This window comes from Drosophila suzukii, chromosome X (genome assembly GCF_043229965.1).
Source record: "Drosophila suzukii chromosome X, CBGP_Dsuzu_IsoJpt1.0, whole genome shotgun sequence".
Taxonomy (NCBI): Eukaryota; Metazoa; Arthropoda; class Insecta; order Diptera; family Drosophilidae; genus Drosophila; species Drosophila suzukii.
In genome coordinates, this window is record NC_092084.1 from 1,981,852 (window position 1) to 2,212,331 (window position 230,480).

The following is a 230,480-nucleotide window of genomic DNA, read 5'->3' on the forward strand; positions in this document are numbered from 1 at the left end:
CTATAAAACGTAGAAAATGTAGAGTTTAAAACCTACTTTTAGTTTAACATACAAAACGTAGTGTAAGTCGTTTGTAAGGTGAGATTTTCAATTTCATGGGCTAACATTTGTTGAGTTCAATTATAAGGCACTCCTAGAACGAAATATAATCCACGGTGCAGAAGGGCAGTGTAAAAGGGACAGACAATCGAGAAAATGAAGGGTGTTGTTGGGAAGAAAAGCACAAAAGAGGGAAGAACACTGGGATAGTGAAGAGCGAAGCAAAGAGAAAGAGGATCTGCCGAGATCCTCTCGGAAGAGAGCATTTGTAGTTGTAGTGGTGTACTTTCTCGCTCGCGCAAAATGCAAGTGAATGGTAGGTGCAACAACAATTCGATTTTACCGTATTCTTCGTGTCCTCCTCTTTCGCTCACCTTTCTTCCTTTTTTCTCCGTTTCGCAGGTTAATTTTTTCGGTAATATTGCCACTTTTGTTTTGTTTCTCGTATTTCTCTCTCACTTTTTTGGCACTTGGCTTTTGATTCCCAACTTTTTATCTCCTTGATTTGCTCACTCACTGATTCGTTGGAATTTTTGTATTCGTTTTGAGGGCACAGTAAAAAAAATTGGTATATTTTTTTTTGGTAATATACAGTTTACGTTCTGCTTTTTATTATTATTATTTTCGCACCGAAAAATCAGGAGCCGACAAACCGAAAATAAAATAAAAAAAGCGACGAAACGAATTCGATGCTCGATTTAGGTTTTGGGTATTACGAAAAACGAATTACGAAAAGGCAATTGCAGAAGAAGCAGAAAAAAGAACCGGTTTCAATTTTTTTCGTATTTAATCACTCACACCGACGCACAGCAGCAGCAACAATAACACACAGACAAACACGCGCTGAAAGGCGGAAAAGCCGAAATTTTCCCTCCCGTTTCCTTTTCCGAGGAAACAACGTCCACTGCAAAGTCCAAATTGTGCACCTTTAGTGGCTTTGGCGAAATCGGCGAAAACGCGGCGCTTTTCCACGACTCTGTTCCGCTTTTCCGCGCGCGACACTTTTCCACGACCGTTCGGGTTGAAAAAAAAAATTCGAGTGAGAATGGATTTCGAAGCGCGGTTCGTTCCGAGTTCGAGACCGAACTCGAACCGCCTAATCGAACCGCGACACGCTCGAATCGAGCAGTTTTTGGCAACGAGGTTGCGTCAAACAAGTGCGATGAGAAAAAATGTTATTCTAATTATTTTAATAATAATAATTTGTTTTATATCTTCGCACATTATTATAATACTTTTTTTATAATAATTATTTAAGTAACAATTATTTATTTTATATCCTTATTTATATTTTAAATTTATACCTTGGGTAACTCACTGTTTAAGGTAGTTGATCTTAAAAATAATTTATTGGTTGTATGTTTTGGGTTTTACCACCGTGCGACGTTTGAATCGAACTTCCACTGGGAACTTTTAGCAGCAGAGTTAAAAGCAGAGTTAACAGCAGAGTTAACAGCGCTGTTAACAAAAAAAATAAGAAGAAAATCCGAATAAACGGAAAACACGAAAAACAAGCTGCTTTCCGCAGTTTTTTGTTATTTTTTTGTACCTTATAAGTTTACACAGCAGGGTATATGCAATAGTTTAATAAAAATGTTTAAAGGATTTTTTAAAGTAATTAAAAAAATTTTTAGAAATCTAGTTTTGTAAAAAAGGAAGTGCAATATTGTTTTCATAACTCAGAACTTGAGAACTTGAATATATTTTTAAGGGTTTACTAGCCCTAGATAGTTTGACAATATACATATGTAAATACTAAAAATTTCCTTTTATAAAACCCAAATAAAAAGGAAAATAAATGGTTTTTCGTAATTATAATCAATCAATTGAAATCCCCTTGCTGGGTAACTCAAAGTCGTAAAAAGCGACCATAGAATTGTGTCGGTTTTGTGGCTTTATTTATTTTTTATTTCAGGCAGGAGTGGACGGTGTGAACCGGTTCAACAGGATGCAGGAGAGCTGCAAATCGCTACCAAAACAAAACAAAAGTGGGAAAAAGGAGAGGAGTGCGAGTGCCCCCATCTGCCCTCTCGCTCTGGCCCATCTCTTGCATTTTGCCAAAGAGCGAACCCACCTGACAACAATTTTCGCCACCTCTCTGCCCCCTCCCTCCGCCCAAGACCAAATGTATCTGAAATGGCAAGCAGAACCGGTTGAGGTTCGTTCGCCCAAGGAATGCACAAAAAAATATATATAACTAAAGCAGCAGCAACAACAACAGGGACAGAAACAGCAGCAAAATGCAAGGCAAGAAAAAATAGCAAAATGCGCAAGGCAAAAACTGAAGAAGTACAGGTCGGCCTCCACAAGCGAAAAGTGGAAAAATCTAAACGTAAAAAAAGAACCTAAGTGTAGATATTTAAAATAATAATATATATATACAATTTGCTTTTCAATTTGTTTATATAACAAGATTGTTTACCCTAAAAATGAAACTATTTTAAAAATGTGTATAACCTTAATAACAAATTGCTTCTCAATATATTAACATTCAAGGAATTTGTATCTTTGAAAAAAAAGTTAAGCCTCAAATTTACAAACAAAAAATAACTTATATTTTAAAAAGAATTAAGATATAAATGAAAATTACCAACACTAATATTTTTTAAAAGCATGCTTTGCCCAATTTCCCCAAGCTTCCAACCACCCTTAAGTCAGGTTAGCTTAGCCAGACTGCACTGTCATCCAAGAGTTTCGGTCAGTTGGAGTCGCTGGCAGGACCCCTCCGACCCCTCCGACCCCCCTCGCCACCCATGCAAAATGGAAACCAAAAGGAATGACATAAATCTGCGTGGCAAACAAAAGACTCAGGCAACGAACGTGCCACAAAAGCGCAAAGGCCTGCAACTGGATTACTGTTACACGAAGAGGTGCAAGCGGAATGGCACGACGATGGGCAGTGGGGAGCGAGCGGGACAGCGACAAGGGGTCAAATGGCAAGTCCGCGAACTTTTGTAGGTGAATTGACTTCTGCTCGAGTCACCCCAAATATGGTAAATGGGTGGGAAGCAATCAGCGGATGGGGCCTGGAAAGAGCGAGATGGCGACAGCAACCGGATTCCAGCTCAGAATGGATTATATAATAACAATCTATGCCTATGTGTTCAGTAAGTAGAGAAATATACAATTTATAAATTTATTCTTAGAGCTTTTAAGAAAATTCTGAATAATCTTGTAATTATATTTCTACTAATCTAACATTTCAGTTACATTTTCTTTTTAAATCAGAATGTTTTTTATCTTCAAGTATCCATCCTATAAAAAAAGTATAAAAGCTAAGTTAAAAAATGGTGACCAATGTTAGTTTTAATTGGGGTCTCACATATCATATTTCGTTTAATGAGGCATAATTAAAGCTAAGCTTAACAGAGAACCCTAGCTGAACTCAATGCGTATGTTGATATGCAACTTAATTGTGTCGGGTTTTAACCCTTGACCAAAATAATTGTTAGTTATCGTTGTTCTATTCTATTCATTTTACACCTATTTACCTGTAATTTTTAAAAATATAATATAATGAAATATACGTATAGAAAACCACTTCGAGAGAAACAACCTATAAACGAAATCAAACTCAATGGGCTATCAAATTAAAAAAGCGATAATTGGATCTGCACAATTGGCATGCATACAGGCCCCCGCCTTCGTTTCCCACCATTACTTTGGGTGACCATTTGGGCCCCATTTGGAGGCCGAACTCTGATCTTTATTGTTTCTGCTGGCTGGTATTTCTTCGTGTCACTCGAGTCGAGTCTCATTTTTGCTCTGCGGTCTTGGTTTTGTTTTCCTATCGACTGTGCCCGCCATTGTTTCGCTTTTCTTTTCTTTGGCCACTTAGAAGTCGCCAGGCAAAACACTCCGGCACTTGGGGCAAATTTGCTGCGCACCACGAAAAAATATGACCCAAAATGAGAAGAGGACAGGCGGCAAACAAAAATAAACAAAATGAAAAAACCGCAAAATAAATAAGACGAAAATTATGCAAAGCGCAGACAAATGCGCAAATTTGAAAAATGCCACAGCAACAACAATGGCAGCAGCAGCTGCGATTGGAGACCTCCCCCTTCCAAGAACAAAAAGTGCGGACTCCATCAGAAGCAGAGTTCTCATTGGAGATTAAGCGATACCCTCCCTAATCTTGGAAACTACCATCCCTAACTCTTTGAAATTATGCATTTTTTAAAAGTTATCGGAAATATTTTAAGTTGTCTTACCAACGTTTTATATATTTTATTAAAAATCAATCAATATGTGTACCATCCCTAATTATTAAAAAAATATACAATTCCTTACAGAAGTTACTGGTGACCCATAAAGCCATGTAGAATGATTATAAAACTTAAAATTATTGGTTTAATTAGGATATTATTATAATATCTCTACATCTTGAATTTCTTCAGTAACTAAATTGATTTCTCTGGAAGAAACCCACTTGATGCGTACGTGTGAATATGTGTGTCAGCTCACTCCCCAATACCCATTTATAGGGTATCCAAAATTCCCAAACGTACAACTTTTAGTTTGGCGGCGCTTGACTTTGCTAATGGGTCTCATTCGCCGCTCAACTTCGTTATATCTCTCGGTCCGGTTCGTTTTCAGTTTCTGTTTTCGGTTTTTGGTTTTCAGTTTTGGTTTCGACTTTGGGTTAACTTAACCAAAATGGGCGGGGGCGGGCCGACAAAAAAGGGCGTTGCTGCTGCCGCGGCCTGTGTGCTGAACAAATATTACTCATGGCTCTTGGCCTGGCCCGATCATGTTGAACAGCATAGCTAACACCCAAGAACAACGTGACGAACAACGAACAACGAACGGCGATCGACCAGGCAAGCAAAGCCGGCCCAAAGCCGACTTCAAGTTGTGCTGACTGATTGTCATGGCACGATAATGAAATAACATTTCCATACCCTCACCGAAGGTACTCCCCATATGACGTTGTCACACTCCAACAGCCTTCGAAATTTCAATACAATGATGATTTACTGTGCACCTCGAAACCTATAATACCATGTATTTTGTAAATACCAAGGGTATCCAAAATAGTAAGAAAACTGTATTTTGGACAATATTGAGTTCGTTTTTACCAAGTTACGATTGAAAAACCAACAAAAATATGGGTGTTTTTGTCTGAAATCCTACTACCTATTTTTCAACCAAAAAATAGGTATTTTGCCAATCATTTTGCGAAATAACGTCGGAATACGGAATGCCATACCTCGTTGAGCTCGTAATTTAATTTCCAATCGATTGGCGATGAAACCTGGAAACTTTAATTTTTGACCAATTTTCGCAAAAAATAAAAAATGCGAAAATTGCTCAAAAAATAAATTTTTCCAAAAGTGATGAAAATCGTTAGCTTAGATTGTTAGCTGCTCAGGACAGTCGGTCTTTCTGCTGTGCGCTTCGTTTTAACCAAGTTACGATTGAAAAACCGACAAAAATAAGGGTGTTTTTGTCTGAAATCCTACTACCTATTTTTCAACCAAAAAATAGGTATTTTGCCAATCATTTTGCGAAATAACGTCGGAATACGGAATGCCATACCTCGTTGAGCTCGTAATTTAATTTCCAATCGATTGGCGTTGAAACCTGGAAACTTTAATTTTTGACCAATTTTCGCAAAAAATAAAAAATGAGAAAATTGCTCAAAAAATAAATTTTTCCAAAAGTGATGAAAATCGTTAGCTTAGATTGTTAGCTGCTCAGGACAGTCGGTCTTTCTGCTGTGCGCTTCGTTTTAACCAAGTTACGATTGAAAAACCGACAAAAATAAGGGTGTTTTTGTCTGAAATCCTACTACCTATTTTTCAACCAAAAAATAGGTATTTTGCCAATCATTTTGCGAAATAACGTCGGAATACGGAATGCCATACCTCGTTGAGCTCGTAATTTAATTTCCAATCGATTAGCATTGAAACCTGGAAACTTTAATTTTTGGCCAATTTTCGCAAAAATAGTTAACGAAAAATGGGAAAATTGCTCAAAAAAAAATGTTTTCCCAAAAGTGATGAAAATCGTTAGGCTAGGTTGTTAGCTGCTCAGAACAGTCGGTCTTTTAGCTGTGCGCCTCGATTTGACCAAGTTCTGATTAAAAAACCGCAAAAAATATTTTTAATACTACTTTGTATATTAGCATACGAATAAATTTTCTATTAGGATCTAGAATATAATTTACAGCCAACTTTATTTCTGTACATATATTAAATTATTTCAGTTGACCTTATATGCAAGTGTATGTTAAACTTCGTCCCACCGAAATGAGCCTTCTTTTCTTATGCTCGTTTGTTTGTTTTTTTGTCTTTATGCGGTATAGATGGTTTCTGTATATAGTTGGAATATGTGACTTTATGTGGCATAGTTTCTTGGACGGAGACCAGCTAAAAAGAACGTGCAGCAACGCAAGAGACATTCTTTATATTTCGTTGTGTTTTTTCCATTTTATTTGTCAAACGACTGCGACTTTGCAGGGTCTTCGGGGTCTCCTCTTTAGAATGCAAGTTGCGCATGCGCAGAGGAAAATTCGAGGGAGGTGGAGGGGGCTTACATGCAGTATGTGGTATCATAATCATATTATTTATGATTGTATTTGTTCTGTGCCCGGCCGAACGGATACGTCGCCTCAATGGCAATGTGGCAACGTAATTGCCGTTTTGTGGTTTCCACTCGTTGCTACACGATGCTCGTGTGGTGTTGTATGTTGCCAGCCTGAACATTGGCTCGAAATTATGGATCTTAATAAACAATCATTCAGAGATTATTGCATAATTAGTTCATAGTTTTATGCCTTTGGATGTCTCAGATATTGTACATAGTATATGGCTAATTTAAATATTTCTTATTCTGAATGCGTTGCCTTTATATGTGGTCTTTTATATTTTTCATCACGTTTATCATGGAAGTTGCTGGATATTTCGCAAACTCTTTATAGGATTGATAGGAAACGTTGTTGCTAGGCGTGTAGACTATTGAAATTACTGGAAATGAAATAAAATGAATTTATTTTAAGACCGCAGTTGTGCAATTTGAGTTTTGCCTGTCGGACCCACTGTGCAAAAGCTGTTGCTCATTTTGCCAGGCATCTTTTGTGTGCCACTCACTTCACTCCAGCTCCAGCTCACTCCACATTCACATCCACATCAACTTCAACTTCAAATGGACTGGCGACTGGCCACAAAAGAGCCATTGGATCGATGGATGGCTGCAGCTCCATGGAGCATGTGTTTTTGCCATTTTCAAGGGCACTCCGTGTCTCGCTTTAAGGTACTCAAGGGGGGTTAGTTAAGGAAAGGGGGTTTTTCTGAAGCTGTCCAACCCGTTGAAACGCTTATCGATCGGTACTCTGTACCGATTTTGATTCCGATGCCGAGCCTATGAATCATTTGTCAATTGTTCCAAACGAAATGCAAATTGCTTTGGGCCCCTCGCCCTCTCGCTCGCTCAGTCTGTCGCTTTCTCTTTCCCACTTACCACATGGAGTGTGAATCATATGGGCACCTACAATGCATATGTACATACATATATCCCCTAGAGCTTTATGCACTTACATATAGTATAGCTGCTAAAGGTGATTGCGCAATTGGTAACATGGCAAATTATTCACTCTAATATCATTTTATGAATAAGTTATGACTGAAGTGGAAATTATTATTTGGGTACCCTTTTTTAAATACTCAAATTGAGTTTACTCACAACGTTTTCCTGTTGTTTTTTTAAGACCACAGACCTATAGAGTGGAACGTATGTATGTATATAAAGACAAACCTAAAAAGATGTGAAAGAACCCTAAGATACGGTAAGTTATTGAGAAATTATGGGAAATATGCAGAAGAAGAATAAGATGGAGAGGAAAATGCAGCCATGCAAATATGCGTGGCGATAACGGAGCCTTGACTCGACTCCAAGTGGTGAGGGCCCCACCTCAGGGTACACTCAGAGAAGAATCTGTATCGCCTTTCCTTGACTTTCGAAGTATTAAAAAATATTAACCTTAAAAACCTCATCAGCTAGTTCTGGAAAAATCACTGGGGCTTGGAAACTAATTATGTATAAAGGTGTCCAAAGGTATGCAACAAAAATATTTAATTATTTTATTGCATGCTTTTAAACACTTTTAAACAACATTTTAAAAGCTATTGTACATTTTGTCAGAATATTTTTTCCATCAGCATCGATTTTTAAAAATAATTATATTTTTTTTTAACTTCATCAAGTTGATTATCATATTATTCGTCGACTGCACCCCCAGCACGATGGGAGAACTTTTCTTTTGGACCTCCGCCGGCTCTCTTGGCCACAATTCATTTAGTTTCATTTCATTTCCATGGGCCAGTCCGGTCTGGCGATTGAAGGCCACTGAGCAATGCACGGAGATAACTCCGCCCGATTCCAGTCGCAGTTCAAGCCCGACTTTGGAGTCCAAGTCGCGGTCAATGTTTCTGGCTGATGGCTGATGGCATCACGCTGTTCACAGCCACGGCAGTAATCTACAAACATTTTTGGATGCAAAGTATTCGGAGAGGTTATGGGGGACTGGTGATTGGGGATCGGTGAGAGGGAGGGGGACCAGAGATCTATGCATATTGGGCCACTCGGCTTGTGGCCTTAACCATGCACAGTGGGCTGCCGCACAAATTAAAAACACATTCCAAAAAAGAAAAAACAGAGAGACCCACCGCCAACGAGCAACAACACGAAAATAACACTAAAATCCAAATTGAAAATTTAATTATGTGGATAAGGCGAACCTTACGCTGATGAAATGTATTTGACAAAATAAGCCCATTTAATCCAGATTAAAGTTGCCTAATATGGCCCATAAACGATGCTTACGAGGCAAGTTGAGTGAAAAGATAAAAGCTGATCAAAACGAGGCATGCGACTTGTATAATATCATCATGTAATTTAAAGCCCATGGATTTTAAATTAAAAGTAAATAAAGATCTAAATTCAAGAGAGATAAACTAGGAATTGAATCAAAAACTTTTGAGGGATTGCTGCATTAAACTCGGAATTAAATTGTTTAAGTTAAGAAACGTTAAGTGAAATTTTTGGGCTCTACAGTTAGTCATAACTAGGTGAAATGCATTATATTTTTCTCCATTATGTTCAAAGATTGATATTATCTTTCACCGAAACTAAACTCTTAACTTGCGTTGGGGCATCCCTTTTACGATTTAAAACAAAAACCTAAATTCTAGCCAATCAAATTTTATTTGGAATTAAAACCAATGTCAAAAGGTTTTAATGTCACTCAGAAACAATTACGGAAAGACATTTACCACCGCAATTGCTTGAACTTTATTTGCGGTACTGGGAGCCTTCGGTGGGTCATGTTCAGGTTCTAGGTTGCCACTAGAACCACTAGAACCACTGTGGTGCGAAGTTGGTTTCGTGTAATGCGATTCAATCAATCTGTTCATCGCATTTTGTACTGCAGTCGGGGTTTACCTGGGTTAAAAGCTGAATTTGCCGCCGTTCTCCAATGGAGTTGGCTTATTCACTTGGCGATCGGTATCGTGGCTGCTGTGATCTTGGCCTCGTTGTTAAGTCTCCCCTCTCAAAAAACAAATTCTACCCTATACCTTTAAAATGTAAGTCTCTAAATGCTGAGTACCTGTTAATTTATTTAAAAGCAAATATTCATTCTGAACAATCTTTACTCACAATAATTGTTCTTGAATCTCATGAATCTCTACATCTTTCAAAACCTATGTTAGTTTATTCAAAACTCTATTTTCAATTAGTTCTTAATAGGAAATAAAAAATAATTACCACTCGCAGAATTGACTGCTGATTTATTCAGAGCAAATATTCACTTAGTTGAACTCTCACTCCTGCTTTTTCACCTGTGTGCCATTCACTCGTCACGCCCACCATATTCCAACCATATGATTATCAACTAAATTGTATAATTTACTCCAACTCCATTCACGTCGGTCGGGGAGGAGGGTTAAGCGGTTTTTATTCACCTCAAGTCGCTCGACAAGTGCTCCAAAATTTGCTTTCCGATTCGGTTTAGTGAATGGAACTAAATGGAAACAAAAACATAAATAAATTTACCAAAAATAGAGGCACGGACTGACAAGTTGTTGGTGGTATTTTTGGTTTCTTTTCTTTTTTAGTTTGGCGTTCAAACACGAAACAGAAATCGTGAAGTGGAAGCAAAAAAACTATAAAACTAAATGGAATGAATAATCGTAATCCGAAACTTCAGTGAGTGTTTGAGTAATCACATTACCTGCACTTGCGGTTGAAGTGTTTCATACATTCATTCAGGGATTAAACTTTTACAAAATTAAAACAAATATAAGTTGAAGTACCCTACGTTTAATTTACACATTTAGCGATTATTTTGTTTTTGTAAATTGAGAGAAGTGAATTACAAACTGTGGCAAAAATGGACACTTAAAAGAATTAAATTTTGTTAAGTGAATTAATCGAATAATTTGATAAACAAATACTCGCTCAAAACGCTTACATTATTTTTATATTTTCCGAACTTAACATACATGTATAATATTTAATAAATGTATCTGCATTTTTTGTCTGCCCATTTTTGATTTCCCACTGCTGCATTCGCAACGCGCTTGGATCGCGAGTATAAATCAAAAGCGAACAATTAAACATTCTTCGACTCGATTCCCAGACAATGTGTTCCACCCCCTATAACTCCGCCCCCCTGACTCCCGATCTCCCCACCCAATCCCAACCCCCCATCCATAACCCTTGATTATGTCTTGGCTTAATTGCTGTAAATGTGCGGCTGCAGTTGGAGTCGCAGTTGCAATTGCCTGCCCATAGTTGGGTGTTGCACTTGGACACACTCTCTCACTCTTAGACATTAAGTACACACACTAGCACACAGGTGCACTGAGAGAAAATATGCTAATTTAATATGAACCTTTTTTGCACACAATACAATTTTTCGAATGAACGTAACCAGTTTGTAAGGTTACGTTACTTTAAAAAATAGTTAGCAACTACTATAAAAAGTGACGTGATTTCATGGTTGCTTTGGTTACTATTTAATAGTTAAACTACCATAAAATTGTAAGTTGTGTGTAATATTGTATTGTTGGGATAACTATTTCGTATTCGAACCAAACTACATTTGTTGTCAGGAAATCTATAATATTAAAGTTTTCCAACCTCTTACGGTTCTGAGAAATTTATATTCCAATAATTTGGTTTATTAATTGTGAATCAACTATAAATTAAAAGCACTTAAGGCTATTTGTCCAGTGTAAGTTGTGGATTGTGTCGCAGTCTGAAGTTGTCTAAAATTTGACAGTTGTATGAGATTTATGACGCCGCGCACTCGATCATATTTGACTTAATTGACAGCGGCAGCCACGACAAACTGCCATCGGCATCTGTCAGTCGTCGCAGCAGCCGCAGAAAGAGAGGGAAGATAGGGTTAGAGGGAGAGGAAAGACAGGGTTAGACAGGGAGGGGCATATCGGAAGAGCGAAGGCGTTGAAGACTTGTTTGTCTAACGCTACTCTAATTTTAGTCTGTCTCACTTGATTGTAACCTCAAAAAAAAGGTGTAAAGTACCGGCGACCCCAAACCTTATCTTCTTCTTTTGCTCACCCAGCGCTTTTCGTTGGTACCCTATACTGTTCTAGGGTTATTAGGACTAGCATTTTAATATACAGAAATAAAATAATAATATTATAAGCATTATAGATATTTCATTGGAAAATATCATTTTATATAGGTAACTATATTAAAGGAATGATATTCCCAAGAGTTGAAGTTAATATCGAAGTTAAACATCGAAGTTATATTTCTTACATTTTATAAAAAATATTTTTTTTTATCATTTCTATGGGAGCTATAGGATAAAGTTTTACGATCCGGCTCGTTCCCGATAGCTTTAAAACTGAGAGACTAGTTTGTGTAGAAACGACAGACGGATCAACTCGTTTAATGATGCTGATCAAGAACATACATACTTTATGGGTCGAAAACGTCTCCTGTATTGCGTTGCAAACTTCTGACTGAAATCATTATACCCTTTGCAAGAGTATCCTTTAAATACATATAGTAATTCATTTTTTTTATTTTCCCCTTTATTTATTTTTAAACATATTCCATAGCCACAGGTTAACTATATTATAAAATATCATAAGATATGGTATCTTCAAGTCGCCACTACTCTAGTTCCATTTAAAATGTCTCCCTGCCTCGCGCATCAAAGAAATCAATTACAATGAAATCTGATTTTTTCGTGTTGCTCTTGCTTATCTTTTTGGGTCTCCCCGCCATGCCCCCTCCCCCTTTTCAATGGGGCGGGTCAAGGGGTTTTAAGAGGGGGCTGAGAAGGGGACAGGGTTACTGCACTTTGCCTAAGTGCGTCCGACGAGCAATAAAAATAATAAGAACGAGACGATGAGTGAGGGATTCGTGGTGAGGAGCCCAGAGGCGGGGTGTGAGCTTAAATGGGGGGAGGGGGATCGCCAGCTATGTGACCAACCCCTCCCCCCACTTGATCCTAGATGCCATTCGCCCACCATAAATTGGACACATTGTTGATAAAGCGCAACTTTATATGCTTTATATGAAGCTTTCTGTGGGTTTGTGTGTGTTTTATGTCTATGTGGGCACGGAGAAAAAACATCAACTAACTTCATCCATCCAAATTCGTTACCAACAGGACAAGTTAGCCGTAGTCTTTATAATAGAACATTTAATCGGGGGAGGCCAACAACTATTTTACAATGAAGAATGTAATTAGTTTAGGTATATTTTTTGGTATTTTTTGGGTCATCATTTAAAATTATTTCAAAGTAATTTAGGTATTATTCAAATAAATATGGAAAGTAAAGTTATAATGCCATAGAAGATGATTTATAGTTTATTATTACTATAAAGGCTGAGAAAATCTCCTTTAAAGCAAAAAACACAGTGCTTATTGAAAGCATTGATGTCTTAAAATGGGTAAAGGAGTTTTTTTTGTTTTGGAAAAAATGTGGTTGGTTGAGTACTGGTCCTTTTCTCCTAGTGTTTCTGAACCAGACGCCAAAGCCATCATCATCATCATCATCATCATCATCATGGCATCATCGCCTGCTTAATCATCGTCCCCTTTGTCATCCTCATCATCGTGGACGTCATTGCTGCAGGTCCCATCAATGGCTTTCATCATCCAACATTGTTATCAGTGTTGGCGGCTATAACAACAGCAAGAACAACAACACTTGTCATGCCACACATTCACCCCCTCATCCACCTCACCACCCCACGTTAACTGGGCTATGAAATTACGCTGCAAAAATAGCGAAATAAAAACCAAAAACAGGAAAAAAGACAATATAGAAGGAGCCAGGAGAGTCGAATAAATGCTGATAATGTTGAATGTGCCGCATAAATGGCGCTCAAATGACAGCCGCACACACACACCCACACACATCCCGAGATACAGCCAAAGCTATAGCCGCACTTAGATGCAGATACTGGTCCAAAAGACTCCAAGTTGACTCTTAATGAACTGCAGACAAAAAAAGATGCTGACATGGCCAAAAGATGAGCCCTTGTTTGGCATCGAGGAATTTCGATGGTCTGTTTCTTTTCGGGGCGGTTTAAGTAGGTGAGAAGTATCTGCTGGCAAACTAAAGTTCATTACTTCATTATAAAATTAATACAGATTATGAGATGGCATAAAGCAAACATACGTAGAAAACAAACCTTGTTTATGTAGGTGAGAAATAAGTTCTAGGAAATTAAAGTTCACTTTGAATTCATAATTATTATATTATAATAAATGATTAAAAATAGAATATTTCAAAAACATACCTTCGAATTTTTTTCTCTTAATTATTTATTTCTAGGTGGCTTAGCGATATCTGGTGGCAAACTAAAGTTCATTACTTCAATATAAAATTAATACAGATTATGAGATGGCATAAAGCAAATTATTAATTATTTATTTCTAGGTGGCTTAGCGATATCTGCTGGCAAACTAAAGTTCTCTTTTATTTCATAACACTTGTTATTATAAATTATTAGATGGTAATGTATATTTGATATATTTAGAATTAGAATTTAGAATTGATTTCATTCTCTTTTTGAGGTATTTAAATTGGTGAGAGATATCAGCTGGCAAATTAAAGCAGGAAACATGTTTTTAGATAGCAAACCTTTAAAAATATTTCGTAAGCCTTTCTTTTTTTAAACAACCAGTATGGGGCATAATCAATAAATATAAATTGCCCGGTTTCAAAATTATTTCGTAGGGAGGTTGCACTCCACTTTGTGTGAACCATATTTTGTGCTCACAATTCGCTCAATTTTTAATGGCTCTCCGCTTTGTTTTTCGATTTATTTCTGCTGCGTGATTTGGCTTAATAAATGTTTATTTGCATATTCTTCTGGCATTAAGCCCTTTATTTTTTGGCATTTATTTAATTGGTATATTTGTCACTCACACAGACACAGACAGACGGACGCTGAATACAAATTGTTATGGCCGCATTTTTTATTAATATTTACATAAATCCATTTCTGCTCAGTTTTCGTTTATTTGGTTGCCCGCAATTTTTTTCGGGTCGCTTGTTTATTTCATTTATTATATTTTCATTCTTTTTTTTTGGTATTTATTTGCTGTTTTGTTTTAATTTTTGTGTGCATTTCGCTTCCTTCTGTTTCTGTCTGCAGGCGTTTTGTCGGTTGATAGATTGCAGCTGGTCGAGGGTATCTGTATCTGGTTGCCCAACTGTTTGCATACCCAGTGTCAAAAGACTGGTCGAAGGGTATGCTGGACCTATCAAATTATCCAAATGGATTTTTGTCCATTTAATTTTTCAAAGGGAGAGTAAATGTATCTCATATATTTAACATAACATTAACTTACATATAAGATTTTGTGTAGTACTTTTTTTTCTTTCCAACAGCAAGTTAACTTATTATGTAAAATATCAAAAATGGTCGTTAAAATGTTATAAAGAGTTTTCATCTTTAAAGAAATTATAACATTATATATTAATGAAAAAGAAAATGATTATTACTTTTAAAGTAGAGGCCAACATGGCGTATGATTTTCTTGTGATTTTGCAACACAGCATCAGACAATTCGATCAATTTCCGCTTCCTGTCGCTAAATTTCTGCTTCTTGCTCGCGCTCTTTTTTATGCGTTTCTGCCAATTTTTCATACATGTGTGAGTCCGTCTGGCAGTGTGTTGGTGCGCTGAGAAAATTGCCCAGCTAATGGCTATTAAGGCAGACTGAAAACTGAAAACTGAAAACTGCGAGCTGGAAACTGCAGACTGCAAACTCGAATTGGGCCTTCGAAGTCCTCGTGAAATGCTGAAATGCTGAAATGCGTTCCCAAATTGCATTTGTCGCTCGTTGAGTTCTTGTTCCATTTACAGTTTACATTTTGTTGGTTTCCCCTCGCTCGTCTGACTCCTTTTTTTAGCTAATTTATTATTGAGGGTCCGCGCTGCTCGCTCGCTTTCTTCTGCGCTTTTGGCCCATCTGTCAAACGAGCTGTCAAATTATTAAGCGTTACGCGGACATGTGAAATATGCCAGAAGCCCTGGCCAAAAGGAATCACCCACAAGGATTGGAAATCAAATTTGTTAGGGTCTTAAATACCCTTATTTCTGACAAATATTCCTGTGTTTTGTATATCTTAATCTTAAAAAATGAAAACTGAAATGTAAAAAATAATTTTTAAACTGAAGTTTAAGGAAAATTCCTAAAAGCAAATAAGTACTAAGTTTATTCTGTGCAGTTATATTTGTGAATTCTATTTTATCACATTTTTGTCAAGCTTTAAGAGTTTATAATTCAATTTAAAACAATACCAACTTGTTTAGTTATTAAACAGTATCCCGTTCCTTAAAAAAGGGTATACGTGCTTATAAATATATAAATGTTGGTATGTCGTATAGAAGCCAGTCAAAGCCCTCAAGATTGATCACCATTGGAAGACCCGCCCTTTTATTTTATTTTCTTTTCTTTTCGTTTGTTGCACTTTTCAAAGGCTGAACTGCATTTTCAGGGGCAGCTTGGCAATTCGTCACAGGGGGGAGCTTACACTTGACCAACCTCTAAGTCCCCTCACTCACCCCTTCGGTTCACACTCCACATCGCAAGTAATTCATCAGCCACGCATTCTCATTGTTTCCCTTCCTTGACTTGCCACCCCCTCCCCCACGCCGCTGACGCATGACACCCCCACCTGTGCTCCCGACCCCCCCCCCCCCCCCCTGCCATGCCCCTGACAACCCACCCTCCGCTGCCACCGACGGATGTGAACGCGCAACACGCACTTGGCGTCGATTTGCTTAATTAGTAAGCGTAAGAAGGCTCGAGGCCTACACATGGAAAATATAAAAAAAAATTCTGCTAAAATATACATTTTACGTATCATCATTTTACAGTTTGTAATTTAAATCCATATTATAATTGGTATATAATGTAATAAAATAAAATAAAATTAAAAAATCATTTTATTAAACGAATGTTTTTTAAGTATTTGCTTAGTTCTTACTGAAACATTTTAACCATTTAAACCATTTTTAAATCTCTCTCTATTACATTCCATAATTTATTTGTCTCAGTGTAAGAGGGTTTTTGAAGCCTACGGCCAAAGAAGCAACAATAAAATTAGCAAGTAACCTTAAAAGTTGATTTTTGCTTAGTTCTGCAGGGGGATACAGGTAGCATAGCTGGAAAGGGAAGTATTTTGAAACCCCCATTTTTCTTTAAGCTTTCAAATACTGAAATACATTTTCAGTCATTCCTCCGAAAACTTTCCCCTTTTCGGCTTCCATTATCTACTTTAAGTATTTTCAGTTTCGCCCGAAGGGTCTACAAAGTTCTGTGTGATTCTGGTTAAACTTAGATATCCATCTCAATTTTATGCCCCTACTTCGTTGTTAGTTTCTCTGGGGCTCTTGTGTTTATGGGTCTTATCTGCTGGTGTCGTCGATCAAACTTCGGTGGGTTCACTCAGAACATCTATCTTGCTATTTCCCATTTTTTCCATTTTTCTTGTTCCCATTTCTCCCTCACTTTTTATATCGCTTTGTCGCACGCGTTTTTTCATGGTCGAGAAAGGTGCGTGTGAAGTTTTTAATTTTCAGCATTAATTCAGAGACAATTCGTTGTCTCTAACCCCGCACTTCCCCTTCCAAGGCGACGAAGCGTGTCCAATTTTTTGTTCCCCTCTCTCTTTTTTTGTTAGTTTTGGTTAGACACCTAAAAAAAAGAAATTAATGAGCAGTGCAAAATCCACAAAATGTCAGTGCCGAAATCAACAGAGTGTCAGACGAAAGGAGGCTGGAGGCCCGAGACCATAATGAGCTCTAATGGTACCGGCAGTGCCAGCTGGATCCACATCCTGGATCCAAATCCCGAATGCGAATCCCCAAAAGAAGTTAGGTGTCAGCAGGCTGATCTTCCCCCAGGTGGGAGAGGGCGTGGTCGCAATTTACGCGGTCCGGGGACTCGGCTCAGGTAGAAAGCTCCACTCCAGTCCCATTGGCAACCATGCCATGTGGCAGCCTCCTCCTCCTGGATCGCTTATCCCCGATCCCCAGCTCCCCCAAAAGCACTTTAGCCTTGGGGCACGTGGCCATCATTGGGTTCGGGGTCAATGCCTGGCGATTGTTTTGGATCCCTGCTTACGAGGGATTCTAGCCCCAAAATTTAAAAGACCTTAAAGACTCTTAAAAAGCCAACTAAATCTTCGCACTTCATGGTCCTATTCTTTGAGAACAATTTACGATATTTGAGCAATACAAAACTTAATATAACATTATAACATCAGTGATAAAGGTTTTTGTGAGCATTCCTGCTTGGCGCTTAAGTTACCATTCATTTTTTTGGTGATCTTTTTTATTTTTCTCCACCAAATCGTTTCTCTTGTTTCGTTTTTTTGTTGCTCTTCTCTCTGTCAAACCATCACCCATCCCCTTACACTACACTCAGAAAAAAAAATCATAATATAATCTAAATATCTTTCAAGCTAATAAACCAACCAACGTCGATTTTTTTCTTGCCTTATACTTGGAAATCAGTTTTTTTATTCCGAGTTACTGTACCAGCATTTGGTACATAAATATTAGTATAATCGGGGTCACCAGCTAAAATAAATTTAACATTTAGATCCGGGGTCTTGAGAATATTTGCTGTATAACACGATAAGAATATTTATTTTAAAAATCTGATCAAATTAATCCCATTAATATGATCAAATTTATAAAAAGAACAGGGTATTTCAAAATTGTATACTTAGAGATTATTATGGTCGGGGTCACCAGCGAAACCTAAACTATCATATTCATTTATAAGGATAAGGATACTTTTTACAGATCAGTCACCAAACTCAAAAAAGAATTTTAGAAACAATCCCTTTAAATATTCCTGACATATGAGAAGATTTACTCAAAATGTTCCGAGTATGATCAGATAAAATTTATAAGGAGAGGAGACTTCTTCAAGACTTCTTAGTTAATATAATAATAACAAGTCGGGGTCAGAAAACTGAAGAAGCTTTGGATGTTCTTGGAAAAAATCTCCTTAAATATTCGTGACGTATTAGGAGAGTTATTTATATGTTGCAAGAATGATCAGACACAATCTAGAGTTGGGTTTTTTTCTCTGTGCATATCTGGAGACCCCCTGGAACCCGTGCCCCTCCCCGCCCCTCGGCCTTGTCTGGCACTTTGCTATCTGGCTGTAGATTTATTGTGTGAATTGGCATTGACAAAGTGCATTTGATTGGTTCTCGTTGCGATGCGTTCGGGTTGCGTGTCCGGCCGCCCAGCTTCCACTGCCTCTTGCCCCGCCCCCTTGCCGCACCAACGCCCTCTGCCCCCACCCCCTTTGCCCCGTCCCCGCCCCCTTAACGCGGCACTCACTCACTCATTCTGCTTGTCTGTCGTTTTTAATGTGTTTTGATAACAATTCCATTAAAAGTGAAGAAGTTTATAATAATAATTTCGAGTAGCCGAGGGGCTGGACGCATGTAGCTGGTTTTATTTCTTTTTCTCGGTCAGATGATGCTGCTGCATCGCCGTGTTCCTGTCAAATTGCATTGATTTTTCTGGTTTTCATTCCTTTTTTTTCGATACCCTTTCGAAAAAAGAGAGACTATAAATTAGTGGAGAAGTATGAGAGCTTTTTGAAATAAATTCCTCAAACTAAATTGTTTTCACTTGGTTTAAATAGAAATCGAGAAAAATGGATTGGATACTAATATACAAAATATGAAATCCTTTTTTATCATTTATAATACCGGCAATTAAATAATTTTATAATCCGTTAAGTTAATATTTTCTTATAGGTATCCCACAGTCGACTAATTTCTACCACTCCGTTTATTCTTCCCTTTTTTTATTGATTGTTGTCTGTCCATCACATCACACCGAACAGATAGATGACCATATAACATTGCATATATCCTGACAAACTCCTGTATGTCTATACACCCAAAAAAATATTTACCCTGAATTTTAGAAATTTTAGAACAAAATTTTATAGTTTTGAAAACGCATTTTCCTATATAATAAAAAGTTGCTTAGGAGTAGTTGGTTTTTCAACTTTATACAAAAAATTAACTCAACAATTCTAAATTCTGACAAAATATTTTTAAGGTGTATTTATCGACACATAGCACATATACAAGTTAACCTACATGCCATGTGCTTTATTGCATTCAATTTTCTGTTGTTTGTCAATTAGTTGTTATTGCATTTGTTGTTATTTGTTTGTATGTTTCTTTGTTCATTTGTTGCTGCCCAAACGCATTGTTATTGCTGTTGGTGTTGAATTTGAAGCCAAACAGCCAAAGTTTTAATTGGCTGCATTATTTATTGTTTTTCACTCCGTCGAGCAGCCACAAATTTCCCATCTCTGCACTTCCATCTGGCCTTTTCCCTTTTGGAATTGCCCGTTTCGTTGAAAACCGAAAATGCATTTAATATTTGCTTAAGTTGCGTGAGTTTGTGTGGTGCGGTAAGCCCATCCAAATTGCTGGGACTCCCAAAGCTCCTGAGCTCATTAATAATTCCGAAAAAAAGAACAGAACAAAAAAATAATAACGCTTTACAAAGCGCTGGAGTGTAAAAATGAATTGGAATTTCCTTAACTTTTATTATTCTGTGTGTAAATTTAATTAAACATTTTCAATTGAACATTTCAGCATTGGGTGTGAATAAATGCTGGGGATATTAATAAAATATACGAACAAAAAGGTTGCAAAAGCCAAAGTAAAGGATTAAATCTTCCATTATGATTCCATTTGATCTGATTATTTGCGATTTTCCGGTAAAATATATATAATATACATTTTTTAATAATGAAACCGGACCATTTAATTGGCTCTATTAATATGATCAACAATCAGCACTTTAAAATAACACACCCAAATAAAACCTAAAGGATGCTGCGCATGTTAAGATATAAATAACATAACATGCTGGTTTCGTAAACAATTACAGGTGCTCAAACAAACCCGTAACAAGGTAATTCCCCCTGTGCCAACGGAAACCTGGACTCACCATCGCAATCTATCTCCTCCTGATTCGCTAGGACACAGCTGCTGGGCCATCAACTATTTGTAGAGCTTAAAAGGACAATTCGAAGGGAAACAGAGGAACAAATACACTGGAAAAAAGTAATACCAACAAGTTTGTGCAGTATATCTCAATATCTCCCAATTGTGGCTGCTTAATACGTTATTTTAAATACAAGTTTGGTAACCATATCATACCATAAATTAAAAATATTTACATTATTTTTAAACATTATATTTAGAGGACCTTAAGACACCGCGGGTAATTTAAATATCTAATATCAAATGGTAGTGTTAAAGATATATAAATATAAAAATCTATTTCGACAATAACTATTAAAAAACCTTACATTTAAAGCAGCTAAAGCACTTTTATAAGGTAAGACTAAATATTTATTCTGCTTATTACTACCAAAAATATTTAATTATTATATGGATAAAAGAGTAGTGTTAAATATAAATAAATTTGTATTTTGTTCTGTGTAGCAAAGGGTTGCCACCCTCACTCCCCGTGAGTAGTGTGTGTACTTATAATTATTTAACTCTTTTGCATGTGAAATCCTTCGCACTTCTCCCCACCACACCACCTTACCACCATTCCACACATGGAGGGGCAAACATAGCGCCAGATGAAGATTAATTATGAGAGAGGAAAATTCGTAACATTTTTCATGCTTAATCTTATAACGTAATTCCTAGGAACGATAGAACGGGATAGAACAGGAGGGGTGGTGGTGGCACGTGGAGCAAAACTAACTTATTAATAATAATAATTGTTTCATGCGCATATACACATATAGAGTCCTCATCTATTTACCCAGTCCCCAAGCATGTGTCACCCTCTGGAGCCAAGGGATGCGGATATGGGCTATATCGCCGGTTCAGGGGGGCAGCTGTTCCACGAAGTGCGGGTCTTAAGTGTGGGCTTTGAAAAATGATTTTCAGCAGCTTAGTTCGGGACCTGGGAAACCAAGAAACTAGTTTAGCCATTTCCAATCCCCAAAAAAGTGAGTCGAAAAATACCAACAACGCCGCTGGACATCGTCTCTTTTGCCATTTGACCTGATCAAAAACATACATAGGTAGCCCCACCACGAACAGGGAATATACTTTCCTTACCTTAGTGACTACCACACACAGTGCTTTGATTTACTATTTATAACACATTTTAATGTATTAGCACCCTGCATACCACTTTTCTTCGATATCGTATCAGCCAAAGTCGAGTTCCTTCAGACTAGTATGCATCTAAGAGCAATTTGTGCACTCTAAACCGTCGGTTTTGGAGTCTTATGGCTGGCAGAAGTGATCAAGGTATACCTTAAAAACGGTGTTGTTCCTTTTGTTGTTCAACGACTTTTAACAACTGCTACCTGTTTAGGGTTTAGAGGAATCCCATTTTGGGATCACTTAAGTGGCACCCGCTGATCCCGGCCTAGCCGTGAACCCCGTGAACCCGAGCGGAGACATTAATTTTATTGTTTTGACTGTGCGCACGATCGAAATCTTCGCGGCTCTTGTTGTTGGGCTTCATTGGATGAATTCTCCACTGTTTTGGGTCAGTTCTCCTCGGTTATTGATAGTTCCAAATTAGGGTCAACTATGCGGTTAGCAGCAGCAGCAGCCATAGTCCAGTTCCAGGTAGCCAATATCATCTGTTTTAATTACGCACAGAGGTGAGCCTGGTGAGCCCAGAGCCTCGATAAGAAGATGCCTCTGCAGGTGTTTCCAGGCATTTAGCAGGCGCAGCTAATGCCCGAGACCCCACAACACCACCGGATAGATAGATCGGTGGAGAATGGGTGGGAACTGAGGGAAATCGAATTCAATTTCCTTCACACTTCGCCGAGAGAGTTCGAAGTGATTTAAGAACTGGAACGATTTAAGTAATACGATCCATTTCTATACTCAACAAGTTTACAAACAATACTCTATTCTATTGTAAACATAAGCTAGATCAAATACAATGGTATTTTTGTAAATTACTATACGGTTATATTTTGTACCATCATATTGCGGTTGGTTTTTTCCAATTTATCAATTTTAATCTACAAAAATTGTATGCCAAATACATTTTCAGGATTTTTGATTGCTTTGAGATAAAGTTCTGAGTGCCATCATTTTTTAGAATTAGGAAAAGAAAAAGATAGGATTAAAATTCTGATGATTGAATATTGTACACCAAAAGAATTTCCCACCAAAAGTAAAAAACATATCTACCTTAAATGGTTCACTAAAATCCACTGCACACGAAAACAGCCAACGCTTGCAAGCCGAATGTATTTCACAAATTTGCAAATGATTTTGTTTTAGTTTTGTTTTGTTTTTTATTATTAATCACTTCTTAAGTATAGTTTTAGTTTTTAGTTACTTGTTCTGCTCATTTGATTTGGTTTAGTTATTTGTTTCGTCTGCTCTTAAACATCGTACATTTTCTAGAAAATATGAATTTGGTTTTATTACATTGTCCACACTTGGTGTATATAGTATATATGGTATAGGTGTATATAACGCATGCTTGTATATCCGTTACACAGTTATATATCAGTATATATGCATCTGGTTACGTTTGTGTCCGCAAACATTGTTCATGATCTAGTTTCAGCTCTTTCTTCCTATATATGTAGACATTTGTTGAGGATGGAAGAGTCGGGATTGCTTTTGCAGATGGGGATTGGTATGGAAATGGGGGTGGTGATGGAGATGGAACAGAACGTTAACACAGATGAGCCTTAGAAAAAATACGGATGGATGTGGGTCCGGAATACATGTATATAAATCTGTATTTCTAGGTATAGGCAAGGTATATAGGTCGATCGCCTCGTATTGCTTCGATCGTGGCTCTACCAATCTAGGTCTCTAAGTGTGTGTCATCGGGTGAGTGTTTTTCTTTTTCGTGAGAGTGGAGATAACTTGATTCCCTTCTGGCTGGTTGTATATATATATGTGTTTATTAGTCCTACAATATGGGTATGCCGCGATTATACAGTTTTGGGGATGAACAGTTTATATATCAGAAGACCAAGTTACCATTATAAGTCGTTAGCTTTGTAGGCTTCAATTTTTCAGAACAACGATTTCATTTTGCATTTCATAATAATATTCTTATTTTGGTTTAGTTGCCGGATCCTCTCAAGAACCGCGCCGCATTCCCACCGTTCCTCTCTTGGATCTTTGGTTGTATCTCAGGCTCCCCGTCAATTGCCCAGTAAGTCCACTAATAGGGATATAGGTTCTTGCGCTTGAGCTCCATATCCAGATCGGCCAATTGCTGCAGGAATCCATCGTTGGGCCGGATATCGCGCCTCATCCGCACCGTGCGTATCGCGTCCACCGCCGACATCTTCCGGCAGATCATCAGGTAGGCCAGCACACAGGTGGCCGATCGGGACATGCCCACCAGGCAGTGCACCAGGATCTTGCCTGTTAGAAAAGAAAACTGATTAGTAGGGAGTTCTTCTAAGGATTGTCACTAGAGTAATCCAGCGGTCGGCAGCTTTCTATTAAGCGGGCATAGCTCTCGTCGCTCCGTGCCGCCACACAAACAGTGTACAACAGCGGTATTGCATGCCGACCGCTGGCCTAAACGATCCAGAACAAGCTCGCATATAATTAAATGTCAATAAATTCTTGAAGTCTGAACTTTAACTTAGACAGATTATTTCCGCAGCTCATAAATTGATTTTGGCTTGAGCCTGTGAATTCAATGATTACTGCGGTGTAATCTTTAGAGAATTTTTCTAGATTTTTATTAACGCTGCTTACTCCGGACCCATTACCACACCACTTACCGCCACTGCTGATGGCGCTGTCGATGAACTTGGAGGCCACGTAGAAGTATCGTGAGATGTCCGTCGTTGGGGCATCGACCATGGGGAAGCCCATGTACCTAAAAACACAATCCTTATGGTTGCGTCTATCGCACAAACAAACACACACAGTACACAACAAACAGCAACAACAAAGTTGAGCCAAAATCGAGATGAGATGATGTTTTTGATTGCAATATAATGGTAATGTGCAATGGAATAATGGTACAAAAATGGTATTTACGAGTGCGTAGGAGAGATAAAAAAAAGAGAAAGAAAAATAGGAATATTTTTTCAAAGAAATTTCGAAATGTGTGACATAAATAGTGTAGGTGCAAAATTAAAATTCAAACTGTGTGCGAGTCAAAACAAAATATGAACAAATTTTGAGCGAAAGGTTTCGAGAATTTGCATTCCTTTCGATTGTTCATGTTGTTGCCTCTTGTCGGTCCAGCAATTGGGATTGGAGGATTATAGATCGGAGCATGGGACTCACCTGATGCTGGGCATATCCCGGTAGTAACTGTGTCCGGTGTCCACCTGACCATAGCGACATCCCTCGGCCGCGTTCAGGACATGGGTGATGCCCATCATTCTCAGATAGGTTTTGTTTTTGGCCGCCGCACTGGAATAGGGGGTATATCACTGAAAGATTATTTTTCTTGGAGCTGGACAGAGCACTTACGCATCGCCAATGTAGATGCCCGGATAGACCTCATCACAGTCTACGTCGTGGATGGCGCACTCGGCGCGCCGGAGTCCTGGGAGTGCCCGGCTAGGAGCCATCGAGTAGTGCAGGACTCGCTGCAGCTGACGGCCAGTGGTCTGTTCGGAGGTCTCCATGCGGCTGGGCGACTGCAATGGGGTCCAAATTATACACAAAGATCAGTAAGTGGAACCCAAGTATTCTACATAACAGCGACATGTTTACACAGAAACCAAACAATTCACAGGCTAACCAGGTGTTAGTAGTAAGCTCTCGGTTGACAAAGCTCTTAGGCACCTGAAAACTATTCCAGTCCTGGGAACTCACAGCTCTGATTCGAAGACCTATCCAATTTCATCAACCAGAATGAAAGTGCCGGATCCGCTTCATATTAACAGCAAAATGTACACACACAATTTTAGCCATCCAATAATGTAAATAGATACTATCAATTGCATTTTTCGATTTCCCTTCCTTTAAGGATAAAATCAATTCAAATGTATTATTTTGTATCACTTCATAGTGAACAAGAAAGAAAGCTAACTTCGGCAAGCAAAAGTTTCTATACCATTGTAGGTCATTCCCGTGGGAGCATTTTTTATACAGAGCTTTCCAATTTTTGAAAACTAAACACTAATTTTTGAAATAATATCAAAGTTTAAAAAAAGTAAAGATCGTGTAATTTGCAGCTTTGCTCTAAGGATCATACAAAGTGCTTTTAAATATCCTGAGACCAATCACTGTATTTAAGATGTCATTAGAGCTTTTCATTAAAAGAGAACTCTGGAAATATGTATTTGGAAAATCGATTTACCATTACTTAAAAGTCCTTCGGTAATTAGATTTTGTGGAAATTTTTGGCAGCCTTCTAAGGAGTCCCCCTACTTCATATGACATCACAGTCCTAGCGCCAATTGCCAAAAAAAAAAAAACAGGAACTAAAATGCCTAGCCTTGCAGATTTATGGCAAAGGCGAAGGTCGCAATTTGGTTACAAAAGATGACAAATCAGACGGATAAGGGGAGGTCGCCCCAGGGGGTTCCGCCTTATATGTATATATTTTCAGTTCGTTGTCTGACAATTTCAGGGACAGAAAGTGAAAACTTTGTCTTGCCTTTTGTGTTGCTTTGTATCTTATATTTTGTTTTCCCTTTTTGATACCATTTTGTTGGCTATCGACTGTCTGACTTGTCATAATATTATAATCTCGAGGACAAGGGGGCGGTGGATAGGTGTTCACGTTTCGGAAACTTTTGCTTTTTGTCGCGGCATGCGACCCTGAAAATGAAAATGAGCGAAACGACGGCGGTATCGAGAGAAAAAAATTAAATATATATATCATTTTAAGCATCTGTCGCTAGACTATTGTGACTGATCTATGGCATATAGCTCTCGGCGAACACGTCTTTTATATATAGCTTCTGAGATTCTGGTCGGCGCAAGGTGTGTGTGGGTTAATTGTTCTAAATCTGTTGATGAAAAGCGCGAAAAATGTGGCGGTTATGTATAGCATTATTTTCGCCGTGGCCCATATATCCGCCAGATACGAGTGTTATAGTGTGCGCGAAATTAGTTTTCAACATTGGTTAGTTGGGAAATACGGGAACTCTAACTTTGGAAGCACTCAAGACAGCACAATTTAAAAACAGATACATGGTATCCACATTTAGAAAACCTCATGCAAAGCTTTATTTTCTCTGGCAACAGGACAAACCTGATAATAGTGGGGACTATATCTATCACCGATGCTGCTGCTGTATCTGTCTGTGAGAAGCTGAAAAAAATGATTATAAATAATTGTGTAATAGGGTAAATAGAGTATTAAATATATAAAATAACTAGCTCGTTAAGATCCCCTTTGGCAAATCAATTAATGACCTTTAGTAATAGATATTTTTGCTAAGGGTAATGCAATACGGAAAATATCTGGTAAAAGAGAGAAACCTGGGCTATATTAGGTGGAAACGGAAATAGAGGAAAAGCTTTTGCTCAGGTGAGTGCGAAGCTGCGCGCCTTGACCTTGTCCCCCTTGCCAAGAAAAATGCGCTACCGCCCACCCACTCCCAGCCGCCCACTCCCCGCCCACTGATTTGCATCTAAAAATACTTGATAGAAAGAAAAAAAATTACTCACCGATGATATACAGTGAAAATCAAACGAACAAGAAATGTGTAAAGAGAAAACACGTAGATATATTGGAGCAAGTGGAACCCAGCTACGAGTTTCTTGTCTGTGACTCATCCCACGCCCCCGACCAGATCCCCCCAATATATACGATAGATGCATATATAGATATATATAAAGATGAGTGAGGCCCGCATGACAAGACAATTAGCTGGACACGACAAATCCAAAGGGGGAAAATACACAAAATACCAGATACGAAACAAAGCACAAAAAAATGCAAGCCAAATGGAAACAAAATCGAAAAGCGAGTGGAAAACACTGGCATGATTGAATGTTGTTGGAACGGTGGCCCGTCTAATCGCCAGCATATACAGATATATAGTCGTGGCATCTATATGGCATTTCCATTCCCATTCCGATATTCCCCCGCCCCCGATGTCTGAGCGATTCGTGTGAGTGAATCTATTGGCAACTTTGAAAGTGTTCGTATCTTATTATAGCCGCATTGAAAGCAGTCGACAGCGAAGGGGCCAAAATACCTGAGAGGTGTGTGTTCTATATGAGGAGGAAACCGGGAGAGGGCCACTTAAATCATTTCTACCAGTTTCAATTTGTTTGCTTTGAATGATTAATAAATGTAAGTAAAATGCATCTAAGTAGACTAAGGCCTTATGACACTTGTTTGATTTTTGACTAACTAAAAGTCATGGCAATCTAGAAAAAAATCCTTACAACATTTTCGTAATTCAGATATTAAAATAATTTATGTTGCCTCTGGCCTTACTAAATTAAATCAGTCAGTTACTAAATATCTTTAATTAGCTACAAATATAATTTCAATTTATCAATTTCATTACAAATTTTAATGATTTTAAAAATGGCAAAACCTATTTCGGGTTGAAAAACAACAATATTTTAAAGATCAGAATTTTTTAAAAAATATTTTCCCGTGTATCGAGTTCTTTTCCAAAGACTGTATCAATCTCGTTTTAATTTCTGTTACCCCCGGGCAAAATAAACTAGTTCATAACGGAGGCTCCCACACACTGCAGCCACTTTAAGGACGTCATAATCTCGTTTCGATTGCGATTGATGTCCTTTGGCACCGCTGGGTGGGTCAGGTCAGCCACATGCACAGCCACGGCTTTCATTTGACCCACATCCGCTCCACATGTTGCGGCTTGCAGGTGGCAACAGTTGGGCCCCTGCTTGACCCCTGGGCTGACACAGTTCTCGTTTGCCTTCGATATCTGCAGGAAGTGCAGCAAACTAAATGGAAAATGGAAAAACAATGCCACAGTGCAACAATGTGGGGCATGATGGAAAGTTTCATGGAGGCGGGGGAGGGGAATGAGGCTAGACAATGCAATCAGCTAAATAAACTAAGCCCACTAAGGAAGGACGCGAAAGAAAATTATGCGGTCAGCCTTGCGAGCTCGCCTTTTACTATTATTAAGTGGGGTTGCCTTAGTTATAAAACCACTCTTTAAGGATTACAACCAGGAATTTTCGATGTTATGTATGATATTTCCATCATAAATCCTGATTTCTAGGAAGGGATATGGAATCTAGTATTTGATTATATATTTGACATTTCTGTAATAGATCGTAATATTTAAAACACGAAATAAAATAAAAACCATTTAGGACAAGAAGGTTGTTTGAATATAAGCTTTACCACTGTCGAGGTTTTCAGGATAGTACAATTTAAGTTAAACATTTGATCGGAACAAATCTCCAATAATTTTAATACCAAAATAAAAAATAAGCCAAAAGTACTTTAGGTTAACACAATTCTTTTAAATATAACGTTGCGTTTACTATTACTCAGAATTAAATATTTTAAATAAAATATTTTTTTCTTCTGTCACTACAAATCCAAACTTCCAAAGTACAAAATAAAAACCTACAGAAATTTAGGATAAGTAGATGGTTTTAAAATATAAACACTATATATACACTTTTTTATTGAATGAAAAAACTTTTTAGTAATTAAAAATCAAAAATTCTCCAAAACTTTTTAGTATACAACAACTGTTTACTATCTTTTTTAATGGAACACAGTATACAAGCATCGGCGGACATTTTCCATCGATATATTTATTAAAACTTTTTGTAATTCATTCGCGATTTACTTGCTTGGCCTTGGGCAGAGGAATTCCCAGAAATAGAAACACGAGAGCGAGAAAAAAAAAGGCGAACAACAATTTTCCTAAAATCATTTTTCAAGTGTGAAAATGCTCGGCTGAAAATGTTGGAAATTAAAGCAAAGCAAAATCAAGAGCAACAATTAATTTTCGACCAAAAGGAAATTTACAAGCTTTCCTTCTTTTTTTCGTCTGGCCAATGGCATTGATAAATCTATACATATAAGTGTGACACATATACAAAGTATAGATACATAGTTATCTGTATATCTGCATAATCTGCATAGTTTTGGGCACTCGACAAATGCAAATCGCATTGACATGCAAGCCAGTAGTGTTCTGCAGTAACTTTTTTTGTTATTGATTAAACAGTCAACGAACCAACGTGGAATGCCCCCGATCCCCCGAAAAACAGAGGAAAATGTAAACAAAATTCCCCAGATAATTATGAAAAAACAGAAAACTGAAAGAGACATTCCTCAGCTGATTTCCCAACATTGAGCGCGAAAAACTTTGGCAGCCAGCAAATCAAGAAACGAAGCCAAAACAAAACAATTTGCCACATTGCAAAACTAAATTTCAATTAAATGCGCAATTCAGAGGATGCTTAATTTGCCTTTTAAGGCGGGCACGTTTATGGGTTGGGAAAGATATATGCGACTATCCCATCAAATAGCTGTCTGCCTGTCATTCACAAACTTATGCAGCTTACAAGTGGGAAATTAAAGGTTCAGGGATTGCATTATAGATATATTCTCCATAAAGTTAACTTAATAAATGGGTTATAGAAATTATATAAATTATATTATAAATTTATAATGTTCAGTAATATGTGGGGATTTTTGACTTTTTGATATATTGTATCTGTCTTCACATACTTTTTTATATACGATTATCTCTCCCATTTCCCAAGGCCGACAACAGATCGCCGATTGACCTTGAGCTTGAGAATAACGCTTCCCCCATTTTGGGTGGGTTTCTAGCTCGGTCCAAATGGGGAAACGCTTTCAAGTTGCCGCTTTTGAGTTTAGCTTCTGCCGCAGCTATCACTCTGAGAAAAATTTCGCTTAAAAACATTTCTGAGTTCTTTGAATACCCAAATATTTTCCAGGAATTTAAAAACTAATAATACGCTGCCTAAATTAAAGTATCAAATGCTTTTAGCTGGATATTAATGTTTACGTGTATATCTACGTGCTTATGAAACTAGGATCTTATACACTTCTGAATAATTTTAAAGACAACATGTAGGTATATGAAAAATGCTTTCTGGACATCTTACAGAAATAAGAATAGACTTCACCATACGTTTATACGCCTTATTAGGTGAATTTAAATCTTTGTACTTTCATGAATGAAGGTACATTAATTGTTGTTATTTTATATGGTATGTTAGAGCTATACGATCAATATCAGCCATTTTTTCTCGGCTTTTAAATTTTGTAATGCATATTTCTAGACATTAAGTTTTGATATTTAAAAATATATTATGAATAGATTACATTTGTGTAATTTCTAAAACTGTATAGGCTCTCCTATTGTAGAATTGAAATACACCCCGTCTCAGGAGATCTGAATTTTTTTTCGCAGTGCAGCTCAAGCGTTTGCCTTTCGCCTTCTGCTCAATCAGGCGCAACAGCTGCGATGCGACACGCCCACAATATCGGCACAAAGCGGCTATATATAGTATTTACCTACGATACACGTATAATATGTGGGTCTACACAGATACAGTGCTCTATCGATTGTTCAATTAGCGCTCCCGATGGGCTTGACACTGAGCCAGCAGCACTGGCAGCGGAAAACGGCGATGACATTGACATTTTGCTAAGCTCGGGGGCTTATATACTGGCAGTACAGTAAGCACCTATATATGTTTATCTGCCATGGGCCTTACAGCACTTCACAATGGCCATTACACGGAAGCCGAGCAATTAATTTGAGCCACCAACTTATTTCGCTTCACTGCCTCCTGAATTCATTAGGTTTTTGCATTCGATTTCGGGGCCTCAAGTTCCTGGTTTGGGCCACTTAATTCTTCCGTTTTTTCATTTTATAATCAAGTCAACTGGTCCAAGCGGCGTATGAGTACTCTCCTCTAGCCAGCCCACAAGAGCCGAAAGCCTATTACCACCGATCCGCATTTTTGGGTCAATCAAATCCAGTGCAGCGTCACTAATTTGGTTAGGCTAATGCTAATTCCCGATGGTTTAACTGCCGCGGGTGGGAGTTTTCAATTAGTCGGAGGGCTTTCCATTCATCGGCATATTTTTGCGACACGCATGTAAGGCTGCCTGTCATGTGCAATGATTGATTTTTGAAAACATTTGTTATCTTAATTGGCCATCATGAGACCATAGGAAAATGTAGTAGTTAAATAAATCACATTTTTAAATAAAGATATCAGAAAACAACAGACAAAATAGTCAAACGGAACTCGTAGTAAATTCTATTCTTTATACAACTATTGAAATAATATTAAACTCGAGGAATGGGCAGCAAGTCCACCAAAAATAACCCATTTCTTAAAAGGTTAAGCCACATTATTTTTTTAATGTTTTACTAGAAAAGCTAATTACTTTAATTTTACTAGATAACATCGCTAGGATGCCAAGAATTCCAGAAAACTTGAAGTGTTTTAGATTTAAACAGGCTGCAGTAGCTTTTGGAAAAATCTTTACCCCTGCAAGGACATGCCCAACTCTAAAAGTGACCCCGACCCAGGACCATGTGCAGTGGTGACCCAAAAAATGAGGCGCCAAAACCGAGTTAATGCCGGATAATCGCCCGATAAAAGCCACAGACAAAGATGGTTATTTAACGACCCACATGTTGGGAACAGTTCGGTGGTGCTCTTTGGGTGGCATGGGGCGGTGTGGTGGGCTTGCCACGCCTTGGAAAGGCACTTGAACTTTGCATTTGCATTTAGAGGCCTTCAAAAAGGGCGGTGGGTGGTAGGCGGTGGTGCACACATGTGCCAAGGCCTCAGTCCCACAGAAAATAGAACAAATTATATTTTCCTTAGCCTGATTTTTGTGTCGTTGTTCCTTGTGGGTTATAGGTGAAGTGGCTTGAGGTTGGGGGTGTATGGAAGAGGGTGGCCAAATTGGGTCAGCCGAGCGGGAGGACGACATGGCCGCAGATTGAGGCGAGTCAAGGTCATCAGCGCTCGCCGTCACCATCGTCATCAGCTGTTTTTGACAGATGCCCGACGCTAGCGTCGAAAAGTCTGCCACGCGGCACTTGACAAACCAGCCTGCGCCACGCCCCCATCCCGTCATTACACTGCGCGAATATCTAGTAAAAATCTTTATCGTTAACAACTTAAATAGTACGTATTCCAGAAAGGAAAGTGGCCTTTTTATTTATGCTTTAGAGCTAAAAAATGTTTACAAAAATATTCAAATTGAAATTTGAGATAAAACAATTTCTATTTAAAAAAAAAACAAATTTGTTTGATATATCATTGTTTAGCTGCAAACTATTTCCGAATTTCGATTTTTGAAAGAAGATCTCTATCATTAATGCAGATTTTTTTTCCAGTATTCTGTACACTTTATCGCCACCCTTATCCGCCCACTCTCTTTGTTTTTTTAACCCTACTTTCCCCGCTTTGCCCCATTGTCCTTCCGCTTACCGCATATCTCCATGACATCTTTGTGGAGTGTGTGTTTTGGGTTTGTTGTGTTTCGGTTGTGTTTGGATCCTGCTCCTTTCTCCTGCGCCTTCGTCGCCTTTCTCGATATTCGGACTATCTGGATATGGGAATAGTGCTGGCTGAATGGACTGATGGATTGATGGACTGATGGAGGGGGTCGCACGTTTGCGGGGGCTGCGCTTTCGTTATCCTCTCGGCGGTTTCCTTGATCGATTCAGGTAAATGGTAATAACAATTATTAGGATCAAAAATGCAAAACCACCAAGAAGTGGGAGAAGATTTCAGTCACCCACACACTCGGACACGTAAATCACTCACTCACAGCCAAAAAAAATAAAATAAACAATGGTTAGCTACCTCTTTTCTCCCTTTCAAAATATTCGATTCTGCGGCAGCTCTCACTTTTGGCTGCTTCTTGTCACTCAATTACTATTTCTATTTCGGATCTGTTTATTTGTCTTAATTGTTTGCTGTTTTTCAGCGTTCTGGCGACGGGCACTTTTTTGCGACTGATTCGCGGTGCCGCTTTGGGGTTGTTTTCTAGGCGCCGAAAGCTCGTCCGCCCCCCAAAAGCGGCCCTGTGACGTAGGCGCCCGAACAAAGCTCGCTCTTTCGGGCTGAAGCTTTTGAAACGCTCTGCACGTGGCACTGCGCTCCGTACACTCGAAGAAATTACCTTATAATCCACATCAAAAGTTATCGAACGATTTCTATGTTTCGAAATCAGGATATAAAATTACGATTGTTTATTATTATTCTTAAGATATCTCACCTCTCATTCCAAATATAACTAGCTTAATAACAACTTATCCAAAAATAAAACCATATATTTAAAGTCGGTTCATTTTGGGACACCAAAACTTAAGTTCAGCTAATTACTACCTGGATAAATACAATCAGATGGAAACTGATTATTTTATGTTTCAAAAAAAAGAAGGAGTCTCCGCACAACAAAAAATCCTATATAGTTTTAATGATTTAGATTTCTTTTTTAGAGTGTAATACGTGTGTGGGTTACCGACACCCACTTACGCATATGTAAATATTTTCGTAGTTACATTAGCTATTTACGAGTAATTCATGTTTCAGTCGCACAAAATTGGCAAGAGAGGCAGAGAGAACAGCCCTGACAGGGGCCAAAGCTTTAAGCCAAAAGTTATCGGCCAAGTTCAGGTGCCCTCGCCCACCTGAGAGCTGGGTATCGTTTTCAGTGGGATTTGAGCGTCGTGTTTAGGGTAAATCTTCAACTTATCGATGAGTTGTTGGCACCTATCTGTTTGAATAAAACTCTAACACTTTAAAGTGTAAATAGTTAGAATAAGGGGTGCTTTTTTGTCAGAAATACCTTTACCTATTTTTCGACCTAAAAAAAAGGTTTCTTGGCAGTCATTTTCTGAAATAGGGTCAGAATAAGGAGAGCCATACCTCGTTGGGCTCGTAATTTAATTTCCAATCGGTTGGCATTTAAACCTGGAAATTTAAATTTTTGGCCAATTTTCGCAAAAATAGATGATGTAACCCCTTATGAAAAATGCGAAAATTGCTTTAAAAATAAATTTTTTCAAAAGTGATGGAAATCGTTAGCCCAGGTTGTAAGCTGCTCAAGACAGTCAGTCTTTCTTCTGTGCGCCTCGTTTTGACCAAGTTATGATTGAAATCCCGCCAAAAATAAGGGTGTTTTTGTCTGAAATCCTACTACCTATTTTTCAACCAAATAATAGGTATTTTGGCAATCATTTTGCGAATTAAAGTCGGAATAAGGAATGCCATACCTCGTTGAGCTCGTAATTTAATTTCCAATCGATTGACATTGAAACCTGGAAACTTTAATTTTTGACCCATTTTCGCAAAAATGGATGGATGGTAACCCCTTATGAAAAATGCAAAAATTGGTCAAAAAATAAATTTTTCCAAGAGTGATAGAAATTGTTAGCCTAGGTTGTTAGCTGCTCGAGACAGTCGGCCTTTCGGCTGTGCGCTTCGTTTTGACCAATTTACGAAAAAAAAACCGACAAAAATATGGGTGTTTTTGTCTAAAAAACCACTACTACCTATTTTTCAACCAAAAAAATTGGAATTTTGGCAATCATCTTGCGAATTGAGGTCGGAATAAGGAATGCCATACCTCGTTGAGCTCGTAATTTAATTTCCAATCGATTGGCATTGAAACCTGGAAACATTAATTTTTGACCGATTTTCGCAAAAATAGACCCTTATGAAAAATGTGAAATTTAGTCAAAAAATAAATTTCCCGGAATGTGATGGGGATCGGAAGCCTAGGTTGTTAGCTGCTCAAAACAGTCAGTCTTTCAGCTGTGCGCCTCGATTTGACCAAGTTACGACTGAAAAACTGCATTAAATAATGGTATTTTAGTCTGAAATCCTACTACCTTTTTTCGACCTCAAGAAACTAGGTATTTTGGCCATCATTTTGCAAATTAAGGTCGGAATAAGGAATGCCATACCTTGTTGAACTCGTAATAAAATTCCCAATCGATTGGCATTCAAACCCGAAAACTTTAGTTTTGGACCGATTTTCGCAAAAATAAACGATGTTACCCCTTATGAAAAATGTGAAATTTAGTCAAAAAATAAATTTCCCGGAATGTGATAGGGATCGGAAGCCTAAGTTGTTAGCTGCTCAAAACAGTTAGTCTTTCAGCTGTGTGCCTCGATTTGCCCAAGTTATGACTGAAAAACTGCATTAAATAATGGTATTTTAGTCTGAAATCCTACTACCTTTTTTCGACCTCAAGAAACTAGGTATTTTGGCAATCATTTTGCAAATTAAGGTCGGAATAAGGAATGCCATACCTTGTTAAGCTCATAATTAAATTCCCAATCGATTGGCGTTTAAACCTGAAAACTTTAATTTGTGACCAATTTTCAAAAAATTGAAAAAATTTGTCAAAAAAATACATTTTACGAAAAGTAATGGTGATCTTTAGCCTAGGCTGTTAGTGTTATTTTATAAATATTTCAAAATCCTAAAATCCATCGGACATCTGTGATTCGTTATAACAAAATACTCTGAGCAAAACTCAATGAAAGCTTTTTCATTATTATTCGGAAACGATTCTCCCATTTTGAGCAATATGACTGTGAGAATCAAAAATAGAACTGCGAATATAATTTAAGACGAGAGATTAAATAGCTTTTGCGTTTGACTCTTTCAATTGTCGAGCGATGACTGATCACGATAAATACTTTTCGCCTTGATATTCATTGAACTTGGCTATTGCGGTAGATGCAGAAGTGGAAATATTTTCAAATCTGTGCATGGTACTACTGAGTAAATGAAAGTGATTGCCAGCGAGGAAAATGAAAACGAACCACTAAGAAAGCTATCAAGACTTAAAGTAGACAATCAGTGGTGGGCACTTTTTATTGAAAACTTCATTTTACGAGTAACTTACTCTCCTCGACAACTCTCCCTGCCAAATGACAATTGATTTGTGCATCCGCTTTTGGCTCTGGATGCCAGCAATCAGCCAGATCCCGGCATGAATGGAAATTTAAAAGCCATAAATCTTGGGGATTTTATATCATCTGTAACTATGGCAACAACAGCGTTGCAATCAAATTAACTGGCAAGAAGCAGGAAACAATTCCCCCCAGTAGTGTTGCTAACTTAGCTTTTTCTAGACGAATTTCGATGGAATTTCCAAGACCCTGATTTTCAAAAAATATTTATTTAAGATTTTGGAGTCTAAAAATGTAGCCAAAACTAAAAGAGAGAAATTTAAATAGTTGAGGTCACTACACCATTGAGTAAGGCAAGGAAACTGAAGAAAAAAGTAAGTAAAAAGACAAACACTTGAAAAGTGTCGGAGGGTAATTTTTTTTTTGGATCGGGGTCAACACATTTTTAATCTTTAAAAAAGTCGTCTGACTTTTACCTTTTTCTAGTAATATTTGGCTTCATTATATTTGTTTAGGGAAAGTTGTCATCTCGGGATCGATTGTCTCTTGTCGGCTAGTTCCAGCACGCGTCTATGACGAAATGTGTTTGGAAAACGCCTGTTTCTTCGCCCTCCGATGCGTCGATTCCACTTGCCACCTGTCAGACGTCAGCGGCGGCTTAGCAGCTTAAATTGTAAGACGATGGGGGGATGGGGATGCTCCACATTGTCAACGGCCTCAACACCTTGGAAATGCGACAAAGGAGCGGAGACTCCAGCCCAACATAATTTGCTCCAAGCTATTCGGAGTGAGACCGTCTGCATGTGTGTGATGTATTTATTTTTAAAGCAAAGCACTGGACTACAAGTTATGGATTTTAGGAAACGGTTTTTAAAATAATTTGATGTTTATTAGTATTTTTAACATTATAACTCCAGAAAAGATGCCTCAAAGTATGCCAAAATATATTTTGGTTTTTCACAAACAGCTTTAAAAGTGGTTTTAAACTTTTAGAGATTTTTGTGATTCTTTCAAAACAACCAAACATTTTTTTATAAAACGCTTGTTCGAATATCTCCAAAATGTCTGGTGTATTACTTTTTTCTCACATACTTTTAGACACAATTTCCTCGATGTAAAACGTTGATATTCCAAAAAAATGTTGAATATCTTCGAAAAATACTTTTTCTCTGTGGTCCAGTGAACTAATCGTGCTCGACTGGCTCATTGTTGACAATGTCGTTTGTCGTTTGTCGCTGATATCTGGCCGGCAGGTGCAAGCAGACGCATTGCTGGAATTGCCTTTTAATTGTCTCCTCGCCTTGCAGCTCCTGATGGGCCTAAGCTTCTGGAGAATGGCCCGGACGATTCTCCAGCGGCGGCAGAATGGGAAGCTGCGGATCAACTGGCTTTGGGTAATCTGCTAGGGCTCTGGCCGAACGCTTTTCATCTGATTTGTGCCTGTCAGCTCGATTGAGTGTTGTCGCAGCCCGAAGAAATGAACACGAGCTATATGTCAAGTGTGCAAGCCGTACTCTTTGATACTCTGTCAAGGTAAATATTTATTAAAAATATGCTTAAAAGTAAATAAGTGTAAAAATCAACTGAAATCTCCAGTGACTTGAAACCCTTTTAACAGGCGACATAAAGTATGCAATAAAAATAATTGAAACCCGGAAGTTTTATCCTTTTATTGGCCCTTTTGTAAGAGGTTTTATACCATCTTTTATTTTTATAAGGTTCAAGACACTAGAGTATACATACATGTTCAAAGGGTATTTTAAGAAAATCCAAAAAACTACATCATGAAAAGTGCAAGTTGTGTAAATGAGAGCGTGACAAGATTTCCCGCTTTTCCTGCTTTCATTTTCCCGTTTTCGCGACGGCTGCTGACAAGTTCGGAGGGCCTTGTTATTTTTAAAGAAAACAACATCGAAGTATTCCATTCCGAACTCGCGTCACTCCATTTCCAATTCCTCTACCAGGCGGAAGATTTGCAGTGGCTTATTTTTAGACGCCCAGCGAGACGTTTGGACCGTTTTCACAGTTGGCTTCATTCACTGCCCTCCGCAACTCCCTTCTGGGGCCAATTGGAAAACCAATCTCCTTTGCCTCCACAGAAATTAATTTGTATGCCCTTAATAGTATTTTAATTTAATTCTAATTTTGAATTTATGTTTTTTATACACACATTTTAATTATTAAAACGAATTGTTATTATTTCTTTAATAATCTCATTATGGCATTAACACAAACTATTTTTTCTCGTGTAGGAAGTGGCTCGTTTCATCCGATTTCATTCTTTGTTTGGATTGGTCTGGTGCAGACACGAACATTAACATCCACATAGCTACAGCATTTTCCCACTTAATTGCAACGAGAAGTGCAGAAATAGCTGGCGATGACGAGGGAAATGGAAATTCCGGGGATTCGTTGGAGTGTTGGGCGTGCTGGGGATCGAAATCGGGATCAGTTCGATCCGTCTGTCCAACTGCAATCCATCTGCCTGACGATCTCTATTTTGGTTACCCATCCTGGCATTTCAAAGATTGTTTTTCAATTGATCAATTAGTAGATGTCTTGATTTTTTACACTCTTTGGGGAAAAATATTTACTTATTTAATTTCTTTCTTTGCAATACCAAAAACCAGTTTCATCTATTTGGGATTCTCATTTTATTACATAGCATTGTATACTTTCATATATGATGTTGGGATCATTATAATTATAAAAATAATATTCACTCTTAATGATAATTACCAAAAAAACATTTTTTTTGATTATTTATTATTATTTCGCGTTTATTCCCTAAACATAGCTACATCGTAAAGTCCACAAGGTCCTGTGTTAAAATTTAGTTCTGTGTTCTGAAATTTGTTTGAATGTTTTCTATTTATATTGCCCGCAGTGTTCTTATCTCTAGCTTTGTAATGAGTTTGCCCACACTTTTTGTAGGTGAGTGATCAGATCAGTTTGGCTTGGGGCAGTGTTGCATATACAACTCCCGTTGACGTTATGTCGAATCCCGAGTGTAACCACTTCCCATTACTTTCCCTTGAAGAGGGCATCGGTCTGGAGTTGGGGCTTCTCCTTTTTCTTCAGCCCCACGAGGAGCTGCTTTAGCTGGATGATGGCTCTCGCCGGATTGAGGTGTTTGGGGCACGTGTTCGTGCAGTTCATGATTGAGTGGCATCGATAGAGTTTCCAGGGATCTTTGAGGAAGTCCAGACGCTGCTCGGTGGCCTCGTCCCTGAAAAAAGTAGAGATTTCTATCAGGGAACACAACCAGAACGATTAACCGACAAAAACCGATCCAGAACCGAATTACAAATTTGTACCGTTTTGATTTTGGTACAAATTTTTGGTATAACCGAAAGAATTAAAAAAATTTATTAAAAAAGAAAATATATTTTTGACCATCATTACTAGTCGAGTCGATATACAAATGTTTGGAATCCTTTTGTTGCTGAACCGGTACGGTTCAGAATAAGAACCGAAATGTGGTGCGATTTATGTGTATATATAAAACAAAGTAGGAAAACCACGCTCACCTGGAATCTATGACCCAGCGGAAGGCCTGCATGAGGACGGCGGGTCCCAGATACTTGTTGCTATTCCACCAGTACGATGGACAGGCGGTCTGGCAGCAGGCGCACAGGATGCACTCGTAGAGCCCGTCCAGCACTAGGCGATCCTCGACGGACTGCAGATACTGCGCCGACCCGGCCTCCCGCTTGAGATCCTTGCGCTGCAGCCACGGCTGGATGGAGCGGTACTGGTCGTAGAACTGGCTGAGATCCGGGACCAAGTCCCGCACCACATACAGATGGGGCAGCGGATAGATCCGGCAGCACTTGCTCTCGTCCTGGTCGATGTGCGACACGCAGGCCAGGGTGTTTGTCCCATTGATGTTCATCGCACAGGAGCCGCAGATGCCCTCGCGGCAGGAGCGCCTGAAGGTCAGCGTGGGGTCCATCTCGTTCTTGATCTTGATCAGGGCATCCAGCACCATGGCGCCGCACTTCTCCAGGTCCACGCTGTAGGTCTGCGTCTGCGGCTGCTCTCCAGGCTTCCAGCGGTAGATCTCGAAGCTCTTCATCCTCGGATTGGCGGACTTGGCTTTTGGAGGAGGTGATGGAGCTGAAGACGGTGGAGGGGGAGGTGGGGCATTGCCTGCAGGTGGCTTTCCGGCGGCGGCTCCTCCTCCTCCTGTTCCTGCTGCTGGGGCTGGGGCTGGATCTCCTCCGTACCGCCTTCTTGGGGCTGTTCCTCCGGCGGCCGATCCTCCGAGGGCTCTTCCTCCTGGTGAGTACGGTTAGGAAAAAAGGCAATAAACTCATGAATAACTAGCCAAGAAATGGTGCTGTTAAAGTAAATTGGAAACCAGCTACGTTTCTGACAACTGATTTGCTAACCAAATATACCCGTGCAAATATAGTTTAACTTGGAACCCACCTGCTCCTTGCCATCCTCCTCCTGCTCCTTGGGCCCTGGATTGGAAGGACTGGGATACCACGGATACGGCGGATATTGCGGATACTGTGGGGGCGGTAGCCATCGCTGGTCCGGATATCGCTGCTGTGGACATAGCCGCCGCAAGACGGGAAACGGGTTCGGACACATCCTCGCCAGCCGCGAGACCCTTCAGCAGCCAGGCGCCTGGTCTACTCAGCAGCCAAGGCTGCCGGCGCATTAAAATCATCGGCTTTACCAGAATGAGACCTCGATTTGGTATTTCACCAAAAGCCGTAGCTAAACTTGCTTTAGATTAAAATATAATACTTTTATTTTGTTTAGTTTGCTAGAGAATGCGCTGTTAGGTGTTGTTATGTCGAACTTCGTATCAAAAGTGAGGATTAGCTGTGAATAGGCCCCAATACGACTCGATTTAAGGAGCATGGATAGCTGGATTGCAAGCATTTTAGGAAGCGAAAACCCAAGTCAAACTGAGTGGCCGACAAGGTTGCTATACACGACGCACTATAAGACAAACAAATTTATAAAAATTTCGTTTTTTTAATTGTCTAAAATAAAAATAAAAATACAAGAAATTATTGATTATTACAAACCAATTTTAAAATAAATAGGGATGAACGTTTTAAAAAGACCGCTCATTATCGATAGCTCCCGCCGCTGCTATCGATGGTCCGCGAGCCATGTCGATAAGCTATCGATAACTTTCGAAAGGGAAAAAGCGGAGGCGAAAAAGGAGGAGGAAGAAAACGCGAAACGGACAACAAAGCAGGCGCGAGAAAAAGAAAAATATCCGCACAAATCTCCCGGAAAACGCAATCAAAGAATCAGCCAAAACGGAGGCGCGCAGGCTAGCGGAGATCGCGGCGATGGAGAAGAAGGCGTCGCTGCGCCGCTACAAGAAGGCCGCCCGCCACAGTGCGACGCACTCGAGCAGCTCGGACTCCACCTCGGACTCGGACAGCGGGAGCAGCTCGTACAGCAGCACGGACAGCGAGCAGGGCGTGGGTGTGGGCGGGGTGGGCGGTCCCGGCAGCGGCCTCGGTGGTCCCGGCAGCGGGGGCGGCGGCGGCAGCGTCCATGGCCATCCCCATGCCCATGGCGTCCATGGCCATCATCCGCGCTCCGCGGAGCGCCATCATCGCAAGAAGAAGAGTTCCCGGCGCGGTGGGAGCTCATCGGGTGATGAGCCATCATCGCGTCGCAAGCGGGACAAACGGGATCATGTGCAAAAGAAGCTGGTGGCCAAGCGGAATCACATCAAGCGAAAGTTGAAGGAGGCGCGCCTCAAGAAGAGGGCTGCCGCCGCATTAAGCGGCCATGTCCATCGCTCCCTGTCACCCACAACGCGGGCCAAGCTCAAAAAGCTGGCCGAACGGAAGCGTCTGAGGGCCGCCAGCAAGGAGCAGCGGGAGCGGGATAAGCTGCGCGTCGTCCAGCGGGACAGGGAGCGCGACCATCACCGGTTGGGCAGCAGCAGGAGTCCGCCGAGCAGCAGCACCACCACCACCACCAAGATACGCATCCACCAGGACATCGTGGGCAAGCGGCAAAAGAGTCCAGGTATAAACGCTGGTTAATCCTCTAGATCATCATGAAGTCCTCAGGGAATATCCCATTTTTGTGTTCAAGGAGTCGATTATGACGGTCACGGTCCTTCTGGGTTCCAAAAACTGATTAAACCTGAATTAATTAATTATCTGTTCTGATCTTAATGATCTAAATTTTGATCTAGCTTCCATGCTTGAGATGTCAAAGTGTTCAAAATCGAATTTATTTATTGACCAGAAAATCTCAAATTCAGAAACTCATGTAGTCCTAGTGACCATCCATATAAAGGGTGTCAATTGAATAATATTCATACCTGCATCCTTAGGCCTGGGCTCTGGACTTGGAGGCGGAGGCAGCAGCTCGTCCTCACGAATGCACCACCAGCTGATGTCGCGGGAGAAGATCATCATCCAGACCAGAGCACGTGGACGCACTCCGTCCCTGGAGCGGGAACGTGAAAGGGAGCGTGAGCGAGAACGGGAAAGGGAACGCGAACGCCATGATCTCTCCCTTCGAGAGCGGGATCGAAGAGATCGAGAACGTGAGCGGGCGGAACGAGAAGCGGCCAGGGACAAGGAGCGAGCAGAGGCCTTGGCCCGCTGCCAGGAGCGTCAGCGGGAGCGGGAACGTTTGGCTCGCGAGAAACTGCGCCGCCAGGAGGAGGAGGAGGGCGGCAAGCGGGGCGGTCCGGGACGAGACCTAGATCTCCCGCCATACGGCAGCCGGGAGCGATCCCTTGACACCGTGGAAAGGGAACGGGAGCGCGAACGTGGCGGTCGTCATGTGCGCGATAAGCGGGAGCTGGATCCCTATGAGCGGGAGCAGGAGTACCTGGAGGAGCGACATGGCCACGGGCTGATAGACGAGATGCGAAGGTACCGGCGCAGGGATCTCAGTCCCCTGCCCGAGCACTATGCGCCCAGGATGCGGGATCCCCGGGAAATGTATTCGGAGGAAGAACGGGAAAGGTAAATGAATAAATAATAATTCCATTCCTGGAAGTGGTAATTTTGAAAACATTAACCTGCTTTTTACCTAACCCTCGAACTAACAGGTAGCTGGGAACCAACCCTTTTGATTGCTTTTTATGGCCCTACAAATCTCTAATCCAATATTTTGAAATCCCCTGTTTTAGGGCCTACAAGCGCGCCTATCTGGATGCCCGCTACTCCTCGCGGGAACGGGAAGCCTGGCTGGAGGCCCGTGAGCTGCGGGAGCGGGAGCTGCAGGGACGCGAGTACCGCGAACTCGAGACAGAGGATAGCCTGTATCCGGACGAGCGGGAGCGTCTGATCCGCGACAGGGAGCGGGATCGGGAGCGAGAGCAACGTGATCGGGAGAGGGAACGCAATATTGGGCCACGTGGCGATTTCCGGCCGGAATGGGAGCGCGACTGGGAGGAGGAGGGTGGCGGCGGTGGCGGTCCCGGCGGCCCCAGTGGCACCCCGGGTCGGCCCGTCGGCTTTGTGGGCGGACCGAAGCGTGGCAAGCCCCCAACGCACACGGGCGGAGGACCTTCCTCGCAGCAGCAACACCACTCAGCTTCAGAGCCCGACTGGGATGCCGACGAGCGTGAGAGGGAGCGGGAACGGGAGCGAGAACGAGAGCGCGATCGGGAACGGGAACGCGAGAGAGATCGCGAGGATCGGCCGGACACCGGAGGCGGCGGTGGCGTTGGTGGCGACAGACCGTCGATTAAAAACGAGCCAGCTTGGCTGGAGCACGATCAGCGGGAGAAGCCCCGCGCCTGGCAGCAGCAGCAGTCGTCCAATTCTGGCGGTGATTGGCGAGATAACGATGATGCTCCGCCACCACCCTCCCATCCGCATCCGGCTTCTCCGCACCACCATGTCCATCCAAGGGGCGAGCGTGGATCGGGCAGGGGCTTCCGGCGCGGTGGCCACGGTGGTCATGGCGATCACGGCGATCGGCCCGGCTACAGGTCCCATCCGCCTCCGCTGATGACGTTGCCGGTGCAGCCACCCGGCGGCTATTCCCGGGGGTTTCCTCACAAACGCTTACCCTATGGCGGTGGCCGAGATGGAGGTGGTCTGGGCGGCCGGGACGGAGGACTGGCCGGCTCCTCTGGTTTCCTCAAGAAGCACACACACGCACCGCTCGTCTCGCCGACGCAGACACCACTGTTGAATCCCCTCTTGAACGCCGCCGGCAAACCGAATGCTGCCGCTCAAGCGAGCGCTGTGGCTGCCGCAACTACTGCAGTGGCAGCGGCCAAGGCGGCGGCCCAGAGTGCCGCCAATGCCACAACCAATCCCGGAATACTAGCTCAGGTTGGTTTAGTTTTTCATATACTTTGGACCTTGCCCAGGTCCAAGCCCATAATGATATCAAATGCATCCCATCGTATCATATTGGCCATGGTTTCGTTTTTGTTTATAAGTATATGCATAGGCTCCCCTCAACTGTAGACATCGTTCGCTCATTCAAAGAGTGTCTCCAGCCAGTTAACAACTACATATCGTAGAGCGATGTCGTTTAAAGTGCCTCAATCCTTCTTTCAGGTGAGCAAACTGAACACCGTGTGCATCAAGCAGGAGGACGCCTCCGAGGACTCGGCAGGCACACCGGAGCTGGGCGCCCAGGACTCGCCTACGCAAAATCTGAACCAGTCGCTGACCTCCGAGGGCAATCCCGTGAAGCTGGAGCCAATGCGCACCACCGTCGCCGGTGAGGGCGAGCTGAGCGAGATCAGCGACAGCGACGACGACATCCTCAACAAGACGGACAAGGTGCGGCCCAAGAGCGAGCTGCCAGCAGAAAGGGAACAGGAAATGGACACCAACGGAGTGGAGGTGACGAAGAACGAGTGCCTGCATGGCGTGGCCGGGCACCCGATCAAGGGCGAGGAGGTCGACGAGGTGCTGGACTTTGAGGAGATATCCGATGGCGAGCTGGAGGAGGACGCTCGGCACAAAGGTGAGCAGTCTGCTAGCCACGAACGTGACATACAGCTACTATGCCGTAATGCGTTTATTAGTATTAGAAAGGCATTTTCTGCTGATGATATCACTTCAAGCACTAGGCTCTAAGTATGTAGACGTAGATTTGTGGTCACCTAACATGATTCAGCCACTAAATCCGTACTGAAATCCGATTTCCCATCCATCATTTCACAGGCATTGGCGACGCCCTGGGCGTGGACTGGCAGGGATTGATAGCCGAGACCCGACAGCAGGCTACCGAGGCCCAGGCGGCGCAACAGGGCGTGGACCGCGGCACCTCCGCCAAGCAGCGATGGCAGCCGCATCGCGTGCTCCTCGACATGGGCATCTCGTTCGGGATGGCGGGCGAGAGCTACGCCCGCCGCGTGATGGAGGAGGCCCGACAGCAGTTGATCCAGGAGAAGGAGCAGTGCCAGCAGCGCGAACGGGAACGCGAACTGGATGGAGACGGCGAGCCGCCGGCCAAGATGTCCTCGCCGCTGCTCGACTACCGTGAATTTCTGGCCAGTCAGCAGCAACTGGAGCCACTGGCATGCGTGCAGATGGGTCTGCGCAGTGCCGCTGCAGAGCGCCAACGATTGGTGGGCAACGTATGCGGTCCGGGCAGTCGGGCCCTGAGTGCTCGCCAGGACTTGCGACTGCGCCGCCAGCTGTGCGGTCTGCCGGCCCGGGAGTGCGAGTTCCCGCGCAGTGTGCCGATCGTGGGCGAGGGACTGCGGAACCTGGCCATGCAGATGTTCCAGCGCCGGCTTCTAGATGTCAAATGAGATCCGATGCCCGGCGAGATGGCGAGGCGGCACCGCAAGCCGCGTCACTATCGACTGGACATACAGATCTTCATGGGTGGCCAGGAGGGCAAGGAGCGCGGACGGGGGCATTACTAGAAGATGATTGTTTGAAGTAAGCTTAATAATTGTAAGATACATCTTGATGTGGATTCCTCTTCTATGAAAATTGTGAATATCAATGCATAAATACATATACATATATACAATGTTCTTAATAAAAGTTACTGTCCTATTAAACGAGTCGAATTTATTTGGAATTAGGTATGGCGTGCTGAAAATCATATGGGATCATGATCATGAGAGCGAAGAAAGGATAGGAAACTGTTGGTATTTTCAATAGTAGATTTATTATATCGTTGTTGGGAACAGTTTTATAAGAAACCTAGTGCCGAAAATAATGTTAAGTTCAGTTTTATTTCAATAAATACATTCAGAATGGCTATTGTTAATGTTTTAAGCTATTTGTAATAAGCAACTCAGGCAACTTGGAATAATTTGTAAACGTTTTACGAGAACTCAAGAAGTCCCAGGATCTCAAGTCTAATTTGGTTAATGTGAGATTAACTCTACCCAATTTTCAGTGGTAATACTTAGGTGCAACGATCTTAAACTGAATCAATTTAGGTTTGGTGTTGGCTTATCACATATGAGGGAAAGGTTCTTCCAAAAGAATGAACAAACAAAACGGTTCCAAATGTTCTTATCGTAGCCCTAATATCTCAACTGATTTGGTTTATAATACATACAATGGAGTGGGGATGCAATTAGTGCTTCCAGATGGGGGCGTGTTATACAAGGGGGACATTGAAGCCAGTTGCGGACGCTTATTTAAACACACATTTAGATATTGTTTATGTTTGACACCTTTGGAATAAAAGTGGGAATATAGCAAACACTCGGCGGAGAAATTGCTCTGCAATGGAAAACAAATGCACAACATTTTAGTGAGATTTTTGGGTTTCTTGTTTATTTTAAATTGAATTGTTTTTCTTGTTAATTTATGCTTAGTTTTTTGTTTCACGTCGAAGTAATCTTTGCTTGCTCTCTCTCTCTCTCTCTTCCTGTTTCCCTGTCTCTATCGCTTTGATGTTAGTCCTCAAGTAGCCCTTTTCTTAGCCCTGTCTACCATGCATCATGCATCTGTGATCTGTGTCTATTTAATTTCATTAAATGGTTTAACACTACAAGTAATCTGGTAAAAGGCCAAAAAACTAATTTCGCTTATACATCCGCCTGGGTCGCCTCGTTTTTTCGCTTTGCCTAATTCTCAATTTAAATTTGTTCTGTTCTGTTAGTTTTTATTTTAGTTTTAGTTTAGTTTATTCATAAAGGTATATTTGTGTTGCCTGTATTTTTAGTTGAGTTTCGGTTTTGCAATGCAAATTTAAACGTACAATGTTTGAATTTAAGTTTGAGTTCTTATTGGATGTACGTTCTTTCGTTTCCCTTCGTTTTTTTTTTACATTTTTTTTGTGTTTTCTATTTTCCACGCTGCATAGAGCTATGCACATATGGAATATACCTTTTTTGTGGGTTTTGTGTGAGTCAACGCTTGGCGTAAATCTTATATTCTCCTGCGGATTCATCAACATGGCTGCAGCTCTTTGAAGCGCATTTGTTAGTGTTTAGCTGCTGTGTTTAAATATCTTGTTGTGTCAGCAGTTTTCAAAATTGTTATCAAATAAATAAAAAAAAAACTGAAGGGTGTTTGAAATAAAAACGTGCAATCGCTTCTTCTTCTTGTGTCTACAGCGGTGGCTTCTCCACTCCTGGGCGTCCCCCACGTCCTTTTGGTTTCCTGCCCTCCTTCTGCTTCTGCTGCGGCTGCGACTTCCCCTGGCCCCCTTGACGGCGTCAATTTAAGGAGGGCATGTGGGTGTCGTGCCAGTTGATTTCGATGTTGGGCCACTTGGTCTGCAGGCAGGTGACCATCGGGTTCGAGGTGCAGATCGACTTCAGATCGCCCTCCAGCAGAATGGCCGATCCGCAATAGTAGCGCACCTGCCGGGTTGACATTTTAATTTCAAATATAACATATCTCACAAACAGATTAGTTAGCTCACCCTGTTGCTCTCATTGGAGCCCGGTATGCCGTTGTAGTGCATCAGCTCGAAGGTATCCGGCGTGGAGCGGCGCTCCAGTGGGAAGAACTCGTCCATGAATGCGTTCAGCAGTATGATGCCCAAGTTCTCCGGATCCAAGCGCTTCTGCATGAGCGCCACGCTGCGAAGGGCATCGATTAAAAAACAGGCTTTAAGGAACGACAGGGGTTTTAGCTTACTAGGCCGGCTCGCTGACCAAATTCAAGGCGGCAAGAACTTCGCGTAGCATTGTGGTCGATATGAAATTGTTGCCCTCCGGGTCGTAGGACTTGAAGATGCGACGACCCGTCTCCGAGGGCGTCTCTGGCGAGACAAGCCTCTTTTCGTTGCTGAACAGAACTGGGGAATGGGAGTTGGATAAGATAAGATTTATTGGGGAAGGCAACCCAAGGCGATTGCACTTAAGGTGCTATCAACAAAAGGTCGATTATCGGGATGACTCACCGGTTAAATGCGTATCGGAGCCCATCACCCAAACGGGGTAGCGTGGATTCTTGAAGAATGAGCCCACTGTGCAGTAGCGCATCTGCTCCATTAGCGTTATGAACCCGATGTCGCTCTGCTCGCAGATGCCGCGCAGCTTCAGGCCGCCGACATCCTGCTCGTTATCCCAGACATGGGCGACGGCGCGACCCGTTAGCATCAGATTGATCAGCGACTGGCCGCCGTAGCCATAGGTGCTGTGTATCAGGGGCTCCGACGTGTCCGATATGTCGGCGGCCACCAGCTCTGAGCCCTTGGTGAGGAACACCGAGTACATAAACAGCAGCACGCCGTAGGTATTCGCCAGCTGGCCGTAGTTCTCCATATAGTAGCGGGCCACAGCGGCGATGTCCTCGAAATGGAGCGTGTGGAGGCGCTCGTGGAACTCATCCGGCGACAGCTCTCGATGCGGATCCAGATTGGACAGCTGTTCCTGCAGCCACTCGTTGACCGAGCCGGGTGTGGCCTCGGCCGCCAGCTCCACGCCTCCGGCTGCCTCTTCGAACGATCCGGCTGGGCCAGCCGCAGCACCAGCAGCAGATCCTGCCTCGGCAGCTGGCGAGCGCTCTTTGGTTGAACCATCCTCCGTGGCGTTTCCACGACGGCGCAAGAGATGGACGATGCGGTAGCGTGGCGCCCTACAGTTCTTCAGGATGTTGCACAGCGCCTGGATCAGCAGGTTCTGGCATTTGTCGTAGGGAATCTGAGTGGTTAGAGAAAGAGAGAGAGTGATTAAACTGGGGCTCCATTGAGTGGCAGCAGCAGTATACCAACCTCCGACAGCTTGACGCCCGGCATGTCCATGATAATTATCTTAAGCAAGTACGCCTGCACCGGCGCTATCACAGCACATGGGCCGCCCTGTTTTTGGACTAATGCCGACGGCTCTACTTTACTAAACTCGAATCCTGGATGGGGATAAGTTGCGGGTTAGTGATAAGGTCATAATGTCCAAGATAAAAATCTGAGAATGAGTATTTCACCAGCATCCTGATAACGTTTATATTATATTTCATATACTAGCATTTGCAACTAATTCATTGATTGGAATCGAATTATTGCCTTCAATTTTTAAACAAGGAATGGTTCTTGGAATGTTTAGAAGCTCCCAACTTTGCGAAAGTTATAATCATAGAGTTGTACAAGAAAGTAAACCATCTTAAGACAGCAAAAAGCAAACAACTGAGCTCTCTTGATTTATAACCTGTTCCAAAACAAAACGATTCAATACATAATTTTGATCTCCATAAACTGTTTATATGGGAATTGATCCAATTTGAAGGCATTTTCTCGGGCACTAGCAGGTAATTTGAAGCGTGACAAAGAATAAATAATAAAGAATAATAAAACAATAAGATCAAAGAATCTTTTTTACAAGAAAAATAATACAATTAAATATTGAAACATAAAAAAGGAGGGAATGTTTTGATATAGAATTTCTGCTGCTAAAACATAAAACGTTCCAAGTTCAGAGAAAAGAATCAGTCTTGCACATTACCTGGGATAAATTGAAATATTAACCCGGATTACTTTACTCAAGTATATTATTTAAGAAGAGTTCTTTAACTCGAAAATGTAAAGTGAACACTGATGAACATGACCTGCGATAAGTTTAACTAGTGTTGTAAATGAAACTAATAGTGGGTCAGGAATCAATTTTATACATTGAAAGGAGTTTTTTGTTGTTTTGGCAAGAATAATTTTTGAGTTCCAAGGATAATGTTCAGAACAATCAATTGGAATAAGATTAAGTATATGTTTAACAATTATCTTGGATAAAAGAAAATAGAAGTAGACCTTAATGAGCATGACACCTGGGATAAGTGGAAATATTCTAGGATGAGACATTCGCCCCATTTAGTCTGTTTGACCATAAGCTACATTATTCAGGATTACCATTGAAAATGGTTTCCTCAATTGGGAAAAAATGGGTGCAAACCCTTTTGAACATGACCTGGGTCAAGTTTTCGGATGCCAGTTCCCACTCCAATTGGGCATTCCATGGTTGGGAGCAAAAAAGGGCGCGCTTTTTCGCCTGCACTGGGTGGTGCACAATGTTAATGGGGGGTGGTGGTTATGGTGAAGGGGATGGGGCTGTTGATTGGGTGGTTACCTTGAGACCAACGCTTGAATACATCTTCGCGCACATTGTCGCCCCACAGCAATTGCTTGATTTCGCGCAGTTCGCGCATATCGGTGGCGTTCAATTGCGGCAGAGGCTGCTGCTGCTCCAGCTGCATCGGGTGCTTCTTCTGCCCGCCGGACGCCAGCGGAGATGGCGATGGCGACGGAGAGGCAGCTGCTCCAATGGTGGGGGGATTGCTGCTGGGGCTGGCGCTGCTGGCGGCTGGGCTGGTCGTGTGCGAGTGCGAGTGCGCCTGCGATTCCAAGGCCGAGGCCGCCGAGGCCAACGTCATCGATGCCGCTGCAGTTTTTGGCGAGACGGAAGATGAGGATTCCTCGCCGCCGCGCTGCTCGCGCACGATTTCTTCGTTCATGTCCGCCAGAATGCAGAATGCTGAACGCTGAACGATGCACTTCTCTTACCGCTCGCTACCTCGTCCGCTGGTGGTCAGCTGCTGCTCCTCGCTCAGGCACGCCTCGGTTGCTTAAACTCTGCTTTAGATAGGATTCACTTGATTTTGGCCCACCAATTCGGTTGGCATTTTCGCCCAGCTTTTTTTTCTCTCTTTTTTTTTGGCGAATGCAAATGCAACAGTGTAGTGCGACCGCGAAGTTATCGATATATCGATAGTTCCCACCGTTCGCTGGCATGTGATATGCGTCAAGCTAGCGGCGGCAATTTAACGACGATTTAGGATCGGTGGAAAGTGCTGACAGCGATAGCCGAGACACCCACCTAACATAGGTATATCTGGTATTTGATGGTATATATCGACAGTACGGTCACACCAAAGTGTTAGCAGCGATAGCTGAGACACCCACCCAACATTCGCCAGCGAACGTGTGAATATGCGCAGATCTGAACATATTCACCACTGCAGGGAGTGCCGTCCACCGGATATGCTGTGGTCAAAGAGTAAGGTGAATTTCCAACTTAAGCTTCGCGGGCCATTTCCTTTTTTCCTTGAGTTGGCAGTACTGTTAATAAATGGAATTTCTTGGACTCCCTGGCATAACAAGAAATTCTCGCTTACCTTTGTGGAAGTGATGATTCGGCCCATAAAGATGTCAGCACTAAAAATATTACATTACTGAAAATTACAAATATTATTTTATTAACATTGATAAATACTCGAACTGTCGGCTTTCATAACTTGTAGTCTTTATTTTTAAAACAATACACATATTAATATTGGATGCACTTAAATTTACAATACATATCTATATAATCCATAATCATCGGCGCTCAAATCAAAACATATATCATTTGATCTTGAGGGAATTGTGCCGAGGTCCCCGGACTCCGTATTCCGTATTCCGGCTTCCGGACTCTGCCGTATCCCAACCAATCTGCTCCGCCGCTCCGAATGCGCCTTAGTACATAAACACATATATTATATCTGCACGGATCTATACACATACATATGGTTCGATTCGATTGATGGTTGGTCTTAGCTTTTGGTTTTCTTCGCTGTGATGTGATACGTTTGCAAAATATCGACTAGAGTACGGATAGAAATGAGCGGAGAGGCAAGCACATCAGGATACTGAATACAGGATGCAGGATACGACATCGCGAGATCTCCCGCCATCCTCCCATTCGATCCCAGTCCCATCCTAGGTGATCAGCCGTGGCGCATGCAGTCCATGCACGTTCTCGATGGGCGGGCAGTGGGTGGCGCCGGGCGGCCCCCAGTCGTGAAGGCCGCGCGAGTTGGCCAGCCGATGGGTCAGCCGGTGGGCGATGCTAAAGCCACCACTGCCCTCCAGCTGGGTGAGCACGATGATAACTTGTCTGTGGGTGTTGCAAGTAAATGTACAATTAGCTAGTTGCACATTCGATGGGCAGGCAAGGGAGGACCTACCTCTGCAGCGGCGGCACCGAGTCCACCGTCTTGAGTTCGCCCCGCGTGGACACCACATTGTAGCTCTCCTGGCAGTCGCACTTCACATGGATCCACTTGTTCTCGTGCCTGTTCTCCACCATCACAACCAGACCCGCCCAACCCTGCAAAAGAAAAGCCATCTGGGGTAAGACCGAAAATTCCGTGGAACAACGAAGTTTGTGGAGCACTTGCCTTGGTCAGATAATAGGCGGTCATGCCCTCGCGCCCCTCGTGCCGCTGGCCCTTGGTTAGGGTCAGGCTGATGATGGCGTCGGCCAGGAGGTGCGGCGAGGGACTAATCTGCTCCACCAGCAGTCGCTTGGAGCTGTGTATCGCCAGGATGCACTGCGGATACTGGTGCGGATCCTCGATGCCCGTGTGCCAGTGATTGAAGGCCAGGCAGACGAGCAGGTAAATATCCCGCTCCAGCATCTTGTGGCAGCCCACGAATCCGCGCACCTGGAGTACAAGAGTGCTTTAGCCTAGACCCATGCAATGGGTAGGGGAGAGACCCACCTGCCGCTTGCTGTGCTCCACCAAACGACCAATTTCCGGCGCCGCCGGTGAGCGGGTGCGGAATATCACAACGCACAGGTCCAGCTGCGAGCGCTGCGATTTTTCCGAGTTGCGCTGTCCCTCCTGGAAGAGTGTGAACTCCGCCTCCGTCGGCTCCAGAACGGTGAGCAGCACACAGGAGATGGAGCACAGGGGCTGCAGGGTGCCCTGCAACCGCACTTCGTTCCAGCCGGAGCGCACCTTGCAGATGTCGATGCAGTCGAAGTAGTTGAGCACATCCTCAAACGAGATCCAGAAGACGCCCTCGCTGGCGCCATGTGGCATTAGAGCGTCCCGCAGGTCGTCCGTCCACAGGGAGGAGTCATCCGACCAATCGCCACGCCACGAGTAGTGACCCCACGGATTGCGCAGCTTGAGCAGCCGATGTCCCTGGATGTCCTTCACGTCCAGCACCGAGTAGGCGTGCCGTGGGCGCAGCCCCTTCTGCTGATACTCCTCCTCGTCCACCTAGCATTAGGGGTGAGCAGTAAGAATAGTTGTAGTACATATGTATATGAATATGCAGAACCCACCTTCATGTTGCCACCGCCACAGCTGGCGCCCATGAGGAATCGAACGCAGCGCGAGCTCAGCAGCTGGGCCCATATCAGGTCCTTGTCCAGCTCATCCTCGCTGGGCATGGGCAGGCTGCTCGCCTGAAGCGGTATGCTCTCGCAGGGCGCTCCCGTCAGCGTGGCCAGTCCCTCGATTGCCCGGCCGGAGACCAGCGCCTCGTAGCAGCCGTGGATCTTGGCCACCGCCTTCTCGATAAGCGGCACCCAAAGCTGCTTGCGCTTGGCCTGCGAGTAGACCAGATGGCCACGCTTGTCGCAGGGCAGCAGATCATCCACCAGCACCGTCGTCCATTTGCCGTCCTTGCAGAGGCGCACTTGGTATGCCCCCTGGCCGCATATCTCCTTCGTGACCAGCACCTCCTTGACCAGATCTTCGCGCTCTGCCAGCACCGCCAGAGCGCTGAGCAGCCAGCAGTTGCCTAAGACGCCCTGGCAAATGTCCGAGGGTAGCGGGGTGCGAAACACAGCCCACGGCGGATACGCCCCGCCGTCGCAGTTGATCTCGTGCGGTCGACGCCACTGCACCACTGGATTGCCGTCGCCCGCTCCGCTCGCCGGATTGTAGTACAAGCTCTTCGGCGCCGGCGGAAACGAATCGTCCACGAAGAGCTCACTGTTGTCACGGCAGTACTGGATGATGTTCTGCCACTTGGTTAGCGCCTCGGTCTCTTCCAGCTGGCGCAGGTTCTCCATCAGCTTGCTCTCCTGCCGAATGTCCGCCGGGGTGAGGGCCACTCGAATCGATTTCCTGGCCAGAGCCTCGCCCAGCACGGCACTCGCCAGGCCTCGCGGACTCGAGCAGATGTCGCAGACGACGGAAGCAGCACAGTTGTCGTACGTGCACGCCGGACACTGCCACTTCTTTGAGCTGGAATTGGCTCCGGCTCCGGCTGCGGCTGCGGCAGCGACTCCCGATGCCGACACCACCGATGCGGAGCCCACACCCTGGCCCTGCTGTAGGTTGTAGCCAGCCAGGCCGGCGATGGAAATGTTCCTGGGCACAATGGAGCCGCCGGTGCTGTGGCGTTTAGGTATTGCGCCTGAAGAGCTGGAACTCCTCTGCTGCGGCTGCTGGAGCGATGGTAGTGGCTGCATCCTGGGTGAGGGACTGCGTGAGCCACGCAACCCAGCCGCCGATGTGGTTGGAATCTGCAGCAGTGGCATGGGCAACGCCACCGACGCCAGCGGAAGATTTAAAGCTGTGGGTGCTTTGATGACCTCGCTGCCGCTCGATTGATGGCCACTGGCTCCGCTGCCGCCGCCACTACCGCCTGCACCTCCTCCCGCAACGGCTGCTGCATCCTGATCCTCATACGACTGGCCATCCGGTCGCTCACGCACCGCCTCCATGGCCATCGAGAGCTGCGGCTGGCGGTGCGATTTGCAGGCACTGCACACTGGCGAGTGAAGCGAGTTCTTCAGCGTACAGTGGCCGCAGGTCCAAAACTCGCCCTTCCGCAACGTCATGTCCTCGATTGAGGAGATGCTCTTCAGCTTGGAGCCGCCGCAGACGACACACGCCATGGCCGTCGAGTAGTTTACCAGGGTGCACTTTTTGCAGGTCCATGGCTCGTCTCGGGGAGTTTCTGGAAAAGCACAATTGGGCGTTACGATTGGGATTTACATGAAAGGCGGCTAACTTTACCTTTCTCCTGACCCAAGGAGGACACACCTGCCTGCTGTTGCAGCTGCTGCTGGAGTTGCTGCTGGATCTGCTGCTGGAGCTGCTGCTGCTCCAGCTTGGCCTCACACATCTCGCAGGTCTGCAGCCAAAGTCGATTGTAGGCATAGGAACATTTAATGCATGTCCACATCTTGCTGCGGCTGCCGTTGTTGTTGCCCAGCTGTGCTTTATTGTCGTGGCGCGTGGCAGCCACGGCTCCTGCTGCTGCAACTATCGCCGCTCCAGAGGATGCTGTCGCCGCTGTTGCGGATGTGGCTATTATCAGGCGGCTGCTGCTGCTCCCTGGATCATGCGTACTGCAAATCGAAAACAAAACAATCAATTATCTTGCACTCAAGTACAAAATTCATAAAAAATGGGAGATAAACGAAATCATAGACGACCACACGAGCTGTCATAACTCAGAGGAACCAGAATATTCAAAAGCTATATTAAATAACTCATTACAAGGATGTTTTCTTTGCAGTTACCTCACAAGAGTTATGACAATCTGTGGGCAAGTTAATCGTCAGTACAAATCATAGACATATAGTTACAAAAATTTGCTTAAATAAATAACAAATAACAGGCAGAAATAATAACCTGGCAGCCGGGTAAGAAAACGCGAAATATAAACAGAAAGCCCCGAGTGACTAAGCGCCACGCAAATTATCAGCAAACAAGTAAAAGAGAAAAACCTAGTCAACTGATAAGCGAAACAAAGGCGTGTTTTTGTTTGGAGGGATAGGAAGTTGGATGGGTGTGGACTAATCTCGCTCGCTCGCCTGCTGGCAATTACATTTTCGATTCGGTCGTCTTGCGCGGTCCCTTCCACACCTTGGCGTAGATGGAGTGCTCCTCCACCTGAGACTCGGAGTCGCTGGCCTCGCCGCTGCCATCGGTGCTGGTGCTGGTGCCCAGTCCTGTGAGGGATTCGCTGACCGCATCCTGACCGCTGACCTCCCCACTGCCATTGTTGTTCGCTTGCGTTTCAACTGCGTTGGCAATCTGTTGCTTCTTTTTGAGCTTGTGCTGCTTGTTCACCTGTGCGTAGATGGGCATGGTGGCCAGTGGTGGTTGTGTTGGCTCCAACGACGACGCCTTCCCAGAGGCCGAGGGCGAGCCCACAATGGCCACTGCCGTAGCGGCCGCCTGTGCCGCTTGGGCAGCAGCTGCTCTTAGTTGCTGCTGGGCCAGGGCCACGCACTCGTTCTCATACAACTTGTTGCTGCTCCCGGAGCTGCTGCTGTTGTTGTTTATGCTGTTGCTGTGGCTGTTGCTGTTGCTGCTGCTGTGATGATGGTGATGATGATGATGATGGTGATGACTGGAGCTGGAGGAGCCGGAGGAGCTGTTGGCCATTGGCTCCGACCACTCGTTGACGGCTATGAAGACGCCGTTCCGCGGAATGGTGAACTGCGTTGGATTCATACTCACTGCTGCTGGCTCCCGCTGGTTCTTCCTCTGCAGCTGCTGCTGTGGATTTGCCGGCGACTTCTGCTGCTGCTGCTGCTCCTGCTGGATGTTCAGATTCTGATTCAGATTCAGATTAAGGGGCTGACGCAGGGGCTTCATCTGTCCTTGGCCAGCGTCCTTGGTCGCCGACCGCGAGAGCGTGGTGATGGTGAAGTTGTACTTCCGCTTGGCCCCGCTCTCGCGCACCACCTTGTGGTTCTGGTTCTTGTTATTGTTGTTCTGCTTGCGCCGGCAAAACGTGTCGTTGGCAATGGCGAAACGGGAGTTGCTGCAGGCGGCAATGGGGGGAATCCCTGCGAGAAATCGGAGAGGAATTAAATGGATTTTTGGATATAATTTTTTTTCTAACTTAAAACTATTTCACAAGACTAAGCTAGGTATTTTTGCCATTTGCTAATTTCAAAAGTAATTATATAATTTTATAACTTTTATAAGCTTTATATTTTTTGTCTCCCTTTTCATATATAACTCTTGTTCTTCGAATTAGAACCCAACTCTTAATTTATACAATATCTGTTATTAAGCGAATTATTGATGAAAATGTTCTATAAATATATTATTTCCTTAGCTTACATATATCATATATTATACTAACTATATGAGACTAACTGTATGAAACTATAATCTGTCGTTATAGTTAGATCTGTATAAGTGTTACTTGTTTTCATAATATTAGCATCTATCCATAGGACTTAAATTCTTGTTCTCCTAACCATTATCTACTTATATACCACTAAGTTCTGATCTGTGATGCAAGATCTCTTTGTATCATGGACTGGGAGTGTTAATGATCTCAGGTGTGGGTATCTGAAAACCCTCTGAGGAACGCACCTGTCAGCTGAGGCGCCGGCTTGACCTGCGGCAGATTAAATATGTCCTTGCTCTGGTTGTTCGCATAGCAGATGTGACAGCTGCGCCCGGAGGCGCTCTTGTCAATGGCGGTGCTCAGGCTCTGAGTGCGCCGCAGCCCGGAGCCAGATCCAGATCCAGATGCCGATCCCGATCCAGATCTACCTTTGAGGTGCCTCTTGTGCGAGTGCTGGGAATGTAACTGATGCTGATGGTGCTGCTCCTCCAGCTCCTGATGGAGGTAGTGATGATGGTGATGTGGATGTGGATGGTCCGCAGCCAGCAGCTCGCCGCGATTGCCCAGGCTGCCGGCCAGCTCCTGGCTCCTGCCGCGGTCGGCGGCAATGGCGTCCTTGTAGATGGGCGCAAGATAGCTGACCGTGTCGCAGATGAGGCAGTGCCAGGTGACCGAGCTGTTATCCGTGCCGCAGGCGTGGCACACCCACCGCCGGTTGAGGGCCGGATTCGAGAAGTGGCGGTACAGCTCGATGGAGCTCTTGATGTACTTCCGCGTGTCCTCGCAGTCGACACAATTGGCGGGCAGGTTCTGGCTGTTCCGCTGTGGTCTCTTCAAGCATCCGCGCAGCAGGGACTTGTACACATGCTTGTACTCGCTCCTGCAAAATAGGTAAATGGGGTTTTTCGCTTTTTTGTCGTCGGGTTTGGTTTGGATTGGATGGGTTTCGGATTTTGGATCTTTGATTTTGGTTAACTTTCAGCTCTGACCGCAAAGGTTATCTCAATGACTGCCCATTTTTGCTGCACTCCGCTCGTCCGTTCGCCTCGGGAGTGGAGTTCTTTTGCGAGCGAGTTCGCGAATCGAATCGATAAACTTGTAAACAATGCTTCTTTATCCAAATCGATTTTCCCCAATTCTCGCTGCTCGGCTGTTTTGTTGTTGCTTCTGCCGCTGCTGTGTATACATGCTCTCACGCACACACTCACACACGCTCAGGGACAATCGCCAGTGCCGACGTCTTGGCTTTAAAAACTAGCCTTAATAAGCTCTTTTTAGTCATTAAAACCAAATGGTAGTTTTTTTAACTTTATATTCTGCCTAACCGGAAAGCCTTTTCCGCAAACTCACACCCAACAATTGCGGTTCCTTTTTTTAGATTAAAAGAATAATATTGTTTCAATAAATGTTTCGATTAGAACAAAAAAAAATTTTAACAATCCTTATTCGAATTATATATGGGCCTAAGATAAATATAAAATACTGTGCGAATACTGTTCGTTTTCCACCATTTCTCTCCTAACAATTCAATAGGGTTTTCGAACTCAAAGCAATGATAAAGTTCAACCTCTGTATACATAGGTACCTATATTTATAACAGAGTAGCCCTAATCTACATAAAATCATTAAAACAAGCTGGTTTTTATAGTTTCCATGCCGAGCTAACGAAGTATTAAGTACTGCGTACTTAAGAAATATGGTATATCCACATATGTAAGGAGAAATTTCACAAGCCGAACCAGCATTTTCCACCAAAAATAAGGTCGAGCTATAGAACACATTTCAAACTCTCTTATGCCAATGAAACTATGCGACTTATAGAGACTTCAAGTTTTATAGTCAAAGGTGAACTAAAACATGATCCTTTCCTCTAAAAGCTCTGGTAAAAATCTGGCCATTTTGAAAATAATGGATTTAAATATGTACATTCATACATACATATTTCAGTCTGCAGTAATTTATAACTTTAAATTAAAATTTAAAAAAATCTATTAAGTCAAGATGTAGTGATGCATATTCTATATTTATGTGTTTTCCATTTCCTATAGGTTGATATACCATTAGCTAGCATTATTATGCTACAACTGGGTGTCAGCACTGGCGCTCACACGGACACGGGGACCCACGCACACACACACGTACACTGGGGGCACAGGCTGTTTGTTTTTGTGGCGACCGCTGCGCTTACCTGGCAACCGCCGCCCTGCCCTTCTCCTTCTCCCTGTCCCTGTCCTTGTCCGACTGCTCCTTCTCCTTCTCCGCCTGCTCGTGCTCCAGTGCATCATCAGCTGTCCAGGAGGCGGTGACCCTTCGCTGCTGCTGATGTTGTTGTTGTTGGGGGAACACCTTGCGAACGGTGCCGCAATTGAAGCACTTTAGCGATTCCGTGGGATTGATCGTGTTGCACTTGGTGCACGACCACTGCAGCACGGATGAGATGGTGCCCATTTCGCGGGGGAATTGCTGCGGTTTTTTTTATGTTGCAAGCTAAGCTTATCCTGCTGCTGCTGTTGTTGTTGTTGTTGGCTGGCTGGCGGGGGGAGTGGATGCGGGGGATGTGGATGCGAATGTGGCTGCTGTGGAAGTGGTGCCTGGAACTGCCAATGGAAGTGGTGACCGGGCGGAGATGGAGATCGATTAGGAGGACCAGTGCCCGGGACCAAAACGAGAACCAAGCGATGGCTTTGGCTTCCAACAGTTGCACGCCGCGTTCTCCGTTTCGTCGCCGTTCCGTTTCGTTTCGTTTCACACCATTTTTTAACTGTTGCCGCCAGGGTTGTCGAGGTGCGCGGATACCCGCACCTGCAGGGTTGCCCGAATCCGAGTGTGTGAACCCGCATGGCCAGTGTTGTTAAATTCCACTGGGCCTTGAAACACTGGAATATGGAACGAGTGGAGCTTATTTTGTAATCTTTGCAAATAAAAAAGCTTATTGCAAATAACAATAAAATTTATTTATTTTAATTGCAAGCTACTTAGGCTGTAGCAGCATTTGTTCTTCTTGACTTGCTTGACTAAGTCTTATATGGATATATATTTACATGTTTTTGTTGCTTACATTTATTATCAGGTATTTATATTTTTTACATTTTTTTCATGATTTTGGATTTATTAAGAAAGTTTATGATATTATTGGGGTTGTTTTTTGTTGGGCTTCTTATGCATAGTATATATTCTCAACTAACCAATAGAATATAGGTTGCGAAAGAGTTCGGAACAAATGTAATTCAGTCAAAATAAAAATACCAATTGCTAGCTCTCGGAACCGGAGTAGCAATCTTTTTGGGGGCTTCTTCAATCCATTTGTTGTAGTATAAAGATATTTTCAAAACATTTTTTGAAAACGTTTCTTTGTTGTTTTCTCATTGAGTTTCCATTTTGCCAAAATATTTTAAATAAAAACCGCTTATGTTCCCCAGCACCATCGTTCCATCCCTTAAATTATGCTACAATACTTGATTAGTGTTTACTGTAGTCCAGGCGAAAATAATGACTTTGGTATTACTTACGCAGATCGTGGTATATGTGCGCGCTCTGGTCACTCTGCATCTGCACGTGTATTTTTGTGTGGCAACAACATTTGCTACTAGTTTAAGTGCCGAAAAACGCAGAAAACATGGTCAGTTCGGAGCCGAAAGGACCTGCCAAAGTGGCCAAAACGATTACGCCGGGGAAGCCCGCCAATGGACAGAAATTTAAGCCCGGCGGAGCTGGTGGCGCCAGGAAATTCGACAAATCCGGTGGAGGGCCGGGCAAAAAGTTCGACAAACCAGGTGCAAATGGTCCCAGGAAGTTCGACAAGTCCGAATCCGGGGCGTTCAAGAAGTTCGACAAACCCGGGCCAGACGGCGCCAAGAAGTTTGGGGGCGGCGGCAACAAGTTCGCCGAGGGCAACAAGTTCCGGGGAAAACCACAGGCACAGCCACAGGCGCCGGCAGAGGGCGAGAAACAGGACTGGAACAAGTTCAAGCAGGAAAAGAAGGACCTCAAGCTCAAGCGCAAGAGCTCCAAGGACACCTACGAGATCACCAAGGAGGCCAAGCAGATCTACGAGAAGCTGCGATGGTGAGGTTCCCCAAAAAAATCACAAGGGACATTTAAATCAGATTTCTAAAAACTACAGGCGTGGCTCTTCTATTTCCATTTTCGCAAAGTTTACTTGACTCGCCAAACGTAGTACAGGACAACAATATATTCCATATTCATAAGCAGCTACCTTTCATTGCCCAATCTACTCTTCTTATAATTAAGATTATATATATATAGTTTTTATTACCTTTCTGTGAATTATGAAAGCATTCATTATGATTATTAACATTTCATCATGCAGCCGCAAGACGGAGAACAAGGACAAACTGGTGGAGCAGATATACAAGGTGCTCAACGTGGGCGACACCATCTCGAAGGTGGTCAAGGCCCACGACACCGCCCGCGTGCTCCAGTGCATGCTCAAGTACGCCTCGCCGGCTCTGCGGGCCGAGATCTCCGAGCAGCTGCTGCCCTTCACCGTGATCATGTGCCAGTCGAAGTACGCCCAGTTCTGCGTACAGCGGATGCTCAAATACGGCTCGCCGGCCACCAAATCGAAGCTGGTGGACAGCCTGTACGGCCAAATTGTCCGTTTGGCCGGACACAGCATTGCCAGCGGATTGCTAGACACGATGTACCAGAGTGCCACGCCTCAGCAGCGCATCCATATGCGTCAGGAGTTCTACGGCGATCTGTATCGAAAGGCCAAGGATTCGAATGTCAAGACACTGAGCGATACCTACAAGGAGGCCACAAACATGAAAGCCTCCATCCTGGGCTCGGTGAAGGCGAATCTGGACCATGTGGCAAACAAGCAGTTGGTGGACAGCTCGCTGGTGCACGCCGTTATGCTGGAATACCTGCGCGCCTGCGACGAGGATGAGGAGAAGCTGGAGGAGACGGTCACTGCGTTTGCGGCCCTTGTGCCCCACATGCTGTCCACCAAGGAGGGCAGCGAGGCGGGCGTTATCTGCTTCTACAAGTCCACGCCCAAGAACCGGCGAGTGAGTAAACAGTAAGTCAGAGATGTTATAGAAAAAGTCTAATGTACTTGACATTCCCCGGCAGGCCATCATCAAGAACATCAAGGAGCACCTGCTGAAGATCGCCACCCACGAGCATGGCCACGTCTTTCTTATCTCGCTGCTAAACTCCCTGGACGACACCAAGGCCACCAAGAAGGCCATCTACGACCATCTGCACGGCGATCTGAAGACGCTGGTGGGCAACCAGTATGGACGACGAGTGGTCCAATGGCTAGTGGCCCCGGGCGACACCACATGCTTCCATCCTGAGTTCATTCGCGTGGTGGACGAGGGCCTGGCCTTTGGCAAAAAGGAGAAGGAGCTGCGTCGCAAGGAGATCTTCGAGCAGATCGAGGCGCCCATTGCACAGGCCATCGCCGAGGAGGCGGACTTTTGGCTGTCCAACAGCCACATTGGCCTGGTCACCGCCGACATTCTTAATCACAGTGAGTGCCTACAGCTCTTTTGGGAACAAAAATGAGAAAATGTGTTCAAATCGCTTGTTTTTCTGTTTCTCTCCCCTTCAGTTCAAGGCGAATCCTATGAAAAGGCGGCTGCAGCCCTCGCCCAAGTGGTTGCCCAGCCGGATTGGCGCATTTCAGCCGACGCCGCTGGGCCCGTGCCACAGGATAAGAAGAAGCCCCACAACGACGTGGAGGCCATCATAGCCGAGGCCACCAAACAGCGCAGGAAGCTGCTAAATGCCGATAGCAGCAGCAGCAGTAGCAGTGACGAAGGAGATGAAGATGGGGATGAAGAAGAAAATGGTGAGAAGGAGCCGCAGACGGGTGATGAGGATGAGACCGAGCCGGAGCTGAAGAAGACCAAAAAGGAGGCCATCAAATCAAAGGCAAAGGTGGAGGAGCCGTCGGCTCCTCTGGTCATCGGAATAGAGGAGGCCGGCATGCACATTGTGTTAAAGAAGATCCTCAAGAACGATGGCAAACGCGAGGGCCATCCCTTCAGCCAAAAGCTCCTGCAAAGCCTGTCCACCGATGTGGTGAGTACTTGTATTTCATATATCCAACTCTACAGATCAATAAGCCTATAAACATCTTTCAATCCTGAGAAATAAGAACACTCTAATTGCGTTCAAGAAATTTTTTATTTATTTCTAAAGGACATGATAACATTACTATTATAAAGAACGCATCGAATGTATGCTAAATCGATCAGTGCTTTAGAATGCGTTTTGATAAATTGAGTACTTCTTTATTTAAAAAATGTTTCAATATTATTTTATCAATAAGTAGTTGCCTAGGTTTATGTTCCCTAACTCTACCTACGATTCCCTTTTGCAGCTCAAAGTCTGGCTGGGCGTGAACCGCTCCTGTTTCGTCCTGCTGAAGCTGGTGGAGGAGAGTCCCGCGCTGCTGGAGGACTGCAAGAAGGCCATCGCGGCGGAGAAGAGCCTGAGCCAGACGCTCGTAAAACAGAAGACGCTCGGGGCCAAACTGCTGGCCGCCAAGTTGAACATTGGCAAATGAAAACCCCTTTTAGCTTAGACAAACCTAACACTTTAAAATACATAAATCTATATTGAAATGACTGTATATTCCGTTTTATTCATGTGAAGAGACGCGTGAGCTGTGGAGTCGGTGGTCGAGGGGCTGAGGGGTCTAGGCCTTGCGCAAGATGATGTGCAGGCCGGAATCGCTGTCGACGATGCCCGACAGCTGGCCGACGTTCAGCTTGAAGGCGGCGTCCTCGAATGAAGCCTGCATCTGACCTGTGATGGGAAAAAATGGAAGTTAAAAGGGTTGATCATGCTTTCAAAAACCCCTCTCTAAACACTCAAATAGGTAAAATACATTTAAAGGACTTTGTTCCCTGCATTATTTTGTAGAAGTTAAAATAACCAAGTTGGCCATACAAATAGTGGGTTATATATATATAGTTCGATAAGAAACATCATGCTAGTTATATTGCGGTTGCATGAATTTGACCAAAAAAGGTAAATAAAATCTATGTTCTTGCCGAACATCTTTGAAAATAAAAATGTACAGAAATTAGGCGATTATATATCAGGAAAATAACAGAATTATTACCAAAATCCGCCATTTTGCAAATGACAATTTCTACTCTGGAAGATAAACCTTGCAAAACCGAGACTCCCTTGAACTTAATGTTTAACAGATCCTAGAGAGCACTACTTGCTGCTCTTGCAGAGCTCTAGGGAGCAATTACAATGCATAAGCCTTACCTCTGCCGAACTTTCCGAGGTCGCCGCCCCTCTTGGCGGAACTGCAGTCGGAATAGGAGCGGGCCAGCTCGTCAAAGGTGGCCTCCTGGTTGACGATCTTGTTGCGGTAGACCTCCAGGAGCAGCTGGGCCTCCTCCTTGGTGCGGGTGATGTTCGCCTCGCGCCACGAGCTGGGACGCCGGCTGCCCTTGTGCTTCACCAGAAGATGGAGGCACTGCACCTCGTCGGGGGCATCTCCCCCGGCCGCGGATGCGGAGCTGGAGCCGGATCCGCCGCCGCCACTTTTCTTGGCCGGTTCCGTGGGCTGGTCCCACTGCGATTCCTTGGTGTGCACATTCAGGTAATAGCTCAGACCTGCAAATTGGCAACATTTTAGCGTGGCCTGCCGGTTGCGAATTTCTCTGAACGAATGGTAGCGGTTTTTCCGCCGCCGCCGAGTTACGTTGCTTACCTGTGTAGCGGCTGGTGCGCTTCTCCCAGCCCTCGGGCAGTTGTTCGGCGTCTGGCATGCTGGTTTGGCTATATTTTACAATAAAACTGCAAATATTTAATTGTTTCAACACTCCACTAGAGATGTAAGCTCAGTAACAGCGGTTATCGATATTTGATGCCGGTTCAGTCTCAGGTATCATGAGATGGAAACATCGATAGAAGCGACTATCGATTAATAATAATTATTAAGCATTAATAATAATGTTAATTAAATTTATACATATTAGTTAATTCGCTCCAGTCTCCAAAAACCAGTTTCCCCTTCTCCACCACATTGGCGCGATCAAGGTGTTACATTCCAGGGAATTTTTAACAATGTTAAGATACAACAACAAAATACCAAAAATATACCACATGTATCGATAGTCGATAGCACCATCATGGGAGGGTGTACCCACTATTTACGGTGTGTGAACTGGCTAACTAAAGAAATACACGTACAAATTAAGTTTTAAAAATTTGTGAATTCGGTTATAAGCAGTATGATTTCAAAATTTTTTTAAGTAAAATTAAAATTCAATTTAATACCCCCTAAACTATTCAAAACTTATTTTTAATAAATCAGTATATATATGTATAAACTGATTTATTTTTTGTTTATTAACAATTTATCCTCCAACCTGAAACACGAACGAACTGCAATTTTTCTAAATGTTTATTCAGGGGATTAATAAAAATAAAATAAATACGTGGCATTTGTACAATTAGTTTTAGTGTTTTTTGTTTCGATTTTATTACAGGCTAGCTTTAAGTAGGTTAACATTTTAAAAGGACTAGCACAAGGAGTAATAGTAATCCTCTCAGCTCAGCGTATATAAATATTGCGTATTTGTAGGCATATATATATTTGCATTATATATATCTATAAGGTTTTCTCGTAAAGAGTGGGCGAATACTTGGCGTTGTTGGAGTTGTTAGCTAATTAGTTAAGGGCGGGAGCAAGTGAGCTAATAAAAAAATTTAAATTAATTATACAAAACAATTAAATACATTTTATAAAAGTACAAACACGTTCTTCTTGCGATCTGATGGGTATTTTGTTTTCTTTTTCTGTTTATGCTTATGTTTCTGTTCGTTTTTGTTTTTGTCTCTGATTCTTTTCGATACGGTTTTGCTTTGTCATGTGTGTTGGGGCAGCTGCTCTGTCACGGCAGCTGCCCAAGCCCCTTCCCGCGAGCCACCCAACAGATGTCCAATTTAATTCTTTAAAATAAACCTACACCTCGAAGGGGCTCCTCTAACTTGTTAAAATTAAGTTAACACCTCTAAGGTGCTTTCATCCATTTTACAAAACTAAAATAGCATCTAAAAGGCGCTTCTTTAAGTTCTTAATAATAAATGCACACCCGCAAGGCGTTTCTTTAGCTCCTGTAAAATGCAGTGCACACTCTAAGTCGCGTTTTTAAATTATACAAATGAATTCGAGGCCTTAAAGGCGCTCCCTTTAAGTTATAAAAGTTAAAAGTACACCTTAAAGTCGGTCTTTTTGATTTAAGAAACTAAGCTCACACCACAAGGGCTGTGCATAAATTAAGAACACATTAAAGAACCCCTCGACAATGCTCCTTCAGTTGCCTGAAATTATAAATACACCTTGAAGGCGCTCCAGCCGTGGAAGCACTTGGTAAACCGGCGCGACTCCTTGTTCTTCATCGTGAGGAAGAGTTTCCTCGGCCTCTCCGGCTGCTTAATCCGCATGTGCTGGATGTACACCTGGGCGGACTTGTAGGCCAGCTTCACCTCCACCTCGCTGCAACGCGGCCCCATCCACAGGAAGACGTGCTCGCCGTTGTCCAGGATCATTATGTCGTCGTCGGCCAGATCGTCCTGGCAAAAGTCGGCGCACTTCTCGGCCACCGTGTAGTAGCCCCGCTCGTTGGAGCACCGGAACAGCCGCGTGTAGTCCATGTACTCCGCGTCCGTGTCGTAGGGCTTGCGACCGCCCAGCGCCACCCAGAAGAAGTTCTCCGGCTCGTCGCCCTCGTTGAGAATCTGTGAAAAAGTGTTTGGTAAGTGAATAAAGAATATCTCACTTGTTAAATAAAATTCGACCCGCGAATTCTTCAGTTCGAAATACTTTTTATATTTCACCGCTAGGTAAAAAAATCGATCAAATCGCAATTACTTTTATATGTATAATAACAAACATTCCTGAATAGGATGTTTGGGTGAACTATAGGACTAAATAGAACTCCTACCTGCAGGCTAACCCAGGGTGAGTTGAACATCTGCTCGGCAATATCCTGGACCAGCTTGGCCTCCTCGTTGCAGGCTTTGCTACCTATCCACACATATACAATCCCCGACTGCGAATCGTCCTCCGTTTCAAATGGCACATGGAGTATATAGCTGAAATGAAAATGATACAAAATATTACATATGTTAACGGATACATGTACTTCAACAAATGACTTAAGGTGTTCGCCACGTACAATATTTAGTTTTGTTTATCTTTTCACAAAAATACTTGGACACACATATCTCTTAAGACTTAAAAAATTTCAAAGTTAAACAATGATAAGACAAGAAAGTGGGTCCCACGGGTTGCTATGTCACAAAATAAACAAGCTAAGTAAAATTTAAGCCACGCCATACTCACCAGAAGGCCGAGTTGAGATGCACTGCATCCGGATTAATTTGGATAAGGCGCGTGGTCAATGCACCGCCGTTCGATCGCAGATGGAAAAACTCCACGGGCGACTTACCCTTCGCCGTGAGCGCCTTGTCCTTCCGCTTGCCGGTGTGGATGATAAACTTGCGCTTGAAGTGCGACATGAACTTGAGGTTCTCCTGTTGCTGGAAAATCCGCACCACCTCCAGTTCCTCGCCGAACATCGCCTTGAATTTCTTCTGCAGCGTAAAGGTAAACGTGAGCCAACCCATGTTGCCGGCATTGCGTCCCTGCCAGAAGTAGACGACGCACTGGATCTCATCCTCTGGCTGATTGTTGGCGCTGGATTTACTGTCATCCGCGGCTGGGTTAGCACCATCTTCAGGGCCATTTTCTGGCTCCTCAATGGGAATGCAATAGCGACACAGGAACACGTAGCATTCGCCGGTGTAAAATCGACCCAATTCCTCCTCCGGCAGCCGGACAAACTTCTTGTTCTCCAGCACAAAGGCCTCCATCATCTCCAGATCGTAGTTCCACTCCTCCTCCAGCTGTTCCGCCTCTGCCAAGGGCATGGCCGACTGCCGGGGCATGAACAGGGCGGCCAGATCCGTGCGTGTCTCCTGCTGCCGGGCCCATTGTGTGAGATTTGCCCCCGTCTTGGCCACCGACTTGGCTGTCCGTGTGAAGTCCACGGCCATTACCTCGTCCCAGCCAGCGAATTTGGTGCGGAAGATCTGCATTTCATTGCCCTCGGGCACACGCATTACCAGCGCATAGTCCGGGCGATCCATCATGTTGAAGAGCTCCCGGCTCAACTTGACGGCGGCCGCTCGGACCAATCTCGTCGACTTCTTGCCAAACCAAACAAACAGATCCGTATAGCAATCGAGTATATAGACGTGCTTGCTGTTCAGCAGGGTGTGGCAGAGTTTCTGCTCAGGTAACTCCACTTGCGGCAGCTCCAGATATCCCATGCCCAGTTGCACCTGGTAGAGGCGTGGCTGCACTGGCTGATAGTCCTCTGGAACGTGCTCCTTTGGAGGCTCGGCGGCGGCTCCCTCCTCCGGCGTCATGTCCAGCCCCTGCCAGAACTCCGGACTCTCTTCGCCCTGCCGCTCCAACTGGATCTCACATTTGTTTTTCCGCTCCGTTTTGCTAATCTTCTCCGCCATCAATCTGGCTTTGGAGTTCAGCGTGTTTTTCGACCTCTCGCCTAGCCAAATGTATATGTGGGTTCCCAAATCCAGGACGAAGGCGTGCCGGGGATCCAGGGACGTGACCAAAGGAGCCACAGGCTCCAGATGAATAGTGGCGCCATAGGCGTGCACCAAATACAACCTGGTGATATGTATCATCTCCTCAATGGTATAGAAACCAGTGGCCGTTCGCCCGCCCTCGATGTAGATGACTTCCGTTTCAAATAGGGCCAGAAACTCTTCAGACTCGTCGCCCTGCTCCTCGCGAATCGTACGACACCGGGCGCCCAGAAAGTTCCTCAGGTTCACTGCATGGATAGCGGCGCAGGCACGTTTATCTAGGGTGGCCTCATTGCCGATCCAAAAGTATATCTCCCAATCGAGCAGGCCTAGGTCATCGAACTTGGTCTTGAGGACTATGTAGCAATCGCCCTCATAGAATTTGCCATGCACCACCTCCTCAATTTTGTTAGGCAGGAAGTTCTCGATCTCCCAGATGGTCAGGCCCGGCAGCTGGCCATCTTCCTTCTCGAAGAACTTGGAGTAGTCCAGTTGCGGCTTCTCCAGCGACTCGTCCCATCTCTTCGGCTTTAGGGACTCTGGTTTGCCGTCCTCGGGCAGAGCACCCGCCTCGTTATCCTTGTCCTTGGCCACATCCTTCATGCCCTTGAGCACCTTGGCAGCATCCTGATCGCCCTCGCTGCGCGGACCGCGCCTCAAGCGGATCTTCCTTGCCGTCGAATCCTTGGGCGTGGCCGACGATGGCATTGAAGGGGGCACAGCAGCGCCAGCTAACCGCAGCTGGGTTTGCAGACTAAAATCTATGTTGTAGAACTCCAGGCTTGTGGCTTTACTCGCCTCACTTGGCTTGGGCGGCATCACTAGCTCTGGATTGTTGCGCAAGTCCAGCTGATCCAGTCCCTCGAGCAGGTGAATGGCATCGGGCAGGGTTATCAGCCGATTACAGCTCAGGTTGAGCTGTTTCAGAGCACCGCATCGGCAGAGACCCTCGGGCACCATTTCCAGCAGATTGTTGGCCGCCGAAAAGACCTCCAGAGCACCCAGTTTGCCAATGCCTGAGGGTATGCCCTCGAAATTCAGCTTATTGTCGTTAACCAGCAATCGCCGCAGCTTGGGCAGTTTGCAGAGAGCGGCGGGCAAGGCCACCAGTTGATTCCGCGATAGATTGAGCGACTCCAAGCGCTGCCACAGCTCCACACCGGCACTCAGCTCGCTGAGCTCGTTGTCGCTCAGATTCAGCCGCACCAGGGTAACCACATTGTAGACGCAGTCAGGCAGCTTGGGCAGCGAATTGTGCGACAGGTCCAGCTCGCAGAGATTGGCCAGGCTGTCCAGGCTGGTGGGGAAGTTAAGGAGCGTGCGCTGCGTGCCGCTCATCTTGAGGACCTCCAGGCTCTGCAGCGAGGGCAGCTGGCGCAGTTGGAACAGCTCGAGCGGATTGTGCGACAGGTCGAGCGTTTTCAGATTGATTAGACGTCTCGTCTGCGGTGGCAATGTCTCCAGTCGGTTGTGCGACAGATCCAGGAAGAGCAGATCCGTGAGATGGATGAATAGCGGCGTGGGTATGGTCTCAATCTGATTGTTGCTCAGGTTGAGCACGATCAGGTTCTTGGCCCGCTCCAGGCCCTCGGGCACCTCCTTTAACTTGTTGTGCGACAGGTCGAGGGTGGTCAGCTCCTCCAGGTGGAACAGTTCCGGCGGTATGCCGCTGTTCTTCAGCTTGTTGTGCCGCAGGTCGAGGGAACGCAGGCAGGTCAGCTCCGTCAGCTCGCCGAAGATCTTCTCCAGGCGATTGTGGTTCAGCGACAGGTGCTCAAGCTTCTGCAGATGGCCCAGTTCCTCGGGAATCTCCGCCAGCTGCGTGCGATCCAGTGTGAGCCACTGCACCCGCGACATCTGCCGCATAGAGCTGGGGAATGTTGCCTGCAATCGAATCGATCATATTTCAGGATTATCTCTTCCACCGGAGTTATGACTAATGCCCCAGGTTTTGTGTGTTTTCGTGTGTGTGCTTTTCGGTGACCTGTTTTTTTGCTTTTTTCTTCTTTTCTTTTAGAACCCGAACCCGTACCCCATCTCCGAAAAAACAACAACACTGCGGGCGGATCTTGTTTGTTGTACTCACGCTGAAATCATTTTTCGTAAAGTCCACACCGCGCACGAACGGCAGCACGCTCATTTTGACCACATAAAATGTTATATTTGTTATATATTTTGGGCTCAAGCTGCTGGCCCTGTTTTTCGTTTCTTCTTCTTTATTTTGTTTTTTTTGCACTAAAAAAAGAAGAAGACTAGCTGGTGACCGTCCGCCGCTCGGCCATGCAAACGGCTTGACTGCGCGACGCCCCTGTGTATGCAGCATGCAGACCTGGTCACACTGAACGCGTTAGCCAACACTGGAGTGTTAGAAATCACATGCGGCACACTCGCGTATCTTTAAATAGGTGTGGATACATAGCACTTTAGGGAGTTGGTCACGAGAATACGTCTTTTGTGGCCCCAATATTTTTTAAAGTAATTCATTACTTAGACCTCACACTTAAACGTTATCAACAAGGGTATTTATTAGTTTTTCACAGTTGCTAACTGATTGACCATCATTGTTCAACTTAGGGTGTAAGTCTGTGTGACCCTTTATCGCGCGCTGTTTTTTTAATTTTTTAAATTTAATTGAATGTGTAGTAGCTGTGAATTCTTTAATGAAAATAACGTTAGTTTTGAGAAGTCTCTTAGTTCACTAAAGATATCGATGAAAAATACAAATAAACAGACGAAAACGTTCTTTGATTTCATAGAACTTGTGTACCCAAATTTAAATTAAATTTATTAAGCTCTGGCTTAAAATTAAACATAAAAAATTAAGCTAATTTTTTGACTAACAAGAAAAATGGCTACAGCCTTTTTTAGTGCATGCTAGCGCGCAACTGCCGGTCACACTGCTGGGGGTTCGGTTTTTTCGGAGGTCCTTTTCGTCCTGCGAAAAAAACAGCATAATCCAGAGGGTGTGACCAAATTGAACGACACGAAATTTTCATACTTTGCCCAGTCTTCGGAATGTGAAGGTCCTTGCTCGTGTGTTGTGTTGCCTTTTCCCCGAAATTGAAAAAACAAGAAATTAAAACTCTTAATAGATTCGAACATTACAAACCCGATTGCATTGCAAGTGTTGGATACAAAATACAAAAGATATTATTACCCAATTTAATGCGAAAAGACCGAGAGTCTGACAGCTGAAAACGAAAAAGTGCAGCAAAAAGTAATAATTTCGAATTTCTGTCAAGTGACTTCCCTGGGCTTTGTTTGTTGTGGAAAATTGTGTACCCCCGAAAAAAGGGAGTGTTTTCAGTTGGCGTTCCTTCGTCACTAGTTTAAATGTCAAATAGTTGGCGAATTTAATTTTTGCCGTTATTCCCTCTGTGTGCTTGTGTATGTGTGTCTGAGTGTTATTGTTGCATTTGTCGTTGCGTAGCAAACGCATTTTGCACTTCGTTAGTGTGCGTGTGGGTGGGTGGGGGAGGCGGATGATAGGGGAAGGGGGCGTGGCAGCGGAAAGTGGGCGCAGCAATTACGAGAGAACTGCGAAAGGAATAAGGATAAGGAAGAGGAAGCAGCAGGAGCGGGCTGAAGCAAAGCCAGAGCGAACTTATAATCAATAGATATACAAACGCACGCGCAGCCGCGTTACCGTTACTCGCACACTCGCCTCTTTTTGCCCTATCCTTCTTGTCGTTGTTGTTGTTCTTGTTGTTTTTGTTGCTGCACTGTTGGACAAAACGAACCAGGAAGAGGAAGACAAGTGAACAAAGTTGCTATTGCGCTGGGCAGCATCGTTCGTCCTCAATCAAAATCATGTAAAAAACGGAATTAGGAAGCGATAGAAATACAAAAAAGAATAAGAGAAAACAGCCGCGTTCGTGTCCTTAAATTTTTAAACGTAACCACCAACATGCAAATCCATCAACCGGCAATCCCAGTAGTTTGTTTTTTAATTGAAAAGAGCCCGCAAGTGTGGGGGCAACCTACTTATTGAGCAATTAAGGCCATGCCCACGCATGCACGCCCACATATGTATGTATGTGTGTGTACATACAGGAGCCGTTATTTCGAGTATGCCAAAAAGTGGGGTTAAAATCGCCAACGCAGATCCCTATAGAGCATGAAGAAGAAGAAAATAACACTATTTTCTTTTACATATTTTAGCGAGTTTTTAAATTATCGCAATTTAAATTAACACAATTTTTTGAGTTTAACTTTTAAATATACATACATATGTATATGCAGATATTGGAGTGTAATGTTTGTGTAGCATTCAAAATTATAAAATATAACAATTAAGTTCAACCTTATTATAGCTTTATATGAAAGCGTTTCAATCATATAGTCAATAAAATCTGAAACACATTATTAGGAAACCAATTGTTTAGAAGTCAATTTTTTAAATTCATATTCCCTCTAAAGTTCTTTAAAACTAAACATTAGTTGTGTCGGTCCGCCCACATAGCCGTCGATTTCTTGAGAACTGTAACACCTCGAGAATTCTGATTGAATAAATAGCTTTTTTGGCAGCAATTTGCCACGCCCACATTCATTTTTAACAGAAGATGCATTTTTTTGTCTTTACAAATTTGTTTTGAATATAACAAAATCTTTTTAAAGTAAAGTTACATACTATAGTTTTCTGCTCACAAAGACGACTCCTTTTGGTATGCTACATTTTTTCTGAAACGAAGCATTTATCCTGTTTATTAAAAAATTACCATTTTCTTTAAAATTATAATTTGGCATACTCATAAAGTTTAGCGTTTCCTACACTTTCATTCATTCAATTTTAACGTTTAATTGTTAAATCTCTAATCTGCTGGGAGAGCTAAGCTTATAGAGGTTAAACCAGTGGTCGGCAGCGGCCTATCTGGTGAGCATAGGGAAGTGTTCTGCCCATCCTCTGCTCGCTCACGTATAACGTACATGTTCGTGTGACTTCGGCATGGGTCTTCGGGTCATTTTTTTCTCAACTTCGGCTCGCTTTTTTGTTGCTGCGGCAGAGGATCTCAGTGCAAAGCAGAGAAACGTCTCGCTTCAGCACGCCGCGCGCAAACTTCGTGTTTGTTACACTCACACTAATGCAAGGCAAACTTGTGATGGTATGTGTGTGCCGACCACTGGGTTAAACCCTTATCTGTCGCAAGTGAAATCTTTCCAAAGAGTACTTTGGATGATAGAATTGATTAGAAGAGTTTTTGAAAGCTTTTTTAACATTAAACAATAACCGGAGCCTTCGGTGCCTCAGAAAATTTATATTAATTAAGAAACGTGCACTTCTGGTTACTTAATATCCTTTCTCCCCCTGCTTTCTTCGCTCCTTCTCCAGTGCACGTCAATTTGGATTCGGTGTCAAGAGGTTAGGAAACTCAGGCCCGTGAGCACGTAGCAGGAAAACGCGCAGCAACGAGGGAAGGAAAACCGTCAGGAGCAACAAAGGACAGGAAGAGCAGGCACACATTCCGATTCCAGAAGGGGGAAAGCCGTTGGAAAGCAGGCCAGGATGGGCGACTATCACGAGTTCACGGACCAGTACAAGGTGCCGGTGATAGCGAAGCTACTCCACGCCCTGCCCCACTACAACATTACGTTCCACAAGATCAACAGCACGTTCCGGCCCAACGATGAGATCTACCTGGAGGTTAGTGAACTATGTATACTCAAGGACTCGCACTTAATCTCTCATTAAAAGTATAGTCGAGTTTCTATAACTGGTATTATCTACTATAATATACGTTTAATGGCCCGATGCTTATGTATTTAAACAAGTGCTTTTCATTATATCATTTTGATTTGCCACGAAATTGTTATAAATAACGCGATTTCTTTTGGCTCTAATCTTTATAGTGACATACGACCGTTTTCTAGGCAGCACAATTTTTAAACTCCAAATTTTCGTGTGTTTTCTATGTTTAAAGCCTACTTAATGTACGTTTCCATCATATTCAGCTTCAAAACAAGAAAGTGTAGTTTTTTTTTGTATATATTTATATATTATTTTAAGTAGTGGTTTGGTGGACTTGTCAAAAGTATAAACATAATAATAATTGCACTATAAGTACATTAAAAACCGTTTGAAAACATCGAAAAAAAGAGAGTCTAGTTAACTTTTGAGTAACCACAGCTTTCCCTCGCTTTCTCTTATAGAGCCTGGGCATCCTGGGCTCGGTTCCGGCTGCCCTGCTGATCGTCTCGCTGCTGGGACTGCTCTTCTATCTGATGACCCGCTGCTGCGACCGGAAGCCCCGACCAGCCCACTCTATCACCAGCCTGAAGGTGGCCCTGTCCATCGTGACGGTCATGTGCTGTGCGGCGATCGGATTGGGACTGTATGGCAACGATGATCTGCACAACGGACTGCTGGAGGTGCTGACGGCGGGCAGGAAGGTGGACAACCTGGTCACCACCATCCGCAACCAGACGCACATCCTCGAGAACACGCTGACGAATCGAATAAGGCCGCAACTGGTGGAACTGGCGGACATCTTCGATCAGCCAGTGTCGAATCAAACGGCCCTCTCCAAGCTCTTTGTATCGCTCAATATTGTCCAGGGAAATGTTACTTTGGCCACCAATGCGGCCAGCGATATCCGACGACCCCTGATGGGCATCTCCATGACGCACTTCCTCACGGTACGCCCTATTACAGACCAAAAATGCTGAACACCAAATACCATTTTGTAATCCTCTTTAGCGTGGCGATCAATGGGAACTGATACGCTGGCCGGGAACGGTGGCCACTTTGGCCCTGCTCCTTGTCCTGTGCGCCGTGCTACTGGTGGGCGTCGCCCGGCACTCGCGCTGTGCCCTAATCCTGTTCAGCGTCTGCGGCCTGCTGGCCGTCACCGGTTCCTGGCTGATGTCCGGTCTGTATCTCTCGTCCTCGGTGGCCGTCGGCGATCTGTGCATCTCGCCAGCGGATTTCCTCGTGTCCACGGCACCCCGGGACCTGCCCACGAACGTCCTGCTGCACTACACCCAATGCGAGCCGGGCCACACGAATCCGTTCACCCAGCGGTTGAGGGAATCGCAGAATTCGCTGAACAATGCACGCAGTGCCATGGCCACGGTGATGAAGATATCGCTGGTGCTCTTCAAGTCCTCGGGCCTGCAGCCGAAGCTGGGTGCCGTGAATGCGGATCTGAATAGCAGCGAGAGATTGCTGACCCAACTGACGGCCCTGGTGGATTGCAAGGCGGTGCATCACAATTTCCTGGCCGCCGCTCGGGGACTTTGCGAGGGAGGACTCCTGGGACTGGTCCTAATGCTGATAGCCAGCTTCATAGCGGCCATTTTGCTGACCATCATGGTGTGGGTGGACTCGCACACGTGGATCTACATACGGAAGCGGAACGACTACGCCCAGGTGGACGAGCCATCGTATATCTCGCACCCGGCACCGCAGAATCACCAGCAGATGATGAATGCCGCCAGGACGTTGCCGCGAAACCATAATGGGTATGTTATAGAAGATCCTCCATAGAAGACCCGTCCCGCCGCCCGATTCCCGCCTCCATTCTCTCGATCTCTCTCTCTCTGTTCTCTCTCGTCCCTCTGCTCTCTGTTTCCTCTGCTCTTGCGCCATATCTGACATTCCAGGCACTTCAGCCCGCCGGTGATCAGCGGCTCCCACACGCTCCAGCATCCCAGCAAGCGGCAGCAGCACGAGATGATGGCCCACGCCCACATCCAGCAGAACATGCGCGCCATGGGCACCCACACGCTGGGCCGGCTGCCGTCGCACAACCACAGCCCCACCCACATGACCGGTAAGTGGGGACCCACTCCACCCACTCCCGAGAGTTGAATCTCGAATCTCGAACCACACGCCCACTTCTCTATCTGACTTTGCACTGGGAGAAAAGCGACCTAAGTAATGGAATGTAGTACAAAAATAGACAGAAGAAATATCAATGGGATTCCACTAAATTCAAATATTTAGAATATGATGAAATATGATTAAAATATATGATAGTTAATATCAAAGATAAAGAAAATATTTAAACAAATCAACAAAACGGAATGCAACAATTTAGAGTATTATAGCTAAACTTGACTTAATTCAAACGCGACAGTTATATATATATATATAATATATTTCAAGGTTAACATTGTAATTTATAATCTTGTAATAACTAAAATTGAAAATTCGTAAAGCAAATTGTTGAAGGCGCCTTTTCTCTCAGTGTATGTTTACATATCTATATCAATCTTTGTGTCCATATGTGTATAAAACCCGGAGACCAAATTGAGCTGGCAATTGAAAAGGACTTGCAAGGAAATCGCGTTTACAGTAATACAGTAAAACTTTAAATTAACCATATGTCTGTGAAACGGGTATATCCGTAAAAATATTTAATGTTTTGTCAATTAAATGGAAATAATTTTGATATAAAAGTTGTAATTGAACGGTTCGTGACGAAAGCCGCTTCATAGCCTGGTTTCGAAAATGCATAACCGATAATTAACCGATTCGTAACCGGTTCAGCTATTTCTAACTGCCAATCAACCGCTCACTTCGCTCTCATTATGTACGTTTCTTCTATATAATCTCATTCCATGCCAAATGCCCGCGCCCATCCAACGATCCACACCATAACCACCATCACCATCACCATCACCATTACCATCGTTGCGTCGACATCCTGCATCCTGCATCCGCATCCGCATCCAACTCCACATCCTTCGCCCAACCCGCGCCTATTGCTAATCGTTGTGTGTGTGTGCATTTTTGTAGGTCCCAATAATGGTAAATATGCAACCCTAAGCAAACAATGCAAGACATTGGAAGCGAATGACTTTTACTGAAAACCGTCGCCACCCCCCGCAGCAGCAGCAGTCGCAGCAGCAGCAAACGCCGCCGCCAACATGCCGCCGACCACGCAGGCCGCCCAACAACAGCAACAGCAACAGCAGGCACAGCAGCAGCAACAGCAGCAACAACAGCAGGCACAGCAGCAATTGGGAGGACCACAGCCCATCTACTGTCATCACCCGCATCAGCATCCGCATCCGCATCCGCACCAGCATCCGCACTCGCATTCGGCCGCCGCCGTGGCCGCTGCAGTGCAGCACCAGCACGCGATCTACCATCAGCAGCAGCAGCAGGCGCAGCAATATGGCACCTACACCACGGCCGCCCACCACGCCCCGCATCATTTGGGGCCGGGCCAGAGCCAGATCTACCAGCAGATCCCGGCCCATTTGGCGCCCCAACTGGCGGCCAATGGGAACCCGCATTCCATATACCAGCCGCTAGTTGCCGTCAGCCAGGGCTCCATTTATGTATCCAACTTGGCCACGATGCGGCGGCAGAATAGCCAGGGTGGTCCGCAGATTCCGGCGCATCAGCATCCACCCAGCTTGCATCCGCAGCAGCAGCCACCGCCGCCCTCGCAGCAGCAGCAACAGTTGCATCAGCTCAAGTCGCCGCAGCAACACCAGCAACAGTTGCAGCAGCAGCAGCAGCAACACCACCAGCAGCAGCAGCAACACCACCAGCAGCATCAGCAGCCACAGCAGCAACATCACCAGCAGCAGCAACAGCAAAACGAATCGGACGTCATACCCATTAGCACGGCCATGGATGGCACCATTTATGACCGGGATAAGCAGATCTACAAGTGCTCCACTTTGCGGCAGGGCGGCAAGTTCGATCCCAAGTACAAGCCATCGATACTCAACTGCCCGCTGCCGGAGATCCCCAAGGATGCGGAGCAGCCCAAGGTTGAGTCCATCTACGAGCAGCGCCAGCAGGCCCATCACCAAAACTACTCCAAGTAGGTGTTGTAGGGCTCCCAACCCGAGTGCCAAACAAGGGAACTTAAAGTTCCTGGCATGGCTGCGCTAGAAATGGTTAAAATGCTATCCAGAAAGCTTGAATTTCGTGAATTTTTTTCTTATTATATTAAAAAAACTATAGCTTGCGTAGTAACTAATTTTGTAACTGAACACATAAAGGAGTTTTTAATAGAGTGTTTCAGTTTTTTAAAATCAGTATATAATAATATACTATCTATTGATTTTATAACAATTTATTTTTAGCTATATTAATGACTATTATCGCTTTATCAGCTTCTCTTTTTGTTGTTGGCTGTAAGTTATAATAATGGCTATTTAAAAATCGTTCTTTGTTAGATTTTAGAATGCTATTTTTGTTATAAGCTCTAATGGTATTTTCTAACTTTGTTCAGGACCCTGCAGCGTCCGCCGATGAAGTTGCCGCCGCAGATGAAGGCGATTCCGCCGCCGCGCATTGGAACGCCCACCTCGCCGCCACCGCCCGTCGCCCAGTCCCTGGGTGAGGCAAATGGAGGAGTACCATCTGTCCTCCAGAACGGAGGAGGCGGAGGAGGAGGAGGAGGCGGAGGTGGTAACACCAACGAAGACACCTCGCTGCCGCCGCCGCCGCTGGAGGCGCAAACGGAGGGGACCAAGGGTCGAATGGGACCAGGAGCTGGACCAGGAGCGGCCGCCAATGGCAAGGTCCTGCACAACGGCGGAGGCGGTGGGGGCGTGGCCAGCGGCGGCGGTGGAGCGGTGGACGATGATGATGACCTGCCGCCGCCACCGCCAGCGATAACCGACGAAAGCAACTATGCGGTGACGGAGCTGTAAGATGGCCTTGGCCAAAAACGACGAAAAAACGGAACAAAACCCCAGAAAAGGAAGGCAGAAAACCGAAAATAAGACAGGAATTGGTCAGGACTCGAGATTGGGGGCGTCTTCCTAGAACTCGAATGTAGGATAGATACTTATATATCGGTGGGAATCGATGGAATCGGGGGATTGGGACTATGGATTGCTGGAGCGGCGAGTGTTCCTTCTTGATTTGTTGCATTTAACGTGTCGTAGCGTAATCGTATCCTAGACCGGAATCCTGCTTTTCGACTTTTGTACATACTATACACTGGACTATATCCGTATATCCGAGCATCCAAAAGAAAGCGGATACAGCGGATATGAATACACAGATACTAGACACGCACAGCAGACAGACAGACCGACAAACGAACGGATATGTAACATATATCAGCGATCTATTACTTATATATAAATATATGTATATCTCCATTTAGGACTCACGGTTATTTCTTTTTGATAATAGCATATTTTTACCAATTTTAATGCGCTAAATTGTCAAAAAAGAAACAATTTTACGGGGGCTAACTTATTGTATTATACAACATTAATCTACAAAAGTATATATAAATTGTATATCCTCTACAACCGAAGAACGGGGAAAAAACCAAACGATACCATACTGAAAACGAAAGACCGACACTTGAACCTAAAAACCAACCACCACCAAATAATGAAAATCGAATTCGGATCGTAGGCCATAAGTTTCAGAATCGAACTGTAGTAGAAACGATAGCAAAGATTTTTTAGGCACTTGTCGGGAGTCAATTTTTAAGTAGACAACGGGCAACTGAATGGATGGGCAGAGGGGCGTGGCAGGTTCTTGTTTGGTTTTTGGAGATTTACACGTATTTCATACCTATAATCAGAGTCTCCTTTTACATATTTTCAACTGATTTTCGAAAAGGATTCTCTATTCATTTTTTTCTAGAAGTCATTGCATTTTATATAATTTTTTTTTGTAGTTCTTATTAACCCAATGCATTTCTAAAATTTCTTCAATATGTGATATATTCGAACTCTAGTCATTCAAATTTTTAAAATACCCCTAAAAAGTTATGCTCAAGATATAGGGGTTAAAATATTTACTTGTAGAAGTCATCATTATCATCACTTTTAATGGCCTAAGTTCCTGACTGAATGCATTTATACCTACTACTCCTAAAATAAATGTTTATAAAATCGCATAGCAGTGGCGCAGATAAGCCATTCCTTATTTTGCGTTATAAGAGAATCGAACCGATATGACCTCGAGTATGCCAAACGTATATTAGTTAATGGACAATTATTTAAGCACCCCAAAGACACGAAGTACTGCTATTGTTAAGACCCCAAAAGGAATCGAATCGAATCAGCGATGCCCGAGCCACAGCCATTCAGGTGGATCCCCCGTTTAGTGCTCGACTCTGTCCTGGGTCTGGGTTGTGCTGCGGACGATCCCAGGGTCACTGGATCAGGATCATCACGGGATCGGGATCAGGATCGGGATCGTCCGGGACTGGCGGGCTAAATCGATCGAGGATTTGAGCCTGCAATTTTATTGTGTATCTAACCTAAGCTTAACATGGAATGCATTTATTAAACCTAAACATAAACCAGATATATGTAGATATTTAGTGGGCTAACTGTATATTTAGTAGCTAAACGAAAGGCATATATAGTACTAGCGTAAACAATAACCAAATAGATGAGAGATGAGAGATAAACATTCGACTTGGCATGGAACCGATAGCAATATGAAACTAACACAAAGTACTGCCCCCCAAAACCAAAACGAAAATAAAAAATAACAGCCGAACAACCGACGAACCAAACTACAAAGTTATATAGATATATACACACACACAAACGATATATACACAAATAGATATTATAATAAAATAGTTATAGACAAGATACTTAAGCCTATCGACAACTATATACACCAGCAACACACAGCAAGTATAATCGAAGCATTTTTAGAGGGATTCCCGGAGGCCAACTTCCATCGAGGAGGACGAGGCCAATCAACTAAGTCGAGCCCCGAACACTGCCCACACAGCGAAAGTTCTCAACATTTAACGATCGATCGATCGATCGATCTAGCCGTAATATACACTTAACGACCCTAACTAGAGCGTACTCTCATTGAAATGATCAATTGTAAGATATTAACAATCGGGTACTCGAATCGAAATTGAAATTAACTCAATCGAAAAAAAACAAGTGACATTTTTAAAGTAAATATGTAAAGATGGTGTAAAGAGAAACGGAAACGGAACAAACTAATCAAGTTTTTTATTCGCTTATTATACAATTACCAGTAATAAAAAACAAGACACAACTTCTCAGGGGTTCTGGAAAATACTTAAATGAATGGAACCCTTTAAGGATTCTCAAAGCCCCAAACAATGGATTGGAAAACACCGAAAAAACCGACCCCGAACCCCTTGGGAAGCTATGTTTTGGTCTTAAAAGTTTCGAACCCAGATTGAAACTCCATTAACACGTATAAATAAATATAACACAATTAGTTCGTAAATATATTTCTGTGTTAAATGTTGTCTCCGTACGCGTTGTAGTTATTACAAAAGAAAATCCCTAAAAAAAACCAAGATTAACTCAAAATGCAGAAGAACCGAGAAATGGGCTAAACAAGATCCAAAAAGTAATTCGCATTTTTTTTCGAAAGCTCAACGGCAGCAGCAATAAGGCAAGTTAAGATCGAGTTGTACAACATATATATAAAATATATATATAAATATATAGTATGCATAGTTAAAGAAAATGTAAAGAACAGAGGCATAAATCGAAGCGCTTAGTGGCATATTAATTAACGAGTAAAAATACAAAAATGAACGACAAATGGTAATTCTAACGAATCGTAAGGGCAGTTTAAAAATTCTTGTAAGAAGTACGAAATACAAAGATCTACTAAATAAGTGAGTTCCAGAGAACACGCTTTGACCCGCCAAACTTTTTGGAACTGTTCCGAAAAGCGGGGAAAACCAAATTTCTGGAATGAAAAAATATTTTATGCGCAAAATCGAAATGAATCGGGTAATTAAAAGAACCGAGATTCCCGTGAAATGAAGATGAATTTCTTTCAAAAGCAAACAGCGGCAAAGTAAAACGCTAAAAAAAAATCCAACAAAAATATTAAATAAAAATATAAAATTTAATTGCATTAGTTAGATGGAGAAAAGTTGTTTTTATTGGGAGCCACTGAAACGATACGAATTCAAGGTAGGTTGGATTGAGGTCATCAACAAATTATAGCTTTATCGGTTCGTAATATCGTTTTGACCTAAAACCCTTGGATAATATAAAACATAATCGAAAACACAAGCCCTTTCTAATTTATTTCACATTTTATTTTGTATAGTTTCATTTTAATATTATCATATTTGTGCAGTTTTTTATTTCTTATAGCAGCAAATTGTATAATAAATATATTTTCGTTATTTAAATTTATACTTTTTGTTTTAATTTCTTTAGTTTGTTGTCACCTAGCTTCTTAAGAAATAAGAATAGCGCAATTTATTGCTTCGCACAATTGAACATTGAACAATTGCCTATATAATATGTCTCTCAAAGGTACTTGCATCTGAATATTAATTACAAATAGACACAAAAAAAATAAAATAAAATATTACAAATAAGAAAAGTGGAGCGAGCGTTTTCTTTCTGATCATAAACATCAACAATGGTGGGAATAAAGTATATATATATAAGATAAAATAATATAATATATATAGTAGATATATATATAAGACAAAATAATATAATATATATAGTAGAGATATATAAAAGATCATAGGAATAGCAATATAAATATACATAAAAGCAATTAAATTGGATTTTGTGTTATCATCATTTCGGGCGAACAATCATCTTTGGAATTGTTTTGTTTTCGTTTTTTTTTAAGTAGGGGAGTGGAAATGAAGCCTTCTATATGTGTATATGGTAAATCTGTTCAGTTTTTGACTACGTGTTAAGCCTTGTTTGATATTGCTGCTTTTAAGGCCTCTCCCACTTTGAAATCCATTTTGCTGGCTCTGCCTTGATCTAAATGTTTCCTCTGCTGTTCATCTATAGGTATTTTGAATTGTTATACTCTTGTTAGTTATTGTTAATTGCACTGTTGGCGGCGGCCACGAGCTCGGGAACGCTGGAGGAAGCGGCACTGCTCTGGCTGACGCTGCGGCCATGATCCACATGGTTCTGGGTGGGCGCAGAAGCCGATGCTGTGGCCGCTCCCGCTCCCGGGGCTCCTGATCCGGCAGCCTCAGCTGCCGGGGGCGTGGCTTCCTCCGATCCGGATCCGGCGTTCCGTTCCGTTCCGGGCACGGGCTCCACCGTGGGAAAGACGGGCGGCGACGAGGGCGAGCCCACGGGCGTCTGCACCATGGGCGTGGGTGGCGAACGATTCGCTGGCAACTGATGGGCAGTGGCTCCGGTCATCTGCATGTGATACCTTTTAATAGAAAGATTCATTTAAGTCTAACAATTCTACATGGGCCGTGCTTTCAAAACCCACTTGTAAATATTTTCTGTGCTCTCGACCACGCCTTGGGTGAGATTGAGGCTGCGCCCTTTGATGCCCGACTCCTTGGCCGGCGGTGACCACCAGTTGAAGACGCGCCCCACCACAGGCACATGCCGCAGGATACCCTCCTGCCAGAGCTTCTCCTCCGACTCCCGCTGCAGATCGGCGGTGACCGCCTCAATGCCCTAAAAATTGGAATCAAATTACTTAGTGGTACATGGATACCGCACAAGCAGACCAGCGAACCTTCTTCACAATCTCCGACATAGTGTCCAATACACGCGAATTCTCCTGCACGCTCTTGCCCACCGTGACCACCAAGTCCAGCAGCTCCTCGACCTCCGTTTCGTGGGTAACCATGCCGAATCGCACACATATTAGGCCATCGGTGCCCTCGCCTAGGGAGAAGGCATTGTCCGTGGACTTTAGGGCCTCCACCAAATCAATATTGAGCTTGTTTAGCTCGGTTTTTGCCTGGTCCGTGAGCAGGGACTCCCAGCCCTCGGGCACGAAGCGCACGCCTCCCATGCCCGCCCATTCGGGCAACGGGACGAGGCGCAGCACCTCGCTGCGCTCCACCAGGTGGATGAAGCGAGCCTTGTGCTTGATCGTCGCCCGCAGGATGTCCACGTGAGCCTCCAAGCTCTGGGCGAAGCTCTCCAGGTTCTCGGAGCTTGGTGGCTGCTCGCCCAGGCCCAGTTCCAGCGGACAGTAGCGAATGCAGCTGCCATGCGTCGGATGCTCTATCACCTCGAAGTCAAACTGAAAGTAAGTGGGCGATTAGGTAACATTGTACATGGATACATGGTCAATTTGATGTATTCCTCACATTGGGACAGTCGCGCTGCAGTATCTGACCCAGCCAGGAGTTGAGACGGTCGAAGTAGGAAGCATTGTTGATCTTCTCCAGCGGCCGGAGACCCTCGGCCGTTTCCCGCTCAGCAGCAGCGGCGGCGGAGGCGGACGAGCCGCTGCTCCCCAGTGGAATGGTGGCGCTGCCATCGAACTGATAAGCGACCACGGGGGCGGCGGCATCGAAGAGAGCCTGGACATCGAAGGGGCTCTGGATGATGTCCGACAAAGAAGCACCGGTCTGCGATCCAGGCGTGTGGCTCAGCACCCGGATGCCCTCGCACTTGGAGGCGATCTCGAAGAGGATGCTGCACGTTTGGAAGGCCACGTGCAGACGCTCGGCAATCGACTTGCGCCCCAGGGCCTGCAGACTGGTCCACAGGGACAGCGCGTTGAGGCGACGCGACAGGATGGGATCGGACTCAAAGGCACTCAGCGCGCTGTTCTGCAGCGGGCGGTGCAGCAGGACGATGGGCAGACTGGGCACGCCCAGCCAGCTGCCCAAATTGAGGGCCATCGAGTGCAGCACCTCCTCCACGTGGCCTTGGCTCTGGGAGCAGACCAAGGCGGCAAGTCCGTGGCCACTGGCGTGCAGCCACATGTTGTGCGCCTTGCACACGTCCCGCAGCCGGAGTAGATTGTCCACATAGCCGCACAGCGAGGCCCCAATGTCGGCGACCACTAGCAGCGGCGTCCTGTTGTTGCCCACATCCAGCTGGATTTGCTTCTGCAGCAGCGCCACATCCATCGTCCCGTACTGACTATGCTCCGGTATGATCTTGATCGCCTCCACCGGTATGCCCAACTGCCGGCAGGCGTACTGCAGCCTCACCGGCGTCGTGTTCTCCGATATATAGAACGTGGGCTGGGCCAGAGCCGGTATGCCGCCCTCCAAGTAACCCGGACACCTGGCCACAATGGCCAGACGCACCGTGCGCAGCACTGCGTCCGCGTTGTCCGCGTGGAAGCTGCTCGCCGGATGGGCAAAGTGGAACAGCGAGCCCAGCCATCTGGTGGCGTCTCCGGAAATGCTATTGGTCACCCGGAGCAGCTGCTGGCGGTCCAAGTGCGACAGATAGGCAACGATGCTGTGCGAGATAAGGGCCAAATGGGAAACGTCATCTAGGGCGGGCAGCGGGAACTCCGGATCGTCATCGCTGTCCGTGTAGGAGACCAATTGCTCCAAAGACTTGAGGATGTCGGAGGGCACCCGGTGCTCCGCCGGCAAAAGATCCTCGCTGGTTAACCGCCGCACCCGTTCCTGCAGCCCCGGCTCCTCCTCCTCGTCGTCGTCGTCATGCTCACGATGCTCGTCGGGATTGGGATTGGGATTCGCTTTGGGTTTCTCTGGCGATGACGACACCTTGACGTTCTCCAAGCGCTGCAGCACCTGCGAGGATCGCAGCTCCAGTTCGGCCAGGCCGGATCGAATCTACATGGTTGGATATGAAGTGGTTCAAGTTGGATGGGTAAACAACGGAGCTCCAGAAGTTGACGTGTCTTCCGTCGTCGTCAGCAAAAACGGAAGAACAAAAAAAAGAGAGAAGAGAACACTTACACTGGAGGCGGCGATTTCGGCCACCGCTGGCGTCGATTGGCCCGGATCCGGTTCCTGATCCACCGCCGGACTCTGGCCGGGATCGTCGTCCGATCTGCCAGCCGCTGACATGGTTTCAATGCGGTCTAAATCGCTTTTAACTTTATCTTCAAATAATTGTTTTCGTTTCGAGCCACTGCGTCTGTGTGTGTGAGTGTGAGCGCGAGGGTGCGGATGTGTGTGAGGAATGGTGTGACCGTCGCGCGATTACTTATACGATGATGTGGTGATGAAACTAATTGGCGCCTTAATTTAAATCGAACGATTTGTTAATTAATTATCTTAATGTTCATGCTGATCATGTGCCATCACTAATCTATTTAGTTATCATATTCAAAAACTGAAATTATCAACTTTTGAATATTGTAAATGTAATTAAGGTACCGTAATTTATATAAAAGTGGTTTTAAAAAAAGTATTCGTTATGATAAGTAATTGGTCATCAATTTACTAGTGGGCCACAATGTAAAGAAATATTAATAACCGAAATTGTTATTTCTAAATTTGAGTTATCAAGCGGTATTTTTGTCTTTAATAAGAGAAAATATCATATTTGTTTTGGTATTGAAGTCCTAAGCAATCTCATCCAATTGTACCTGGTACCAATTTTGATTTAAATATTTTTTTAAAGTATTGTTTGGTGCCAAAAGATTTTAAAAAGTTTAGCTGCTCTTCAAATTATATCACGGAAAAAATTTTATAAACAATACCCCGGACACAAGCCACCGCACTCCAATTAGAAATAACTTATTTTTCACACGGTCTCACCCAAATGTGTGGTGGATGACACCGCTAAGCTAGAACTGCTAGTTTAGTGGCACCGCATTTGGTATTTCCTTCAGTATATTTGAATGGTATCAAAAGTATTTTTTTTCGGAGCTGGACGATATGATTTATCGATATCGCGGACACACGGGTGCATGAGTGTGGGAATTTATTAAACAAAAACGAAACGCGGACAAACTATATTTATGTAATAAAAGCAGCGCCAAAGAGTTATGAGCAGTCCACAACTAGGACGGACTATTTAGGCGAACGCACCGCTCGATCGACTGTAATCCAAGTGCAACTGGCTCAATCAATTGATTCGTTTTGCTCAGCTCGGCTCGGCCAAAAACAAAATCTATTCCCAAAATCGCCTCCGATTACTACTGTGTGTGTGTTGCTTTTTTTTTTGCCGAAAAGTAAAATCAAATAAAAAACACAACGCACACACACGCGTGTGCAAGACAACAGAAGCGAAGAAGAAGAGCAGACGCCAGCTTACAAAAAGGGCAACAAATAAGTGCAAGCCAAATCTTCGCCTAGAAAAAGGGAACAGAACTAATCGGCAAATAATTAGTGGAGCCTAAAAAGACCGCGAAAAGTGCATAGAGGGAGAAACTTTTTTTTACCACCAAAAAGAAAACTAGAAGCCTTGTTATCGATTTTATTCGAGGGGAGGGTGTGCGTGTGTGTGTGTGAAGCGCGCCCGCGTGCGGGAGTGTGTGTGTGCTCTCGGCGCGTTATCAAAAACAACAACAATTGCTTGCAAAGTAACAGCAAAAGGAGAATTGAAGAAGAGGAAGAGATCTTTTAGCCGGTTGCAAATAGCGCCATCTCGCTCGCACCGCGTTCAATCGCGGATCGTGGTCGAGTTATCGAATTAATCGACCCCCAACCCCCCTTCCCACTGAACAAAACACCAAAAAACGGAGGAAAACACCATAACTCATTTATTTCAAATGATTTCGCTGCTGCAAATGAAATTCCATGCGCTTTTGTTGTTGCTATCAAAAGTCTGGACATGCATCTGTTTCATGTTCAATCGCCAAGTGCGAGCTGTAAGTACAGAAATTAGCCGAAAGAGAGAAGGAATGAATATGCCTATGCCTATGCCTATGCCTACTGCCTGTCAAAAAACAAAAATAGTTTTTATTTTTAACCGCCCGAAACCCTGAAATACTGAAATAATTCCCAACCCGCTCCCGCAACCGGCACACAAGTACTACTGCTACAAAATAATAATAATAAAAGCCACCACCGCAGTGATAAGACTTCCAATAATACAGTCCGCCCTCGCTGAAGTGCACAAAGCATATAAAACATTTCACCATTGTGGGGTAGTAAGCAAAAACATTTACGGTGCCTCATTGAAAAATCCGAAAAAAAAACATTTTAGTTGGAAGTGTTTTTAGCTCTTGAAATAATATATAGTATCTTATCAGAAAAGCTGGTATTTATTACTTTGATGTGGGGATTTCTTAAAGATAGTTCTGAACAGTAAATGTGATTGATTTTTTTTAAGCAGGCGAATTCTTATTAAATTAAAATGATAGCAGTCCAGTTCTCTTCTTTTTGAATTCTTAAATTGAAAATAGAGCAGCATATTTTTGTCTTTGAAGAAGTTGTGGTTTCTGTGTAGCCCTTACCCAAAGGCGGCTGTCTTAAAGTTAGTCTCTATCAATATTTTCCGGAACACGTTTGATGGGGCTTGTTCTACTGTAACCCCGTTCCCTCCTCAAGTGCACTCCACCGTTGTTCACCCATCCGCCTTATCGACCACCCGCCTTTTAAGTTCTCCCCAGTGCCGGCATTTTTGACTCGAAATCGTGACGCGGCAAGAAGCAATGACCTTCGACCTCCTCCTAGTTCTTGTTTTATAAACACCTTTGTAGATCTGACCCCATAGCATTTAACTCACAGCTAAAACTACTTAATGACACAATTTCTAATTATAATTATTCTAACATGAATTTACTTTTTAAACACTTAATGACTTACAAAATGAATTCAGTAAAAGATATGTGTAGTTGTAGTATGCAGTAACGTCTCCGCTTTGAGATCTCCCGCACCTTCAATACCATCTCGCACTTTAGCCCCCGAGAGAGTAGAGATCTAGTAACGACCCATCTTGTGAGCCCATTATATAGACCCCATGTTGAATGCCTTTCAAGTACTGCTCCGTTGATTATGTATTAACTTTCTTAGTTTATCCAGTATCAACCGGTTAAATATGAACTCTTCCCGCTGTCGCCCGTCTCGCGCCATCGCCTGAGCCTGGTGCAGCGAAAGACACTCGTTCTGGACCTGGACGAGACGCTCATCCACTCCCATCATAATGCGATGCCCCGGAACACGGTGAAGCCCGGCACGCCGCACGATTTCACCGTAAAAGTGACCATCGATCGGAATCCAGTGCGCTTCTTCGTGCACAAGCGACCGCATGTGGACTATTTCCTGGATGTGGTAAGTTTTAAATGGGGTTATATATAATATCAGAAACTTGGACTCATGTTTCTCGGTTTTGTCGCAGGTCTCACAGTGGTACGACCTGGTGGTTTTCACGGCCAGCATGGAGATCTACGGAGCGGCGGTGGCGGACAAGCTGGACAACGGCCGGAACATTCTCCGGAGGCGATACTACAGACAACACTGCACGCCCGACTACGGATCCTATACCAAAGACCTGTCGGCCATCTGCAGTGATTTAAATAGGGTAAGATTGGGGAGCCCAGAGATGTGTTTCGATATCAGCCTTTTATTTTGATTAATAGCAGTTAGGATTTCATTAAAAATATATAGAGCTTGTAGTAATATCTCATTAAAGTAAAGTATACTTATAAATTAAATAGTAATTTAACAAACACTATGATTGCATTTAAAATTAAAAGAAAATGTGCTTGCTTGAGTATTTTTTTTTAGAGCTTGTAATAATACCTATTAAAGCGCACTTGTAAATAAGAAATGAATTTAACAACTACTACTTCCTTTCCAATTATTAATATTTATTTAAAATGAAATGGAAAATGCTTCTCAGACGGATGTTATTTCTAAATATGATATGAACACCCTTTTAAAAACAAATTTTAAATTGAATGTTCATTATCACCTCCAAACCATACATTCGATTGCTATGTTCTTTGGCTAATAGTTTCGTAATTCTTCCAAAGTGATTTTTTTTCTAAATCATGTCATAACACCATTTCAATTACACTTTTTAAATGTAAAGTTGTATATGTTCGTACCACACATTACTGGCAGTGTTTTTATGACACCTCTATAAGTAAAATTTGAAAATAGAAGGTTATTTATCATAAATCTATCTAACTACACATTACATTTGTCTGTTCCCACGCTAATGGACTCGCACTTCTTGCAGATATTCATCATTGACAACTCGCCCGGGGCCTACCGCTGTTTCCCCAACAATGCCATACCCATCAAGAGTTGGTTCTCGGACCCGATGGACACGGCGCTGCTGTCGCTGCTGCCCATGCTGGATGCGCTGAGGTTCACGAACGACGTGAGATCGGTGCTGTCCAGGAACCTGCACCTGCACCGCCTCTGGTAGCAGGTGGGCCGCCTGTCGCTAGTGTAGTTTATCTATTTAGGAGGAGCCACGTAGGCCAGCGGAGTGGGGAGGAGGAGGAGGAGGAGGATACCTTCTGAAATTAACAACAAACATGGTGGTGCTGTGACACATTAACGAATTTTTTCATTATTACTATTACGTTTACCATTCAAGTCAGAGGAGCGATGAGTGGAAAAGAGGAGTGGAGAGGAGACACACACAGAGATAATAGAGAGAGTGGAGGAGAGATTTGGAGATCTGGAAATCGATGGATTTATTCTTTTTTGTGTATTAAGATAAAAAGTTTTTGTAACAATCTAATTATACATGCATATTTGTCGATATATGTAGACCAGCTATTTTTATTTTTATTATTACTTTTTTTTGTATTTTTTTTGTTCTTTTTTTCGTTTGTTCTTTGTGCGTGTATATTTTGATTATAATATCAAATGGAAACTCTTGAACACAGTATATATATATAAATATGAGAGGAAGTGAAGTAAACAACAGTAAGAACAAATTTGTCAAGTTATATATCATATTATTATAAATTAAATCTAAGGCCAATTACAACAAGAGTCTTGTAATTTGTAATTTCTATACCCATGATTACAATTAGTTATTATAAAACTGAAATTGTTTTTTATGAAGATAACAAGGCGAAGCAAAATACTTATAATTATACAAATTAGTTGATTACGAAACTTTCCTGGACATCATTATTATGGATAATTATTAAATGTAACCGATTCTGTATAGACTTATATTTGTTCTGCCCTCGTTTCCTGTACAAAACTAAACGGACGGAAAATCTTTCAAGAGTTTCATTGCTTGCAAACCAAACATAACACTTTTCTAAGGATAAGATTTTTGTCTTTCGAGGGAGTTATATATATTTATACATATATATATAAATCTACAACTAAGCAACAACCAACAACTATGAACTACTATTAAAGTAAACAACAACAACAAGAACAACAAGCAAGGCAAATGTTATATTTTGTAAGGCGAGCCAAGAAGCAATGAGCATTAAAAATCACATTAACTCTGATCGGATCAGATTAATGACAAGCCGCAGACTGGGACAAATATAGATAGGGAGTTCAGAGAGCCAAATCACTAATTATACGAGAACCGAGTTAGTCTGAGAATTGAGAAATCGTGGCACATCATCCGAGGCATCACAGGATATTCAGGATTCAGGAGAGCAGCAAATAAGTTAGTTGAAAGAGCAACAAGAGAAATCTGCTTCCATAGTTAATGTTATTTCCAAAAGCATAAATACACCACTCTAAATCTAAACTAATCAACAGAAGCTTGCACACGCCCTTACCTTTACCTTTACCTTCTGCCCCACCCCTATCGAATTGTTCTTTTTATCGTATTGTAAATTTACAACAATCACTATTTGTTTATTTATTGCAAGGAAAACAAGAATAATACGTGTATGCGATGTTGTTAATTTTAAGTAGTTTGTAGCAAATTTGTTAAAATGAAACGTAAATGAAATAAATGAGAAAAGGGAACACAAAAGCAGAAAAAGAATTACAAAAAATACCACAAAACCATGCAAAATCAAAAGAATGTGTCTTCTTTTTTCTCCTTTTGAATTTGGCGCCTCCTTACAGCCTTACAGAATGTTGTAGCTAACCAGCTGTTAGCAAGGTGCTTGACCTAACAGGTGTTGCAAGTTGAGAAATTGTGCTGTTAGGCGCACGAAACATCGATATACCGGGTAAAAAATATACCGATATTTATTTATATTAATTTTTATTCAAAAATATCGATGTATTGATACTTGATATTTTTCACATCCGTAGTATTTACGCAATCCCCCAATTTTTAAGATAGAAACCCCCCTCTGATTTAAAGAAAACCGAATCCATGGCCACCGCCGCAGCTGTAGCAAAAGTGGGAAAATCTGTGCACCGCATCTTCGTGGGCAATCTGCCGTGGACAGTGGGCCACCAGGAGCTGCGCGGCTACTTCCGCGAATTCGGACGCGTGGTGTCCGCCAACGTGATCTTCGACAAGCGCACCGGCTGCTCCAAGGGCTACGGCTTCGTTAGCTTCAACAGCCTGGCCGCGCTGGAGAAGATCGAGAACGAGCAGAAGCACATACTGGAGGGCAACTACCTCAACATACAGAAATCTTAGATCGCCCCAGTCGCTCCAGTTTGTCATTTAGTTCATAAGTTTTTTAGTTTTATTTTATTGGACATGTCGGACAGCGATACGGATCCCGAGGAGGAGCTCTTCCACCTGGCCACCGAGCATGTGGCCCGGCAGACGACCAACATCGGCTCCGCGGATCTACTGCTCTTCTACGGCTACTACAAGCAGGCCGGCGAAGGTCCCTGCGAGGAGCCCAGTCCCGGGCTGCTCCAGCTGAGGGCCAGGAGCAAGTGGCAGGCCTGGCGGAATCTCGGCAAGATGTCCCCCTCCGCCGCCAGGCAGGCCTACGTCCAGAAGCTCGACGAGCTGCAGCCCAACTGGCGCTCGCGACGAAATCCCGGCTGGGTGGTGCACTCCATTGAGTCTGCCCCGCTGGAGGATCAGCGTTCGGACAGCGAGAAGACCCTCTTCGATCACGTCAAGGAGAACAATTTGGACAGGCTGAGGGAACTGCTGGCGCCCGGGGATCTGGTGAAGCTGGACGAGCACGGCATGGCCCTCATCCATTGGGCCACCGATCGCAATGCTGTCGAGATCATTCAGTTTCTGGTGCGCAGCGGAGCCAGTGTGGATCAGCGGGATGCGGACCAGCAGACGCCGCTGCACTATGCCGCCAGTTGTGGCCACTTGGAGGCTCTGCGATGCCTGCTGGAGCTGCGCGCCAATCTGGAGCTCTGCGATTCGGATGGACAGACCTGCTACGACGTGGCCGACGACGAACAGATCTGCCAGGTGCTCCAGACGGAAAGAGAGCGCCTCAGCGGATCCGCTTCTTGATGCTGAACGCCATTAAATCTTAAGTTGTTAGGTGCTCCTTTGCTTAGAAACCCTGTAAAGTGTTGTGAGCCATTGAAATTCACCGATAAATCCTTTGTAAACTTGGTTTCTGTTTTCACTAGGGGTTTCATATCCATATAAATGCTACGCTTTTTAACATATTAAGTTGTTAGATCTTCCTTGGAAACGCAATAAACATACAGCACAATATGTAAGCTATTAAAAATATTATATTTTCGTTAATATATGGGACTAGCTCGATTTGAAAATGAAAGAGATAGAAGTATGCAGTCTTGCAGGCTAAGAAGTTCAAGTTTGCTTTTCAAATTGATCAGGTTTTGTCAAAATTAAGTTATGTTATTAAATTCTGCTTAAAAATGTTGTAAATACAATAGAAGTTTTTCTTGCGAAGCGTAAATTTACCATTCAAGAAAAACAAGATAAGATTTAGGTTACTAACATATGTATTTATTGACAATGAAATTAGGTTCGCATTCGCAGTGGCTGGTCCTCGCCTACTTCCACAGCTTCTTGATGGACATGTTCTTCTCTGAGTCCTTCTGCATAACCTTGGCCACAGCCATCTCGAAGTCCTCCTGGGTGACGTGAACACGACGCTCGCGCAGCGCGTACATGCCGGCCTCCGTGCAGACACCCTTGACCTCCGCACCCGATGCGCCCGGCATCAGCTCGGCAATCTTGCGCAGATTAATGCCACGCGTGAGGTTCATCTTACGCGAGTGGATCTTTAAGATGTCCAGACGCGCCTCCTCGTTTGGTGGCGGGAACTCGATCTTGCGATCAATGCGGCCGGGACGCAACAGAGCTGGATCCAGGATGTCAATGCGATTGGTGGCCATGATCACCTTGATGTTCTTGGTGGCCTCAAAGCCATCCAGCTGGTTGAGCAGCTCCAGCATTGTACGCTGCACCTCCGAATCGCCACCGGATCCAGACTCGATACGCGACGAGCCAATGGAATCGATTTCGTCCATAAAGATAATCGAAGGTGCGTGCTCGCGGGCCATCACAAAGAGCTCTCGAACCATGCGCGAACCCTCTCCGATGAATTTCTGGACCAGCTCCGAGCCGGAGACTCGAATGAAGGTGCACTCGGTGTGATGGGCAACGGCCCTGGCCAGTAGGGTCTTGCCCGTACCCGGAGGTCCGTAGAGCAGCACTCCCTTCGGCTGTGCAATACCCAAGGCATCGAACAGCTCGGGGTGCTTTACGGGCAACTCAATCACCTCCTTGATCTCCTTAATCTGCTTGTCCAGGCCGCCAACCATTTCGTATGTGGAGTCGGGTACCTTCTCCACCATCATCAGGGAGACCAGGGGATCCACTTTGTTGGGCAGAATCTTGTGCAGCGTATAGCTCTCATTTCGCAGGGCCACACGGCAATTGGGGGTCACATCGTTGATATCGATGTTTTTGTCCAGATCCACGACAAACTTTCCCTCGGGGTGCACCTTGACCAGCACCTTCTTCTTGTCCATGGGCTTCACCACCTCGCCCACATAGCTTCCCTGTTCCTGGAGCAGCTGCAGCTCCTCCCGCAGCATGCGAACTGCAAGAAAGGACTTGTTAGGATCGGTTTCTCTCCACATTGTCTAAATTAATGATTAGGCTTGTTGAAGATACACTAGTTTAACATGCTATGAATATGCCCATGAATAGTGATATGTCGTCTACATTCCCCCATAACTACCTTTCGCATTGAGCTCGTTTCGCTGAGCCTGCAGACGCCTCAGATTCTGGTGCTTCTCGGCCACAATCAGCTGCAGTTCCTCTATCTTCTGGATGTAGTAGGACCGGAATCCCTCGCCCTTTTGGTAGGCCGACTCGATTTCCATCTGCGAAAACAGTAAATCAGACCTTTCGCGCCAAAGAAACCAAAGGGTCCGAAACCACGTACCCGATTCGTGACCGTCATTTTGCCCGTGTCCTCTTTGTTGCGCTTTAACCTGTTTTTATTCGTGTTGTTTCTTCCACCATGCAAAACTTCGAGTTAATTTTGATTTTTCGTATGACTCGGCACTTTGCTTCGTTTTTAGTATTTTTAGAGTGACCGTTTCTAGTGATAGGCGATAGTACGATAAAATACCCGGTATATTGCTAGTATCGGTTTCTTAAAGTAGCGGATTTGATAGAAATAGCTAAATAAAATAGCTAGATACAAATATATTTTAATGGTTGTTATAACTTTGATTATTTATTTCTTTATTTGTAGACAAAAACATTCACTATATAATTTCAAGAAGAATTTATATATTTTACAAAAAAGCTATATTTTATAGAGTTATCGATAACAATAAGCTGGAAATCACTGTTAATTTCGAAATTTAAATTTGAATTCAAACTTAGTTAAAGTTATTGGAAACTAAAAATACTAATCAAATACTAATGGTGGACATGAAAAGAAAACAGTGAATCCTCATTACTCTCCACATCGGCAGTCAAAAGATCCAAATGAGTTGACGGCCTCCATCAACATGTGCTTTGAGAACAAAGTACTGTTTAGTGCTAAGAAAACTAAACAATATATTCAAAATCCTCTGCCGAACATTGAATTTTACACCTTTTCACCCTCTATTTTGTGTGAGAGGTCTGCACATAGTCAATATTCCTTTGGTTTTGTTATTGTACACATTGAAGTCGAAAATGCCGGCTACCAAGGGACTTTTGTTCAAGCGCTACATTCGGATCGAGCTAAATTTGTGGCGAAGGACGCTGTTCGAGATCATCACCATGCTGATCATGGTCCTGGTTATCCTTCTCAATCCCATTGCCCATTCCAGAAGACTTCTTTACACGAGCCACGAGCACGAAAATGAACAGAGCATCGTATCACACAAGCTTCAGGATATAAACATATTAACGTAAGTGGGTATATGAAAAACACAAAGATCTCAGGATCACTAAAAGTTCCAAACTGCAAAATTGGTATGCGGTATTCTCATCCACTACATTCCGCAGTCGAATGGCGGACTCGAAGCGGGAGAAGACCAAGTACAGCCTGGCCTACACGCCCAAAACACCATTTACAACGGACGTCGCCAGGAGCGTGGCCAAGACGCTGGAACTGAACTCCACCGTGGGCTACAGGCTCGAGTCCGAGATGCAGGATCAGTTTGACGAGCGGACCACCCTGGCGGGCATCGTATTCCATGGGGCCAGTCGAGGGGGCACTCCTTTAAAGCTCTCCATTTCGATCCGCTTCCCCAGCGAGTTTCGCACAATCGCTCCGTTTCTCACCGAGGATCGCCTGTGGATAACCCGCTGCTCGGGTCGCATTAATCCCGGACGGGATCAGGCCAAGCATTTCAAACAACAGGATTTATATATACGCGAGGGATTTCTGCAGCTGCAGCATCAGATCTTTGTGGAGTGGTACCATCGATTGCGCGCTGACTTCATCACCACCTATCCGGAACCCAATGTCGAGGTCTACAACATCCTGCTAAACGCCGCCGACGAACCGTGCTCCGTGATGAGTATCGCCCGACTGCCCACGTTCCTATATAACTTCATATACCTACTGCCCTTCCTGAATATTATCAGAGTGAGTGTCCAAAAACCTATGTAGTATCTATTAAAACATTACTACATATCGAAAATATCATCGGGATTTAAATATCATATATAACTTTAAGCTCATTGACCTCGGGATCTTACTTAAAGTTGTAAAACTTAGTATGCAAACATATAAGGGCATTCCCATGATATTAATACGATTTCGGCGTCATCCCCAGAACGTGGCTGCCCAGGTGGAGGATGGTGTTATGGTGCACCAGTGGCATTATGGTTACTCGTTTGGCCTGCAATGGGGCTTTAAGTTTATGGTGCTTTTTCTGAGAATGCTCATTTTAGGTGCACTATTTTTAATAATGGTTTTGGTAAGTTCCTGCCTCATAACCATAGTAAAATGTAAAGTATTATATTGATATATTTAGCTCTTCTGGGCGTTTGGTGGGCGAGACGGTGAGTTCTCTGGCAAGGGAATGATAGGCTTTATCTGCTTCATCGTGGTCTATACCGTGGAGATCGTAATCACCGGAATGGTGGTGGCCAAGCTTTTTGCCAATCCCACCAATGCGGTCCTTTTCGCCCTGCTCCTGTGGCTCTTCATGTATGCGGCATTCTGCATTATACTGGAACGCTACTGGGACATCCACAAGTACTATGTGTTCTTCATCCTGGTGGCCTTCTGCAACTGCCAGATGCACTTCAGCATGAGCCTGTTCAAGAACTGCATCGATGACCCGGATAGAGTGCAAACCATTGACTTCGTAGTGCTCTTCACATCGGCCATTAGTTCGGCCTTGATTTATTTACTGATTTTGTTGGCCGTACAGTGGCGAATGCCGGGCACATTTCTCAGTCGCCGGATAGTGAACAATAGACCCCGGAAGCAAAAGGAATCGGATGCCACCATCATATACTTGGGCAGAGCCCCAAGTTTCCAGAACTTCGAGTTCGGTGATGTGGGCAGCGAGGAGCTAATGCGATTGCGTCACGTCAGCACCACACATCGCGACTCGGAACGAAAGATCCTGAAGAACATATCCATGCGGATTTATCGTGGAGAGGTTTACGTGATCCTTGGCCACATTGGTTCCGGTAAACTCACACTTCTTCGAATTTTGGCCGGCCTCAAGTTCCCCCTCCGCGGCAGCGTCTCCATTCTGGGGAAGCCCTTCCAGCCCTATGGTAGGGATATATATATGTAGTTTTTGCTATACAATACCTATTCCAAAATATAGGAGACACCCGGCGCATGGTTGACTTCCGTTTCGATGAGCATGGACTCAACAAGCACTTGACCGTGGAGCAGACCATCGACTACCATGTCCGCTTAAAACTGGCTCCCAACGAATCCGATCGCTACGAAATCGAGCGGCGCAAATGGTTGGCCATCCTGGACCAGCATGTCGAAAGTCGGCGAACCACGATCGGGAAGCTGGGTTCGGGCGCCATGAAGCTGGTGGCTTTGTGCTGCTGTTTGGCCGGTGATACGCGCATCATTATCCTGGAGGAGCCGACCATTCCGCTGACGGGACGGGAGGCACAGGTCTTCTGGTCGATTGTCAACGCGGAGAAGGACAATCGGGCCTTCATCATAGCCACCTACAGTGTGGGCGAGGCGGAGCACGCCGCCGATCGCATCGGGATCCTCAGCATGGGCGTCCTGGAGGCCAGTGGCACCCCCTTCTTTTTGCGAGCCAAGTTCAGCAGCAGTGTGGATCTGGTATTTATGGAACTCTTAAAAAAGTTATAAACACGTTGATCATTGTATAAATATTACACAGATTACACTAGCTGTACAAGGAGTTATAATTTCAAATATGCTTTACATATTCCCAGGTCCTTATCAAGAAGCCACACGTGCCCGATCAGCCCATCACTGACTATATCAACCAGTTTGTGGCGAACATCGAACCGGAGAATGAAATCGGTGATACTCTAACCTACCGAATACCTGTAATTTTCCGTCCAAGGCTGCAAAAGCTATTGATTCACCTGGAAATCGATCGTAAGATGCTGGGCATCGAGAATGTGAGAATGGTGGGTGCGGAACTCTCCGACATATATATGAAGCTGGTCACCTCCTTTCGACTGCAGCAGCAAATGATTCCGGATGTCAGTAAGTTTCCAACTATACGATCTTGCGCAATATTGTGGGTGAAGCACTTAATTTTGGTATGCCGACTTGGGCTGTAGTTTTATAAAGAAATAACTAAAGTCAGGTGGGGTTGAGAACTGTTCACCTTTGTCGGACATCTTAAAATTGAAATGCTCAAATATCAATAATATCAATATATATTTACGACTCATATCCACAGCTCAAACATTCAAGTACCAGGTGGTTTCGCACACGCAGCTGACCAGGCAACGGATGCGGGCCATGCTCTACAAGAAGATGATCCACACGGCGCCCAATGTGTGGCCCATTATCATGATTTTCACCAGCTTTGTCCTGATCGCCATCATCGCTCGTTTGTCGGTGCTGTTGGATATGCCGAAAGTGCGCCAGAACACGATACACATTGGTTTCATGGAGGCAGAGGATGTGTCCAAGATCATACCGAATTTGAAGAAATGTGGCTACATCGACATCAAGCCAACGGTGAAGGGTGTCAAGAAATTGCCCATCGAAACCTCTAGGACCTTCAATGCCAAGTCGTTTGCCTGCGAGAAGGGTAGCTATCGGAACGATCTGAAGAAGAAGAACGAGATGAGGAGTTACGGGGCCGTGGAGGCGGACGGAGAGCAGGAGCTCAACGGCTACATAAGTCAGGATTTCTTCCACTCGGCTCCCATGATGCTCAATCTGCTGCACAACATTATACTAAGGTACTCACCTTATATTGTGTGGGGAATACTAATGATTTTACTTTTATTTCCAGACTTTCCTATCCGGAGCAACAAAACATCGTTGCCCTGGTGGAGAATCATCCGCTTCCCACGCAGCTGTCGCGAAAGATTAATCTGCTGGACAACAAGATCGCCCACATCCATGCCCCGCTGACCATCGGCTGCATCCTGCCCCTGACCGTATCCGTTTTCGTCATCCCTCTGGTGGAGGAGCAGATCTACAATGTCCGGTTCCTGCAACATATGGCCGGACTCGGCCTGAAGGTCTTCTGGGGCGTCAATCTGTTCTGGGACTGGTTCACCTTCTTCATCTACTCGGTCATCATTGTGGTGATCATGAGTCTGATGGGCATCGGCGGCTTTGGGTTCACCGAGAATGCGATTCTACTGCTCCTGCTGTGCATCTTTGGACTGGCCGCCCTGCCGCTCACCTATCTGGTGTCCATGTTTGTGAACAAGTCGCTGGTGCGGGCCTTTCTGGTCTCCGTGCTCCTGCAGTGTGTGTCCGGCCTGGTGCTCTACATGATCTACTGGGATGTGGCCAACAGCAATACGATCTTCTTCTACGGCGCCTGCATGTCGCCGGGATTCTCGCTCCTCGACGGAGTCAGCAATGTCTATACCCAGCGTCTGGAGCAGGAGATCTGCAATGCCAAGTGCCAGGCGCACATCAGCTGCACCAAGGAGAACATGCACGAGGTGGTGCCCAATTGCAGATGTGAGTTCAGGCATACAATATCATAAGATCTTATGAAAGATTTGATGAACAAGATCATTATACCTATTTTTGTACATATTTTATTATGATATATATATATATTTTTGACAATTTAAAACAAAATATTTGGAGGTCAAATAAAACAAACTTTTACGGTAAAATATCCCTTACAATTTACGTAAATACAGTGTTCTATTCTAAATTATACGTATTTTCCTTAACGTCAGTATAATATTTTATATCACATAACAACATTAACATTAAGATGTCCCTTGTAAATAACCTACACTAAATTTTACTTATTTTGCTTAAACTATGTATAATATTTTATCAAACATATTAAAAAAACTATCTAATTAAAAAATTCCTATAACCATTGTAACATTTTATTTTTTTCCAGTTGGCACACACTTTAAGTGGGCTGCTCCAGGGATTTTACCCGCCATTGTCTTCATGCTAGTCTCGGCTCTAATTTTCTTGATGCTCATTTTTTGGATAGAGCTGCACCGCAGGGAGAAGAAGTTCCACACACCCAGAGAGTGAGTTTGGATGATATTTTAGTATCTCTTAAACATGAATAATTTTTCGGCAGTCTGCGTAAAATGAGGACCGCTACTTATCCCTTCGACGATGGCGATGTGGCTGACGTGAAGCTTAAGATCGCTGAGGCGGATAATACCAAGGCCAAGCAATCCGTATTCCTGGTGGATCAGGTGGAGGCCAAGGTTCCCACTTCCGGCAAAAGGATTAACACTGTCTCCTTTGCCCTAAACAAGTAAGTAGATTCCATTACATTCACATTGTTTTTAAAAAGGATGCAAAATAATTGTAAAATATCGCAACTTAAACCCTTACTAACACTTATTTATCTGTATATTTTACTACTTTAAGATACATGAGCATGGGCATCTTTGGGCCCCGTAACTCCGGCAAGAGTCATTTGATCCGGCAGTTAGTGGGCGAGGACGGATTCGCCTTTGGCGAGATCTACGTGCGGGGCCTGGATTTCAAGTACGACCTGGAGAGCATCCACACATACATGGGCTACTGTCCGCAGCACTGGGGACTCCTCAACGAGCTGACGCCGCGGGAGCACATCCGGTTGTTATGCATGATCCGCGGTGTTCCCGAGGCGAAGATCGGCGAGAAGATGCACGATCTGTGCCTGATGCTCAACATGACCGGTTGGATGCATCGCAAGTGCAGTCTGCTGACGGCGGAGAAGCGGACCAAATTAAAAATCGCCCTGGCCCTGGTGGCCTACAATAAGATCCTCGTATTGGACGAGCCCACGTGCGGCATGCCGGCGACTACGAGGCGGGAAATCTGGAATATCCTGCGATACATTCGATATTGCGGCAAGACTATCATTTTCGCCACCAACGATGAGCTGGAGTGCAAGATCCTGGCCGACTTCATTATCCTGTTCCAGGACAGCGAGATGCTGGCGATCGGCAGCCTGCAGTATTTGCGATACAAGTACAGCCATGGATTCTACCTGGAGGTTCGGCTCATCCGAGACGGAGCCACCCTCGCCGAATCGGAGGAGAAGTGGGTTTTGTCCATCTCTCTATTAGGTTTAGTAATCCAGGTTTTCTGTTCCTTAGTTTGCGCAAGGATGTGGATAACCTGGCCAAGTTTGTCAACTTCTTGCACAACAGATCCGAGCTGGTGTAAGTGGTTAATAGTTGATTTGATTTATTTTTTTTGTGTGTAATATAACTTTAAATATCTACATATATACTAATCTTTCAGGGCTCGACTGCACAATTGGTTCAAGTTCTACGTGCCCGTAGGTCAAATAGTTTACTCGTTTCTTTATGGCGCCATGGAGAAGAACAAGGTGCGTCTGAACGTGAGTGACTACTGCATTTACCAGGCGGACATGATCAATGTGGTGGCCCAGGTGCAGGAGACGCGGGCCCAGCTGAAACACCATCTCGTCCAGACGGAGGGTCCGCTGCCCCTGGACACCACGACCACCAAAAAGGGCGCCAAGGCCAAGGGCAAGAAGTAAAATGGGAAACCCACTATATCGCCAGGTGTATTTTATACATTATAACCATTATACGTTTCTAAACGGTGATGCAAAGGATTCATTTTTTTTATTTCCCGGAATGGAAATACATATGTAACCCCGTCTTTGATGTTTCAAAAAACCCTAAAAATTTATTAAATGCAAATTCGAATCTAGTTTAAACTTTACTTGCATAAAGTCCACACTGCCGACTCGAAGGCCAATGTCTGGCCTCGGCTGTCCAGGCTAAGGACCTCGGAATTGTGGGCATTCCCGCTTTCAATAAATTACTGGTTGCACACGTGTTGTTTTGCATAAATAATGCGAGTTCCTTGGGGAGTTAACAAGCTCTGGGAAGTTCTCCACGTGCTGGTATTCATATTTCATTTGCGTGCTCAATAAGAAAAACCACGAATGACACATTTCCAATTAGGCATCGATTTTAAGGTTTGTGAAAAATTAAAATTAAAAAATGTTCAGATATGTTTAAAAGCATAGTATAGAAAAAACTAACAAAAAGTAAAGGCCATTTTAAATTAAGTTTTAAAAGTTATCGCTCCGCGCGCGCCATTTTAATCGATAGACGATTAAGCGTTAGAATTTTTCTCGCTCTCGCTTTCCGTACCAGCTGACGTAACAGTTATCCGTCAGTGATGCCATTCTGGTTAGAAAAAGTGGTTTTAAGAAACTATTTTATTGTATTAATTTAAATTAAATTCATCGCTGAGAGTGAGTATTACCCTAGCTATTGGCTCTTTAACATAGTCCTTAAAGCAAATTTAAAAAATTTTTTTTAATTCAGAGAGGGTTGTATTTTCTAATAAGAATGTACGTTTTCCCGCCAGCTTGTAAAAAGCTAGAATCCGCCTGAGCAGCACGGTTCTGTGCTCTCCTCTCTCCGCGTTGATTGTTGTTATTGCCCGCCTAACCGTTTCGTTTCATTTTGTTTGGCATCTCCGGCGGCGTTAGAAGTACAACTTATTATTTTTTATCATTGTTTTACTGTGTGTTTGTGTCGGCAACAGCTGTTTAACCCTGAAAAAATAAAATCTCAGCAAAAACTAATAGATTGTGTGGAAAAAAAGGCAATGCGCACTCTGCCAAGTGAATCGAATAAACTATGAACTTTCGGGCCCTCGATGACGCAGCGAGAGATAAAAACTAATAACAGCACTATATTTGTGCATATATATTGTTTACGTATCGAGGTGTTGGTGCGAAATAATCATTAGACGGCCGCACGGTGGGTAGAATCGGAGTTATCGCCGTAGATATGCCGGCTCGTTGTTTTCTTGTTCTTGATGCGGGCTGCCCGTGAAAAGTTTTCCGAATATTTTGGCCAACATGCACGCACACAAACACGCATCCAGAAATCTAGTTCTTAGGAGGCGCCAAAAATGTCTGTATAACGGTGCATACACACATTTTCCCCGGGCGTAAAGTGTTGCATGCGCATCTGCAAGTGATGCAGTTACATTTCATTGACGCTGAACTTTGACCGTTACTTTCCAGGGCTGCAGGGAGCGATCGCAGGGTCTCGAACTTCTACACTGTCATTGTTCACAGAGCAAAAACCGATAGATTTAGTGAACAAAAAGGGTTTGTCACTATCAAGTTTAATTCTAGTTCGCTCTGCTTAAGCTGTGTAGCCCTGTTATTATAATAAATCCATATACTATATTCCAATTGCAGTGACTTTGCAAATAAGAGTGTAGAAAGGGCAACGCGTCAGCATAAATAATTAATTGCCCTCGCCGCAAGTACATTGCCAATCGATTATGCAGTAATGCTCGACGCCGATCTAATTTTTATCACTAAGTGGGCCCACACTTAATCGCACGAACAGCAAACAGAACACAACGGAATTACAATTTCAATTATTGCCTGCAAAACGTGCCAGGGGTAAGTGCAAATATAATTGAACGTTATCTAATTTTCTAGGGAGCCCATTGGCTGGTTCAAAGTTATTAAGAATATGACTCACGATCCTAGGGCAAATATGCAGTTATTTCCGATTTGCCAAGAGTTTTTAATCTTTAAAATAATAAGTACAATAGTAAAATTTTTATATATAATATATCGAAACCTTTAGATGTACAATAGATCTCGTAAACGCGGAGCTTATAAACCATACTTAGAGAAAAAACTTCGTTATCTTGAAGGACATCATCCTATCTTAACTTTTAGAACCAAAAAGTTACTAAATCTTTTAAAATAATTTACAAAAGTATGTATATGCTAAAACTTATCAGAGGTATTAGTATCTCTATTGCTACCAACAGTAAGATTAAAAGATTGCTTTCCGAATCCCTTTGGTGGTGGTGTAGGTTGCGTGCCGTGGGTTTTTTAAAGGCATGATAATACCACTATTATCACCGCAATCCACTCTCCACGAGAAATGCTAAGTTGAACGATAGATTGTCCAATCAGTTGGCGATAGTACAGTGCTCCTTTTTTTATATGCGTCACATGTTAAAATGTCAGGCGCCCTTACCGACTCCCGATGATTCATAACCCCAGTTCCCAACTTAGTCAGCAGGTGCGGAGGTGCTCGTAATGAATGGATGTGTAAATGATTTCGGTGCATTCTGCGAAAAAGTCCATATCAAATATTTCGCATCGTATTCATATCAGTGGGAGCACGCCCCTGGTACTTCTACTTGTATTTTATTCATCAAGATCGCTTGAAAGAACTTATGGTTTTCCGGATGAAGTAGAAGCAAAAAAAATTATCCTTCGAGCCGGATTTGAACCAGCGACCTATGGATCTCTGCTTAGTATTTGCATTCATTATGCAGCCATCTACAGTCCACCGCTCTACCAACTGAGCTATCGAAGGTTGTGTCATCATCTGTGCCCCCGACATTGTTCAATTTAAAATTTCTTTATACTATATGCCACATATGTATATGCACTATATAGCTTACCTTTCACTTTTCATAGTTCGCGTGGCTTCGGTTTTCGTAGCTCTTGTTTAGCTATTCGGGCGCTGCCCCTATCGCCCCCTTCGATAGCTCAGTTGGTAGAGCGGTGGACTGTAGATGGTAATCAAAACAGCAGAGATCCATAGGTCGCTGGTTCAAATCCGGCTCGAAGGATTTTTTTTTACCTATTTTACAAAATTGTTTTTGTTATGACTGTTAATCTTTTGTGTAGAACTTTGTGTTAAACTCTTGATATGCATTGATATGCTTATACAAGTCTTATAAAATATATAATAATCATATTTTTTAGAGATCAGACATTCTTTGCAAAATTTTTTAAAGCAACACTATTATTTTAATGATAGAAATAATGTTTTTTTTATAACTATGATTAGGTTTAGTTAACATTAGTAAAATATGCCAGTTACATTTTTTAAATGCTTATAATATACTTGGGATACTTATAATTATCTTTGTAAAGTCGTTAGTATATAGCCAATCATTGTCCTGAGAACTTTAAGTGCACAACGCCCCCAACGTTTATGGCACAAGTGGTTGCCCGCCCAGGCGAAAGTAAAACGTGTTTGCACTCCGGAGCGGTCAATATAAACTTAAGGCAGCGATATAATTCCTCGATTTCATAGTTACTGGTAAACTTGCTCTGCGATAAGGTTTGCGAATTTCTTCGCATATAATCAAAGTTCTCGCCATCACGACTCCCTAGAATGTTGCCAAAAAGACGTTCTGTTTAATCGCAATGGGCAAGAGTAGACTCCTTGAGAACCATCACATGGCCACTCAAGACTCGCATAATACAGACAAGCTATTAACCATAACTAACTTGAATCATTCAGCGACTCCGGAATCACAACAGTGATCACAGTCGATAAGAAAGTTGACCAAAGATAAGGACGAGGGCCACGCGTCCCGGATGAGTCACCTCTGGGTGTGTGAGATCCATTTAACTGGAGCTTGAAACCCCAGGGGCTTAGAATTAGTCACGATTTCTAAGAGAATTTAACTGCATTTATAAATATTATTTTCTTCACAGCACAAAAAAATTTAACATTGTTCAGCTGATACTTTTAAGTTTTTGAATAAGCCATATTATTTGGTTGAAATCCTGAAGCGACCGTATATCCATTTTATAACGGAATGAATGAACTGATGAATGAATTGACTCACAATAAATGTTTATCTTTGTTTGTAGAGTCCATTACCAATAAACACTTATAAATAGATTAAAGAGCCAACAGTTTTCTTTTATAAGCCAATGAGCTCGATATACTTTTTAAAAAACTAATTGAAAGAAGTGAATAATCCATGGTTTATATCAAACTTTATAATGAACTCTTCAATTAACAATTATTGACAGTCATGACAATGAATACCGGGCACTCCGTGAGTAATAGATCCACTCCCCAGACATCCCTGCCCCGATAAAGCCGAAAATCGAACGCGGACATGTGTCTGCTTGTACCGAGAGAATAGAGAGTATGGGGGCTTATCATTTTTTAGCCCGGCCAAAACAATAAATGCTATTTGTTTTATTGGCCTTCCATAGAGCAGGGCTAGATTGCGGTCTATTGATAAATAAGGAAGATTGCCCAGCGCTGCGATTCAGTTCGAAATAGTCCGCTCGTCGAAACGGTCGAGTATCCGCCGGAGTTCGCGAGTTCCCGAGACCCAAGTTCCCGCGCACCCATATACGTATATTGTATATACCGACTGTTTTTTCTTTATTTGTTCTTGTGCGGTGGCCGTGTGACACTTTGTATTTGGCTAAGCTTCGGGTAAGTGCCGGTGCTTGGCAGGTGGATATGCCACGCCCATTGTCAACTGCCCTGCCCGCCTCCGATTATCATATTGGTAGTATAGCTGTCGCTGAGGCTTTCTGGATTTATGCCCCTTTATCTATCTCTGTTTATTCCTGGTCTACACGGGTTCGTGCGTTAGTGTCGCTCCACCCGGATACGTGGGTGGTTCCCAACAGTCATTACCGAAATAACTTGGATTTTCCCGACAATCAAAAGCTCATCGATTATGCTGTACAGCAAGCATGAAGCAAAATAAGCTCGAAGTTGATTTCAGATTATCAACAATATAGAACAAAAACACCAACTAGTGACGATCGCACCTTCAACATACAAAAGTTCTGATATCAACTTTTGTGATGAAAATGTATACACGATTCACTAAATAAACACACCTTTTAAATGGTTTTTATTCGGTACCCTGCAATACAATACGATTTTGATGAACAACAGCTGTAATTTTCCTAATCTTAAATTTTTCCCTGTCACTGCTCTTTCCAATAACTATGTTTAAAGTTTCAGTTTTTGTATTTTGGGTAACATTCGATTGGTGATCAGACCTTTCCATTATGATCTGATGATCATAGCAGATGTTCTTTTTTGGCACACCTTCTGGTGTCCTTCGTCACTACGTGTACTGCCATCCACAGTAATGATTCGCTTCCCACTTACAATCTTTATTGATCATGATAATCTGAAAGAAAACTCCGATAAGAAAATTAGAGCCAGATTAAAAATATTTTAAAAGTGCAGTCTGTATCATAAAATTAAAATTTGGTTAATGTATTCAAAACAGAACTCAAAACTTACCATTTTCATTGGTGACCCATAATTTTAAAGTAGAAAATATCTAAAAATATCTATCAATAATTGCTATTTTGTGATTTATCTTTAAAACGAAGTCGTAATTTCCACAGTCATAGAGGAACTTCCTCAGAAGCATGCGACTTATCGAATCGTGTGTACATTCAACTTTACTTTATGCGAATCATCCTTAGATCAGCAACTTTTTTCCATTGACACCCAGTTACTGAATGGTTATCAGAACCAGTTAGTCGCCAGACTTCCAGTTTCCATTTTAATTTCAGTTAACTGCCAGCTGCCGGTGGATCTTATTATAACTGTATAATTGTTTCTAGTCAAGCTATGGGTTCCCTGGTAATCCAAAGAAAGAAAACTTTTGGGACTAACCAACCCTTTTATTAATAGACACATAGAGTATCAGGCCATAGAAAGATTAAAATACCAGACGATTTAAGTGCATTTGATAATGCAAACTGAAATCAAGGCCATAAAAGTGTATTTTCAGGTCAATAAAGTTTCTACATTTATGGGCGGATAGCGAAAAGGGAACGAAGGTTATGGGGTGTAAAATGTTTCCCTAGTTATAATACAAGATATTGATTTCAATATTTATTTAAAAAATACTATTACCTATACTATTATATTATATAGTATGGTATCGTGGTAGTTTTCGATACTCCTTATATGCACATTAAAATTGGCATGGGCTTTGTAAACTGATAAGCTCGTTAATGGGGTCTAGCTGGAGTGCGAAAATTCCAATGATTCGGGGGGCGTACCGCAAAATAACCGTAACGATGATGTTACAAGAGTAATGATTTATTTACGTTGGTTATTGGGTTTTTTGGCTTGTACACAGCCTTATCAGTCTAACATAACCGACGATGATTAGATAATTGGCAATACTTTATATAACACGCATAGATCGATAGAAGCACTTGACGTTGCACATTGCATTTTTGTTTATTTACTACGATGGTTTCCACTTGAGCACGGGGTCATTTAACTTCCCAGTGTAACAAGTCATATACATTTTTTCGCGTACTAAGATAACGATAATAATACCGGAAATAAGACATATTAGCTATTAAAATATCAATATAAAAGTCATCGTTTCAATTTGAAAACTTGGAAGAAAACAGAACTAATAATTCTATCCTTTTTTGATTTTACTTTTCCATCTTTGAAGGTACACCTCATATATTATTCGATATTAGTTCTAGTTTCACTTTTAGTTCAACTTCACCCATGAAAAGGTTTAGGTAAACACCCAAACCTTATGAATAACTGAACGTAGCAATCGAGGTCGACAAGAGTCAATAAAAAGTAGACTATTTTCCTCCTTAAAAATTCTTCGCTTTAATTTGTAAACACTTACTTTTTGTCAGAAAATCAATAAGTCAATGTGCTCTTGTGTTGACGTTATGTATTAATTTTACACAACTTTGAATTTGAAAAACGTTTTTGGTACAACGTTATACTTAAACACATTTTCATTTTATTTACAGATCCCAATTTTAAGCAATTTTAATGTCGAGATAATCTACAAAAAGCCAAAAGCCAATCGAACAAAGCTGCAAAATGGCCAAAGTCACGAACTGGGATAAGTTTGTACTGCTCCTGTGGAAGAACTGGACGCTCCAATGGAACCACAAGTGGCAAATGGTCATCGAGCTGGTGCTGCCGGCGATATTCTCCCTGCTCTTGGTTTTGGTCCGCACCTTGGTCGATACGGAGCAGCGGGGAATTAAAACCTATGACCCGCAGAACTTAACCGACCTCAGTCTGTTGCAGTGAGTTCTAGCCATGATATCGCCATGCCTGTGCTTTCTGTCCTAGCATTTTATGTTTATTACCCCATTGTTTGAGTTTCCAGAGATTTGTTGCTGTTGTCCCTATTAAGTTTTGGACATTTTAGCTAGACCTAGTTTTTATTAAGTTTTTTCTTTCATAGGCCTTCATGTTTAAATTATGTTCATAACTAGTTGCTTCTTTATATTCCAAACTGACAATGCTTAATTTTTTAATTGCCAAATAATTTTTTTTTTTGATATGTGTACAGATTTTCTATAGCATATTCATTTAAAAAACTTATAATCTAAGTTTGTTTGCTTTGCCAGTCTGCTACTTTATTTATTTATTTAGGAACTGCTGCTTTACTTATTATCTGTATATGCTGCTAATTAATATGCTTTTACTGGTATTTTCGTATTTTATTATTATTCATTTTTACTATACTTATAATTTTGATTGATTTGCTCATCACTAATGTTTACAATGTACATATTTATCCAGTTTTTATTACTTTCGTCAATACTTAGATGCGAATTTATATTTGGCTTACGACTATGCAGTTTTCCCTTAATCATCCACCCTTTTCGATTTTCGTATATCCAATATCCAATATGTAAATGTTTTTCGTCTTGTTCTGGCCACGAAACCTGAAGACATTCGTTGCATAGATCGTCCTACCTTGGCAAGCTCATAGCGCTGATTGCACCCAATCGACGAAGGTAAACAAATCAAAAATAGAAGATCAAACTAAACAGCACAATATACAACGTTTAACCGACTTAACTGGCCACCTAACAAAAAACGATTAACTAAATGCAAAAACTTTGAATGTTTCACTGGCACCCCCTCGAAATAGAATAACATATCAAAACTCAGAACACAGTGTACACGAAATAAAGTTAATACCTTCATACACATATTAAGATAAAGGAAAGTTTAGGGTTTTTAAAATGCTAATTTTATAAGACTTTCTAAGGACTTTTATTTAAAAAGGTCTGGTATAAAAATAATTTGTGATTATTATAAATAAAAGTCCCAAACAACTTTTATAATTGACACATTTGAACAACCATCCAAAATTAATAAGTCTGATCAAAGATCTTTCGAGATAAAAATCAAAAATAATTCTTTAACTTTAATTTTTGTATAAAATACAAAAAAATTTCTTAATTGGTGGTTTTAAAATAAAAATTATATTCGTTATGGTACCTGATAAATATCTTTAATATCAACAGAAGTGAAAATGCATTTGCCTTGCATTTTTGATTAGATTATAATATATTCAACGTTTAACACTTTAAAAACTAGGGCTTAAGGCCTTGTTACTCAAAATAAGATGAAGGTCTAACTGCTAAAAGAACAAACACTCACGTATTCATAGGGTTGATATCAAGATAATGCAAAATAACGACTGCACCCCCATCTAATATAATTCCATTATGAAACTAACCCCATACGCTATATTGTGTGTTGCCCTACCTTTCCTAAGAGCCGTACTAATGCCGTTTAATGTGAAATGTTTTGGGCGAATAGCGGATTGTCGAACTTCAAGTTTACCGTGTGCTACTCCCCCGTGAATCCCGTGCTGAGGAAACTGGTCGACGAGGCGTGGCAGAGCCTCGGGATGACAGATGTCTGGGCATCGCAAAACGCGACCCAACTGGAGGTGGATACAGTCAGTCAGAGCGCCTTTGCCGGCATCCAGTTCGACGATGCCTGGGCGAATCTCACGGAGTCGGATGACCTGCCCGATGACTTTCACTTCGCCCTGCGCTTCCCATCGGAACTGCGAACGGCGACGATGGCGGTAGCCAACACCTGGCTGACCATGCGTCTGTTTCCCACCATCGATCTGACTGGTCCGCGCAACGAGCCGGATCAGGATGGTGGCATACCGCCGGGCTATTTGCGCGAGGGATTCTTGCCCCTGCAGCACAGCCTCTCGATGGCTTACATACGGCAAAAGTCGGGCGAACAGAGTCTGCCGGAAGTGATGATGCAACGCTATCCGTACCCCGCCTACATTTACGATCCCCTACTGGAGGGCATGTCCTCGATCATGTCGCTGATCATACTGCTGAGCTTCATCTATCCCTGCACGTACATCACCAAGGTAAGTGGCCATGCCGGGATTGTGGTCTGACTAGAGGTTCCTTCTCCACTCACGGCATTTCATTCACTTGCAGTACATCACCGCCGAGAAGGAGAAACAGCTTAAGGAGGTCATGAAGATCATGGGCCTGAGCAACTGGCTGCACTGGACCGCTTGGTTCGTTAAGTCCTTCATCATGCTGACCATATCGGCCATCCTGATAGCCGTCCTGGTCAAGATCAACTGGACGGAGGGCGTGGCCGTGCTGACGCATGCAAGTTTCACCGCTTTGGTCTTCTTCCTGATCATCTACATCATAGCGAGCATCTGCTTCTGCTTCATGATGGCCACCTTCTTCTCGAGAGCAAGCACAGCGGCCGCCGTGACTGGTTTGATTTGGTTCATCGCCTACATCCCGTATTCCTTCACCATCAACACCTACGACGACCTGAGCCTGACGGCCAAGCTGGGCTGGAGTTTGGTCTCGAATACGGCTATGGGCTTTGGCATCAAGCTTATCCTGGGCTTCGAGGGAACGGGCGAGGGACTGCAGTGGAGCAACTTCTTCACACCCGTCTCCGTGGACGACACTTTGACGCTGGGTGCCGTGATGATCATGATGCTGGTGTCGTGCGTCATTTGCATGACCATCTGCCTGTATGTGGAGCAAGTGATGCCGGGCAGCTTTGGTGTGCCGCGTCCCTGGAACTTTCCGTTCACCAGGGAGTTCTGGTGCGGCGAGCGGGAGTATACGGGCGTGGAGGACATACCCAACGGACATGTTGAGCAGCGGGATCCCAAGGCCTTCGAAACGGAGCCGGAAGGCAAGCATATCGGCCTGCAGATGAGGCACCTGAAGAAGCGCTTCGCCGACAAGATGGTCGTCAAGGGGCTCTCGATGAATATGTTCGAGGATGAGATCACGGTCCTGCTGGGTCACAATGGTGCCGGCAAAACGACAACCATATCGATGCTAACGGGCATGTTTCCCCCCACGAGCGGCACAGCCATTATAAACGGCAGTGACATCCGCACCAACATCGAAGGGGCTCGCATGTCCCTCGGCATTTGTCCGCAGCACAATGTCCTCTTCGATGAGATGAGTGTGTCGAATCACATTCGCTTCTTCAGCCGGATGAAGGGACTGCGCGGCAAGGCCGTAGAGCAGGAGGTGGCTAAGTATCTGAAGATGATCGAGCTGGAGGACAAGGCCGATGTGGCCTCAGTGAAGCTCTCCGGCGGCATGAAGCGCAAGCTCTCCGTCTGCTGTGCCCTCTGCGGTGACACCAAGGTGGTGCTGTGCGATGAGCCCAGTTCCGGCATGGACCCCTCGGCCAGGAGGCAGTTGTGGGATCTGCTGCAGCAGGAGAAGGTGGGACGCACCCTGCTGCTGACCACTCACTTTATGGACGAGGCCGATGTGCTAGGCGATCGGATTGCCATCATGTGCGATGGGGAGCTCAAGTGCCATGGAACCTCCTTTTTCCTGAAAAAACAATATGGATCGGGCTACCGATTGGTAAGTGGGGAAAGGGATCCATATATCATAGTAACAAAAGATGACTTATGCAACGTTTAAATCCCTTTAAGATTTGTGTGAAGCGAGAGGATTGCGAGACAAATGAGGTGACTGCCCTGCTGAACAAGTACATTCCGGGCCTAAAGCCCGAGTGCGATATTGGCGCTGAATTGTCCTATCAACTGCCCGATAGCGCCTCCTCCAAATTCGAGGAGATGTTCGGCCAGCTGGAGGATCAGTCCGATGAACTGCACCTGAATGGCTACGGCGTGGGCATCACCTCGATGGAGGAGGTGTTCATGAAGGTCGGCGCCGAGAAGGACAGTACCGGTAACCTAAAGGACCAAAGTGAGATCATGAACGGCGGCAGCGGATTCCGTGGCGAGGATGACAACGAATCTGTGCAGTGTAAGCAGTGTTTGAACTCGATCTTGGATCTTGGACTCCTGATAAGCTCAATTAACTGTTTGCAGCCGATGGCATCTTCTCGGAAAATCGTCGCCTGCTCCAGGGATTCCAGCTGCTATCGAATCAATGGAAGGCAATGCTGCTCAAGAAGTTCCTCTATTCGTGGCGCAACAAGTTGCTGCTGCTCATCCAGAACATTATGCCCGTATTTTTCGTGGTGGTAACCATTTTGATCATCGAGACACAGGGCACTTTCCAGGAGCTCAAGCCCATTACCATGTCGCTGACCCAATATCCTTTGGCTGTGACCGTTTTGGATCGCTCCCAAGCGGTAACCGGTTCGAACAGCTCTGAGATTGCCAACAAGTACGCGGAGTTGGCCGAGTCCTATGGCAGCAACTATGGTCTGGAACTAACGGGCACCAAGGGCTTCGAGGTAGGTGTGCTTTAGTCCTTGCCCTTTCATTATCTTACGCAATATATTTTTAGGAATACATCCTGGATCTGGGAAAGACCATACAGGTGCGCATCAACTCGCGCTATTTGGTGGCAGCCACCATCAACGAGACCATGATCATCGCCTGGCTGAACAATCAGGCCTTGCACACAGCTCCCCTGACCGTCAACATGGTGCACAATGCCATTGCCGATCGGCTGATGGGTTCATCGGTGAGGATCGAGGTGACCAATGCACCGCTGCCGTATACGACCAACACCCTGCTCTCCCAGCTGAGCATGGGCAACAATCTGGGCACGCAACTGGCCTCCAATCTGTGCTTCTGTATGTGCTTCGTGAGCTCGATTTATATCCTGTTTCTGATCAAGGAGCGCGAGTCCAGAGCAAAGTTGCTACAGTTTGTGGGCGGCGTGAAAGTGTGGACCTTCTGGTTATCGCAATTCATTTGCGATTTCGCCACCTACATTGTGACGGCTCTGATCGTGGTAATCACGATCGTGTGTTTCCAGGAGCCTGGGTTGTCCAGTTTCGCGGAACTGGGCCGATACTACTTGCTGCTGCTGCTATTTGGATTCGCCGTTCTGCCCTTCATCTACATCATGTCGCTGTTCTTCAAGGAACCAGCCACTGGCTTCGCTCGAGTCTCCATTGTCAATATCTTCTGCGGAATGGCCCTGTTCATTGTGGTTGTGGTAATGTCTTCGGAGCTGTTCGACACCAAGGATACGGCGGACATATTGGGCTGGATCTTCCGCATCTTCCCACACTTTTCGCTGGCCATGAGTCTGAACAAGGTCTACACCAACACGGCCACAAGGAATGCTTGTGCCAAGGCCGGAGCAATCCCACCCATTCTGCTCTGCGAGTTGGTTCCACAATGCTGCAGTGAGTATTCCAGAATCTGTGATATTGTTTTTTCTGTTATTTCAAAAAGCTTATTTGTAAAACAAGAGAGAGCGCCATGCGTTCATGCCATCGACAATTAGCTGAGGGGAGTGCGAGGGAGATAGAGATACCAGTAGCGTGGATTTGCTTATAACTTTTTAATGAATGGTCCGAGTTGAACAGTTTTTGGCATGTAGATGGACATAAAGTTAAAAAAAAAATATTTAAAATTGTCAAAAATAATAAAAAATGAGAGTGCTAGTCGGGTTTTGGCGGTTTGAGCGTTTGTTTGCCAAGAAGATCCTGAAGAATTCGCGTTATCGTTGTTTTTATTTAGAGATTTTAACATAGATTAATAGGAGATCCTTATGACTTCGCTTTATTTTTAATTTAGAGACTTTAGCATAGGTTTAGGGTTTGCAAAATCAATACGTGCTTTTCAAAAATGTACACTTCCAGACATCAAGCCATTCTTTGCTTGGGAGGAGCCCGGCGTTCTGCCTGAGACTGTCTACATGACTGTCACCGGCGTCGTCTTTTTCCTCATCATCATAGTGCTGGAGTTTAGGCTAATCAACGAGCTGATGTTTAAGATACGTCAAATGGTTTCGTAAGTTAAATCACCTCCTTGCTTTTACCCCATATAACTTGGTGAATCTTGTTTAGTAAGCCCCCACCGCCACCGCCGGAGGGCCATTTGGATGACGACGTGGCCAACGAACGGGAGCGCATCATTCACATGTCCTCCGATGAGCTGGTCACCAAGAATCTGGTGCTTGATCGGGTCACCAAGTACTACGGCCAATTCCTGGCCGTCAATCAGGTGTCGCTCTGCGTACAGGAGTAAGTAATAATGTTCAATTAATTTAGATAATTAAATATATTGTTAAGCAGGTGTGAATAATAATTTAGTATTTTGTAATGCAACTCTAAATAATTACCTTTATATTATTTTAAAATGTTTTTAATCAAAATTAAATTATAAATTTATAATCATAACCTTTATTAAATTTTTTTGATTAAGGATTTCGCCGGTTTACAATTTTAAAGTATTTAATCAATCGTTAAACTTTTTTCTTAATAGAACTACATAGTTTAAGATTTTTTATATTATTTTTATTTTGTAGTGTGAGTATAAATAACTATATTAACATGATTTTAAAATGTTGTCTAATTTTAAATTATAAACAGTACCCTTTGAATATAAGATTTCATTGGTTCACTTTTTTAGAGTGTTAAATCAAACATCAAACTTTTTTTTCTAAAAAAATTCAATTTTTAAGATAATTTCTAATCATGGAACTCGTTGCTTTCGCCTTTTACAGAGTCGAATGCTTTGGGCTGCTGGGCGTGAACGGAGCAGGCAAGACCACCACGTTCAAGATGATGACCGGCGACGAGCGAATCAGCTCGGGAGCCGCCTTCGTCCAAGGTCTGAGCCTGGAGTCGAACATGAACAGCATTTACAAGATGATCGGCTACTGTCCGCAGTTCGATGCGCTACTGGATGATCTGACGGGTCGCGAGGTGCTCCGCATTTTCTGTATGCTACGCGGTGTCCAGGAGGCACGCATTCGTCAGTTATCCGAGGATCTGGCCAAGTCATTTGGTTTCATGAAGCACATCGACAAGCAAACGCACGCCTATAGTGGCGGAAATAAGCGAAAGTTGAGTACGGCCATTGCTGTGATCGGAAGTCCGTCCGTTATTTATCTGGATGAACCCACAACCGGCATGGATCCGGCCGCTAGGCGTCAGCTATGGAACATGGTCTGCCGCATTCGTGACTCGGGCAAATCCATTGTCCTCACATCGCACAGCATGGAGGAGTGCGAGGCGCTCTGCACCCGGTTGGCCATTATGGTAAACGGAGAGTTCAAGTGCATTGGCTCCACGCAGCACCTGAAGAACAAGTTCTCCAAGGGGCTGATCCTCAAGATCAAGGTGCGTCGCAATTTGGAGGCGTTGCGGCAGGCGCGTTTGAGTGGCGGCTATGCTCGCAATCCGGATGAGCAGACGGTGCCGGCCCAAATGGCCCAGCAGGACATTGATGCCGTCAAGGAGTTTGTGGAGCACGAGTATCCACACTCTATTCTCCAGTGAGTTTTGTTGTTTTATTTAATATCATTTTATATACTTAATATTTTTATTAATTTATTTAAAAGGGAGGAGTACCAGGGCATTTTGACGTTCTACATTCCACTGACTGGGGTGAAATGGTCGCGCATCTTTGGCCTGATGGAGAGCAATCGCGACCAGCTGAATGTGGAGGACTACTCGGTCAGCCAGACGACGCTGGAGGAGATCTTTCTGGAGTTCGCCAAGTACCAGCGCGAGGACACGCGCGCCAATCAGTGAGCTAGCCCCACAAAAAAAAGACACAGAAACCCAGTTGATAACACCACCTGGCTTTTAACGGGCTTCTTGCTTCTTGGCATCATCTTCTACCTGTCGCATCGCATAACCACGAAAAGCACACAAAACCAGCACGGCAGCACCGCCAGAACATCATATTTCTCATACACGACAGCACCCGGCGTAGTTCATCTGTATTTTTTTGAATTTTGTTTAACGAATTTTTGTTTGTAGTATTAGCCAACATCCTAACCCTAACGCTAAACTAACTCCGCTGCATGCGTATATACCTTGGGGAGCTAACAATACCCAACTAACTAACCAAATCCTCGACACTCTGAATCCCGAGCTAATTTTAACCGTGTTATGTCTCTTCTTTCTACTCCCATTCTAAATGTTTCCCCACAATATCCAGCCGCCTCTCCGAACTGAGGAAGCTGTGCAAGTGCCTGCTAGCTAACGAGTATTGAACCAAATACCTGAACGGATCCGATCCAATCCGTTTCGATCCGATCCGATCTGATCCGATCCGATCCTGACCTGATCTTAAAAACACTCACAGATAGTAATGTTTTATACCAAAAGAACGCCGATGCCTGAACAGCTAACAAATAGTTTCTAAGCTCGACCTGACAATAGATAGCAGCGATTATGCCTTTTTTCATTGTGATCATCTAGCAAAATTTACACTATAACGAAGAGATATCTATCTATAAATTGTATGTTTGCTATATACACATACCTATATATATGTACCTATGGTTATATCTGCTTGACTTGCACGATAAGTTCCAATGATCCTTTAGTTTTGTTTCATCATTCTGTTTTCGCCCCCAAAAAGTATTGGCCGGATTTGGCCGGAAACTATTCCCAGCGCCTAAAGGAAACTTGTTGCATATATAGTACTAAATATGTGTATTTATTTCAATGTACTTAGACCGGCTAACCAAAGCGTGTAAATAAGTCAATTTAACTGTGGCACAAACTCTACGATACATATGAGAATTTACAAATAATGTTAAATGTATACTATACGATTGAATTAAATTTTATCTAAATGTAATGTATGTGATGTCTGGGTAATTCATGGGGGAGTATGCATCGGGAAACTATCTCCATGCAGGCGCTGAGCTTCTGGGGAAGTGGTTGATAAGATTCCGGTTGGCTCTTGACATGCTGACATTGGGATTGACCTACAACTGATTGCAGCTTTTCTAGTATTTGTTCTGCTTAAACACGGATCCGTTATTTTTGAGCTGACTCTATAAAAGGACTATCGGAACTGGATCCCAAAGTCTGCATATTATCCGGACTCCAAAGGTATTTTTAAAAATAGTTCAAGTTTAAGTTCGAAAGAAAAAGTGTCCGTCAGTGTCGACCTTAAAAGCTTTAAAGTGCTCTTCATGAATTCTTGAAATTATATTTAAATCAATTATGGACACCATTTAGAAATGATGAAAATATTAAAATTAAGTTTTAAACATTCCATTCCCCTTTTGTTCCGCTTGATTTCACAATCCTTTGGATAGCATAAGCCCCTCAATTTTGTTAGATTCCCTTACAGTCCTTTTATAGTCAGCCACTATTGTCATATCCGCTCTCGAGCACTCTTTTTTCAGCTCTTTTGCTCCTTCTGCTGGTCATCTTTGCTTTATGTGGCCTCCTTTATACGGTATGTATATAGTATAGGGCGATAGATATATCGTGTCAGTTGCATGTTGATTTTTGGCAACATGCTGGCGTATTTATTTATCCTTTGGCATAACATTTTTATTGCATTCTAAAGCAAACAAATGACAATAAAAGCTTTTACGTACATATATTCCTCCGAATAGAAAAGCGAAAGAGTGGGCATTAAAATAACACGAGAGTGATTCCAAAAAAATCAAATAAAAATCAGAAAAAGTAGTTCTAAAGTCCAGACGAAGTGTGGGGGAGGCTTAGTAGATGCGATGACAGGGTATTATCAACACAATTCAAAGTTCTTCCGATAACACATGATATTTTAACTATAATAAATAATACCCTAGCTAATATTTCTAAATTTGTACCTTAAAAATGTGTAATATGACAGTTTTTTATATATTTTCAAAAAAAAAATTGTTTCTCACTAGAGCATACCAAGTTCGTCGTTTAAGTTGTATCCCTTCGCGTTCCTCGGACTCGTTTCCATTTCGATTCGTGTCTTCGGCTCTAAGCCTCACATTCAATTGCATTTATTGACCTAAGAAATATTTTATTACTTTACGCTTGGCAAATATTAGTAGCCCATCATCAATGGCGGGAATGTGTTCCCTTTTTTTTTGGTAAGAGGGACTTACAGCGAATTTGTTGTCATTGACGCAGGCAGCAAAATGGAACGATGATGCTGGCCCTGTCCTGTCTTGGCTAATATATCCGGCCTGGTTTCATCCTTTTCGTCCTTCACCCCGCTGCTTCGCACTCTCTCACTTTGATTTCTTGGCAACGCTTTTTTACTCATCTAGCACACTCGAAAAAAAAATTGATTGCCAAGAAATGGATTCTTTTTTATACAAAAAAATGGTATTTGGAAAAATGTTAATACAAATATAGCTTAAAGGAAATTATTTTCTGAATAATCTATAACAAAGTGGTTCAATAACATAGAAAATAAAATTTATACTTATAGTGAGATGGCATTTATTAATTATGTTTTTTATAGCTGCTTACAATAAAATTTTAACATTATGAACCATGGCTTGAGCTTATTTCTTACTGTTACTACTATTTTTATTTTTTTACAAATTTAAGTAGTCGCATTACTCATACGTACATTACTTATACGTACATTACTCATACGTAAATTACTCATACGTACATTACCCATACGTATGTACATCACTCATACGACATCACTCATACGTACTGATGTCCGTCATCAGACGTTTATTTTTTTTAATAAAGTTGTTTAGCTTTGTTACCTGAAAATGCTCAATATTTTGGGGTTCAAGGTTGCTTATCGGGTTTTCTTCAGTGTACATTTTTCTGTTTTTTTTTAGGACTCTACGAACTTTGGCAAATATTTTGGTCATAGTCGAGATTTGCGTGCCTTGCCAATGGTTTTGTTTGTTCTGCTGTGTCCAGTCATCTGCCCCACCCCCCACCCCCCACCCCGCGCCCCTTCCATCTTCCCTCTCCCTCACTCGCCAGCCGAATGTGGGTAATTCGGTCATGAATATGCGAACAATTTTAGCCATTGTCCGAGGAGCATTTTTTGGTGCGCATATTTGTCGCAAATGGACTACATTACAACATTACAGTTATCTTTTGATATGTGCTGGTGTGTGTGTTTGTGTGTGTGGAACATAATATCTCATAGGACATAGCGGCCCGAAAGTCGGAATAAAGAAACTCCAAAAATATCCCATAAAATATACGCTACTTGGGGTGGACTTTGAAAGTAAATAAAGGAATACCTAGTTTTGAACAAATAACAAGAATTTTGGTTTAACTTCGATGATATATCCGAAAATATTTCTCTAAAATAAAATACAATAAAACGATGTTATTAAAACCCTTGCTATGTCTTCAAAACCCCCTTGTGGCTTACACTTTTATTTTCTTGAAATAATTTCCTTTAAAATTCACCGCGTGACCTTAAATTTAAGGAACAATTGTAGTCCACCCTGGGTTACTTTTATGAATGTTTTGTGTTTTGTGTGCATAAACAAACAAAGGCCGCATAACATTAAAATGTAACACAAAAAGCCACAACAACAACCACGGCTCATGTTTTGTGTTTGTGTGATTAAAATTAAAACAAGCGTCGACATGTTGAACTTGAAAAATTCGCTGTGCGTTGCTTGTGACAACAACAACAGTAATCATCATAATAACAGCAACACTAGGAGAAACAACTAGTGTTATAAGGTAAGAATCACCGAATCTTCAGACGCCCTACGAAAACTAGCTAAAGCTCAATGTTTGTTAAAAAATATTGGTTTTGTAAGCCTTCCTTCAACAAAATACGAAGAAGGTCGTCTAGCGAAAATTTTCGGAACTTTAATATGGATTGGTTCATTTTTTATTTACTAATAATTGCAATCATTTTTAATAAATTCCTAATGAACAATTCTAAAATCGTATGATACAAAAATATTAAATGTGTATTTTATTTTTAATACAGAAACATTAACTTTCCATAGAAATAATTTCAAAAAAACAGTTTTAGAAAACAATCGAAAGTAGATGACATTCTTTTCACATAACACAACACAACTCTTTTGTAGGGTATCAAAACAAAAGCACGTGGACCAGAGTGCAATCAGCAGTGAGTGCGGCATCGCGGAAGGCAGAGAACAGTAATAGCCCTACTAATGGCCGAATAACTCATTTGGATTAGAAAAATCTGTGTCCCATAAACGATTCCCAATTAAAATCATTGCGCTGCTAACTTTCTTTCAACTGGATTGCTGCTCTTTCTTCTTTATTGCCAGCTGCCCTCTTCTTTGTTCGGCGTGGGTAAGTTGAGTTAGTGTTAAAATACAGGGTATTCAGGGGTCTGATGTTTGGCTGCACATACGTACAATAAATATTAACACAAACATATTTAATTTAATAAATAGGACATTTTGGACGGCCTTTTTATGGTATTTGTAAACCCTTTATTTTGAGGCTTGTCTCAATTGAAACGAAAATAACGGTTTCTATTAAAATTCCCTTCAATTCTCTTTTCCAGTGATTTTCAAATCACTTCGTTATGTTGTCTGTTTTTCCCAAACACGCTGTTCTTTGTTTCATACACATACACATGGTTATACATATGCATATGAACATAACTCAGAAGTATTTGGTTTTGGAATTACCGTTTGGTCTTGTAATTTCCCATTTTGTTTTCTGGTGCTCCAACCAATACCACCGCAGTTTTGAAAAGCGTACGGTAGCCAAAGCGTTGCACTTGCCGCTTACAAAACAAACACGCACACACACACACCCACTCGCTCACGTGCGAGCGCGACAAAAAATCAAAACAACAAAATCCACGCTGGAAACAGCTGCTTTGGCGCTTGGCATTGAAAGCGAGAGAGAGGAGATGGAGAGCGGAGAACTGGGGAATTGGGGAACTGTGGGGTAGCGCGGGAAAGAGAGCGAAGATGCGGGCACGAAGGCAAGTTCGCCGAAGGGGCCCGAACGAGCATGAGTCGTTGGACGGGGAGCCGAACCGGCTTTTGGCGCTACATGGCGCTACGCCACTTGCTCAGTGCAAATCGACGCACTGAAGGTGTCAGTTGGCTCCCGACGGTTCTACTCTCAGCTCCCACAGCCGACGCAACTCTCAGCGAATTTGACGCAAATTTCAAACGTACGTAAACCGGTGATTTCACAAAACGCGTTTCGATTCAAGAAGAACAACAAAAATAACAATAAAACCCACTAATAAACTTACGAAAAAAAATATTTAAAAAACCCTAAACACAATCAAAGTGCTAATGATTTGGGATTTTTTCTCACAACTTAAACATTTTTTTAATTGTGTGCTCACTTTTTTTTACGTTTGTGTGCCATTAAATCATCTTTCCAGCGAAAAGTGCTAAATACAAAGTGAAACCAATCTGCGTTGTTGTCATTGTTGTTGTGCTCAATTAAAACCTATTTTGCATATACCGTTTTTTTCAAGTGTGCGAGACCGCATTGATCGTGATCGTGATCGTCATCTCCGCTTTTGCCTTCTTTTCTTATTTGTTTCTCTCTCTCTGGCTAATTAGCGTTTTGAATGTTGTTTTTGCAGCTTGTTTAATTGATTGATTCGAATTCGAAAAATAGCGTGCCAAGTGCATAAATTCAGGAAACGTTGTCTGAATTTAATTTTCACCTTTTCTGGCAGCCTAATTTTAGAGTTCCAAGTAATGGCATTGAACTTTGTTCAAAAATAGAAAGTACAGCTTAAAAAAAAAGTAATATTTTTATAAGTGAATGTGAACTTGTAATGCAAATTTAATACTTCTAAAGAGTGGATTTTTTATGCTTTTTGCCCAATGTCCAATGTCAACCCAATTTATAAATAAATTCGAAAATAAAAAAAAAAATTTTTTTTAATTTTTTCTTATTTATTGCAAAATTTATTTAAAATACTTTAATTACTGTGTTGAATTTTTTAAAGAAAATCAAAACTGTTCAAGACATAGTAAGCTCACTTAATCCAGGAGATATGTTTTCTGAATCATTTTTTCACAAATCAAACCAGGTTTTCAATGTCGAAGTAAGCAAGAGGTATCTAAACATGTATGTAGGCCTATCAAAGCACAGCATAAAAAATAGGATAAGTTAAAAAATGTAACGAGCCTTCAACTCTTTAATATAAAAGCCAACTTTTAAATGGGAACATAATTACAATGATCAGTGTTGAGTGTTCCACTTCGTCGAGCAATTTCCTTTGAGGTCCTCTGGTTCTGGTTCTGTTTTTTTTTTAGGCCGAGTCGTGTAACGTCATCTAATATACATGGCTAATAATGCCTTTTCTTACGCCTCTTTCTACGAAAGTGAAGGGGATTCCCCGCACTGAAAACCACCCACATATCGCGTCTTGTTCGGCGAACTATAAACATTAAATAACAATAATAAACAGCAACAAGAGCCGGGCAGGGCAGAAAGTTGAAGCAGTTTGTCTAAGTGGCTTGGGGCTTTGTCAAACCATATAAAATATAATACAATAGAAAGTATATAGAAGCCGCAACAACAACAGAAGCAACAAGAACAACAAGAACAACAAGAACAACAACAATGGCAACGAGTACGTCGCAGTTGTTGGCTCCAAAACACGCAACAGTCCGTCAGAGTAAAGTCAGCCATGCCCACCGTCGTCGTTTTAGACCCCCTTTGCAGACCCCCTGGAAAATGCATATATAGGGTCTTACTTCTCCCCTACTCCCTGCATATATATGTGTAGGTATTCCCCTCCAGTAACATCGCGTGTTTCGGGGGCCCCAGCATGAAGAACCCTCGCCGGGGATCGGGGGGCTGCACAGGGGGCTTCAAACAGCGAGGGCCACAAAGGCTCCAAAGGCTCCCAATCTCCACTTTACACGGCTGAAAACTTCGACCAACTTCGATATTGCTTGCAGATCAGTTGTTACCAAAGCCTATTACTCGATAATATATAATATTTATGATCCAGTTTTGCGATATTATGTAAATTCTATAAATTATTGGTTAAACTTTCCCAAGTTCAAATTCATCTAAAGATACTTTTGAGCTGCAAATATAATATTGAACAAAATATTTATTAAGGTTTTAAAAAATATTATTGATCATAAATCTAGTATGGCTCTAAATGTATCAAATTATATGTTTTTGATTTTCCACATTTATTTATGTCCAGTTTTGCAATATCACCCAAGTTCTAAATTCTGTCATCGATTGGTTAAACTTACCCAAGTTCAAATTTCTGAGAAATCCCGAAATAAAGTAAAACACTTTTTAAAATTAAATCAAATGTGTGATGAAACTTTATGGTTTTTTTTTAACTGAATCTAATATAATGGCTTATAAATACATGAAATGATCTGCTTGCAATGCTCGCCTTGGCGCGTTTTCCGCTCAGTGTACACTCAAGCACTCGTACTTATAAGCCTATACCGCATAGAGTACCATTTTTTCTATAACAAAATTTTCTATATTTTTTTCTACATATATTTTTTTGTGTTTTATTCTTTGTTATTTTTTCGCCACTGCCACCGCTGTGCTGCCGTTACCGTTCCCGTTCTGGATCCCGTGCTCTAAACCCCCAACCGGAGAGTAGGTCAGGTCAGTATGTGTTACTATTTAGTCATAAGGGGGTTCCGGGGGCCCAAGTGCCCCCCGCGTGTGCGGCAGGCTTATTAACTTACTGCGACTTTTGTTTCGCTGCTTTTCAGCTGGGAAAGTCGGCAAAGTCTTGTGGCTGCCGACAAATCAATCAGGCAAACTTAAGGGAAACTGATTGAAAGGCTGCAGGAAAAACGTTTTTGACAATCGTTGGGACTAACGTGTTTATTATAGCCCTGCTTGATGTTTACCAGGAAATTTAAAATGCTATGTATTTGTAATCACTTTGAAAATAAGTCTATTCATTGGAACTATTTTTTGTTACATTTATTTCTTAACTTTAGTTTCTTTTATATTTGCCAAGAAATTTTAAATTCTTTTTATTTAAAATCCCTTTAACAAAAGTCTTTTCACTGGACATCTTTTTGTTCCATTTATTTCTTAACTTAACTTTTTTATTTACCATCCCTTAATTGAATTGAAATCTATTCATAAAATTGAGTATATATTTATACCCGTTACTCGTAGAGTAAAAGGGTATACTAGATTCGTCGGAAAGTATGTAACAGGCAGAAGGAAGCGTTTCCGACCCCATAAAGTATATATATTCTTGATCAGGATCACTAGCCGAGTCGATCTAGCCATGTCCGTCTGTCCGTCTGTCCGTCTGTCCGTCTGTCCGTCTGTCCGTCTGTCCGTCTGTCTGTCCGTCCGGATGAACGCTGAGATCTCGGAAACTATGGGAGCTAGGCTATTGAGATTTGGCGTGCAGATTCCTGAGCTTTTTACGCAGCGCAAGTTTGTTTCAGCAGAGTGCCACGCCCACTCTAACGCCCACAAACCGCCCAAAACTGTGGCTCCTACAGTTTTGATGCTAGATAGAAAATTTTAACTGAAATGTATTGTTCTCATCAATACCTATCGATTGACCCAAAAAAAAGTTTGCCACGCCCACTTTAACGCCCACAAACCGCGAAAACCTGTGACGCCCACAATTTTCATGCTAGATAAAAAATTTCAACTGAAATGTATTGGTCTCGTCAAAACCTATCGATTGATCCAAAAAAAAATTTGCCACGCCCACTCTAACGCCCATAACGCTTAATTCTGTATACCGCCGGTAGGTGGCGCATTTTAATCTCGCTTTGCTGCTTGCATATCTCTATTTAGCTGAGTAACGGGTATCTGATAGTCGAGGTACTCGACTATAGCGTTCTTCCTTGTTTTCCATTTATTTCTTAACATTACTTGATTTAATATTTATTTGTTGGTTTAAAATTCTGCTGCAAGAGCTGAGGTTGGTTTTCATTGTTGAATTTTTTATGTTTTTGCGGAGGAAACACTTGCATTTATGTATTTGAGCTGTTTTGTTTGCAGTTTCTGGTTAAAGCTTTTACTGGGTGATCAACATATTTGTGGTCTTATTATTAAATCTGGGTCTACAATTGAGTTTACAAATTGTTGTTCCCTGCTTAAGATGTCATATAACTGTAAAGAGTAGTTATTTTTAAAGAGCAAACCAAGTATTGCAGCTGCTGAAGAAACTAAGCCAACAATCTACAGCCCACAAAGTACATTTCAACAATTAACCCATCTATCACAGTCAAGTCCATAATCTGAATCATCCCAAAACTGAGACCGAATTCAATTAGTCTTCCACTATCGATCAAAATCAATTAAATGCTACCGTGTCAGGGTCGGAAAAATGCTCGAAAATTATATCGCTATTATGCAAAACGAGTCGCAAAGTTTGCCTAGACAGGCGAAACTTTCGCAACAAATAATTTCTATGAGGCTAAGTTCTATTCGATTATCCCCCGATCCGCAAATTATTTGCAACTTTTTTGGGGTTTGTTGGCTGGGAGAAATTTAATTTGTGGGGGCGAGGAACGTGAATTTTGCGGGGGTGCTCTGGAAGTTTTTGCTGACTCAAACAATTAGCTGCTATTGAAAGAAGTTATGCCCCGAAACACACAGAAAAGATAATTGTGTGTCCGAAGGTATTTGGCATTTCAGATTTCTTCTGGGCTGTAAACGTGTTTGAATAATGCAAACCTGCTGAAATTGCTCCAAAATGTTCCCCAAAGTCGGGAAAACCGCAGGAATAACCAAGAAAATTGGGCAGGACAAAAAGGGAAACAAAACAGAAATATAAGAAAATGAAATGCAACAAAACTAGAATCAAGAGAAAGGCGAAAACAAAAGCTCATAGCGCACTTTGGTTGCTGCGACTGTCAAGCCAAATGCACAGAGACAAAGGCTAAAAGGGGGTGAAAAGCGGGTGAAAGGGGGTGAAGGGGGTGAAGGGGGCTAAAGCCATCTGAGGTGGAAATGTTGCCAGCCATGTTGGACGTCCTTTCCGAAAATGCAACACCGAACTCTCGAGAGTCGACCATTAGGTATCCAATTTTTGTAAAAATTTTTCAAAAAATACTTTTTAAAACCAGAAAATTCATATCTGGGTGATCGACAAATTTAACCAAAATAACTAGTAACAAAACGGCTTGCAAAACACACAAACCGTTTTATAAAATCATTTCTTTACCTCTAATCACTTCAACAAAGTCATAAACCATTAATCTTAGCTTATGTGGTAAAGCAGTATTTTTTTAATTTTGGAAGAGTAACTGCTTATTAAAAACAGGAAATATTTGAAGTGCTTAAAGTAATCAAAACTGAACTTAAAGCTGTTTTTCTACAATTTTTAATAGGTATACAAATTTTTTTATATAAACATGGTTGTTTGTTAGAAAATTAATTCGTTGGTATTATCAGGATGGGATTTCAAGTATTTTGATTTCAGTTTTTCTAAAATATAGTACCTACCAGGAAACATTGTTGTATTACACCAGTTTACAAAAAAAAATTGATGAAATACGCCTTTCAGGAAACCTTTGTTTTCCGGTAAGATACATCTCCCTGATTAAGAAAAGGGCACTTAAAATTTTTTCTATGGTACCAATTTTTTTTTAAGTGTAAAAAACGTTTTTCGCACTTTTTTATTTTCTAACTCGAGTTGTGATAAACCGAATTCGGTCATTAAGGACTCATTTTACAGGTAATAGAATGCCCTTTAACTTTCTTATACACATCATTAAGTTCCATTCATTAGTTCAAAAGCTACACTTCGTCAAAGTTGAAAAATTTGGAAAAAAATCAAAAACGCTGGCATAAATGGCTTCTTTAAAAATACACGCGTAAAAACCGAAATTAGTTTTATGTTGTTTTCTTGAAGGCTGGACCATAACGGAGAATATGCGCCATAGATCACGACAATCCGTTGGTAAATCGATTTTTAACAGATTTTTAAACGTATATACCCAAGTTCAGTATTTGGGAGCAGCGGCCGTTAAACGTTATTTTAAATTTTCAGTGTTGGGGAACGTAAGAATTTGGTGCAAGTTGTTATGCATAACGTCAGTTTCCTTGCTATTAGCGCTGGGCAAGCTAAAAAGTATGCGATTGCAGTTACGAGGAAATCATTTTTATATATTTTTAGCAAGGAAACTGACGTTATGCATAACAACTTGCACCAAATTCTTACGTTCCCCAACACTGAAAATTTAAAATAACGTTTAACGGCCGCTGCTCCCAAATACTGAACTTGGGTATATACGTTTAAAAATCTGTTAAAAATCGATTTACCAACGGATTGTCGTGATCTATGGCGCATATTCTCCGTTATGGTCCAGCCTTCAAGAAAACAACATAAAACTAATTTCGGTTTTTACGCGTGTATTTTTAAAGAAGCCATTTATGCCAGCGTTTTTGATTTTTTTCCAAATTTTTCAACTTTGACGAAGTGTAGCTTTTGAACTAATGAATGGAACTTAATGATGTGTATAAGAAAGTTAAAGGGCATTCTATTACCTGTAAAATGAGTCCTTAATGACCGAATTCGGTTTATCACAACTCGAGTTAGAAAATAAAAAAGTGCGAAAAACGTTTTTTACACTTAAAAAAAAATTGGTACCATAGAAAAAATTTTAAGTGCCCTTTTCTTAATCAGGGAGATGTATCTTACCGGAAAACAAAGGTTTCCTGAAAGGCGTATTTCATCAATTTTCTTTTGTAAACTGGTGTTATCAGTTAGGTATTTGAAGCACTTCTGAGATCCAGTCCCAGAAAACATTTTTTGTTTCTTGGACTTTTCAGCGGATATACTCGAATTACCCATTGGCATTTTCCGCAGCCCCTTCGCCACTCGGCGACCTGCTTTTGTCGCCCACTGTTGTCTGTGGGCCAAAAGCAACGATGGCTAACAATGTGCTGCCATATTTTCAAGGTCCCCGAACTGCGGCAGGAGTAAATCATAGGCAAAGACAAAGCAAGGGGCTAAGGACACATCTTGTGGTCGGCTGAACCCGCCTCAAGGCCCTCCAGAATGGAGCTTTGGCCAGCAAAAATAGGGAAAAATAGGGATCTCCTCTGAGCCGCTGAACAACCCAGCCAAAACGAAACTAAATCAAAGCAAAAGTCTGGCAAATTAAATAATCAAAAACAATTGTTGGAGAGCTTCTTCGTCGGCTACGAGGGCAAATTGGATTACGTGTAGATTGGTTAAGATGCCGCACATAAATACATGCAATATACAGCAACGGAGCTGAATAAACACATATAGTGGTATATAGTGTATGCCCCGTATATAAGCACTCGTTTTTAGATAGAGGACTGACCCCAAAGGCTATCGCTATCAGCACAGTCTCCGCGTTTTCAGGTCGTTTCGTTGATTTCCATTCGAATAATATTATCTCCAACACTCTTCGCTTTTTCGTTTCTTTTTTCTATATTTCCCCACGAGAGGGGAAGGGCGAATCCATGTATAATTATAAAAAGCTTTCGAGAAGATGAGACGCGAAGTACAAAAATTATATGTACGATTCTCTAGAATTCTATAGAATTAAGCTGTCTTATAAATACGCATTAGAAATATGAATGGAAAAAGTTTACAATAATTATTTATTTTCATATATATTATCAGGAATGATTATATATTTTTGAATTAATTCCTATATGCTACAGCTCTAATATATGTTCTAACAAGTCATGAATGAGAGAAAGGTCTGTAAATGTATTTTAGGGAAGTTTAAAAAGCAATTGAAATATTCCATGCTAGTGCCTAAAATAGTAACTTCATTTTGGAGTATAAATATGTATATTAGATCAATAAATTAACTTAAAGGTCATGAATGGGAGAAGCATATACTAATAATGAACTGAAAGGTCTCAAATATATTATGTTAGAACTAAAAAGCAATTAAAATATTCCCTGTTAGTGCCTAAAAAAATAATAATATCATTTGGATTGACCGCACTAAAAACGCAATGCGAAACTTTGATACAAAAAAACAGGAAACTATTAAACTGTAATTTGAGGGCCACTTTGCTGACTTTATTTATTTTTCCTATGCATATAAATTGATTCGACATTAAATAGCCCGGGGGCAAATAAATATTCCGAATGTACTTTATCGAGAGTTTTATTTCCAGTCGTTTACTGACAGGACAATGTTTGTTTATCATAAGCTATTTGCTTTCAATTTTCCCCCACGGGATTATGTTTAAATATTTAATAAACGACACACAACCGAAAAAGAAATAACTCAAATGCGGAGATGAGGGGGTCGCCAAAAGTTGTTTGAGTGATTTGACGCTCGACTTGATTTTGTGGCCCGAAATGAAATAAAAAAAAAAAATATGAGCGATAGGTTGGGGGACTGCGAGAAATTTTCAATTTTTTGAGTGGCCCCATCTTAATCGCCCCTCGCAATCTCCACAGTCGATGGCGATGGCGATGGCGATGGCGATGGCGATGTCGAGTATCTGTGAAATTGAAGGGCGGCCAAATTAAAATCGAGGGCAGGAAGTGGAAGACAGACAGGAAACAGTCATAGCAATGGCACAAGTAACTGAATCTGAATCTGATTCTCAATCTGATTCTGGTTCTGAATCGGAATAGGTATCTGAATCACCAGCACAGCGAGACGAAATGAAATTGAAGTTGTCTGGCTTTTTGCCTTCGGACTTTTTGCCATGATTTGGCCAAAGTTAACCTTGAAATGTTCTCTCTTTCGTTTTTTTTTTTAGCCACGGTTGCCAACTTTATAAGCGGATGTGACAATTGAATTGTCAGCACCGTATACTGTTATTCCCGATTTCTGAATCCCAGCTCTTGCTCACATTTCACATTTCAGATTTTCGGTTTTCGATTTAGGATTTCGGTTTCAGCTTCAACTTCAACTTTGACTGCAGCTCAGCGAAATTTGTCATGTCATCTGCTCACTTCTGAGCCGGATTGGATTGCAATGGGGCAGCAAGCTCAGAAGGGGAGTGCTGCCTGCACTGGGCGAAGTAATTGAGATTCTTTTATAGACAAAAATAACAGATCACAAATGTACCATTTTAAAAGATATAACATCAATATTTCCCTATTTTGTAAAGACCTTTAAAGGTCTAACAACCTTTAGACTAATAATTTCTATCTATGTGTAGAATATGTATATAATTTTAAAAAAGGTGACCCCAAATTTTGGAAAAAACTGGTGTAATTGTCGCAGTTACATAAATATTTTCATATTTTGTATAGACATTAAAGACTTACAACCTTTAACATAAAACTTTCCAAACGATTTTTGGGTAAAGTTGCTTTCGCGTGCAAAGGTGACCCAAAATATTATTTCGATAACCTGTAATCGAAAATACATTCTGACTAGATTTTAGAAATTTGTAAGTTATTTTGCTAACTAAAAAAGGATCTTCAAAAAAATCGTTTTCAAATATATATTTTTATAAATTAAAAGAATGTTTAAAATTAAGGGACATTTTTTTTGGGTGTATTACCTGGTTTCAAAGTGACATACATAGTGACTATGTTTTAATTGTTATGTATTCAGAGATCATAATTAAGGTGTTTTTAAAGATTTATTTTAAATTGAGTGCCCAGAAATCGTATATCTTAAGTTTATAATCGGACTGATCTTTAAGTTTTTTGGTTTTTTTTCTTGGAGTCCCCCAGTGAGTCGACCGCTGCTTTTCGCTCAGTGCACTGCCACTCGCATTTGCCTTTTTCAATTTGATTCGTTTACAGATATAGCAAACACCAGCCAGTAAATAGTAGCAGCAAGCGTTACAGCAGTCCACTCGACTCCCTGCGATGGACTGTCGATAGTTTTCGCATTAGAAATGACTCGGGGCTACTTGTGGGTTAAGGGGTGACGTGCTGTGGGTTAAGGGACGGATCTGGGGGGTCGGTGCATGGATATTGTACCCAGTATAAAGTCCGTTTGTAAGCGCTCGGATAACAGCAGATATTGTGTGTTTGTTGATTTGTTTGCTTTTGTTTGTCCTTCGTCTGTTTGTCGCTCAAAGGAGCATGCGAATTTTGCAAATATTTAGTTGGATCTCTTCGATGACTGCGATTAAAGACGATGGAAATACAGATACTGGATAAATATAAATGAAACAAGAAAAATTTTATCTTAAAAAATGGTTTGCATTGCATTATTGATTTCCCCCAAGTATTTAGAAATTGTGAGCAACGCCTGAAGTGTTTATTTTTGCATCTCCTTAACCTTTTTTTTTTTACATATTTTGCACCACTTGATGCAAAAACCTTTTGGGGAATCACACAAAAATATATGGATTATTTATGAGGCTCTTAAGAAATTGGGTTGGTTGAAAATATGTGCGTGAAGACAATAGAATAGGATTTTTTGTTTGGATATACATAGTTCTATTGTCAAAAAAAAGTTTGAAGCTTAGATATTTCAAACATTTCTATTGCTTTTAAATTGTGTGAAAACTTAAATAGGTTGTACATTTTTTTTGAGAAAAGCATTGTAAATATATCCATTGTTTTTCTTTACAAAGTAAAAAATAAAACAATTTATATAAGGGTTATTCAAGTATGAATTTTTTATTATTTGTCTAAAAATTAGTCATCAGCGGTTGGGAAAATATAAATTTTCCTCTAAACTTTTGTAAAGTCTTTAGATTTTAAATTCGTGTTAGTTATGCATTTCTATAAATTCCCCAACATCTGGAGCTTGAATTTTCGATTAACTTGAAATCCCTGCTCCCGTGCAGTTCAATGTTCTGCGGAATTTGCCCAGCTGTGGTGTATATGCATTTCTATAAGTGGAGTAATAAATATTTTATTACAACCCCCGAGCCTGGAAATCTGAGGACTTATGCGAATTTCTCACGAATCGCTGGCGGGTGGTGAAACTTTTTGATTTTTGCACGAAAATTTGCTATTGCGATCTCCTAGCTCCACCACAGCCATTTGCCACCCACTTTTCGTGTGTCGCGGTTTTTGCGGCGCCCTTGAGACAGGCGCTTTCCTTTGCAACCACCCACCACCACCCACTGAAAAGGCTTTTCCCCTTTTCCTCGGCGGGAGGGCAAATTAAAAGAACATAAAACGGCTGCAACAGGAATATATATATGAATACATATGTGTCTGTCTGTCTGTCTAGCAAGCAGGATATTGCGGTAATGTTTTCCATAAATATTAAGTCATTTGCCAGCTCGCTTTGCATTCAGCAGGGCATAAATCAAATCAAATCAAGACGAGAGTCTGGGGGGTTATTGGGCGGTCCCGGGCCCACATGACGTATGCGTGATATAGCACAACCCCTGGGGAACCCACAGCATTCGTCACCTCACTCGAAATTCGGTTTCATGCAAGGCGACAATTTAATTGCACATTAATTATAAACTTTGCCGGCTTTACAGCTACAAAAGCAATGAAAATTGATTTTTTTTATATCTGAATTCCCATTAAATGGCATATTATAATTACGCTTTGTGAAAGTTATCCCCAAAATAAAACGAATTCTGCCAGCCATTTAACCTTAAACGTAATCAAAATTATCCCAAATGCAAATAACACAAAAGCCTTCACCCACATTACTATTTTTGTATTTTTCTACCCAAAAACAATCACCAGATTTTCCATTTAAATTTTCCATTTCCAAAAAGGAAATCACCGAAATAAATCATGTAAATGAAGAAATATTTGTTAGTCGCTCTCCGAACTTTTTCCCCATTTTTATCCATTGAGCTTATATAATTTTTCATATATAATTTATGATTTAATTATAAAGAATCGCGAGAACGGCTGACTCTGCCTGTGTGCTCATCACAAAAGAAAGCAATTGAAAAGGCCATTTTGATTTATGAAAATTATGAGCCGAACTTTACCCAACTCAAAAAATATTTTGGAGGGTTCGAGGGAAATTCATTCTCGCTTCTCACACCTTTTTTATGTTTTTTTGTTGTATGCTAAAGTTTTTAAAGTGGCCCCGGCCTCTGAGCTACGTCGCCTTTGTTTAATAAATCTATGGGATACAGAAGGGGAATATATATAAATGTATATACACCCAGAAAAAGGCAGAACGAGTAATTTGAGAACGAAAATTCTTAATAACGTACCAATGGTTCTTGAAATTTTGAATTCGTTCTTAAAACAATCTTGTGTCGTACCTATGTCGATTCATGTTTTGTCTTTGGATCAAGGAGGTTCGTTTTTAAATCCCTTATTTTAGTCTGAAATTCTTATTCTTCTTTTTAAATATTCATTCTTGAATCAAGAAAATTCTTTCTTGACTTGACATCGAAATGCGCTACTTCTTCCCTGAGTGTATGGATTTCTTGCTCACAATTTGTTCAATCAACGGTGACTGAAATATGAATTATATTTATATACTTTGTGTTTGTCTTGCCTTTCAAACGGGAGCGAAAATGGACCTGAAAGCACTTTCCCTTTCCCTTGCCCAAAAAATGTTCCGTTTATGTTTTCTTTTTTTCTCGGGTCGCCCATTTACACGTCATTTACACTTTAACAGCTTAGCGCCTATATAGGAAAAGTGGGCGGGGCAAACAAATTGATGTCGCTGATGATGCTGATTATACGCGTCTCCTCGCCGGATTCCTTTGGGTTATTAAACTTTATTGTTGTTTGGGATTTTCCACTTCACCCTCAGCTCCCCGCTCCCCGCTCCCCGTTCTCCGCTCATTTTCCATTTTCCGCCCTGCGGTTTATCAGCTCTGTGGAAATCGCAAATCATTTGTTATGAATATACACAGAATTTGATGTATTTAATATGCCAAGCACAATATTGTATCGATTGAGTGGAAAGATTTTCTAAAAATGCCCATTTTTTATGTATTTTACGATTGAGTGGGTACATTTACACGGTTCAGTGCTTTGGTCCGCTCCCTAAATGACATATTCAAATTTATAATTTACACTAATTGTTGGCAGATCCATTAAATATTAATTTGGCCATTGCATATTTTAGGATAATTTGTCATAAAAAAATATGGGGCCACCAAAAAACAGAAATGCACAGAGAAAAAACAATTTACTAATAGTTTTTCAGTGTAAACTTGTATTTTTTTCTGTTTATTTTCGAATAATTATAAACGAATTCATTGTGATTTACTTGAATAATATTTGCATGGAGTGCAAAAATAAATGTGCTGGAAAAATGTTGTTCAAAACTAATGACGACGATGATTGAGCGAACTCGAACGAATTTATCATAAATCCACACAGGGAAAAGTTGACAAATGGTATATTTTCACTGAGGGGGTGGGGGGGTTAAGGAAATGCACACGTGTGGTGGTCGTCATCGTGTTGAACCACAATTGAGCATAAATTTATATTTAATTATGAATAAATTTTGCAAGCGCATTAATTTTTGCATTTTCAACTCATCGCCGAAGTTGGCCCATAAAAATGCTCGAAACGTCAAGGGCTGAACTAAGGTAATATCCTGTAAAAGTAAAATATATTGTGTGGAATTAATTGAAATTAATTTAAAGGGGAGACGGCGTTAGATATATCATGGAACTTTTCCGATTTCTTGTGTGATTTATTCCGTAAATGATGATCATTTGGACTTAATTCATTGGCCTCTTTGGTCGAACATGCCCTTCACCATATATATCAAACGTATATTGTTCTCACACAGGGCCTATACAATGGGCCCATAATGATGAGCCCGAAAACTCCCGGCTTTCATTCAGACTCCGGACAGTAAATCAAGAGATAAATATTCACCCGCACACAAACATGGCCAGGCAACACACACAGATACTGGTGCTTGCACCAGGGTGACCAAATTACATAGGCGAAAATATAAAAACAATTACTTTTAATGGATGCACTTGAATATCGCGCATACGCAGTGTTGGCCGCATTGGTTTTAAGTGGTGTGTTTTGTTCGCCTTCGTTTTTAAAAATAAGTATTGCTTATTCTGTATTATTTATCATTATAATGAAGAATACTTCACTTAAGTTAATTTATTAAATTCATATTGTATTTAAGTTTAAAAAAATTCAGTCAAAATTGACTTGAAAAATTCTATCAAAATGCTATCAATAAAATATACATGAAAACTATATTATTTTATTTTGAGCACTTTACATAATCAATTTGTAAAATGTTAAAGACTTAAGTTAAAGTATATTTAACCATTTAAATTTGAATGAATTCAGCCATTGCTGACTTTAAAGATATCAAATAATGAAATGACAGCTTGCAAGTGAGCCACCTTACCATAAAATAAATATACGCAGTATGAATATCGAGGCATTTCCCTTTGGTGAGTTCACAATTCGTTAAATGCACTGCAAAATTTATTTATGACGCAACAGCAGGCGGCAAATAATAAACGACTTCGTTGAGGTCAGGGGTCGGTTTTCCCCGGGGGGCGAAAGGGAAAGGGGAAGGGGGAAAGCCGCGACTGCGTCAGCATTTCAACTTTGACATGTAGCCCGGCGGGGAAATTGGGGGGCTGAATTGGATGGATCGCATCCATATCCATGGCCATCCCTCACCGATTCGCGTTTAATTGCACATCAAAATTAACTTTAATTTCATTTTAATTGCTAAACACGATTCGGGTTTTTGATTATTATCCCATTTTGCAACGACAAACAATGAGCCGAGCAACAATTGTCCGTTGTCAATTTAATACGCATTAGTTGCTGATGCTGTTTTTTTTGGTTGTTTGGCTTAGCCTATAAGTCAATGAAATGTGACAGCCATCTATCAGACGATTTGACAATGTCAAAATGTCAGTGTGAAGGCAAAAGTAAAGAGGCTTGGCCCGGCCACATATCAAGCACTTGACTACTTTTTGAATTTTTATTTAACTTTAAAAGTTAACTTAATTTTTGGGGCTTAATTCGTGACATTATACCTCGTTTTCTGATGGAATAGCAAATATTGCAAATAGAAAAGGGGAATCCTTAAACTACCTGAAAAGTATCCATAACTTCGCTGCTTGTTGCGACTTAAAAACAATGCTTCTGGCCTATTTTAAAGTCTGGCCCAAGCCGAAAGCAAAGGCTTTTAGTGGGATTGGTGGCATTTTTCGGGGGCTGCATGTTTGCCGAATTCCAATTCCAGTTCCGGTTCCGAATGTCTCCAAACCGAATTTTGGCCAGGCAAAATTATGCAAACATTTCGCCAGGGAGGAGAGAGATCAGCGTGGAGAACATATTTTTGTCTCGCAATCGTTTCGTTTTGTTTGTTGTTTGTTGTTGTCGAGGCTTTTAAACAATTTGCCCAGCCTGTGTGTGTGTGTGTGTGTGTTTGCCTGTGGAAATGGTGGGGAAAAGTGGGTAAATGCTAAATGGGGGAAGTGGAGAAAATGTTGGGGAAATGTTGGGACCGAAAAAAAAGAAAAGTCGGGGATAAAGTCGGGGGTAGGTTTGTTTTTAGCCACATGACACATGGCGGGCATAAATCTTGCATGCGGCGTATGGCAAATGAATGCGCCAATAACTCAATAAAAAAAAAACAGCCAAGGGATGACAAAAAATACAATAAAAACAATAAAGAAGGGAAACCAACATGGCGCTGCTGATGCTGCATGCAGCTGCCACTTCCGGCGGCCATCGCTGACTGTCTGGCAATTGACTTCCGTTTTAAATTTTGCACAACTTCCTGCAGATCTGCTATGTATGTGTACATGCTCCACCACATCCCCCTTATAAATTACCACAGAAAAACTACGAAAAACGTTGCAAAACACAGAAATTCGGTTGGCCACACTTGATGGAATGTGGCAACGAAGGATGCGGCATGAGAAAACTGGCCAAAAAGGGCCAAAAGGAGCGCGTCCTTGACAAAGGTGCCAGCAAATATGACAAAATGGCCGCCAGGCGACTCAATGAGCTCAGGCCAACCAGGTAAACAACAACAAAGCCCTCGACGCGGAGGAATATGTACAAAAAATGTAAGCCACGTAAAATGTTTATACTCTTGGAGGCGACCAAGAGGTTATGTGCAAAACGGGAAAGATCGTGTGGGAAAAGATATGAGTAAAGCCCAGATACCTCTTAAAAGTAAAAAGTGCGGTCAACAAAGTTAAAAAGCAAAAATTAAAGTTGCTATAAAAAAACATGTATTTATCCCTATCCTGGTTATAAAATTATTTAATTTTTTTTGTAAAATCTACTAGCCTTTTATCACATTTTAAAATAAATACATCAACAATGTTAGTCAAAAATTGTATATATCCATATTTATAAAAAAAATTTATTTAACTTATATGTAACGAAAAAGGTAACAGAAAAAATATTTGAGACTCTTAAAAGCTTTTTCTATTTTTTCGATTGAATATGTAGTACTTTCCCCAACAAATTGTATAACCGTTTTGAATGCTATATCATTGGTTCATTTTAACATTGAGACTTAAAACATACCTTCCTTTTCATAAATTTTTTGCTCTGGTTTCGTGTTTTAGAGGGTATCACTTGCGCCTGTTTTTTTGGATTATTATTTCAGTTTTTAAATTTTTTTGTTTCTTCTCGCTGGATGCTGCAAAAACAAAAGGAAAACCACAAGCGAAAACAAAGCAAAAAAATGCGCGCCAAATGCAAACAATGACAAAACGCCGACAGAGGCAGCGGCAGAGGTCGCCAAGTGTCGACAGACAAACAGTGGCAGCGGGCAGGGGGGTGGCAAAAATCCAGGGGGTGGTGGCACCCAAAAGTGGCAAAACAAGTCAACGTTGCACCACCCACCACCCACCAGCCAACACCCCTTTTCCCAAAATGAGGTCGGCGCCATATATTTTTTTGTTTTCGACTTCGTTTTTTTCCTTCTATTTCGCTTTGTTGATGCTCTTGTTGTCTTTTAATTTTATTTGCACTCGCTCCACTTGAAATACATTGTGCTGCCATCGCCAGCGTCACCGCTGACCCCTGACCCCTGCGAAGGAGCCCTGCATTTTGGGCGAACTGTGTCACCGGCGCGGAGTCGCAGAGATCCTCGCAGAGCCAAAGACAGAAGGACTAATATGCGCTCCGATTTAGTTTCCAGTTTTCCTTTGAGCTCAATAACAGGTTCACTGGAAAAAACAAGGGGTGGCTTCTTAATATCTTTGGAAAAAGATATATTTATTTTCACAAATTGCTTATCGGCTTTATAAACCAGGATCCATTTATTAAACCCTGTTTTATATTGTAAAGTAATATTTAAGTAACTAATGACTTTTTTCATACATTTTTTTTTTAAATCCGAATTTTAGCGATCCTTGATTAGCTTTACATTTTTTTACAAAACAAATCATAATTTTTATTTCAAATTAAACGTCTAGAAGTAATGAATACTTTGATAGCTTACTCTAAAAAGCCTAGAAAAATATATACAAATGTTAGTCCTTTATAAAAACCCTTTTTGTTAATACGAAATAACCTGCAAAGCGCAGTGACATATTTTTTTATTAGACCATCACCTGAGTAAAATAGTACATTATTCCGCTTAATAATTCTCCAATGGAATCAATGCATTTCCCCATGTCAACCCACCCAAAGGCCCGATAAAAAATGACCGAATGGGGAACACACATGTACACACACACACTCTTAAGTGGATGCCAGATGGCCGTAAAAGATATCGCATATGAACTTCCGCCTGAACTTGCTATCCAGATGCCCACCTATAGACACACGGTTAAGGCAGATTTCATTTCATTTCCCACCTGTAAAAAGCCACTTCTAAATGAAATTGCTTGAAACTGGATCCCAGAAATGGAAAAACTTTATGGTGACCCCTTTTGCTGCTGGCTGCAAAAAAAGAAGTACAAAAAATAGAAAAAGTGGGCCAGGCCAGGCAATTGCATCCTGCCTGGCCCCGCCCCCCTCCGCCTCCCTCGGCCCTCTGATTTATGCTTTGACCTTTTCCGCAGGCAGGGAAAATTTTTCTCGTTTTGTTCTTCTCGTCCCCTTTTTTTCGTGCACTTTTTCCTTTTACTCATTTTTAAGCTTAATTAGCGACGTTAGTCGGCAAATGGCATTAGTGGGTTAATTAGGGGCAGACACACTCACACACACACACACACGAACGGTTATCAATGTGTGTCAACGTATATCTATTTGGCCTAATGAGCCTCCGAGGACTTATGGCCGGAAAACGGGTGGAAAACCTCAAGTCAACACATTTTTGGCCCTTTTTCTGTTCCGTTGCAGCTTTAATTTGATTTTGATTAATTGAAGTGCGGGCTGACAAAATCCAATAAATTAATCTGATTGAGAGATAGACGAAAACACACGAGAGCCATCCATCTTGCGAATACAAATCGTTGCCTACTTTGGAGGGCTTTCGTAATTAATTGGCACACATAGATGATCTTGAAAATGTTTGATATAAAGAGGGGTGCTTATATGGGGCTTACTTTATTTTTCCACATTTTTAGAGACAGAAAATATTCAATATTTATAAAATATTCAAAAGCAAGTGAAAGTTTCTCCCCGTTCTTGTTGTAATATCAGTCCATCTTGAATATACAAAATCGTTGCCTACTTTAGCGGGCTTTCGTGATTAGTTGGCATGATCTTAAAAATATTTGATATTAACAAATTTAGAGAAAGAGGTATATTTTATTGTTTTTTATAGTTCACTACTCATTTGCCAAGTGCCCTAAATAAATATTATCATTTTTAAAAAGGAATTATACATTGCAAAATAGAATTTAGTGCAAATGCTAGTGTCATTTTCTCCCCATTATTATTATATTATTTTGCATGCAAACCGTATTTATAACTTTATCCAGCCTTTTTATTATATTATTCTTTATAGGCAAATATTTGCCAAAGTAATTAAATACTTAGCACACATGCCGAACTCTTTTCGACCTATAGAATTTCATTTGAAGAGCTTAATTGCTAAATACCAACAGGGAAATTCTCGCCCGGAATAAAACCAAATTAATTGAATGACCAAAATATTCATTTCTGTCTTCATTGTGACTGTAAATTTGATTTGAATGGCCGATAAGAGGGGGAATAAATAGTTTGCCAAATGCAATTTGTGCAATTTTGTATATATTTTTGTTTGTTGTGAACGCAGAAACGGAGTAAAGACTCTTGGAACACACAAAGCCAGGGGGTAATGAAACGAAAGCTGAGATGATGAAAAAATATCAGAAGGACTTACGCCTGAACAAAAACTGTTTTTCATGTGATTACAAAGTATTGGCAGTGTGTGTGTGTGTGAGTGTGTGTGTGTGTGTGCAAGTGGAATGTGGGCCAAAATGGCACACGAGGCCGAAAAATTCGCCAGAAATTCGGCAAGAGAATCCATAACAATGCAGTTTATCAAAACAGATGCAGCAAGGACGAAAGGACACTCCGTGTGTGTGTGAGTGTGTATCTGTGTGTGTGTATCTGGGTTATCCTCACAACGACAACGACAACTACATTTTGGGGCCGCTCTCTTTCTCTCTCTGTTTCACCTGGGCTGCTGTGCCAATAAAATTAAAATATTTTCGACATAAATCAAACTCCAAATTGGGCCAAGCGAAAACAAATGAGTTGACAATAAACGACTGTCCAGACACTTGGCCATATCCCTTAACTATTGTCCTGGGAATGTGATATCGATGGCCATCGATTGTCCCTAACCGACTGATAGTTTTATTAAATGGTATAGTGCCCTTTTGATATTATAACTTTTGTTAAAATGTATGGTATAGTACTTCAGTATCTACTGTTACTACATTTTAAACATATTTTAAACAAGTTATGTAGTCTAAAAGAATGTAACACTTTAAATTCTCAAACACAACCTTCTATATAAAATGTTCCCCATAAAGACTACAGTTCTCTATAATATTTTTTGAAACCCTCCTAATCCAATTATTTTAATTTTATTTTTTCAGTAAAGTCCTACCCATTATCCCATCAGAAACGCAAGTTATAAATCCTTTTCTATGACTCTAAAAGTATTCATGAAATTGTATCTGGCACAAAATGCAATTATAGCTTAGCAAAATAATAGCTGGCCAGTCGAAATATTCCGAAAACATGGCAATATTGCAATAAAGTGCTTAATATTAAATGCTTTACCATCAAATTTTCTACTGTGTCGGCTTTTTTTACTTTATCAAGCATTCTCAAAAATTCTATTCAAATTGTTGGACATGTGGTGTGTCTTTTTATTTTATCATTGCTTTTCTCAATTAACACAATGGGCAATTTATAGTTTAGCTGGCTGACTATGCAGCCTGTCTTGCTGTGGAAAAAATTGCATTTCATTGTTGATTTGGATATTTCTCTAATGGTCTTTAGACTGGTCGCAGTTTGCTGGCGATGCGTACAAATATGCACTGAAAATTTCTTTATGAAAAATAAGCTCTTTAGAAATTTGTATCAATTGCTTGGCTTATTTTCAAGTTTTTATTATTTTAACCCTTAACACCTTATTTTAATATTTTGAGTTGGTTAAATTTTGTATTTTAGTCAAGCAAAGAAGAACAGTAATTATAAACTAAAAAAATCTATAAAGCTATTAAAGCCAAACTTCTTCCAATATACGGAATTTATTATCATATCAAATTTATTATTGTTTTTTCTAAGGGAAATGATATTCCTATCAAGAACATTGATAGAAATATAGATATAACATAACCTTAATAGTAAAAATATTTCAAAATGTTTCTTTAAATTTAGTTAAAATTCGAAACAGAATGTATTTTGGAATGTTATTGGGAAATGGCAGACTTGCTCTTAGTTTTAAAAATTTTCTCTGAATGAAACCCCAACTAAGGTGGAGTTTTTCGCCCAGTGTAGGTACTAGGTGTGGGTCTGTGTGGCCGTCTGGTCGGTCCGCTCGTCTGTCCCTGACACCCTGACAGTTGCTGGCGCGCTGGAAATTGAAAATTGATATGGCATAGCTTGTTGGCTGCACCAGCCCGCTTTTCCCGCCCGCCGGCCCCCCAGTTTTCCATTGCCCCCCAATTTTCCACACCCCTGACCCTGTGTTGGCTGTTATCGTCAGGCGTCTGTGTCGCGTTTTTAAAACATTACCATGCACTTACAGTCGCAGCAGCAGCATCTGAAGCATCAGAAGCCCTAAACGAGCGCAAATAGTAATGACAATGCCGCACAGTGGGATCAATTGCCGTTCAAGTGCGCACTTTAATGGGAAACAGCAAATGGATATATTTTACACTCGATAATCCCTGTGGGTTTTGCGGTTTTTCCTTTGCTGTCATATCAAATGTCTATGGAGTCTAGAAAACTGTGAAAAATATATGGATAATATTGTGCATTGTAAACCTGATACATTTGTGGGCTCTTGTGTCGGCATTTAGGTCGCGAGGAAAATGGATTTTCATTGGCTGGCAAACAAAAAGTATTAGAAACCTTGAAAGTGGCGTGTGAGGTTTCTGTACTCAGTTTGCTTATTATTTAAAACGAGATAAATATAAGAAAAATTCAGAAATATTTATAGAACTTGCATTAACTTTCAAATATTTAAAAAAATTCTTTAAATGTTAAGTTAATGTCCCTTTAAAACAATGTACATTTAAAAGTTTTTTATTATGAATTGTTATGAAATATTAAATTGTTTTGACATACCTCAAAGTTGAATTCTCCACCGTACAGTGGCTGCTCGCTATGCGCCCTCTAAACTGCAGCTGCAGTTGCAACCCTGCCATCAAACATGTACAACTCCTTCCGTTTCCGCTCTGCTTATGTGTGTGTGTGCCTGTGTGTGTGGATGGCGGACTGGCATATGTGTGAGTGGGCCGCCATTTATTTCGCTGGAGTCTGTGTGTAATTTTACTTTTTTCCGACTGCAGCGACTGCTGCTGCTTCATCTGACATGATTTCCGCATGTCGTTTGAGTTTTTCTTGCCGCCGACTTTTTCTTCGTTTGCTTGTTTTTCTTTTTTTCCTCTACTTCTGCTTTCGCTCGCTTTTTATGTTTGAATGCACAGTTGGGGTGGAAAGAATAGGGAAATTATAGAGAGAGGTTAGTTCCAAACTAAACTATGTATTAGTGATAATTTAAAAAATAAAGAATACTTATTCTTGACATTTTTAAAGTATTTAAAGTATGTAGAAAGACAAGTGCTAGCATTTCAACCACAATTATGTGCATAAGATTATCTATTTTTTTTGGGCTGCTCGTGTGCTCAATTTCATACAAAAAATGTCAGTTTATGTTGGTGTGTGCATGCTTTTCCTGTCGCGCTGCTGCCGCTGCCATTGATATCGCTGACGAAATTGAGAATTATTATGTTTAAACGTGTGTGGCATCGCCGCCATTTGGGCCCTAGCATCGCCGCCTTTCTCCGGATTTTCCTCGACTTTTCCCCGGCGAAATTCGACATTCGCCGGGGCGACATGCGAGTTGGCATTGCATGTGCTGCTGCCTTCTGTTGCAGACTTTGTGGCGCTTTCTTCAAATTAGATTGCCTTGTGATGACTTTAATGCAAAGCCCACTCACAGACACCCTCTCACACACACCAGCACACACCCGCTTACCAATACACACGCAAACAGCGAGCTGTCAGCCTCAGTTAAACCTATACAAACACAAATGACAGGCCAGGGAATGGAGAACTTTTCTTGTAAACATGTCAATTTATTTTATTTGGTAAATTCGGTTTTTCAGTTAGACAAAATCACGTCAAAAATCGTTGATATAAATTTTAATATAATCATAATTTGATTTAAATCAAGTTAAGTTTGTTAAAAAAACTTTTTTCAAAACCGTTTATAATAATATTTTAAACTGTTAATATATTGTGGAACTAAATTTAAAATTTTACTTTATACCTTTTTGTATACTTTCGTAAATGTGTTTTCATATTGTCCATAATAAAGTAAAATTTATAGTAATATACCCTTTTGGGTATTTACATTAAAAAAAATGAATAAAAATTCGAAGAGTATTTTTAAGCTTCGAAATTGTTATTCAAATGTTTAGCAATATTTTCAGTATAGTCTCTTTCTTGTTATTCAACTCAACCTAAATTTATGCCCATTTCATAAAACCCTTTTTATGCACAAAACTAAAATAAAATTGTTTGTATATTTTTGGGCTTGAAAATTCGAATGAAAATGCTTGGTAATAATTGTCGTATAAGCTCTGAACCCTTTGATCACAAACTTTTCATGTAAATCACTTAATTTAATTAGCATCCTGTCCAGCTATTTCCATATTTCGAGTTGCTACCTTTGTGGACGCCTTGGCTGCCAGAGGGCAATCAATAGCAAAAGGCAACAATTGAGGCTCGCAGGACGAGACAAAAGTCAATGCCATGTCCGTGTGGTTATAAGACTATGTCTCTGTATCCGCACAAAAGGCTCTTTGTCGAGCACACACACAGATACTCTCCGGCACACAGATACACAGATACACAGATACCACTGGCAAATACAGAGAGCGCCTCTGACTTACTGCCAAAGGCTAATGAAGGCAAAAGGGAACCGGAATGGGGGCCCTGAATTTAGAGGAGGACATGCCAGGATGCACTTGCCACTTGGCAGTGCACAGCTCCAGTTGCTGCTGCTCATATGCCTAGGCCATGTTGACATCAAACAAACAACCAAACAAACACAAACAAACAAACAAACAGACAAACAAACAAATACACAGCAACGCAGAGAAACAGGCTAGCGAAAGAGCACAGCACAGAACAGAACTGAAAGCTGGAAATAAAAACAAGCCGAATGAAATTTGTATAAACTGAATGGGTTCGGATTTGCCCAAGTCCAAAATGGGAAACTCGTGTTCGGAAGTTGAAGAGTTTCGTTTCAAAACAGTCAACTTCTTCAAATTATTCAAGTTGAGGCGAATTCGGATCTGAACTGCCGGCTAAGTCATTCGTTTTAAACCCGTTTATGTAGTAACTAATAATAAAGTGCAAAACATTATTCTTTATATGGCTAGATGCAATATAGAATAATAGAGAATTTAACTACAAATTTATAGAGGTATCCCACTTGAAAATCAATAACAAAGTTATGGATTGTAGAAGTGCAGTTTTGGGCTTCCATTCTAAGGCCATTGGAAAAACGCCGTTTATAATAGTTATTTTAATGTAGAACATTAGGAAATTAAACAACAATATCATAAAGGTATCCCACTTGAAAATCAGTATCATATAACTCAAGTTATGGATTGTACAAGTGCAGTTTTGGGTCTCCGTTCTGAAAACCATTGTAAATACGGAAAAATCTAACATGAAAAAGGGTTAAAATTTTGACCCTCGCTTAAAAGTAAGATTTTAATGTATAATATAAGAGAATTCAATCACAAATTCAAAGAGGTATCCCACGTCAAAATCGGAATCATATAACTCAAGTTATGGATTGTAGAAGTGCAGAAACGGAAAAATCGAACATGAAAATGGGTTAAAATTTTGACCCTCGTTAAAAAGTTATATTTTAATGTAAAACATTAGAGAATTCAATCACAAATTCATAGATGTATCCCACGTCAAAATCGAGCTACAATAGCGAAAGTTATGGAATTTAGAAGTGCAGTTTTGGGTTCCCAATCTGAAAACCATTGGAAATACGAAAAAATCGAGCATGGAAAAGGGCTAAAATTTGGACCCTCTTAATAAGGAAATGTAAGAATGTAGAATATTAGAAAATTGAACCACAAATTCATAGAGGTATCCCACGTCAAAATCAGGTAACAATAGCGAAAGTTATGGAATTTAGAAGTGCAGTTTTGGGTGCCCATTCTGAAAACCATTGGAAATACGAAAAAATCGAACATGGAAAAGGGCTAAAATTTGGACCCTCTCAAAAAAGAAATGTTTGAACGTAGAATATTAGAAAATTAAACCACAAATTCATAGAGGTATCCCACGTCAAAATCAGGTAACAATAGCGAAAGTTATGGAATTTAGAAATGCAGTTTTGGGTCTCCGTTCTGAAAACCATTGGAAATATAGAAAAATCGAACATGAAAATGGGTTAAAATTTTGACCCTCGTTAAGAAGATATATGTTAATGTAGAACATTAGAGAATTCAATCACAAATTCATAGAGGTATCCGACTTGAAAATCGGAATCATATAACTAAAGTTTTGAATTGTAGAAGTGCAGTTTTGGGTCCGCGTTCTGAAAACCATTGTAAATACGGAAAAATCATAGAGGGATCATCGGGATCCAATTACCCAAGCTGTGAATGTTAGAAGTTTAATTTTTGTTTCTTTTTCTTAATGTCATTGGAAATACGATAAAAAAAATTTGAACCACAAACTCTAAGAGGTAACCCACTTTCAAAATCAGTATCCAATAATTCAGGAAAAAAGGAAAATTCTTGTTTAAATATGTAGTTCTGGCTGCAGCTTAAATACGTGAAAGAAATCTTATTTCTGTGGGACTTGGCAACCCTGACATTTGTGCCTCGGAATTCTCCCGACCATCTTCTATTTCGCTCTTCACCGCCGCGGAGGGGAAATATTAATTATGCCAGATGCAGCTGCTGCCTCCGGAGTTTCTAAGGATTCCTGTCTGCGGATATTGCATCTGTCTTCGGCCCCCGAAAACCTGGGGACTCCGCCGTAGAACGCAGACCGGGCTAATCAGAAATCATGGAAAATAATCCCCCGAATCCTTGCCATTTCCCCGAATCAACCAGTCTCGGTCTTCCTTTTTCTTTTCCCTTTTCTTTAGCCTTTTAAGCCATTACGATATTTATGTAAATTTATTGAGCAACAAGCGGATTTCAATTAAAACGCAATGCAGACAGATTTAATAAAGGCGTATACGAAAAGGGGGCGAGGGGGCGTGGCGAGAGGCAAAATAACTTTAAATTAATTAAAAACGCGCCAGGCAAAAATGTTTTAAGCTTGCGATGACAACAAACGCGGGCGTCAAGCCGTTTTCGTGGGCAGGAATCTCAGAGGGAGCGGCCGAAAAGGGGCTGGGGAAATGCAGGAAAATTCAGTGGGGGCTGCTGGGAAATTGCAGAGGAAAATTACGGGAGAAAGGACAGCAGCAGCAGCAGCACACATCTACGCCGAGGGTAGCAACTTCTACGGGCTGCCAAGGCGCATCAATGTCGCGAAAATTAATTGAAATGAAGGCTGGAATGTTCCCAAGGACCTTTTCGCGGGCAGGGAGGGCTTTTCCGCGAGGCCAAAGCTGCTGCAGCCGATGCGCGGAAAATGAAATAATAAAGATGCGTTCTCATGTCTCTGCCAGCGAGAAAACTCCTTCGGGGCAAAAATAGTTTTAGGCGGGCGCATCGCAATGAAATGGAAATTTCAAAACTACACCATGCTTAAACAAATTTTACGATGACTTTAAGAGCTATTCTTATGGTGAGATATGCTTCCATGAGACTACAACATGTTTGAACCATTCTTACGATTACTTCAGAGGCTTTATTAAAAGTGTGATATATATTCTCATAATATAAGCATGTTTCGTAGGATGTTCTTGATGTCTTTAGGTCTGTTCCAAAAGTGTGGTAATTTATATGAATTTTAAAGCAGAAAACCCGTAATTGGTTTGTTTATTTTTCCTAGATCTTTAACATTTTTTTATGATGTTCTAATTCAGAAACAACAAGAGTTTACTTATGCAACAGGATTTTAATAAATTAACCATATTATATTGAATGCTTTTCGGTCGGTTAAAATCGAAGTAATTTTATATGTTCTTTAAAATTTGAAATAAAGCAGAACAGGAATATATCCTGAAAGTACAACATATAACCATAACATAACCACTATGTATACGATTTATGGTTTGTTTAAATTCGGAGGTAGTTTTTATATCCTTTAAAAAAAAAAAAAAAAAAAGTATTAGGGGTGATCTTAAAAATGTTCGTAGCATCTCATTCCTTATAGATAAGAAATGCCTGGCCTCCAGTGGGAAATGCTGACCCGATTTATACACTTGCACTGATTATTTATGATCCGAAGCCAAGTTGCTTTTTGGCCACTGACCAGTTGGAGAAAATTGCTGTGCGAGTGGGACAGAAGGATGGAAAAAGAGAGCTTAGGCCAAAACATTACCGCACGTCCGCAAAGCTCCGCTTCAGCTGCAGCTCCAGTTCTTGCCCTCCGACTCCCGAAAAGTTGCAGCCAACAAATGAAATTAAGCAAATAAATTTTGAGGCGGATTAGTTGGGGGACAAACTGCTGAGGCGTGAGTGGGGTCAGAAAAATGGGGAAAACCGGGGAAAATCAGGGGGAAATTAGGGGAAGAGGGTCTGGAAAAAAAACTAAAACGAACTGCGGAACGTTTTGCGGCTTAGCGAGTTATCTGGCAAGTCGTTTAGCCTTTTCTATGTGTTTTTTATTTTATTTTTTTTATATTGCGCGACCAGCTACCTTTTGCATTTTCCACCTCCTCCGGCGGAGCGAAGAAAATTGCACACGAAATTGGAGTTTTCGAGTTGAAAATTGGAAGTCGTGCGCTGCTCCCGTCGAGGCAATTAAAATGTTGAGTCCTCCTCGTCCTGGGGCCAGGCCAAAATGCGTCCGGACTTGAACTCCGCTCCCTGGCGGCTGCCCCATTATCCTGCCACAATTTTCGCCACACCCCATATGTGTGGAAATGCGGAAAAGTGCGGCGGGGAAAACAAATCCAAGCTCTCTATTCACTCAGCTCAACTTCACGGTACGGGGATTGGGGATTGGGGTAAAAAAAGCAAGAAAATAATCCTCGTCTCGGCCTGTTGATACCCATGAAAAGTCGCGGAAAAGCTACATACATCAATTTTCATGGCAACCGGAGGGAGGGGAGGGTGAGGGCGGTGGAATCAATCAACTGGTTTATGGAAATTCGCTTATGACATGTGACGAATTTTTATTGTACACCATTTTTATAGCTCAACTTTGGTTTATAAATATTTGGGAGGAGATATTCCCCAATATTTTTTATTATATACATAAAACCCGATCAAGTCTGCAGTAAGGAAAATATATTTAAATTTAGATTTAGATTTAAAGACCTGTTTTTTAATTCAGTATGTGTTTTAGCGAGTAGTATTTTTTTGCAATTATAGTTACAATCTATTATAAATGAATTGTTTCAGAAATTATAGTTTAACTTGCACTATTTAATTGATAATAACTTAATTTCATATTTTTATTTATAAATTTAAAGAAAATATAATTATTAGTAAATTGCATTTATAAAGCAATCCTAAGCTTCTGCTAGTCCTCTACCCATAAAATCACTTATAATAAACACATAAGTAAGAGGAAATCAATCAAAACTAAGGAAATGGGATGCCTTTTGATTTGATTAAGTGCAGCACACTTTGAGGACATTCAACTGGGGCAAAAGGATTATCGATGATGATTGATTCAATGCATTTCTGAGATGCAAAATATGCCCAAGTGGAGACAGTTTTAATCAAACGAGTGCTGTGGGGATTTGTGGGATTAACTTGAAAAGTACTTGGAATACAGTTTTGAGGAACGGGCAGACTATATTTTTATAATTAAAATAAGTGATTGCAAGTAATGGTGATTTTTAATAGTTTCCCCATTTCATTTGCTTAGAGCAGTGGTTCTTTCTCGCATTCTCTGATTAAATTAGCTTCTAAGTTTACGAAAGTCTTGTTCTGGGACATATTTACTCATAGCTATCCCAAAGTGCATTAAACACTAACAAAAAATTCCATTTTTTTCTGTCATTGCAGGTGAGTGCAGTTTCTTTCATCTTTATTTCGGTTCGTTTCATTTCCCTGGACTAAGCCGGTTCTGAAAAAAGAAGTAAAAAGGAAAACAGGGAAGACGGTAAAATAGAAAAAAGCCGAAACTTTTTTCGTACAACTTTGTTTGGCTTTGTCTGTGGCTCGGCCATAAGTAAGTAAAAGCAAATTTTTTCCCTTTTTCCGGATGCGTTTTCCTTTCTCCTGCCATATTTTCCGGTGTGTGTGTGTGTGTGTGTCTGTGTGAGAGGGGTGGGGGAGGGGGCAGAACCAAATATGTCAATGATAAATGGCATAATCTTTTTAGCCCACAACAAACTTCGCCCCTTCGGCCGTAATGATAATGCACAAAAATTATGCTAATAGCTTAATGCCATCGCACTTAAGCGCTAAGACAGCAGCGCCCAAGATGACAGCGCCCAGACGACATCTCGTCCTCAGAAAGGAGTCGTGATTGTGCCAGAGTGCCTTTGGCTACCCTCTCGGTATATTCACTTTGGGGTCCTGTTGGTGGCACTGCTCGACGTTCCTAAAAATCACAGTAAATAAACATTTAAGATTGAATTACTTGGGGGCTTGAAATCACTATTAAGGTGTCTAAAAGTATGCAGTGAAATTATCTTGTGATAACAATATATGGTTGCATACTTTGAGACATATTTATGTAGGCATATTGTATATTCAAAGTGAAACAGTTACCAGAATGGTGGTTAACAATTTTTATAAGTAATTTTGTATAACTTGTTGGCTGGTAATAAGAGCTGTTTAATGTTTAGGAATATTCTTTTATCAGGACTAGGGTATCCCCAGTTCGTTGCACTCCACCGAAGATGGCATTAATTTAGTTTCGCCAGGCTTCTGTTGTCGTTTGTCTGTCGACGCTTCCAAAACTTGGCTTCACTTCTGGTACTCGGACTTTGGGACTTGGACTTTGCTTGGCCAGTTGTGTTAGCTGACCCCAACACGGGGCATTTTGGCAGCTGGGACCACAGCACAGCAACAACGGCAATTGCAGTGGGCGCAATTGCTTTTGGCCTGGCCAAGAGCTTTGGGCCGAAGTGGGAAAAGGAAAGGGAGCGGACGGCAAGAGGCAAGCAACTTTTCTGGCCTAATGTGCAACTCCAAATGGCCGTTGCTCTTGCTGTTGCACAAACTTATGGCCAAGCGAAACTTTCGTGAAAGAATCATTTTTGGATTGGCACAGATGTGACAAGAGGATATACACAACAAGGATTGAAGGGGATTCGAGGAAATGAAATGATCATAAATCCAGGCAGGAAAGGGAAGTGTGCAGAGCAAGATGGACGGGAAAAGCTTTCAGCACAAATCCTTGGCATTTCATTTTTGAATTTAGAAGCACGAATTTAAGACCATGCATTATTACGTAAATGTAGAGTCTTGGTAAAAAATTGAAAAACAATTAAATGTTTGAAAAACTTTTAAAAATTTGCTAACCTAAAAATATATGTTTTTGGTTACCTAAAAAACACGACAACTTTTCAAGCAACATGAGAACTAAAATGTTAAAAACCAAGCCAACCGGATGGGAAAATTAAAAAGAAATGCTCAACTACTGTCCTCGCAAAAAAGGGCTTGTGGAACTGGGCAAAAAAGGGAAAAGAGGGATAAGAGTGTTGCAAAGCAGCAAAAACTAGATAACAAAAAAGGGGAATTGCGAAATGCGAGGAGTCCCATAAGCACATGAAAAACGATTTAAGCGCTGCGTCAGCGGAAGAAATGAAGAAATGATTTTTTAAGTACGCACCGAAACAAGAACACCGAAGAGCGAAGAAAAATTGCAAAAGCCGGAAAAACACTAATAGTGAGATGCAACAAATAACGACCAAATATCCATCACCGCAGCGGCGGCCAAAGCTAGCTGAATATTAGCCGAAAATGCGAGGGAAAACGCAAGAATACCGGGCAGAGCTAAATGATTTTGGGAAATCATGAAAAGTGCCAAATCAGCTGAAAAGCGCAAGACGCAAAAGTTGGCGAAATGTGGAAAAGCAAGAACCCTGCGAAGTCGATGGAGATGAAGCCGCAGACGAAATATTAAATGATTTCCAGCAGATTTTCCGCGCACATGCAGGATATACACATCTGTGTGTGAGTGTTTGTTTGTGTGCCTTAGGGACATCATAAGCAGCCAAAGGATTCGTATACGGATTTGCAGGCCAAAGGCAACGAGAGTGCAAATCGTGTCGGGCAGCCGCCAAAGTGAAAAGTGCAGCGCCCTGCACACAGCAGATTTCGGTATACGCATTTGCGAATGCCCTTAGATGGGGAATTTGAAGCCCAGTTTTCACACTATCAGCTATCGAACAAGAAAAGTATTTCTTTAAATTCAATTTATTTCAAATGTCACGTTTTTCACTTTCACTGGCGTTGTTTTTCCAAAATATCAATGGTTTTTTGCTCACAAAATGTGGTCAAGAATTACAAATATTTTAGTGCATACTTTTAGACACTCTAATAAGTGATTTAAGTTCAAGTATTCGGTTTTTGGTTCCCTAGAAATTGCAATATCACTTATCTAATATGAAAGTGTATCGCTGGACTGGAATTAAATTCGTGTTCTTCAAGCCTTTAAATTCCTTTTTCGGTGTCGAAAAGTATGCAGTGAAAATGAGGTGAAAATTTCCGGACAAAATATATATTGTTGCATACTTGTAGACACCTTAATAGGTAGCTTAAAAATCCATGTGTAATTCTGATTTATCTATTCTGCATATACCTTTAAACAATTTATTTTACTTGTACTGCAAAACTAGCTAATACCTTTAACAGATTTTTTTTACTATTTAGTTTTATTTTTTTTAGATTTCTAGAGCAGTGAAAAAGAATCCTGAGGTGGCTATTTTCGAATACAGTTTTCCTTTCGCTTTGCTGTATAAAAACGTTACGCTTACGTTTTGCAGACTTTAGCCCTAGTTAATCAACTCTGTAACAGAGGGCAAAAGAAATAGGGCAATGGCATGTGCAACCTACAAAAACACCAGGACCAGTAGAAGCACCACCCATATTAACACACACGTAGAGAGATTGCTTTTGGAGTTTATTGAGCCTGACATTTAAGGCAGGGGGAGTGGTGGGGTTTTGGGCCAGTTCATTTCATTGGCATTATGATTGGAAGCTGTCATCGTTTGCCTCAAATTGTGCAAGTTATGTGGATGTGGTGGCTGTGGTTCAGTGCCCATTGGATGAGGCTGCATTCGAGGATATCCGAAAATTTCGCACAAACGGAAATGACAAAAAACGTACGTATGTACGTATGGGGGCGGGTTAGGACCAGCACTCAATGCTGACCGCAGGTCAACGAGGGTTATGGTGGGTTAAGAGGGGGTTTTTTGCTACACAGAGAGAAGCGTTACCGAGAGACACTGGGAAAAAGGGAGCCAAAGAGCTGGTTAGCTGAAGAGCTGGAGAGCTGGAGAGCCACACGACACATTTGCCACATCAGCAAATGATGTGAAAATGTCATTTCCAGGCGCAACTGCCAAAGGTAATGGCCAAAAATGGGACAAGGGGTCCTGGATCCCGAAACCCCAGTCCCGAACCCCGAACCCCGAACCCCGAACTCCCAATCCCGTATCCCAGTTCCCACATGGCACTAAATTTGCGGCAAGCGAGCGCAAAAAAGGTCCACAAACTGCGAAACTAATGATGGGTAAAGAGGGTTGGGTTCAAAGGCGGTCCTTATCAAATTGCGCATACATGGATGTCGCACAGCTCCATCAGAATGATATGCCCATCCTCTGTCCTCCATCCGCTGGCCCATTTCATTCACACTCACATTTCCATTCCCACTGAATGGCAGCAAATCAAATTTAATTGAAGCACAAAAATCTGTTGCCTACTTTTGCGGGCAATGGAACAATTCCGTGACTTCCTGTTCGCCCCTTCTTTGCCACCCCCCTTCCCCTTCCCCTTCAACCACTGGCAATTGACAGGAACGCTACTAATTTGGTTAAATGTTTGATTGAAGTTTGGCCAACTGCTCTCAGTGGCCAATAGGTTTAATTATATCAGGCTGGGTGTAGCAGACCCTAGTTGGAGCATCAAATTAATGGGTGGGATTAGGGGTTGTTGACTGTAGTCACGATGTGTATAGGCTGTGCTTTGGTTGCTTTTGTGATTTCCTAAAATACAAAAGTCAAAGTCACTGATAAAAAAGTGGAATAATAAAATAAAAATGTACTTTTTCCGACCCCTTCACATGGTATTACAAAAGTAGTTTTTTCATTTTTAAGCCCTGCGAAATTTAATTTTCTGCTTAGTATTTGACTTAATAAGCATAATATTCAGTACAAAACATATTACTATAAATTGCTGGACTTTATTTGAAAACATGCGAACCAAGTTGGAAAATATTAGAAACATTGCTAGCAATAATTCCTTTAACATTTTTTAATTCTACGAAATATAATTTATTAACATTTCCGAAATTTTTTCGTTTGACTACGAAATCAACTTATTTATTACGTTTTATTGCCTGCCAGAATAGTTAGTTTCGCAGCGTGTAATTTTAATGAGTAAATTCACAGGATTGCCCAAAAACAATAACATTTTTTTTATTAGCCCCCGCACACTAGACAAATTTAAAAACAAATATAAAGGTTAGCAATAGCTGTCAAAAGGCCCGAGGTTTGTTTGTTAGAAAACAAACACCAAGAGCAGTGATATACAGATGACGAAAGAGTAGATCAATACTTCCTCCCAGTCGATCCATGGGCCTGGTTCCATCCGGGCTATCTTCGCGTCTGCCCTTATCAAGCGCATGCACTGGTTGGCCAGAATATGCATATTGAAATTGATCACCTTGTTCGCCCTCTGCACGTAGAGCAGATTGTTGTAGAAGTTTGTGAAGCTGAGTCTGAAGGCCCGTTCGTAGATCTTGTCCAGCGTCTCTCGAGGCATATCCATCCTGGCCAGCAGAAGGTCCTGCAGTCCTCGCACGCCATGGTCAGGATGCTGGATCTCCCTGTGATCCATCAATCGGAAACGTTCCCGTCGAGATGGCTTCTGCATTAGGCGCTGCAGGATCCTGCGCAGCACCGCCTCCTGGAAGGGAGGAATGCGATGCTTCGACCTGCTCGATTTCTGCAGCAAGTGCAGAGCCTCTTCGTAGTCCTTGCGGCACATGGATATGATTATACTGTCGGCAATTTTGCGCTGACGGTCGGTCAGCCTCAGATTTAAGCCCGGCATTGAAAATAGTTATAATAATAAAATGTGAAAATTTTTTGAATATCGGAGATCTCTGACTGGCTTGTGGCCTTGTTCAATGCCGTTTGAAATGATTTTGATCAGACTTTGTGTTCTGGGCTGCTTTCAAAGGTACAGATAATGCTATGGCTGCTTCGATATAGTTTTGTTTTATTTATACTTGGACTTCACCGAACTACCCTTAAATATATTATTCTTATATCCTTGTTATATTTTTATCGCTTGCAGTCATTTTGAAAAGTAGATTTATTTTAAATGTTATTTTTTCACTTCAACATTGGTTTTGGCATTGTTAATAAAATAATATTTTACAAAATAAGAAGCTAGAATAACGGTGTTAGTATCTTCAGGTATCATTTTAATTTCTTTTCTTCGTATTTAAATGTTTAACTCTTCTCTTACACTGCTTTGATTTACTTGATTAAATATATTTTACTATAGTAAAAGGCAAACAATTTTTTAAATTGGAAAGATAGTATAATTTCGATAGCATCTTCTGTATCCATTATACTTTCTCTTCTTCGTACTTTGATTTTCTTAAATTTATTTCCTTTTAACCAAGACCTCATCTCCTTTTTTCGCCAGCTCTTGGTTCAGTTAAGTCCAGTCCATTGACCTGGCCTTGTGTGGATTTGGACTTGGTCCTGGACTTTCTTAACGTTGCTGGCGTTGCCCCCTCACAATTAATTTTGGCGATTTACTTAATTCCTTTTTCTGTCTATCGAAGCAATTAGGGGCGTGCTTCTGCTAAATTTTTTCGATTTTGATTGATGCATTCCGTACGAGGACGTGAGTGGCTTGCCTTGGTTCAAGTTATCCGCATTACTCATTCGAGATTTCACTTAATCAAACTTCTAGTTGCGTTTTCATCAGCATTTTCCGGCCTTTTATTAGCTTTTCCTTTGGGCCATTTCATTTGCATTCTTCACTGGCGTTTTTTCGTTTGTGTATGTTTGTGTATATTTGTTGGTTTTTTTGTTTGCTGGCAAAGCAACAAATGATGCGTAAGAAATGCTTTAATAAACATGGAACCAGTTTCCTTTTTTTTTTGGAGGGGGCAGGAAGATGGTAGTTTGCTTTCCGGGCCATTTGCCTGGAAAGTCTTTAAGTTGGGTCCCGCATATACATATATAGATGGTTCGTATCGGAAGGTACGTGTAGTTTTCCGGGGGCCGCACATCTATTCCGTTTGTTTAAGGGCTAATAAATATTTTAGCTGGGGTGGTGCAGAAAAATATGTTTGCAGCAGTTGGAAACAAACGAGCGAGCAAACGAGTTGAGTAAATCAAGCCGCACTTCCGTTTCAAGCTTGTGAGCTTGGGGTCCCATGGTGGAAGCCCCCCTGAAAACCCCCTAAAACCCCCTAAAAAGCGCCCCAACCTCCGTACCTAAAAAAACCCCTTTTCCTGCCCTTGCTTGTCTGCTGTCTGCTTTCTAACTGAATGAAAGCCTTGGCGCGTTGACTGATTTCGAATGGATTTTCCACGCTTTGCATGTGTGTGTGTGTCAGTGTTTCGGTGCTCGAGTGTGTGCGAGTATCTGTGTGAGGCACAAAATCCCGTAGGTGCAAAATAGCGCACTCCAGGCAACGAAGCATGTGCACATTTGTGTTTTTTTTTGTTTTTTTTATTTTTTCATCCTTTTCTGCCGACTCTGTGCCGGTCCTCTGCTCCTTTTTGTATTTCATTTGTTTTGTTTCATTTTTTTCACTATGAACAACAGAAGAAAAGATATCAGGGGTGTACAAGCAGGGGCTCAGCGAATAAAAACTTCAGTTGTAGCAAGGTTAATATTTAAAAATATATCACTTAAAAATGAAAAAGGAAATATTTCTCTAAAAAATAATTTAGGATCAAAGTTTTTTATAAATGAATTTTAAGTTTGGCCTATATAACAAAATAAATTTGTAAACTTAAATTTCCCAGAAAAATTTTAAAATTAAAATTTTGAAAAGCAGCAGCAAGAAAATTAAAGAAAATCAATTAACAAAGTTAAAGTGATGGCAAAATAAATTTGTAAACATAAAAAGCGTATAACATTTGTATAATGTATACCTAAAAACATTTAAATAGCTTGGAAATTTAAAGTTTTGATCACTTAAATAATTTCAAAGTTAACTAATTGTATTTAATTTAAAAAGTAAATTTAAAAAAATGTAAAGGAGTGTACAGGTAATTCTAAATGTCGAGCTGGCAGAACCAGCACTCCTTTTTTGGCCTGGTCCTCGACTGAGGTTTCATTGTGCCCATTGTTGTTGCTGTTGTTTAAGAAACAGTTGGCAGAAGACGAAGCCGAAGAAAGAGGAGAAAGCGGTGAAAGGGCCTGAAGAGGGCAGGGGCAGGGGCAGGGGCAGAGCAGAAAAAGAAGGGGCAAAATTGTGCGGCAAAATAAAATAAACAAACGTTTGGACGGACGCACTTCTGGGATTGGTAAGGGAATGGGAATGGAGCTGCCTCTTTGTTTCCTCCTCTGTTTCTTTCCGTTTTTATTTTCCAGCGATGTGCTTAAGCGGAAAACAACATTTTGCTACTGGTGTTGCAGGTTGCAGATTGCAGATTGCATATTGGAGATTGCATGTTGTATGTTGCTAGTTGTGGCGGCTGCAACTGACATCCGGGGGACTTATTGAGGTGTTAGGCTAAGATAATTTCAAAAATTGAATCTTAGAGGAACAAAAAAGAGTGAGAAATGTCATAGAGATTTGGCGAGCACTCTGTGGCCAATGCGGCGTATACGTGATATTGCGTATACTTGATATTGCTGCACACAAAAGAAACGTGATAATCAAGACAAGGCAACAAGAGGCGAAAGAGTGGGTAATAAACATACAACCAAGATGGGCATGAGCTGATTGCTTCAGTTTGCAATTTACTCGTCCCCAGATGGAGTATATCCATATATATATAGAGTTATATATGTGCATATGTGGCGGGCTGAAGACTTGATTTCTGATCATATATCAAAGCTGACCGAAAACGGAAGTCCCTACAACAGCTGTGTGTGTGGTGTCCTGTTGATTTCCTGTCTTGCCAGCTGCTCGAGTGTGTGTTTGTTGTATATAGGTTCCTGTTCCTGAGAACTGAATAATGTTTCCCAACTGAATATTGTCAAATGCAGGCCGAGAAATAAATGGAAACTATATCAAAATATAGAAAAAAATATATTTTCGTTTATATACAAATTTTAGATAATATTTAACAATGTGGGTGCTTAAGGGACGGACAGACAGTCGGACATCGACTCGGCTAGTGATCCTGATCAAGAATACGAGTATATATGCTTTATAGGGTCGAAATTGCTTTATTCTACCTGTTGCATACCTTCCGACGAATCTAGTATACCCTTTTACTCTACGAGTAACGGGTATAAAAATATTGTTTTTCCAAAACTTTTTCCCTAGTGCATTTACCCCCTGGTTTAATGTCCTATTCCTGTTTTTCGTCATTCGCTTAGCACAGCAAATTAGCATTCAGCCAACATGTGTTTGGCTGTCAGTCTGGAAAAGCCCCTCCACCACTTTTCCCCCTTCATTTTCTAGTTAAGTGTGTCACATTAAATGATACGCAACACTTGACACCAAAATGAGCCAAAGAGGAAAACTAAAACCGAAAGCCAAGGAAATAGACCAAAATGGAGGAAAATCGACACACAGACGAGTGCATGTTCGTACTTTATTAATGAGTTGTTTGGAGGAAAAATCAATAGGGAACAAATTAAATCACTACTCTAAAGGGGGTTCCTTTTTTAATGGTTAGGTATGTAATATTGTTTTTTTAGCCCCAAATGTGAGGGTATTTTCCCTAAGGCAATGTCGCATATACATATGCAAATCAAGGGCCACAAAACGGAAGTTGATTTCAAGTTTTCTTAGCCCGAGGCAAAGACAAAGGTTTTATGGAAAAAAAAGAAAAGTGCTGGGGTGAGAAGCAAATAGAAGTTGACTCAAGACAAACAAACAAGCAGAGGCCAAGTCAAGAGGTGACAGGAAACAAGATGCGGTACGTGCTCAAGATCCTGGGACAGAGTAGGCACTACGAAGTCCGTCTTTCCAGCCCCCCAGTCCGAGTCATCCCGTCAAGCCGAGACATTCGATTTCGAAATAGCCCCCCGTCCCGAAATCACGCCCAAAATTCCCAGTTAAAACTGAGAACGACGGATCGAAGAAGAATTCGGGAGATTTGAGCCAAGTGCATAATAGACAAACAATGAAGACCAAGTCCAAGCAGCGTTCGCCAATGAAAGCGGTTAAGAAAATGTCAAAATCTAAAGTCTCGAGTCCCTGCAAGGCCGTCAAGTCGAAGAAACAGCAGAAATCTTTGAAGAATCCGATGAAGAAACCCTTGCGACGCTCTCCGCTGATGCGTGCCGCCCTGCAGCCTACAATTTTAGGTTCCGCCAAGGTTAAGCCGCTGGCCAAATCGCATGTGACCTTCAAGAAGAGCCATAAAAAACCGGTGGATGCATTGCAATCCCTGGGAATGTCCCGCAGGACCAAGCTCATAGATGCCAGTCCGCAGAAGAAATCGGGCACTACTCCGGTGCTCTTCCTGCTCAAGGACTCAAAGGGCCAGAAAATAAAGAAGTCTTCGACGGCGGGAAGAAGAAAACAACGATTGCCGCGCATGGATCCCCGGTGGATGAGTCAAGTGGAGAAGAGGACCGCCACCGAGGGTGTGGACTTCTTCTATAATCTGGGCATGAGAGGCCAGAAGCCGGCGAAGGATCAACAGGTGCGACAGCAACGTGGTGGTGGAGGAGCAGGATTCGAGGGCAGATTGGCAGGCGGAGAAGGAGTAGGTGGAGGAAAAGGAGGATATAGATTGGGTGGTTCGGCTGCTCTGCCAGGAGCAGGGAGACCCGGCCCCTCTGGATTATCGTCCATTGTGGGCGGTGTCATCGCCGCCAAGGATGTGGTGGTGCCGCTGACCAACCGACTGCCCATCATCGACTTCATCTCCACCAACGAGTTCCAAAATATGTATGCCTCTTCGATCCGGAAGCCGCAGTCCCGGAGGTTTTTCCATTGACGAGTGGCGAGTAACTATTAAATGTGTTATAAGTGGATCAATATTTCCTCGACAAAATGGTTTCGCGGCTCCTTATTTTTATATATTTTCAAGTATAAATTATCCGTGAACCAAATGGAGATGAGACAAAAATTATTTAAAAATAACGAGTAACGAGTGCACATAACTACCAAGAAACAGGTTTTAAAGTGATATGTATATTTCCTTTTATTGTTGTTAGCAAGGCAAATTACAGTGAATCTAATGGATTTTGTGAAAATATTCAATATCTTAACCATAAACTAAACTTTAACCAACGATTTACGATATAAATCTGATCTTAATATGGAAAACCTGTGACATGGGTAATGGAATCAGTAATCAACGAGTATGGAATTTCTGAACAACAACGGAAAAACTTATCCGCACAAGTTTCAAACGAACGCGAAACATTTTCATTTCGGTTGGTTTATTTGGACATACCAGAAATACATATTCCCAAATGAAATTGTTGGACAAGATGGTGTGGGAATGGGAATGGGGTTTGGGAGAAGGGGTATTGGGGTCTTGGGTCTTGGGTCTGGGATTTTCGGATGGATTTCGGGTTGGCTTCCGCGAGGTCGGCGGGGCAGTAAGCGAACTTTTGCGCAAATTATCTGCGTCGCGTTTATTTCGCGCAAACAAATCGCAAAACTTTTGCAGACGGCGACCCAGCGACTTGGACTGCTTGCTCCTCCTGAATCCCCCGGCTCCTCCCAATCTCATCATCGTCCTGGTGCAGTTGTAAAAGTTTTGCCGGCACAAAAGTTTCGGGGGCCAGAAATCCTTGCTCCCGGCATCGGTTTTTTCGGGGGCATCTTGCAGCAATTTACGGGAAGAAACTTGAGAAGCGAATGGAAGATGGAATCCAGGCAATTGATGCAGCACCAGCCCCCCACAAGGGGGTCGAAAGGTCAAGGGGGCGGCACGTTCCCATTCTGCCATTTGTGTTGTTGCAACGAGAGTTTTTCGGCTTGTTTTCATTTTCGCCGCCGGGGAATTTGCATTTTGCCCAGAAGCCCAAGACGACGACTGCGGCTTTTAACCGCAAACCGAACGGAAATTGAGATTCATTTAATTCATTGTGCGCCGAGCTGGATTTTTGGGGTGGCAAAGGGTTAAGCATTGTATTGCACGGGAAAAAACGATGATTCCATTAGAATAGAATGTTAATTTAAGGACATTTTTGGAAATTCATAAAAGTTTAAATATTTACTCGTTACTTTTGTTTCTTCAAATGAGACATTCTCTAGTTACTTAGCCCCTTTTAATTTCTATTCTTTTTGTTGTTCTTATTCTGTTTTGTTGAGTTGTTAATATTAAAGAATAGTAATAAAAGGAATACTATTATATTTTTATTTTAATCGTTATGGGTTACCACACTAGTTACTCGTTACTAGTTACTTTATATAAAAAGAAGGGCTTATTATATATATTTTTGAAGACTTTTTACGGTGTACGAGAAAACTTCGTTGACAGGCATAATCAGCATGAACAGGAGAAAAAGGGGGTGTGCAAAAGAAGAGCAGCAGGAGGAGCTCTGGAGGATCTGGAACCACAACCGACAACATTTAAATGACTGCAGCGACGTCAACGGCAACGCCTTTGCTAATATTTATGCCCCGAGCTTTATAATCGTGGCAGGACCGTGATTCAGGCGGGGATTGGAGGGATTTTGAGACGGGAATGGTCGTTGGTGGTTGGTGGCTGGTGGATGGAGGATGTAGGATGTAGGATGTAGGATCCAGGATCCAGGAAGAAGAATGGTGGAGGGCCAGTGTCCGCCCGAAAGAACATGGCTGAAAGCACACTTTTGGCCAGTCGAAAAAATCCTTGATTGCATTCAAGTTGAAGAGCAAGGGGGCCTTTGAAAAAAGGAGAGCGGTGCCATCGAAGACGCCAATTGGAATGGAGACTCTTTGTGCCACTAAGTGCGGCTGAATTGGCCTGGCTGCCAGGATGAGAATGGGATTAAATAAAGCCCCCCCCCTAAGAAGAGGTTACGTAATATTCGATGGGTTGGGCAGGGGTTAACTAAACCGAGATGCAGACAGACGATAAAAAGCTTAATAATCTTGGGGAGCCATTAGGTCAACTATAATTATCAAGTTGTGCTTAAGAAAGATGTTGGTCCCGTGATAAAAGGGGTTTAATGGATAGAAATTACTAGTCTTAGACAAATAAATTGAAAATTATATAAAAAATTAATTATATAGTTATATAAGACTTAAAATATGTTTTTTCTGCTGAGTTTCAAACATACGAATTTTCTCTAAAAATTCTTTAAATATATTTAAGGACAGAGTAAGAAAGGTGATATTTAGTTAGGGCTAGTTGCAGTTTGTTCACATTTATTTAACTAACTAACACATTTCCAATCGTTTGTTCCTCCTTCTCTTTACTCTGATTTTAATTTTTACAGAGGATTTCCGAGACCTGCGAGTGTCATCTCTTTTCGCATTTAAATTGTGTGTGGCGAGCAAATTTGGTTTTCGCACGATTTCATTTCGGATTTCGCATAAATTAATCATTGCCTCGCTCCAAATTCGTGCGGTCAAAGTGGGAAAGTCCAGGGGCGCAGTGGTTTTCCGGTGCGAATGGTCGCTTGTGGATGGTGTCATCTTGGATTTTACTGGGTCATTTCATGGGGCATGTGCAGTGGGACTAGGGGAGGGGGTAGCTGACATGCTTAGAGTTAAACGCACAAAAGCAAGTTGGTTATTTGAATGGGCCAACAGCAATTGATAAACCAATTATGCAGGATGCAAGTGACACTCGACGGCATTCGGGCCATGTGTGTCTATCTCCCTCACCCTCACCCTCAGTCTTTCTCTTTCTCTTCCTCTTGCCATATCCCTTTCCCTTTCTTGCCACATCTCACCGTCTCTTTCTCAGTGCCAGTTCCCATTTCGACCTGCTTATTGAACGCAATTACCTGACACAGTTCTGTAGTTTACGCAAAAACGATGTCAATGCACGGGTCAAAGTTCAGTTGAACAAAACAGAGACAGAGACAGAGACAGAGATACATACGTATACGTATTGTATGGTGGTGGGGGTGTGCTTAACTTTCCTTTTCAGGACTTTGTTAATTAGGCAAACCCCTGTCCCCGATCCCAAAAAGCTGATTTCCTGCAGTGGAGGCCATCCAACCAATTGACCCAGTAATTCGAGCCAGATAAACTTTCCCAAAAAAAAAAAAAACAAGTCGTAACAGAATACTCGCAACAAAAGTGCAATATTAAAAAACAAAGCCCTTCTTGCCCACAAGTGCAGAAATCGAAAAGCAATGCCAACAAGTTGAAAACTGAAACAGAAATCGCCTCTTAGACAAAAACAACGTGAACTCTTCCCCCACAAAAAGTGGCGTAACCAGCTTGAAAGTAGTGAACGTGGTGTTACTTAGTAATCTACTGGGTAATGGGTAACAACCTAAAAAAATTAACAATTTGTTGGAATTGGTAAAAGTAATTTATAAGTGATGTTATACACTTGCACGGATAATAAAATAATCAAAGAGACTTAAAAGCTCTTAAGCAGTTGATATAAAATATATAAAAGTAAAAAAACTTTTTTTTTATACAATTTTTTCTTTAATATTTTACCTTAGCCTAACAAAATTGAAGTGCATTTCCTTTCGATAAAAGCGTAATTGAAGGCAATTTTCTTTCGTAATAATTGCCGTGGAATTATTTTAATATGGCTCGAACCGTGGACTTCTGAGAATATGGCCATTCATAACTAATGAAACACTGGGGGACCGACTCTCAAGGACTGCGATTACAGGGTAGGCAAGTGCGGAAAGAGGACACCAGTCCGTGGTGACCTCGACCCGGCTATAACTTGTATTTGGTGGCCCATTGTTTTTTGCCAATTTTCCTCCTTTTTATATCGTGATTTTTTCTTTGGCTATGGGAAGATTCGCGCTTACTGGCTTGACCATTGGGCAGCCAGTTATCGCAATCGCAATCGCTATCCATTTCATTTACCGCAGGACAAATTTTTATTGCTGACCCAAGCAGCAAGGACGTCGGCATTGTTTCAATATATATACATAAAATTGCCGGAAAAGTTGCTGCAATTGTCCTCATTTTCTTTCAGTTAAGGACGATTTTATTTGTGAGGCGGCGGAGGGGGAAACACAATAAATGTTGTGCAACATTTTGCATAAATAACAAGGACATGGACAGGACTATGCCCCCCCCTTATGTCCGTTTTGACAGTCGTCAAGTGCATTGTGCACTTTGCCAAAAACAATTTTGCATCTGCAGGATTCAGTGTTGTGCACTCGGTGTTCAGCAGCGCCACTCAAGGACACTCGACTGAATGTTTTTTGAATGAACGAGTGAGTGTTCACTGTTGTTCATACATATTCATACGCAGCGTGCCACAATGTACAATGTACACGTGTGTGTTCGAGTGGGCGTGTAACCACAAGTCAAAAGCCTGTTTAATTATGTTGACAATATGCAAATACCGGGGCTTTTGGACGGACGGCAAAAATAATTGCATTTCGGCTTGCGGTCCGCACTTCATTTCAATTTTTAAATATATTTTGCGATTAGGAATTTGGCAGTTTGTGTTGGATTTTGAGTTCAATGGATGAAAAGTGCGGTGTCTGGTGTGATAAGAGACTCTTGTGCAATTTCCATGTTCAAATCTTGACAATCCTGATCCTTGACTTGTGGTCATGGCAAGTTTTAAACGTTTTGTAAGTGCTTCATAGCCATTTTCTTCTTAATTTTTGCCAGGCGTTAAGTTTTGGATTCAAGACTGGCAAATAAATTTTGTTTATGCATCACAAATTTAAATACCGTTTATGAGGCCTATAATTAACTTCTAAATATTGGTTATTTGTTTAAAAACATAATAGTAGGATCTTTTTAAAACAGGCAAGAACATTTATTTTAAATGCCACATATTGATTTATATTTAAATTTTATAATTTTTTTAATATTGGCTTATAAAAAATATGTTCGCTTCAATTGCCCAAAACCGTAGTCAAGTTTGACTGTATTTAAATGCTTCGATTGATTGAACAATTTTCACATCATTGATTTAATTTGTGTTTTGTTACCGTCTCGCCTGTTTAATTATGTAGAATAATTTGATTTTGCAGCAGATTTCAACTGACATGTGATGGCTTACAGCATTTTGTTGTACTGTTTAACATTTTAATTTTGATTTCAGCTGTTCTTTGTGAACTGTCTGTGTAAAATAAAACTATTGCTTGATAAATGTAGCGATAAATATTTCTGAACTTTTATATATGATTAACAATTAATGGATTTATTATAACGGTAGGACCTGAAATTTCATGAACTAAGCATAAGCAATCTCTAATTAATTTATGATTTCAAGTGGTTTCCTTTGTATCCCGACTTGACCTTTAACCTGCGGTTTTTTTGGTGGTCTAAAGGGCAATTTCGCCATGGATGATTGGATTTCAGCGGTGGCAAATTGAAATCTGTTTCCGATTGATGGGCAGCAATTTGCGCAGCCTGATATTGACGGGTTGCTTAACTGATTGGGGTTATTTTACACCCCCTGTAAACCAGACCCCCCCCCCCCAAGGCCACGGAATTAGCGGGACACATAATGCGATTCATAATGATGGCGAGGCGTGTTAGTTAGGGAGTCCAATTGTTTCACAGACAATGAATGTCATGTGGTGATTAGCATTTTGAACTGCCAACTTGTGGGCTGGACTTAGAGCAGGAAAGGGGGGCATTGGGGGGTTTCGGGGTGGCTGTGGCTGTGGCTTGGGAAAACCCAGCGAGTGTCGCTGACAATTTCCCAGGCTTTAGTTTGTCGTAATTTGAATGCCAACCCGGCTCTCTTGGCTTTATTGTTGTCATATCAAATGCGGCGACTTGGCAATTTATGCTGACAGAATGTCTGCTCTGCAATTTTCATTCCCATCCCCCCCCTTTGTAATTGGATAACATAATATTTAACTAATTTATTTGATATACTATACACACTTGTGATAAATGGTCCACTCTTCCATGTCAAGCATTTAAATGTAAATTCCGAATTTCCCATTTTGCATTTCGCATTTCGCATTTCGCAACTGCAATTGCAATTTATGTCAGAAAGGCATTTCAGAGATGACATACCCGCTGCTCAGAACAGATCAGAACGGAACAGGGGAGTTTCCAAGCCCATTTCGCAAACCATTGTCAGAGGCGTGGCCTAATCAAATTATCGCAAAATTCAATGAATTCGAAATGAGCAGCGTCTTTGAGAGCGATTCAAGTGGTCTGAGTGTCTGGATGTCTGAATGGATGGATGTCTTGGGTGTCTGAATGTCTGAATGTCCAGGGATGCCTTCGTGATTGCTGCTGATTGTCGGAGAACAATTATTTGATTTAATTTAAACTCGGAGATTGTCCTAATGAATTGCCCCAGTTGGCGATTAAGCCGGAATCGAAATGTTTGGCCGGGGAATAATTCAATTAAAATGATTGTGCTTTTGGTTCAAAATATCATAATAAGCTGATTATCTTTATTGATACTATAGGTTGGTCTTTCAAAATCAAAATTTGTTAATGGGGATTTTAAATGCAGAGAAATTATAGGATTTTGGACATATAAATTGCGTTTTATATATTTCATTTTTATATTTTTAATGTTTCAAGATTATGTTAAAACTTTTAAAATATATTTTGGCACAGAATTACCAAATTAACGAACGTGATGCCCCAATTAAAGTTGAAACTTATCAATAACTGAATAATAAACCCGATTGAGCACCAACCTCAGACCATATCAATTAATTTATTCCGAGAGAAATAATGTGGTGCAATAATTATGGCAATATAATAAATAAATTGAGTGGTAAATTAGTTAAAACTTAATTGGCTTTAGCTGTGTATATCCATAACATAAATATAAAAAACTTTCGGCTACTGAATTAGTTATCTCCCAATTAACTGATTGAGAATGTACCCGGCTAAGCACCAATTTCAGACCATATCATTTGGGTTTTTTGTTTTGGGCCTCCCCTTATCGTTTTGGTTTTTCCCGATTTCCGCCTCCGAACTCCGAAACTAATTGAAAGCCCACTGAAATTGCCAAAAGCCACTCCAAATTGCCCGCCGCCCAAAAGCAAGGACCATTAGGGGACCACTTGAGTGTAGCAATGTGTCAATTAACAATTTGCGCGCACTGTGTTTATGATACTGGTTTCGTTGGCCGGGATGCTAAATTATGTTGCCCAGTTCTGCGCTCCCAACTCTCCTGACCCCTGACCCCTGGCCCTGGCAAATTTATGCGCATCATTAGGGCCAAATAACTATATTGTGTGTTACGCATACCACCAGCTACATACATCTATATCTATATAAATATATATAAACATATTTAGTGCTACAGTCGCAGCTGTAGACAAACGCCAGCCAAGTCCACTCAATTTGTTTGTTTTCACGAACATTTAAGTGGCTCAAGTGGCCGAGCTAAATTCCCAATTGCTGTACATGTTGTAACTAAGTGTTAATAGCATGGCTGGGTGGGTGGTCTTCGCCCCTTCCCGGAATACCACCGGAAAACCCCCATCCACCCACTCGGCATTTGACAAGCTCAAGTGAGAAATTGCCGTAAAAATAAGTCAAGTAAAATTCTGATTGCGAGAATCATTTAGTTGAACTCATTTGATAACTTTGCTTACCAACTGGAAAGGTCTTCAAATTTAAGTACAAATGAAAAAATATTATATAATCCCTTAAAACCACACTGCTAGGAACTTTGTATAGTAAGCATCTGAAGGAACAAGAATAGTTCCCACTTAAAACGACTCCTTTCAAACGCTTTGACTAATCCCTCGGCCAATTTCCAATCCATTGGCTTGGCCAATTAGGCAAATCAAATTGACCAAGAGCTCGAAACTTGGATTGCGCCGCACAAACACACAGAAAAGCTAATCAAAAGCCGCCGACAAAAGGAATGAATGAATGTGAAAGTGGGGAAAGTAGAGGGGTGAGCTTTCATGGGGGAAGAGGGGAGGGGAGGGGAGGGGAAAGCTGCCGGGATGAGGTGACAAAATCGCATTACAACAATTAAAGCACACACGCTCCCTTGACGTTTTTTGCACCCTTTTTGTTTGCCAGTTTGGCAGCAAATTGTCTAACAAAGACTTAAAGGCTTAAAGCGCAAATAATCCAGATAGGCCAATAGAGGGTTAAGGGGGGTGGTTTTGGGAGGGGCTTAGGGCCATTCAATCAACGAAAATGAAAATGAAATGAGGGTGGATGGGGGATGGGGGATTGCGGGTGCGGTGTGTGTGTGCGCACTTATTCATTCATTTGTGTACTAATAGGCGCACAATCAGACAAAATGACAGACAATCAGTCAAACAAACAGACAAATATACACCCACACCCACACACAACCACATACACCCACATCCACACCCCCACACACAATCACACACTCACACGGCCGAGACAAACAAACATGCAGACAAACAAAAGCGGTTGGCGATGGCAGCCAACAAACGACATTATCCAAAGTCAACAGCACAAACAAATCACACGCACCCAAGCACAGCGCTGTTTCAAAAAATAGTGAGGCTGCTATTTTTTCAATCAATTTGCAAATCAAATATTAACTAAATAGATGGGGGATTTTAAGCTGCATTTCGCACCAAAGAGCATGTTTTAAAACTATACATAAGTTATAAAGAGATTTAAATAAAACGAGGCCTAAAAGGACAGTTAGGTTCATTGGAACTTTTACAACTCCATATTTTTAAACTGGTATATAGTTAATAAGGACATTCAAATAATTGACAATGTTACATCATTAATAATTGTAGTATTTAAAAGACTTAATGAGATATATCATATATCATTAAAAAAAAACGCAGCTTAAATCAAGACCTTTGAAAGACTATTTATAAAATCAGAATACTTTCCTTAAAAAATTATTCTATTTTATTTTTATAACTGCTTCTATAATATCATTCTTGTACCTATAAATATGAAATATTATATTTTGGATTTTAGATAACTGTGTACTTATTTTCCTTGAATTTTCTCTCCATGTACACCTGCCTTAATTAACTGCCGGTGCACTATCCTAATTGCTATTTTCGTGACCGCAGCTGTATACAAGCATACACTTAACATCGGTACGGGCACCCACACATTTGCACACTCGTAGACCGCCGCACACACACACACACATGCATACCCACACCCACACACAGGCACGCATTAGGTGCGCTCTTTATGTTTTATCTCAAAATGCGATGCTTGGCTGCTGATGAGTGCCAGCCACAGCCGCCCCCTCCCCCTTTTCTCTCAAGAGATGGAAGCTTGTCATTTACCCACATCCAAGCCAAGCCCCCCTCGAAAAAACCTCTCTGCTTCCATGTCCTTTTTTCACTGCTTAGGTTGAATTTTGAGTTCTGCTTGTTCACTTAATGATTCTGTTTGCCATTAATGCAGCCATGTTTTTGACAGTGTTGGAAAGTGGAAAGGGAAGCAAAAGAATTTTAAGTTGAATCTAGTTTTGCCAGCAAGACAGAGAGGCTTTTTAGGCAAGTGTTGCTCTGGTGATATAAGTACTCAATGGTAGAGGCATTTAATGTAGGAGTGTTGGTGAACGTCAGAAAAACTTGTGTTATTGGTTTTTTATATTTTAATAATTTATAGGGTTTTTAATTCATATTACCCAACCCTATTATTGAACTATTTTTAAGGGACTTATGTTTTTATATTTGATAGGTTTTAATAGATCACCTAATTCAAATTTGGCCAGCTGTCTTGTTACCCAACCCTGATTTCTCCCCATAAAATAAAATTACTCGAAAAAAAAGAAACCCTAAGGAGTTTTCCGGCAGCGTTTTCCTCACAGCCCGAAGGGCATCCACCGAGTTTCGTGGGGAAAAGCCGGTCGACTTTCTTGTTCGCTTGTTAACTTTGACTCACTGCGGATGTTTCTTGTTGTGGCCCTTTGGTATTGTTGTTGCTGGTGACTGCATAAACCGCTTAGCGGGCGTAATTTAAATCGCCTTTGTTGTTCAAAAACTCGTGCGGAAAGCCTTTCAAAATGATTATCATAATGGGCCAATGGCAAATGGTGTTAGCAACTGGCTTTTCCTTTGATTACTGCCGCCCCTGCCGTTGATAAGGGGAATATATGTGGGCGCTTCTGTCTCTAAAACATCTTCGTAGGTGGCTTGTTTTTTCGGCTTCTGTGTTAGTACTTAGTAGGATTGGATTGCCTATTTATTGGATTTAATTTCAGATTTCCCACTTTCATGTTAAGGTTCTAGTTAGCAGAAAGAGAAAATTAGCTTGAAGTTAAATTCTTGGAAGGTTAATTCCTTAACTTAATGGGAATGGAATTTTACGAACGATCTTTATACAGTTTGTAATCGCAATTTAAACAGGATCCACCACTATGCTTTTAGTTAAGAGTTTTTAGTCATATAAAACCTTGGTAGTTTATATTTATCTTGTGCAAAAAATTCTGTGGAAAACATCGGCTAATTATAAGTCAAACTGTCTGTTAATTTTTCGTTTTGTTGTCGGGCTCCGAAAGGTGAAGAGAAAAAAATGTTTTGGTTGGGACTTAGTATTTTCGGGATCCAAAAATTGCCTGTCGCTGGTTACGTGTAACAAGTAAACTTGTCTGGCTAAGCAGGGGCTTAGTCCCGTGAGGGGCGGGGGAGGCGTGTGCCCCCGGGGAACTTAAGCCAAGAAATCCAAGACATTCCATACTGTTTTCCGGGTTCCCCGTTTGCTTTTTTTCTTGCGTTATCCCAAGTTATTGATCAAGCTCGCCCAAAAAATGCAGTCTCAGTTTGTAGCCCCCGGCCGCACGACGCCCCTGTGTCTGGGACATGACAGCTCGGTAGTTGGGAATCCCCTTGCAGTTGATTTTTTTTTGTTTTTTTTCGGCGTGTATGGCCCAAAAGTCTTCAACTGCAACTTGTGTTTCTCGCTTTTTCCACGACTGTCGAACATTTTTCGTGTGCAGTGGCAAAAATTCTCGCGTCTGCCGGCGGGGGCGGCTGGCAGCGCCAAGGGGGCGTGGCAAACATTGGCAATGTCTGCACGCGATGTTTAACGTCTGCTTTTCCCGGATTCCGAGTTCCTGAGTTCCTGAGTTCCGAGCTCCCGAGTTCCCGATTTCCCGGATCCTGGCTCCTGGATCCTTTTTGGCCGCCACCTCCTCCTGAGTCCCAGACGATAGGCAAATGCAAACAAGAAACTTTTTCGGCCGAAACGGAGGAGAAACCGCCAGACCATGCCCCCTTCTTTCGTGCCTCCTCCCTCTTGCCACGCCGCCCCTGAAAATCTCTGTCTGTGTGAGTCCGCCGCTTCCGCTTCCGCCTTTGCCAAGCACCGCCAATCATTGGCGTAAATTGAGCTCATTGTGGTCTAACACCATTACACCGGCCATGTACGACGGCGCCCATGTGTGGGAAGGGCAGCCCAGGGGGGTCAAGGGTTGGCGGCAGGCAGACACAGATAGATGGAGTTGCCAAATTCAACTGTGACTTCACCGCGAGAAAAGAATAGTAAAAAGCTTGATTCAAAATTCATTTAAATATATAACAACATTTTTGGAGCAGAACAAGATTTCTTGAATAGAAATCGGATATTGGCAAAAACCAATATTCTAGTAAAATGGATGTTTTATCTTTTTTAGATAGGGCTCTGCATTGATTCTTAAGAGAAAGAGTTTTATGTATATAGATATTATATATTACTATCTTTTCGAAAATAAGGAAATAAATATTTCCATTGTTTTTTGGATATTCAGTTCCGGAAAATAATATTCAAATTGTTTTTTTTTAGTTATTCAGTTTCAGATTAAAAATACATTTTTTTTTAATGTTTAATACCTTCTACCTATTTTTTCACCCAAGCAAACTAGGTTTTTTGGCAATCATTTTGAGAAATAAAGTCGGAATTGGGAATATCATACCTCGATGAGCTCGTAATTAAATTCCCAATCGATTGGCATTTCAATCCGGAAACTTTAATTTTTGACCGATTTTCGCAAAAATAGACGATGTTACCCCTTAAAAAAATGAGAAAATGGGTCAAAAATTAAATTTCCCGGAATGTGATGGGGATCGGAAGCCTAGGTTTTTAGCTGCTCAAAATAGTCGGTCTTTCAGCTGTGCGCCTCGTTTTGACCAAGTTACGATTGAAAAACCTCATAAAAATAGCGCTATTTTGGTCTGAAACCCTACTACCCCTTTTCCAACCCAAAAAACCAAGGTATTTTGGCAATCATTTTGCGAAATAAAGTCGGAATTGGGAATGTCATGCCTCGTTGAGCTCGTAATTAAATTCCCAATCGATTGGCATCCAAACCAGGAAAATTTAATTTTTGACCGATTTTCGCAGATATAGACGATGTTACCCCTGATGAAAAATGAGAAAATTGGTCAAAAATTAAATTTCCCGGAACGTGATGGGGATCGGAAGCCTAGGATGTTAGCTGCTCAAAACAGTTAGTTTTTCAGCTGTGCGCTTCGTTTTGACCAAATTACGACTGAAAAACTGCAAAGAATAATGGCATTTTTGTCTTAAATCCTTCTACCTATTTTTCCACCCAAGCAAACTAGGTTTTTTGGCAATCATTTTGCGAAATAAAGTCGGAATTGGGAATGTAATACCTTGTTGAGCGCGTTATTAAAATCCCAATCGACACTTTAATTTCTGACCGGTTTTCGCATTCCATTTCCATTTTAATTTCTTGTAATCGAACTTATTTTTTTTACCTAAAAATATTTAGAATATATTTTATGTTGAGAAAATGGTTTAGCTATGTATTTTTTAAGATATATAAACTTTTAGTTGAAGTAGAAATTAGCTTAAATAATAAAAAACAAATATATAAATATTAGGAAATGCATTTTCTCTCAGTGTCCGGCTTAGGCCAAGTCTGGCGGCGCCTGTGTGAAGTCGTTAAATGCGGCAAAGTAAAATAAATTGAGCCAAGTCATGTTTCGAGCATGAAATGCATTTTTATTGCGCCCAAGTAGCGATGGGTGGTACGGCTCTTCTGGGGGAGGGGGCGGGGTGGCTCGGAATTGTGTGTGCACAACATGGGTAACCACCGAAATATATGAACTATTGAAATGCACAAGATATTGACTGCCGACTAACGACCCTCGACCGTCGACTGTCGACTGGCGGCCTCTGGAGTTGCCGGCCATAAAGTTCATAAATTTACGAGGACCCCAAAGCAGCGAGTTGCGAGTGGCAAGTTGCAAGTTGCTTGCTAACAGTCCTTTGAGCAGCAGACAAACTTTCATCGAATGGAAATTATTATTTCATTTATCAGTTTTGCTCAAAGGTTCTGCGGCCCATTAGGAGTTCAAAGTTTCATAAAAAATATGGCCGCTTAGGTACCCTGATTGCAAGTATTTCAACCTTTAATTTGTTATTATTAACCGGATAAGAAAACTAGCGTTTGACTAAAGCTTATGAGTGAGTTTACTAAATAAAGAAATAGGGAGAGGATTAATGGTTTATGTTCTAGTTTTGATTTATTAACCAGAACATAAGCGTTAATCAACCTGAGAGTTATCTTAAATATTTCAAGCTCCTTTCTCATCTGCTGCCTTTGTGCCTTGAGCATTTTTGTAATTACACCTCAACTGGCTTGCATTTAACTAAGTAATTTTCATTCATTCGCTGGACTATTTATTAATTCAACTCTTTATCTCTCCTTATCTCGTTGCAGGTGAGTTTCGTTGGTTAGCCTGGGATTTTCCGGGACTGCCGGGGTTTGGGGGAAAACTGAAACTGGCCACTAATTGCCCCCGTTGGCGGAGATCCCTCAGATGCCTCAATTCCAGACCGCATTCCCCATTTTAACTCTATTTCGCCCCCGGTTTTTCCACCCGCTGTGTGTAATGTAGCCAAGTCTATCTATGTACCCTGTGTTTTTTTTCTGGGCTCTCTCTTTTCATTTTTTTTTTGGGGTTTTTGGTGGGTTTTGAGCTTGAGCCCCCCTGCAGTTTCATAAATTTTAATGTAATATTTCCATGTTGTACAATTTGGCTGGTGGGATTTCAGGAAGGGGAAAGGGGACGAAAAACGCTTACAACGCCGAAAATTATGCTATAAAAATGCACTGCCACTAATTAGGCCAACAAACATGGCAAAACCGCCAGCAGATGCGTTCTTAGAAAAGTTTTCTTGGCCGCCTTTTGATATTATTTTTATGTGGCTATATCCAGTTTTTTCTCCCCGATTTTTTGTGTTTTTTTTTGGCGGGATACTCAATGGCGCTTCTCTTCGCGCGCCCCATTTCTGTTGTAAGTGTAATCATCGCACGATGAAAGCCGCTTACAATAATTGCCCCATCTTGTCCGGACATCGTGTCCTGTATCCTGAGTCCTGTATCCTGGCTCCTGGCTCTTGGCTCCCGGGTCCTGGGTGTCCGAGGAGCAGGCTTCCGGGTGCGGGGCTCCCCTTTTCGCCCTCGCCTGCATTGAAGTCGCTACGTTTTGTGTCGATTTCCGCTCTTCTTTGGCCTCCTCGATGCCTTTTTTTTGCATTTTATTTTCCGAAAGTAATCGCAATTGGCCGGGAATCGGGGGGCTGGCAATTCAGCTTTTTATGGACTAAATGTAAATTGAATCAAGTTATTAGTGAGTTTCCAAGTGAATTAGCCAAGGCAAAGGGAGCGGCGAACAAAAACAGGAAGCTGTTAGCAGATGGGCTGAAAACAAGAGGGAAAACGTTATTTTTATAATGGTTCGTATCTTTTTTGATTCTAAAAATATTTTTTTAATATTCCACATGACATCTACGTAATATTCATATAACCAACTACAATAACTGCAAGTACATATTATATATAATCTAAAAATTATTATAACAACTTAAGGGTTGGTGGGTCTCTATATGTTGAACCATATTTATTTACTTAAAAAAATATCATCAACAATTAATTTTTTATTTATCCAAATATGGTTATCAAAATATAATTACCAATAAAATATTGGATGGTCTCCGTATTTTGAACCTTCAAGAATTATTTGTTAATTAACATGTTTATTTAAAATAACCCAAATACCTATTGTTTGAAAAGTATGAGGGAAGTAAAATATTGGTTGGCATCTATATGGAACCCTCAATAACCATTTTAAATGAAATATTTCTTTAATCATCTAAAATATTTTACTATATTTTATTGGTTTTTTCTTAAATATACGCATTTTACAATATATCCGCATTACTTTTCTTATACCGTTCCATTAGCATTCATTTCCGGTCAACTTTAAGCCACCACTTCGTTGACTTATCGTTTGTTTTAAACTTTTTCGCAAATAATAGAGAATTCTTTCTTTTGTTTATGCCTTTTGGACTTCCTTTGCGTTTCTTCTCCCTTTTCCAATTCTCCCACTTTCCCCGTTCTTCCTTATTTTTTTTTCTTATTCGGACCGTCGGAAATATTAATAAATAATTGTATTCTATGTAAATATTTAAGCGCCCTGTTCAGTCATAAATGTTATTTATTGCCGCCCGGCCACACCCCTTTTTTAAGGATATTTATACCGCTCGGCTTTGTTGTCCTGTCAATGTTGTTGTTGTCCGTTGTGTTTGTATTGTTGGCGCCTAGACGAGGGTCCGCAAAATGCTGGAAAGCCGAAACTTTTTGTTGCCGCTGTGTTGTGTGGTCATTTATGTCATTTCATATTTATTCAGCGGCCTTCTGCATAATTGGCAATCCTCTCGTTTCGCAAAATATTAAAAAAAAGAAAAAATGTGGCAGCACGAAAAGCTTTCAAAAACCACCGAAATAAAAATCGAGAAAGGACCCAACGTCCTTTGGGGGACGGAAAAAAATGGCAGAGACGAGAGCAGATGGTAATAAAATTACAAAAATATCCGAATTTAAGCAGGCCTTTAAAGGGCAGTGTCTGCTTAAAAATAAATCTATGTAAATGCATTTAACGTGGTCGGGATGGGCGGATTAATTGAGTTGCCACTCGGTGGCAGTGGGCTGCTGAATATTGCAGGGTCCTTCCATGGACTCACATCACGCATACGCCATGTGGCACATGCACTCTGTCTCTCTCTATCTCTGCTGCTGCAGCTTTCTCCCTCTGTTGGCCCGACTATTGACTTGGCCCGAAAAGTAGCCGAGAAACGAGAAAGGAGAAACTTGAAACTTGAAACTTGAAACTGGCAAAGAGTTGAGTTTGAGTCAAGTTGATCCAGTGCGAGTGGGTCCCCGGGCATTTTGCGGCTTTTGCGGCCTCCAGCCTCCAGTTTCCCTTGGCCTAAGTATTTCAGCACTTGTGCATATTTTATTGTATTTTAATTAACTAAATCTCCGCCGCCGGCTCCGGACCAGAAACTCTGTCAACTTGCGGTCAGCACAAAAAGTGCGCAAAATTCCAGGGCAGGCCAAAATGCTTTTCCAAGAGTTTCCCTGTTTTCGCTTCAACTGTCCTAGAAATGCGTCGAAATTAAATTAAAATTAAATATGACTGGTCCAGTAAGTTATAAAACTTATGACGACTGTGAAATTTATTAAGTAATTTGAGCAGGACTGAGAAAATGCTTATCAAACTGGGGTTATTTTCCAAAATACAAAAGTTAATATAAATTCCATGGTTTTTTAAACATATCTGAGCATTCACAATTTGTCAAATGTATTTTCGCTCTTTTTTCCGTTTAAAGTAAATAAATAATTTGGATCAGAACATGTGTATCAAGGTTCGAAACTATATTTTACCAAGAAAATAGCATCAACAAAAATGATCATAAATACCACCAATTCAAACCAACCCTTTAGATCGAATAATTTCATAAATATTTTTTGAATTTCATCATAGCAAAATGCTAAAATATATAATTCCATGCTAGAAACCCAGGAGAGATTTATATTTTATTCCCAAGTTTGCTGACAATAAAATTCCAGGAATATATTTAAATAAATATAGAAATATTTGTTGGGTCTTTGCTATTAAAAAAATAAAAGCCATTAGAGATTTTAATATCTCCCTTGATGACTTTTGAATTCCGGGAGTAAAACATGAATTCCAACCAGCCTCTTAGATTCAATAAATTTATAAGAATTTTTCCCCAGATTCATATATTCCTAGCTCTTTCCTACTTAAAAAATAAAGCACAGTAGAGATTTACATTTTTGTGTGCCGGGAATTATCCCTAAACTTGTTGACATTATCAACAAGACAAAGAAGCCAGCTCACCGCTTTTGGCCAAAAGTGTTTGTCATCCGCCTTTGTCTTCGGTGACCGGGTGATAAATCTGCATTAAAACTTCATTCTCGGGACGGCAGAGGAGCATGTTTGTGTGTCCGAAAAATTAAATGTCACGCGCTAAGGTCGGATATGGCTTTCCATGGAATGGAAAGGAAGGGAAAGTAAAGGAAAGCCGGGCCAAAGGGAAACAACTTTTTAAGCCACTCTCCTCCACGTCAGTGGGTTTTGGCTTTCGGCTAATTTATCAACAAATTGTTAAATGCAAGCGACTGCAACTGGAAATAAAGCCCAGCCCTCGGGAAACTTTTTTTTGCTAAGCTGCCGACAGTGAAATCTCACTTTGACAAATTAAATATTGACCGGGGAGTGGCAAAAATTGGGCAGCCAGTCGAGGAGACTTTATCTTTATCTATATATCTATCAAATGCCCCTGGCTTCCTGGCTTCCTGGCTGGATAAATGCAGTTAAATGGCTTTTGGCATCGCTTTTTCGGCCTACTCGAGACCAAGGAGCCCTGGAAAATGGCTTAAAGCCCCCGGGAAAACCACTTCCGACTCCTCGACTTTCCCTCCCCACTTCAGGACATTTTCCGTTCCGTTTTTCCGAAGGGTTTGAAGGGTCGCAGCTGCACGCAAATATTTGCCGCATTTTTTATGCGACCACAAAACACAGTGGGTGCAAGCGAAATAGCAACACACCGGGCGAGCGAGACGGGGCACAAAACCTTTTTATGCGATTTGCGTTTCGTCATAAATTTAACAGCAAGTAAATATTTGATTTGATTTTCACTCCCATCCCAACCGATAGAGCCAGAAACGGCATCAGTTGATTAAATGGCAATTTTCAGCTTTTCAATTTCGGTGATTTTCCTTTATGGATTTAATTGATCGTTTTAAGAGGTGGAAAAAGAACTGCAGATTGTGTGATGTTTGTGAAAGAGTGATTTAATGGAGTATTTCCATAGACGGCTTGTTTGTCAAACGGCGGAAACTGCAGGAGAAAATTTTAATTGGGCTGGCAAATATGTGTTTTTTTAAATATCAATACGAGTCTTAATAAATATTTAGGGTTTTATTTGAACTCTAAATATGTTTCACACTTTATCGATTGAAAGGTATTTCGATTTTTAATCACTTGTATTTATTTTGGGTAGTTAAGACTTATCCGCTTTTATAAAATAAAAAACAATAATCATTTGCGTGGACAATCGTTTGTTTGAGTGATTTTCTTAAACTGAGTTCCTCTGAATTAAATATGCAATTAAAAACGCTTGAGCCATTGTTGTAAATACTTTTTTTTTTAGATTTTCCCTGATGTAGCTTTATTCTAGAGCACTCAGTTTTCCCCAAAACGCTTTGTCACTGCCTTGTGTGACCCCATCTCTTCTAATTTTTTCGCTACGAGTTTTATTTTCGCTTCACTCTACTAATGGAAATAATTTGAAATTAGGAAAATATGATGAGAGTTCGTCCTGTGCGCTGTGTGTCCTTTTATGTCTTAGCAACCGGAGGAGGCTTTTCCACTCACACACACACACATGTGACTAGCCGAGGAAAATGAGCATAAAACAAAGTTTATGTGCAACTTTTTGATTACAAATGCAAATTACAGCGTCGACTGAAGCTCAGAGCAATAACAGCACAAAAAAAAGACAGAAAAGGAAAAATGCCTGGAAAAGCATGGCAGGAGCAGGGAAAACTTTTTCATATTGCAGCAGAAATTGCGTCAATGTTTGTTTGTTCGTTCGTTCGTTTGTTTGTTTGCCTGCTTATTTGTTCGTTTGTTCGCCAGTTTGCTTGTTTGTTTGTCTCTGTTTGCCCGCCTCCGTTTGACGCTGTTTTGGCAGTTCAGAGTTGACAAAACATTTCATTCGCAGGCAGCGCCGGAAAATGCGTAATCATAAGTTCGCAGGGGCTCCAGGTTGATTTGATTAGGGGAGCGAAGAACATATATTTAAATGTGATGATACAGGGAAATTCGGCGGTCTTTGATGTCCGCGCTGAGCTGCCGGGAAAGCCCAATATAGTTCTGGATTTTCGGTCCTTGGATGGTAGAGGGGTTGAGTTGTCGATTTTCCCGAATTGCAAATCATTTAGAATTAAAAATATATCTTCAGATGAAATCGTAAATATTTCACATTCCTAATTTCACAACTCCAAATAGATTAAATACTAATTAAGATTGGATAACGAACCATGCCCACAGAAGCTATTTGAGAAAATAAATGTATTATACAAAAAATCTTAAAATCTCTATTGATTTTATTTTAAAAGCTCCCACTTTGCTATCAACTTGTAAATTAGTTTTGAAGCCCCCGAAATCATTAGGGATAATTGCAGTCCTCCGTTCTTGTCTTTGGCATTTTTTGGTGGCACTTGTGACGGCGGCCAACATCATTACTCAATTTGCAGCAATTAATTTCCATGCCAACAACTCGATTTGTTTGCCGACTCCTTTCACTGTCTCCCAGGACCTTTTTCGTCCTTTTCTGGCCGTTTTGTTGCCTTTGTGTCGCCGCTTGTTTACGGGTGACATCCGTTTTGCTAGTTTTGCTAGTTTTGATGCAGGTTGCCTGCGACGATAATGATGGTGATGATGGTCGGGATGGTCGGGATGGCCAGGATGCCCAGGATGCCCAGGATGCCCAGGATGCCCAGGATGGTCATGAGAAGACCCTAATTAATTTCCTCGCCTTTTGTCTGCAGTTATTTGCCGCATATGCAAGCAGTGGTGGTATGCCACCCAGGTGTCTCTCTTCCAGTCGGTGGACGCATTTCAACTTATGGTGCGCTGTGCGAAAACTTTTTGCGAAGAGCTGTTTTTCTGCTGCTGCCTGGAAAAGTTCGAAAAAGGCCAAAGGTGGCCGGTGTCGGCCATAACCTCAATTATATGCAAGGCAGCTCATTGTCGTCTGTTTTCTGTTTTCAGTATTCTGCTCCACCCCCTTAGACTCCTCTTTTTGGCCAACTTCTCGATAAGCGTTTAATTGCTGGTCGAGGACCCAACGTCCTGTCTTCTGGGCGGCCCGATTGGGTAGGTGGTAGGTGGTAGGTGGTAGGTGGGTGGTGGGTGGTTGTGGGCACACCAGAGGGCACCGGAAATGCGTTGAACAATTTCAACCGGATGTTAAATGTCAGAGCGCTTGTCGCCGTTGTTGCCATAGTGGCCATAGTGGCCATGGCCCTTGTTGTTCTTGCTGTTTTTGTGGGCTCTGCAATTTATAAGCGACAGCCGCTGTCAGGCACAGCACGAAATTGATGCCCGATCCGATCGGATCGCCGGCCCGGCCCGGCACTTGGCATGGAAACTCCAATGAAAGTGCACCGGGCTGTTTTTAAATGCCGCCATTGTAGTGGATTTCTGTGTTCCTAGCCGGCTGTGCCGAAGTAACTTGGTTGCTGGTGGTCCCATAGATATGAAACTTGGTATGTGGCATCTTTAAGCTATTTTTTAAGCACAGTAAGCTTGGCCAAGTCATTCTATGGCAATTCAAGCTGGAATTTTACTTTAACCGGCTATGCTGAAGTAACTAGGTTACTGATGATGTCACTGATATGAAACTTGGTATGTGGCATATTATAATTATTATTTAAGCTAAGCTGGCTCGATGAATTAATTCTATGGCCATTAAAGCTAGAATTTTACTATGAGGTTTAGAGGATATCTTTATTTTTTGTTGGATGTTATATAGAAACTGGGTTGAAATTGATTGTACAGATGTCTAGTTTTATAAATATTTTTGGTAACTTAAAGAAATATATAAGGTTATTTATATACAATTTTGCAGGCCTCAAAAAAAGAAAAAAATTATTTTTCGACCGTGACAGGACTCGAACCTGCAATCTTCGGATCCGAAGTCCGACGCCTTATCCATTAGGCCACACGGTCGCTGGTGTTCCAGCGGATTAAGATGCGAATAAGCCAAACGGGGGTTGCGAGTGCGAGAGGGAGACGGGAACTACGGAATTAGAAAGAGAGGGGGCCTTGTAGAATGCGAATCAGAGAGAGAGGGAGAATGGTGTGTGCGAAAACAAAGCGAGGCGCTAATTAAGAAACGCTCTAATGAACAACTGACGGAATGCCGGAATGGGTGAATGGCGGAATGGGGAATTGGGGAAATGCCGGAGTGACGAACTGACGGACGGACAATAAGGTGCAGCTGCTTCCTCTTCCTCTTCCTGGCTCATGAGCACAAATACCGACAATAGAACACGTTCCATACGCAAGAAATGGGTGCTGAAACTAAAAAGATGGAAAAAAGGAAAGAATAACTAGACGGCGGAAAAACGAGTATAAAAAAAAAATGAAATGTCAAGGAAATGTGCAAAATGACTTGGAAACTCTTGTGTTTTTTCTGTGTTTTTGTTGCATTTGTCTGTGCCGCGAGCTGAAAAGGAATATTTCCGGCTTCCCTCGCTCCGTCTCCCTCTTTCAAAGGGGGGCTTTAGCAGAGCTTTCGCGCCACGTCATTACTGCAAATCGCAAAGCTTTAAGAATTCCCCACTTGCGCCACGATCCACATTCTATTTTAAGAACAGGGCGCTCTCCCCGCTCTTTAGGGGTTTTTGCCCGGTCATTAGAACTCGCTGATGCTTCGAAGGTCGGGGGTTCAAATCCATCACGGAACAACTCCAATTTTTCCTTTTTTTTTTTAAATATTTCAGCTTGTCATTTAATATATGCTATTATTAAGATATTATTCATAATAAATATTTGGTTTTTTGGCTTTTGGTTTAGGAGTCTTAGTCTTCTAAAAATCGTATTAATGCTAAGTTATATTTCATTTGTTGACTTAGTAACTTAGCAACCGAATACAATTAGGGTATTCAATTGCGTTGCAAACGTTTGAAAAGTGTAAAAGTGTAATCAGTTCCGACAACAATTTCCATACAAAATAGTTTTCAAGGCCTACAACACCCCAGCCTACATGTATACAAATCTGTTGTACTTGTGTAGAAATAGGGGGTTAATAATGGGTAGGAATTTTATATAAAATACTAAAAATATACTGAAAAGTTGGGTTTAAATCCATGGTAATGACAGTAAAAGGAAAGAAACAAATTTGAATTTTAAATGCAAAAGAAAAATATTTGTCTTCTGTAAAACAAAATAATTGAATAACAATTTCAATGGAAGAAAAACCCTCAAGGAAGAGAGCCAGGGAGGTCGAAACTAAGCGATGGTCATAGCCTTCTTCTCACAAAAATTTAAAAGTTAGCTTTCTTTTGTACGTCAATATCCTGCAACGATGTTTTAAAATACAGGGCGTTCTCAATTCTCGTCTGGCAAACTTACAAAGTTTACACTTTTGCAACGCAATCGAATACCCTAATTCTGTTCTTCGTCTTTTTATATTTGTTACTCGTAGAGTAAAAGGGTATACTAGGTTCTCGATCTAATAGTAATATTTCAGTGTGCTGCTTTTGGTGTTTTTCAACTATTCTATATAAAGAAATTTATGTTTTAAGGTACATTTATTATGTATATGTTGGACTATACATGTAAGTCAAAAATTTACAACCGAAAGATTACAAAATATATATATTTATTTGTCGTGTCATTAGCTAAGCATTCTCTATAAATACATGTGTATAAAAATATTTGGATTATGCGTTTTTCAGATTTGCTTAAGTAATTTTAAAGCGCAAATTCAGTTAATAATAGGGTTCTCTCAAAGATTCCACGGCGGGTATTAGAATACATATTTAACAATTTCTCGATATCGGAACAGGTCAATTAGATAAGGCTGTGAGTAGATACAACATTTGTGATCCACATAACTACTTGTCTTCGCCTCCGCCCAGCAGATACTCCAAAGCGAAGAGCCGTATAATCAGCGCCAGGTTGTCCGTCGTCGCATAATCGATCACGCTGGCGTTATCGTCCGGTTTGTGCCACACACTTGGAAAGGGCACCGGTATAATGTGCAGGATTGGCACGTTTTGACGCAGGAAGGGAATGTGATCATCCTCGATCATGGAGGAGCGCATGGCCTGCGACTGGAAGTAGCGCCTGGGATCGTACTGGGCAACTCCACTGCTGGCATAGCGCTCCAGGAGCTCCATCTTGGCCAGTCGTGTCTCCACGGACTGGAGCCGCATGTACCAGGAGTCGGTGTTCTGGAAGAAGCTATAAAAAGAGGGGTCGGGGGCTCCCAGAAGATCCAGCAGCACCAGCAAATCTATTCTATCCAGTTTTCCTTCACGCTGCCACCTTTTGGCCAGATGCCGTGCTCCGTAGATGGAATCATCGGGTCCCCATTCCTCGAAAGCCTCCTCGCCGTCGAAGAACAAGAGCATTAGGCTCAGATTGCTCTCCTTAAGGGGCTGCAGTTGATCCTGCAGGACCTGGGCAAGGTTTAGAAGCATGGCACAGGGCACAGCCGAGTCGGTGGCCCCCAGGAACTCCACGCCCGGCATGTACTTGCTATCGTAATGACAGGCGAGCACTAGATATCGTTCAGCTTTTGGATTCAGCGTGGCGATGATGTTGTGAAAATGCAATTTGCCCTTGATGGGAGCCACGTCATGAAAGCTGTCCACCTCCACATCCCAGCCAAGATCTCTCAAGCTCTGGACTATGTATTGTCGCACGATGCTATGATTCCCCGTTCCCACAACACGGGGTATAAGTATGTTGTTGATGGCCTCCCTCAAATGCAGTTTGTCGGATAGATTGCTGTACTCCAGGAATCGGGACTCGGACAGCTCACTGGGATTGTATGATTTCTTAGGAATATCCACCAGCTCGACGGCCTCCATCAGGGAATAATTTCTGGGAATAATTTCAGGGAATAAATTTATGGTTTAATAGACTCTCGGTTTCCGTTCAGTGATTCGAAATCTCGAAATATAATATTTGTTTCTCAATATAAATCTGTCATTTTTTGAAATAAAACTCTTGTATCCCAGAGAAGTTTCCCAGTTCGCGTCTCCTTCTTTCCTGATTTTAAGCCTTTGAACTCCTTAACCCTTCTGTTCAGCCATATATATTTATTTTTAACGACTGCCCAATTATGGGGCTGCTGTATCACAATGGAGCCCGATTCCCGGCACAATACACCGAGAACAGTCGAGCTCATCGGCTCACCATCGCCATCATAATCAGCGGCCTCATCATCGGATTGATTGGCCAGAGCCGGAGGCATCTTTCCCTTACTCGCTACTTTATTCATTCGATTTTCTTTCATTTGGCTACATTTCATTTCAATTCAATTGGATTCGTTTCGATTCGTAGTCGATTCCATGCCATTTCCCTCCACTCACTGCCCTCGTGTACCCTTGAATATCCTTCGAATCCTTGCAATTCCCTTCAATTCATTCGGCCCGATTCATGGCTACCAATTTGCAGGAGGCGCCATCGACGACGCTCGAAAACAACATGAGCATATTTTCTTTGGGCCATAAAGAGGGGACAGGTCAGTGGGAACCCTCTGCCCTGTAAATGTTTTCATTGCCCCCTCCTGCTTTTCCCTTTTTGGCAAACATTCAAAATGAAAAGTCGTTGGGAGGAAAAAAGCAAACCGAAACCGAACTGAACCCCCCACGATAATGTGCATCAAATGAGCTGTGCGCACATTTAGCAGGCGTCGCCTTGGCTATTGAACTTTATTAGCCTTGTACTCGTCCTGGAAAACCCCCTGCCTCCGCCTCTGATGTCTGGCTGGTTTTGGTCTGCTGGTCCTATGTTTCCCGAAAAGAAGAAACAGCAGCAAAAAAATGGCAGCCGTAAACGCTTGAGAACCTCAAAAGACTGCTGGGGCAGGGGGCAGTTTATCAAAAAGCTTAACTGAAACACGCTCGGACATTTGTCCTGGCCGAAATCCCATGGGGATTTTTACACAAACGACCAGAAAATGCCCTAATATATGGCCAGTTCTCTTATGATAACCATCTCCATGGCCGTGAATTAATTTCCTTGCCACACAACATTATTTCACTTGTCTTCTATTACTTGTAATAAATAATTAAGTTATTTGAGGGCAGGGACAATTAATGGAATGATAAGGAGCATTTAATTGCGGTTTTAATAGGAAAAGGAAAGGATTTATAAAGCATTTTAGAACGCTGTTATTTTAAGATGTTTGATAAAGGCATATTATTTTAAAATGATTTTATATAGACGTATGATATTTTTTATCATTAAAGTAATACATTTTTATATTTTAAAAAAATATTTTTTCAGTAATTTATTTCAATTTATTAGCAGTAATAAATTTGTGGAAACAAAACTGAATAATGTTTGTTTTAAGATTAAAAAAAAAAACTATACAAAGTCTTCTCAAGACCCAAGCAGAAAGCATAAATGCCGAAGCATTTCAGGATCTAGTTTTTGGGGAATCTCCCCGGATTACACAAACATATATGCTGCATAAATCAATTGACCAATTGCATATGCCCTTTCTGGAGGGCTAAAAATCTAAAAAAAAAAAGCATATATATGGCGGAAAGCCACACACACTCGCACTTATGGCCACCAACAAATCATGGCCGGTCGTGCATGTTTCATGTCCACTTAGCCAAGAAGACGACATAGCGACAAAGTCGGCCGCCCACCCATAACTCCAGATCCCGTTTCGGCTAAAAAGGAACCGCCCCCGCTCCGCCCCGCCGAACGGTCCACAGTTTTTGCTGCCACTGGCACTGAATTACGCTTAAATTATGGTAATTTATTTTACCCCAAAGAGCGATCTAACAGGGCCATGACGACAACGACCACGACAACGACAACGACAACGTGGACATGGCCCCTGGTCCCCGGTCTCTGGTCTCTGGTCTCCAGTCTCTAGTTTCTAGTCTCTGCTCTCCGTTCCCCGGTCCTCGGTCTATGGTACTATCCCCACTTCCCATATTCCATTTGCCATTTCCCATTTCCCAGTCCCCCATTGGTCCCGATGTCGGATGTCTGATGTCTGATGCCCGATGTCTGACGGCCCATGGCCCATGGCCCATGGCCCAAGCCACTGGCCAGTGGCCAGTTTGAGCCCACTGTTACTGCCGTTATCGCTGGAATAGTTTCCTCTCTTATTTCTTTATTTTTTGGTTGCGAATCCCCCACTCACTTAACTTTTCCTGACCAACCCTCAACAGAAAACAACTCAATTATCCTAAAAACCTTTCATAAAGTTTATTTCACATACTCCATCGTTTGACAAAATTCTTTTATTATAAAAAAGTCACTAATTGTGTGCACAAAACTATCAAGTGTAATGCACCTATGTTGTTGTTACTTTAATAACACAAAAACTCCAACCCTTTTATGTTTCTAGGTTTCGTTTGACAATATCAATTTATATTAAAACTTCTCTAATTTTATGTAGCGTTTTATAGTTTTTCCCTACAGTGTTGAGCTTCTCAATTTTTGTCATTTATTCTTCTTTATTTGATTATTTTAATTAAAAATTTGTTTTCCATTACGATTGTTAGGGTTAAAAAACGCGCCTTCTTAACTTTTTTAATTGCGTGTCTCTCAAAAGTACAAATTTTTCTTGTTTCGGTACTTTTTTTGACCACTGGTAGAAATTCTCAAAAATAACATTTATCCTGGAGGTTTGCCCGCCTTAAATTTCATGCTCGAAATAATAGTGTCCAAATTAAGGCAGTGCTTTTATGGCTAACATTTTTTTTATACGTCCTCATATTCGCAGGGATTTATTAATGTAACAGAAAAATGCTCAATTAAGGCCAAGTTCTCGCAAACGGAATTTTTCCCCTTATTAATTTTAGAGTTTCTTTGGCGAATTTTCCCCATCGTTAAGTTATTGCAAGTGTAAACAGGGATGGGTGGTGGGTGAGTGGGTGGTTTAGGGTGGGGTGGTTCAGGGCGGGTCGAAGAAAGCGAAAGAAACGCTATGAAGTGGCGACTGGACCGACCGTCGCCGCCTGCCATTGACGCCTCGTCAGCTTCTTGATTTATGCGACTCCACTTCTGACCCACCAAACACCGAACACCGAACACCAAACACCACTGCACCACCAGCTGCACCCCTCATACTCCGATAAATGAGCGTGAAAAATGTATAAAAAAAACTGCTGCTAAATTCGCCCTGGGATTTCCCACAGCCGGGGGGCAATTAAAACACAAAAATGCATTCGTATGCGCTCACGAAACAAATGCGATGGGGGTTTTCCGGTGGGCGAGTGGGTGGATTGGGTGGTTGGGTGGTTGGGTGGATTGGGTGACGGGGGCAATCGTGTTGAATGACGACGCCTGATGCCGGGTCCGTTGGTCCGGAGTCCATAGTCCGGAGTCGGTGCACTCGGCGAAAATATTCCGATAAAGTCAAGAACACAAATATCTTTGATGTTTCTGAGTTGATCTATATGTAGAATTCAAAGGGTTTTAACTATTGATTTTAACTAATGATCTTGTATAACTTAATAAGCGAAGATTTTCTTTAATATTTGCTTTTCTATAAATGATCCAAATTGGTTTTAGATAAATTTTATAAGTTTAGAGATCTTAAAAGTATTTATTTAACATTTGATTTACTAACAAACATTACCACACCATGTAAATTATTCAAATTAAAACGATTATAAAAGAGTTATTTACAAAATTATTGTGGTTTTATAATTATCTCGAGTATTTTTAAATTGTAATTGATGAAGCCAGTATTTAAAAAGACATATACTTTCTATATGTCAATTAATGTTGTTGATAAATATTTAAAGCAGTAACAAAACGCATTGGAAGCAGATCACATTTTTCAAAAAACTCTAGAGCATGTCAAGGCTTAATATTATTTTTATAAGAAGTTTTTGAGAGTACCCCTTAATTTCTGGCAGTGTGGTTCGTTCAGTCCGGGATGGATTAACATGTTGGCCGCACGGGGCTCATTAAGTGCGTCGTTGACGTTTGTCGTCGTCCTGCGTCCCTCGTCCCTCGTCCTCCGTCCTGAATCCTACATCCTTCGTCACTGGCTCCAGCGAATGACTGAGTGTGCCCCAGTGGCTGCGGCAGGGAGCGGGGGTTTTCAAGGGGGGCTTAGTTGGGGGCGGACTTAAGCGCTGGGACTCCGGTTATGTGTGCTTAGAGCGCACATCAAATAACAAATTAACGATGACGACGCCACAGGAGCCGCAATCATTTTTACTTGTTTCCCTTTTGATTTGTTTCCGTTTTTCCTTGTTTTCCTTCTTTTTTTTTCTTTTTTTCATTTTTCCATTTCCTGCCCTTTCCCCCGGCCGGAAAAGCTGGCAAATATTTGCACTCGCTGAATGAATGATTTCAATGAATAACTCAGATGGACTAATGATGAGTGCGGTTAACGTATCGAGAATGGCACTGCAAAATGGGGGTGAACTTATAGGGTTATGCTGCAGCTTATAATGACTTTAAAATTTCATTGCGTTTAGGGAAGCATTAAAAAAATTTAAGCAAGTGCCGGTAAATACTTTATTCATATAACAATAAATTAAATTCAATTAACAAAGGTGTGCCAGCTATTTAATAAATTGTAATCTATATATCTAATCTTATCTATCCACTTGAAACTAAGAATTTAGATTTATATTTTTTCAAGCTTATTTTTATAATACCAGTTTTTTGAGAATGCTTGTAGGGTACATTTTTCCAATCGAAATCGTTGCGCCCACTTGAGACACTGCACTTGGATAATGGCTCAGTGCTTATGGCAATTGATAATTATATTTGTGTGGCCTCCATCATCCCGGGGACTGAATACAAATCGACAGGTCCTGCAGGATCTGCAGGTCCCCTTCCCCTTGGTCCCCTGCCCAAATCGTTCTCCATGGAGCGTGACAAAGTCGCCCAACCACTAACTCTCCATTCGAATACCAAAACCGCCCCCAATCTTGTCCTGATCCAGATGCCGAGCTCCTTCGTCCTGCATCCTTCTGCTTACGACTCATTTGCGTTTGGCGCCCGTAAAGCAATTATGACCCAATTGGTTTGGCTTTGGTTTGCATTTCCCTTCAAACCACGCCTCCATCCACTCCTTGTCGTGTGTTTAACCTGATTTGTGCCCAACTGTCATGCCCGCTAAGTGCACTGAGAGAAATCGAAAACTCCAAGAAACCAGGGGCTTACATTTTCACTTCCCATTAACTTGTAAAGTCATTTTCGAACCATTCGGTCTAAAGGTTTTTTATATAAAGTAGATAAAAAGTTATTTAAGAACTATAGGTTTTATTATGGGCTTATTATTTAAGGAAAGGTCGACAATTTTTTAAGAAATATAGCTTTCTTATAAGTTTTCATTTAGTTCTAGATCAAATGTTTTGTTGTTTTTTAACTATATGTTCTCATCTGGGTCTTTATGAAATGGTAGACCAAAAGTTCCTTACTATTTTTTTCTAAGAGAGGATTTAAGTTAAATCTTAAAAATATTACATTTCATCAAACATTAAGATTGGCTTTTTTAGTGAGATTCTTAATGTATGTTAAATATTTCTGCCAGTGTAGGCAACTAGTCGTATATGTAAGTGTCTCTGTAAGTCCTGGTGTGTGTGTAACTGGCCATGGACGTGCCCTGATAACAGTGGAGTAAATCGGGGAGGGAAAAAGGATGCCAGTGCGAATACGAATGCGGGTGGATCCTTCGTCCTTCGTCCTGCCTCTCGGCTTCCGGTCCCCGTGCTCCTCCCCTTTGTGCATGATGCAATGAAATTATCACTTTCAATTGCAATTGCCACACACTCGCCAATTCAGGAGGGGGGTGATGGAGCAGGGGCGCAGGCAGAGGGTCTTCAGAGGGGCGAAGCTGCCGGATTGAAGAGGCTTTGGGCAGGTGTTGAGTGCACGTAGCTCAGGTATGGCCGCTTTTATGTCTGCACGTGTGCATCCCACTCACTCTAACTGGCACTCACTCCCCTTCGCCCCCTCTCGCTCGCTCTTTGGGGTCCTTGGGATCCTTAGTCCTTCTTCATCCGTCTCCCTCTAGCGGGGCCGTTCCTAAAATCTTTATAGATTTCGAAAATGTTTTTATGGCCTTGAGAGTGAGCCATAAAAACATATTTTATATTTATTCCCTTTGACTTGCGGCGAAAACAACACTAGCTATATAAAAAGTTTATTTGGAATACCCCAAAGTGAGCAGTAAACTGCTTTCTAAAGGCCTAATTTAAAATTTTCTTTGTCATTAAATTCTTTGTTGTGCTAAATATGAAACAAAAATTCATCTCAAAGCTTAAGATAAACTTAAATTTTTTAATCAAATCTGTAAAATTCTCAAAATACTTGTTGATGTTATTCAAAAATTTTAGTACATTTTGTTGCCTTGATTTGACTTGCTGTGAAAGAGGTGAGCAATAAACTGCATCCGGAAATGACGGATTTCAAAATTGTCTTGAACAATATGTTGTTGTGATAAATATCAACAAATATGCACTTAAAAATCAGAGCATAAACATAAAACTCCTAGTCAATTCTTAAAAATTATTAATTTATTTGCCACGCTTAATGGAGTAAATAATATTTTTCCTGCATACCCAGTACCTTGAAAAAGAGTTTCGAGACACGCGGATAAATCGGGAACATCCTGCTGCCGGCGTATTCAGTGTTCCCTCTTCAAATTGAACTCCTCTCCCTGTTTAATTTTTAGCCCGTCTCGCAGTGGGCGCATTTGCATTGTATACTTTTGTGCGTTGCCTTCATTTAATTGCAACGCTGTCGCAGGACGACGAAGGATTCGGAATCGCAGCGATATGAAGGGGGTTCCCCAAGTTTTTGGGGCGGGCAAGAGCTGTCCTTTTGTGTGACAAACCAACTGTGGACTGCCTGCTGTTGACTGAAAGATATATGATGCCAAGCTCAAAAGGCGAAATTCGCTGCTCTTTTTAGGGACACTTTCCCCGTCCCATCCTATTTATCCGTATATATACACATATTATGTTTATATATGTACATATATTTGTTTTGTCTCTGTGTGTGCCATTTTGTGCAAATTAAATTCTTTGCTCTTTGCTCCGCTTTTATTTGTTGTGGCTCCTTTTTTTGCGGATTTCCATTTAACTAAGTTCTTAATCAGGCAGCCCCCTTGACAACTGTCACTGGCAGGACATTATATAGGGGGTAAAAGGGGTAAGAGGGGCGAGAGGGGTAGGGTTGTCTCCGCGGGGCGCTGACCCATTAAGAAATATGTGCAAATGGAGCATATATGCATAGAATTTCGAGTCACCAAGAAAAACATTTAAGAGCGAAGAAAAGCTGGACACAAAAGGGGCTTTACACCTTAATTTTAAATATAAATAATTTTTTGCATATTTAAGTATTAAAGTAAATATTTGTAAATGTTTGTCCTTGGACCATCTTTGAATTTGAAACATTAACAAATTGGCAGAAAGAATTATTTTTCCGTTTCTCTTAGGTCGTAAAACAATCTCTTTGGGTTATTTTAATATTAACCCATTCCACACTGGCATGTTGAATAAATTCCTGCTAATAATTAAGGAAAATAGAGCCCATTTGTAATTGCATTCTGTCACCTTATTAATGGTCTCGGTGGAATTTTCCCATTTCCCAGTTTGCAATTTAAGAGACCCTCGTTTAATTGGCGCCCAACTAATTTTTACGCTCGCCAACTAATTTCAATTTCAATTGTTTAACTTTGTTCACTTTCTCCAGTGGCATGGTGCCGTCTCGCTCGCACACAGCTATTGCTGTCTCTCTCTGCGGCAGCCTAGTTTCAATTTCTCGAGCTGCGCCGGTTATTATTATTGTTGTTGTTTGTGCCTTGTTTTGCATATTGCATTGTGGTAACCCCTTTCCTCCCCTAACTTTTTTTAACCCTTTGGGTTTTTAATGAGCTGCAGGAATAGTTTTTTGCTGCCGCTGCTGCTGCTGCTTCTTCTTGGCTTTTGTTGTTGGCCTGGCCTTGCGCCCATTTCCCCAGAAAAAAGGGGGCGTGGCGCGGGTTTGTACGACCCTTGTCGCATTTTTTATGCTTTGGCGGCTCATTAGCGGGTCACCGTCCCCTAGGGCTAGAACTACATCTCCGCCGTTTTCCATTTCCCATCCGCTTTTCCGCCTTTTCCGCTCTCCCGTTTTCATATCCTCTCCCCTTTTTATTTTAATTTCTAAGGGATTTTCCCTTAGTCATCTTTGGCAATGGGAAATTTTGTATCTTGTCCGCAATGCTGACAAAAGCAAAAGTGTTGAACAGGAAGGCAGCGCTCACATGGACCTGTCTCCTCGCCTCTGTCTCTGTCTCTGTCTCTTTCTTGCCCCCTAGCCCCGTCTCTTTCTGTTTGCCTACTCAGTGCCATGCCGTCTCCCTCTCACACACTGTGTGTGTGTGTGCCTTGTCGCTGATAGCGCAAAAACTGTCAGATGATTATCGGAACTGGGGAACGCCTTTTGTCAACTTTATAAACGAGCTCATCTCGGCATGACGAAAGACTTGGACCGAGGCACGTCCATATCACTGGCAATCCCCCCCCTCCGAAAGAACACACTCGTACGTCTTGGGAGCAGTGGGTCCAGGTCCAGCGGAAACAGGGAAAGTCACTTGAGAAGGCCAGTCACAAAGGAAAAATAGTTGGAAATAATATCAAAGATTCTTTGATGCATTGTGATATATTGCGAAGAAATATTCGACCAATTGCCCTGCACAATATGGCTAGGAAAAAACATCAAGAACCTTTTATCATCCACTTGTTAAGTTTAAAGTGTAAAGTAGGAAATAATATCTAAAGATCGTCGTTGCCTTGAAAACATTATGAATATACTAAAGGAAATTTGTTTTAAGCCAATACGTTGATTATAGGCCTAGAAAAAGTATGTAAATTGTATAGTTTGGAACACCTCCCTTTACTTTAAAAAATGGTCCTAAAAAGTGGCTGTCCCCAGATGAAGGACTTCAATTAATTTTCTACTTGACAGTCCTTTAACCAGGAATACTTTATAAATTTGTTTAACTTTTCTCTATAAAAACAGATTTAATAATTTATATATTTTTTTTAATATTTTCAGGTAAGGACATTTTAAAACCCGGATTAAGATTTCCCATAGTTTCAAGTTACCTCCTTTTGAAATGTAAGTTTACTAAAATCAAAAATTTTTTTATAACATCTACTCTTATATAATATACATATATTTTTTTTTTTTGTGGGTACTGAATATTTTTACTTGGACAATCTGAATGTGTCAAAAACTAGTATTTTAAACTCGAAAGCAGCTTGCTTAAATTAATGTGGAACTTATACTTTTAAAAGTTGCAGGGAACACTGATTTAGGATTTTATTTTCTAACGTTTCCTTACCGAAATGTATTTTGCACTATTTATTAGTTGGCTTAATTTATTTTTGTTAATACTTTTCTGTGTCCTATGTCACGGTTTCCTTGGGCTTTAACCCTTGCGTCCTGAACCTGGGTCGTGTATCCTTTGCACACTTTGCCCGTTTCTGTTTGACTTGTTGGTGGCGTTCTTTTCTTGGCCACCCCCGTCTCCCCGTCTCCCCGTCCCCCTTAACCCTTGTGAATCTTTACCCTTCCCTCCCCCCCACCAACCAACCCCCTTAACCCTTGGCCTCCCCTGTAGGGATGGCTGCTGTTAATTGGCTGCCACAATTTGACTTTTTGTCGCCTATCGGGCAAACAGAATCAGTTCCAGGGGGCAGGTCCGTGGGCGACATCATCATTTCCCCAAAAGGAGCACCTCCCCCCGAATGCCACGCCCCCTCCCTGGCCGCCCCCCATTTCTTGGCCACGTCTTCTTCTTTCTGCGTGCGTGACTATGGAGCTGAGCGGGAGTTTTGCATGGGAAATTGAAAATTTTCACTTGCTGTTTGTGTAGTCGAAAGCGACTTTCCCCCCACTCCCCAAAAATCGGGAAGAAATTTGCCTAAAAAGCAAAAAAAGTGAGGGAAAATTAGAAAGTTCAGACACAAGGGTGGTGCTCCTTCTGGCGGCGTCACTCATACGCCATGTGGGCCATGCGCGGGCAAACAAATTTCTAATGTGATTTCCGTTGCCGCTGCGGGAGCTGCATTTTAGTGCAATTTTAACAAATTTTACGAGCGAGTCTGCTGCCACAGGGGCTTTGCCTTTATGATTTGATTTTTTCGCTTTGTGCGACCCACAGCTGCAATTCCCATTCCCATTCCCATTTCCAACTATATATATATATATATGTAGTTGGGGCCTGGGCATTATAAACTTATCATAAAATAAAGTTAGCAGCTATTCAAACCGCAAATTTTTGCAACGACGCGTTATTAAATCACCAGGTGTGGGAATATGTGTGCCCAGACGAGTCTGTGTGTGTGTGGAAAACTTAACAAAAGCAAAAATATTAAAAAGGAGAAAGGATAAAAGGATGTGGAAGAAGAAGCAGCGGGCTCACACACACGTGGCCAAAATGCAGGCAGCTGCACAAAATGGCTGCGACGAAACGGAAAATGGGAACAAGCAGAACGAAAAGTCAATTTGCTGCGGGGAGGGGGGTTTTTAAGGAAGGAGAACTGGGAATACCCTTCAAAGGAGGTCCTGACAAAAATCAGCAAACAAGGAATTTATTTGTGATATATTTCTATCTATAATCAGATTTAAATGGGGTATCATTATCAAAACTGATTTGAAAATATTTCTGAAATGGTAAAAAGTGTTACATGTTCAAAACTGATTATAACTATATGTTTTTTCATTAACTTTTTATAGTTCTTGGCCCAGATAAATCAAAAATGATTAACCTTTATTAAAAAAAAGTTTGATTGTAATGATTTATCATTTAAACTATGTATTGTTATTGGAAAAAATATAATATAAAAATAAACACATTTTTTTCAAAAGCTTTGCTTAAAATTATGAATATTTATGAATTTTATTAATAAATTACTTATGAAAAATGGAAAAAATACAGAAAACCAATTAATATACAAATTTTTGTTTAGCTGCTTAGCCCAAAGAATCACTTGATTTCGAATTTTAGACTAAACCCAAGTGTAATATAAATATGTTATTGATATAGGGTAAAAGTACTATAAATTTTAGTAGGCATTTAGCACAAATTAAAAAATATTTGCCGCCAAGCTATCTTACATTCCTCTGAAATTCTATGAAAACAAGTTAAAAACGACTAGTTTGCCATACTGAAAAGATCGGCGGGGATATATGCTCCATTGTTCAGGGTAGGTTTACAAAGGTATGAAAGGTACAAAGGGTACCGGGGTGGGGGTGGGATAAATTGAAGGGGGATGGGGGCGGGTTGGTAAGCAGCGTTGTCAAGCCAAAAAGCAGCAGCGTTGACATTTTCTCAACTTAATTAATTTTGCTGCTACCCCGGCTAATACGCACGCACACTCGTGCCAGCCATTCATGCATCTGTGTGTGTAGTGTGTGTAGTACCTACATATATGTGCAAGTACCTATATAATTTATAAACATATATGCCTCTGTGTGTGTGCTCCCTTTGACTGGCACTTTGTTTAGTTTTGGCTCGCATTTTGGCGCTTGATTAAATTTTCAGCGCGATTCGAGGCGAAATATTCAAAGAGGTTGTCCAGGGGGGGGGGGGGGGGGTGGTTATAAATATTTCCGATTTCAATTTTCAGTTTCAATTAAATTGGAAATTGCGGCGATAAATTAAATCAGCTTGAGACTGTCAAAGGACTTCAATTACGCACCGAAATGAGTTGATGATCGGAGTGGAAAATGGAGAGAGTGCATGATTTATGGCCGGGATTTGTAGAGGGCTCCTTGGCATTGACTTCATAAGGACTTTATTAGTAAATAAAATGCTGTAAAATATAAACATGGAAAGCGGGCAAGGGGTTAGCTGTAGGCCGTTGCCCATTGTCCCGGGATCCTTGGTCCTTTATCCTTGCTCCTTCGGCCTTTCTCCGGCCTTCGAGTGCTCGTACTCCTCGGCTTTTGTGCACTTGGCCCGGCATTATGCAAATCGCAATGCCACGCCCCTTTCCCCTCTTCCGGAGCACAAAAGAGTCAGCGGCCCAGCATCTGGAATGCCAATGCACAACAGCAACAGCAGCAACAGCAGCAACAGCAACAGCAACACCAACGGCACGGCGGCAACATCGACGGCATTGGCAGCTATGGCAACGACTTAAGTGGATTACAGCGGCAACTTGTTGGCCGGGTAAAAGGATCCGGAGATCCCCGGGTTCAGTGTTCAATAAACACACCCCCAGAACCCGCCACAGGATAACCAGGATAACCGGCAGAGCCGGAATAGCCTGGCAGGACGGGCACGGGCACGGGGACGGGCACTCAGGGAAATAACGCTTCAAAGTCGGCAAATCGATCAGAAAACATTTGAAAAGTCACCACACTTGTGCAGCTCATCAATCAAATGTGCAAACTTAAGACTTCAAATCTTATTTATTTACTATATATCAAGCCTTTATTAGCAATTCAGATATATTTCGTATTTTTAACCTTAATAATTTGTATATTATCAAATATTTATAGTGTAGCCCCTTTAAATACCCCTTTATTGGCAAAAATTTAGATATTTTTCAAATCTAATCTTGTTTTTTAAAATGCATTCCTTTCGTCAAATAAAAAAAGGAATAAAAGTTTCATTTGTAAGTTAGATTTTTAAAGAATGTTCTTATAAATACCCCCTCTTATTGTCTTTTAATATCCAGGCTATCAAGTCAGCTTTTTTCAAACTGAATCGAATTTTTAACCCACTTAAATATAAATTCAGTTCTCAAAAAATTGAGAAAAATATAAGAATTAATGTATAATTTATAGGTAGAAACGTCTTGATTAACGTCTTGATTGACGTCTATAATTAAAATTTATGAGCGGTATAGCTATCTTCAAAGTTGCAGCTTAGTTTCAGCTTGTAGTTCAGCTTAATATACCAAACTTCCAGGGCCACATTTTTCCCCCAGTGTGCTGATTTCGAGTGCAGAGCCTCGAGGAGTTGCTCCATCGGAGGACAACTGCAGCTCCATTTCCAGCTCATCTGCCCCAGCTCAGTGGGCTCTTTAGGGCTTATAGATTTTCCATTTAGCGCAGGGCCCGTCTCTGCGAATCACCGGATTTGGCCGCCTCTCCAGGCAAACACTCTATATCTACCCCGCCACACACTTGATATCGATATACGCGGCGTATACGCAATGCGGGTGCTGAAGTGGGAGAAAAGAGGAAAAGGGTGTGGGATTTTCCGGAGACAGCAATTAGCCGGGAAAAGAATGCTGAAGATGGCGCTGCCAGAGAGCTGGTCACATAATTTAAAACTCTCGCCCAACTGCAATTTAAACTTTGTTTGCTGCCTTCGTTTACAACGCGTCGCCAGCTCAGAAATTGTTTTCAGTCCTCGTCCTTTTGCCTTTAGTTTTTGCCTTCCATGGTTCATCCTTTTTTTTGCAGTTTTTTCTGCGTGTCTGTACTTCTAGCAGTTATGCAGTTGCCTAGCAAATAATAACTTCCGCCCTGGCTGCTTTGACTAAGAAATGAAATGATTACAAAACAAGACCAGGGAAGCGAGTCCAGTTACTGTGCATTTTATTGCTTAAAGGGGAATTTACATGGCTGAAGATGAAGATGAAGCTGGAAACGAAGCTTCTGAGGATGGGGCAAACTTTATTACAAGGCAAAAGTTTAGCCGGCTAAAAGTGCACCCACCGCCGCCGCCGGCTGATAGTTATCCTTATGTACTGCTAATAAGTACAACAAATAACAGGGCCAACAACCACGCCGCAGCGACATAAATAAATAACATTCATTTCCGCCCAGTATACCCATACCCATACCCGTACCCGTACCACATTTCAGCTCTCCAGGGGCACTCGAGGGTTAAGCGAGCGAGCGAGCAACAAGGCCAACATTGCCCCACCCACTTGATAGTTTTCCCAACCGAATCCCAAGCCCACTCATCGCCAGTCGATGGAGCGCGAGCGACTGAAGAGTCCTCCAAAAGTTTCCTCAAGTTGATCGAAAAATAAAGCGCGATTCGTGGGGCCAGCATCGAAATATATCGGGGAATCGGGAAACTTTCGGCCCACCGATTCATTATGTTGTGCGACAACTCTTTTGGCCCAGCAATCAGCCATTGATTGTCTGCGAAAAGTCAACCAAGTGGGTCTAACTACATTTATTGCATCCAAAGTGGTTTTGAAGAGAACTACAGCCATTGATTCGATTTATTGACAAATTTCGAAATGATTTTGATTGATATTCATTAGGGTCTTTTCTTGAAGCAATGCACAATGTAGGGAATTGTACAGATTTTTGCACTAGGAAGGACTTTAATTTTATTTATGGCCCAAAACCCAAGCCATAGTTTTCCACTTCGAACCACGTATGTTGGGCCAAACCTATAGTAATCAATAGGGATAATATCAACTGTCATACCTCGTTTAGCTCGTAATTAAATTCGCAATCGAGTGGCATTTAAATCTGAAAAATTTTATTTTTGAAAATTTTTTGAATAAAAAGATGATACAACCCCTTACAAAAAATGCAAAAATTCGTAAAAAAATAAATTTCCCGAAAAGTGATAGAGATCGATAGCCTTGGTTGTTAGCTGCTCACAACAGTCGGTCTTTTTGTTGTGCGCCCCGATTTGACTAAACTACAACATAAAAACGGCCTAAAAATAACGTATTTTTTGTCAAAAAAATAATTTTCCCTATTTTTGTACAACAAAATCAGTATTTAGGTCGTCAAAATGCGAAATGACGTCAGATTAAGGAATGGTATACCTCGTTGAGGTCGTAATTAAATTCCCAATCGATTGGTATAAAAAAATAAATTTCCCAAAAAATAATGAGAATCGTTAGGTTGTCACCTGCTAAAAACAGTAGATTCTTTAGCTGTGCGCATTCCTTTGAACGAATAACTAATGAAAAAATGCAAAAAAAGGGTATTTAGCATGTTGTTTGGTTGTGGTTTTTATTTTGCCCACTTTGTTTTAAAATCTGTTCAAGCTGTCACCAGTTGTAACGCGATTTGTTGAAAATGTCAGTTGCATATTTTTAAAATGCTCATTATTATTTGATAGTTAGGGTGCGAAAATGCATAAGACTAAACAAAACAGAGATATTATACTTTACAAGCCCGCTTTCTCGGCGATCCAGCCCCTCAGCCTGGATATCCTCTGGTAGCCATCTGGACCAGCTCCTCCGCAGCCGCCGGTGAGCAGCAGACTGGCCAGGCCCACAACTTTCCCGTTGTAGGTGGCCGGTCCGCCGGAGTCGCCGTAGCAGGCCCCCTTATCCTTCGTGTGGACCAGGCATATCATGGTCTCGGGCAACCAGGGATAGTAGAACAGCTTGCACAGCTTCCGCGACACACTCGTAACCCTGGCGAACAGCAGGCTGTCGGAGAAGGGACCCTTTTCGGCGATGTAGCCCCAACCGGAAATGTCCACAGAGGCGCAGTTGGGCGGATCCTCGGTGGCCAGTGGGATGGCGGCGATATTGGAATCAAAGGTCAGGGGACTCTGCAGCCGCACCACGGCCAGATCGTAATCCCCGTATTCCGTGTGCCCGGGATGCACAATAACCTCCGCCACAGGAATTGTAACTCCTCCGCTCGAGATGTGCAGGCTGCCCGCCTGAATCGACCACTGATCCGCCGGAATTCTAAAGAAATCATTAGGGGATTATTTAAGAACGAAAAACCCTAAGAGATCCCTCGATACCCACACGTTATTCCCGTCTTTCACACAATGTGCCGCGGTGATGACATGGGTGGCCGAGATTATAGCACCACCGCAATAATGTTTTCCCCGAAGACGCAGAGAAATCTGGTGGGGAAATTGACCCTCCTGCGCCTTGGTTCCACCCACAATGCGGGGTTCTATGACAGATTCATTTTTATTTTTGCCCAGGATCTCCTGTCCGCAAAGCAGCAGCAAAAAAATCCAGTAGGGTAACATGTCTGAATGGTTTAGCTTTCCAAGAAGTACTGCCTGAAGGTCTTTCTAACTATATATATATGATCCAAAGTATATAGCTCATCATCATTAGTTTCTTGAAATGTCAAAGTCAGCATTGCTATCGAGCTGAAAAGTACTCTTTACCTAAAGTAATGACTAGAAATAATGAATATTCTGTGAGCTGTATTATGTTCTACTCATCGAACAGAAGCGAATTTAAACCCTTTCCCTGCACAGTTCATTGATATCCAATTAAACTCGCCTGTGGATTGAAAGTGAATACGATTCACTGATTAGATGAGCCAACAATGCATTAACCCTTGACCCTTACATACGTATCCGAATGGCTGGGTAACATTTGACCCCCCAACTTACTCGTGTGAGTGTGGCCTTTCAGCTGCTTTCAGTGGAGAAGATGGAGAAGATGAAGACTCCACCCCTTAAGCCATTCAATTAACTCAATCGCAGTGACCAAAGACCACCCACTGCACCACCGAATACAGAATACCAAGCACCACCCATCAAACACCACCCACCGCTGAGTGTCATGCATTTTTCATGGCCCGCCACGAGCTCAGCTGCTCAACTAAATTAACAAAATCAATCATCATCATGCCTGGAATGGCACCTGACATACACAGCAAAATAAGCCACACAGTACGGGCTTATATTTTCATTCATTTCATGACAAACAAGAAAAATGAATATTCAAAACAGTCACCAGTCACTCATAGGATTGTCAGTGCTATCATTCATCATCCAATGTGGATGAATATATTTAATAAATTAGGTACCTTTGGTTATCCTATATATATAACTTATGCATATTTTACCTTGAAGCACAATGTTTATTTTGCGACGAACGCTAGAATCGGTTGAGAACTATAGGAATTTTGAAAAATATTAAAGAGGTTATTTTTTTTGTTGATGAACCTTTTTGTTCCGTATTCAAATAATAAAAACTTTTATAATGTGGAAAATATGTTGAATGGTTCAGGTTTCAATACAATCCTTCTCAAGGTTGTCTGCTTTGAAAGATCCCTATTTTCTGACCCATTTCGGTGCTCTTTTCTCGCTGTGCATTTTTGTCCAGCAAAGCAAGGCGCCACATGCCGTTGCTCTCACGCTGCGATATAAAAATAAAATAAAAAATGGCAAGTGCCGGGAAATGCGAGGCCAACATGATGCTGCCCATACATCATTCGATTCTTTGGGGCCAGTAATTTGTAACCTAATTGAATGCGTAAGCGGCTGGTGGCCAAATCACGCATACGCCCCATTGAACCGCTCTCAATGCGGGTTTCAATTTCGGCTCCAGACTTTTTTAATTATGCCTGCAGTCGGAAACTCTTTGGCAGCTTTTCTTTTGTCGCCGCTTTTCCTAGCACACATGCCACGCCTATTGCCCCCCTCCCCCTTTGCCCCCTTTGCCCCCTTTGCCACCACCGCCCACTCAGGGCTCTTTATGTGAAGTTTTTAATTAACTGCCTTACAAAGATTTTTCTTCTTCCGGTATTTTTCCTTCTTTTTTTTGTTATTTGTGTTGCCTGCCTTTTTGTGATTCGCTGCTGGCCCGGAGCCTGTTCTGGCCACAAATTGACATTTTTCCAGGGAACGGGACGAAATGGAATACCTTTTTTTCCGACGTTTTGTCGCCCTCCTATTTTTCGATTTTTTTTGCGCCCTTTTTGTAGTTAGCTGACGGAATTTAATAAGCCAGCCGAACCAAAATAAATTTGAAAAATCAGCAAACTCGCGACGCTCGCTAATTAAAGTCACCCTCGGTGGCTAGATATTTTTTTCGGCAGATAATACACCCAGAGAAATATTTTTGAATCGTTTGAAAAGTAGACTTACAATCGCTGCAGAAGCTTACTTATTTTTTGCAAACTGGCAAAGTGGAATTAATTAAGTTTAGAAATATATTTAAATGGGTTGAAAATATGTTGTTGTTTCATTGGAATTTTGGTAAATAAATTGGCATATTCAAGTTGAAAATGAACATTTTAGAAAACTTCAAAGGTATACACTTTAATAAAGATGTTTATATTTTTGTATGGTTGGAATTCGGTTAGATAAATTCGATAAAGATACAACAAATTCGAATAGCTTTAATAAAGCGGAATATATTTTTGTTTGGCTGAAAGAGTGAGTACATATCAAGTCATTCGAGGCCTAGTGTTTATCTGAGTGTAAAAGCATATGGCTGGCCACGCCCCCAAGCCCCACGCCCGTGGCTAATGACAAATGGTTGTCAGTTTGTCAGTTGGCCACTGCAACAACTGCAGATAAAAAGAGAGCAACGCCGTTCTTTTTCCCCCGTTTTTTGCACCTATTTTGGCAGGCCAAAAGGGCAAACTGTGGACTTTCCCGGGGAGTGGGACAAGTTTTTGAAATGAATTGGAAGTAATGAATGAAGGAATGAATGAATGAGCTGAGGGCTTGCCAAAATGCCAAAATGCCAGAATGCCAGAATGCCAGAATGGCAAACTGGAGAACTGGAGGCAGCAGCTGCTCGTTGGCCTGTGCAATTAACTGTGAAAACGCTGTCACAATATTTAAAAGTTTTAATTGTTTGTTCAATTGCAATTGCAATTTCAAACTGGCGCCAAACTTTGCACTTTTGTTGTTTTAAACTTGTTCGGCGACTCTCGCTCTCTGATGTCGCCTTTTGGTCCTTTTGCTCCTCGTTTTTTGTTACAGAAAAAAAAAGGAATAATAAAAAGAAAAAATAATTTAACATGAATATATCGCATTTCATGGAGTCATACATCACGCGGCAGTGGAGGGTTAAAGAGGCGGCCGTGGTGCGGGGGGCGTGGCCGGCCGGCGGGCAAGTGACAGCACTAACATAAACCACAATAATATCCAAAGTCATGAAGGAAGTAACCAAGTGTGAATTTTCGGTTTATGCCTTGCGAACCCAAGCGTTGAAGCGGCGCTGCTGCTGTTTTTCCCCATTTTCCCCTCGCATTTCCCCGCTTTTCCCCCGCTTTTCCCCCGCTTTTTCCCCGCTTTTCCGCTTTCCCTCGGGCAGTGCTCGTTGGTGTGGCTTGTTCTCCTTCCTGTTGTCGGTGGGTCAAACGGGTGGGGTCTGGATTTATAGCTTCACTTGGCCGCACTGGCGGAGTCTCTAGTTCGCAACAAAAATGCCAGGCGAATAATAATTGTGTATTTTAATGCGACCTAATGGGGTTTTAAATTTTGATTTAAATAATATTTAAAGTATAGTTTAAAATTATTAAATAGTTTTGCTAAAATCATCAACAAATTAATTATTTTTAAAGAGTGTGGAAATTACAAGTTTATTTAAGAGGCTTAAGACCACATTATTGAAGATTTTTTAATTTTGATAAAAAATAAATGACAAAGTCAAGTTTATTAAATAAAATATTCTCGCTGAAATATAAGGAATTAATAAATGTATGTTTTGTTTTATAAAGATTGTTATTTTAAAACATATTTCAAAGAAATTTCTGTTTGAAATTTGAAAAACAATTTATTTTAAAAACACTTTCTGCTTATTATGGCTTATGTTTTTATTTTAAAAGCCACGTTTTAAAGTGGCGCACAGTGGGGCTCACTGCGGCTTTAGTCCTCGTTTTTTTCTGAGTCCTCCCCCCTTGGGACTGCCCCTTTCCGACGCCACTGGCCGCTTGGCTGGGCACCCCTTGCAGTTGTTTTATTTGCGCTTCCGTTTCGCGGACAGTTTGCTTTGCTGTTTTTACTTCATTTTTCTCCAGTTCTGCACCGCGTATCTAACTGTCTCTGTTGCTCCTTTTTTGTTTTTTTGGTTTTTATTTTTTATTTCTATTTTTTGTTTGTTTCTTTCGCTTACAACAGAAAAATGTTGCAACAAAACATTTACGACGTCATCGTTTCACAATTTTCGTGCTGTGAGGCCCCCTTTTGCTCACTTTCTCGCTGTCCTAGAATCGTTGTTTTGTGTTTGTGTGTTGTGCTGTGTTGTGTAGTGTCTTAAAATAAAAATGTTTGTTGCCGCTCTCGTTCTTCGTGTTGTTGTACAAGGTCCGCCCACGCCCATACAAAAAAAACCAAAAAAAAAACAAAAAAACACAAAAAATAACAGTGCAAAAAAGAGAGGCAAACCTTGTGTCATTTATCATGCATTTCCACTTTTGGCTTCCGTCGACCGGGACGTGGCCCGCACAGACAAATGTACAGGGACAGGCGGACGGACAAGCGGACGGACGGACAGAAAAACGGACAGCCGGACAAACGGACAGCCGGACAGCCGGACGGACAGTGGTCGAGTCGAGTTGCAGGCAAGACAGCCGGAATGATGGCAAGCCAGCCGCAAGCTTTGCAACAAAGAAATTGGGTTCCCCAGCTAGCCTGTATTGCGGGAATACCCTAGGTACAAAATAAACAAAATATTACCCATACATTTTAAATATTTTAAATTTAAAAAAATTAATTGTACCCAACCAAAGTGATTTATAATGGTGCCACAAGCAATAAGAAAATATAAGATTAAAGTTTTTTATATTTCTTGATGTTTCAATTACAATTACTATTCAGTATAAATGTAAAAAATACTCAAGTAAAAAAGAAATTATAAATCCCCAAATAATAACAATTTGTAGAATATTATTAGCTACAAGCATAACAAAATATTAATATTCCAATTATAAATTTAGGGCAAACTTATTAATTTATTTTTGGAGTTTTAAATTCAGTAAAATTTCTTTTTAAAGCTATTAAGGCGTTCTTTGTAGAACATTGTATATCAGGAAAAGTTGTATTTTCATTCTTGTTTGTCGCTGCCCTTGGGCTAATTCACGCATGGGCGTCCAAAAGGGGGCTACCGATGAAGCAAGGCACAAATCATAGACAGACGCAAAATTTATGCGCTTTCATCCGCTAGTCATTCCACGAAAAGTCCCATTTCATACTAGAAAAAAAATGACAAAAATCTTTAAGCGGAATTCGAAATTAATCAAGACGAACGAACGTTAAAGTCATTTCCTCCCCGACTGAGCAGCGTTTTCCGCTCATGTCCCCCGGAAAAGTTGCCAAGTCATTTGCGAAATTTGAATATGGAAATGTTGCGAGTGGACGACGGCCAAGAAGGGGAAATTATGAAAAAGTTCTTGAAATTGTTTGATATTGAAACGCGGAAAATATTTCAACCTTCCCCTGCTGCTCCTGATTTTTTTGATATTTCTTTATATTTTTTTTCACCCACTGGAGGGCAATTGATTAAGGACCACGGGAGGTTGAAATGGAAGGGGACGATGGCTGACTGTGATGGAGTGACTGCTCCAGGTGGGCTGACTGGAATGAGTTGACGATTTCCTAGGTCCTTGAAGGATGACATGAAAGGCGAACGAAATTCGGAGTTCTCCACTTTCTCCAGAATTTTATGGTGTGCAGTTAAATGATTTTTATTATTTATAAATGATGAGCAGATAACTTATCTTCTGTGCTCATAAGGGGGAACATGGGGAAATTTGTTTGCCTCAGCTTTAAACTTGGTTTGAAAATAAAACTAGGGATCAAGCGAATTTTTTTATAATTTTGTGTATGAAGAATATTATTATTATTTTACTGAAATGCCTATAAGGTGCCTATACCTACTGATAACCCCAATGGTGTTCCTATTTTTCCTGCCCTTTCTGTTCAATTCCTAAGCAGCTGGGATTTTGAATGGGAGCAGCGAAGTTGGTTTGATCACATGTGGGGATTCCAGTTTCGACTTTTTCTGCCAAACAAATGCGACGCCATTTGGTCGCTCCCTTTTGCCATTTCTCTAAACCTCCATTTCTCCATTTCCCCATTTCCCCATTTCTCCGCCCCACCTTCCCATTTCTCTCTGTGACGCATCGGGACCGCAATGAACTTGAGCCAGCTGTCAATGTGATAAATAAACTTGGCTTGCCAAAAGGGTACAGCCCCTGGCTCTGCTGCAACATATAAATAATAATCAGGCAGCGGCTGTCTCAGCTGTCTGGCCACAGTGCGTTTCGCAAATATAAGGCTAGTGATAAATATGAATCCTCTAGAGAATGGACGAGAGTTTCTAGAGCACTTCAAAAAAGTTTAAAGACCGCAATAAATTACAAAGTTTTGCTTTATGGTAAAATTAAGATTTCAGATGTGCTTAAGAATTGGATTTTTATAATAAAAGCGTAATAATAATTTCTTATTTGAGGCTTAAGAACTGTTTTTAATATAATCTCTGTTTATATTTAATGAACAGGATAGACCTAAAATATTAGAAACAATATTTTCCATTTCTTTTTGGGGTCTAAGTAATGTTAAATATAATATATTGTTGAGAGAACTCTGTGATTATATATTTTCTAGTTGAGGTTCAAGAAATAAAAATATTCTTTGTTGTTGAACAAGTTAATAAAATCTGTTACCAATTTTGGTAGACCGACTTCATTTAAATATTAATCAAGAATAAGTCAAACTTTAAATGAAATGGTGTTTTTTTATATCAGAAATCCAAACAGAATCTGGAATTGGACGGTAAACTTGCCATGCGGTTTTGATTGGATACTTCTGGCATATGCGTATGCTTTTCGAAGCAGTCTGTTTTCAAACTTATTTCGATTCATGTGCCAAAGTTGGCCAACTGAAAATCTTTGTATTTTTCTTATACTTTGCAGCAACTTTTGATCCAAGGGCGTGGCATCGACAGCAATCGAGCAACAGGATGCTGGCTCTGCCTCTGCTGATTTTGGCAATCCTCGCCAGCTGCGGCTACTCCGTGGAGGCCTACTCGAGTACGTATACGTGATATTGCGGGTGGGGTGGGTCTTTTTTGCAGGGGATAACCTGTGTGTTCTCTGCTTGGAAAACCCACCCCTCCCCAAAATGTTATCTGTTGTCTTTCGTGTAATCTGTAATCCCGAGATAAGCATCGATCCTATGGATCGGTGGTGAACGTTTCATGCCTTCATCAAACCCCCTCCCCCATCATTGACATACGTATACCGAGGCTAGAGGAGATTACCCCCGATTTTGTGCAGGCTTATAATTTGTTTTTTCTTTTTTATTCCTTATGATTTCGAACCACTCTCCACTCCACGCTCCACAAAAACAACACACACTGAAACCCGCAATCCGCAATCCGTAATCCGAATCCAAAATCCGGTATCCGATATCCGACATCCGTTATCCGTATTCCGTAATCCCCGAACCTAATCGAATTTCCCGCGGGCGAAGAGTACGGCCGTGGATGCGGGGACATTGGATGCCTGCCCACCGAGGAGTGCGTCATCACCAGCGATTCGTGCAGCTACAACCAGCGGGATGGAAAGGACTGCGGCAACTATCCCACCTGCAAGCGCCGCTCCGGCGGAGGATCATCCTCGGCCTCGAACAGCAGCCCCAATTTGGCCGCCCCCTCGGCCAATCCGTCAGGTATTTAGCTTGGAATCCCCCACTTGATTACTCATTGTGCGCTTCCCTGGGGGAGTTGTCCAGGCGATTGGCATCGTGTCTCGTGTTTTGACCGGCGACTTTTTGGTTCCTCAAAAAAAAGATAATACGAGTTATTTCCAACGATTTGTGTCGAAAAACAGGGATTTCTGTGGGGCAACAAAAGCTGACTTCGGTGGCCGAAGATTTTAATAGGCTTGCAGAGCTGATAAAGATATATTACCTTTTAGGACAGGCTGTCATCCGTGTTTGACTCTAACCCCTTAATAATGAATATTTTGTGGAGTCGAGCTTGTGTTATTATATTTGAGATAATTTCTTAATCAACCGTTTTCCCGCAAAAACAGAAATTCGTAAAGATTTTACAATGATTTTAGTGGATTAAGGCACATTTAAAAATTTGATAAAATAACTCAAGTAGGAATCCCATATAAGGTCAATAAAATTCAATTTTATCTGGAAATCTCTTTGAATTCTGGAATGATTTTGTTTGATTAAATAAATAAAATAGCAATTAAATGTATGAGACCCACTCGATTTATCAAGCACTGCAAGGCTATAAATACTATTCCAAATTCTCAAAACTTCTTTTGTGTTGTTTTATGTTTGGCCTTAAGTATATGTTTAGTTTTATGATCGTTTTCATCTCTATACGTATTCAAACATATATGCTAATATGCTATATAACCGAATGTAATATGTTGTATGGCGATCTAACACAGACACACTCGCACACCCACACAAACACACTGAGAGCTTCCGCTGATCAATCAATCAACCTAACACCAAGTCAATCAATCAATCACTCGCTCGCTCGCTCATTCATCGCCTCATTTGCTCAAGGCTTCCTAATATTCGACCGCAAACCACCCACCACCCACCAGCCTCCGCCTCACCCCTCTCCGTCGACCACTTTGCATGTTTTAGGACGTCACAGCACAGAGAGAAAAAAGGCATAGCAATGCCACCTCTACTTTGTCATTGCAATCAAGACTTCTATCACTTCTTTAAAAGCTACGCAAGTATCAAATGTAAAAATAATATTTTTTACAACCAATTTCGTTTAGATTTGATATTTTTGAAACCATATTTGTTCTCCAATTTATACGGTGAATATATTTCTTGGTATGTGTCGCATAAACAATAAAATTTTCCCAAAAAGAGTTAGTAAATTTAGAATTTTCTAAAACGTTTTAAAAATACAAAAAAATAAAATTTAAAAGTTTTCGTTCGATAAAAGTTGTATCAAAAGATCTTTTAATTTGGAACAATTTTTTTAAAGATAAATCACTATTGACTCCAAGTTTATTAAATTCAGAAGAAATACTTTTTCTAGAGAATACTTAAAAATATTTTAGAAAATTCTTTTTTTATCGTACATACATTTTTTATAATAACTAGAAAATTATTATCACTTAGAATTTATTTTATTAAATTATTATTATTATTATAATTATTTTAAAATAAGTATAGGCACCTTTTCTCTCTGTGCTGGCCGGAGAAGGGAGCAGGCTGGGTGGGGTGGAATGATCATAACCACGACTAACGCTAACGATAAAAACCGCTCTTCTTTCCCGCCATCTTGCCCACCATCGAAAACCGACTAAACCACTAACCACTAACAGGATCGAGTCTGGGCCAGGGACCCGAGAACAACATCTTTGCACCCGCCTCATCGAACCCCACGCTTAACACCTACACGTACAACGGCCATCAGCAGGGTGGCCATGACCACGATGGTGGGATGAACGGAAACGGAAATGGGAACGGGAACGGGCACGCCGGAAACGGGAATGATCGCGACAAGGGCGGCAATGCGGGGGCCGCGGGCGCCTCCTCGACGGGCGTTATCGATCCGCACTACGTGTTCGGGGCGAAACACCACATGCCCGTCATACCGAACATGCCCATCTTCCCGTACAACTCGCCCACGTCGGCGCCCTCGTTCCAGCAGTTCCCCCAACCGAATCATCCAGGCAGCGTCCTCAACCCCGGCTACCCCATGCACGGCCTGCAGCCGGTGAACCCCTACAATCCGCCCTTCGTCTTTGGCCAACTGCCGTTCTACGGCGGCGGCGGACCGACCGGCACCGGCGGTCCGCCCGGCGGCGGTGGAGGCGGTAATGGCGGCATCGGCGGCGGCGGCGGCGGTGGAGGCAACGGAGGCATCGGCGGCGGCGTCGGACTGCCCAGCTCGACGCTGGGCATCCTCGGCGGCGGCGGCGGCGGCCTGGCGCCCTACGGCAGCAACTTCCAGGGCTACCAGAGCCAGCACTCCAACGCGAATATGTACAACAAGCCGCCGCCGCAATACCAGAACCAGAACCAACAGAATCCCTACAACCGGCGCACCCAGGCGCATCCCTCGGCAGCCGGCAGCTTGGGCGGAGGTGGAGGCGGGATCCTCGTCCTGGCCATGGGACTCGTCCTGGCCGGCCTCCTGCCCCACACGTAATAAGCAGGAGCAGCAGCACACAATTCCAGCCCCGACGACCCCCTGGAAAATTAAGCCTTTTGATTTGTTCACCATAACCATCACGGAACGAGACCATTTTCACTGAACTTTCATACTTATGGCCTTTTGACACTGGCTTTGTTTTGGATTTATTTTAAAAAGCCATGGTCAGCAACATTTTTGAATTTATATATTTAATGAACTAAGGTTGCCTTGACTTTTAAAAATAAATCCATACCTTTACCCAATGTCATAAGGCCTTTACCAAACATTTTTATAATAGCCTTATGATACTGTCTTTGTTTTGAATTTTTTTTAAAAAGCCATGGTCACCAAGAAAACGTAACAGAGTTTTATGAATGCAATATATTAAATCAAGTTTGGGTTGCCTTTACTTTTAAAAATAAATCTAGGCATCTAGTAAAAAATCAAGCCAGTGTCATAAGGTCTTTACCACAAATCAAATGGAGCAGTGGCTCGGCATTTTTCTAAGTCTTTCAATCTCAAATTAAAAACTATATTATAAAATAATAAGTGAAAATGGCAACTCTTCCGTAGCTTATGTGTTTAATTTTTTGGTTCTCTTCATTTCCCGTATTCTCCTAATTTTTCTCGTTTGAATATTTGTTTTGGCTTAGGCTTAAGAAAAATGTAAAGGCAATGGCAGTGGCAGTTAAATTAGCAATTGAATAATGTACAATTTTTAAAGAGTAAGTCATGCACAAGAAATTAAGAAATTTCGTTTACCCCTTTCAGAAACGTACATATATTTTTTCAATTTCCTGTCAGGATTAAAGCAATATGGAACTTTTTTTTTGTTGATAACTGTTAGAATTCGTAAATAATTTACTTGTGGTTTTGTTTGACCGGGAGGGCAATATGTATTCTTTTCTTTCCTAGCAGTTCCTTCTGAAAACAATAAAAGCACTCACAGAATGATAACTTTTCGTAGCTTTGCACAACAATTCAAAGGTTGTATTTTAATTACACCATAAGCTGTAAGCCTTTGCCGCCTCTCGTTTCTCGTATTTTGGCATTTTTTCTCGGCAGCCTTTTGCCGTCTGGCCCACACTGCGAATACGTAATTTCAATTTAATGTTGTGCAGGGTGTGTCTGCGTGTGTGTGAGTTCAATTGAATGTATGTGTGAGGGTGTGTGTGCGAGTGTGTGTTTTGGACTATCAGTCAAGGGGAACTGCTCGTCGGCCCCTGGGAGTTGCTCTTTTTTGCAGCTCAATTAAATTGGAATTTAATTTCGGGCTTAGACAGCCAGCCTCTGGTCAAAGGGGGCGTGGCAAAGTCTGACCAACACACAGACACACACACACATGGTTGGGCAACTTTGATGTTAATTTCATTTTTGTTGATGTTACGAATTTGCGGCCAGACTCTGGCGATTCCGGGGATTTCGATGATGTTAGCAGTGCTGCCACTGCTGCTGCAGTCAAAAATACATAAAAATACAGAAAACACAGATACTTAGATGGATAGTGTTGTAGATACAAGATACGCATGTCAATCAAAATGCATAATGAGCTACATTCGAGGGCAGTGCACCAAGTGCAGCAGATTGATTTTGTTTTTTTTATACGATTTTGATTACGATTACGATTACGAATATGAATAAATAATCACTGATGCAAATTAAATGGCATTTTAAAAAGAAAACCACAAGAATTAAGCTAGCCTAAGGTGTTCAAAACTAATCTAAAGTAAAAACTAAAAACTAAAACTAAGCTGTAAGTGCTGCAGACTCCCGTAAAATCAAAAAGCTGTTACAAAAAGGCATTTACATTGCTAACCAACTGCCAGAAAAGCAAATACAACTACAAAATCGAAATCGAAAGCCAAAATGCAAAGATACAAAAATACAAAAATACAGAGAATACAAATTGTGAAACATTCAACACACACACACAACCACACACATACGAAGTCAAGTCCCAGAAATTCAAAACTGCCCAAGAAAACAGAACATAACGATTTTGTCGCTGTAAATTCCGGATAAAAAGCACTCATGTCGAGCATATTTACTCCGTCCGTTTGTATTTGTATTTGTATTTGCACACACACACATGATTTTGGGACACACCGACTAATGCTAACTTCATTTGCAATCTCTGAACCGGAACCATGTAAACAGTACGACCAGTATTAACCAAACTGAAATCATTTTATTGAGATAAGATACTTACACCCCCTCCCAAAAACCGACCCATACACACACAATAAGTATTCGAGTATTTACTAATCAAAACCACTAACTAAAGAGTTGTACATAGCATTAAATATATATATAAATATATGATATATATAAATGTGTGTGGAGTTGGACAGAAGAGTTATATTTAATATACTACAGCGAAGACTTAACTAGAATAAGCCCGGGCGGACAAAAACTCAAAGTTGTGTAGATTTAACGTATTCGGTATGGTAATTAATCAAAAACTAAGCTAAGTTCATTGAATTTAAACGCATTGCGCATTGCTTTATTGTCCTACTGTTTTGATCTACCTAATTTGTGTGTTGTAACTTATGTTCTTATGTTTTTCTTGTATCATTTCCATTTCGATTCGAAATCCCCTGCTTTTGTGGCTAACAACTGCTTTGCCGACTGCGCGCTCACACACTGCTTTGCCGACTGATCGCAGAGGTGAGCCATAACGCATACGCCCCGAATGCCCCGAGTGCTCCGAGTGCCCCGCTGCCGGAAACGGATGCGAACGGTGGTGGTGGAGGCGGAAGTGGCGGATACGGTGGTGGCTTCTCGGCTGGCGGCCACTCCCTGTACCCCAGTCTACCCAACTCGAATGGTGGCGGTGCAGCTCCCTACAATCCATATGCCGGCAATGGCAACGGTGGCTACAATCCCTACAACGGCGGCTACCAGCCCCCAGCTCCCGGCGGCTATCAGCCCCCTGCTCCTGGCGGCTACCAGCCCCGACCTGGCTACACACCACCCGCCCCGGGCTATGAGAACAACGGTGGTGGTGGACAGAAGCCGAAGGACAAGGAGGGCGGCTTCTTCTCAAACTTCTTCTCGAACCCGGCGGTGAGTCAAGCGGTCTCCGGTATCATTGCAGGCCAGATAGCCAAGCAACTGCAGGGCGGCGGAGCTGGAGGAGCAGGTGGTGGCCAGCAGCAGCCAGGTGGCTATCAGCCGAGCGGTGGCTATGGCGGAGGATCCCCGGCGGCAGGAGGCGGTGGCTCCTCCGGCAGCAACATTCTGGGTGGACTTCTGGGATCCGTTCTCTCCGGCGGCGGAGCTGGCGCCAATGGAGGCGGCGGCGGTGGTGGAGCCGGTAGCTTTCTGGGCAGCTTGCTCAGCGGCGGAAATGCCAACCGTGGTGGCCAGCAGGGAGGCGGAGGAGGCTCTGGCGGCCTGGGCGACATCTTCAGCTCGAAGAACTTTGGCGGCCTCTTCAGCGAGAATCCCTCTTCCAGGAGCGGCGGCTCCTCCGATGGCTACTCCTCCCAGGGCGGCGCCAAGGGATATCCCACCCAGGCACCGGGCAACTACTACGGCTGAGCCAGTGGCTTTCATCAGAGGATCGGGAGATCAGGAGATCAGGAGAGGATCCTCCCCAAATCAATTTCACCCTCTACCCTTTTTTTCTTTCGTTCTTTGGCAATGTAATCAAATTGAGAACTTTCAACGAAATTAACTGAAACAATATTGAAATCTATATATAAGCATATTATACGCAACTATAAATGACGATTATACAAATACAATACATATATACAAGCATATATATATATACATATATGTAAACCCGATAATTGAGAGAGCTGTCACATGTAATTTGAGATACCGTGCGCGTAGAATCCCCCCTCCCCCAAAAAACTAGATTCCCCATTCGGAGTTCATTTGTAAATAGAAAATTAACTGAAATTGAAATTGAACAATATACGTAAGAATTGAAAGCCAGCTAGTGGGTTTTTTTTATTGGAAAAGGAATAAATGGTGATGTGGTAAGTTAACTTGGAAAAATATAATGGGACTTAAAAGCCATGAAGAAAGAGTATTACGACACAAAAACGGCAAAAAAAAATTATTTTTGGTACAAAATACATGAACATATTTTGTGCATACATCTAGGCGCCTCAAGAATTTAAAATGGAGGAATTTTCCTCACAAAATTGACCTGCACTTGCGAGTTTCAAGGCTAGTTTTTTATCTTTGACACCAGGCCAACATAATCCGTAGTAGGTGGCTGCTGGGCGCTAACATTTTCTTACTGGAAGAGAACCGTTAGTTTAGTGTAAGCCGACTAGAGGTGGGCCATCGCTTCGTCGGCAGCAAAAGGCCTTACATATTTTGAAGTGGCACACCTCTAAAAAGGCCTTAAAAACTAATCGATGGCCACCTACGAATTTTCCTGTTCACCTGGTGTTTGAAATTGAAAAATGGCTAGTTAACTTAAACATATTGAAGAGCTTCGTAACATTTTTTCAGTCAAAATGCTAGATTTATGGTTCTCAAACACCAGGCAAACAGAAAACTTAGCAAGTGACAGCTGGTAGCCAAAAGTGAAATTAAACAGCTGTTCATTTTCAAGATGGCGGCCCTTTGCATATTTCCCCTCCTCCCACTGACCAATAGGATCTGATCTCCATGGGAAAGAACCGTTAGTTGTGAGCCAAACGCAGACTAGAGATGAGCAACTATGGCTGTTTCACGAGATTGTCACGATATTGTCACGATCATGTCACGAGCTTGTCACGATCTTGTCACCGTGGCAAAAGGAAGAAATCACCAGAGCATCTCTAAGTAAGCTTGGAATAAGCTGATCAGCAGATCGTTTTACACCTACTAAACGTTTATGTTCGCCTGGTGTTGAAAATAAAAAATCTAGCAATTTTACCATTTTCTCGATGAGAAAATAAGGTATTTTGGACTTAAGATTATTTCTATGAATTGTCATTTCAATGAGGTCTGAAATTTAATTTCTTGATCTTTGACACCAGGCCAACATAATCCGTAGCAGGTGGCTGCTGGGCGCTATCATTTTCTTACTGGAAGAAAACCGTTAGTTTAGTACAAGAGACTAGAGGTGGGGCAATCGCTTGATGGGCCAAGAAAGGCCCTAAATATTTTGGGGCGGCACACCACTAGTTCAGCCTTAAAAACTAATCGTTGGCCACCTACGAATTTTCCTGTTCGCCTGATGCTTCGAATTGAAAAATCGCTAATTTACTTCAACAAATTGAAGAGCTTCGTAGCATTTTTTCATTCAAAATGCTGGATTTGTGGCCCTCAGACACCAGGCAAACAGAAATCATAGCAAGTGGCAGCTGGTAGTCAAAAGTGAACTTAAACAGCTGTTCATTTTCAAGATGGCGGCCCTTTACATATTTCCCCTCGCCCCACTGACCAATAGGAATTGATCTCCATGGGAAAGGACCGTTAGTTGTGAGCCAAACGCAGACCAGAGATGAGCAACTATGGCTGTTTCACGAGCTTGGCACGATATTGTCACGATCATGTCACGAGCTTGTCACGATCTTGTCACCGTGGCAAAAGGAAGAAGTCACTAGAGCATCTCTAAGCAAGCATTGATTAAGCTAATCAGCTGATCGTTTTACACCTACTGAACGTTTATGTTCGCCTGGTGTCTGAAATAAGAAATCTAGCAATTTGACACTGGATTGGCATTCATGGAACTAATGTCAAAATATGTAATTGAATTTCCAACCAAGTGGCATGCATCTTAAATAACTTTTACCTTTTTGAATGTGAAAAGAATGTATTTTAAATAAACCATTAGTGGTACTTTGGGATCATTAGGCCACATCAAAAGTTGGCCAGCCGCAGACAAATGGCAGTGTAAATGGCTTTTGGGCGAACAGAAACTGTGGGAAAATATCAGAGATCTTTAATCAACGCGATCATAACTTTTGAAGAGGCTGTTGACGAAGGCAAGCGGATTTGCGGACCGAAAAGTTGGCCGAGCTGGCGAAGTTTGGCACTCGAAATGCGCTGCGTTTCCGTTGTAGTTTCGGCTGTTCAGTTTGCCAGCTCACCTGTCCTGTGCCGCCTCGCACTTCGCATTGGCCACACCAGGCCACACCTCGCCCGGGGTTCCCCAGCTTCCCGGTTCCCCAGTTTCCCGGCCCTCCAGTCCTGCACTTGGCAGTTGGAAGTTATCATGGGAAGGGAGGCGAGGAGCGGAGGCACGCAGGACCTCCCATCGCCGCTCCGGCAAACATTTTGTTGCCTTTGTTGGCCGGAATGTTGCTGCTGCACTGCAACAATATATTATGCGCTAAGCTCCTCAACTATGCAGCCGCCGGATGGGTGGCCATTTGGCTTTGGCTTTGGCTATGGCGTTGGCTTTGGCTCTGGTTAACCGACTACCGTTTTGTAATTTATTTAAGTAATAAAATAAATATACGTACGTTATGTGGTACGTACGTAGCGCACCTGCCCATGTGCATGTGGATATGTTGGCCCTATGGATGCGAATATGTGGCTCCATGGATGTGGATGTGGATGTGGATGTGGATGTGGATGTGGATGCCATGCTGACGGTGGGTTTGTTGTCAAGCGAAAGTGCGCTTCAAGTGCACCAAGCACCCACTTGGCCAAAGTGAATTTAGTGTCAAGTGCAGGAAAATGTGAAAAGCAGCTGCGAGTTAGTTTTTCATATTTAAGCAGCACTTCACCCAGCAACAACAACAACGGAGGGAGCCATCCAACACTGGTTGGTTGTCTATTCAAAATGGATTGCCTTAGGCCTTTCAGAGGTCGTGCGATATGTGGCCATTAGTCAGGGAGTTTCTCTTGGCATTTTTGTTTCTCTTGAGGATCGATAAGGTCCTTTTTAGTGAGTATTATTACCCTTTTGTTAATGTTTAAATATATAATAATAAACCATTTCTAAAAAAAACCTGAGGAATGTCCTTCACGAAAAAAGTGTAGTCAAATTGAGCGATATAAAAGTTAAATGGACTCAACAGTTACTTAACTATTAAATATTAATTTTACAATTAAATAGCAGCCTTAGCAACTGCAAAATACATACTACTGTGTTTAATAGTAGTAAACTTTTTTTATAATAGCATATTGGTTAGTTTTACCAATAACCTTGGTCCAAATTTGGTTCAATGCTAAATGTGTACAACTAGTCTAGCTGAAAAAGGGGGGCTTAAGGTGTGGTTTCACATTACTAATTATGTTTCGGATATTATATTTTAAACAGGTCTTAAGTATAATAACTAATATGTTATATAGATAAGAAATATTGATTTCAAATTTGGTTGAGAAGTAGGCGGCGTCATTGAATTCTTCCTCGCAACCCCGATCGCCTCACTTCACATTCATTTCAAGTCCCATCGAACCTGTGATAAGTCGTGTGTAGAGCAAACGGAACAAATTCAGCTTTTCAGTTTTCAATTTCGGCCAGATATATAACTATATAGAAAGATACCAAATGGGAATGGAGGAGTATTCGCGTGAACCCTGCCCCTATCGCATCGTCGACGATTGTGGCGGCGCCTTCGCGATGGGCTGCATCGGAGGCGGTCTCTTCCAGGGGCTGAGGGGATTCCGGAATGCGCCGCAGGGCATGCGCCGCCGGTTCGCCGGGGGACTGGCCGCGGTGAAGGCCAGGGCGCCGACCGTCGGCGGGGGCTTTGCCTCCTGGGGCATCCTCTTCAGCATCGTGGACTGCAGCCTGGTGCACCTGCGCAAGAAGGAGGACCCCTGGAACTCCATAGTCAGCGGGGCAGTGGCCGGCGGGCTTCTCTCGTCCCGGAACGGAGTGGCGGCAATGTTCGGCAGCGCCATCGTCGGCGGAGTCCTGCTCTCGATGATCGAGGGCGTGGGCATCCTGTTCACCCGCATCTCGGCCGAGCAGTTCCGCAATCCCGACCCGCAGTCGGCGGAAGGATTCGGATTTGGATTTGGATCTGCATCTGCATCTACATCTGCTTCTGCTTCTGCAACTGGAACCGCATCTTCAACTGGATCTGCATCTGCAACTGGGTCTGCAACTGGATCTGCGACTGGATCTCCAGCCGGCGATATTAACCCTGCCGCGGGCTTTGGGTTCCCCGGCGTCCAGCGGCACTAGCAAAATTTACGTGTTTATTCCGTCACTCAAAGCGACCGTTTCGAACTTCCAATTACAATCGCATATCCAATTTGTATTCGATCGATTATTTCGTGTGCCCCAAACTCGGCCCAGAATCCAAATTATAAGACTAATATGTTTTATATGTAGCCTTCAATATAAATTCACTAGTTTTTATTAAATAAGTTTTTTAATTTGCAGTCGTTTACTATTAAAATGAAAGGGCTTAAATCACAAATGGGAAAAATTTGATTATTAAGCTTTAATAACTTTTCCACTCGTTATGGCCAAAGGCTCAGCACTTTTAATCAAATAAATTGGGGGAGCTAAATCAATGTCGAAATGGGATCTTAGATGATTAATCCATAATGGCAAACGTTGAAAATAGTTTCAGATTTTATTTCATTGTCAAAAGTTTATTAATACATACCAAATCATGTTAACATTCAAGGACAACTAAATTTTGAATGATAAATAAGGTTATAAATTTGCCAACTAATACAGAGACTGTACAATTAATCCAAAAATAATAAAATTTCAGCGGTTCAAGATAAAAGAAATGCATAAATAATTGAGTAGCTACATTTAAGGGCCAATAAATGAGACCCTGCCCCACTGTGCACCACCCAAAAGCAGCGAGTGGGTGGTGCAGATCGAGGAGCAGGACTTCTGGCTCGGGGCAGGGATTTCAGCTGGCAGCTCCTTCAGGGCAAAACAATGACGGGCCGCATTTAGAAGCCTTTCGCTCTCGGTGCCCCACGAGCCACCCCCTCCTCCCCTCCTCCCGTAACCCCCTGGTGCCCCTGCACCACTCCAGACCGCCACCCCGTTAACCCATTCCTGCCGTTCCGGATGTCGTTGACTTTTCAAGTCGCATTAGAAGCGACACGGCGGCGTCATCATCGCGGTGGTTGGGTGGCCAAGTGGGTGGTTGAGTGGGTGAACGGGCGATGGTCGATGGGCGGTGGGCGGTGGGTGGGGCATAAAAATACATGTAAGAGGCTTTCAGCTTATTGTTTGGCACTGTCGCGTTTTTATGATTGCACGCAAGGCTCTCTGGTCGTCTGGCTTTTGGGCCCTTGTCTCGGCTTAATTTTATTGATATTACACGTACTTGAAGTCGACGACCAGGTCGAAAACAGCCACACCACACCCATTCCCATTCGCATACCCATTTCCATTCGCATTCCCATCGTCTGGCTATTAATTTTTACGGCTTACGACTTACGACTCACGACTTACGGCTTACGGCAGCCGTAGCATAAATGCCCGCTAGATGGCGCCCCCGCGCAGTTGATCAATTTTTTATATCTATAGGCACTTACTTGCCGCGATATATGTATTATATATTTATGCCTCGCCCGGCTTGTGCAAATCCAATTACGGTTTCATAATCAGGAATCAAGACCTGCAAGTGTTGCCACTTCATCCACTTACTTTTTAGGGTACTCAAAAACTAATTTATCCAATTCAACTGAATTTATCTTTAAGGTATGAACATATTTACTTTGTCTATCATATGTTTTCAATTTTCCGAAAGTGATAAAAAGCTTTTCTGGTTTTTATTTGAGAAAAACTTTTTTTTAAAGATTTTTAAACTTTTATTCTGTAATTACTGGCTAAATCTTAATGAAATTCCTTTTTTGGCCAAACATTTCTTGCGGCTATTTTCCCGATTGGCTCATTCATTTTGTATTCTAGCAACAACTATTCCTTAACTTGTGTATTATATGGTTGTTCTTGTTGTTGTTATTGTTGTGTGGCAATAAAAATGCTACAACTTAATTAATTAAGTGCAAATGATAAAAATGACCAAATAGCACGAAACACACACAAGCTCACAAGCACACACACACACTGGCCAAGCAGAGAGAGAAAAAACTAATTAAGTTTTATGTGCAATTTTCGTGGCTGAAAAGTTTCGTTTGTGTGGCAATTGTGTGGTGGTCCAAAAGAGGGGGTGTTGGGGCTGTTGGGGGTTAAGGGGGTTAAGGGGGTCTGGCATGAAGGGGGCGGTGGGGAGAATGTGGCACGTTACGTTGCCGTCACGTTCTGTTATTTATTTTGATAGTTTGTTGTAGCTGCAGCGCTCTCACACTGTCTCCCCACCTCGTTTACCGCCCCAACCTCTGCCTTTCTCCCACTTTCTCTCGTTCTATGTTTTCCCCATCTCTTTTGGCGGGAAATCTGTGCACTGACATTTGCCGCGATTAATGAAAGTTAAGCTTTTGTCCGAAGTCTTTAATTTGTGGCCATTAGAGGGCAGCCAACACCAACACACAATCATCAATGTGTATATACACATGGGAAAAATAGGAGTGAAAGAGATACGGAAGCGACAGAATCAGACACAGCGAAAAAAGCCAAGGACCCACAAATTATGTGTCTACTATTTGATCTTTTTTTGCCTATGTTGTTCGCCTCTCAAAACAGTCGGTATCTTAGCTCTGCGCTTCGGTTTGACCATTTTACGACTGAAGAACGGCTAAAAAATAAGGTATTTAAGTCCAAAATCATACTCCCTATTTTTAGAATTTTGGCCGTCACTGTGCGAAATAAGGTCAGAAAAAGAAGTGTCATACCTCGTTGAGCTCGTAATTAAATTTCCAAGCGACCTGCACTAAAATCTGGGAATTTTAATTTTTGGTCAGTACTCGCAAAAAAAACATGATGTAACCCCTTACAAAAAATGCGAAAATTCGTCAAAAAATAAATTTCCCGATAAGTGAAAGAGGTCGATAGCCTTGGTTGTTAGCTGCTCATAACAGGCGGTCTTTTTGTTATGCGCCTCGATTTGACTAAATTACGACACAAAAACGGCCTAAAAATAACGCATTTTTCGTCAAAAAATAAGTTTCCCTATTTTTGTACAAAAAAATTCAGTATTTTGGTCGACAAATTGCGAAATGAAGTCAGATTAAGGAATGTGATGCCTCGTTGAGCTCGTAATTAAATTCCCAATCGATTATCTTTTAAATCTTCAAACTTTAATTTTTGAAAAATTTTCGAAAAAAATAGATGATACAACCCCTTACAAAAAATGCGAAAATGGGTCAAAAAATAAATTTCCCGAAAAGTGATAGAAATCGATAGCCTTGGTTGTTAGCTGCTAATAACAGTCGGTCTTTTTGTTATGCGCCTCGATTTGACTAAATTACGACATAAAAACTGCCTAAAAATAACGCATTTTTCGTCAAAAAATAAGGTTCCCTATTTTTGCACAAAAAAAATCAGTATTTTGGTCGACAAATTGCGAAAAGAAGTCAGATTAAGGAATGTGATACCTCGTTGAGCTCGTAATTAAATTCCCAATCGGTTGGCATTTAAATCTTCAAACTTTAATTTTTGAAAAATTTTCGAAAAAAATAGATGATACAACCCCTTACAAAAAATTCGAAAATAGGTCAAAAAATAAATTTCCCGATTTGTGATATGGATCGATAGCCTTGGTTGTTAGCTGCTCATAACAGTCGGTCTTTTTGCTGTGCGCCCCGATTTGACTAAATTACGACATACAAACGGCCTAAAAATAACGCATTTTTGGTAAAAAAATAAAGTTCCCCATTTTTGCACAAAAAAAAACAGTATTTTGGTCGTCAAACTGCGAAATGAAGTCAGATTAAGGAATGTGATACCTCGTTGAGCTCGTAACAAAATTCCCAATCGATAAGCATTTAAATCTGAAAAATATATTTTTTGAAAATTTTCGAAAAAAAAAAAGATACAACCCCTTAGAAAAAATGCGAAAATTACGACTTAAAAACTGCATAAAAATAACATATTTTTCGTGATAGGGATCAATAGCCTTGGTTGTTAACTGCTCATAACAGTCGGTCTTTTAGCTGCGCGATTCGGGTTGACCAAATTACAATTAAAAAAGGCTGAAAAATAAGATAACTTTGGCCAAAACCCTACTCCCTAAAAAACACTGATTTTCCCCAGAGATAAGACTATTTATCTCAGTGAGGCCTAGCACTGCGCAACATTCAAAATCGGTGGCAACTGCAGTTGGGAAAAATGCATTGCCTACTTATGTGGGCAACATCAGAGGACCTCGTTGCCAAATTGAATAGCGCATTATGGCGCGCGGGCGGTTTTTCCGGGTGGCTTTTCCAGCGGGAGTGCTGGAAAAACACATGCCTGCCCCGATGCTTGTTTACATGCGTTTGGCGCACTCGCCAGATAAATCAGCAGCAACAACATCAGCATCACAGCAGCAACATCCCAGCAGCAACATCACAACAGCAGCAGCAGCAACAACTGCAGCTGCAACATCAACAGACCAGCTCTGATTTAGTCAACGCTGATTGTTAAAGTAAGAACTGCAACCACGACATGGTAAATTTGCAAAACAAACTCTACCTTTTTTTCCTTTTCCCCTTTTTCCCACAGGTGTGGTCAACCTAATAGGGGTAGTAAAATGTTTTCAAAAAACTGTACAAATAAATGACTGAAAACATTTTTATTGCTGGTTTTTTGGAATTTGAAATCAACATCAATGCAAAGTAAATCAGTAAGGGCTTATATTAGTCTTACTTACTGCAAAATATTATTTTGGATAGAATGATATAATCACGTCCAAAGGAATTATCGACTATCAGATACCCAGATAAGTGTATTTTTTGTATCTTGAATAAAGCTAAATATTTAACAGCGGAAGTCAAAGCTTAAGCGGATATTTTAGACTACTTTGGGATCAATTTAAACTGCCAAGGATACCCCAATGTGAACTATTATTGCAACCGCAGCTGTTTGAGCCTGCCCTATTCAAAGTCTCCGATTGCAGCTTTTGAATTCAGTTGCAATTCAAAGCCCACTAGCAACATTGAGAAGTTGTTGAAAAATATTTGTCCTCTGCCATGCAGAACTAGCAGCTTACCCCCCGTTTTCCTCGGATGTGTGTGGGAAAACTTTCGACTTCAGTACACAACTTACCTCAACTTTTGCCGGGGCACAAAAAATTTGTTAACTTTGGCCGAAAGGAGGACTCTAGGACGAAAGGACGAAAACTTTTGCATTCGCCTGCAGTTGAAGTTGGCCGGAGAGTAATTGAGGCACTCGAGGGCGAAAGGAGCCGAGTCCAATTTTCGCAAATCGTCCGTTTTTGCAGGTGATAAATTTTGAAAGGCATTTTAATTGATTTCGACAAATGAAATTAAATTCACTGGAGCGCTAGAGGTGCGAGGTGCTAGCTATGAGCTGAGAGCTGTGAGCTGTGAGCCAACATCAAATATTAAACGTTCTGCCATTTGAATTATCAAATTTCGTTTTGCGCCCTTGCCTCCCATGTGAGTTTCAATTAAAAATTTACTTATTTGCTCGACAAAGTTTTTGTGTGGCATTTAGCAGGGGCTGGGGGCGTGGCATCGGGACGAAACTCAAATACCGAAATGCTCAAATACAAAACGGCAGACAAATGAAGACGGAGATGCAGATGGCATAGGCGATGGGATGGGCACGGGAATGGGAATGGGAATGAATAAATTTCCAAGCAGTTGAAATGTTGAACCAAGCGAAGTTTCTGCTTTGTTTTGGCGCCTCAGCTCAAGAAACACACAAAATGAGCAGGGCACAAAGGTGCACTGAGAGAAAAGCCTAGCCAAGCACTTAATAAATTTCCTCCATAAAGTTCTTTCCTTCAACTGAGAACAAAACAGAGTTTGGACTTTAAAGTCTAGTTTGCCTTTCAATAAATTATGGGTGTAAGTTTGATAGAATCCCAAGCGTAGGTTCAAATCGATATACACTTTTTCTAGTGCAAAAAGCTAGGTTAAGTTAAAAACTGAAATTGCAATAAAGTTAGGACTTTAAAAATCAAGTTTTTATTTAATAAATGTATAGGGCTGGAGGATTCCAAGAGTACTTCCAATTTTTACACATTTTTTTTCAGTGAACTCTTCTTCAAAAAAATGAAATATAAACTAAAAACTGAAAACTGAAAAAGTCTCTAAAGATAGATCTTGAAAAGTCAGGTTTATATTGCAACACTTTATATATATTATATTTATGTTCTGGGGAAACCCAAGAAATGTCATAATTTCCAATGAATTTTTTACAATGTATTTCCAAGGAAGATGCGATAGTTGAGAGCGACTGGAGCTGCATGCGGTTTGTGGCGGCATCTTACTTGCTGCACACTTTTGTGGACACTGGCGGGGGCGGAAATAAAGTGGTAATAGGAAAAGGGGCGTGGCAGGGGCCTCTGTTCAAGTTGTGCAGCGAAAGCCACAAAAATAAGAAACGACGACAAAGTACAAGCCCCCTCTCTCCCCTTTTTGGCCCCTTTCCAGCCGCCGCCTCTGTGCGAAAAATTAGAACCGCAAATCATTTTGAAAACAATGCATATGCCATGTCATATAAGTAGGCGTCCGGGGGGCGTGGCTGTGGGCGGTGGGCGGTCGGCGAAAAGTGAGAGAGACTTTTCCTGGGCGTTTCCAGGAAACTGCACAAATTCCTCATCTATCTGGGAAAACAGCCACAAAACAAGTCGGATATCCGAGATTCACCCAATGCTAATTAGTCGGGCTGCGGCTTCTAATTGGGATTAGCATTTGCCGAAGGAGCAACTTTCAGGAATAATCGCGAGAAATGCTCGTTACCATAAGCTCATTAGACCAACCAGTTGAAAATGATGCACTCGTGTTAATTGTGGAAAAGTTAAATTTCGAATCTGGTAAAGGTTATGTCATCAAAAGAATTCCATTTCAATGTTCATACCTGGAAGCCTGAAAAGAAAATGGAACAGTTAAAATATGTATTAAATAAACGTAACTAGAAAATAGATTTATTTAAAGTATTTAATAGACTAATTATGTTACTAAGAAAAATAGTCCTAATCCTAAATTTTAAATGAATCCTATTAACATCGATCATAATTAAAGCGAACTTAAGGGACTTATTACTTTTTTACCATAAGTGAGTTATCTGTACAAATAAAACAAATACAAAATAAATAATTACAAATTGAAATTGGATAAGCTCAGTTAATGGCCAGCATTTTCATTTCCCACATTGACTTCCCAATAGGTAAGCCAAAGAAGGTGCCAAAAATATCATCCTTTGGCCTGTCAGAATTCCCAGCTTGGCAATCACAGCGATAATCATATTCACATCGGCCACAAAAGAAATGCTTGGGAAATGAATATGTGGACGGGGGGGGGGAGACCGCAAAGAGTTCCTAAGCCAAGCCCATTGGAGGCTTCGGCTTTGGTTTCTGTTTCGGTTTCGGTTTGGGCCATGTTAATGTCGGCTCAGACATGTCTAACACCCTTTGGCTAAGCCGGTACCGCCCCGCCCCTTACTTTTTCGCCACCCCCGCCCGTTGCCTTTTTCTTTGCCCCACTTGCAATTTAATATTCATTTTGTGAAAAGCCCATTTACATTTTGCGTTTGCCCTTTTTCGTTTTTGTCCTGCCACTCCAGGTCCTCTCCATTCTCCGTTCTCCACTCTACACTCTCCTTTCTCCTTTCTCCTGTCTCCATTCTCCAACTGCTTCTGTTGCCGTGCATGTGTGTTGCACTTTCTTTTCTCGACCCCATTTCCCCGCCCCAACTCAAATCCCAAAGCCTAAAGGACCCACTGCTCAACACGGCGTATGCGTAATCTAAGCAGAGCTCTCCATTTCCCAGTCCCCATTTTCTGCCAGTGCCTTTTGTTTGTCTTAATTCAACCGCAAAGGCACAAGGATGCGGGATGTAGGGATACTGGGATACTGGGATACTGGGATGTGGGGACACTGGGATACAGGGATTTGCGTCCGTTGACCACTTGAAAAGATTTTTAACCCGCTGCCGGCTGCTGTCCCCGTTTCAACCCCTCCATGGCTGTGCCGGAAAACCTGCTGCAGCTGTTGATTTATACGCACTGGACCATGTCAATGTCGATGCTGAGCGCCCTGAGGGAAGCAATCATCGCCGGGTGCCATAACCAGATGCCCATGGAGTTCCTACACGGTAAAAAAATTCCCGGAAACTAATTTCAAGAGGGGATGTCTTGAAAATCTCAGCCAACTTGTGCAATAAAATATTATTAAAGTCTTAGTTTAATTCAATGTGTTTCTAAAATATTTGCAACACATGCACATATGTAATTAAATTAGTTTTAAAACATATTATTATTGTGTGAAAACTTAATGTTTTTATATTTTCAGGAATCTAGATTCATCGGTAATAAAATAATGTGACAAACCACCAAGTTAGCATATGTGTTAAGATATTTACTCAAAAGTGTTCTCCCTGTGTAAGCCCGAACTCAATCCAAGCTTGTTGTTTCTTTCCATTTGGATGACTTTCAGTTGGATTGGACTGGCGTACAAAAACCGATCCCACTAAGCACCCACAATTAGCCGCTGGGAAATTGTTTTTCGGGCGCCGAAATAGTTATTAAAATACTTATGGACAGTTAAATGTTTAATCAATGTCCCGCCATATGTGATAATTGGGGCGTGACAGGGCGGCGTGGCAAATATTTGGCTGCTGGCCACAAAAACCCGGTTTCGCTGCGCGACCAGCGCAAATGCAATTGAAATGCAAATATTAATTACAATCAAATGGGCAGTCAGGTGAAATCGAAAAATTTCTGCTCTAAAAGGATGGGCAAGTGGGCAAGGGGCCGAAGTTGTGAAGCGACCCTCGCATTCTGCACCCCATGAACCGTTCACGCAACGTGTCGCGTTGTAAATAGAATTTGTGCATAATAAAATTATGCATTCATAAAGCAGTTGCAGTCGGAGTGCCGAACATGGCCATAAAACACTCGCTGAATGCAATTTTCACCACCGGGCAACCACTCTCCCTCCAGAGCATTCCTTATATAGTTAAACACCCCCTCCCCATAGAGGAGTATATTTGCGCACAATGCTGTGCCATGGAAACCGGGGAAACCTCTGTCTGATTTCCCATTCAACGGGAATAGTGGGGAGTCCTTTTGAAAGGCGGCGTCATCGACCGTGAGTCCATTTGGCCGAGCCCGAGCCCAAGAAGCGACCCCCCGATGGCATCCAAGGGGAACCGCATATGCCTTTTGGAATTGCAATTGGAACTGGAGCTGGAGCTGGAATCATCATTATCATCATCATCTTCCTGGCCGGGGGCATCCTCTTCCCAATGCTCCGCTGCACAATGGCAACAGCCACCAAAAGTTGGCTTTAATATCAAATGGACTAAGGGATATTCCGGGTGTATTTTGATAAGTTACGACCCCAATTTAATAAATAGCAAAAAAACCTAAAGGAGTATTATACCACTCACCATAGAAAGCTAGTAATAATCTATTCTAAGTCTCTGATTCTACTTCAACAAGCTCCTGTAGTATATTCCACAATAAAATAAGAATAATGCGTAAAATACCTTAAGCAGAGCTCCACATCCCGACCACCTGATTCCTTTTCTACCCCAGTTGCCACCTCCTGGTTTTCCGACATCCTCTACTAATTCCACAGTTCTGAGGGACAGCTAAGTCGGGCCCCTCCTTCGGAACGGCTCTCTTTTCCTTGGATTTCCGCAGAGATTTTCGACGGGGGTGACGTCCATAAACGGATTATAATGCGTGAACCCGCGCCGCCCCTTTCCTACCGCCCGTCGCCTACTTATGCCAGTCCATCGCCAGGCAGTTAAACCGCTTACGGAAATGCTGTTCCCTGTTCCCCGGATTTGCTTTAAACGGTGCACGTGGAAAAAAAGTGTTTCATACTTTTATACCATTCAATTTTGGCTTTATTGTAAGTTTTTCAATCTTAATATAGTCAAATCAGGGGGCGCAAATAAAAGGCCAACTATTTGAAGCAGCTTATAATCAATTCTAACAATCCCCATCACTTAGTACAGTACAGTAGTATTTTGGACAAAAATAACTTCATTTTTAGCCGTTTTTCAGTCGTAATTCGGTCAAGCCAAAGCGCACAGTTAAAAGATCTACTGTTTTGAGCAGCTAACAGTCCAGGCTAACTATCTCCAACACTTTTTGGGAAATTTATTTTTTGACCGATTTTCGCATTTTTTGTAAGGGGTTGTATCATCTTTTTTTTCGAAAAATTTTCAAAAAATAAATTTTTTAGATTTAAGTGCCAATTGATTGGGAATTTAATTACGAGCTCGACGAGGTATCACATTCCGTATTCTGACCTCATTTCTCAATTTGTCGACCAAACTACTGATTTTTTTTGTGAAAAAATGGGGATTATTAATTTTTGACGAAAA

The 230,480-nt window shown here is 41.9% G+C and overlaps 22 protein-coding genes, 1 long non-coding RNA gene and 3 other non-coding genes across 41 annotated transcripts; 14 read left to right on the top strand and 12 right to left on the bottom strand.

The window, feature by feature from the left end:
- Positions 1 to 22,866: 22,866 nt before the first annotated feature.
- LOC108015325 (dual specificity protein phosphatase 3) lies at positions 22,867 to 33,528 on the bottom strand. Of its 4 annotated transcripts, none has more exons than XM_017081725.4 (7): positions 33,369 to 33,528; positions 32,991 to 33,215; positions 26,794 to 26,853; positions 25,059 to 25,228; positions 24,870 to 24,998; positions 24,356 to 24,453; positions 22,867 to 23,987 (listed from the first exon to the last, which is right to left on the bottom strand). In XM_017081725.4, the coding sequence occupies exons 2-7, from the start codon at positions 33,006 to 33,008 to the stop codon at positions 23,782 to 23,784; spliced, it is 681 nt and encodes a 226-aa protein (XP_016937214.1). In that variant the 5' UTR covers positions 33,009 to 33,215; positions 33,369 to 33,528; the 3' UTR covers positions 22,867 to 23,781. The 4 variants fall into 4 exon arrangements, with proteins under 4 accessions (XP_016937214.1, XP_016937213.1, XP_016937216.1 ...); XM_017081724.4 differs by having other exon boundaries at positions 24,356 to 24,480; XM_017081727.4 differs by lacking the exon at positions 26,794 to 26,853.
- LOC118878304 (uncharacterized) lies at positions 26,842 to 39,165 on the top strand. The gene is made up of 3 exons (XR_011604702.1): positions 26,842 to 27,843; positions 37,742 to 37,967; positions 38,687 to 39,165. It is a non-coding gene; the product is annotated as an uncharacterized lncRNA (long non-coding RNA).
- An 18-nt stretch (positions 39,166 to 39,183) lies between these two features.
- Positions 39,184 to 41,273, bottom strand: SdhBL (Succinate dehydrogenase, subunit B (iron-sulfur)-like). Its single transcript, XM_036820895.3, has 3 exons — positions 40,869 to 41,273; positions 39,965 to 40,715; positions 39,184 to 39,663 (listed from the first exon to the last, which is right to left on the bottom strand). The coding sequence occupies exons 1-3, from the start codon at positions 41,113 to 41,115 to the stop codon at positions 39,459 to 39,461; spliced, it is 1,203 nt and encodes a 400-aa protein (XP_036676790.3). The 5' UTR covers positions 41,116 to 41,273; the 3' UTR covers positions 39,184 to 39,458.
- Positions 41,274 to 41,612: 339 nt separating this feature from the next.
- Positions 41,613 to 46,425, top strand: Flacc (Fl(2)d-associated complex component). The gene is made up of 5 exons (XM_036820209.3): positions 41,613 to 42,449; positions 42,763 to 43,405; positions 43,573 to 44,728; positions 44,960 to 45,374; positions 45,575 to 46,425. Exons 1-5 carry the CDS (start codon positions 41,756 to 41,758, stop codon positions 46,165 to 46,167), a joined length of 3,501 nt encoding a protein of 1,166 aa, XP_036676104.3. The 5' UTR covers positions 41,613 to 41,755; the 3' UTR covers positions 46,168 to 46,425.
- A 91-nt stretch (positions 46,426 to 46,516) lies between these two features.
- On the bottom strand, positions 46,517 to 51,489 carry LOC108015353 (ubiquitin carboxyl-terminal hydrolase MINDY-3 homolog). The gene is made up of 6 exons (XM_017081764.4): positions 50,887 to 51,489; positions 49,548 to 49,681; positions 48,735 to 49,476; positions 48,470 to 48,629; positions 48,252 to 48,411; positions 46,517 to 48,189 (listed from the first exon to the last, which is right to left on the bottom strand). Exons 1-6 carry the CDS (start codon positions 51,269 to 51,271, stop codon positions 48,043 to 48,045), a joined length of 1,728 nt encoding a protein of 575 aa, XP_016937253.2. The 5' UTR covers positions 51,272 to 51,489; the 3' UTR covers positions 46,517 to 48,042.
- Positions 51,490 to 52,037: 548 nt separating this feature from the next.
- sol (small optic lobes) lies at positions 52,038 to 60,406 on the bottom strand. Of its 3 annotated transcripts, XM_036820341.3 has the most exons (9): positions 59,827 to 60,403; positions 57,884 to 58,518; positions 56,376 to 57,345; positions 55,559 to 55,893; positions 53,872 to 55,499; positions 53,300 to 53,806; positions 52,976 to 53,242; positions 52,763 to 52,905; positions 52,038 to 52,692 (listed from the first exon to the last, which is right to left on the bottom strand). In XM_036820341.3, exons 1-9 carry the CDS (start codon positions 60,084 to 60,086, stop codon positions 52,515 to 52,517), a joined length of 4,923 nt encoding a protein of 1,640 aa, XP_036676236.3. In that variant the 5' UTR covers positions 60,087 to 60,403; the 3' UTR covers positions 52,038 to 52,514. The 3 variants fall into 3 exon arrangements, with proteins under 3 accessions (XP_036676236.3, XP_036676237.3, XP_016937116.1); XM_036820342.3 differs by lacking the exons at positions 56,376 to 57,345; positions 57,884 to 58,518 and having other exon boundaries at positions 59,827 to 60,402; XM_017081627.4 differs by lacking the exons at positions 52,038 to 52,692; positions 52,763 to 52,905; positions 52,976 to 53,242; positions 53,300 to 53,806; positions 53,872 to 55,499 and having other exon boundaries at positions 55,748 to 55,893; positions 57,014 to 57,345; positions 59,827 to 60,406.
- A 769-nt stretch (positions 60,407 to 61,175) lies between these two features.
- Positions 61,176 to 64,245, top strand: peng (Pumilio and CPL domain-containing protein penguin). Its single transcript, XM_017081766.4, has 5 exons — positions 61,176 to 61,703; positions 61,969 to 62,671; positions 62,736 to 63,138; positions 63,220 to 63,692; positions 63,994 to 64,245. Exons 1-5 carry the CDS (start codon positions 61,255 to 61,257, stop codon positions 64,177 to 64,179), a joined length of 2,214 nt encoding a protein of 737 aa, XP_016937255.3. The 5' UTR covers positions 61,176 to 61,254; the 3' UTR covers positions 64,180 to 64,245.
- On the bottom strand, positions 63,779 to 65,505 carry dod ((peptidyl-prolyl cis/trans isomerase) NIMA-interacting 1 dodo). The gene is made up of 3 exons (XM_017081767.4): positions 65,347 to 65,505; positions 64,896 to 65,249; positions 63,779 to 64,421 (listed from the first exon to the last, which is right to left on the bottom strand). The coding sequence occupies exons 1-3, from the start codon at positions 65,402 to 65,404 to the stop codon at positions 64,312 to 64,314; spliced, it is 522 nt and encodes a 173-aa protein (XP_016937256.1). The 5' UTR covers positions 65,405 to 65,505; the 3' UTR covers positions 63,779 to 64,311.
- Positions 65,506 to 66,024: 519 nt separating this feature from the next.
- Positions 66,025 to 71,503, bottom strand: fliI (FLII actin remodeling protein). Its single transcript, XM_017081510.4, has 4 exons — positions 71,344 to 71,503; positions 67,987 to 71,141; positions 67,586 to 67,736; positions 66,025 to 67,379 (listed from the first exon to the last, which is right to left on the bottom strand). Exons 1-4 carry the CDS (start codon positions 71,395 to 71,397, stop codon positions 66,969 to 66,971), a joined length of 3,771 nt encoding a protein of 1,256 aa, XP_016936999.4. The 5' UTR covers positions 71,398 to 71,503; the 3' UTR covers positions 66,025 to 66,968.
- A 684-nt stretch (positions 71,504 to 72,187) lies between these two features.
- tty (tweety) lies at positions 72,188 to 83,527 on the top strand. Of its 3 annotated transcripts, none has more exons than XM_036820855.3 (8): positions 72,188 to 72,280; positions 74,587 to 74,898; positions 75,405 to 75,890; positions 75,952 to 76,715; positions 76,857 to 77,026; positions 77,995 to 78,006; positions 78,088 to 79,036; positions 79,451 to 83,527. In XM_036820855.3, exons 2-8 carry the CDS (start codon positions 74,761 to 74,763, stop codon positions 79,872 to 79,874), a joined length of 2,943 nt encoding a protein of 980 aa, XP_036676750.3. In that variant the 5' UTR covers positions 72,188 to 72,280; positions 74,587 to 74,760; the 3' UTR covers positions 79,875 to 83,527. The 3 variants fall into 3 exon arrangements, with proteins under 3 accessions (XP_036676750.3, XP_036676749.3, XP_036676752.3); XM_036820854.3 differs by having other exon boundaries at positions 72,236 to 72,474; XM_036820857.3 differs by lacking the exon at positions 72,188 to 72,280 and adding an exon at positions 73,045 to 73,069.
- Positions 83,230 to 87,035, bottom strand: LOC108015229 (pyridoxal-dependent decarboxylase domain-containing protein 1). The gene is made up of 5 exons (XM_017081573.4): positions 86,837 to 87,035; positions 85,256 to 86,710; positions 84,673 to 85,188; positions 84,418 to 84,611; positions 83,230 to 84,354 (listed from the first exon to the last, which is right to left on the bottom strand). Exons 1-5 carry the CDS (start codon positions 86,945 to 86,947, stop codon positions 84,000 to 84,002), a joined length of 2,631 nt encoding a protein of 876 aa, XP_016937062.3. The 5' UTR covers positions 86,948 to 87,035; the 3' UTR covers positions 83,230 to 83,999.
- Positions 87,036 to 87,768: 733 nt separating this feature from the next.
- Dd (CTD nuclear envelope phosphatase 1-like protein dullard) lies at positions 87,769 to 91,972 on the top strand. 3 transcript variants are annotated; one of them, XR_010654926.2, is made up of 5 exons: positions 87,770 to 88,698; positions 89,846 to 90,103; positions 90,171 to 90,353; positions 91,017 to 91,323; positions 91,383 to 91,972. XR_010654926.2 is itself a non-coding variant. In XM_017081807.4 (4 exons), the coding sequence occupies exons 1-4, from the start codon at positions 88,600 to 88,602 to the stop codon at positions 91,206 to 91,208; spliced, it is 723 nt and encodes a 240-aa protein (XP_016937296.1). In that variant the 5' UTR covers positions 87,769 to 88,599; the 3' UTR covers positions 91,209 to 91,972. The 3 variants fall into 3 exon arrangements, 2 of the variants coding, with proteins under 2 accessions (XP_016937296.1, XP_016937294.1); XM_017081807.4 differs by having other exon boundaries at positions 87,769 to 88,698; positions 89,855 to 90,103; positions 91,017 to 91,972; XM_017081805.4 differs by having other exon boundaries at positions 91,017 to 91,972.
- Positions 91,973 to 93,010: 1,038 nt separating this feature from the next.
- On the top strand, positions 93,011 to 93,368 carry SLIRP1 (SRA stem-loop interacting RNA binding protein 1). The gene has a single exon (XM_017081761.4). The coding sequence runs from the start codon at positions 93,096 to 93,098 to the stop codon at positions 93,366 to 93,368; it is 273 nt and encodes a 90-aa protein (XP_016937250.1). The 5' UTR covers positions 93,011 to 93,095.
- A 63-nt stretch (positions 93,369 to 93,431) lies between these two features.
- anox (acyl-CoA-binding domain-containing protein anorexia) lies at positions 93,432 to 94,391 on the top strand. The gene has a single exon (XM_017081759.4). The coding sequence runs from the start codon at positions 93,432 to 93,434 to the stop codon at positions 94,161 to 94,163; it is 732 nt and encodes a 243-aa protein (XP_016937248.2). The 3' UTR covers positions 94,164 to 94,391.
- A 218-nt stretch (positions 94,392 to 94,609) lies between these two features.
- On the bottom strand, positions 94,610 to 96,240 carry Rpt6 (26S proteasome regulatory subunit Rpt6). Its single transcript, XM_017081758.4, has 3 exons — positions 96,082 to 96,240; positions 95,875 to 96,019; positions 94,610 to 95,733 (listed from the first exon to the last, which is right to left on the bottom strand). Exons 1-3 carry the CDS (start codon positions 96,097 to 96,099, stop codon positions 94,679 to 94,681), a joined length of 1,218 nt encoding a protein of 405 aa, XP_016937247.1. The 5' UTR covers positions 96,100 to 96,240; the 3' UTR covers positions 94,610 to 94,678.
- Positions 96,241 to 96,666: 426 nt separating this feature from the next.
- On the top strand, positions 96,667 to 103,442 carry LOC108015430 (phospholipid-transporting ATPase ABCA3). The gene is made up of 13 exons (XM_017081864.4): positions 96,667 to 97,045; positions 97,143 to 97,728; positions 97,919 to 98,062; positions 98,120 to 98,876; positions 98,930 to 99,414; positions 99,531 to 99,810; positions 100,010 to 100,520; positions 100,574 to 101,259; positions 101,660 to 101,798; positions 101,852 to 102,034; positions 102,151 to 102,810; positions 102,867 to 102,932; positions 103,015 to 103,442. Exons 1-13 carry the CDS (start codon positions 96,828 to 96,830, stop codon positions 103,274 to 103,276), a joined length of 4,977 nt encoding a protein of 1,658 aa, XP_016937353.1. The 5' UTR covers positions 96,667 to 96,827; the 3' UTR covers positions 103,277 to 103,442.
- Positions 103,443 to 104,162: 720 nt separating this feature from the next.
- Positions 104,163 to 119,395, top strand: Abca3 (ATP binding cassette subfamily A member 3). 4 transcript variants are annotated; one of them, XM_017081598.4, is made up of 14 exons: positions 104,163 to 104,247; positions 104,969 to 105,178; positions 110,327 to 110,611; positions 111,266 to 111,331; positions 112,146 to 112,725; positions 112,799 to 114,223; positions 114,295 to 114,631; positions 114,697 to 115,067; positions 115,121 to 115,973; positions 116,433 to 116,583; positions 116,640 to 116,816; positions 117,299 to 118,072; positions 118,139 to 118,327; positions 118,744 to 119,395. In XM_017081598.4, exons 3-14 carry the CDS (start codon positions 110,400 to 110,402, stop codon positions 118,796 to 118,798), a joined length of 5,190 nt encoding a protein of 1,729 aa, XP_016937087.3. In that variant the 5' UTR covers positions 104,163 to 104,247; positions 104,969 to 105,178; positions 110,327 to 110,399; the 3' UTR covers positions 118,799 to 119,395. The 4 variants fall into 4 exon arrangements, with proteins under 4 accessions (XP_016937087.3, XP_016937086.3, XP_016937089.3 ...); XM_017081597.4 differs by lacking the exon at positions 104,163 to 104,247 and adding an exon at positions 104,255 to 104,519; XM_017081600.4 differs by lacking the exons at positions 104,163 to 104,247; positions 111,266 to 111,331 and adding an exon at positions 104,256 to 104,519.
- On the bottom strand, positions 106,009 to 106,115 carry TRNAY-GUA (transfer RNA tyrosine (anticodon GUA)). Its single transcript has 2 exons — positions 106,079 to 106,115; positions 106,009 to 106,044 (listed from the first exon to the last, which is right to left on the bottom strand). It is a non-coding gene; the product is annotated as a tRNA-Tyr (tRNA).
- Positions 106,281 to 106,374, top strand: TRNAY-GUA (transfer RNA tyrosine (anticodon GUA)). Its single transcript has 2 exons — positions 106,281 to 106,317; positions 106,339 to 106,374. It is a non-coding gene; the product is annotated as a tRNA-Tyr (tRNA).
- Positions 119,396 to 123,509: 4,114 nt separating the features above from the next.
- Mnr (Membrane-bound Notch regulator) lies at positions 123,510 to 213,148 on the top strand. 4 transcript variants are annotated; one of them, XM_070997574.1, is made up of 4 exons: positions 123,529 to 123,651; positions 195,459 to 195,521; positions 208,977 to 209,093; positions 211,377 to 213,148. In XM_070997574.1, exons 3-4 carry the CDS (start codon positions 209,024 to 209,026, stop codon positions 212,204 to 212,206), a joined length of 900 nt encoding a protein of 299 aa, XP_070853675.1. In that variant the 5' UTR covers positions 123,529 to 123,651; positions 195,459 to 195,521; positions 208,977 to 209,023; the 3' UTR covers positions 212,207 to 213,148. The 4 variants fall into 4 exon arrangements, with proteins under 4 accessions (XP_065723936.2, XP_070853675.1, XP_036676816.3 ...); XM_036820921.3 differs by lacking the exon at positions 123,529 to 123,651 and adding an exon at positions 209,536 to 209,733; XM_036820922.3 differs by lacking the exon at positions 123,529 to 123,651 and adding an exon at positions 209,536 to 209,733 and having other exon boundaries at positions 211,728 to 213,148.
- On the top strand, positions 161,372 to 162,768 carry LOC108015223 (uncharacterized). The gene has a single exon (XM_017081565.4). The coding sequence runs from the start codon at positions 161,474 to 161,476 to the stop codon at positions 162,293 to 162,295; it is 822 nt and encodes a 273-aa protein (XP_016937054.3). The 5' UTR covers positions 161,372 to 161,473; the 3' UTR covers positions 162,296 to 162,768.
- TRNAR-UCG (transfer RNA arginine (anticodon UCG)) lies at positions 183,341 to 183,413 on the bottom strand. Its single transcript has one exon. It is a non-coding gene; the product is annotated as a tRNA-Arg (tRNA).
- Positions 185,297 to 186,301, bottom strand: LOC108015222 (glutaminyl-peptide cyclotransferase). Its single transcript, XM_017081564.4, has one exon. It carries the CDS (start codon positions 186,284 to 186,286, stop codon positions 185,306 to 185,308), a length of 981 nt encoding a protein of 326 aa, XP_016937053.4. The 5' UTR covers positions 186,287 to 186,301; the 3' UTR covers positions 185,297 to 185,305.
- On the bottom strand, positions 201,429 to 202,374 carry LOC108015224 (serine protease SP24D). Its single transcript, XM_017081566.4, has 2 exons — positions 202,106 to 202,374; positions 201,429 to 202,042 (listed from the first exon to the last, which is right to left on the bottom strand). The coding sequence occupies exons 1-2, from the start codon at positions 202,336 to 202,338 to the stop codon at positions 201,508 to 201,510; spliced, it is 768 nt and encodes a 255-aa protein (XP_016937055.2). The 5' UTR covers positions 202,339 to 202,374; the 3' UTR covers positions 201,429 to 201,507.
- LOC136117372 (loricrin-like) lies at positions 212,532 to 215,734 on the top strand. Its single transcript, XM_065868273.2, has 2 exons — positions 212,532 to 212,548; positions 214,894 to 215,734. The coding sequence occupies exons 1-2, from the start codon at positions 212,532 to 212,534 to the stop codon at positions 215,732 to 215,734; spliced, it is 858 nt and encodes a 285-aa protein (XP_065724345.1).
- A 3,781-nt stretch (positions 215,735 to 219,515) lies between these two features.
- Positions 219,516 to 220,450, top strand: LOC108015094 (mitochondrial import inner membrane translocase subunit Tim17-B). The gene has a single exon (XM_017081336.4). It carries the CDS (start codon positions 219,642 to 219,644, stop codon positions 220,281 to 220,283), a length of 642 nt encoding a protein of 213 aa, XP_016936825.4. The 5' UTR covers positions 219,516 to 219,641; the 3' UTR covers positions 220,284 to 220,450.
- The last annotated feature ends 10,030 nt before the right edge of the window (positions 220,451 to 230,480 follow it).

Coding starts and splice junctions, on each gene's coding strand:
- LOC108015353 (XM_017081764.4), bottom strand. CDS start 51,271: ATGAACGAAGAAATCGTGCGCGAGCAGCGCGGCGGCGAGGAATCCTCA. Junction 49,682..50,886: donor ATTCAAGCGTTGGTCTCAAG/GTAACCACCCAA, acceptor ATCCCCATCCAG/GATTCGAGTTTAGTAAAGTA. Junction 49,477..49,547: donor CGGGCGTCAAGCTGTCGGAG/GTTGGTATACTG, acceptor CTAACCACTCAG/ATTCCCTACGACAAATGCCA.
- sol (XM_036820341.3), bottom strand. CDS start 60,086: ATGGGCACCATCTCATCCGTGCTGCAGTGGTCGTGCACCAAGTGCAAC. Junction 57,346..57,883: donor GCCGGCGCCTCAGCTGACAG/GTGCGTTCCTCA, acceptor GATTTCTCGCAG/GGATTCCCCCCATTGCCGCC. Junction 55,500..55,558: donor CTCCTTGGGTCAGGAGAAAG/GTAAAGTTAGCC, acceptor GTGCTTTTCCAG/AAACTCCCCGAGACGAGCCA.
- LOC108015229 (XM_017081573.4), bottom strand. CDS start 86,947: ATGTCAGCGGCTGGCAGATCGGACGACGATCCCGGCCAGAGTCCGGCG. Junction 84,612..84,672: donor TGTCGGAGATTGTGAAGAAG/GTTCGCTGGTCT, acceptor TCCAATTTTTAG/GGCATTGAGGCGGTCACCGC. Junction 84,355..84,417: donor AGCACAGAAAATATTTACAA/GTGGGTTTTGAA, acceptor TTCTATTAAAAG/GTATCACATGCAGATGACCG.
- fliI (XM_017081510.4), bottom strand. CDS start 71,397: ATGAGCGTGCTGCCGTTCGTGCGCGGTGTGGACTTTACGAAAAATGAT. Junction 67,737..67,986: donor CATCTCAACTCGGCCTTCTG/GTGAGTATGGCG, acceptor TTTTCATTTCAG/CTATATACTCCATGTGCCAT. Junction 67,380..67,585: donor CACCCTGGGTTAGCCTGCAG/GTAGGAGTTCTA, acceptor ACTTTTTCACAG/ATTCTCAACGAGGGCGACGA.
- LOC108015325 (XM_017081724.4), bottom strand. Junction 25,229..26,793: donor ATAGTCCCCACTATTATCAG/GTTTGTCCTGTT, acceptor ACCCCATTGCAG/TCGCCCAGCCGCATGGAGAC. Junction 24,481..24,869: donor CGGGATATGCCCAGCATCAG/GTGAGTCCCATG, acceptor TTTGTGCGATAG/ACGCAACCATAAGGATTGTG.
- LOC108015222 (XM_017081564.4), bottom strand. CDS start 186,286: ATGGAGGCCGTCGAGCTGGTGGATATTCCTAAGAAATCATACAATCCC.
- LOC108015224 (XM_017081566.4), bottom strand. CDS start 202,338: ATGTTACCCTACTGGATTTTTTTGCTGCTGCTTTGCGGACAGGAGATC. Junction 202,043..202,105: donor GTGAAAGACGGGAATAACGT/GTGGGTATCGAG, acceptor TGATTTCTTTAG/AATTCCGGCGGATCAGTGGT.
- tty (XM_036820855.3), top strand. CDS start 74,761: ATGGGCGACTATCACGAGTTCACGGACCAGTACAAGGTGCCGGTGATA. Junction 74,899..75,404: donor ACGATGAGATCTACCTGGAG/GTTAGTGAACTA, acceptor TTTCTCTTATAG/AGCCTGGGCATCCTGGGCTC. Junction 75,891..75,951: donor CCATGACGCACTTCCTCACG/GTACGCCCTATT, acceptor AATCCTCTTTAG/CGTGGCGATCAATGGGAACT.
- Abca3 (XM_017081598.4), top strand. CDS start 110,400: ATGGCCAAAGTCACGAACTGGGATAAGTTTGTACTGCTCCTGTGGAAG. Junction 114,632..114,696: donor TGACAACGAATCTGTGCAGT/GTAAGCAGTGTT, acceptor AACTGTTTGCAG/CCGATGGCATCTTCTCGGAA. Junction 115,974..116,432: donor GTTGGTTCCACAATGCTGCA/GTGAGTATTCCA, acceptor GTACACTTCCAG/ACATCAAGCCATTCTTTGCT.
- peng (XM_017081766.4), top strand. CDS start 61,255: ATGGTCAGTTCGGAGCCGAAAGGACCTGCCAAAGTGGCCAAAACGATT. Junction 62,672..62,735: donor CCACGCCCAAGAACCGGCGA/GTGAGTAAACAG, acceptor ATTCCCCGGCAG/GCCATCATCAAGAACATCAA. Junction 63,139..63,219: donor CGCCGACATTCTTAATCACA/GTGAGTGCCTAC, acceptor TCTCCCCTTCAG/TTCAAGGCGAATCCTATGAA.
- LOC108015223 (XM_017081565.4), top strand. CDS start 161,474: ATGAAGACCAAGTCCAAGCAGCGTTCGCCAATGAAAGCGGTTAAGAAA.
- LOC108015430 (XM_017081864.4), top strand. CDS start 96,828: ATGCCGGCTACCAAGGGACTTTTGTTCAAGCGCTACATTCGGATCGAG. Junction 101,799..101,851: donor AAGTTCCACACACCCAGAGA/GTGAGTTTGGAT, acceptor ATTTTTCGGCAG/TCTGCGTAAAATGAGGACCG. Junction 102,811..102,866: donor CTCGCCGAATCGGAGGAGAA/GTGGGTTTTGTC, acceptor TCTGTTCCTTAG/TTTGCGCAAGGATGTGGATA.
- SLIRP1 (XM_017081761.4), top strand. CDS start 93,096: ATGGCCACCGCCGCAGCTGTAGCAAAAGTGGGAAAATCTGTGCACCGC.
- Dd (XM_017081805.4), top strand. CDS start 88,600: ATGATTTCGCTGCTGCAAATGAAATTCCATGCGCTTTTGTTGTTGCTA. Junction 88,699..89,845: donor TCAATCGCCAAGTGCGAGCT/GTAAGTACAGAA, acceptor TAACTTTCTTAG/TTTATCCAGTATCAACCGGT. Junction 90,354..91,016: donor TCTGCAGTGATTTAAATAGG/GTAAGATTGGGG, acceptor CACTTCTTGCAG/ATATTCATCATTGACAACTC.
- Mnr (XM_036820921.3), top strand. CDS start 209,024: ATGCTGGCTCTGCCTCTGCTGATTTTGGCAATCCTCGCCAGCTGCGGC. Junction 209,094..209,535: donor CTCCGTGGAGGCCTACTCGA/GTACGTATACGT, acceptor CCGCGGGCGAAG/AGTACGGCCGTGGATGCGGG. Junction 209,734..211,376: donor CCCCTCGGCCAATCCGTCAG/GTATTTAGCTTG, acceptor AACCACTAACAG/GATCGAGTCTGGGCCAGGGA.
- LOC108015094 (XM_017081336.4), top strand. CDS start 219,642: ATGGGAATGGAGGAGTATTCGCGTGAACCCTGCCCCTATCGCATCGTC.
- Rpt6 (XM_017081758.4), bottom strand. Junction 95,734..95,874: donor AAACGAGCTCAATGCGAAAG/GTAGTTATGGGG, acceptor CCTTTCTTGCAG/TTCGCATGCTGCGGGAGGAG.
- anox (XM_017081759.4), top strand. CDS start 93,432: ATGTCGGACAGCGATACGGATCCCGAGGAGGAGCTCTTCCACCTGGCC.
- SdhBL (XM_036820895.3), bottom strand. CDS start 41,115: ATGATTTTAATGCGCCGGCAGCCTTGGCTGCTGAGTAGACCAGGCGCC. Junction 40,716..40,868: donor AGGAGGATGGCAAGGAGCAG/GTGGGTTCCAAG, acceptor CGTACTCACCAG/GAGGAAGAGCCCTCGGAGGA. Junction 39,664..39,964: donor CGCTGGGTCATAGATTCCAG/GTGAGCGTGGTT, acceptor TACTTTTTTCAG/GGACGAGGCCACCGAGCAGC.
- Flacc (XM_036820209.3), top strand. CDS start 41,756: ATGGAGAAGAAGGCGTCGCTGCGCCGCTACAAGAAGGCCGCCCGCCAC. Junction 42,450..42,762: donor CAAGCGGCAAAAGAGTCCAG/GTATAAACGCTG, acceptor CTGCATCCTTAG/GCCTGGGCTCTGGACTTGGA. Junction 45,375..45,574: donor GGAGGACGCTCGGCACAAAG/GTGAGCAGTCTG, acceptor ATCATTTCACAG/GCATTGGCGACGCCCTGGGC.
- dod (XM_017081767.4), bottom strand. CDS start 65,404: ATGCCAGACGCCGAACAACTGCCCGAGGGCTGGGAGAAGCGCACCAGC. Junction 65,250..65,346: donor GCGCACCAGCCGCTACACAG/GTAAGCAACGTA, acceptor GCCAATTTGCAG/GTCTGAGCTATTACCTGAAT. Junction 64,422..64,895: donor CCTCGGAAAGTTCGGCAGAG/GTAAGGCTTATG, acceptor TTCCCATCACAG/GTCAGATGCAGGCTTCATTC.